This window comes from Cervus elaphus, chromosome 20 (assembly GCF_910594005.1).
Source record: "Cervus elaphus chromosome 20, mCerEla1.1, whole genome shotgun sequence".
In the NCBI taxonomy this organism is placed as follows: domain Eukaryota; kingdom Metazoa; phylum Chordata; class Mammalia; order Artiodactyla; family Cervidae; genus Cervus; species Cervus elaphus.
In genome coordinates, this window is record NC_057834.1 from 113576378 (window position 1) to 113821224 (window position 244847).

Below are 244847 nucleotides of genomic sequence, written 5' to 3' on the forward strand. Positions count from 1 at the left end.
GTTCAAATGAAGATATTACCTATACCTCACAGAATGTCTAAGTTAAATGAGAAGATGGAAGTACACGACTCTGCACAGCCTTTGGCACATGGTCAGCATTCCATAAATGGCAGCTGATATTATTACAAAAGTATCACTGAGATCTGACTAAACATCCAGGAAATATTGTTAAAGCAGGAAGGACAAGAGGCAAGAATGAAACAGAAACCTCCACATGGCCCTGGGTAAGTGTCTTCTAATTCAAAACAATACAAAACAAGAAAACTCGAAAGAAGGGAGGAGTAAGATATACATGGGGCAGAGGGAGCTGGGAATGAAGGACTAGAAGGCTCTCAAGATGGAGCTGATGAGGACAAAGAGGCAACCAGGACCAAGGTAAGGGGAGATAAAGTGGTGTTATATTACTTCATCATCAGAGAAGAAAATAACTCCTCTTACTCAAAACCTCCAGATCTTTCCTTATTAAGTAGCAAAGTAAATACTGATCTATCGCAGCAGCTTAATTTTCTGGACATTTAGAAATCAAATTGTATGGTGGTTTCTGTATATATGGATTCCATCTGAAGGATCTTGATAAAAAAAAATCAAAGGACAAGCAGGGAATGATGAAAAAAACCACAGGCCAAGTCAGGTACAGAAAAAGTCTTCTGGGCTCCTATAACATTCCATGCAAACTCTTTATTATTGGACTTTTCTTGCTGAATATTATGTTTCTCATCTCTTTCCCCCTGGATTGTAAACCCTCCAGGGCAACAACCTCATTTCATGTTCTGTCCTTTCTAGCCCTAAAATAGCATCATTGTAGTAGGCAGAGTGAACCACTAAGGATGTCCATGCGCTAATCCCTAGAGCCTGTAAATAGTTACATTATATGACAAAAAGGACTTTGCAGGTGTGTTTTAAAGTTATAGACCTTAAAATAGGGAGATTATCCTGGATTAACCAGGTGATTCTAACCTAATCACATGAGCTCTTAAAAGCAGAGAACTTTTCCTGGCTGGAGGAAGGAGGTGAGGCAGAAGGGGAGATCAAAGAGAACTGAAATGCAAGGACTTGACTAGCTTTAGAGATGAAGGGAATGTAGGCAGCCTCTAGAAGCTGAGAACAATCCAGGCTGCCGGCACAGATACGGGTACTTCAGTTCCACAGCAACATGCAGCCAAATTATGCCAACATCCTGAATGAGCATGGAAGCAGATCCTCTCCGAGAACCTCCAGATGAGAGTTCAGGGGAGCCAACACCTTGGCTTCTGCCTGATGAGACCTGGAGCAGAGAAACCAGCTGAACCCACCCAGACTTTTGAGCTACAGAATTGTGGAATAATAAATGTGTCAAGTTAAGCCACTAAGTTAGTGGTAATGTGTCACAGTAGCAATAAAAACCTAACACATGCAGAACTAAAACTGGTTCATACTACAACAGCATTCTCTCACACATCATTTCACTTAATCTTTCCAAGCATGATGGGATTATTGTCCCCTTTTATTCCTAAAATTTCCCAATTTTAGGAAATTGATGCTCAGCGGGGATAAGTAACTTGCTCAGGTGACCAGCTAATGAGTACGTACTTGAGCCAGAATTCAAACTTGGGCCTTCATGTCCCAACTCCAGTGGGAGTTGTCTCTTATACTGCAGCTACCATTTGGCTTTCAGATCTACTAACTTAAGCTAAATAAAATGCAAAAAGAAAAAGAAAAAAAAAGAACAAACAAAAAGTGAGGCTACTTTTACACTGTGGAAACTTAAAAGCTTCTGAATACTCATTTCTTTCTGATTCTTCTGAAGATATCTAATAAGTCAGGGTATACGCAAGTAAATATAAAAACATGTCAAAGTCTTCTTTCTGATACACAGAAGAAATATTTTGATAAATGGAAAGAGGAAAAATCCTCAAAACAGTGACTGTCAATAAAATATTATCTCCCGTTCAGATGCTTTTTCTGCCACTGTTAAGGTACATCTTCCATAATGAAATGCTCTGATTTGCCAGATTTGTTTAGGAACGTCTCTGTGGTTGGAGTTTTCAGTCCTTTCGTGACCAGTTTTTACTGTCAGGAAATTCAACTGATTCTGTCTGAAATTTCCCTTCTATATTTCTTTCCATTATTTCTAATAAGTAAGCAAAATAACCTCCTCCCCTTTGATCTTTCCATCTTTCAAATATTTGTGAACTGTTATCACGCCCTGCCTTTAGGTATCATTTTGCCAAGTCGAAGGCTCCTTTCAGTCTGCCTAAGTCAACCTTTCTCTTATACTGCTCTGCCTTCCTGTCTGAAATTCTTTTCCATATATTCCTGTTCTAAATGAGGTGTTTCATCTTGAACCAAGTGTTCTGTATACTACAGAAGGTGCCATATTTTTAGAAGCAAATTATACAATAACTTGCAAGGAAAAAGAAAACTTACTGTTTGGTAGTTGGTTAGGAAACTGTAGCACTTACTGCTTCTCTGCTTGCAATTTAAATAAACAGCAGACTACAATGAACCTCCCCCTATTTTACATAAAAGTTTATGGCCACACATCCAGGAACCAAAAGGTAAAGCATTTATTACATGCTGCTGAAAACAGTCCTGTGAATATTTACAAAGTATTTAAATGACTATTAATAGAATAGATAGACTAAATGGACACCACTTCTTGCAATAAGTTTTGAATGTGTTACATTTAAAAAAATATTTCTCTAAGAAGTCTGGCTAAAGTTCCATACCAGATTAAACTTCCTGCCAAATGGAATCAGACGCCACATTTCTTAAGGGCCAGAAATCTGGCCCAATATTCTCTGTTCTTACCAAGAACTAAAGAGCCATTTGTTTGCAGCAGTCTCCAGATAGATATTAATACTGGACCTTTCCAATAGATTTTGTAACTCTCTATTGAGAAAAACTCTTAAAATTTGGCCAGACATGGCTGTGGTTCCTGATAGCACATAAATCTTTGAGGACCCTTATTAGCTATGTAGTAGTATACCCTAAATTCCTAATTCATATCAGTGTGGTCTCTAAACAAACTCAATCCCACAGAGTAAGTTACACAAAGGTACAATCTGGCTGATTACCTTCTTTTCCCTAGTCAATAAAATCAAGCAACTTCTTTGTGTTCAAAAAGCAACCATGCCATGGACAGCTAGAACCATAATCTTTGGCTGAAATGAAAAGCTTCTGAAAGTCTAACTAATCCTATATTCATTCACTGAGTTATAAAGACTATTAAATTTTCATGAATTTTGAGAATGTAAAGATGAGAAATGAAAACTGTCCCCAATCTTGAAGTCAGCTGATAATTTGAACTCAAAGGATTATCGTAAAAGTTTCCAATGAATAAATTCCTTCATGTTAAAAAAATTTCTCAAAAAAAAAAAAAAAAATTCTCAAATAACATTAGGCACCATCCACTGAGTTACCTGACATTTTACAGCTACAATTGCTAATTCTCACAATCAGCAAGGCAGGCATTATTATTCCTGTTTTACGGAGTGAGACACAAGCTCAGAATCATTATCACCTCAAGGAAGATCCCAATGTTTAAATGCCAGTGCATGCATGCTCAGTCACAGACATGCCGGACTTTTTGTGATGCTATAGACTATATAGCCTGCTAGGTTCCGCTGTCCATGGGATTCTTTTGGCAAGAATACTGGAGTGGGTTGCCATGCCTTCCTCCAGGGGATCTTCCTGACCCAGGGATCAAACCCATGTCTCCTCTCTCCTGTATTGCAGGCAGATTTTTACCACTGAGTCACCATGGAAGCCCTAAATGTCAGAGTTAGGACCAAAACACTCATCTGATAGGCCTCAAGTTTTCCCACCATACCAGGCTGCTCTAAATGTATTATTTTCTGAATAATTGAAATAATTTCTGAAGTTTAATTGCTAAAGTTAATTACAGGATTTAATTTCATATTTCTTTTTTCTATGGTAACACATGAAGAAAACAGAAGGATTTTATGTTTATATGTGACTGAGCCTTTTACAAGTTATATTACAATTTTAAAAGAACTTCAGTGGATTGTTGTCTGCTCTTCATTTGTTTGAAAAACCTTTACTGATGCTTACTCTGGTAGACATAGTATTAATACTAGAGACAGAGATGAATAACAGAGTTTCTCCCTTCAAGGTATTCACAGTCTAATGAGACTATTTTAAAAAATATGAACATTGCCCACCTTGTGCAGAAGAGGAAACTTGAGTCTGGCAAGGCTTAAAGCCTTGTCCTAACTTAGCTTCCTGGAGAAGGAAATGGCAACCCACTCCAGTATTCTTGCTTGGAAAATCCCATGGACAGAGGAGCCTGGTGGGCTGCAGTCCATGGGGTCACAAGAGTCAGACATGATTCAGCAACTAAACCACTACGACCACCAACTTAGCTTCCAGGAGGCAGACAGAATCTGATCTGAGATTCTTCTGATCACACCTCTGTGACTCCTCCACCCTCACCTCCACACTCAACTTCCTAATCATGCTCTCCATTATTGTTCTTCTACATATGCAGCAAGGATTACAGAAATCTGAGATCTTGAATTCTGAACAGGTCTTGAGATCTGAACAGATACGGCAACAAGACTAAAGATTTTAATGTACACAGAACCCACTGAGCCACTTTGTTTTACAAACATGTACTAAAACTACAAATAAACTGACTTTTCTGATTACTTCAGGCTGCTTCTCTCTTAAATTGAAAGGCTATCCTGAGAAGCTACAAGTATTTCAAAGAAAGAGCTGGATAAGTCCGGCTGAAGAATTTTTAATGTTCTCTGTCATCATCGGGGCAGCAGAAGGTCATTGTCATAGAGAATGCACTTCTATGATGAGGTTCCTATCTTCAAAAATGCCCCCTGTGAATATAAAATTGTTATTCAGCTTATCTCATTCATTTGCTTTATGACAGTAAGCCAAGACTTTGTGCCGGGAGTGTCAAATGGATGTATGAAATGCAATCTCTGCCCTTAAGGAACTCTCTGTTCAGTGGGAAACAAATTACTACGAAGAAATGGTTACAGCTCTGGGGGTTTTCTATTTGCTTGCTTGTTTTGTGGGTTTGTGTGTGTGTGGCAAAGAGGGACAACTTCATGAAAGCTAAGACACGAAAAGAATGAAAAGGAATTTGCCAAGTGGATAAGGTGGGGGACAAGAGGGAGAGGATGATGAGGGTGGGCACAGAAAGCAGCATGTGCAAGATGACCTAATCTAGAATTAAGAGTATTAGCTAATGTGCTTGCTCTTTATTAATCACTTGGAAACTGAACATATCACTACCCAATGGAACTTTTTTGTTCTTATTATTCATAGCTCTTTATGAAACCAGTTCTAATCTAGCACTGAAACTGATTTTGCAGTAATCACCAGTGACTTCCATGTTGCCAAGTTTAATCCAGTAGACACTTTTTAGATAGCATCCTGATCGACCTGCATAGGACACAGCTGACAATTGCCACTTTTAGGCTCTCTTCCTGCGAAATTTTCCTCCACATCTTTAGTCCCTCGTTCTCATCCCCCTTGACAGATCCTCCTCCTCGACCTGATCTCCAAAAGCTGAAGTTCCTTGAGGCTTCATCTAACCCTAATTCTCCCCTACCCAGGTAACACCATCCATTCCTGTGGCTTTACACACCACCCAGTGTTCAAGACCTCCAAATGTGCATCTATAAGCTGACCTCGCCTCTGAGCTCCAGTCTCATAAATCCAGCTGCCTCTTTGGTGTCTCTGCCAATAAATATTTTCAGGCACCTCAAAGTTAACAACAAGTTCAAAACTGGAGCTTATTATTTCAACCACTCTCCCTAAAATCTGCTGTCCCTTTGTCATTCCAGTCATGGCCCACCATTCACCTGGCCAGTCACTGGAAATCATTCTTCCCCCTGCATCTGGTCACCAAGTTCCATCAGCTCTACCTCTGCCTACTTTTGCACATCTACCAACACCTCCACTACTGACACCACAGTCCAGGACACTATCTTCTTCCACCTTCTATTCTCCAACCCTGTAGCCCAGTACATTCTCCTCGCAGCAAGTACAGTGACAGTTTAAATCATTTCATTCCCTTGCTGAGAGTCCTTGGGTGATGGTCATCAGTTCTTTCAGAAATAGTTCAACTCCATCCCCTTCTTCTGGTACATGGTAAGATTGTGAAGTTAGGAGCATGTGACATTATTTGGGCAATGAAATGGGAGCAAAAGTGATAAACATCACTTAGAGGTAATTTTAAGAGTCAACACATACTTCAGCTGTTTTACTTCCTTGGTCCTGACAATCCCAGTGCTCCAGACAGAAGCTGCTGCTCCATTGGACTGGGTTCTAGACAGGATATGATGGCAAAACAGATATATAGCATGAGTGAGAAATAAATATATGTAACGCTACACCTTCAAAAGCTTCCAACTGCACAAAGAATGAAACACAAATGGCTTACCTTAATGAACAAATGCCAATATAGCTGGCTCCTGTGTGTCTATCTAACGTCATCTTGGGGCTGTCCTTCCAGGTCACTATATTCCACTCACATTGGCCCTCTTGCAATGTATAGAACAAGCCAAGCATCTTTCATCCTTTCCTGAATGGTTCTTTTCATGGTTCATTCCTCACCCTATAGATCTCAGCTTAAATATTACCTCTTCAGAGATGTCTCCCTCAACCACTGTCTCAAAGGGGGCCCCTCACTGTGACTCTCCATCACAGCACCCTGATCATCTCCTGCAAAATGCATCAGTCTGTAATAATGATTCTTTGACTGACATCTCTCCCACTAGGCTCTAAGCACTGTTAGGGAAGGAGCTCACTGCTGTCTCCAGTGCCTAGGATTACCATTAATGTGGTACCCTATAGACAGTAGGCACTCAAGATATATTTGTTCAGTGAATGAACAAATGAGAAAAGATTCAAAAAAACTACAGAGACGTCCCTGGTGGCTCAGTGTTAAAGAATCCGCCTACCTATGCAGGAGACATGGTTCGATCCCTGGTTCAGGAAGATCCCACATGCCTCAGAGCCACTAAGCCCATGCGCCTCAACTACTGAGTCTGCGCCCTAGAGTTTGTGAACCATGACTACTGAGCCCACACACCACAACTACTGAAGCCTGCGTGCCCTAGAGCCCATGCTCTGCAATAAGAGAAGCCACGGCAATGAGCAACCTGTGTACTGCAACTAGAAAGCAGCCCCTACTCATCACTACTAGAGAAAAGGCCCAGGCAGCAGCAAAGACCCAGCACAGCCAAAAATAAATAAATAAAATTATTTTTTTTTAAAAACTATAGACATCATATTGCACATCACAGAGGCAAAAGGTGGGGAGAAAAAGGGAACTTGAACTTACAGCAAGGGAATTAAGAATGGCTAGGATGTATATCTAACATTCATTTAGGTACTTTACATGTTATCTCTCTGCTGCTGCTGCTGCTGCTAAGTCACTTCAGTCGTGTCCAACTCTGTGCGACCCCATAGACGGCAGCCCACCAGGCTCCCCTGTCCCTAGGATTCTCCAGTCAAGAACACTGGAGTGGGTTGCCATTTCCTTCTCCAATGCATGAAAGTGAAAATTGAAAGTGAAGTCGTTCAGTTATGTCCGACTCGTAGAGACCCCATGGACTGCAGCCTACCAGGCTCCTCTGTCCATGGGACTTTCCAGGCAAGAGTACTGGAGTGGGGTGCCATTGCCTTCTCAATAATCCTAGGAGGTCAATATTAGTATCTCCACTTTCTAAGTCAGACAACTGAAGCTCAACTTGCTCAAGTAATGAAACCAATAATGGCATTAGTTTTAACTCAGGCCAGTTAGCCTCTTTCCTCCAAGCAATGATGCTTCTCTAGAAATTAAACTGTTATTACATTTTTATCAAGCACTTTTCTATTATAATATCAGTTCAGTTCAGTTCAGTTCAGTTTTTGGCTGTGCTGGGTCTTTGCTGCTGCCTGGGCTTTTTCTCTAGTGGTGGCCAGTGGGGGCTACTTTCTAGTGGCAGTACACAGGCTTCTCATTGCTGTGACTTCTCTTGTTGCAAAGCATGGGCTGTAAGGCATTCAGGCTTTCAGTCGCTCAGTCGTGTCCTACTATTTGCAATCCCATGGACTGCAGCATGCCAGGCTTCCCTGTCCATCACCAACTCCCAGAGCTTGCTCAAACTCATATCCATCAAGTTGGTGATGCCATCCAACCATCCTCTGTCGTCCCCCTCTCCTCCTGCCCTCTATCTTTCCCAGCATCAGGGTCTTTTCCAGTGAGTCAGTTCTTTGCACCAGGTGGCCAAATTATTGGAGTTTCAGCTTCAGCATCAGTCCTTCCAATGAATATTCAGGACTGATTTTCTTTTTCTTTTTTTCCTACTTATTCATTTATTTATTTTAAATTTTTTATTAGTTGGAGGCTAATTACTTTACAATATTGTAGTGGTTTTTGCCATACATTGACATGAATCAGCCATGGATTTACATGTATTCCCAATCCCGATCCCCCCTCCCACCTCCCCCTCTACCCGATCCCTCTGGGTCTTCCCAGTGCACCGGGCCTGAGCACTTGTCTCATGCATCCAACCTGGGCTGGTGATCTGTTTCACTATAGATAATATACATGTTTTGAAGCTGTTCTCTCGAAACATCCCACCCTCGCCTTCTCCCAGAGAGTCCAAAAGTCTGTTCTGTACATCTGTGTCTCTTTTTCTGTTTTGCATATAGGGTTATCATTACCATCTTTCTAAATTTCATATATATATGTTAGTATGCTGTAATGTTCTTTATCTTTCTGGCTTACTTCACTCTGTATAATGGGCTCCAGTTTCATCCATCTCATTAGAACTGATTCAAATGAATTCTTTTTAATGGCTGAGTAATATTCCATGGTGTATATGTACCACAGCTTCCTTATCCATTCATCTGCTGATGGGCATCTAGGTTGCATCCATGTCCTGGCTATTATAAACAGTGCTGCGATGAACACTGGGGTGCACGTGTCTCTTTCAAATCTGGTTTCCTCAGTGTGTATGCCCAGGAGTGGGATTGCTGGGTCATATGGCAGTTCTATTTCCAGTTTTTTAAGAAATCTCCACACTGTTCTCCATAGCGGCTGTACTAGTTTGCATTCCCACCAACACTGTAAGAGGGTTCCCTTTTCTCCACACCCTCTCCAGCATTTATTGCTTGTAGACTTTTGGATAGCAGCCATCCTGACTGGCATGTAATGGTACCTCACTGTGGTTTTGATTTGCATTTCTCTGATAATGAGTGATGTTGAGCATCTTTTCATGTGTTTGTTAGCCATCTGCATGTCTTCTTTGGAGAAATGTCCGTTTAGTTCTTTGGCCCATTTTTTGATTGGGTCATTTATTTTTCTGGAATTGAGCTGCAGCAGTTGCTTGTATATTTTTGAGATTAATCCTTTGTCTGTTGCTTCATTTGCTATTATTTTCTCCCAATCTGAGGGCTGTCTTTTCACCTTGCTTATAGTTTCCTTTGTAGTGCAAAAGCTTTTAAGTTTCATTAGGTCCCATTTGTTTAGTTTTGCTTTTATTTCCAATATTCTGGGAGGTGGGTCACAGAGGATCCTGCTGTGATTTATGTCAGAGAGTGTTTTGCCTATGTTCTCCTCTAGGAGTTTTATAGTTTCTGGTCTTACATTTAGATCTTTAATCCATTTTGAGTTTATTTTTGTGTACGGTGTTAGAAAGTGTTCTAGTGTCATTCTTTTACAAGTGGTTGACCAGTTTTCCCAGCACCACTTGTTAAAGAGGTTGTCTTTTTTCCATTGTATATCCTTACCTCCTCTGTCGAAGATAAGGAGGACTGATTTTCTTTAGGATGGACTGGTTGGATCTCCTTACAGTCCAAAGGACTCTCAAGAGTCTTCTCCAATGCCACAATTCAAAAACATCAATTCTTTGGCACTCAGCTTTCTTTATGGTCCAATTCTCACTTCCATACATGACTACTGGAAAAACCATAGCTTTGACTAGACAGACCTTTGTTGGCAAAGTAATGTCTCTGCTTTTTAATATGCTGTCTAGGTTTGTCATAGCTTTTCTTCCAAGGAGCAAGCATCTTTTAATTTCGTGGCTGCAGTCACCATCTGCAGTGATTTTTGGAGCCCAAGAAAATAAAGTCTGTTTCCATTGTTTCCCCATCTATTTGTCATGAAGTGATGGGACTGGATGCCAAGATCTTAGTTTTTTGAATAATATAAATTGCACTTATATATCGATACATCTCTACTCCAAGAACCAGTTTTTGGCTTTCTTTTCTTTTCTTTTTTTTCAGGTTCATCCTAAAGCCTATAACAAATATCTCCTGTTATCCGGAACAACAGGAGGCAGAATAATGCAGCAAATCCAAACTACAAGTAAATCAGACATTTTATTGGAACTTTTTTCTGGAAGTATTTTTTCTTCACAGAATAAAAAGCCAACACGATTAGGAAGTAAGTCTGTGTTCTGAATTCATTTTCGGAACTTGAGATCAACTTGTGCTCCTGTCCAATTGTTTGGTCATATACGAGTCTTTGAGATGCCATGGACTGTAGCTCACCAGGCTCCTCTGTCTATGGGATTCTTCAGGCAAGAATACTGGAGTGGGTTATCATTTCCTCTTCCAGTGGATCTTCCTGGCCCAGGGATCGGACCCGCATCTCCTGAAGCTCTGGCATTGGCTGATGAATTCTTTACTGCTGAGCCACCTGGGAAACCTGAAATCAATCTATACTGGCTTAACTTACCATATTGCCCCATTCCCAGACACTGTTCTGCTTGTTGCAGAACATGCAAAGTTAAATGGCCAAGGGCTATGGGATCCACGGTCCTGATTTGATTAGTAGAGATGCCAAACATCTAAACAAACAACTAAAACCACCCAGCTTTTTGCCTCTGACCCATCTTTGGGTAAAGTAATTGTGTTAACAGCAGAAAGGTGTGGCCTGAATAACTCCCAAGCAGTTCTGCTGGACTCTGAGTAGACTCACAGGATTATCAGAGCAGAAGAAGCCTTAAGGACCATCTTAAATGCCCTATTTTAACAGGTTAGAAACTGCCAGACATTACTTATTTGCCTAAGAAAAACAAGACTCCTAACTCCTAGTCAAGCGCCCTTTCCACCACAACATAGCACGTCCCTAACCAAGAACTAGTAGTGACTGATAATGGGAAAGTAGCAGTAAATAGTAGTCTAGATAATACAGACTGTAAATCTCCAATGTTTCTCTTACTGTCTGTCATTTAGAGAACTCTGAACAAAAAGAACATACACAATTTTTTTTTTTAAAAAAAGGAGATGAGGAAGAGCAATTTTCTATTAAACATTCTTCTGAAAGCATTACTTTACCCCATATCTTACTGAATTATTAGAAATAGCATTAGCATTAGAAAATCTAGGAAGATAAATGTGGCTAGTAAACTAAACATATGGAAAAGGAAAATTATAACAAAGAAAAGAGAGTTTTACAAATTTAATTAAAGTAATACAAGAGTATAATTTGAAAATTGTGCATCTCAAAGCAAACTTTATTTGTTCAATTATTTTTCACAACAGCATTTTATGATTCTAATACACTGAATTTTTTCAAGAAAGAAACTCATTTAAAAGCAGATAATTACTCCCAAACTTTGATCATATTTCTTTAATGTGGGAAGAAAATACTGCCTTAATTGCATGAAATGCAAAATTTTAAAGTTCTGTTTGGTTTTTTTTTAACTCCCAATACAGAATTTAAAAAATTGTCACAGGGAAATAGGTTGAGGTCATTAAGTGCATGACACTAAATAAGCCAGCTACTGGTGTTCTGTTTCTTCCCAAGTTCTCCCAGAGAAAACTTAAATTGAATCTTCAGCAGAATAATCCTCAAATGTACTTTATAACCAAAATGAGAGCTTTTGTTTACATAGTTTTTGGATTTTGCTATTCCTAATTTTATTCTAAAATTCAATTTTACCTCAAACCATAATTACCATATTAACTTTGCAAGGCACAGTTGTATGCAATTCAGCAAAGCAGTAGTAAACCATCAGGTTCTATTCACCCAGGGCTTAGGAAAAACAAGATTGGTCACACCCATTTAAAAACAAATTTCATGCTATTTCCCAATATGTGGTTTCAATCTAAGTTCTGACAATGAATTATACGTATATCTATATATCTCAACTTGATTTTCAAAGGTAGGCAAAGGGAGTTCTTTTCAGCTTAGCTTTGTCTGTGGCTGAAGCTGGAGATTTTGTCATTTCATAGCCAAACTCACATTGCCAGTGATTTTCAATTTGCCTTGAAATAAGGCCTGTGAGGAAGAAGAAACAAAATTTATTATTTGTTGTTTTGAGAGTGCTAACATTTCTAGACTGTCCAGCCCCAAGATGATTTATTTATCCAAGTCTCTTAAACTTTCTTCAAAATATGAAACTTGGCTTTCGGGAATAGATTTAGCACCAGATTCCTCACAAGAGTAAATTTGTAAAAGTCACGCTTTACACAGAGCAGTCAAAAGACACAGCTTTCCCAAATCTGTTCTCTTAGAAATTGAGCCTGCCATTACCTGTCTTCCTCAAATATTAGGCAGAGTGGGTTCGTACTAGACTGATTTTGTTTAAAAACATTACGCGTTCAGTGGGTCTGCCAGCAGGGAGGAAAAGCACGTGTGTAACACACTTAGAAACTGCGGATTCGATTACAGATGCATCTAGGCAATGAAGTGTCACCATTTTTCTCCCTTTTTGGGTCTACATGATAAAGATGTATTCCCTACAGGGGGAGGCCAGGCAGCCTGCTGAGCCTGAGGTGCCTGTGTGAACCTTTGGCTCAATAAGGAGACTCAAACCAGTCCCAAGTGCAGAGCCACAGTTTGTTCCACTTAACTGCCTGGGATTAGATCACATGATGTTTGCTAAATTTATCATGTAACAAAATCCCAGGAAAACTTTAAAGAAATAGAAAAATTGGGAACATAGCATGATTTCTCTGCTATGAGCTCAGTCTTCTTACTCAATTCTTAAAATAGAGGGAAAGTTGCTGGTAGTCTTCACTTCCTAACAAGTATATTAAGGAGTGAGGAGCTCTTCTGCCTCACTAGTAGGAAAGCACTGAGCTCTGCTTTCTCTACACCTTCTGGTGAGGGTGACTAATTCCTCTCCCCCCGCCCCCCGTCTGGACAAACTAAATATTTCCTTTCTATATGGCACACAGCCTTCTGTCTGATGACTTAAAGGTCAAGTGTCTCAGAACACAATATATTTAACATATGTCTTTTAAAAATATGGACCAGTAGTTCCTACCAGAGAAACTCACCATGTTTCCCTTTTCTTAATTAAAAGAAGAAATTACATTTTATTTAATAATGATTACAGAGAAAAAATGAGTCTTCACCTTTTAGAAACTCCAAACAAAAGAATCATTTAAATCTGGGCCCTAAGGTGCTTTTCATGTGTGCTTTCTCCTAGAGAGCATATTGCTTTGCTTCAACTGTAGCCAAACATATAAATTATAATTTCCACTGTGTTTAACGGTTTCCAGTCAAATCCTTCTGAGCATAGGGAAAACCATTAGCACATTAACACAAAAGTCTCCCATTTTTATCTTTAATTCCTCTGGGTGCTAACAGGTGTTCAGGAAAAGTGAGCTGACACTTTACTCTCCAAATGGGTGGTAAACAGATAAATTGAGAGAATGAGAGTAGCTGAGGGTGAAGCTTGACCACGCTGCCAAGGAAATGCATGGAGTGCACAGTGCCATGAGCAGTGGTAGGTAGGAAGGGGAACGTGCCAGCTCCGAGACTGATGGCCTCTGTTCTGTCCAGATTTTGAAGAAGGCTCAGTGGGTGCAAATGTCAGTGTCAATGGTGTGTATTCAACTGAAACATCATAGATGCAAGTCTCTTACTAGTCAATGCACCAGTTGAAATGTGCTTAGTTGCTTAGAATAAGCATTTTTAAAAGGAATACGAGGAAGAGTCAGATTTAGTCATTTATCCAACCTCAAATTATGAGAGTACCACAGGAACAAATAAGGCTGGAAGTGTTAGCTGCTTCAGTCCTGTCTGACTCTTTGCAATCTCGTGGACTGTAGCCTGCCAGGCTCCTCTGTCCATGGGATTCTCCAGGAAAGAATACTGGAGTGGATAGCTGTTCCCTTCTCCAGGGATCTTTCTGACCCAGAGATTGAATCCGGGTCTCCCAAATTATAGGCAGATTCTTTACCGTCTGAGCCACCAGGGAAGCCCAAATGAGGTGGAGGCAACAACAACAAAAAATCAGGTTACAATGGAAAGCAGCATCTTAGCTTCCTTTGTGTTACCTATGGATAACATATATCAAGTCTGCTCAACATTGTGCCCCTAAAGAATTTAAGAAGACCCTTGACAATCTGGGGGCCTGAAAAATCTATACAAGCCATGAATACATTTTAGAGAAATACAAGTGAATTCAGTGATTGTGAAAATTTAAAAATGCCAGGCATCACGCTAAGTTCTGGAGACACAAAGATGAACAAGATGTGGTTTGTTCCCTTGAGACACGCACACTCTCCTGGGAGAAGAGACAGGCACACCACTAGTGTAATGAGACAGTGCTAGGCTAGCGATCCAGCAAGTGGCCCAGAAAAGGGACTGACTATAGCTCCCCAACAGTGTGGTAGAAGGTCTTTAAACATAACAACTAAGTTCATTTTGTTTTGTTATATTAATATTCATTTATTTTATTTGGCTGTGCTGTGTCTTACCTGCAGCATAAGGGATCTTTAATTGTAGAATGCAAACTCTTAGTTGTAACATGTGAGATCTAGTTCCCTGACCAAGGATCGAACACAAGCCCCATTAATTGGAAGCACAGCCTTAGCCACTGGACCACTAGGGAAGTCCCTAAGATCATTTTAAAAGATAGGAAGTTTGTCAAGGAAATCACAGCTCAGACAAAAAAGGAGCACAGGCAAAGATACGAAAGGTAAAATGTCTTGCCTCTGTGACCACTAGTCCTTTCTTCTGTCTGGATGACTCCTACTCTCCACCTGTGCACTGACTCCCCCAGGACAAAGCCAAGCATTATTTCCTCTGTGAAGCCTTCACTGACAGCCCAGGAAGATATGGCGTCTCCTTCTTCCACCCTCTCCAACCACAAGCCGGACAGGGCACCACAGCTATTTGGTTGCACTTATTCCTCTGCAGACCTATCTCGTACCAAACTGTGGATGCCCTGAGCATGTGAACTATTTCTGATTCATCTGGACATTTTCAGCACACAGGGCAGTGACTGACACATGGCTAGCTCCACAACTATTTGTCATTCGTTAAGTGAATATTTGGGGAACACTGAATTTTGTGGGTTTGACCACTTTACACTTTATGGGATGAGGCTGAAATAAGTGATGAAGTGAAACAGGTTAAAATCCACCTAATACAAGGATATAAGTACCGTCATACTTACCATGTGAGGATTCATTTTACCAGTCATCAGAGCCAGTAAGTCCAAGTCAGTCATTGTGATTGTGCAGTCGGCCTTCTTATCTAAAGATAACCCTGGGCTTGATCCCTGGGTCAGGAAGATCCCCTGGAGAAGGAAATGGCAACCCACTCCAGTATTCTTGCCTAGAGAATTCCATGGACAAAGAAGCCTGGCAGGCTATACAGTCCATGGGGTCACAAAGAGTTGGACATGACTGACTAACACTTTTTCTTTCTTTTCTTTCACTGTGGACAAGGATCCCTTAGAAGAAATGGAGTAGCCCTCATAACCAACAAAAGAGTCTGAAATGCAACACACAAGTGCAATCTCAAAAACAGCAGAATGATCTCAGTTTATTTCCAAGGCAAACCATTCAGCATCACAGTAATCCAAACCTATGCCCTAACCAAAATCAGATTCATTGCATTCTTTGCAGCCAAAGATGGAGAAGCTCTATACAGTCAGCAAAAACAAGACCTGGAGATGACTGTGGCTCAGATCATCAGCTCCTCACAGAAAAATTCAGGTTTAAACTAAAGAAAGTGGGAAAAACCACTAAGCCATTCAGGTATGACCTAAATCAAATCCCTTATGGTTATACAGTGGAGGTGATGAAAAGATTCAAGGGATTAGATCTGGGAGACAAAGTGTCTGAAGAACTATGGAAAGAGGTTCATAACATTGTACAGGAGGTGGTGACCAAAACCATCCCCAAGAAAAAGAAATGCAAGAAAGCAAAGTGGTTGTCTGAGGAGGCTTTACAAATAGCTGGAAAAAGAAGAGAAGCAAAAGGCAAAGGAGGAAGGGGAAGATACAACCAAGTGAATGGAGAGTTCCAGAGTAAAGTAAGAAGAGATAAGAAGGCCTTCTTCAATAAACAATGCAAAGAAATAGAAGAAAACCATAGAATGGGTAAGACTAGGGCTCTCTTCAAGAAAACTGGAGATATCAAAGAAACATATCACACAAGGATGAGCATGATAAAGGATAGAAACAGTAAGGACACAACAGAGGCAGAAGAAATTAAGAAGAGGTGGCAAGAATACACAGAAGAACTGTACAAAAGAGGTCTTAATGACTCATATAACCACAATGGTGTGGTCACTCACCTAGAGCTTGACATCCTGGAGTGTGAAGTCAAGTGGGCCTTAGGAAACATCACTACCAACAAAGTTAGTGGAGGATGGAATTCCAGCTGAGCTATTTCAAATCCTAAAAAATGATGTTAAAGTGCTGTACTCAAGATGTCAGCAAATTTGGAAAAACCAGCAGTGGCCAAAGGACTGGAAAAGATCAGTTTTCATCCCAATTCCAAAGAAGGGCAGTGCTAAAGAATGTTCAAACTACTGGACAATTGCACTAACTTCCCATGCTAAAAGGTTATGCTCAAAATCCTTCAAGTTAAGCTTCAGCAGTATTTGAATCGAGAACTTCCAGATGTATAAGCTGAGTTTAGAAAAGGCAGAGGAACCAGAGACCAAATTGCCAACATTTGTTGGATCATAGAGAAAGCAAGGGAATTTCACAAAAACATCTACTTCTGTTTCATTGACTACATGAAAGCCTTTTACTGTGGATACAGCAAAGGGTGGAAATCTCTTAAAGAGGTGGGAATACCAGACCATCTTAACTTGTCTCCTGAGAAACCTGTATGTGGGCCAAAAATAACAGTTAGAACCTTATCTGTAACAATGGACTGCATCAAAATTGGGAAAGGAGTACAACAAGGCTGTATATTGTCACCCTATTTATTTAATTTATATGCAGAGTACATCATGCAAAATGCTGGACTGGATGAATCACAAACTGGAATTAAACTTGTTGGGAGAAATAGCAACAACCTCAGATATGCGGATGATACCACTCTAATGGCAGAAAGTAAAGAGGAACTAAAGAGTCACCTGATAAGGGTGAAAGAGGAAAGTGAAAAAGCTGGCTTAAAACTCAACATTCAAAAAACGAAGTTCATGGTATCCACTCTTATCACTTTATGGCAAATAGAATGGGAAAAAGTAGAAGCTATGACAAATTTTTTCTTCTTGGGCTCCAATATCACTGTGGATAGTGACTGCAGCCATGAAATTAGAAGACATTTGCTTCACAGAAGGAAAACTATGACAAACCTAGACAGCATATTAAAAAGCAAACATATCACTTTGCTGACAAAGGTCCATATAGTCAAAGCTATGATCTTTCCAGTAGTCATGTACATATGTGAGAGTTGAACCATAAGGAAGGCTGAGTGCCAAAAATAGATGCTTTCAAATTGTGATGCTGAAGACTCTTGAGAGTCCCTTGGACAGCAAGGAAATCAAACCTGTCAATCTTGAAGGAAATCAATTCTGAATATTCACAGGAAGGACCCAAGCTGAATCTGAAGCTACAATACTTTTGGCCACCTGATGCAAAGAGCCAACTTACTGGAAAAGACTCTGATGCTGGGAAAGATTGAAAGCAAAAGTAGAAGAGAGCAGCAGAAGATGAGATGGTTAGATAGCATCATGGATTCAATGGACATGAACTTGGGCAAACTCCAGGAGGTAGTCAGGGACAGGGAGGCCTAGCATGCTGCAGTCCATGGGGTAACAAAGAATCAGACACAACTTAGCGACTGAACAACAATGTGATAGTATTAGTAGGGAGGGCCTTCGGGTGTCCTAAGGGTAGAGCCTTTATGAATGGGATTTACGCCTTATAAAGAGGCTCCAGAGAGACCCTGAGCCCTTCCACGATGTTGGCCCACAGCAAAAAAGCACTGGCTATGAACCAGGCAGAGGATACTCAAAAAAGGTGACCATGCTGATGCCTTGATCTTGGACTTCCAGTCACCAGAACTGTGACAAATAAATTGCTGTTGTTTTTGATCCACCCAGGTGTGGTATGTTCAAAGAGAAGTACAAACAGACTAGGATGGGGGCAAACTATTAAAGCATAGCATGTCCTTTTATTAAGTAACTAAAACAAGATTCAAAACTAAACATTTTTCTTTTATGTCTTAGGATGCAGAAATAACCCCTAAAAAGACGGTGTCTCAATGGCCATTCCATCTCTACCTCTATCTAAATTTTCTCTTATTGCTTTAAAAACAAGGTCTGAAGTCTTAAAAATTCAAGTATTTCCAGTCTAGAAAAACCAGTTCCCTTGTAGATATATAACATCAAAGAGCAGGGAGGAAAAAAAAGCTAGCAAATTGAGATAGCTGGACTTGATTTACAGTTGGATTAGATTTTAATATTCCAAGAAAGAACTCCTAGTGACTTTAGGAAATAAAGTGCTGCTGCTGTTACTATACCAGCACTTACTGAGCTCTCACTATGCTGAGAACCTCACATACCTGGGCTCATTTGATCTTAAAAATAAACCTATAAGGGTGAGAGGGGTCAAACAACTTGCTCAAGGTCACACAGCCAGTAAGTGGCTGAGCTAGGTAGGGAAGCAGATTCCTGCTGCCAAAGCCTACACTCCCAGCTCCTAAGTTACATGGCTCTTCTCATTACAGGAAAAATACAAACATTCAACAGCTCAGTTTTCACTGGGCCTTCACCAGTTCATCAGCATCTGATGCATCCCAAATGCTTTCTCAGCTCCCTGTGTCCTTTTAAAGAATCACAGGCAATTCCAATGCATTTAAGCAAAATTAATGTTTAATTTGTAGGTTGGGAAGGAAGTAATGACTTACTGAGCACTTACTATGCTAGGGGCTTTACATACCTTGTCTCATTTAATCCCCACAACTGCTCCACGGACAGACAGTATTCTCACCATTTACTAGGTGAGACAATTGGACTCAGGAAAAGTTTATATCTAATGAATGACAAAGCCAAGGTCGGAACCCAGGTTTGGGTATCTCCGAAGACTATGCTTTTTCTCCTGTACCTTGGGGATGGGAGACTCTGGGGCTTTCTATATCATGTTCCCCACAAAGGGGCAGGGTTGAGAACTCAAGTAGGTGCTGAGGGGGCAGACTATAGGAATGAAAGAATAATATGTCACGTTAAATTAATCAACGTTGGCTTCCTGGAGACATGCTATGTGAGTCGTTTCAAAGGAGAGGAGGGAGAGGCAGAACTGATAGAGAAGCACCCAGGCAGCAAGAAAAGAGTATGAAAATGTACAAAATCTAAAAGTCCTTGACACAGCCACCTGTATCATTACCAAACTCTTAGAATATAAGCAAGTGAAATACATTTAAGCAAATCTTACTATGTTTGCAGAAAGTAAACCTCTCAACAGTATGTACATGTCAAAAGAATTAACAATTCTCTTTCAGATGTCGGTTCAAACTAGGACAGGTTATTAATGCTTTAACATAGCTGATCTCTAACAAATGGTCATTTGTTGGCTGATGTAAAAAGAGCTGGCAATTTCCCGTGGCAGCTTTTACTGGTAAGTCCATATTTCAACGCCACTCCCGGCTGCCAACAAGTATCAGTTTCAGCAGAAATTCAGAGTAAAATTCCTGCAGGTTTGGGATGGGGCACCTAATGTGGGGAGAGCTCACTGCCAGAGTCCATATACAGAGAACATGGTTTTTCTGAAATTTTTATTACGTTTCCATAAGCATATAACCTTTCAAAACAAACAAACACTGATAACAAAACAGGAAAAATTTTCTCTAAAAACCACATCTGTCTAAGTATATCAATCTATAATCCTGAAGTAACCATTAACCTTCAGTCATTTAAAAACTCGGCATTATTTCCCAAAAGACCTTTTTATTTCTTGAAGCTAGAATCTAAATGAAACATTAGTTTTTCTTCCTACATTATGTTAGATGGCAGCTCATAGAATGCAAACATAATTATGTTTCTGCCCACTCATTTTGAGAGAAAAAAAAAATACTGCCCACACCAGATGCCCTCACTGCTGCTCAGCTTTTCCTTCATTAATCTCTAGTTAATTCCTTATTCAACAGTACACATAACACTGCTCTTAATATTTTCTCCAAGCTCTGAACTCTATTCTAAGAACTCTGTCAAGCTCCTCTGTACCTCAAAATGCCCCTGAGTATTTATCTACTCTCTCAGAGAAAGAAGTATCCATCCCTCCTTGCTAAGGCTGACCCTCCTTCCACCTGTGTTCATGATGTCATCCTCTCCTCCAGGACCTTCTTCAATTATGTTGTGGTAATGAACTCTGGGCTTCCCCGGTAGCTCAGCTGGTAAAAAATCTGTCTGAAATGCAGGAGACTACCTGCAATACAGGAGACCCGGGTTTAATCCCTGGGTCAGGAAGATCCCCTGGAGAAGGAAATGGCAACCCAGTCCAGGATTCTTGCCTGGGAGATCCCATGTACAGAGGAGCCTGGTGGGATATGGTTCACGGGAACTAAACTACCACCACGAATGAACGCTACCATCTTTGACAGACCTCCTCCTACTTCACAGCTTCCAGGTACCATCAATTTCACTCCAAACACTCCTGGCAACTGCCATGTAACAACGTCCTTTTTTCTTACTGCCAACACTTGGGCTATCCTTTTTGCTTAAGTTAAATGGTGGTATCATCCTTCCTCCTAATTGCTCTCTCTGCCTCTGATTTCTTCCTTTCTAATTCATCAGGTCTAATACAGCAACTTCATCCTCTAAAGGGCAGTTCTGACTTTTTTTTTTACTACTCAAAAAGTTTTAATGGATAGATTATATATCAAATCACTTTCAAAGTTCATAGGATAGCCCTCTAAAAAGCTAGTTCTTATCCTTCACATCTCTTAACTGTACCAGGCTCTCTCCAAGGACAGAAACATAGCATACAATATAGCTACCATTTACTGAATGCTTACTAAGCATCACTCATTCATTCTGCTGTTCATTTTTATTATCTATTTTATTGAAGGCCTACCAGGTATCAGATATTATTCTAGGCACTGTGAATGCAGCAGTGAACCTAAGAAGCAAATGTTCTGCCTTCATGCAGCTTACATCCTCAAGTGGAGGATGGACAATAAGCAAATAAATAAGATACAGTATATCAGATGGAGGTAAGCACTACAAAGAAAAATATGTCAGAAAAAGACAATAGGGAATGGTAATGAGGTGTGATTTATAAGTGTGGCCGGGGAAAGTCTCACTGAGGTGACATTTGGGCAAAAATCCAAAGGAAATAAAGGGACCAGCCATGAGGATAGCTGAGAGATGATAATCCCAGGCAGTAGAAAGCTCCTGAACTGGGAACACCCCCATGTTCAAGCAATAGCAAGGAGGCCAGTGTGACTGGAGCAAAGTGAGGGATATGTAGTAAGAAAGAGAAGATTAGGGCCAATTATGCGGCGTGATAGTAACAACTCTAACTTTTACTCTGTGAGTTGAAAGTCACTGAATGATTTTGAGCTGAGAAGGGTCAGAATCTGACTTTGAGTTTTAAAATGATCACTCCAGCTGGTGTGTGTGAAGAAGAACCCATAGAGGGCAAGGTCAGAAACAGAGATCAGGCAAAAATGATGACGGACCAAGGCAGCAGTAGTAGAGGAAAGAATTTGCTGGTGGATTAGACTATGGAGTGTGAGAAAAAGAAGAGTCAACATAGATGCAAACTATTACATTTAGAATAGATAAACAAAAAGGTCCTATTGTGTAGCACAGAGAACTATATCCAATCTCAGGGATAAGCTGTAATGGAAAGGAACATTTAAAGAAGGTATATATGTATAAAATGAGTCACTTTGCTATATAGCAGAGATTGGCACAACATTGTAAATCAACTATACCTCAATTTAAAAAAACAAAAAGAAGAAGAGCCAAGCATGACCTCCAGGATTTTAGACTGAGGAACTGGTAAGACAGAAGAGCAATTTACCAAGATGGAGAAGACAGTGGAAGGAGAACACAGTTAAAGGGGAGTGAGAGGAAGATCAATATGGTTTCAGACATATTAGCTTTGAGAAACCTATTAAGTATACAGGTAAACTCGTTAGTTAAGCAGCTGAATATATACCTGGAGTTCAGTGTTTGAGTTCACAATGAAGATACCTGGGAGTCATCAGTGTAGACATGGTTTGAAAAGCATGAGATTAGATAAGAGCCCCAAGGAGTGAATGTAGATAGAACTGAGCCTTAGAGCACACTAACATTTACACACTTAGAGATGAGGAAAAAAATGGGAAGAGAGGCTAAGAAGGAACAGCCAATAGGTAGGAAGAAAACCTAGAAGAGTAACATTATAAAGGCTGGGAATTAACCACTGAAGTTAGCAGCACAGTGGTTACTCATAACCTTGACAAGAACAGTTATGGGGTAATGATGAGCTGACAAAAGCTGACTGGAGTAGGTTCAAGAAAGCCTGGGATGAGATGAAATGGAGACAGTGGGTACAGTTAGGTCTTCTGAGGACATGTAGCCATACACTGAACCATGCGCTTCACAGGTTAATTAGGGGATCATTATTTCTCTTAATCTACAGATGAATCCTATGAAATAGGAACCATTTATTATTTCCATTTACAAATGAAAGAAAACAAAGCTCAGAGAAGTGAAATAACTTTTTAAGGCCAAAATCTGTGAGTGGCAGGACCAGGACTCTAAACCCAAGCTTGTCTTAATTCCAAAGCCTAACGCTAGCAACAGTGATGGAGCCTCACAATCTTTGGGAGGAAACAGACAGGACCTATCCTATTCCCAAAGATTCCCCAGTGCTTGACAAGGTTCTGTATCTAAAGCCAGCCCTTCTGGGGCCACCAAGGCAGGCCCCCATCTTCCTCTGTGAGCTTGTCAGTGCTCCTATCAGTGAGGTCATCACCACACTGACCTGAGTTAGGCAGCACTGATCCTTTGCCGTTCTTCACGTCCACCACTCAGGTGGCTTCTTTACCCCCAGGGCCATCCTTCACCTTGAAGGCAAAAATACCACCAATTTTCTTCACAAACTGCTCTCCTTCCTGGAAAGAAAAACAACACAGAGTTATATTAAGTTCATTCCTCTGGCTTTCTCCCCAAATTAAATGTTTAAATAGATACATGACGTGAGCGGCTGGATCAGCATGCAGTCCCCAGGCTCCCTTAGGATCTTTCACCCAGAAAAATCCAAAAGGCAACTAGGCAGCAACTCCTTCATCCCAGATCGTCTGATGAAAATGACTTTCTGGATACAACTGGTGGAAGGACAAGGGGAATGGGGGAGTGGGTGGCACAGCAGCACTTTCTATTGCAATAGGCTTCATTTGTCTCAATAATGTCTGAAAAATTCACTCTGGCCTCTCAAAATGTAGGAACCCTAACTCTTCTATTTTATTTTTGTCTGTTTGCAAGTAAATTTCACATTTACTTGCAAACTTTCACATTTAATTTCGGTGTTCACAATCAGAATTTAAAGATAAGTGATTTAACTGATTTCCTGGGTTTGTATGAAGAATTATACGAGTAATATCCCATCCATCAACTACTTTTGGATCTTGGGAAATGAGGCTGGAAAAATAACCTCAGATCCATATCTCTGTAGGGTGGTTTCCTTTCTCCTTCCTTCTCCTTCCAACATCACTATCTAATTTTAGAACATACTTAACAGCTCCCCAAAAAAACCCATATCCATTAACAGTAACCCTCTACCATTGCCATTCTCTCCTCCTTCTAGCCCCTGGCAACCACTAATCTACTTTCTGTCTTCATTGACTTGCTTATTCCGGATATTTCACACAAATCCAATCAAACATATATGTTCTTTTGTGACTGGCTTCTTTCACTTAGCATAATGCTTTGAAGGTTCATCCACACTGAAGCATGGATCAATAATTAAATACTTTTCATGACCAAAGAATATTCCATTGAATGGACACAGTACATTTTGTTTAGCCTTTCATGTTTGATGGCTGTTTCCCCTTTTTAGCTATTATAAATAATACTGCTATGGACTTTTGTGTGTATGTTTTGACATGGACATAAGCTCTAATTCCTCTCAGGCATATTATTTAGAAGTGAAATTTGGATCATAAGGTGATGTTAACTTTTTGAGGAGCTATCAAACTGTTTTCTAAAGTGGTTGCACCACATTACAATCCTACCAGCAATCAATGAAGGTTCCAATTTCTCCACATCCTTACCAATATTTATGTCTGTCTCTTTTATTTTGGGATTCCCTGGTGGCTCAGACGGTAAAGAGTCTTTCTGCAATGTGGGAGACCTGGGTTTGATCCCCGGGTTGGGAAGACCCCCTGGAGAAGGAAATGGCAACCCATTCCAGTACTCTTGCCTAGAAAATCCCATGGATGGAGGAGCCTGGCGGGCTACAGTCCATGGGGGTTGCAAAGAGTTGGACACGACTGAGCAACTTCACTCACTCACCTTTATTTTAGTCATCTTAGTGGGTGTGTAAATCTTTTGCTTCTACATAGATAACACTCCTGAACCTATCTAGAATCAACCCTGAGTCTTAGGAGTTCAAAGAAGCTATTATAAAAATATTTAATGCAGACCTACTTATCTCAACTTCCCTGGTGGCTCAGACGGTAAATTGTCTGTCTACAATGCGGGATACCTGGGTTTGATCCCTGGGTCAGGAAGATTCCCTGGAGAAGGAAATGGCAACCCACTCCAGTACTCTTGCCTAGAAAATCCCATGGATGAAGGAGCCTGGTGCCCAGGGGGTCGAAAAGAGTCGGACACAACTGGGCGACTTCACATACGTACTTATCTCAGTAGCCATTGAGGCAAATCTTACAAGTGAGTGTTCTGAAATCGACTACCAACATTTTCTAGTTAAGTCAAGAAACCAAAATGACTGTCAGATTTTTTAAGTGAAGAAGAGAAATTCTCTTATTTTGGCTTCCCTTAAAAGATCTCACACAAATTATTTTAAGTTAACATTATGAAAAATTGATAACAATAATAATCTTTTGGGGGCTATAAAGTTTTCAAGAACTTTTTAATAAACATTATTTCTTTACTTTCATGAAACCCTGAAAGTAGTTGGACAGGTATTAATATTCTTCATTCCCACCCAACTTCATAAACTCAGTTCACATGCTAAGTCCTTTGGAAAGGCTTTTCTGTCTCCACTGGACACTTTAATAGCTCTTTGCACATACACCCACGTGTAAGTTTCTTGTTTGTTTGTTTTTTTTTCTGGGAAAATTTTTTTCTTGTCTGCTTTCCCATTTAACTCTACATTCCCTGAGAAACAGGGACATATGACAAGTAAGGCAATACAACCAGAACTCAATCTCAGGTTGGTTTAACTTCAAATTGAATGCTCTTTCTGTTTTCTCATACCAAAGGCAAATTAGCTTACATCAATACTTCCAAACTTTAGCCCATAAAAGTAGTTTCTGTCACCATACATAAATTAAAAGAAAGTTCAAAGTCTTTTCCACATTCATTGAAATCCTTTGTCCTTCAAGGTTCTGTGGAGGTAATCTAGAAAAGTAGATTAGTAATACTGGTGTGCTGGACCACCCAAAGAGCCAGACCTCCTCTGGAAGCCAATGACCCACGAACTTCCAGCTGCATTTGTGCCATCTGTTTGCACAAGGCCTCAGGAATAGTTATGGCAGACACCACCAAATTAGAGCAGGAAAACACAGCAAACATTTAGGGATTCTACCTGAATACTTGGAAATTCTTCCCACTTCCTTAAGATGGATGTAGATTAATTTTGCAGTTGCTGTTACTTTTGAGAACCAACAGATCCTCTTAAAAAATCATATCCTTTGGTCAATAAAACATTTTCACTTGAAGAGGAAATGAGAGAGGGTAAGGAAAAGGACAAGGAGGACAGAGTTAAAAGGGTAAAGAAACTACACATCTCTTGCGAAACTGGAGATCACAAATACTAAGAAAGTTCTAAGTGCCTCCTTGCTTGAAGAAAAGCACTTCTTTCTGGTCAAGGAGTAGGTCCTGTGGTAAACTGAATAGGAACAAAAAATTAAGACAGAATTCAAAGAAGGGCAATGGGCTACTGCTAATGAAGACAAAAGTGGAAATAAAATCTCCTGCCAGGCTTCTTTTGCTAAAGCAGAAAATGTATGAATTGACAAAAGATTCCAATACTTTCACTTTCTAGTGCTGCAAACATTTAGGAAACTGACAATCGTGGGAAGGAGAGAAAAAATAAGGGGACAAGGTCCACACAAGAGAGGTTATAGAGGGAGAAGAACTAAAATGGGAGCAAGAGGCATACATTTGCAAAGCTAAAAAAGACTGTGAAATAAAAACAACACTGTTTTGTTAATTCTAGTAATGAAGTACTCAGTCACTGACATACAGCCATACCAGATACTCTCTAAACTTTTTTTTGGACAGAATAATGTTGGAAAAATGGGACAACCTGGTAGAAGGAACTACTCTATGGGTTACTCTGCAGGCAAATATTGGTGGCATGAAAAAGACTTTTTTCAGGCCTTGGAGAATCCAACTGCATTTTAATGGAGACTTGTAATAAAATAAATTTAAAGAACAATAAGGAGATATAATTTCCTACTATTGAGAAATATTAAAAAAAACAACAACAACAGCCAACAAAGCACTGGGGATAGAAAAAAACTTATCTCATGAATTGTCATTGAGTTTGTAAATTAGTACTCCTTTTTTTGTGTGTGGATATACTGGCAATTTGTATCAAAAAGCTAGACATACATATCTGACAACCCAACAATCCCCCCTTCTAATTATTTGTGCTAAGCTGATAAGGGCATTAAATACTTAAAGATAAGTGCAAAAGGAAATTTATTATACCTTTATTTTTTGCAAGATTTAAATACAACCTGATGTTCATCAGAGGAGGCTAGTTAAACAGATTATGATATCTATATTCAAATGTGTACTATGGGGTCATTAAAACTGATGGTAAGGTTTTATATTTATGGGCAAGGAATATACTATCAAGAAATAAAAGCTGGTTGTAAAACAACAGGTAGATCAATGCAATTATATCCTTGCAAGATGGTGGCAGGATAGGTTTGCAAGCTGCTGGGCCAGTGCCTGCCTGCTAGGAACAATCAGCCCTGGCCCTCTCTACCTGAGGAAGACTGGTGATCATTATGAAAATTCTAGAAATGCAGGGGACTTTGTCAAGACACGTCAGTCACATTAGCTCTCCAGTACAATCACACCCACAGCACAATCACCTTAAGATGTTAAGAAATCCTTTGTGCTACAATAAGGGAGTTTCGAGACATGCACAATGGTTGTCTTCACACTGCTCCCCTAACATAAGTGAAATGTACACCTTAAATGTTTTGAATCATATTCTTTATTTCAGCCCACTAGTCAGCTTCATAGATGGGTAATTGGAATTACATGACTCTTGCTGTAACTGTACCTTGTTGGTCACAAAATTAAAATCAATTATGAAATTCCAAGATGCCTTTAAGTTTGAAACTATGAAGTAGTGTCTAATTTTGCCAAGAGAACAACTCTCTTTTTGGAGGAAGAGTTACTATTAGATTGCTCTAGTATGATTATTATCTACCAAGAACTGATTATTGTACATAAACACAGGTCCACATATGTAATATAAATTTAAAAACTCAACATGTATTGTATGATCGTACTTTTGTGAAATTGTATGTTCATATACACAGAGAGCTGTCTGAAAGAATATCAACCACTGTTAACACTTTAGTGAGTCATTTCAGGAGATTTAAAATTTTTCTTCTTTGTATGTTTCTGTATGATTCTTTTAATCAGTTCTTTTTTAAAACAAGAAAAACAGATTTTAAAACTTTGAGACTTGAGCACAAAAAATTTATTTTTAAAAGGACTTTCGATATTAGGTACCTTTGCGTACATGTGTGCTCAGTCCTGCCTGACTCTTTGTGACCCTGTGGACTGTAGCCCACCAGGCTCCTCCGTTCATGGGATTATCCAGCTAAGAATATTGCATTGGGTTGCCATTTCCTCCTCCAGGGGGTCTTCCCAACCCAGGGATCAAACTTGCATCTCCTGTTTGGCAGGTGGATTCTTTGCCATTGGCAGGTGGATTCTTTACCACTGAGTCACATGGGAAGACCCATTAAGCACTTTTAAGGCTCCTTTAAGTATTATTCTTTTGAATGGCTCTAGGTAAGATCTTTTTATTCAGAAAGAAATCACACCAAAATAAATTAGAATCACTTTACATAACTGAATCCTGAAGATTTATAAATTTCTGAAATACACTCTTACCAGAATTACAAGAAAGCTATAACAGACACTGAAAAATGTAAAATACACTGAATATTTGACAATATGATACAAATTTTCAACTTATACCACTTCATGGAAATACCCAAAATCTATATCTGCTTCTTCTAGCTCAGGGTCCTCCTGGTAGTATTTTACATAAATTGAACTTCCATCTTCTGATAATATGATATAAATTTTCAATTTGTATCACTTCATGGCAACACCTGAAATCTATATCTGCTTCCTCTAGCCCAGGGCTCTCCTGGTAGTATTTTACATAAATCATACTTATATCTTCAAGCTTCTTCTCAATCTCCATAAAGACAAGATCTACCTTAAATTAATCAGCTGCAGAGCTGTTTGGAGCAGCCTTAATTTGATGAGTTTTAAAAGAACTGTGGAAAATAATCGATTTCGATCCATGGAGTCACACAGGTACTAGGTTTTTTTTAACATTTATACAGTAAATGTTGTATAAATGTAGTAATTTTCAAAAACCCTAAGAGAGATGCTGTAACTCTTACCTAAAGGAAACTGGTATTGTCAAAAAAAAGCTTAAAAAAAAAAAAAAAACCCACAAGATTTTCTTCCTATTTTTTCAACAAATACTGGGTGCTCACTAGGCAGTAGGTATTGTCTTAAAAAATATGAAAAACCAACAAACTTACCCTCATGAAGCCTCTGTGCCAGTGGGGGAGACAATGAATATGCAAAAAAAATGAAGAATATAGTTACTATGAAGAAAATAAAGCAGGTTAAGGGAATATAAAGAAAGCATATTTGTGTGTGTTGGGTGGTTTATTTTAGATAGCCTAGTCAGTCAGATGGGCTTCCCTTGTTGCTCAGCTGGTAAAAAATCCACCTGCAATGCGGGAGACCTGTGCTCGATCCCTGGATTGGGAAGATGCCCTGGAGAAGGTACCTAGCAGAGACCCTCAGTTCAGTTCAGTTCAGTCGCTCAGTCGTGTCCGACTCTTTGACGACCCCATGAATTGCAGCATGCCAGGCCTCCCTGTCCATCACAAGCTCCCGGAGCCCATGGTAAAAAATGACAATCATGACTATCACAAGCTGCAGAGGATCACGTGTTAGATGACTCAAAGTTTTGTGAAAGATGAAGGCACCTTAGGATTTGTAATTCCTCTGAAATAATACAAGCATGCTGGTAGTGGTTGGCCTAGGATTGGAACAACAAACACCAGATGGATATACTTTTGATGGAGTCAAGAGCCTAGCGGCTGCTCAGTAAGCAAAACCTTTCTTTCCTTCTTTCCCTACCCCCTCTCCTTCCTTTTCTCTTTCTCTCTCCCCACACATCCTATCCATTTCTCCCTTCCTTTCCCTTCCCTTCTATCATTTCATGCATGTTTAATGACTGCTTGCCACATGCCAAGCCTTGTTTGAGGTACTGGGAGTCTAACGGTGAACAAGTGAGACCCAGTCCCAGTCCTCACTGAGTTTTTATTTTTCCAGGAGAAAAAGAAGTAAACACACAAAAATAATTGCAAGTATTAGAAAACAAACAAAAAGAGAAACCTACTCTAGGTAAAGCACTCAAGAAATGATGTCTCTGAGCAAGTGAATTTAAGCTAAGACCCAATTAATGGAAGAAAAAGAGCTAGCCATTCAAAGAGGAAACTGCAAAGATCATAAGGGAGAAAACAGTTTGTTATGTTAAAAGAAAGTAAAACAGGACCAGTTACTAGAGTACAGTTAATGGGGGGAGAATAGCATGAAATGAAATTGGAGAACTGGGCAGGGACAAGACCATGCAGGCCAAACTAGGGAATTCGGGAACCCGCTAAAATGATTAAACAGCAAAGTGAAAGTTTGATTTGTGATTATTCTTACAACAGTGTGCAGTGGCCAGGCTGGGATGCAAGAACTTAGGTGGGGAGAGAGTTATGAGGCTGTTGAAATGGTCCAGATAGGAAGTGGTGGTGGTCTGGACTACAGTGGAGGCAGTCTGCCAGTGGAGATGGAGAGAAGGAAGTGGATTCAAAATATATTTTGGACATAGGATCCATATGCCTTGCTGCTGGGAATGAGGGAGATCTAAGGGGGAGGGGAAAGATGAAGGATGATGTAGGAGTTTGGCGTGAATAACTCAGGGGATGGTAGTGCCAAAAAGAAGAATGCAGTGGGAGTGAAGTAAAATCAAAGTTCCATCTCAGGTACAGTCAGCATGTGATGCTTGTGAGACAAGAAGGCGGCACATCTGTTCTCAGCCTATGTCTTGCATAAAATGAATATGATGTTATAATACAAAGTTAATGCTCATATTCAGAAGTGGTCTAAAGGAAAGAAAAGTTTAACTGTAAATTAAATGCACAATTAATTAAAACTGTAAATTAATTTGGTCACAGTTCTTAAATATGACCTCTCCTATTCATTTTCATGGTCCCTATTAAAGACTAAACATCTCTTACCCACACTACTACAACTATTTCCTAAGGATTCCTCGCCTCTGGTCCCTCCATCACTCAACTCAAAGTAATACCAGGATGATCTACCTAAAGTGCAATATAATCACATAAGCTTTTGCTAAAACTCATATTCTGCAGGATAAATTTCAAACTCCTGAGCACAGCATTGGAAGTATTCCTAAACTTTGATCCAATCTACTGTCACCTGTGTACTGACTCTGCCCCTCCACCCAGGCACAACAAAATAATCTACCCTCTACCCACAAGGACCACCATTCACCAAATCTTGCATTTTCAAATCTCCAAACCTATGTACAGGCCTGGGATGCCCTTCCTCTACCCTTCTGCTAGACCGTCCTAGTCATCCCAGTTCAAAGTTAGGTTCTTCAAACTAATTTCTTCCTCTGGGCTTCTGTAGCATTTTGAAAAAAGTATGTCTGCCTTTCCATATATACTCAGAGGACCATACTTAGGGGCCTAGGTATGAAGCAGCTACTCCATCAAAGTTAGCCAAACAAGAAACTAAGGAAATCAGATTATGTACAATGAGTACTTAAACCTTCACTTGAAAATTTCATTTGCACCATCAGAGTTAGAATTATTTTCCCAACTTTGGCCTTTGAAGTGGGTTATGTTCTATCACTAAAACTATCAAAACTATCTTCAGTACTTCAAGCCAATTTCTTTCAGTCATTAATATATCATCTGGATTTTTTCATCCTCTGCCTTCTCAGAAGTATCAACTGGAGTTTTGTGAACAATTCTATCTCCCAATTATTTACTCTCCTGAAAGTAAAAGAACTATGAGAATTCCATGTTTATAACAGAATTTATTGCCCTAAATGCATAATTTTCTATTCTGAGCAAATTAGATGGCTATAATAATGTGCTGACTCTGGTAGCTCTTTATAGTTTGGCTTTTATTGAGGGTTTTCAACTCCAAATATGAACTAGATGGAATTCCAGAAGATGATACAGAACAAATGAATCAGATTAAAGCGGAAACAAAATTCAACATCTTTTTATTTGATTCAACTCAATAAACATTTACTCAGTATGAGGGAGATCTTCAAACACAAGGGGAGAAAAAAAACACTACAATATTGTAAAGTAATTAGCCTCCAATTAAAATAAATAAATTTATATGAAATAAAATAAAATAACAATGTTAAAAAAAAAAAAAGCACAAGGGGAGAATCAAAGTCTTAGATCTCAAAGATTTGCCAACTTAAAAATGCACAATGTGAAAGCTGTAATTAAGTTTTATTTGCAGCAAAATGAGGACTATAGCCTGAGAGACAGCATTTCAGATAGCTTTGAGAAACTGCTCCAAAGCAGGGAAGGTCAGTATATATGTGATTTTGGTGAAGGGGAAGTACATGCAATCAAACACTTACTTTTTGCAGGTTTCTGCTACTCATGAAGGAGCAGTCATCACCATTAAGAATTTTTGTGCTTTTCTAGATATGAGGTGATGCAAGAACCGGGCTCATAATGACTTCTAAAAATACCTAAATATCTGAAGATCTGTTCTGCCAATTTTTCCCAGGGCACAGAATGCTTCATCTCTGCTCTCCACCCTGAATTCCTTTCAGTGGGTGTTGAAAATCAGCTGCTGTAGCAGCACATGATTTAATCCTTGTAGAGGTAGATGGCAAGTGCCCATGACAAATGCCAATTTGTAGGTTACAGGGCTCTCATGGTTATAAATTTGACCATGTTTCGGGAGGCATTTCATGACCATTTCATCCCATGGTGCTAGAAAGGCTCATTCCTAGGTCTGGTGAAGATTTTGCTATTAGTCCACTCAATGTGCCACTATTGGACTAGATCTTATTTAACAATAGTCAAAGGTCTCCAGACCACCTGTCTTACTAGTCTACTATGATCCAGGAAAAAAAACAAAAAACCCTCTTATTGTATCTACCCACATCTAGAGTTATACCATTACAATCATTGGCCACATATAGAACTATATATTTTGTCAGAGGCTCAGTCACACATCTGGTAATGCAAAAAACAATAATCTTGTAAAACAGGCAAATCCAAATAACATAGCATAACACAGATAACAGTACTTTTGGGCTGGTGGTTCAGACAGTAAAGAATCTGCCTGCAATGCAGGAGACCCAGGTTCAACCCCTAGGTCAGGAAGATCCCCTGGAGAAGGGAATGGCAACCCACTCCAGTATTCTTGCCTAGAGAATTCCATGGACAGAGGAGCCTGGCAGGCTACAGTCCACGGGGTCACAAAGAGTAAGATAGGACTGAGTGACTCACACACAACACACATAGCAGTATTAATAAAGTCATAAGCCAAGAACTTTCATTAGGTGTAGTCCAGGGTATCTCCAGGTCATCTGACTTATTCTGCTCTGTTCCAAGCCTTATCTTTCAGGGAAATGATATATTGGCACTGTCCATAAGGCTCCCAGCCCAACTTCCTAGTGTTATTAGGCTGGTTATCCTTAGTATAATTTAACTGATCCCAAGAAAATAGGGACCTTAAAACTTAAATGACCATAGCCTGGTGTTAACCTCATAAATCCATTCCATAATTGTGGCAGGTTTTATTCCTTGGCTGAACTTTTGCTTGTTACCCTGATTAAGCTTGAGTAACTTTAGAGGGAAAAAATTTTTTCTATTTCTTTTTTGCCTGTGCTCATCTGTAGGATCTTAGTTCCCTGATCAGGGATAGAACTCATGACCCCAGCATTGGAAGTGTGGAGTCTTAACCAATGGAACATCAGAGAAGTCCAGAAAATTCATTTTTATGGCCAGAGTCAGAGCAAGTATTATCAATTGGCTAGGTGAGGGGATCCCATCTAGTAATATCAAGAGTAGCTTGAATAGGACTGAACTTTCTTTCTTCTAAAATAATTTCCTAAGGGCTATTCAATCAGAGCCTTGGAGGAGAGAAATCCACCACAGTAACACAAAAGTACTAACATAGCCAGCTAGCAGCAAACTCGACAACTAGATTGATTTTTAAAATTAGCATATGATCATGCTCATGATAGGAAAACATTTGATTCATATACAAAGTACCAAGAAGTTAAGAAAACATTATAAATGATCATATGAGTCAGGTCCAGGATCTTGGGCTAGCTGTCTACTTCTGATGTCTTCTTCTCATCCTAGTGTGAGTGTAGTTTCTCTTCATTTGATTATTGTTTTAAGGTAATATTGAGGTTGGCCATCTTCTCTATAGGCTAGTCCACTGTAAGGGTCTTTGTAAGTGGGAATTAATCCAAAAGTTAATTCCCTTCAGTCTCACTGTGCATGAGCTAGTTAAGAGGACCTGATAAGTGTCCTTCCATCTAGGTTGGAGATAGTCCTTTAAATTCTCTTTTCCAGTATGCACAACCCCCTGCTCATAGGTCGTGGGGCATCTGACCTTCATTCAAAGATAAATTACTGAGATAAGCTCAGAAAAAATTTAGAGTATCCTTTTAATAATTCAATTAATTTTTATGTTAATATAACATAATAACAAGGAACTATCCAGGAAGCAAGTCTTAGTAAATATAGACCTCCATTAATTAAACTGGGATTTAACATTCATTGAAACAATCTTTTTCTCTCTAAAATTACCTTCATTTCTACCAGATATAACCAAATCAAGACTAATTTGTTTGCAAAATAAGTCTGATCTCAATAAACTTGACCTGATTTATGATTTGTATAACTCTAATTGATCAAATGGACTATTTTTTGCTTTACTGAAGCTTTTTTTTTTTAAAAAAAACCAACTAATTATCAACTTATTAAAAAGGCTGATTTAGGCATTGGCAATGGTGACAGCTACCTGACTCCTGGCTTAATACTGATGGAAGTGATCTGCTCGACAATCTCAGAAGGACTGTGCAGGTCAGTGAGTCACTTATGTATCTTCATCTGGAATCAATTCCAAGTCTTAGAACCTTCACCACAAGGAGTTTTCCTTATAGTTATTCTCAGAGTCTTGGTAGGCATCCGAACAGGTCCTTTCACTTTGAGATTCTTTTCCTTTGCACCGCTGATCAGCAGCTAGCTTCTCCAGAGACCTCACACTGTGGCTGGTGAAGGGGATCCTAATCTGGTGAATCGCCACCTCTGGCTCCATGAGAGTCTTGCTGGTGCTTTAAAGGCCATGGCTGCAGAATGGCTTCCTGACTGACTTGGTCTTCGGGGAGAGTGAACAGCGGTGAGGCAGGAACAGGGGTGGGTGGCATGGGCTCTGCTGCAGTGGCAACCAAGTTTTCCTCAAAGAGGTGCTTTGCTGAAATTTTTATAAGGAGTCCCAGACTGAATTTTTAAAAAAGCTTCTCAGGGCTAGGAAAGTCACGACAAGGGCTTGTCACAGATTTGTCCAACAGATCTAGGTGAATTCCTTCCTTTCCATGGTTCCCAAAATACCTGGAGGTTTCCATACCTGCTAGTGAGGTAGCCTTTCTAATTTATCTGATGAGGCTGCTGGGAACCCAAGAGTTTCCAGTCTCTGGAGGGAGCAGATAGAGAGAAAAGATAATGTTTAAATTCTGCTTACAAAGATATAATTTACCAAATTGCAATAAGTCATAATTATTTTGAGGGGAAGGTTTTCCTTTTACCTGGAAAATAAATATTCAAGCCAGTAATTTTTCAGATACAAACCATAAAAATTATAACCATATTCACCAGTTCACTAAGTCCTATGTAGCTAATCCTTTTTGCTAAAAATTTTATGAAGTCATCAGGTTTTCCATTAGAATTCTTTCATTTCTTACCCAGTTCAGCATTAAGGTCTGAAAGTCAGAGCACTCTAATTACCCAGAAGTCCATTCTATACATCTTGTTATAAAGGGAGTGTTTTTGCAAAGGTATTAGAATAAAACCATAATTGTCTATAATGATAAAAGACTTAAGAAGGCATGTTTAAAATCTGATTATGATGCAGCTGACAAACTGTTATATGCTGTGACATATAACACTTTAAGATAACGACTAAATTTATGACTGACAACATTTTACTAGGTTTCAAGCTTTAGGAATTTCTTCTTTTTCTAAGCTTTAGGAATTTCATAAAATTTATAGAATATCTATATTAGTAATATCCACCATACAAAATAACCTAAGAAGATTTATTACTCATTTGATAATACTTCCCATGTAATTGAATATATCAAATGAACCTAATTAGTTGAATATCTCTCTTTAGGATATTTCAGGGAGATTCTGAAGCATCCTAAAGTTGACTAGACATCAAGAGGACTTCATTAGAATTTTATACAGGAAGTTTTGTCAATAAATATCAAGAGAGTTTAGAACACTCAGACAGACAGGATCACAGGTCACTGTGAAACAATAGCTACTCACTTAATCAAAGTAACAGTAAAATATTTCAAAGGCAAATACAGAACAGATCATTTAAAAGGTAGGGAAACTTAAAATCTGTTATCAAAGGCAGTTTGACATCTTAAGAAAACTTGTTTTCTTAGCAGAGAGAAAATGCTGGATTTAAGTTTTTCACCAATTTACTTTTAAAATTCATTTACTCAATTAAATTTATTTTAAACTTAGTCAATCCTGATCACACACAAAACTTTTCTCAGGGTCTACCTTCCACAAGTCTACCTTCCAGGGTCTACCTTTATCACTTTCTGCATCCATCAGTGTATCACTGTATCACTTTCTCCATCCATCCAGAGATAGCCAGCTCGAAGTCAGACCTACCTCCTTTTCCCTTATGCTACAGTGCGCGTGTGCTTAGATGTGCTTAGTCACTCAGTTCTGTCTGACTCTTTGTGATCCTTTTGGATTGTACCCTGCCAGGCTACTCTGTCTATGGGATTTTTCAGGCAAGAATACTGGAGTGGGTTGCCATTTCCTCCTCCAGGAGAGTCTTCCCAACCAAGGGATCAAACCCCCATCTCCTGTGTCTCCTGCAATGCAGGCAGACTCTTCACCCACTGAGCCACCAGGGTAGGTTACCTCCTTTTCCCCTAACAAAATGCAATTCCATTCCTCATACCTTCTTTACAGAAAACATTCTACTTTCCTACTGTATACTAAAATGTTCCCTTTATTATTTTTGTCAGCTTTAATTACATGTTTAAATTAGAGGTCTCAGCTCTTAAAATCTTGATTTCTTATGAAACTGAAGGTGTAAGCAACTATGAATTGTCCTTTACATTAGTATTATTTAGGTTGGTGAACATAAATAAATACCAGTAATAATTTCTAAAAACATTTGCTTTCTTATAAAGAGCATAACACCAAGAATTTTCATTAATAATAGTCCTAAATGCCTTTAGTTTCTCTGTAAAAGGAAGCCAATGTTCAGAAATTAATGTTTCAGTACCTTATTTTATGTGGGAATGACCTAGCTATTCAATAAATTTCAATCACTTAATTTAGCACCTAGAATTGCAAGTTACCAGAATCTGGAGAGACTATTTTAGATAGACATTCTGAAAGCATAATTATTTTTAATAGAGTTTATCTAAAAGCTCTTGTCTCATTTACATTTTCTTTCCTTAAAAGTTTCTTTACATCAAGTTACTTCCTTTGCTGACAAATTTGCTATGAATACAAGAAGATTCTATTTAACTTTTATCAAACCTAGGCACAATCAAAGGATTATACTTAATGTTGATGATTCTAAAGTCATGTCTATATTAATTAGATCAACAAACTTAAACATTAATACCAGATATTCATTTATTAACAATACTATTTCCCAGTTCATGTGAACCTGAAATTAATTCTGGCCAATTATCTCCTATACTTTTCAGAATTTATCTAAGGACTTAATTTCCTTGACTCCAATTAAGTAGAACTCATTGACAATGAATTTGATAATGTCATCCAAAGGTAAAAGCAAAGATAATGTACACATGAACATATAGACAGACATAACAAGAGATCTCATAGCTAGCTTCATTTTCTAAACTTAGTTATGAATCAGATATCACAATATAAATATACACAATATAAAACTCACTAGCTACAAGTAGCAGAAGGAATAAGCTAAATTTAAAAAAGAATTTTTTTTCTGTCCTTTTTTTCCCCTTCAATCAGATTCTGAGAGCTCTGGTCTAAAGACACAGGGAGAGAAAATCAAGTTTTCCTATTAGGACTTGTTCCCTCAGGGCCAGAATTCTGAAGAGATAATTTTTTTCCTTCAAACTAGCTTTCTTTAGGGGTTGGGAATTAAACGGAGATCAGTTAACCTTCAACTGGCATTGTGTATTTAATTGGCACAATTGAACACTCTTAATTTTCATAGAAGGGCTTCCATTTTCATAGATGCCCCCTTTTATTTCTTTTTTATGGTCTTGAAAATTTGGTTAGCCAGTAACAAAGGTGTGTGTTGTAACACGGACCAATCTAGATTGTGTCTTTTGACTAGACTAGCTAAATCCTTATCAAAGCCTTCTAAAAAGGTGGAGTCAAGCAGAAGATCATTTTGTTGATTAGAGAATTATTCAGGTATCAAGCCAGAATACTGCTTATATTTTTTTCAAACTTTTCATAATAGTCCAGAATTAATTCATCCGATCTTTGCTTGCACTGTTGAGTCTTTGTCTGATCAGTGGGTTTGGGGGAAAGTTCTGGAATAAGTTCGAGTAATTTCTGAGCTAATTCCTTGCATTCATTGTGAGCCTTTGATTCAAAATCCATTAAGGGGGTGTTCCCATTCTGCTTTCTTTATCCACTCCTTGCTTTGCCTTAGAAACTAAGAGCTGTATTAATTGATATAGATCTGAAAACCTTGGCTCATAGGTCTGGATATTTAACTCAAACTTCTTAGCAAATCCCAATGGATCCTGACTTGAATTGGGAAATTCCTTAGCCAAGGCTCTATATTCTACTTGGGTCCAGGGTGTGTATGTAAGTACCAAGGACAATTCACCTCTCTCTGTAATAGGTTTCTCCTTAAAGGGAATCACAAACACTTCTGATTCATTTTTTATTTTCTTTACCTGGAAGGAGAGAGCAGCAGGGAGCAGAAGAGTTGGAAGAGAAAAAGAGATAGCATCTTGGCCAGGCAATTTTGATAGAAGAGGATACTGGCAGAGCAGAGGGGGAGACAGAGTCAGAGACAGAGTGCTATCAGGTTTTGTGCTAGCTAAACTTCCCACTAACACCCCAGCCAGATTCATGTACAATATGCATGGAGCTCATGCTTGCAAGTACTTAATTAGGAAAACTATACTAAAGGAAATATCAATCTAAAATGGCCAAATTGGGGTTTTTCTGATATTTCAAAACTGCTGTTTTTGTGTACACTGTTAGAAAAACCCGATGGTAAGATCAAACAGACTGAAAGGAATGCTTATTTTGACTGGAATCTAGAAGCTTATAAATTATAAAAGGCTGCTAGCACTCTGTCTCTGGACTTGGGCAGAACTTAGAGCCTTGGCTAAGGAATTTCCCAATTAGTGTTGAAAGTTACCACAAGGTTAAAGAGAATGAAGATGGAAAATAAAAACAAGAACATATCATAATCAGACCATTGATGGCCTTGCCTGATCTCAATGGTGGGATAAGAAACTAAAGACATTTCAGAGTAGAAACAAAAGTGCCTCAATATAAAGGCTCATCATGAAAAAAAAAAAAGGTAATTAAGGTAGGGAGAAAAACAGAGCTTTAGAACACAGAAGATTTGAAGATATGAACTTGCTTGCTGACAGAGGGAAAGGAGTCAATAGAAAGGCAGCAAGGAAAAGAGTCAAAAGAAGGAGGGTATAGTTATTATTTGGAACAAAGTTACAGAAAATGATTGGAAACAAAAGGAAGCAAAGAAAAGCTGTGCCTTGGAAAGGAAAGGGGGCTTTTTCCTTCTGTAAAAGGATGAGCACTTCTCTGAGAGAAGAGTAGGGAAGTTGAGGGATCCTGAAAAGGCTTGGGAAAAAAGTGTTTGGATATTTGAGGAACACAGGCATTTGACAAGGGCAGGAAGTAAATCAGCAAGAGGTGAATAAAAAGGAGTCTAGCAGCAGTGAGGGCTTAGATGGATTCATAAACATAAATCTGCAGAGATACAATCAGCATATTTGAGGACTTTGTCCAAACAACCTCAGAAGCCTGGGACACTATGGGGAGAAAATAAGTTGTGGGAAAGGAAACCAAAAATGACTTGCCTAAATTAAAATTACTCAGGTTGGCAAGACTGAGATAAGTGTTCAGCCAGCTCTGGCTTCTGGTTCAACATTCTCTCTTGACTATGCTGCCTCCTTTTTGAATAAAATTTTCCTAAGGCTGGTTAAGTTTGTAAGTTAATTGCCATCTTTAAAGTTTTGAAGCCATGCTATTAAAGCAAGGGTAATGAGATACTTGTTCTTTGGGTACTAAGACAACAAAAGCAGGACTTTTTCTTTTTTTTTTAACATGTACAACGTCATTGCTTGTGAAAAATCAGAAGGGTTCATTGCCAGACAAAACTAGAATGCCACTTACCTGGCAGCTTCAGGAAAGCCCATCTTGTACAGCGTGACAACGGCAGCTCCTCCAATGCCTGTATTATGCTGCAGAGCACCTTTGCACCGGGAACTTGCCTTTTTCCGGCTTCCCCTCTCAGCTGCCAGCAGAGTTCAGCACACTGAGCCAGACCTAACAAATCGAACACAGAACAGTCAGATTCCCTTGGTTTAGAAACTGCCCATACCAGCTTTCTCAGGCAAGACAAGGGCTAACATTCAGTTGTGACTTTTAACTAACCCAGTTTATTCGCTCAAGACTATGATTGCCTAATAACTTCTCTTAAAACCCTGGAAGATTTGTGCAGCTAGCTAATTTTTCTCCCTGAGTAATCTCTTTATTTAGACAATAGTCAGGCTTAAGAAATTCCATGTGTTGTTGTTGTTATTCGGTTGCTCAGACATGTCCAACTCTTTGCGATCCCATGGGCTGCAGCACACCAGGCTTCCTTGTCCTTACCCATTTCCCAGAGCTTGCTCAAACTCATGTCCACTGAGCAGGTGAGGCCATCCAACCATCTCATCCTCTGTCAGCCCCTTCTCTCCTGCCTTTAATCTTTCCCAGCATCAGGTTTTTTCAAATGAGTCAGTTCTTCACATCAGGTGGCCAAAATATTGGAGCTTCAGCTTCAGCATTAGTCCTTCCAAAGAATATTCAAGATTGATTTTCTTTATGATTGACTGGTTTGATCTCCTTGCAGTCCAAGGGACTCTCAAGAGTCTTCTCCAATACCACAGTTCAAAAGCATCAATTCTTCAGTGTTCAGCCTTCTTTATGGTCCAACTCTCACATCAACACATGACTAATGGAAAAACCATCACTTTGCCCATACAGACCTTTGTCAGCAAAGTAATTTCTCTGCTTTTTGAAATGCTGTCTAGGTTGGTCATAACTTTTCTTCCAAGGAGCAAGCATCTTTTAATTTCATGGCTGCAATCACTATCTGCAGTGATTTTGGAGCCCAAAAAATGAAGTCTGTCACTGTTTCCATTGTTTCCCCATCTATTTGCCATGAAATGATGGGACCGGATGCCATGATCTTAGTTTTCTGAATGTTGAGTTTTATGCCAGCATTTGCACTCCCCTCTTTCACTCTCATCAAGAGGCTTTTTAGTTCCTCTTATCTTTCTGCCATAAGGGTGGTGCCATCTGTGTATCTGAGGTTGTTGATATTTCTCCCGGCAATCTTGATTCCAGCTTGTGCTTCATCTAGCCAGTCATTTTGCATGAGGTACTCTGCATATAAGTTAAATAAGCAGGGTGACAAGATACAGCCTTGACATACTCTTTTCCTGGTTTGGAACCAGTCTGTTGTTCCACATCTGGTTCTAACTGTTGCTTCTTGACCTGCATACACATTTCTCAGGATGCAGGTAAGGTGACCTGGTATTCCCATCTCTTTAAGAATTTTCCACAGTTTGTTGTGATCCACACAAAGGCTTTAGCATCTTCAATGAAGCAGAAGTAGATGTTTTTCTGGAATTCTCTTCTTTTTCTATGATCCAATGGATGTTTGCAATTTGATCTCTGGTTCCTTTGCCTTTTCTAAATCCAGTTTGAACATCTGGAAGTTCTTGCTTCATGTACTGTTGAAGCCTAGCTTGGAGAATTTTGAGCATTATTTTGCTATCATGTGAGATGAGTGCAATTGTGTGGTAGTTTGAACAATCTTTGGCATTGCCTTTCTTTGGGATTGAAGTGAAAACTGGCCTTTTCCAGTCCTGTGGCCACTGCTGAGTTTTCCAAATTTGCTGGCATATAGAGTGCAGCACTTTAGCAGAAGCATCTTTTAGGATTTGAAATAACTCAGCTAGAATTTCATCACCTCCACTAGCTTTGTTTATAATGATGCTTTCTAAGGCCCACTTGACTTCTCATTCCAAAATGTCTGGCTCTAGATGAGTGATCACACCATCATGGTAATCTAAGTCATTAAGATCTTTTTGTATAGTTCTTCTGTGTATTCTTGCCACCTCTTATTAATATCTTCTGCTTCTGTTAGGTCCATACTATTTCTGGGAATTCCCTGTACTCTTTAAATTTATCCAACCTGTTTTGGCAATATTGAAAGAGAAAACACTGCATATACAGTTCTCTGGCTGAGGCAAAATGGCATAAAAATAGTTTAATTTTACCATTTTTAACATATCAAAAGAATATAATCTAGGATTTGGGGTTGACTTTCCCTAAAAAATTCAGCTCCTATGGGGAATTTTCCTATTATTCTCCTCAAAAAGTTCCTATAAAGAATGAATTGTTTTCCAGACCTATTTGCAGCTATCTGCAACAATAGCACTAGATTCACAAAAATAGCATTTTGTCCTCTGGATAATAAAATCAGACATTTTTAGAGTTGGAGAGAACTTAGTAATATTGAAATCAAGACCCCCTAAAACAGCATTCCCTTACTGAGTTTATGATTAATCTCTCTATCTAATACTTTATTCCTTTACTTGTCTCCTCTGACCTCAATCCCTTTCTTGTCCCCTCAGTTCTATGCTAACTGAACACTAATTAAAGTCAGATGACTAAGATTGCTATTGTTGATAACATCTTTACTGCACTAAAATTGCTACTGTAGATACCATCATTAACATACAAACTCAGGCTGTTTTACCAGGCAAGATGAGCTCACAGACCCCCAAGCCATGGACCGCCTGCCCAGAGAATCATAAACCAGACACATTCTTACTCCCAAAACCATGATTAGAAAATGTCACAAGACAATAATCATTTCCAGTTTCTCTGTTCTTCCCCTTTAAGACATCCCTAACTCAAAGACCAAGATGGATCAGAGATTTGTCTCCCACTCCCTTTCTTGTTGTTCAGCCTCTAAGTCGTGTCCGACTCTGCGAACCCATGAGCTGCAACATGCCAGGTCTCCTTATCCTTCACTATCTCCTGGAGTTTGCTCAAACTCATGTCCATTGAGTCAGTGATGCCATCCAACCATCTCATCCTTTGTCAGCCCCTTCTCCTCCTGTCCTCAATCCTTCCCAGCATCAGGGTCTTTTCCAATGAGTCAGCTCTTTGCATCAGGTGGCCAAAATATCGGAGCTTCAGCTTCAGCATCACTCCTTCCAATGAATATTCAGGGATGATTTCCTTTAGGTTTGACTGGTTTGATCTCCTTGCTCTCCTCTCAAGAGTCTTCCCCAGCACCACAATTTGAAAGCATCAATTCTTCAATGCTCAGCCTTCTTCATGGTCCAACTCTCAGATCTGTACATGACTACTGGAAAACCCATAGTTCTGACTATATAGACCTTTTTGGCAAAGTAATGTCTCCGCTTTTTAATACACTGTCTAGGTTTGTTATAGCTTTTCTTCCAAGGAGCAAGTGACTTTTAATTTCCTGGCTGCAGTCACAGTCCAGAGGGATTTTGGAGCCCAAGAAAATAAAATCTGCCACTGTTTCCAGTTTTTTCCCATCTATTTGAAGTCCAAGAAAATAAAATCTGTCACCGTTTCCATTTTTCCCCACATCTTACCCATGAAGTGATGGGACTGGATGCCATGATCTTAGTTTTTTGAATGTTGAGTTTTAAGCCAGCTTTTTCACTCTCTTCTTTCACTTTCATCAAGAGGCTCTTTAGTTCCTCTTTGCTTTATGACATTAGAGTGGTGTCATCTGCATATCTGAGGCTGTTGATATTTCTCCCAACAATCTTGATTCCAGCTTGTGAGTCAGCCAGCCCAGCATTTTGCATGATGTTGAATAATCAGGGGGACAATATATAGTCTATAACTGCATATAAGTTAAATAATCAGGGTAACTATATACAGCCTTGATGTACTTCTTTCCCTATCTGGAACCAGTCTGTTGTTCCATGTCCAGTTCAAACTGTTGCTTCTTCGCCTGTATACAGGTTTCTTGGGAGGCAGGTGATCTGATATTCCCATCTTTATAAGAATTTTCCACAGTTTGTTGTGATACACACAGTCAAATGTTTTCATGTAGTCAATGAAGCAGTAGATTTTTTTTAAACTCCCTTGTTTTTTCTATGATCCAACAGATGTTTGCAATTTGATCTCTGTTCCTCTGCCTTTTCTAAATTCAGCTTGTACGTCTGGAATTCCTTGGTTCACAGACGGTTCTAGCTTGAAAGATTTTGGTGCTCTGCAAATAAACCTTCACTGTATTGCAAACAGGCTTCTCTGATAGCTCAGCTGGTAAAGAATCCACCTGCAATGTGAGGGGTGCAAGAGATGTAGGTTCGATCCCTGGGTGGGAAAGATCCCCTGGAGGAGGAAATGGCAACCCACTCCAGTATTCTTACCTGAAAATCCCAAGGACAGAGGAGCCTGGCAGGCTACAGTCCAAAGAGTGGCAAGGAGTCAGACATGACTGAGTAACTGAGCAAGCACATTGTTGCAAACACTCACTATCAGAGTTTGGCTTTCTGGGCCAAGTCATGGGCACAGGAGCCCTTGTTTAGTTACAAAGTTAGCAATGAGTACCTAAGATTAAGTAATTTGTGAATGGTCAAAAAGTAGCCTAATTCCAGAGTTTAGATTAGAATTCAAGACTCCTGATTTACATTTATTTTTATACCACACCAGCTATTCAAGGATAGCCGAGTTAAGAATATTCTATCAGGATAGACTGGTTTCATTGTCCTGGTGTTCTTCTACCCACACTCCAATCACAGTCTGATTCCTGAGTACCTTTGACAGTTTTCTATATAACCCTAACATTCCCAAGAAATTTAACTGCCAGTTCTCACTTCTTAGCAACTGTCTACATATTTTCACAGAATATATATTTTAAACACTATCTTAAAATATGCAATTCTACATCTTGTAATGATTTTTTAAATTGTGAACATTTTTAATATTAAAGTTAAAGTGAATAATTCAAATAATATATCCAAACTTTGGGGCAATCAGCTTTACTTGAAATCTGCCATATAAAAAGCTTAAATATTTATTAATATGTATGAACAAAACAGTATTCACACTGGTCTTATGTATACATAGGTGGGAAATAGGGCTAGTTCTCTTCCCAAAAGAATAAATATACTTAGTTTATAAATATTTGAGAAAAATACTTAGCTTCATCTTGATCAGATAGAAAGATACCATTTTTTCTTTCTTTTTTTTTTCATTTATTTTTATTAGTTGGAGGCTAATTACTTTACAATATTGTAGTGGGTTTTGTCATACATTGACATGAATCAGCCATAGATTTACATGTATTCCCCATCCTGATCCCCCCTCCCACCTCCAATCCCTCTGGGTCTTCCCAGTGCACCAGGCCTGAGCACTTGTCTCATGCATCCAACCTGGACTGGTGATCTGTTTCTCATTTTAACCAATCTCATTAGTTGGGATTTTAAAAATGGAACTAATCAATACTAGAGAAACTATGGCAAGACAGCCACATTCATATAATAAGGGTAAAAGTTTAAACTGATACAACTTTTATGAAAGCAATATACAAAATTATTAGCAGCATTTAAAATACTTTGAAAACAATTCTATAGGAATAATCAAGCACAGGGAAAGTCTTGCACACAAAGCTATCTGTTTATCACATTCTTAGAACAGTGAAAAACTAGATAATCTACAAGTGAAATAACTGGAGAATAGTTATATAAAGTGTGACCTATCCAGACAATAAAGTACTATGTTCCTATTTAAAATGTCTACAAAAGTTTCAATAATATAGGAAAATGCTTATGATATAATCAGTAAAAAAAAAAAAATGCAAGGAACCAACTAGATATTCATCTGCCCATTCATCCAGCAAACATTTACAGAATGTCCCTTACGTGCTGACACTGCTCAAGGCTCAGAAGATCTAGTAAATCAGATAGGTATATAAAGGAACACAGCCTGCTTAAGGAATAGAAAGTTAAGTGAACCAGGCTAGAGAGTGCTCTAGATAACCAATGGGAGTGAAAGAGAAGGTGGTGGAGAGGGAGAGCAGAGTGAGGGGGAGAGAGGGAGGGAGAGAGAGTGTGCACATGAATGTACTGAAAGCTCCAGATTTTGCAATAATGTCAGTCACACCATACCACCGATACTGTAGAAGATGGGGTACACTGTGTTCAATCTCTGCTTAAGATTTGTTTAACTCACAAACGTGGAAAAAAAAAAAAAAGAAGAGAGGGAGGAAATAAAGATTCATGTTAACTTATTTATTTGCTTTTGATGACTGACAGTGAGAAAACACATTGATTATATGAGCTTTCTGGTTATGTGCGTTCAGAATACACTGGCATTTCTTGTATTTCTATAATCTAAATCTGTAAAGGGTGGAAGTCAAAAGTTAGCTTTAGAAATCCACTTGCCAAGAAGGCACAGCAGACAGTTATGAAAGCATTTATATGAGCAACATTTTTTTTTAATTTTTCTTTCTTGAGGGAACCCTCTTATACTGTTGGTGGGAAAGTAAACTAGTATAGCCACTATCAAGAACAGTGTGGAGATTCCTTAAAAAACTGGAACTAGAACTGCCATATGACCTAGCAATCCCACTGCTGGGCATACACACTGAGGAAACCAGAATTGAAAGAGACATGTGTACCCCAGTGTTCATTGCAGCACTGTTTACAATAGCCAGGACATGGAAGCAACCTAGATGTCCACTGGCAGACGAATGGATAAGAAAGCTGTGGTACATATACACAATGGGATATTACTCAGCTATTAAAAAGAACACATTTGAATCAGTTCTAATGAGGTAGGTGAAACTGGAGCCTACTGTACAGAGTAAAGTAAGTCAGAAAGACAAACACCAGTACAGTATATCAATGCATATATATGGAATTTAGAAAGATGGTAACAATGACCCTATGTACAAGACAGCAAAAGAGACACAGATATAAAGAACAGACTTTTAGACTCTGTGAGAGAAGCCAAGGGTGAGATGACTTGAGAGAATAGCACTGAAACATGTATATTACCATATGTGAAATGGATGACCAGTCCAAGTTTGATGCCTGAAACAGGGCACTCAGAGCCAGTGTACTGGGACAACCCAGAGGGATGGGATGGGGAGGGAGGTGGGAGGGGGGTTTGGGTCAGGGGGACACATGTACACCCGTGGCTGATTCATGTCAATGTATGGCAAAAACCACCACAATATCATAACATAAAAAGCCTCCAACTAAAATAATAAAAATAAATAATAATAAAAAAAAATTTCATTTCTTGGATAACTTCTGGCACGAATTGAAAACCATATTTCTCCTCTCCTTAGAAAAAAATAAACTCTCAAACATGAGCATGATATATTTATAAACTGTGGATGGGCATAGGAATGGCAATCTTGTCTAGGTAGTATATTTAGACAGTAATGTCCTTCTTAAAGTCTCTTATGAAGGAAAAAATATTTTTTAACTTTTTACTTCATTTTACTACCATCTTACTGGAAAAATTTCCTAGCAAGATGTTGGTCAATCTTTTTATATAAAAATAATTAGCCCAGAACTCAGCTTCACAGGTATAGAGTCTGGTTGCTACTAAAAATAAACTATTCACACATGTATCAAACACTCCTCTAAGTATTGAAGATATAAAGAATTCACAGTAGAATATGAAGTGCTAATAAAGATAAGTACTAAGTGCTATGGAAATCCACAGAATTAAAAAGCTACAGAGGATAATATCTTGAGATATTATTGGAACTCTTTTCTTTCTCCTGCTTTCTTGAACCCATAACTCTTTCTATACCATAAGACAACAAAACACAAAAAAAGTGACAATTCAGCTTTAGTCAAATTAGACTTCTAAAGGCCTCAGCATAAACAACATAAAAGGGCATGCTTTTCTATTGTTGGAGAATAGTTTTTTGAGAAAGCAAAGATTTGTTGAGCTTCAAAGGACAAAAAGCTTTAATGAACTCAACATACACTAAAAAATGTATATTTATGTAAGAGCAGTTTTTCCTTCCAAAAGTTGTAAAATTATCAACCTAGAATTCTATCAAATGTAAAATATATTTCAAGAACAAAAGTAACATAGGATATTTTCAGACAAAATAAGATGAAAGAAGTCATTGGTATACTACAACACCCACACTATAAATGTCAAAGGAAATCCTTTAGGCAGTAAGAAAATGATAGCAGCTAGAAACATGAATGTACACAAAGGAATAAAGTGGCAACCACAGTAGCCTTAAATAGATAAGGTTTTCTTACTCTTTAATCTCTTAAAAGATAGTCAGTTATTTAAACAAAAACAATAATTTCTTGTGAGGTTTATAACATGTGTGAAAGAAAAATTCACAGCTACAATATTATAAGGCCTGGAAAGGAGAAGTAGAAGTATGCTGCTGTAATGTCCTTTTACTATCAGCAAACTGGTATAATAACACTTGAAAACAAGCTATGATAATAAAGATAAAATGGAAAAATAAAAAATAATCCAAGAGTGAGCTGAAAGAAAAGACACATGGGAATATAGTACAGCTGGGACAAAACACAAACAGCCATACTAATAACCACATCAAATGTAAATAGTCTAAACACCCCAATCAAAGGCAGAGACTGTCAGTTTGCAGGAAAAAAAACAAGACCATTGGGTCTTGCTGTCCATATACTTTAATATAAAATCACAAATAATTAAAGCTAAGAAGACAGAAAAATACATATCACGTTAGCACTATTTAAAATTTGAAAGCTGGAGTGGCCATATTAAATCAACCAAAGTAGATTTCAGAGCAAAGAAGGCCATTTTGTGAAGATGAAGGAGAAAATGTAAAATTGTCTTGATTAACAGATGATATGATTGTCAGTACGGAAAACATGATGAAGTTTTTAAACACCTACTAGAGTTAATAACTGAGTTTTAGCATGGCTATAAGATGAATATACAACAATTGATTGTGTTTCTGCGTACAAGCAATAAAAACTTGAAACTGAAAAAATACCATTCACAATAGCATCAAAAATGTGAAATACTTACGGATAAATCTGACAAAAGATGGGCAAGACCTGTACAAAGAAAACTAAGAAAGCTGAGAGCCAAAGAATTGATGCTTTTGAACTATGGTGTTGGAGAAGACTCTTGAGAGTCCCTTGGACTGCAAGGAGATCCAAACAGTCCATCCTAAAGGAGATCAGTCCTGGGTGTTCATTGGAAAGACTGATGTTGAAGCTGAAACTCCAATACTTTGGCCACCTGATGCAAAGAGTTGACTCATTTGAAAAGACCCTGATGCTGGGAAAGATTGAGGGCAGGAGGAAAGGGGGACAACAGAGGATGAGATGGTTGGAAGGCATCACTGACTCAATGGACATGGGTTTGGGTAGACTCCGGCAGTTAGTGATGGACAGGGAGGCCTGGCGTGCTGTGGTTCATGGGGTCACAAAGAGTTGGACACAACTGAGCGACTTTACTTTCACCTCATCACGTTGCAGTAGTAAACCTGAAAATTTATGGGCAATGGGAATGAGGATGGGTGACCTCCAGAATGTGATGAGAGGTGAAGTAAGTGCTTTGGTAACATGCTATTTAGGCCTTCATGGTTCACTGGCCTTTTAGAGTTTGTATTGGATTTAGGTCTTGTCAGTCATGTGTGGATCACAACAAACTGTGGAAAATTCTTAAAGAGATGAGGATACCAGACCACCTTACCTGCCTCCAGAGAAACCTGTATGCAGGTCAAGAAGCAATAGTTAGAACTGGACATGGAACAACTGACCTGGTTCAAAATTGAGAAAGCAGTACGTCAAGGCTGTATATTGTCACCCTGCTTATTTAACTTATATGCAGAGTACATCATGCAAAATGCCTGGCTGGATGAAGCACAAGCTGGAATCAAGATTGTTGGGAGAAATATCAACAGCCTCAGATATGCAGATAACCCCACCCTTGTGGCAGAAAGTGAAGATGAACTAAAGAGCCTCTTGATGAGGGTGAAAGAGGAGAGTGTAAAAGCTGGCTTAAAAATCAACTTTCAGAAAACAAAGGTCATGGCATCCCTTCATGGCAAATAGATAGGGAAAAGGTGGAAACAGTGGCAGATTTTATTTTCTTGGGCTCCAAAATCACCGTGGATGGTGACTGTAGCCATGAAGTTAAAAGAGGCTTGCTCCTTGGAAGAAAAGCTATGACAAACCTAGACAGCATATTAAAAAGCAGAGACATCACTTTGCCAACAAAGGTCCTTTTAGTCAAAGCTATGGTTTTTCCAGTTGTCATGTATTGGTGTGAGAGTTGGATAAAGAAGGATGGGAACTGAAGAATTCATGCTTTCAAACTTGGTGCTGGAGAAGACTTTTTTTTTCATGTGCAGTTTTTTATTTGTTTATTTTAATTGGAGGATAATTACTTCACAATATTATGGTGGTTTTTGCCATGCATCAGTATGAATCGGCCACAGGTATACATGTGTCCTCTTCATCCTGAACCCCCCTCTCACCTACCCTATCCCTCCAGGTTGTCAGAGCACTGGCTTTGGGTGCCCTACTTCATACATCAAACTTGCCCTGGTTATCTATTTTACATATGGTAACACACATGTTTCAGTGCTATGCTCTCAAATCATCCCACCCTTTCCTTCTGGAGAAAACTCTTGAGAGTCCCTTGGACAGCAAGAAGATCAAACCAGTCAATCCTAAAGGAAATCAACCCTGAATATTCATTGGAAGGACTTATGCTGAAGCTGAACTTCCAATACTTTGGCCACCTGATGCAAAGAGCCGACTCGTTGGAAAAGATCCTGATGGTGGGAAGGATTGACAGCTGGAAGAGAAGGGGGTGACAGAGAATGAGATGATTGGATGGCATCATCGACTCAATGGACATGAATTAGAGCAGACTCCAGTAGATAATGAAGGAAAGGGAAGCCTGGCATGCTGAGGTCCATGGGGTCAGACAGGAGTGAGCAACTGAACAACAAGAAGTCATCATGCCAGAATGTATTTCTTCTGATGAGCTCTTATAGAGTAGAAGAAGAACCAAGAACCCAAGTTTTAAGGAGTTACTAAACTTTTAGTTATCTTTAAAGTTACTAAAACATGTTAGAAAAAGTCACACAATAGAATAATACATGTACCATTAAAAAAATAAAAAATATCATCCTATGTGAATTCAGGAAGAGACATAATTACATCGCTTTGGGATATTAGAGCATCTTAGAATTAGGAAAGTTCTAAGAATTCATCAAATCTAAGGCCCTAACAGACAGGCAATTCCCCTAACAACGTGTCCATCAAGTTGTTAACTTGTGTTTTTCATACTCAACCTCTGTGACAGGCAATATGTGCTTGCAGGAGACAACCTATTCCATTTTTAAAAAGCCATGTTAAAATTTTCCTTCCTGAGCAAATACTGCATGAGTCTATTCATATGAGGTACATGTGCGTGTGTGCTCAGTTGTGTCTGACTCTTTGTGACGCCACGGCCTATAGCTAGCCAGGCTCCTCTGTCCAGAATACTGGAGTGGGTTGCCATTTCCCACTCCAGAGGATCTTCTCAACCCAAGGGTCGAACCCATGTCTCTTGCATTTCCTGCATTGGCAGGTAGATTCTTTACCACTGTGCCATCTGAGAAGCCCATGAGGTACTTAGAGTAGTCAAAATCATGTAGACCGATGGTAGGATGGTAGTTGCTAGGGGTTACGGAAGAAGAGAATGGGAATTTGTTGTTTAATGGATACAGAGCTTCAGTCTTGCAACATGAAAAGAGTTATGTGGATGGATGGTGTTTACAGTGACCCAAAAATGTATATGTACTTAATACCACTGACCTATACACTTAAAATGTTTAAGATGGTAAATTTTATGTTATGTGTTGTTGGTCAGTCACTAAGTTGTGTCCGACTGTTTGCAACCCCATGGACTGCAGCAAGCAGGCCTGTGTTATGGGTATTTTACAATAACAGAAGTTATTTCCTGTATCAGCCCCAAATCTACCTTCCCATGAATTCTTCCCAATGATCCTAATTCTTTCCATACCAAACACATTTATCCCCTCTGTCCCATACCACCCTTCAGATACTAAAGGAGAAATAACTTCTTCAACTCTCTTTACATGCGCAAAGTCTTGTATGGGGCACTGTTCAGGGTAAGAGAAAAATGAAACATGGATTCTACCCTTACAGGTTCTTAGTCAAACAGAGATTTTTTTAAGGCCATAAATAAATACAATATGCATTACACAAATATAACTCAAAAGACAAATATTGAGAAAGTACAGCAAGAGTTTAGAGATGGGAAAGGATCAAGAAATCAGGAAAAGCTTCATAAGACAGGTAACACTGGAGATGGACCGTGAAGATGGGCATTTCCACTGAGGAAAAGCGCAAGGAGGTAAGAGCTTGGACTCTAAGCTCAAGCCTGGGCTTGAATTCCAGTTTTGCTACTTTCTAGCTTGGTGACTTTGGGTAAGTTACGCTGTGCCTCTAGGTTCCTCTTTTATAAAATATAAAAATAGATGTGAGAGGGGACTTCCATGGTGGTCCAGCAATCGAGAATTCACCTGCCAATGCAGGGGACACAAGTTCCAATCCTGGTCTGGGAAGATCCCACATGCCACGGAGCAACTAAGCCCCTGCACCGCAACTACTGAAGCCCGCACACCTACAGCCAGCGCTCTGCAACAAGAGAAGCCACAGCAATGATAAGCCGGTGCTTACCACAACTAGAGAAAACCCATGTGCAGCAACAAAGACCCAGTGCAGCCAAAAGTAAATAAATAAGTTTTTATTTTTAAAAGACATGTCAGAATTAGATGCATTTGTACCTGAAGAATGCTTAGAACAGTGCCCAGTAATTAGTGCTGTATATATGTTGGCTGTTGGTATTACTGAGAAAACAGAAAAGTCAGAGTTTGTAGCGGTGAGGAGGAATTAAACATGTCTGAGAAAAGCAAATAATCCAGTTTAGTTTATTTTTTTTTCCATTTATTTTTATTAGTTGGAGGCTAATTACTTTACCGTATTGTAGTGGTTTTTGCCATACATTGACATGAATCAGCCATGGATTTACACGTATTCCCCATCCCGATCCCCCCTCCCACCTCCCTCTCTACCCGATCCCTCTGGGTCTTCCCAGTGCACCAGCCCCAAGCACTTGTCTCATGCATCCAACCTGGGCTGGTGATCTGTTTCACCCTTGATAATATACATGTTTTGATGCTGTTCTCTTGAAACATCCCACCCTCGCCTTCTCCCACAGAGTCCAAAAGTCTGTTCTGTACATCTGTGTCTCTTTTTCTGTTTTGCATATAAGGTTATCATTACCATCTTTCTAAATTCCATATGTATGCGTTAGTATACTCTATTGGTCTTTATCTTTCTGGCTTACTTCACTCTGTATAATGGGCTCCAGTTTCATCCATCTCATTTGAACTGATTCAAATGAATTCTTTTTAATGGCTGAGTATTATTCCATGGTGTATATGTACCACAGTTTAGTTTAAATATGTTTCCTCTTTCTACATCCCCTTCCCCAAACCCAGCTAGATATAAATGCTAGCACAGAATTAGACACGTTCAGTTCAGTTCAGTCGCTCAGTTGTGTCCGACTCTTTGCGACCCCATGAACCGCAGCACTCCAGGCCTCCTTGTCCATCACCAACTCCTGGAGTTCACCCAAACCCACGTCCATTGAGTCAGTGATGCCATCCAACCATTTCATCCTCTGTCATCCCTTCTCCTCCTGCCCTCAATCTTTCCCAGCATCGGGGTCTTTTCAAATGAGTCAGCTCTTCACATCAGGTGGCCAAAGTATTGGAATTTCAGCTTCAGCATTAGTCCTTCCAATGAATATTCAGGACTGATTTTCTTTAGGATGGACTGGTTGGATCTCCTTGCAGTCCAAGGGACTCTCAAGAGTCTTCTCCAACACCACAATTCAAAAGCATCAATTCTTCAGCGCTCAGGTTTCTTTATAATCCAACTCTCACATCCACAACATGACCACTAGAAAAATCATAGCCTTGACTAGACAGAACTTTGTTGGCAAAATAATGTCTCTGCTTTTCAATATGCTGTCTAGGTTGGTCATAACTTTCCTTCCAAGAAGTAAGCGTCTTTTAATGTCATGGCTGCAATCACCATCTGTAGTGAATCAGACATGTGGTGGGTATTTAATAAATTGTCACCCCTCCTGTTTTCCGTTCCCTTTTTCCCTGTCTTCATACTTTTGGTTTGTGCTTTGCCTAAGGCACTTTATTCTGTTTCATAATCATTTGTGTTACATTATCTGCCTCTTGTGTGCTTCCTAGTCCTAGTTCCCAAACCTGGCTGTGCATAAGAAACTCTCATAGGAACTTTATAAACATTAAGTTGTTAGGATCAAGCAGACCTAGGAATTAAAATAAAAATCCTGGTAAGGCAGGAATATATATATATATATATATTTTAAAAGCTACATGACATGCTCAGTCACTTCAGTCGTGTCTGACTCTTTGTGACCACATGGACTGTAGCCAGCCAGGCTTCCCTGTTCATGGACTTTTCCAAGCAAGAATACTGAAATGGGCTGCCATTCTCTTCTCCAGGGGATCTTCCCAAGCCAGGGACTGAACCTGGGTCTCTTGCATTGCAGGCAGATTCTTTACCATCTTAGCCACTAGGTAAAGTTACAGGGGATTCTAAATCAACCCATCAGTAGATGCTATATTTGAATATCAGTTACCTACATCACCTAAAGATAATGTGGGCATACAATAAGCATTTATAGAACTTTCACAGACTGAAAAATGGAAGATCAGGACAGAAAACGAGGTTGAAGCCTCACTGGAAAGGCACCAAATGTCAGGCTGAACTGGTAAAAAAGGACAAACCAAATTATCAACTTTTAGCTTCAAAGCAACCATCCCTTGTTAAGAGTTTAATCTCAAAAGCACTTTTATGCTCTTTTAGTAGATCACAGACACTTCCAGGTATACAAGTTAGGTTAAGAATAAGGCAGAGGAAACAGAGATCAAATTGCAAACACTCACTGGATCATAGAGAAAGCAAGGGAGTTCCAGAAAAGCATCTATTTCTGCTTCATAGACTACATTAAAGTCTTTGAACGTGTGGATCACAACAAACTGTGGAAAATTCTTAAAGAGATGGGAGTACCAGATCACCATACCTGTCTCCCCAAAAATGTGCATATGGGTCAAGAAACAACAATTAGAATGGGCCATGGAACAACTGACAGGTTCAAAATTGGGAAAGAGGTACAAAAAGACAGTATATTGTCACCCGGCTTATTTAACTTCTATGTAGAGTACATCATATGAAATGCCAGGCTGAATGAATCACAAGTTGGAATGAAGATTACCAGGAGAAATATGAACAACCTCAGATATGCTGATGACACCACTCTAATGACAGAAAGCAAAGAGGAACTAAATAATGCCTTGATGAAAGTGAAAGATGAGAGTAAAAACCCTGGCTTAAAACTCAACATTCAAAAAATGAAGATGATGGCAGACAGTCTCATCACTTCATTGCAAACAGAAGGGGAAAAAGTGGAAACAGTGGCAGACTTTATTTTCTTGGGCTCCAAAATCACTCTGGATGGTGACTGCAGCCAGGAAATTAAAAGACACTTGTTTCTTGGAAAAAAAGCTATGACAAACCTAGACAGTGTATTAAAAAGCAGAGACATCACTTTGCCAACAAAGGTCTGTAAAGTCAAAGCTACGGGTTTTCCAATAGTTATGTACAGATTTGAGAGCTGGACCATAAAGAAGGCTGAGTGTCAAAGAAATGATGCTTTCAAATTGTGGTGCTGGGGAAGACTCTTGAGAGTCTCTTGGACTGCAAGGAAATCAAACCAGTCAATCCTAAAGAAAATCAACCCTGAATATTCATTGAAAGGACTGACACTGAAGCTGAAGCTGTAATACTTTGGCCACGTGATGTGAAAAGCTGACATATTGGAAAAGATTCTGATTCTGGAAAAGACTGAAGGTGAATGGAGTGTAAGGCCACAGAGGATGAGATAGATAGAGAGCATTACCAACTCAATGGACATGAATTTGACCAAATTCTGGGAGATAGTGGAGGACAGAGGAACCTGGTGTACTACATACAGTCCATGGGATCACAAAGAGTTGGACACAACAAATGAATAAAAACAAAAATTTTCATAAATCACAGATAGCTAAGAATAGGCTAAAGCCAAATTTTACTTATTCACTTTAAACAAGTGTTCAATAAGTCTTGAACGGTATATGTGAAAGAACTTTAAAAATTGGAATAAAATGTGATATTAATATTATTTTTTGGACATTAATTTGCTTTTTATCATATGACCATTGCAAAGTAAACCAAAAACAAACAAAAAAAGAACAGAAAAAAATGTGATTTTTCTAATTGTAAAATCCAAAAGGAATTTATATTTTTAAACTGACGACAAAACACTATTCAATTCAAATACAGAAATCTCTTCTCTTCTACTATGAGTACCGTTATAGAAGCTAGAATCTTTTTTTAACCCAGATCTTAACAAGTTAAAATCAGGAACCAGTGTTATGGAAATTTAATTTTAAAGCTAATTCTCCAATGCTGAGTTCCCACTAAAGTAGCAATATCATGCAATTAAACACATATCACTGGTAGAAGAAAACTTTCTAACTTCCCCACCCCATCATCACATGTTTTGGAACACTTGACAGTTTTCTGATTCTCTTAGAATCCTGTTGCAGTTTGTTATCCAAGTAACTAGGTCAAAAATGTTTAAACAACTCTGAACTGTCATTCTGATATATTTTCCAGGAGTATGAATTCTTTCTTGGGCAACAGTGAATAGCCACGTCAGATTTACTTGAAATATATCCAAATCCTCAGCATGCAGCAAGTAAATATTTACTCTTCAATAATTCTTCATCTTATTCAGACTACCAATAAAGTCATTGTTACAAAGATTTATAACATTATAAAAGATTTATAATGTTTTCCCCCAAAATGCTACACCACCACTAAACACTATCCCTCAAAGACTGGTAAGAGGAAATTGTTACTGACAGTGTATACTCAAATACTGAAAAGAGTTTTCAAAGAACATTACAGAGATTACGAGTCTCTCTTTGAAGAATTGAAAACTGGATAAATTCTACCTTCTTGGGTGTTTTCAGTTAGTTTTTTAGTGCTGATGGGAAAGACTTGGATGATCTATAAAGGTTGGCAAGATTGTTTACATTTGATTTTTTAAAAACCCAACGTTGATAAGATTATAGAAAAAGAAGCACTCTTATACTGTTGTCAGGAATGTGCATTGGTACAATCTTATTTGAAAAAAACTGCTCAATATCCATCAATTTTAAAGTATCTACTATCCTATGACACAGTGAGTCCAGTGTTTGGAATTTATCCTATGGGTATTCTTGTAAAAAATATGTAAATACACAAGGATGGTTAGTGCAACAATGTTTGTAATAACAATCTTGACATAACTTATGTATGCCAATAAGTGAATAAGTAAGTTTCTTGTAAACAATATATAGGTATTAAGAAGAATAAAGACTATGTAGAAGTGATAACATAGAAAGATTTTAGAGATGTAAGTAAAAGAGGCAGTCTACAATGTGATCAATATGCACATACACAAACATACATTTCAGACAGATTTTATAAACATACATATACATATGTATTTGTATAAGCATAACAATTTTTGGAAAAATACAAATGAAATTTTAAAATGGGTTGACTCTGAGGAAGAGAACTAAGGGTAAACAAGAAGAGAAATACATGTTAAATGCTACTTTTGTCACTCAGCTATAATGGTAAAAATCACACGTCAACCCTTTGGAGCACTCTTTGGCAGTTTCTAATAGAGTTAAACATATGCTACTCTATGACCCAGCAATTTCACCCTGAGTTATTAACCCAAGAAAAATGCAAAAGGTATGTCCACAAATAGCCTTGTACAAAAATGTTTATAGCACAGTTATTCATAATACTCCCAAACAGAAAAGAACTCAAATGTCCATCTACAGAAGAATGGATAAACAAACTGATGTGTGTGTGCATGTTTAGACAATAGAATACTACTTAGGAACGAAGATAATGTAATCCTGACACAAGAAAATTTTGATAAATCTTATTCTATTGAGTTAAAGAATTTAGATACAAAAAAAAAGCACATATACACATAATATTAGGCTTCCCTTGTGGCTCAGTTGGTAAAGAATCTGCCTGCAATGCAGAGACCTGGGTTTGATCCCTGGATTAGGAAGATCCCCTGGAGAAGGGAAAGGCTCCCCACTCCAGTGTTCTAGCCTGGAGAATTCCATGGACTGTATATAGTCCATGGGGCCACAAAGAGTCAGACACTACTGAGAGACTTTCACTTTCACACATATTGTTCCATATATATGTAGTTAGAAGATCAGCAGAGCTAATCTATGATGATAGAAACCAATTCATCTTGGCCTTGTTTGGGGGTATGAAATTAAAAGACGCTTGCTCCTTGGAAGAAAAGTTATGACCAACCTAGACAGCATATTAAAAAGGAAAGACATTACTTTGCCAACAAAGGTCCGTCTAGTCAAGGCTATGGTTTTTCCAGTAGTCATGTATGGATGTGAGAGTTGGATTATAAAGAAAGATGAGTGCTGAAGAATTTATGCTTTTGAACTGTGGTGTTGGAGAAGACTCTTGAGAGTCCTTTGGACAGCAAAGAGATCCAACCAGTCCATCCTAAAGGAAACCAGTCCTGAATATTCATTGGAAGGACTGATGCTGAAGCTGAAACTCCAATACTTTGGCCACCTGATGTGAAGAACTGGCTCATTTGAAAAGACCCTGATGCTGGGAAAGATTGAAGGCAGGAGGAGAAGGGGACGACAGAGGATGAGATGGTTAGATGCCATCACTAACTTAATCAACATGAGTTTGAGTAAACTCCGGGAGTTGGTGAGGGACAGGGAGGCCTGGTGTGCTGCAGTCCATGGAGTTGCAAAGAGTCAGACACGACCGAGGAACTTAACTAAACTGAACTGGAGAGTTAGGGAGAGGTGACTGAGGGAAGTTAGAGGACTTACTGGAAATAGACACAGTGGAATTTCCTAGGGTGATGGAAATGTTCTGTCTTATTTTGGGTGGTAGTTACATGGATGTACATAATTATCTATACCAACCACCCATTTAAAGCTTATAATTCAATGGTTTTAGCATATTTACAGATAATGGTAACCATCACCACAATCAATTTCAGAACACATTCATTTCCTCAAAAAAAATCCCATACTCTTCTAGCTGTCTCTCCCAATCCTAGGCCACTACTAATCTACTACTTTCTGTTTCCATAGATTTGCCTATTCTGGACATTTCATATAAATGGAATCATGAAATATGAGATCTTTTGTGACTGCCTTATTTCATTAGCAAAATGTCTTCAGGTCTATCTATGATGTAGCATGCATCATTACTTCATTTCTGTTACAGCCAAAGAATATACCATTGTCTGAATATACTATATTTTGTTTATCCAGTTATTAGCTAATGACAGTCATCTGGATTGTTTCTACTTTTTGGTTTATGAATAATGCTGATAGAAACAACTGTTTTTCTGAGAACTGTTCATTTTATTTTATGAAAATTATACTTCAATTTTGAGAAAGAAAATGGGTTTGAAAATAACATTGTTACATATTTATTTTTTATTCTTTTAATAGATGACAGAAGAAAAATATCTCAGAATGCTCAACAAGTCAATTAAAATTAAAATGATCTTCCAGAGAAGAAAAAAAGTTTTATGTCAATAAAAATAACTGAAATGTCACATTCACCTGATGAAACAAAAGTTTCCTATATGAGAGTAAGGAAGCTGTCTGAAATGAGAATTTATTTATTTATTTTTTTCCACTGATAAGCTTCTTTATTCAGTTCAGTTCAGTTGTCACTCTGAAATGAGAATTTAAATCACTGTCTCAAATGCAAACTGTAACACTTTAAGGCTTCAATGACCATACCACAGAAATATTTATTATCACCCTGACTTCTTTATGTCCCATTAGCAACAAAATAAACAATGATGTATCACTCACGTAGAGCCAGACATCCTAGAATGTGAAGTCAAGTGGGCCTTAGGAAGCATCTCCACGAACAAAGCTAGTGGAGGTGATGGGATTCCCGTTGAGCTATTTCAAATCCTGAAAGATGATGCTGTGAAAGTGCTGCATTCAATATGTCAGCAAATTTGGAAAACTCAGCAGTGGCCACAGGACTAGAAAAGGTCAATTTTCATTCCAATCCCAAAGAAAGGCAATACCAAAGAATGCTCAAACTACCGCACAATTACACTCATCTCACACACTGGTAAGTAATGCTCAAAATTCTCCAAGCCAGGCTTCAGCAATACATGAACCATGAACTTCCAGATGTTCAAGCTGGATTTAGAAAAGGCAGAGGAACCAGAGATCAAATTGCCAACATTTGCTGGATCATCGAAAAAGCAAGAGAGTTCCAGAAAAACATCTATTTCTGCTTTATTGACTATGCCAAAGCCTTTGACTGTGTGGATCACAACAAACTGGAAAATTCTTAAAGAGGTGGGAACACCAGACCACCTGACCTGCCTCTTGAGAAACCTGTATGCAGGTCAGGAAGCAACAGTTAGAACTGGACATGGAACAACAGACTGGTTCCAAATAGGAAAAGGAGTATGTCAAGGTTGTATATTGTCACCCTGCTTATTTAACTTATATGCAGAGTACATCATGAGAAATGCTAGGCTGGATGAAGCACAAGCTGGAATCAAGATTGCTGGGAGAAATATAAATAACCTCAGATATGCAGATGACACCACCCTTCTGGCAGAAAGCAAAGAAGAACTAAAGAGCCTCTTGATGAAAGTGAAAGAGGAGAGTGAAAAAGTTGGCTTAAAGCTCAACATTCAGCAAACTAAGATCATGGCATCTGGTCCCATCACTTCATGGCAAATAGATGGGGAAACAGTGGAAACAGTGGCTGACTTTATTTTTGGGGGCTCCAAAATCACTGCAGATGGTGACTGAAGCCATGAAATTCTAAGGCGATTGCTCCTTGGAAGGAAAGTTATGACCAACCTAGACAGCATATTAAAAAGGAAAGACATTACTTTGCCAACAAAGGTCCATCTAGTAAAGGCTATGGTTTTTCCAGTAGTCATGTACAGAGGTGAGAGTTGGACTATAAAGAAAGCTGAGCGCAGAAGAATTAATGCTTTTGAACTGTGGTGTTGGAGAAGACTCTCTAGAGTCCCTTGAACAGCAAGGAGATCCAACCAGTCCATCTTAAAGGAGATCAGTCCTGGGTGGTCATTGGAAGGACTGATGCTGAATCTGAAGCTCCAGTACTTTGGCCACGTAATGTGAAGAACTGACTCATTGGAAAATACCCTGATGCTGGGAAAGATTGAAGGCAGGAGGAGAAGGGGACAACAGAGGATGAGATGGTTGGATGGCATCACCGACTCGATTAACCTGAGTTTGGGTAAACTCTGGGGGTTGATGATGGACAGGGAGGCCTGGCGTGCTGCAGTCCATGGGGTCACAGATTTCAACACAACTGAGTGACTGAACTGAGCTGATAAACTCATGCTTTAGAGAGATAAAAGAAAAGAGTCATCTATTTACCAATGCTAGAACAGAGTATAAAAATAATGTTTGTGTAGTATTTGGCACAAAATTTACACCAAAAATTGATGCCATGATGCTGTCATACTGGAAGATCGTTTTCTTTGCAAATTAAACCATGTTACTTATCTGAAATGGTTATAAATTATTTTTCATACTGCAATACGAACAAGTGTTTTATTACTGCCAACAGTGAACTCAATCCATCTGAGCTTCCTTTTGTAAGAGTGGTGGGAAGAGAATACTAGCAATTAGTTTTCCTACTCTGTTCTGGGATCTCACGCATTTATTCATTTGATCCACAGCACAGCTTTATAAGGTAGATACTATATTTTATTTCTATTTTACAGAAAAAATGACTAGTATTAACAAGTCTATGTACTGAAAAGAGTGAAGAGGCTAAGGTCAAAGCCATGACTTCATTCATACAGAACATATACCTGAAATTGAGGTACACCCTCTTAAACATCCCTTTCCAATCACAGCCACAACTCCTAAAAGCTTATCTGTGGTTGCAAACTGTTGTTGCTACTTTCTCACTTCTATTTCTTTCCAATCCCCATATGCTTTCCTGAAAAACATTTCAGTAAAATTGCTCCAAGATTTCCAATGACTTGATAATAGCCAAATCCAAAGGACACTCTTCAGTCTTTATCAATTTAACTTTTCTGGCCTAGAGTCTAACTTTTGGATTTTTTTCAGTTCAGTTCAGTTCAGTTCAGTCGCTCAGTTGTGTCTGACTGTTTGCAACCCCATGGTTATCTATTTTTAATTGGAGATGATTGCCTTACAATATTGTGTTGGTTTCTGCCATATATCAATATGAATCAGCCAGAGGTATACATATGTCCCCTCTCTCCCGAGGCTCCCTCCCACCTCCCATCCCATCCCACCCCTCTAGGTTGTCACAGAGCACTGGATTTGAGTTCTCTGCATCATACAACTAATTCCCAGTGGTTATTTGTTTTACATATGGTAATGTATATGTCTCAATGCTACTGTCTCAATTCATCCCACCCCATCCTTACTCCACTGTGTCCATGGTGAGCCCCGTGCACACTGTAAGGAGAAGCTCCTTTCTGCATTTCATTTATTTAGGGTCCTAAATGAGATTCTTAATTAGAGGAAATACTGTGTGGAATACCATGTTAACAGATCTAGTACAAAGACCAAGTATAAAATTCTAAGAAGTATAGAAATTAGAGGTATAGGTAGAGAAGAGACCTTTAACAATAACATGATGAAATGGTCTGTTATCCAAGAAAGGAGAGTGTTTCAAAAGTTAGACATCTCTATGTCTACATTTCCATTGCTGCCCTGCATATAGGGATACAGACATAGATTACAACCTGCAATCATGGTAAAAGCTAGCATTTTACTCAGTACTGGAGGAGTCAAAATGGAGTTGTAGTTCTTTCAAAGCTCCCTTCTCAGAGACTTGTCATTATTTGACCTGTCTGGAAATTCCTTGGTAAACCATTCTAAAAAGCTTGTTTTTATGCAACCTGAAAGAGAACTTGCCCAGTACAAGCAGTATCTTCCTCAGAGCCATTTGTCAAGAACAAGCAGCAAAAATCATTGAACAACATAGCTAACTCAGGTGTTAGTAACAATTGAAGCAAACAACAAATTAACCAAAAAGCTTAAAAGAAAAAGCTGAGAAAAATTGCAAGTGGCACATTATATTGCAACCCTATGTGCCTTTCTGTCTATCGCTCTCTTATGTGCTATTAATGAGTATTCATTTTCCCTACTAGATTAAAAAATTACCTAATTTGAGAGATAAACAGCAATAAGAAGCCATGTTAATTGCTACAACAAATATATTATAAATGCTAACTTCTCTATTTTGAAATTTGTGATAATCTATAAAATTTTATTTAATATGTAAGATAATATAAACATACAACACTCACCTGTCTTCATAAAATAAATCTCAGAATTTTAGTGCTAAGTTATTCCAGAACATTTTACAATTAAGGAAACTTGAGAGTCAAAGTGATTAACTGACTAAATGATCATTAACCAAAAGAGTCACATGGCCAGTCAGCAGTCAAGCCATAGTAAAGTTCTTACTTCATAACTTTCAGTCCAATTCTCCCAAGAGAAAAAAATTTCTATGCAACACCAGCCACAAATGCAATATAGTGTGTTAGTTGCTCAGTCGTGTCCAACTCTCTATGACCCAATGAACTGTAGCCCACCAGGCTCCTCTGTCCCTGGAATTCTCCAGGCAAGATTACTGAAGTGGGTTGACATTCCCTTCTCCCGGGGATCTTCCTAACCCAGGGATCGAGTCTGGGTCTCCTGCATTGCAGGCAGATCCTTTACTGTCTGAGCACCAGGAATCGCACATGCAACCGTATATAATTACAACTATGTGTGTGCCTAGCTGCCCAGTCATTTTCAACACTCTGTGACCCCACAGACTGTAGCCCTCAGGCTCCTCTGTCCATGGGATTTTCCAGGCAAGAATACTGCAGTGGGTTGCTATTCTCCAGGGGATCTTCCTGACCCAGGGATCAAACCCAAGTCTCCTGCACTGGCAGGCAGATTCTATAAAAATGCAACTATATATAATTCTTGTTTAGCAGCCATAGCAATATCCCTATTTGGACACATATTTTTAAGCCTGTACACTTATTTTAAAATAATCAAACTTGAAAATGCTTATTGTTGAATTTAGAGTTTCAACTAATTCAAATTCTCATCAATTAATCAAGATTATTGAACTATATTATACTTAACAAAAATCAAAAATACCATGGCTAAGTAAACTTAAAACATCGGCTACTAAATTCAGAGAATACAATCATACATTCAAATAAATGACCAAATCATTAACACTTATGCCAAAAATGGTATAAAAATTGTGAAATCTGTGTGTATTATTACCTGTAGCTCCACGGGGATACCCCTTTGAAATCAGTCCACCACTAGGATTTATGACCACTTTCCTCCATAAGTATTCCCTCCTCTATCAATCAGTTTTCCACCTTGACCTATGGAAGGAAAAATAATAATCATAAACTTTTAAAATAACATTGGAACATGTTATTAGATATGTTTGTTTTTCAAAAAACTTACAGGAAGCCAAGAATATCTTGGAGCAAACACTTCTCGATGGCTCAAACTAACATCAAATTGATGCAAGCACTTCTAAATGTGAGGTAATAAATATTGGGTAATAAAGGCATATATTTTCAGGACATTTCCTGCACAAAACAAAGCAAAGCTCCTATTAGTTCCTAAGAGCTCTCTGCTTCCAAAATCACTACAAATATAATAGAGATTCAGAGAACCATAAGAAAAACACTGAAATGGATATAATACTATAACTAAAATACTATTTGCTTTAAAAATTCTTAATTTTGCCAAAGTGCATTCATTTCCATTTTCAACTGTACTGTTACATGCAATATAAATATTTTTAGTAAACAATGGGGAGAGGGGAGAAGGACAGGGGGGAAAAAAGACCACTTTCATGAAATGAAGGAAAATGGCTGATATACTGCTGAGCATTAAAGCTTCCCTTTTGGCTCAGGCAGTAAGGAATCTGCCTGCAATGCAGGAGACCTGGGTTCAATCCGTGGGTCAGGAAAGATGCTCTGGAGAAGGAAATGACTACACACTCCAGTATTCTTGCCTGGAGAATCCGATGGACAGAATCTCAACAGTCCATGGGGTTGAAAAGAGTTGGACATGACTGAGCGATTAAGCATCAGAAAATAATTATATCACATGCTTGACAACTTGAACATTCTTATGAACTTCCAGGTGGTTAACAGTAAATAAAAATGTATAAAATATTCTTCCAGATGATAGTTCTGGTAATGAGATATGGAATCTCCAAATAATGATGATAATGGCGGTAGCGGTGCTATCAGAGGTAGCTAATAGCTTCTATGCACTAACTCTGTCAGGCCTTGCTCTAATTATTTTATGTAAATTTACATAACTTAATTTAATCCTCAAACACCATGAAGTAGGCACTATCATTCCCATTTTGCAGATGACGAAGAAGACACATAGATATTAATTAACCAATCTAAAGTCACAGCAGGGGATCTAGGATACTCAGGCAGCCAGGCTCCATAGCCTGTATTTTTTGCCAATATATTTTACGTTAAATCCTCTACAGACAAGCAAATTCTGCTCTGAGAGCACAATTTTTAGTCCAACTTCTTCATAAGTCCAACAAAGTAAGGCTTGGTACCCAACTTACACAGTCAGCTATACAGTATTATACTGTAATAGGTTTGTAATACTTTTCACAGAGATAATACAGGAAAAAAAGCAAAAAATAAAGAAAGCATTTTTAATCTCATAGAACAGTACCTTGAAAAGAATAATACAGTGCCAGCTACATCACTGTTGCTTTTATTCTTGCTCCTGGACATCCTGGACTTTTAATAAACACACTGTACTTCTACACTCTATACAGCCTTGTACATTAAAGTATACAAAAACACAGCCACTTGTAGAAGGTGGGTTCACATGACAATGTCCCAGACACACGAACTAACTAAGTTCACCTGTGGATGTGTTTGCATCTTTGAAAGTCAGCAACTTGAAAGATCATATGCAGGAGACTCACTTTGTTGCCTTAAAAAACCAAAAAGTTTCTGAATTGGCTAAATGAAACATACTATTCTATACCAGTTCTAACTATTGCTTCTTGACCTGCATACAGGCTTCTCAGGAGGAAGGTAAGGTGGTCTGGTATTCCCATCTCCTTAAGAATTTTCCAGTTTGTGGTGATCCACACAGTCAAAGGCTTTAGCGTAGTCAATGAAGCAGAAGTAGATGTTTTTCTGGGATGCTCTAGCTTTTTCTATGACCCAACGGATGTTGGCAATTTGATCAAAGGGACAAATAGCAGATAATAAAGTGGTCAACCTAAATCCTACTATATCAATATGTAATTACATTAAATGTTTATGACCTTTAAATTACACTGCCCAACAGAAATATAATGCATGTCACATATGTACTTTAAATTTTACTAGTAAATAGTTTATTTAATAGATATTTTATTTAACCAACATACTGAAAATATTTTCATTTAAAACTGTAAGCAATATAAAAATTATTAGTGAAATATTTTATATTTTATTTTTCATGTTAAGTCTGCAAAATTTGATATGTACTTCACACTTAGAGCACTCAGTTTGGACTAACCACATTTCAAGGATTCAATAACCACATAAGCTCCAGGAGATAGTGAAGGACAGGGAAGCCTGGCATGTTGCAGCCCATGGGGTCTCAAAGAGTCAGACACAACTGAGGCTGAACTGAACTGAACTAAACATAGTATAGCAGAGTAGGGTATATGAGAATAAACACAATAGCCAAAATAATTTGATATCTGTAAAAAAGTAGATATATAGATCAATGGAACAAAAACAGAATTCAAAAACAGACCCTCATATAAACAGAAATTTTTTATGAAGGTGCCAAAGCAATTCAATGTGGAAAGAAAAGTCTTTCCAATAAATGGTGCTGAATGTGTATGTGGAAAAAAATATCAACCTTTATTTTACACCAAACATAAAAATTGACTCAAAATAGATCATATACTTAAATGTAAAATCTAAAACTTTAGAAATCCTAGAATAAAAATAGAAGAAAACCTTTACAACCTTAAGGTAGGCAAGTTTCTTAGAATATAAAAAGCCTAAACCATTAAAAAATTGATAAGAAAGTATGTAATTGATAGTTTAACAACATCAATTCTTCCAAGCTCAGCTTTCTTTGTAGTCCAACTCTCACATCCATACATAACTACTGGAAAAACCATAGCCTTTACTAGATGGACCTTTGTTGGCAAAGTAATGTCTCTGCTTTTTAATATGCTGTCTAGGTTGGTCATAACTTTCCTTCCAAGGAACAATCCCCTTTGAATTTCATGGCTTCAGTCACCATCTGCAGTGATTTTGGAGCCCCCAAAAATAAAGTCAGCCACTGTTTCCACTGTTTCCCCATCTATTTCCCATGAGGTGATAGGACTGGATGCCATGATCTTAGTTTTCTGAATGTTGAGCTTTAAGCCAACTTTTTCACTCTCCTCTTTCACTTTCATCAAGAGGCTCTTTAGTTCTTCTTTGCTTTCTGCCAGAAGGGTGGTGTCATCTGCATATCTGAGGTTATTTATATTTCTCCCAGCAATCTTGATTCCAGCTTGTGCTTCATCCAGCCTGGCATTTCTCATGATGTACTCTGCATATAAGTTAAATAAGCAGGGTGACAATATACAACCTTGACATACTCCTTTTCCTATTTGGAACCAGTCTGTTGTTCCATGTCCAGTTCTAACTGTTGCTTCCTGACCTGCATACAGGTTTCTCAAGAGGCAGGTCAGGTGGTCTGGTGTTCCCACCTCTTTAAGAATTTTCCACAGTTTGTTGTGATCCACACAGTCAAAGGCTTTGGCATAGTCAATAAAGCAGAAATAGATGTTTTTCCGGAACTCTCTTGTTTTTTCGATGATCCAGCAAATGTTGGCAATTTGATCTCTGGTTCCTCTGCCTTTTCTAAATCCAGCTTGAACATCTGGAAGTTCATGGTTCATGTATTGCTGAAGCCTGGCTTGGAGAATTTTGAGCATTACTTTACCAGTGTGTGAGATGAGTGTAATTGTGCGGTAGTTTGAGCATTCTTTGGTATTGCCTTTCTTTGGGATTGGAATGAAAATTGACCTTTTCTAGTCCTGTGGCCACTGCTGAGTTTTCCAAATTTGCTGACATATTGAATGCAGCACTTTCACAGCATCATCTTTCAGGATTTGAAATAGCTCAACGGGAATCCCATCACCTCCACTAGCTTTGTTCATAGTGATACTTCCTAAGGCCCACTTGACTTCACATTCCAGTATGTCTGGCTCTAGGTGAGTGTGAGTGATCACACCATCATGATTATCTGGGTTGTGAAGATTACTCAGCCATAAAAAGCCATAAAAAGAACTGACATTTGAGTCAGTTCTGATGAGGTGGATGAACCTAGAACCTATTATACAGGGTGAAGTGAGTCAGAAAGAGAAAGATAAATATTGTATTCTAATGCACATATACGGAATCTAGAAAAAATGATACTGAAGAACTTATTTACAGGGCAGCAATGGAGAAACAGACATAGAGAATAGACTAATGGACATGGGGAGAGGCGAAGAGAGGGTGAGATGTATGGTAAGAGTAACATGGAAACTTACATTACCATGTGTAAAATAGATAGCCAACAGGAATTTGCTGTCTGGCTCAGGAAACTCAAACAGGGGCTCTGTATCAACCTAGAGGAGTGGGATGGGGAGGGAGATTGGAAGGCGGTTCAGAAGGGAGAGGGTATATGTATACCTATGGCTGATTCATGCTGAGGTTTGACAGAAAACAACAAAAGGATAAAGCAATTATCCTTCAATTAAAAAATAAATTAAAAAAAAAGAAAAAATCTATAAATAATAAATGCTGGAGATGGTATGAAGAAAAGGGAACCCTCTTACACTGTTAGTGAGAATGTAATACAGCCACTATGGAGAACAGTATGTAGGTTCCTTAAAAAACTGAAAATAGAACTACCATATGACCCAGCAATTCCACTACTGGGCTCATATCCTGAGAAAACCATAAGTCGAAATGACACATGTACATCAGGAATGAAACTGGGTCATTTGTTGAGGTTTGGATGGATCTAGAGTCTGTCATACAGAGTGAAGTAAGTCAGAAAAAGAAAAACAAATATCATATATTAATGCATATATGTGGAATCTAGAAAAAAAATGGTACAAATGAACCTATTTCCAAGGCAAGAATAGAGAGGATTCATGAGGACAAGAAACTTAATCACCTTGTTCATTGCTATATCATTAGCAGCTTAAGCACTGACTACAAATGGTAAGCTACCAAATACATATTAGCTGAGTGAATGAAATTCCTTTAGAAAAAATGTTATAATTAGTGGATAAATGAATGCCTGTTTAGGCAGGAAGTAAAATAAAACAAAGAAATAGAAGCTTTGCTTCTCTGGGGAAAGTCAAGAGCTGCTCTCTGTAGCCTCAGAGTCAGGAAACTGAAGTGCCCTCAATTCCTCAATATGTTGGTATATTTCCTTACTAGTTCCTCACTAGTTTCAGGGAAAAAAACAAAGATTTTTCACCTTACTTAAGGATTTTTAATAGTTCTCCAAGTTCTAAGGACAAAGAAGTCAGCTCTAGATCACATTTATGGGCTTAAGACTAAATACTATACTCATCCTAAATACTGTTCAGTAATAGCAAAGTTTTGTTGAGCATATACTATGTTCCAATACCTTAATAGGTACTGAAGATACAAGGATGGGATACAATCTCTGCTCAAGAATCATCAGAATCAGAGGAGAAAGATTTATAAATATGTGTGATACAGTGTGTTATATAATAACTGAGGCATACAGACAGTAAAATGAAGGTCATGAGAAAAAATGATTATGCCCAGGAAACTTCAATAAAAGTGTTAACAGAAGCAATGATATTTGGTCTGGAGCTTGATGAGTAAGTAAATATTCACCAAACAAAAAAAGATAGAACATTCCAGGGAGAGCTAACAGCATAATTAAAAACACAGAAACAAGCACTGTATAGTATACTTGCTGCTGCTGCTGCTGCTAAGTCGCTTCAGTCGTGTCCGACTCTGTGCGACCCCATAGACGGCAGCCCACCAGGCTCCCGTCCCTGGTATTCTCCAGCTAGAACACTGAAGTGGGTTGCCATTTCCTTCTCCATGCATGAAAGTGAAAAGTGAAAGTGAAGTCACTCAGTCATGTCCGACTCTTAGAGAACCCATGGACTGTAGCCTACCAGGTTCCTCCATACTTAGGAAATAACAAAAAACTGGTGAGGAGGTGAGATTGAGAATAACAGGGGAAATGGTAGGAATTAATACCAGTAAAGTACAATGGGGCCAAATTATAACAGGCTTGTTATCTCAAATGAAGAAATTTCTATTCTAGTTATTCTATTCTAGTTATGTGGCACTAATTCAATTCCCAGTGAACCAATTTTACTCAGCAACCTTAAGTATATGCCATGAGCCATGCACTGCACTAGGCATTAAGGGCTCGAAGATTAATTAATCAATAATACACATGATGTAATTTTACTTCCAGCTATTTTTATAGTATATTAGCTTTTCTGAAGTATAGTTGATTTACAGTAGTGTACCAATCTCTGCAGTACAGCAAAGTGACTCAGCTATACACATATAGACATTCTTTTTTCATATTCTTTTTCATTATGGCTTATCACAAAACATTGAAAATAGTTACCTGTGCTATTCGGTACGACTTTGGTTTTTTATCTATCTTATATGTAGTAGTTTACATCTGTTAGTCTCACACACTCAGTCCTTCCCTCCCCTACCCACCTCCCCTTGACAACCACAAGTTTGTTCTCTATGTACTTCAGACTATCTCTGAGGATATAAATAACCATATTAGTCTATCAGAGTAAGAGTTAATGAGACTAACATAATTAAAATGCAAATAATTTAACAAAATAATTAAAACAACTAATATGTGTTTTAATACTGAGAAAAGCTTTTTGTTTAGAAAAGTTTTAAAAATGGTTCAAAATGGGGACTGGTTAGTTCCAATTAAAATTAATATAATAAGTTTATTTACTAGGGTTGCAATCTATGACAATTTCACATTTTAATACCATTCTTTCTTCAAAGAGCCACTAAACTTAAATGGCATTCTAAATATAAACAGACCAAAACTTAAACTGCAAAAGAGTCAAAAGTTTACTTGGGCACAAGCCTTTCAAAAGAAGATAAAGACATTCTAGTTAATATCTTTGAGGTCTTACGTTTGCTTTTCAACTATAAAGTTGCATATTACATAGGAAAATTACCCAGATTTTCACTACTTCTTATTTCTGAAGTACTTACAGGTTATTAATTGAATGTTTATGTTTTCCATCCAATTTTTGCAAAGTGTTCAAGTGTTGTTCCTGTAGAGAAAGCAAACTTGTATTAGCAGGTTGATGTCTTCCTGCTGCTTATTAACAAATGTTGCAAAGGTACTCAGTATCCCGCTAAATATTTCCACATGTTCCCATGCATAGATAACAGTATTGAAAACTTCAATACTGATCCTTCAGATAATCATTTCTTTACAACTAAACTTGAATATATTTAATGAATTGAATCAACTAATAAGCATATGATATGAAAACACTTCAAGCTGGCCAATTCTACCTAATACAACTAGGGTTCAATTTCAAAAACCAGAAAATATAGCCTAGGACCTCAGTGGTTATAAGGCAGGAAAGCACTGCCAGTAATTCTTCGAAGAGTTCAATCTCAGTGCAAAAAGATCCCAATGCCCCTGGACGAAGTGAATTTTACAGTTCATACCTGATCAATGTATTAACATAGAGAAAAGTCTCTACTGCTAACCTCTAACCTCAGCAATACTCTAGGTAATATTTCTACCAAAAATTGGATTAGAAAATTAAAGGTTTTTAAACTTGAAGCTGGGAAAGACTGCTACAATATTGTATCCAAATAAACTTCAAGGAGGTTTATCAATGAAATGGATTGGAATTTAATTAATGAATGCCCAGTTCTATTGCTGAATACCCAAAACTACAAGAGAAAAGAAGGAGCAACCAGGAGAAAGGCTCTGAGGTTCTGTTCTACCATATGCTCAATATGATTCAACGGTGTAATGCAATTGCCAGACAAGCTTACATGCGATCACAGTACAGAAATTACCCTGGTGGTGTTAGGTCATGAAATAAATCTAATGAGAAACACTGAAAGGGAACAAGGTCAAGCTGGCTTCAGATATTTGAAGGACTAGAAGGTAAAAGAGTCTTGCTCAGTGAGTCTCAGAAGACAGAAACTATAAGGAGAAAGATTTGACTTCAATGTGGAAAAGATCACTGTAACAATTGGAATCACCAAAAAAAAAAAAACCATGGAATGAGTAGCCTCTATGGCAAGTTTCTTCTCACAGGAAGTACAAATCATTTGTCACAGGAAGTACCAATAGTACTGTCATCTATTAGAAGATTTACAGGCAATTCACGTATGGTTTATAGGAAGAAAGGCAGATAAACTATATAAATGCACTTGGCATGGTGTCTGAAATAGGAGATATTCAATAGGTATTATGTCTTTCCTTCTTGTTTCCTCACTATGGGATCCAGTTAATCTACAGAAGATAGCCACCCTTTGAAAAATATTCTGCCAATCACTTACCATGTATTTATGAAGCCAAGACACAGATAGAGGGTTTGCTGATTCCTGATTCTGAACTGCCAATTCAGATTTTTGCTTGTTCTAAGAATATGAATGATATAAAAAGATCTCAATCTCCTTGAATCACACTTTGAAGCCACAAAAATCTCCTGTTTTTATAACAGAATGCAAGCTACTACAAGCATTTTTACATATTCATTTCTAGGACACATTCACAAATGGCAATGTCAAGGGACAATTTAAAATTCCATGAAATTCTACAATTTACTAGAAGTCTATTGAATGAAGAATAACATTTCAACAAAAATACTGTACATTTATACTTCAAATTTTAGACCAAAAAAAAAAAAAAAACCCATCTAACTACTGTGAGTAATGTAAAACTTTAGAAAAGATTGAAAACACACCAAACACAGGATTTCCAGCTAGTCAAGGGCAATGGAGGCGGCCTAAATCTCCATATCCTCAAAAACAATATGGAATAAGAAGAAGAACAAATAAAACTGCACAAAACCGTACCCTCAGTATACATAGAAAAAGAAAAATCCCAAAAAACTTCAAGTTATCTATAAGTGAAAAAAAAAGGGGAAAGGAAAAAGTGACCAAATCCCTGTTAGTAATTATTCACGCTCCCACAGCAAGCCTCCTAGAGAAGAAGCATAGTCTGAAAATACTGCAGAGAAGTGGGGAGCTAGTAGCAGGCCTACGATTGCTCTGAAACCACCACCCAGAAGAGAAAGACTCCCCGCAAGAGTGAAATATTGAAAAAATATTCCTAGAGATTAAAACGTGACTGCGGGGAAGGGCTAGAAAAGCACGGGAGATTCATGTGGCTAACCTTTGAAAGTCATAGCTTCTAAGAGAAGAAAACAGGTGGAAAAAAAGGAAAGGTCCCTTTGGCAACTGGATGGTGAAAGAGAAAAGAAACTAACGGAGAAATTTTTAGGTTTCTGCAAGACAAAAACCAAAAAAAAAAAAAAATCCACAAAATAAAAAATCAGGGGATACTCAATCCATCTTTCAAAAACCCACTACAGAATTAGGACTTTACTACATTGACATGAGAGGGCATCACATAACTAGGAATTCCCCCAAATCTAAAACAACACTCTCAAATCACAATGTAATAAAATTATTAATGAAATGTAAAAAATTAAGTCTACCTGGAAATTTTTTAACTATTTCTATAAAACAACTCTTGGGCAAAAAGGGGAAATACAAATGACTGCAAAGCTTCTGAAAAAATGATACTGAAAAATTAAAACACTACACCTCAGAACCAATGTATATATGCTTATAGCAATAACAGGATATAGGACTAAACACTAAGGATGATTAAAATAGAACATATTCATCAATTAAAAAGAATGAAGTCCTGATCCATGCTACAAGACAAATGAACAGTGCATGTTTTCTATGCTGATTAAAAGAAGCCTGTCACAAAAGGTCATATATTTAGCTATCTTTTTTAAAAAATGTTCATAATAAGCAAATACATAATAACAGACAGTAAATTAGTGGTTGCCAGGTGCCTTAGAGGAAATGAGTATTAATGGGTATGGTTTTCCTTTGGAGATGAAAATGTCCTGAAATTAGATAGTGGTGATGATTTCACAACTCTGTGAATATATTAAAGTATACACTGAGTTGTACACGTTAAAATAATCCATTTTATGGTATGTCAATTTTATCTCAATAAAGCTGTTATTTACTACAAAGATAGAAAATGAGTTAAATTCCCAATTCAAAAAACTAGAAAAACAACCACAAAGTAAGCCAACAGAAAGTACAGGGAAGCTAAAGGCAGAAAACAAAAGGATAAAGAATTAGAAAGAGAAAACATGGACTTCCCTGATGGTCCAGTGGCTGAGAATCTGCCTTCCAATGTTGAGACAATGATTCAATCCCTAGTCTGGGAAGATCCCACGTGCTGCAGAGCAACTAAACCCATGAGCCACAACTACTGAGCCTGTGCTCTAAAGCCTGGGGACTGCAACTACTGAGCCCTCAAGCCACAACTACTGAAGCCCACGCAAGCCCTAGAGCTCATGCTCAGCAACGAGAGAAGCCACGGCAATGAGAAGCCCATGCACCACAACTAGAGAGCAGCCACCATTTGCGGCAGCTAGATGAAGTCCATGTGCAACAAAAAAGGCCCAGTGCAGCCAAAAAGAAACAAAGAATAGACATAGCTAATCAAAATTCTATTGTTTTGAAAAATTTAACAATAGAAACAAACTCTTACCCTAATTTAATGGGGAAAAAAAGGAGAAAGTATATATACCCAAATATAAGAAATAACAGGAGAGAAAAACCATTGAAACAGAAATTTGAACATTGTAAAAGACTACTTTTCAGGACGTCTATACAAATAGATTTGAAATTCTAAATGAAATAAATAATTCCCAAGAGAAATACAGACTACCATAATTGACCCCATGGGAGATGGAATGTTTAAACAAAAAGAAATAATTACCAAGCAACCACAAAAACAACAACAAAAAAAAGAAAAACCCACACATCAAAAAAACCAGGCTCAGATATCTTCACAGGGTATTACATCAAACCTGCAAAGATCAAGTAGTCCCAATGCTCCATAAATTGTCCCAAAGCATACAAAATGAGGAAAGCCTTCCTATTTCCTTTTAGGAAGTAAGTATAAAATTAACACCTAACCTTGTTAAGGACATAAGAAAAAAGAAAATTATAAACCAATATCACTTATGAATATGGATTTGAAAATACTAAAGAAAAGTGACAGAATCTAACTCCACATTTAAAAAAAAATCAAGACATCACAATCAGGTGAGAGTGGAGAGTCAGTTTAGATAGAAACTTGTAGGCCATAATAAGGCCTGTAGGTTCCAATCTGAATGTGGAAAGAATGCAGCAAAGTTTTTAGCAGAGGCGTGAAATGATTTAGTTTATATTGGAAGAGCATTGCTCTGGACTTAAAAGAATTGACTGTACAGGTGCACAAGCAGAAGCAAAAACCATGTAGGAGAATCTTATACTCCAGGTGAGAAGTTGTGATAATTTGCCCTACAGGAAAAGTGGAGGAAATGTGGAGGAACACTGCTTTTTCTCATATTTCTGGATATTTTAAGAAATGAGTAAAAAGGCTTACTGATCTACTGAATGTTAAGGACAAGAAAAATCAAGACTGGCTCTAAGGTTTTTGGCCATAGGTCCTAGAAAGATGGCGTTATCACTTACTGAACAGAAAAAACTTCAGGAGGAACAGACGGGGAAGGTAGAAGTTCAAGGAGAGAATGAGTACTTCAGTTTTAGACCTGTTCAGTTTGAAAGGCCTATTGGACATCAAAGCAAAAATACTTTTGCAAAGTGTTAGAGATATGAGATAAGATTTTTTTAAAGACCTAAAGCATGAAAAGAGTTGACCTTGAAGCAATAAAGAGCACTGTAGCCAAAGGAAATTTGAGACTGTGGTACAGGGTTTAAGTTGGGCTTACAGAACACACTGGAAGGCCAATGAGCTTACACATGGGAAGACTAGACAGCAGGAATTAAAAAATAAATGATTAAAAAAAAAAGAATCTCACTATAACAATACTAAATAATACACATTTTGGTATCTGACTGCTATGGTCTGAATCGTGTCCCCTCAAAATTAATTTGTTGATGTCCTAACCCCCAATGTGATGGTATCTGGAGATGGGCTTTGGATAATTATGGTCAATGAGGTCAAGAGGGTAAGTCCCTCTTCATAGGATTAGCGCTCTTGTTGTTCATTGTTATTCCATCACTAAGTCGTGTCCAACTCTGCGACCCCATGCACTGCAGCATGCCAGGCTCCCCTGTCCTTCACTATCTCCCGCAGTTTGTTCAAATTTCTGTCCATTGAGTCATTGATGCTATCTAACCATCGCATCCTCTGCCACCCTTTTCTCTTCTTGCCGTCAATCTTTCCCAGCATCAGGGTCTTTTCCAGTGAGTTGGCTCTTCACATCAGGTGGCCATTAGAGTTTCAGCTTCAGCATCAGCCTTTCCAATGAATATTCAGGACTGATTTCCTTTAGGATTGACAGGTTTGATCTCCTTGCAGTCCAAGAGACTCTCAAGAGTCTTCTCCAGCACCACAATTTGAAAGCATCAGTTCTTTGGCACTCAGTCTTCTTTATGTTCCAACTCTCACATCCAAACATGACTACTAGAAAAACCATAGCTTTGACTATATGGACCTTGGTCAGCAAAGTCATGTCATTGTTTTTTAATATGGTGTCTGAGTTTGCTGTAGCTTTTGAATTCTTATAAAAAGAGGAAGACAAATATGTTTCTCTCTTCCTCCCTCTCTGCACCCACAAAAAAAGAGGAGTGTATCATGTGATGATACACAGCGAGACAGAACCACAGTGACCCAAGAGAGAGGCCTCAGTATAAAACTTATCTTGCATCTGAATTTTAGATTTCCCAGCCTCTAGAACTATGAGATTTGAGGCACTGGGTCTATGGTATTGGCTATGTCAGCCCAAGCAGACTAATATAGTGGAAATGGAGTTATACTGAACAAAAATGTAAAATATATGAATGGCTTTGGAATCATTCTGTTTCCAAAGTTTGGAAAAATTGCCGGTGAAAGCCTGAATATCTTGAAGAAAACACTAGTAGTAGCCTCAAGGTCCTCTGACACTGCAAGTAAGAGTTTGCAAAAGGACAAACCCTTCCTGAAGACTGGAGAAAAGGAGATCCTTGTTACACTGGAAGCAGAAATTATAGTAATACTATTACCACAGTTTAGAAGAAACCAGACAATAAGCAAAATATTGAAACTGCTACATGGTTTCTTCTTGCTGCTTATAGTAAAACTCTACAATGCTATATTGCAGAGAGAACTATTAAACAAAAAGTATCCAGGACTTCATAGTTTTGAAAATTCGCAGCCTCTCAAAGCGGTAAAAGATGCTAAAATTAATAAATAATCTTTGAGCAAAAATGCAATCCAGGATACTGTCAGGAAAACATGGTCTAAAACTGAAGCCCAAGTTGTAACAAATCTTTTGTAAAGACTCAGAAAGATGCCTCAGAATACTGTTCAGACAGGAAAAAAAGCTGTGCCTTACAAATCCTCTCAATCAAAGGGCTGGTAGGACTTAAGAATGTTGATCCTTGGGACTTGCTTGGTAGCCCAGTGGCTAAGACTCTGCATCCCCAAGGCAGGGGGCCTGGGTTCAGTCCCTGGTCAGGGAACTAGGTCTCCCATGCTGCATCTAAAGATCCCACAACTAAGACCCAGTACAGTTAAACAAATAAAAAAATTTTTTAAACAATGTTGCTCAGAAAGGACCCAAAGAAATTTGCAGGTGTATCTTGTTGACTAATGGAGCAACAAATCAAGATTCACAGGAGATCTACAAAATTCCTAAGATAAAAATTACCCAGGGGGGATCCTTCGGTGTTAGTCAATCAGTCAGTTCAGTCGCTCAGTCATGTGCAACTCTTTGCGACACCATGAACCTCGGCACGCCAGGCCTCCCTGTCCATCACCAACTGCCGGAGTTCACCCAAACTCATGTCCATTGAGTTGGTGATGCCATCCAACCATCTCAACCTCTGTCGCCCCCTTCTCCTCCTGCCTTCAATCTTTCCCAGCATCAGGGTCTTTTCAAATGAGTCAGCTCTTCGCATCAGGTGGCCAAAGTATTGGAGTTTCAGCTTCAACATCAGTCCTTCCAATGAACACCCAGGACTGATCTCCTTTAGGATAGACTGGTTGGATCTTCTTGTAGCCGAAGGGAGTCTCAGGAGTCTTCTCCAACACCACAGTTCAAAACCATCAATTCTTCAGTGCTCAGCTTTCTTCACTGTCCAACTCTCACATCCATATATGACTACAGAAAAACCATAGCCTTGACTAGATGGACCTTTGTTGGCAAAGTAATGTCTATGCTTTTTAATATGCTATCTAGGTTGGTCATAACTTTCCTTCCAAGGAGTAAGCGTCTTTTAATTTTATCACTGCAATCACCATCTGCAGTGATTTTGAAGCCCCCCAAGATAAAGTCACCTTTAGGTGTTAGCATTCTATTTTTCACAGGTCACAGATCACAGCTTGAAAATTATGGTCTGGGATAAGAGCTATGGTAATAAAAGAAACTAGGAACAAAAAGAATAAAATACTTAGGAGTATATCTACCTAAAGAAACAAAAGACCTATACATAGAAAACTATAAAACACTGATGAAAGAAATCAAAGAGGACACAAACAGATGGAGAAATATACTGTGTTCATGGATTGGAAGAATCAATATTGTCAAAATGGCTATACTACCCAAAGAAATCTATAGATTCAATGCAATCCCTATCAAGCTACCAACAGTATTTTTCACAGAACTAGAACAAATAATTTCACAATTTGTATGGAAATACAAAAAACCTCGAATAGCCAAAGTAATCTTGAGAAAGAAGAATGGAACTGGAGAAATCAACCTGCCTGACTTCAGAGTATACTACAAAGCCACAGCCATCAAGACAGTATGGTACTGGCACAAAGACAGAAAAATAGATCAATGGAACAGAATAGAAAGCTCAGAGATAAATCCATGAACCTATGGACACCTTATCTTCGACAAAGGAGGCAAGAATATACAATGGAAAAAAGACAACCTCTTTAACAAGTGGTGCTGGGAAAACTGGTCAACCACTTGTAAAAGAATGAAACTAGAACACTTTCTAACACCATACACAAAAATAAACTCAAAATGGATTAAAGATCTAAATGTAAGACCAGAAACTATAAAACTCCTAGAGGAGAACATAGGCAAAACACTCTCCGACATAAATCACAGCAAGATCCTCTATGACCCACCTCCCAGAATATTGGAAATAAAAGCAAAAATAAACAAATGGGACCTAATGAAACTTAAAAGCTTTTGCACTACAAAGGAAACTATAAGACAGCCTTCAGATTGGGAGAAAATAATAGCAAATGAAGCAACAGACAAAGGATTAATCTCAAAAATATACAAGCAACTCCTGAAGCTCAATTCCAGAAAAATAAATGACCCAATCAAAAAATGGGCCAAAGAACTAAACAGACATTTCTCCAAAGAAGACATACAGATGGCTAACAAACACATGAAAAGATGCTCAACATCACTCATTATCAGAGAAATGCAAATCAAAACCACAATGAGGTACCATTACACGCCAGTCAGCATGGCTGCTATCCAAAAGTCTACAAGCAATAAATGCTGGAGAGGGTGTGGAGAAAAGGGAACCCTCTTACACCGTTGGTGGGAATGCAAACTAGTATAGCCGCTATGGAAAACAGTGTGGAGATTTCTTAAAAAACTGGAAATAGAACTGCCATATGACCCAGCAATCGCACTTCTGGGCATACACACCGAGGAAACCAGATCTGAAAGAGACACGTGCACCCCAATGTTCATCGCAGCACTATTTATAATAGCCAGGACATGGAAGCAACCTAGATGCCCATCAGCAGACGAATAGATAAGGAAGCTGTGGTACATATACACCATGGAATATTACTCAGCCATTAAAAAGAATTCATTTGAATCAGTTCTAATGAGATGGATGAAACTGGAGCCCATTATACAGAGTGAAGTAAGCCAGAAAGATAAAGACCAATACAGTATACTAACACATATATATGGAATTTAGAAAGATGGTAACAATAACCCTATATGCAAAACAAAAAAGAGACACTGATGTACAGAGCAGAATTTTGGACTCTGTGGGAGAAGGCGAGGGTGTGATGTTTAGAGAGAACAGCATCGAAACATATATATTATCAAGGGTGAAACAGATCACCAGCCCAGGTTGGATGCATGAGACAAGTGCTTGGGGCTGGTGCACTGGGAAGACCCAGAGGAATCGGGTGGAGAGGGAGGTGGGAGGGGGGATCGGGATGGGGAATACATGTAAATCCATGGCTGATTCATGTCAATGTATGACAAAAACCACTACAATATTGTAAAGTAATTAGCCTCCAACTAATAAAAATAAATGAAAAAAAAAACTTAAAAAAAAAAAAGAAACTAAGGAAAAAACATAATTTGGAGTTTGAAGGCAGAACTAAGGATACTGAGGGACTAGAGTGGGGGGAAATTTGGGAGAAGTGTCTGACATGATTCATGTTTTTGCTTTAAACAACTGAATGGGTGGAAATGCCACTTACTAAGATGAGAAAAAGTAGAGGAGGAGTGAGTTTAAGCTTGGGGGAACAGAATTGAGTCTGCATATGAACATGTGAAAATTGAGACATCTGTTACATATACAAGCAGAGATGTAAAGATGCTGACTGGATATCCAGGTATAGAGTTCATCGTTGACTATCCTAAGTTTGTTCCCATCTCCCCACAAGTATATAACCTTGTTTTACTTCTTCACAGGGCTAATAATTATTTGAAATTATCTTAGTTTTTTCCCCATATGCTACTGTCTCCCTCTACTAGAAACTTAAGCAAAAACTACAAAAACTACACATCTCATCTGCTTATTTGTTGCTTGTGAATGAACTGCATTGATACCCCTAATCCTTTTTCCCTTTATGGTCTGACTTTGCAGATTCCTACCTTAAAAAAAGTAACGTATATTTCCCTCTCCCTTGATTCCAAGTTTTTCATATGACCTGCTTTGGTCAGGTTTCAAAATGCCTTGCATGTTGCAGATTGTGCTCTTATGCTTGTGCTGTGAACATGAAAAGGACATGCCAGAGCTGGCCTTCTGGTCCCAAGAGGAGGGTGAGACACACAGCCAAACAGGAGTGAAATGGAGCCTCCAACCACCCTACAGTCATATCAAGCCAGACAAAAAGGGCTGATCATGACTTAGATCCACTGATTCCCAGTCAATCTACAAACCTGCAAACTATAATAATAAGAAATCATTATTTAAAATCACTGAGTTTGGGAGTAGCTTATTATACAGCAATAACTAACTGATATAATTCTATTTTCCAGTGCCTAGAATAGTGCCTACAATATAATAAGAACTCAATTTTTAAATAAATTATTTGATTCAAAAGGGAATGGATAAGGAATAGTCAAAGAGGTAAGGAAAACAAGAAGTGTGAGATATCCCAGAGGCCAAGAGAAGAGAATGTTTTAAGAAAGAAGTGATCAAAGGGGACTAATGGTGCTGACGTCGATTAAAACAGGATTGAGAAATATTGATTTGATACGGCAATGTGGTTATCAGTGGTAGCCTTGAGAAAGGAGGGGAGCCAGATTGGAATGGACTGAGTTTTAAAATGCTAAGAAATAGCTACAAGGAAGAAAATTCCCATGGCTCCAAGCTGTCAGTCTCCTCTATGCCATCCTACCATTCTTCCTTGAAGATTTCTTTGCTTTCTGATTACTTGGTCTTGGTTATATATCCTGGGATATTTTTCCTACAAAGAATAGGAATGAGCATAACTATTTTCTTTCTTTTTTATTTATTTATTTTTAAACTTTCTTTCTTATCTCACAGCATACAACAAGGCACTGGTTCAGGGTCACACAATTAAAACAAAAAATAAAAGACAAAAACTCTAGCTGCTCTACTCCGTGTTTTAAGCTGGCAACGGCAGGCCAATCACTGATCATCAGTCAGAAAACTGGGATGTTTACCTAAAAAATAAAAATCAACCATGAAATTTAAATATCATAAAGCACTATAGATTGACAGATGATGAGGAACTCCTGTTGGATTCAAGCGCTGAGAATAAAATATGACTATATAAATCTATTACCAAGAGCAAGCCTCAAGTCTCGTTACCATATTCAGAACTGATAAGCCACAATTGATAGTCCATGTTAAAGGAGAAAAGATTTAAGTTATTTTTTCTATTTCAATGTTATTTCGGAACATTCTAGGTACTTCCCATATGATGTCATTTGTTATGAATACAACTAAATTCTACCACACTATTTCTTCAACTTAATTGAAAAACATTTCACTTTTATACAAACTAGCATCCTCCACAGTTTCTTAATAAATACATATTGCTTTTCACACATGTATATAACTATCAATAAGCCTTCAACATACTGAATTTTTCGATATGCTCTTTTCCAGCACACCCAAATATCTGAGAAGCAAGTGGGTGGGTAGAAAGTCCACACTTTTTGTTCAGGATGTCAAGATGTTTATCAAGTGGACTGGTCCTATCTGAAAACTAAGAGAGTGGGGGAAACAAATTGTAATAGGTACTCGACATGATAGGTATCTTTTTTAAGCTTATTCGAAGTCAGGAGTAAGCTAAAAGTACACAATGTGAATACAATCAGTCAGAAAATGCTTTCCAGGGAAACATAAGAAGGAAAAATAATCAAGTGCCTAAAGAGGTGTTAATTCTCTCAGGAAACATGTATAAAGAATCCTGTTATGTGACAATAACTACTCAAGGCATTGGGGATAAAATGGTGAACAAAACAGATAAAGTCCCTGCTCATCTAGTATTTATATTTGAGGGAGGAAGGGATTAAAAAGTAATGAGGACAAAAATTAAAATGTAAATAGTAATGCTACAAATATAACAAATAAATTCAAATAAAGGGATAAAAGACAAGGTAGGAAGTGTTATTTTATAGAAAATAGTCTAGGGAGATCACATTAGTAAAGTGACATTTCAGCAGGGATGTGAAGGAGCAGGAGTAAGTCATTTGGATAACTTTGGGAGAGGAGCATTCTAGGCAGACAGAAAAGCAAGAGCAAAGTCCCTAAGGCAGGAGCAGTCTTGGGTATTTGAAATAAAAGAGTGAATTAGGATTAGGATAAAGTGATACTCCAAGTGCAATCACATCTGTTTCCATGGTTCTAGAATAGAGAAACACAGCTCTTACTGCAAATATTCTACAAAGGGGAGGCTGTTTCTTGCTAGTTTACCTACTAGACTGAGAACACTTTGACCACAGGAACTCTTCTTCATCTACCTCTGAATATGTATCCAAAATCTAGCATATAGCCTGCTAAACATTACAAAAGTAATTGGTGAATGGAAGAGAGATTTATTTTTCTGGCCCACAAAGGGGTTCTAAAGGGAATAGTAGGCACATGAAAAGATGTTGAACATTACTATTGACGTGAACTAGTGATGTTCAACATCACTAATCGGTAAAGAAGTGCAAATCAAAGCCACAGTGAGGTACCACCTCACACTGGTCAGAATGGCCATCATTAAAATGTCTAAAAATAACAAATGTTGGAAAGGCTATGGAGAAAAGGAAACCCTCCTACACTGTTGGTAGGAATGTAAGTTGCTACAGCCATATGGAAAACAGTATGGAGATTCCTCAGAAAACTGGAAAATAGAATTACTGTATAAGCCAGCAATCTCACTCCTCAAAATATACTCAAACCTATAATTCACAAAGATACGTGCACCCCTGTGTTCATAGAAGCACTGTTCACAATAGCCAAAACATAGAAACAATCTAAATGTTCATCAACAGATAAATGGATAAAGAAGCTGTGGAAGATGTGGTGGATATATATATATAATGGGATACTATTCAGCCATAAAAATGAATGAAATAATGCCATTTGAAGCAACATGAATTCAACTAGAGGTTATCATACAAAGTGAAATAAGTCAGAAAGACAAATACCATATGATATCACTTATACATTGAACCTAAAATATGGCACAAATAAACCTATATACAGAGTAGAAACGGACTCACAGACATAGAGAACACATATGCAGTTGCCAAGGGGAAGGTGGAGAGTGAGCGGGGTGAGCTGGGTGTTTGGGATTGGTAGATGCAAACTATTATATTTAGAATGGATAAATAACAAAGTCCTAATGTTATAGCACAGGGAACTATATTCAGTATGCTGTGATAAACCATAATGGAAAAAAATATTTTAAAAAATGTGTATATGTATACAACTGAGTCACTTTGCTGCACAACAGACAGTGGCACAACACTGTAAATGAATCATACTTAAATGTTTAAAAACCTCAAAATAATTAAGAAAAAACAGGCTCACAAGAAGAAAATTGTTTAGTTAAATACGAGAAGCAATTTGACAATCCAAACGATAAAGACAAAATGAGCTGGAAAATGAGTGCTGTGTAATCTGTGAACACAGAAATCTTTAAAATAAGTATATAGAATTAAGTATTTGGATTCCCATAGGTAGAATTTTTTTTTAAAAAAAAGAAATCCAAGCAAAAACATCTTAAAGTACAGAAAATGTTCATATCTAAGTTAAGAAGAAGGATGAATGAAAACAAAGATACACAATGCACGCTTCTAGTCAAGATGGACTACAGAAGAAAGATTTACCCTTCTAACTTTTAAAAAAAAATTTATTTATTTTTAGCTGTGCTGGATCCTCATTGCTGCACATGGGCTTTCTCTAGTTGTGAGAAGCAGGGGCTACTCTCCAGTTGTGGTGTGTAGACTTCTCACTGCAGTGGCCTCTCTTGTTGCAGAGCATGTGCTCTAGATTGTGTGGGCTTCAGTAGTTGTGGCGCATGGACTTAGTTGCCCCACCACATGTGGAATCTTCTCAGGGATTGAACCCCTGCCCCCTGCATTGGCAGGCAGATTCTTTAACCACTAGACTACCCTTCTATCTAAAATAGCCAAAAACCTGGACAAACTATACAAAGCAACTGTTTTCAGACAATGTACAACATAAAACTTAGTACAGGGATCTCTGAAAGAACTCACAGAGAAGAGTAATGGATAGAAGAGAGCTCTCTGATAATCTGAAGAGAGTTCCCCTTGAGTTTTCAATGAGTCTAATCAACACAAGAATATAAGAAAACTACTGAGACCAGGGAAAGAGTCACTGGAAAGGAGCAGGCAGAATAATTCCCAATGTTCCCACAGTGCCAGGAGTAATTTTTATTCTCAAAACCACAATGGTAAGACCTCTTAACACAAAGGGCATCAGTGAAATCCTGAGGTTACTGCTTCAGTAGCAGGGTCAGTTTAGCCTTGGAATAATAAAGTCCATTCCATTGAAGCTTAAAAGCTTCAAATGGATTAAAGATTTGGATTCAAATCTCAAATGGATTAAACCATTTCTAAAAAACAACTATCCTAAAAAAAACTCCTAAAGTCAATGGAACATAAAAATTCAACAACCAACAAAGTAAAATTTACAATGTCTAGCATTCAAGCACAAATTACATGTGCATGTGTGTGTGCTCAGTCATGTCTAGCTCTTTGCAACCCCATGGACTGTAGCCCACCAGGCTCCTCTGTCCATGGGATTTCCCAGGCAAGAATACTGGAGTGGGTTGCCATTTCCTCCTCCAGGGGCTCTTCCTGACTCAGGGATCGAATCCACATCTCTTTTGTCTCCTGCACTGGCAGGCAGGTCTTTTACCACTAGCACCACCTGGGTTACACACATGCAATGAAACGGAAAAGTACAACTTGCTAAGAGTGGATTAATCAGTCAACAGAAAAGATACATATAACAGAATTAGCAGATGAGAACTTTAAAACCATTACTATGAATATTCCATTTGTTCAAAAAGGTAGAAGAAAGCATGAACATAACAAACAAAAATATGGAATGTATTTAAAAACTGACCCACATGAAATTTTAGAGATAAAATATACATTGTCTGAAATGAAAAGTAAACTCAGTGGAATTAATATAAAATTAGACAATGCAACATAGTTTAATAAACTTGAAGAAGCAGTAAATTAAAACATAAGGAGCGGGAGAAATCTCAAAATAAAAAAATAAACAAAATTACTGAACTGAGGAGCAACAATAAAGTTTAGTGTATATGCAATGTGGATATGCAATAAAAGGAGAAGACAGAGAGAAACAAAATTAAGGAAAAAAATATTTTAAGGTTTAATGGATGAAAAATGTTTAAATCTGATGAAAACTATATAATGCATATATCCAAGAACCTCAACAAACCTGAAGCATACAAAATATGATAAAACTACACCAAGGTACATCATAATAAAATTGCCTCAAACCAGTGACAAAGGAAAACCTTAAAAGTAACCAAGGGAAAATACACATTAAATATACAGGAACAAAAAATAAGAATGACAGCATACTTTAAAACAAAAGCAATGAAAACCAAAAGTGCAGTGAACCAACATCCTCAAAGTACTTCCAAAAAAAAAAAAAAAGTGAAGCAAAAATGGAATTCTGTGCTCAGCAAATATATCTTCCAAAAAATAAGGTAAAGACCTATTAGAACATACAAAACCTGAGAGAATTTAGCAGCAGCAGACCAGCACTGTATGAAATGTTAGTGGAGGGGGTGGTCCTAAGATGGCGGAGGAATAGGACAGGGAGACCACTTTCTCCCCCACAAATTCATCGAAAGAACATTTGAACACTGGGAAAATTCCACAAAACAACTTCTGAACAGTGGCAGAGGTCACCAGGCAACCAGAAAGGCAGCCCATTGTCTTCGAAAGCAGATGTTTCATCATCAGTGCTGTATGGATGGAGAAGTTTTGAGGCTACTGTAAGAATAAGACTGAAAATCAGAGGCAGGAAGCTTAAGTCCAAAACCTGAGAACACCAGGGAACTCCTGACTCCAGGGAACATTAACTGATAAGAGCTCATCCAAAAGCCTCCTTACCTACACTGAAACCAGGCTCCACCCAAGAGCCAACAAGCTCCAGAGCAAGACACACCACGCAAATTCTCCAGCAATGCAGGAACATAGCCTTGAGCTTTAATATACAGGCTGCCCAAAGTCACACCAAACCCAAAGACATCTCAAAACTCACTACCGGACACTTCATTGCACTCCAGAGAGAAGAAATCCAGCTCCACCCACCAGAACACCAACGCAAGCTTCCCTACCCAGGAAACCTTGACAAGCTACTCATCCAATCCTACCCACAGGGAGGAACCTCCACAATAAAGACGAACCGCAAACTAACAGAAAGGCCATCCCAAACACAGCAATCTAAACAAGATGAAAAGGCAGAAAAACACTCAGCAGGTAAAGGAACATGATAAATGCCCACCAAACCAAACAAAAGAGGAGATGAGGAGTCTACCTGAAAAAGAATTCGGAATAATGATAGCAAAAATGATCCAAAATCTTGAAAACAAAATGGAGTTACAGATAAATAGACTGGAGACAAGGATTGAGAAGATGCAAGAAAAGTTTAACAAGGACCTAGAAGAAATAAAAAAGAGTCAATCAATAATGAATAATGCAATAAATGAGATCAAAAACACTCTGGAGGGAACCAACAGGAGAATAACTGAGGCAGAAGAGAGGATAATTGAGGTAAAAGATAGAATGGTGGAAATAAATGAAGCAGAGAGGAAAAAACAAAAAAGAATTAAATGAGGACAACCTCAGAGACCTCTGGGACAACATCAAACATTCAAATCATAGGAGTCCCAGAAGAAGAAGATAAAAAGAAGGGCCAGTGCAGGTTGGCTGCATGAGACAAGTGCACTGGGATGACCCAGAGGGATGGGATGGGGAGGGAGGTGGGACGGGGGTTCAGGATGGGGAACACATGTAAATCCATGGCTGATTCATGTCAATGTATGGCAAAAACCACTACAATATTGTAAAGTAATTAGCCTCCAACTAATAAAAGTAACTGAAAAAAAAAAGAAAGAAAATACTTGAGGAGATAATAGTTGAAAACTTCCCTAAAATGGGGAAGGAAATAGTCACCCAAGTCCAAGAAACCCAGAGAGTCCCAAACAGGATAAATCCAAGGTGAAACACCCCAAGCCACCTATTAATCAAATTAACAAAGATCAAACACAAAGAACAAATATTAAAAGCAGCAAGGGGAAAACAAATAAAATAACACACAAGGGGAAAACAAATAAAATAACACACAACGGGATTCCCATAAGGATAAAGGCTGATCTTTCAATAGAAACTCTTCAGGTCAGAAGGAAGTGGCAGGGCATACTTATGAAAGAGAAAAACCTACAACCCAGATTACTGTACCCAGCAAGGATCTCAGTCAAATATGAAAGAGAAATAAAAAGCTTTACAGACAAGCAAAAGCTGAGAGAATTCAGCACCACCAAACCAGCTCTCCAACAAACGCTAAAGGATCATCTCTAAACAGGAAACACAGAAAAGGTATATAAACTTGAACCCAGAACAACAAAGTAAATGGCAACGGGATCATACTTATCAATAATTACCTTAAATGTAAATGGGTTGAATGCCCCAACCAAAAGAAAAGACTGGCTGAATGGACATAAAAAGGAGACCCTTATATACGCTGTCTACAAGAGACCCACCTCAAAACGAGGGACACATACAGACTGAAAGTGAAGGGCTGGAAAAAGATATTTCATGCAAATGGAGACCAAAAGAAAGCAGGAGTAGCAATATTCATATCAGATAAAATAGATTTTGAAATAAAGGCCATGAAAAGAGACAAGGAAGGACATTACATAATGATCAAGGGATCACTCCAACAAGAAAATATAACAATTATAAATATATATGCACCCAACATAGGAGCACCACAATATGTAAGGCAAATGCTAACAAGTATGAAAGGGGAAATTAATAATAACACAATAATAGTGGGAGACTTTAAAACACCAATACAATATACTAATGCATATATATGGAATTTAGAAAGATAGTAATGAACACCCTATACACGAGACACAAAAGAGACACATAAGTAAAGAACAGACTTTTGGACTCTGTGGGAGAAGGCAAGGGTGGGATGATTTGAGAGAAGAGCATTGAAACATGTATATTACCATATGTGAAATGGATCACCAGTCCAGGTTCGATGCATGAGACAATTCGATGCACTGGGACAACCCTGAGGGAAGGATGGGGAGGGAGGTGGGAGGGGGGTTCAGGATGGGGGACACATGTACACCCGTGGCTGATTCGTGTCAATGTATAGCCAAAGCCACTACAGTATTGTAAAGTAATTAGACTTCAATTAAAATAAATAAATTACTTTTTTTTAAAAAGAGAAGATTTAAAAACCAAAAGATAAACGTTGAATGAATACTGTCCACCCAGAGAATCAACATCAGCTAATCAAATCTCACGAACCTTCCTTTTGGGGGACAAAGATGCTCTAATTCCCTGAATAGTAACATATAAACACTGAGCTGCACAATGGAGTTGAAATGAAATCTAATTTATGAACACTGAGTGCGCTAGGTATTTGTGGAGGCATGGAAGGTCTAATAAAAAGCCATAATGACCCTTTGGGGATTGCCTGATATCAAGCTGGCAGAAATAGGAGGAAGTGGAAGACTTTCCAGGAGGAGGACTATACCTAAACAATTTCATGGGACCACAGAGCTTCCAAGGTCTCCATGTGTGGGAAGTCTGTATGTCCCTTAAATAACTCATACTTAAGCTTAAACTGCTTGGCCCTGAAAATAAAACATCTCCTTTGATTAAGATGTCTGCTCCACAGTCATGACAGAACACACAATAAACTACCATATTCACGGATCTAAATGTTCTATATCACCTGCTTCCTTTGCCAAGTCAGGGGAGTCTCTTGCATTCTCAACTCCAGGCTTTGTGAATTAGAATATAGACGGAGCTAATACATAGAAACACATATAGTTAATTTTCTCACAACAGAGAGTTAGACTTCCTCACAACCATAACAATTCATTTGTCTATTCATTTAAACAAAAACATACTGAGCACTTATCAGTGTTTCTGGACTCTGATAATAAATAATAAGCAGTTCATATCCTTGGGGAGCTTATGATCTACTGGAAAACAGGCATTTACGCCACAGTGTCTTAAGTACAGAATGATTTGGGAGTGACAATTACTCAGCTCTAGGGGACTAGAAAGGCTTTCCAGAGGCACTGACATTTAAATTAAGTCTTTAAGAATGAGTAGGAGTTAGCCAAGCGAACCAAAAGGGAAAGTCTAGAACAAAGGCTGAGAAATGATAGACTATGACAATTCAATATGCAAACAATTTTATATTGCAGAGGCTGAAACACATGGTTGGAAATGGCAAGTGATAAGGACAGAAAGGTTACTTAGGACCAAATGATTATTATTTCTAACATTTATTGGGCACTTACTGTGCTACCCATCATACTAAGACCTCACATATATAAACATGTTTAATCTTCACAACAACCCTAAGAGGTAGGTACTATTCTTAGCACCATTTTAAGATGAGTAAACTAGAGATTAAGTCCTTGCCCAAGGACACACAGTGAATAATTAGCAGAGTTGAGACTTCAATCTGGTTCTAGAGCCAACTCACAAGTGACCTTAGATGCCCTTCGATGACACCTGGGCTTTAACTCGAACACAATGGATTTTTTTTTTTTTTAAAGACTGAAATAAAACAATGAGATACACTGCAACACCAAACGCTGATAGGATATGGAGCAACAGGAACTCTCACTCGTTGCTCTTGGAAAACAAAATGGTACAGCCATTGTGGAAGACAGTTTGGCATCCTCTTAACAAATGATTCAGCAGTTCTGCTCCTTGGTATTTACCAAATGAGTTAGAAACTTACATTCACACAAAAACCTCACGCGGATGTTTGTAGTAGCTTTATATATAATTGCCAAACTTGGAAGCAGCTAAAGTGTGTTTAGTAGATAAAAGGATAAAAACTGTAGTAAAACCATACAATGTAATATTATATAGCACTAAAAAGATATGAACTACCAAACTGATAGCTTACGGTGAACGATGTCAGATTCGTGATCTCTGAAGAAGATTTAGCTTTGGGACCAGGGACCAGGTTTGATCACTCAAGAGCTTTTGTGTAGCAGAGTTTTATTCAAGTGAAAAAAGGGACAGAGAAAGCTTCTGACACAGACATCAGAAGGGGGATGGAGAGTACCCTACCTTGCTGGTGTTAGCAAGGGAGTTATATACTTTTTTTAATTGGTTATTACAATGAATGAAAATAATGTCTCAAGGTTGCAAAAATTTTACCAGACCCATTCCCACAATTTACATTTTAGGGTAACAGGATTAGAACTTAACAGTAGAAAGATCCTACCAGACCCACTCCCATAATATACATTCTAAAATATCAGGATTAGTCAGAAGGTTTTCAGGAAGGAGAAACTGTCCTCAAGCAGGGTACAGTGTCATTATATAATCCCTAGTACAGAGTTTAAACTGAGTTGTTTGTTGTGTAATCATCAGTTTGAGGCTTAAAGAAAAAAAAAAAAAAAAACGTTTCATGTGACTAAGACTAAGGAATACAGAGGGGGAAAAAAAAAAAAAAGTTTGTCCTTTCCTCCTCTTTGAGAATTCCAGACTCCTATCTTCTCCTTCAGAGTCCCAGACCCCTTTCTCCTTCTCGGCGACCCCAGACTTCTTATCAACCTGCCTAGGAATTGACTCTCTCAAAACCACAGAAAAACATGGAGGAATTTTAAATGTATATTACTAAAGGAATAAGCCAATCTTTAAAAGGCTATGTACTATTTTACTCCAACTACATGACATTCTGGAAAAGGCAAAACTATGGAGACAGTTAAAAAAAATTGTTTTGTAGTTGTCAGGGGCTGAGGGAAGGAAAGGATGAAGAGGCAGAGCACAGAGGACTTTCTGGTCAGTGAAACTACTCTGTATGAAAATATAATGTATATATGTCATCATATATTTGTCCAAATCCATAGACTATACAACATCAAGAGTGAACCCTAATGTAAACTATGGATTTGGTGTGATAATGATGTTATCAGTGCAAGTTCATTGACTGTAACATATGTGCCACTCTGAGGCAGATAGTGGACAAGGTTGTGCCTGTTGGTGGAAGGGGGGAGGGAGGACAGAGCATGTGGGAACTCTGTACTTTATGCTCAGTTTTTCTATGAACATAAAACTGCTTTGAAAAATAAAGCCCTATTTTAAGAAGAGATGGACTTCCCTGCTGGCTCAGAGGTTAAAGCGTCTGCCTGCAATGCGGGAGACCCAGGTTCGATCCCTTGGAAGATCCCCTGGAGAAGGAAATGGCAACCCACTCCAGTATTCTTGCCTGGAGAAACCCATGGAGGGAGGAGCCTGATAGGCTACAATCCACCGAGTCCCAAAGAGTCAGACACGACTGAGCTAGTCCACTTTCACTTTCACTTTAAGAAGAGACAGAGACTGGGCTGAGAAGACTTGCAGGTTAGATGGTTCAGTTCAGTTCAGTTCAGTTCAGACCAGTAGCTCAGTCGTGTCTGACTCTTTGTGACCCCATGAACTGCAGCATGCCAGGCCTCCCTGTCCATCACCAACTCCCGGAGTTTATTCAAACTCGTGTCCATCAAGTCGGTGATGCCATCCAGCCATCTCATCCTCTGTTGTCCCCTTCTCCTCCTGCCCTCAATGCCTCCTAGCATCAGGGTCTTTTCCAATGAGTCAACTCTTCGCATGAGGTGGCCAAAGTATTGGAGTTCCAACTTCAGCATCAGTCCTTCCAATGAACACTCAGGACTGATCTCCTTTAGGATGGACTGGTTGGATCTCCTTGCAGTTCAAGGGACTCTCAAGAGTCTTCTCCAACACCACAGTTCAAAAGCAACAATTTTTTGCACTCAGCTTTCTTTACAGTCCAACTCTCACATCCATACATGACCACTGGAAAAACAAAGGTCCACTTGACTAGATGGACCTTTGTTGGCAGGTTAGATGGTTAGATCATTCTAAGTGCAATGTTGCAAAATGAATGAATGGAGCAAGACTAGAGGCAGTTCAGTTCAGTTCAGTCACTCAGTCGTGTGCAACACTTTGCGACTCCATGGACTGCAGCATGCCAGGCTTCCCTGTCCATCACCAACTCCCGGAGTTTACTCAAACTCATGCATCCATCAGGTCAGTGATACCATCCAACCATCTCATCCCCTGTCTTCCCCTTCTCCTCCTGCCTTCAATCTTTCCCAGCATCAGAGTCTTTTCTAATGAGTCAGTTCTTCGCATCAGGTTGCCAAAGTGTTGGAGTTTCAGCTTCAGCATCAATCCTTCCAATGAATATTCAGGACTGATTTTCTTTAGGATAGACTGGTTGGATCTCCTTGCAGTCCAAGGGACTCTCAAGAGTCTTCTCCAACAACACAGTTCAAAAGCATCAATTCTTTAGCATTCAGCTTTGTTTATAGTCCAACTTTCACATCCATACATGACTAATGGAAAAACCAAAGTTTTCACTAGATGGACCTTTGTTGACAAAGTAATATCTCTGCTTTTTAATATGCTGTCTAGGTTGGTCATAACTTTTCTTCCAAGGAGCAAGAATCTTTTAATTTCATGGCTGCAGTCTCCACCTGCAGTGATTTTGAAGCCCCCCAAAATAAAGTCTCTCACTATTTCCATTGTTTCCCCATCTATTTGCCATGAACTGATGGGACCAGATGCCACAATCTTGATTTTCTGAATGTTGAGTTTTAAGCCAACTTTTTCACTGTCCTCTTTCACTTTCATCAAGAGGCTCTTTAGTTCTTCTTCACTGTCTGCCATAAGGGTGGTGTCATCTGCATATCTGAGGTTATTGATATTTCTCCTGGAAATCTTGATTCTAGATTGTGCTTCATCCAGCCCAGCATTTCTCATGATGTACTCTGCACATGTGAAATAAGCAGGGTGACAATATACAGCCTTGACGTACTCCTTTCCCAATTTGGAATCAGTCTGTTGTTCCATGTCCAGTTCTAATTGTTGCTTCTTGACCTGCACACAGATTTCTCAGGAGGCAGGTAATATGGTCTGGTATTCCCATCTCTTGAAGAATTTTCCATAGTTTGTTGTGATCTACACAATCAAAGGCTTTGGCTTTGTCATTAAAGCAGATTTAGATGTTTTTCTGGAACTCTCTTGCTTATCTGATGATCCAACGGATGTTGGCAATTTGATCTCTGGTTCCTCTGCCTTTTCTAAATCCAGCTTGTACATCTGGAAGTTCTTAATTCATGTACTGTTGAAGCCTAGCTTGAAGGATTTTGAGCATTGCCTTGCTAGCATGTGAAATGAGCACAACTGTGTGGTAGTTTGAACATTCTTTGGCTTGCCCTTCTTTGAGATTGGAGTGAAAACTAACCTTTTCCAGTCCTGTGGCCATTGGTGAGTTTTCCAAATTTGCTGACATACTGAGTACTGCACTTTAACAGCATCACCTTTTAGGATTTGAAATAGCTCAGCTGGAATTCCATCACCTCCACTAGCATTATTGGTAGTAATGCTTCCTAAGGCCCACTTTACTTCACACTTCAGGATGTCTGGCTCTAGGTGAGTGACCACACTATCGTGGTTATCTGGATCATTAAGACCTTTTTTTTTAATATAAACAATATTTAATGAATTTCAAATACAAAAAATACAGACACGTTACAAAACTAAGTTAAAATAAAAGCCTATAAAAGTGTTAATCACACTCTACCATTTTAATATCATTAACAGATAAAAGTATTTGAATTAATAATGAAAAGTAAAGTAAAAAAGAAGTATTTTATTTTGGAAAGAAAAATTCTATCTCCTTTAAATAATCCTACCTCTTTTTATAACTTTGAGGCCTTCTTTGAGGTCAAGGACTGTAAAAAACTGAGAGTGAGTCTGGTTCAAAAGAAAGCATTTGTTTTGTTTTCATTTCTTCCTTTTAGTTTCATTCCACATAAATGAAGAACCTAATGCTGTTAATTTTAATGTTGTCATGTTTCTCTTATACTTGAGTGATCCAAGGTAGTAGCTGATTGCACTTCCACAGAGGGGCCTATCCAGCAAGACTTGTAGACTCTAGGGCTTCGCTTTTTGCATAAAATAAATACTGGGTCTTTGAATTTGATCCCAAAATGATTCAGGCTTCAGATTTTTCAATACTTGAAATAATAGTAGTTTACTAATGTAATTACTAATATTTCAGTATTTAGAAGTAGCTTTTATACCAAAACATCAGAATATCAAAAACTAGTACTAGAATCACTAATACAAATGCTGGGACATTCTGATGCACCCAGAAAAGTAAATCTTTCACTTCCATCTAAGTTATTGCGTTATTGCTATTGTTGTTCAGTCGCCAAGTCATGTCCAGTTCTTTGTGACCCCATGGACTGCAGCACACCAGGCTTCTTTGTCGCTCCATCCCCAGGAGTTTGCCCAAGTTCATGGACTTTGAACTGGTGATGCCATCCAAACTCATCCACTGTCACCCTCTTCTCTTTCTGCCTTCAACATTTCCCAGCATCAGGCTCTTTTCCAATGAGCCAGCTGTTCATATCAGGTGGTCAAAGTATTGGAGCTTCAGCTTCAGCATTAGTCCTTCCAAAGAGTATTCAGGGTTGATTTCTTTTAAGGTTGACTGGTCCGATCTCCTTGCTGTCCAAGGGACTCTCAAGAGTCTTCTCTAGCACCACAGTTCGAAAGCATCAGTTCTTTGGCGCTCTGCCTTCTTTACTGTCCTGCTCTCACATCCATACATGACTACTGAGAAGACCATAGCCTTGACTTCACGGACCTTTGTTGGCAAAGTGATGTTTTTGCTTTTTAACTCAATGTCTACGTTTGTCATAGCTTCCTTGCCAAGAAGCAAACATCTTCTAATTTCATGGCTGCTGTCACTACCAAGGTGATTTTAGAGCCCAAGAGGAAATCTGTCACTGCTTCCACCTTTTTCTCTTCTATTTGCCATGAAATGATGGAACCAGTTTTCATTCCAATCCCAAAGAAAGGCAATGCTAAAGAATGTTCAAACTACTGCAAAGTTGCACTCATCTCACACACTAGCAAAGTAATGCTCAAAATTCTCCAATCCAGGCTTCAGCAATATGTGAATAGAGAACTTCCAGATGTTCAAGCTGGATTTAGAAAAGGTAGGAACCATAGATCAAATTGCTACATCTGTTAGATCATAGAAAAAGCAAGAGAGTTCCAGAAAAACATCTACTTCTGCTTTACTGACTATACCAAAGCCTTTGACTGTGTACATCACAACAAACTGTTGAAAATTCTTCAAGAGGTCAGAGAACCAGACCACCTTACCTGCCCTCTGAGAAATCTGTATGCAGGTCAAGAAGCAACAGTTAGAACTGGACATGGAACAACAGACTGGTTCTAAATTGGGAAAGGAGTATGTCAAGGCTGTATAATGTCACTTTATTTAACTTATATGCAGAGTACACCATGTGAAATGCTGGGTTGGTTGAAACACAAGCTGGAACCAAGATCGCTGGGAGAAATATCAATAACCTCAGATACGAAGATGATACCACCCTTATGGCAGAAAGCGAAAAAGAACTAAAGAGCCTCTTGATGAAAGTGAAAGAGGAGAGTGAAAAAGTTGGCTTAAAACTCAGCATTCAAAAAACAAAGATCATGGCATCCGGTCCTATCACTTCATGGTAAATAGATGGGGAAACAATGGAAACAGTGATAGACTTTATTTTCTTGGGCTTCAAAATCATTGCAGATGGTGACCACAGCCATGAAATTAAAAGATGGTTTTCCTTGGAAGAAGAGCTATGACCAACCTACACAGCATATAGAAAAGCAGAGACATTACTTTGCTGACAAAGGCCCATCTAGTCAAAGCTATGGTTTTTCCAATAGGCATGTGTGGATGTGAAAGTTGGACCATAAAGAAAGCTGAGCACCGACGAATTGAAGCTTTTGAACTGTGGTGTTGGAGAAGACTCTTGAGAGTCCCTTGGATAGCAAGGAGATCCAACTAGTCTATCCTCAAGGAAACCAGTTCTGAGTATTCATTGGAAGGACTGATGTTGAAGCCGAAACTCCAGTACTTTGGCCATCTGATGTCAAGAACTGACTCATTGGAAAAGACCCTGATGCTGGGAAAGATTGAAGGCAGGAGGAGAAGGGGACAAGAGAGGATGAGATGGTTGGGTGGTATCACCGACTCAATGGACATGAGTTTGAGTAAACTCCGGGAGTTGGTGTGGACAGGCAGGCCTGGCGTGCTGCAGTCCATGGGGTCACAAAGAGTCGGACACGACTGAACGGCTGAACTGAACTGAACTGAACTGATCCTGCCCTACTTTGGTCTCCAGAGAATCACGGAGGAACCTGACAGAGAAGAATAGCAGCTTCTGAGATCTCTGTACCAGTGGCTACTCTAGAGGCCAGGCTGAAGTGGAATGACAAGGCCTTGATTATTGCCTATAAACTGCATATGCTCAATGGTGGCACCATAAACTGGGGCTGACCTATTTAGCTTCTTACTCCCAGGTGAGTTAAAAATATTAATCTCCTGGTTAACAAATAATGAAAATCCTCCTAAACAGGGGGTTTGGGGACTTATAGGACCTGATATGAACCAACTACACACCAGAGTTCTTACTGCAAAGCGTAGTCTTTGTTTTCTACTCAGTAGCTTCATTTCAGACTGCTGCATGAGACTGTGAGCTCTCAGAGGCATGCACGCTGTGCACAAACAGAGGCCGGCGTGAGGAGACCAAGGAGCCACCAAGGTCCATACATTCACATGGCCCAACCCCAGAGTCCAGAGGCAGTGAAAGGCTTGGATTCTAGACTCGTCATGGGATGAACAAGCTTATGTGAGACTTTACTGGCCTCTGGTCCTGCTCCTGCAAACTGATACTCTGTATGTTGTTTCAGAACATCCCAACCCAGGGATCGGCTGGAAGGCATGGCTGTCTTCAGGGAGAAGCGCCTCCCCAGATTTGTTGGCGAGTGACCTCCATTTAACCTGAAGCAAGGGAGATGCACACCTTACAGAACAGGATCCAGAAGGAAGAAGTGCAGCACCTCTGACCTCATCACTTCACCTCTCTGGGTTCCAGTCTCCTCACAAGGACATGACGGATAGGGAATGACTGGCATGGTGCCCGGTACTAGGGTGCTGACTATGCCACCTACTGCTCCCTTTATTACTCCTCAGCCAGGCGAGCTCATCACTGGAGTCGGGTTTGCTTTGAAGCATACCTGTCTGTCCCTAATAGAACGATAAACTAAGGATAAAACAGACCCCTCTGGGCCTTTATAGCACTGGCACTCAAGCCTGACTTCTGCGTCTCGGTCATTAGGTGCTCACCAGAGATGGCAAGAGGCTGTAAGAACCACCCCACAACGGCCGTTTCTTCCTCAGTACAACAGAGATAATAAGGAAACCTTGGCTGTGGTTGAATAGACTCAGCTCTCTGCCAGTTACTCACTGTTTGCCTCAGCCTCCTCAACTACAATGAACCTGTTGTGAGGATTAAAAAATAATAATAAAATACCTGATGTTCCATAAACATGAGTTATTATTAAAGTACAGTGTTAAGAACCAGATGAAATCACTGCTGTGAAAAACCTTTTGTAAACTGTAGGGTGGCAGGCAAATCATTGATGGTGCATTAAATAGCTTTCAGAAGCCCTGAGAAGGGAACAATTAACTCAGATGGATAACGTGGAGGGTTAAGAAATGGACAGGTAACACTGGCTGAAGGATCAATAGGCACTGGAAGCAAAGAAGAGGAAGCCTGAAGTGAACAGCCTGAGCAAAAGTGAGCATGATGACGACACCTAGAAATAAAGTGGGGCTGATATGCGCATCAGCAGCCCCCTTCCAGTACCAAGGCAGGACAAGACACAGTCATGCTGTCACTCTTATTTTTGGCTGCATCGGGTCTTGGTTGGGGCATGAAGGATCTTCATTGTTGTGGCACACAGGTTCTGGAGTGGGCAGGTGTAAGTAGTTTCAGCGTGAGGGCTTAGTTGCTCTGCAGCATGTGGGATCTTGGTTCCCTGACCAGAAATCGAATCCACGTCCCCTGCATTGCAAGGCAGATTCTTAACCACAGGACCATCATGGACGTCCCCATGTGGTCACTCTAACTGACTTGAGCTTCCTAAGTCTATGCCCGGCCAGGCTCAGGAGTCACCAAGCCATGGGCATGGACACAGACCAGTAACATTGTCGACCTGCCTAAATACAAATGTGCCCCCTAGTTGTGCTCATTTCCTGGGACAGTAACACAGAAGAGCCCTAATCTTAGGAATCAGCACCAACTGCATAAGCAGTTATCTACTTAGGACAGTAACCACCTTGCTGAACTTCTTTCCCTCATCTGTTAAATGAGGAGAATTAAAAAACCCAGACAAACCTTTTAGCCAACCGAAGGGAACGGCTACCCACTCCACTATTCTGGCCTGGAAAATTCCAAGGGGATTCTATACAGTCCATGGGGTTACAAAGAGTTGGACAGGATGGAATGACTCAAAGAAAAAAAATAGCATTCCAGAGTCTGGTTAGCTAACAACACAAAAATCTAGTCATCATAATGCAGAATCTGTGAGACCCCTCAACTTGTTTTCCTGCAACTAGACGATCCCATCTCGGGGTGATGGGAGACAGTAACACCCGAAATGTGTTGCTTACATCCAGTCTACTCTGTGGCTTCCCTGGTGGCTCAGACAGTAAAGAAAAAAAAAATCTACCTGCAATGTGGGAGACCTGGGTTCTATCCCTGGGTCAAGAAGATACCCTGAAGGAGGGCATGAACCCACTCCAGTATTCTTGCCTGGAGAATCCCATGGACAGAAGAGCCTGGCAGGCTACAGTCCATAGGGTTGCACAGAGTCAGACACAACTGAAGCGACTTACCACACACACAGTTAATTCCATAATCTCATTGTGACTGCTGTCACTGCAGAAAACCCTGCTTCACAAAGACAAGACACTGGAAATGCAAGCAGGCTTTTCAGTGCTTTTGTGGCTATCTCAGGATATTGTGCCTTGACTTTAACCCAGGAAGTATGGAGAGATTTGAAGTTATCTCAAATATACTTTATGGCCACCATTATTTTCGATCTCAACCAGTTGATCCTCTTTTAGCACGGACAAAGTCAATTAACCTGGCTTATTCACAAATGGGCCACAGATACATTCCTTCCCAGTTTGAGGGTGTTTTGTGGTTGTGAAGTCATGCTCAAACTCTCCTGAAAGCTGAGATCGGTGATCATGCACCAGCTGGGAGAAAGACAGCCCTAGCTCAGTCTCTTTCAAAATCTCTCCTAATGTTTTAAACATGTCAAAAACCCCAATGTTCACTCATTGCCACTATAATTTTAGTTTTGGCTTTGAATGCAGCCACTTTATTTGCTGACTTGAACACAACTGTTGTTCTCCCCTGAAGTGACAGATACAGTTTGTTAAGCAGGTTGAATATGTCACACAAGTAAGTTTTGCAACCCATTCTGGGTCACCAAAATGTGCTGCCAGTGGTGACTATTTCTCTGAGAAAGAAATCTCTGGAGTGGCTCTTGTTTGTTGTTGTTGTTTTTAATTGTAGGCTAATTACTTTACAATATCTAGCCATAGAAAAATGGTACAGATGAACCTATTTGCAGGGCAGGAATAGAGACGCAGATAAAGAGAACAGACATGTGGACAGAGGGGCAAAGGAGAGGGTGGGACTAGCATATATGCACTACCATGTGTAAAACAGATAGCTACTGGGAAGATGCTGGGTAGCACAGGGAGCTCAGCTCGATGTTCAGTGATGACCTAGAGTGGTGGGAGTGCAGTGGGAGGGAGGCTCACAAGGGAAGGGATACGTGTATACTCACAGTTGATTCATGTTGTGCTACAGCAGAAACTAACACAACATTGTAAGGTAATTATAATTCAATTTTTAAAAAAACTCTGGCCAGTGATCTACCTTTAGAAAGCCATCTCACTTTCGTGTATAAGAAAAGACATGTGTGCTCTGCGTCAATCTCCTCATAGACCTGCATGAGTAGACGTGAGTTAAAGGCACGTACTTCAATGTGGTTTATAATTTTAATCACATCCTGCAAAATGTTAAGTTCAGGTGACATTTTTCACCTAGCCAGCATTTCTCTATGGATGACCCAGTGCATAGCCTCACACTCAGAATCAACCTCTTTGACCTGAGTAGAGAAACCAGAAAGCTGTCCAGTCTCGGCAGACACTCCATCCATGCATATACTGACATAAAATGACCAACTTAGTTTTCCTTATATATAATCAAAGACTTGAATAGCTCTGCAGCTGCAGTGTTGGTTGGCAACAAGAATGCATATAACATATCCTCATGCATACCCTCCTGAAAAAATTATAGCACAAAAACAAGAATCATTGCCTTGTTGTCCCCATCGGTGGACTCATCAACCTGGACTGCATACCATGGTGACTCATTAATCCTAACAATTGTGCCTCAATATCTTCTGTTATTTCATCAAGTCGTCTGGTTACAGTGCTAGCCCAAAGAGGAATACATGCCACCTTTTGAACTGCAGTCTCTCGTAAAAGTTCACGACAAATGTCCATAGCAGCAGGCAGGATCAACTCTTCACCAACAGTAAAGAGCGTCTTACTTTTAGCAATGCAGTTAGCCACTAAAAATGATGCTCTCAGGGCAGACACATTTGATGAAGTGGTGGCCTTCAATAATTACTTCAGTTCTTCATGTTCACATTTTTTTCTTTTGAAAAACTCCAAAGGCTTGTGTTTTAATGCAGGGTGGTTGGTCTTTATGTGGTGAAGCAGTTTTAAAGTTTCATGGCTTCATTGGACAGCCGGTCACCACATATTAAACAGAGTGGGTTTGGAGAATGTGAATCACCTCTGCAATGAACCCATCATTTAAGTAGGACTCTTGGTATCTTCTTTTTCTTGGCAATCTTAAGAGTCTTCTGCTGTCTCATCATTGGGTTTTTCCCTGTTTTCAAAGAAGCTCTCCAGCAAGGTTTGTTGTTCATTTTGACTAGGGTTAAGCATGTGGACTTACCAAAACTGTGACTGAGACAAGTGAGCAGTGCAGGAAAAGACGCATGGATGGAAGCGGTAAATAAAATAATGGGCAGGGCCACATATGGACTAAAATAAGCGTTAGATTCTGACTGAAAGCCTGCCACTAGATGCAGCTTGTCACTTGTCACTCACTGATAGGATTTTGATGAGTCTGCAAGCAATTGATTTTGGTCTCTGTGCAGTCAAACTAACAATAATCTGTATTTGCAGCCACTTACCAGGGCTAGCCTCATCACCACAACACCACCTCAGATCATTAGATTCTCCTAAAGATTAGATTCTCCTAAAGAGCACGCAACCAAGGTCCCTCACATGCGCAGTTCACGATAGGGTTTGCGTTCCTATGACAATCTAATGCTGCTGCTGATTTGACAGGAGTAGCAGCTCAGGCAGTAATGTGAGCAATGGGGAGCAGCTGTAAATAAAGATGATGCTTTGTTCACCGGCTGCTCACCTCCTGTTGTGCGGCTCAGTTCCTAACAGGCCACAGATAGAAACCAGTCCATGGCCCGGGGGTTGGTGAACCCAACCTTACCATAATAAACAAATGCCTGAAGTAAGCCAGAAAGATAAAGAACATTACAGCATACTAACACATATATATGGAATTTAGAAAGATGGTAACGATAACCCTATATGCAAAACAGAAAAAGAGACACAGAAATACAGAACAGACTTTTGAACTCTGTGGGAGAAGGTGAGGGTGGGATGTTTCAAAAGAACAGCATGTATACTATCTATGGTGAAACAGATCACCAGCCCAGGTGGGATGCATGAGACAAGTGCTTGGGCCTGGTGCACTGGGAAGACCCAGAGGAATCGGGTGGAGAGGGAGATGGGAGGGGGGATCGGGATGGGGAATAAGTGTAAATCTATGGCTGATTCATATCAATGTATGACAAAACCCACTGAAATGTTGTGAAGTAATTAGCCTCCAACTAATAAAAAAATTAAAAAAAAAAAAACAAAAAAAACAAATGCCAATATAACTGGCTCCTGTTTATCTATTCAACTTCATCCTGGGCCTTTAGTTCCAGGTCATTATATTCCATTCACACTGGCCCTCTTGCAATTTGTAGAACAAGCCAGGCATCTTTCCTTTCCTGAATGATTCTTTGCATGGTTCATTTCTCAAACTGTAGATCTCAGCTTAAATATTACCTCCTCAGAGATGTCTCCCTCAACCACTGTATCAAAAGAGGCCCCTCACTATGACTCTCCATCACAGCACCCTGACCATCCCCCATATGGCATATCAGTCTGTAATAATGATTCTTTGACTGATGTCTCTCCCACTAGGCTGTAAGCACTATTAGGTGAGGAGCTCACTGCTATCTCCAGTGCCTAGCATTACCCTCAGTATGGTACCCTATAGACAGTAGGCACACAAGATATATTTGTTCAGTGAATCAACAAATGAGAAAAGACTCAAAAAATAGAACACTAAAAAAAAACAAAACCCTACAAACATCGTATCACACATCACAGAGACAAAAGGCGGGGAGAATAAGGGAACTCACACTTCAGTATGGGGAACTAAGAATGACTAGGATGTACACCTAACACTAACTTAGGTATTTTACATATGTTCTCTTTCTAGAGTCTCAATAATCGTAGGAGGTCAATATTAATATCTCCACTTTATAAATCAGGTAACTGAAGCTCAATCCGCTCAAGTAGCGAAACACGTAACAGCATCAGTTTTACCCCAGATTTGTTAACCTCTTTCCTCCAAACCATGATGCTTCCCTAGAAATTAAACTGCTGCTATATTTTTATCATAAAGTACTTCTCTATTATACATATAAATTGTATTTACACATGAATCTATCTATCTCTACCCCAAGAACCTGTTGTTGTTTTGTTTTTTTTTCAGGTTCATCCTAAAGGCTATAACAAATATCTCCTGCTACCTGGAATAAGGGAAGACAGAACACAGCAGCAAATCCAAACTACAAAGAAGTCACACATTTCGTTGGAACAATTTTCTTGAAGCCTTTATTTCTTCAGAGAGTAAAAAGCAACCATGATTAGGAAGTAAGTCTGTGTTCTGAATTCATTTTGGGGACCTGAGGTCAACTTATACTGGCTTATTTACCACCTTTCCCTAGCCCCAAACACTGTTCTGCTGGTTGCAGAACATGCAAAGTTAAATGGTCTAGGGGGATCGGATCCACAGTCCTGATTTCATTATTAGAGACTCCAAGTATTTAAACAAACAAATGAAACCACCTGGCTTTTTACCTCCAACCACCTTTGGGTGAAGTAACCATCTTAACAGAAGAAAGGTGGGGTCTGGATGTCTCCCAAAGGTTCTACTAAGAGACTCACAAGATTATCAGAGCAGAAGGAGCCGTAGAGACCATCTTAAATTCTCTCTTTTAACAGTTTAGGAAAAAGGTTCAGACAGACAGTTACTTATTTGCCTAAGAGAAACAAGACTCCTAACTTCTAGTCAAGTGCTCTTTCCACCACAACACAGCACCTCCCTAATCAAGAACTAGTGGCTGATTATGCCAAAGTACCAGTAGACAGTAGTCTAGGTAACACAGATGGTAAATCTCAAGTTTTTCTCTTACTCTCCATCATTTGGAAAACTTTGAACAAAAATAATATACACAGTAAAAACAAAGGCAATGAGGAAGAGCTATTTTAATTTTGATATTAAATATTCTTCCAAAAACATTATTTTACCCCACATTTTACTGAGTTATTAGAAATGACATTAGCATTAGAAAAACTAGGAAGATAAATGTGGTTAAACTAACATACGAAAAAGGAAAATTATAATTAAGAATGTTACAAATTTAAATTAATACAAGATTATAATTTGAAAACTGTGCATCTCAAAGCAAACTCCATTCACTGAATTACTTTCAAAACAGCATTTTGTGACTCTTACACACTGATTTTTTCAAGAACAAATCTCATTTAAAAATATTTTTATTTTAAAAAATAGGCCTGGGTTCAGTGGTAGATTTTTACTCCCAAGCTTTGATCACATTTCTTTGATTTGGGAAGAAAATGCCACTTTGATGGCATGAAATTCAAATTTTTAAAGTTTATTTTTTTTAAAACAAAAATCCCAGTACAGAATTTTAAAAATTATCACTGGGAAATATATTAATGTCATTAAATGCACAACATTAATTACTGGTCAGCTAATAATGGTATTCTGTTTCTTCCCTCATTTTCCCAAGGAAAACTGGAAATTTCAGCAGAATAATCTTCAAGTATACATTATTAGCAAAATGAGAGCTTCTGTTTACATATGTTTTGTATTTTGCTATTTCTAACTTTATTCTAAAACTCAATTTTACCCCCAAACCATAATTACCACATTAACTCTGTAATGCACAGTTGTTTGCAACTCAGCAAAGCAGTAGTAAACCATCAGGTTCTATTCACCCAGTGCTTAGAAAAAACAGAATTGATCACACCCATTTAAAAACAAATCTCATGCTATTTCCCAATGTATAGTTTCAATCTAAGTTCTGACAATGAAATATATGGATATATATCTATATATCTCATCTTGATCTTCAAAGGAGGCAAAGGGAGTTCACAGCTTAGCTTTGCCAGGCTGAAGCTGGAGATTTTGTAATTTCATAGCCAGACCCATGTTGCCATTGATTTTCAACTTGCCTTGAAAGAAGGCCTGTGAGGAAGAAAAAATAACATTTAGTATTTGCTTTTTTTGTTTTGAGATCACTGATATTTCTAGATTATCCATAGGGTCAGAAAGAATTGGACATGACTGAAATGCCTTAGCACACATGCACTAAACTATCCAGCCCCAAGATGATTTATTTATCCAGGTCTCAAACTTTCTTCAAAATATGAAACTTGGCTTTCCATAATAGATTTAGCACCTGATTCATCACAAGGATGAATTTGTAAAAGTCATGCTTTACACAGAGCAGTCAAAAGGAACACTTTTCCAAAATCTGTTCTCTTAGAAATTGAGTCTGCCATTACCTGTCTTCCTCAAAGGAGGTACATCTTCCACATATTAGGCAGAGTGGGCTCATGCTAGACTGATTTTATTTAAAAACATTACACGTTCAGTGGGTCTGCCAGCAGGGAGGAAAAGCAAATGTGTAACATACTTAGAAACTTGGGATTTGATTACAGATGCATCTATGCAATGAAACGTCACCATTTTTCTCCCTTTTTTGTATTCCCTACAGAGGGAGGCAGAGCAGCCTGCTGAGACTGAGGCACCTGTGTGTATCTTTGGCTCAATAAGGAGACTCAAACCAGTCCCAAGTGCAGAGATACAACTTCTTCCATTTAACAACTGCCTGGGAGGATTTTCCTGCTGGTCCAGTGGTTAAAAATCTGCCTTCCAATGCAGGGAACATGAGTTTGAACCCTGGTCCAGGTAGATTCCACATATGCTGCAGGGCAAATTTAAGTCTGTGCACCACAACTACTAAAGCCTGTGCACTCTAGAGAAGATATGAACATTAGCACATTAACGCAAAGGTCTCCCACATTTATCTTTAATTCCTCTGGGTGCTAACAGGTGTTCAGGAAAAGTAAGCTGACACTTCACTCTCCAAATGGGTGGTAAACAGATAAAATGAGAGAACAAAGGCAGTGGAGTGTGAAGCCTGACCACGCTACCAAGTGAGTGTATGGAGTGCACAGTGGCTGGGCTGCAGTGGGTGGGAAGGGGGACGTGCCAGCTCTGACACTGGTGGCCTCTGTTCTCTCCAGATTTTGAAGAGGGTGCAGTGGGTGGAAATGTCAGTGTCAATGTGTGTATTCAGTTGAAACGTCATAGATGTAAGTCTCTCACTTGTCAATCCATCAGCTGAAATGTGCTTAGTTGCTTAGAATAACCATTTTTAAAAGGAATACAAGTAGGAGTCAGATTTAGTTGTTTTATCTAATCTTTCAAATTACGAGGGTACCACAGGAACAAGACCTGAAACAAATCAGGCTGAGTCAACAACAACAAAAATAAAGTTATAATGGAAGCAGCATCCTAGTTTCCTTTGTACTATCTACGGATAACATATATCAAGTTTACTCAACATTGTGCAACTAAAGGGTATAAGAAGACCCCAGACAACTGGAGGCCTGAAAAATCTATACAAGGCATAAATACATTTTAGAGAAATACAAATGGTGGTGCTAGTGATGAAGAACCTGCCTGCCAAAGCCAAAGACATAGACGCAGGTTCGATCCCTGGATCCGGAAGACCCTGGAGGAGGGCATGGCAACCCACTCCAGTATTCTTGCCTGGAGAATCCCATGGACAGAGGAGCCCAGCGGGCTACAGTTCACAGGGTCACAAAGGCTTGGACACGACTGACACAACTTAGCATGCATGCACACCAGGCACCATGTTAAGTTCTAAAGACACAAGGGTGAACAAGATGTGGTTTGTTTCCTTGAGACAAACACAATCTAAATCTAATGGGGAAGAGACAGGCACATTATGACTAGCATAATGAAACAAGTACTAGGCTAGCAGTCCAGCAAGTGGCCCAGAAGAGGGACTGACTATAGCTCCCCAACAATGTGGTAGGAGGTCTTTAAACATAACATCTAAATTCATGTTGTTTTGTTATATTAATATTTATTTATTTGGCTATGTCGGTTCTCACTTGTAGCATAACGGACCTTTAGTTGCAGAATGTGAACTCTTGGTTGTAGCATGTGGCATCTAGTTCCCCGACCAGGGATCGAACACAAGCCCGTGAATTAGGAGTGCAGAGTCTTAACCACTGGACCACCAGGGAAGTCCCTAAGTTCATTTTGAAAGACAAGGAGTTTGTCAAGGAAGTCACAGCTCAGACAAGAAAAAAAAAAGAGCACAGGCAAAGATACGAAAATAGAAGGTCTTGCCTTTGTGACCACCGGCCCCTCCTTCTATCTGAATGACTCCTATTCTCCACCTGTACACTGATGATTCCTGATCACTCCCAGGACAAAGCCAAGTGTTGTTTCCTCTGTGAAGCCTTCTCTGACAGCCCAGGAAGATATGGCTTCTCTTCTTCCACCCTCCCCAACCACAAGCCAGACAGGGCACCATGGCTATTTGGCTCACTTATTCTTCTGCAAACCTGTCTTGTACCAAATTGTGGATGCCCAGAACAAGTGAACTGTTTCTTATTCATCTGGACATTTCTAGCACACAAGGCAGTGGCTGGCACGTGGTTAGATCCACAACTGTTTGTCATTCACTAAGTGGACATTTGGGGAACACTGAGTTTTGTGGGTTTGACCTCTTTAGATTTTATGGGATGAGGCTGAGACAGATGATGAAGTCAAATGGGCTGAAACCCACCTGTGTGTGTATTTGTGCTTAGTCGTTCAGTCATGTCCAACTTTTTGCAACCTCATGAACTGTAGCTAGCCAGGCTCCTCTGTCCATGGGGGTTCTCCAAGCAAGAATATTAGAGTGCCCTCCTCCAGGGGATCTTCCCAGCCCAGGCATCAAACCCAGGTCTCCTGTACTGCAGGTGGATTCTTACCAACTGAGCTATCAGGGAAAAACCAAAACACACCTAATATAAGGATATAAGCACCATCATACGTACCGTCTGAGGATTCATTTTACCAGTCATCAAAGCCAGTAAGTCCGAGTCAGCCATTGTGATTGTGCAGTCAGCCTTCTTATCTAAAACAGACATTCAGAAAGAAAAAGTGTTCAGTTTCATGTGTACATTTTAGTCAAAAGTCACTGACTGCAACAGAATCACACCCAGTGTTAGTGTGGGCACATGGGCATTCACATACACTCTACAGCAGCCTGGTAAAATGTGGCATAAATCACAAGCAATCTTGATATTTAGCAAGAGGGAATACATTAAATAATGATGGTATATTCATATAGTGGGTACAATGCAGCCATTAGATGATGAGGATCTACATTTCACTGACCTGAAAAGATACTCATATTATACTGTTCATGATACTGTTACGCAAGCCAGTTACAAAACGAACTATAAGCATGAACCCACGTTTTGCTTAAAAACAGATATTCAATTATATATGTACAGGAAAAACATCTGTAAACTTGGAGACCAATATAATAATAGTAGCTACTGTGGCACACAGACTCTAAGGTGACCCCTGTGATCGTTGCCTTCCAGTTTTCATTCATGCCTTCGTATAATCCCCTACCCTTGAGTATGGTCAGGACCTGTGACTTGCTTCTAGCCTGCAGAATGTGAGAAAGGTGATGGTCTGTCATTCTTGTGTTGTATTACATTATATAAGACTCTCTCTTGCTGGCCAACTTTGTCTCACTCTCCTGCTGGCCTTGAATAAGCTAGCTGCTATCCTGTGAACTACATACTGCACAGGGAGAGAGTCACATGGCAGGGTACTGGCCTTCAGGAGCTGAGGGTAGACTCTGGTCTATAACCAGTAAAAAAAAAAAAAAAAAAAAAAACCTGATGCTATCATTCTTACAGTTGCAAGGAAGTTACTTCTGCAGCAGCATGATTGAGCTTGTATTTAAACCCCTTCTCCAGCCAAGTCTCCAGATGACAACCCAGCCCTGGACAACACGCTGACTGCAGCCTGCAAGACCTTATGCAGAGGACCCAGCTAAGCTGTCCTCAGCCAACTTACCCATGGAAGCTATGAAGTAATAAATGTGTGTGTTGTTTTAAACCACTAAGTTTGTGGTCATTTGTCACACAGTAATAGCAGATGCATGCCTAGCGATATCTGGGCTTAACAAAATTTTTCTGCAAAGGATCAGACATTACATATTTTAGGCTTTGTGAGCCATTAGGTCTCTACTGCAACGCACCTACAGCACAACCCTGCCCCTACTGCACCAGAGCAGCCACAGATGATACATAAACAAGTGCATGCAGCTGGATTCCAGCAAAACTAGTTTCAAAACAGTAGCAGACCAAGAGGGAGAAGATATTTGTAACTCATATATTTAACAAAGAACTTTTAGCCAGAAAATATTAAAAAAAACTCCTATCACCCAATTAGAAAAGGGTGGATAGACCAACACAAAAATGGGTAAATAAACAGGCACATACAAAAGATCTCCAAACGGCCAAAGATAGCACATGAAACAGTGCTCAATTCCACTAGTCATCAGGAAAATGCAAATCAAAAGTATAGATCAGATACTACAACATACCTACTACAATGAATAGCTTCAAAAATACCCAGTGCTGGTGAGGATGAACAGCTAAAAGGTCAATATAACGCTAGAGGGACTGTAAAATGTTACAGTCACTTTAGAAAACAGCCTGGAAGTTTCTTAGAAAGCTAAAAACACATATGCCATATAACCTGGTAATCCCAGTCTTAAGTGTTTACTCAAGAGAAATGAAAACATAAATCCACATGAAAACCTGTATATGAATGTTCATAATGGCTTTATTCAAACTGCCAAAACCTGGAAAAAAGACAAATATACATCAGCCAGTGACTGGATAAACTATTCAGCAACAAAAAAGGAACAAACTACTACATGAAAGAAGTGGGCTCAAAAAGCTGCAGGCTATCATGATTCCATTTGCAGTTTGTGACGTTCTGAAAAAAGTGAAACCACAGGGACATAAATCAGATCAGGGGTTGCCAGGGCCTGAGCATGAGAGAAGGGGATTGACTACAAAAGGAGACGAGGACATTTTTTTGAAATATTCTGTATGTTGATTTTTGGTAGTGGGATACAACTGTAGGCATTTATCTAAATTCATAGAATTGTAATCTAAAAAAGGTAGATTTTATTGTACATAAATTATACCTTAAAGAACTTGACTTTAAAAAAAAAAACTAAATTACCAAAGTACTGTCAAAAATGTGGAGCAAATAAAACTCTCATATAACACTGAAGAGTAATACAGAAGAGAATTAAAATAGTATGTCCACAAGAAAACTTGGCTATATGGTAGCTCATGAGTTAATATTTCTATTCCTGGTTATATGCCAAATGGAGATAAATACGTATGTCCACTAAAAGACACACATGAGAATGTCTGTAATGGCTTTATTCACTAACACCCCAAAATGGAAACATGTAAAGATATATCAACCATGAACTGAATAAATAAATTCTGATGCATTCACATAGTAAAAATGAACTAACACTACATGCAATAATATAATGAAGCTTACAATAATGAAAGAAGCCACACGTCAAATAGTAAATATTGTATGGCTCCATCTATATGAATTTCCAAAATAAATAAAATTCAACTTATGGTGATAGAACTTGGAATAGTGGTTCCTTTGGGGAAGGATCAGAGATGGGAGGTGATATGCGGGAGGTTTCTAGAGTGCTGGCAACATTCTACATCTTGAGCTGGGAGATGTATTCATTTGTTAACATTTATTTGCCTGTACACTCAGATTTATGCCCTTCTTTATGGACTAGACATCAAAAAAATTTTACACAACACAAAAAATCAGGTGGCGGGATGAATTTGGCCCACAGGCCATCATTTGTCAACTCTTGATATATATAGATGGTAAGATTATAGGAGAGTAATTTTTTCATTTTATTTCTCTATTTTTCATACTTGATTATGTATTACTTATATAAAAACAAAGTTTTTAAAATAATAATTTTAATACTATAATCAAAGTATAATGGCAAAAAGGCCATATCACAAAGACTCTAAATTCTTCTTGCAAAATCAGCCATGTCTACTTTGGACAAATGAGAGGTTTCAAGTGCCAAAGGAAAAATCCACCAAGAAATTAAAATTTTCAGCAGTCAGTGTTTTAGGTAATCAGTATAACAACAGTACTCTAATAGCACTACAACTGATAACAGTAATAATATCAAATTATGGCCCACCAGTTAGCTAATCTTTGCCTTAATCAAAAAAAAAAAAAAAAAGCAGTTGCTATCGTCTGAATGTCTGTATCCCCCCAAAACTCATATGCTGAAATCCTAATGCTTGATGCTATAGTATTAGTATGGAGGGCCTTCCGGGGTCATGACAGTAGAGCCCTTATGCATAGGATTTATGCCTTATTAAGAGGCTTCAGAGAGACCCTGAGCCCTTCGACAATGTGAGCCCACAGTAAGAAAGCACTGGCTATGAACCAGGAAGAGGGGCCTCACTAAATGTGATCATAGCAATGTCCTGATCTTGGACTTCCAGTCACCAGAACTATGACAGATAAATTCCTGTTGTTTATCCGCCACCCAAGCTGTGGTATGCTCGATAAAGCAGCTCAAACGGACTAGGATGGGGATAAACTATTAAAGCATATGATGCCCATATTATTAACTAAAACAATATTGGAAATTAAAAATTTTTCTATGTCTTAGAATGCAGGGGTAACCCTTAAAAGGACTGTGATTTAACAGCCATTCCATCTTTGCCTGTAACAAAATTTTCTCATTACATGAAAAAAGGTCTAAAGTCTTAAAAATTATGGTATTTTTGGGGGGAGGGGTGGGATGGGTTGAGAGATTGGGATTAACATATACACATTACTATGTATAAAACAGATAACCAATGAGAATCTACTGCAGCACAGAGACCTCTACTCTGTGCCCTGTGGCGACCTAAATGGATGGAAATCCAAAAAAGAAGGGATGTATGTATACGTATAGGGTTTCCCTGGTGGCTCAGATGGTAAAGAATCTGCCTACAATGTGGGACGCCCGAGTTCAACTCCTGGGTTGGGAAGATCCCCTGGAGAAGGGAATGGCAACCCACTCTAGTATTCTTGCCTGGAGAACTCCATGGACAGAGGAGTCTGGTAGGCTATATGGTCCATGGGGTCACAGAGTTGGATACAACTGAGCAACTAACACTGACATGTTTACATAAGGCTGATTCACTTTGCTACACAGCAGAAACTGACGGTAGTGTAAAATAAGTACACTCCAATAATAAAAAATAATAACAATAAGCCTTAATACCAGGTAGAGTAATTCTTCCCACTTTATTGTTTTTTTGTAATGATTTTTAAGCTATCCTAGGGCCTATGATTTTCCATATAAATTTTTAAATAAGCTTGTCTATGACTAAGAAAAGTCTTGCTGGAATTTTGGTAGAAATTGTATTTAGTCCATAGATGAATTTGAGAAGTGACACCTTTATTCAACTGAGTCTTCCAATCTAAGAATATGTTATTTCCCTCCATTCAGTTAGGTTTTCTTTGATTTCCTTTGTTAATGTTTTATAATTTTCAGCATATAGATTCTGTACATGTTTTTTAAGTGTAAATCTAAGTATTTAACTTAGTAGAAAAGTATTTAACTTTGTAGAAAGCTAATAATATTAATACTATTGTGTTTTAAAAAGCATTAAGGTATTTACAATTTAGAAAATCCAATTCTCTTGTAGATAGATAACATCAAAGAGCAGGGAGAAAAAAGTTAGCAAATTGAGAGAGCTGGACTTGATTTATAGCTGGATTAGATCCTAATATTCCAAGAAAGGACTCCTAGTGACTTTAGGAAATTAAGTGCTGCTGCTGCTGTTACTATGCCAGCACTCACTGAGCTCTCTCTATGCTGAGAGCTTCACATACCTGGGCTTTATTTGATCTCAATAACCCTACGAGTATTGATAGAACTCCTCTTCCTTCACAGTTCAGGTACCATCAATTTCACCCCAAACACTCCTGGTGACTACCACCTAACAAACACTTTTAACACTGCCAACACTCAAGCTATCCTTTTTGCTTACTTGGATGGTGGTATCATCCATTCTCTTAATTGCGCTCTCTGCCTCTGATTTCTTCCTTGCTAATTCATCATGTCTACTGCAGCAGCTTCATCCTCTAAAACACAGCTCTTGACTTTCATTTTTTTCAAAAAAGCTAGTGTCCCTAGACCACCTCTCTCAATTGCATCAGGTTCTCTTCAAAGAGAGAAACATAACATACAATATAGCTACCATTTACTGAATGCTTACTAAGCATCACTCATTCATTCTGCTGTTCATTTTTATTATCTATTTTATTGAAGGCCTACCAGGTATCAGATATTATTCTAGGCACTGTGAATGCAGCAGTGAACCTAAGAAGCAAAAGCTCTGCCTCCATGCAGCTTACAACTCAAGTGGGGGATGGATAATAAGCAAATAAATAAGATACAGTATATCAGATGGAGGTAAGTGCTATAAAGAAAAGTAAGGCAGAAAAGGACAATAGGGAATGGTAATGAGGTGTGATTTAGAAGTGTGGCTGGGGAAACACTCACTGAGAAGGTGACATTTAGGCAAAAATCCAAAGCAAATGCAAGGACCAGCCATGAGGATATCTGAGGGATGATGATCCCAGGCAGTAGAAAGTTCCGGAACTGGGAATACCTTACATTCAAGCCACAGCAAGGAAGCCACTATGACTGCAGCAAAGTGAGGAAGATGTAGTAAGAAAGAGAAGACTAGGGCCAATCACATGGCATGTACAGCGGAGACTGGAACAGCACTGTAAGTCAATGATACTTCAGTTAAAAGAAAAAGAGCCAAGCATGACTTCAAGGATTTTAGACGGAGAAATTGGTTAAACAAAGGGGCAATTTATCAAAATGGAATATCAGCAGATACTTAGTAAGTATCCAAGTAAATCTGTTAGTTAAGCAGCTGGATATACACCTTGGAGTTCAATGTCTGAGTTCACACTAAGATATCTGGGAGTCATCAGTGTGGAGATGGTTTGAAAAGCATGAGATTAGATGAGAGCCCCAGGGAGTGAATGTAGATAGAACTGAGCCTTAGAGCACCAACATTTACACACTTAGAGATGAGGAAAAAACAGGGAGAGGCCAAGAAGGAACACCCAATAGGTAGGAAGAAAGCCTGGAAAAGTAATATTATCAGAACTGGGAATTAACCACTGAAGTTAACAATATGGTGGTTACTTATGACCTTGACAAGAACAGTTCTGGAATAATGATGAGCTGACAAAGGCTGACTGGAGTAGGTTCAAGAAACACTGAGATGAGAGGAAGTGGAGATAGTGAGTATAGACAGGTCTTTTGAGGACATGTAGCCATACACTGACCCATGTGCTTCACAGGTTAATTAGCAGACAATTCTCTTAATCCCCTCACGAATCCTATGAAATAGGAACCATTTATTATTCCCATTTACAAATGAAAAAAAAACAAAGCTCAGAGAAGTGAAATAATTTAAGGCCAGAATCTGTGAGTGGCAGGACCAGGACTCTAAACCCAAGGTTGCCTAGTTCCAAAGCCTAACGCTAGCCACAGTGATGGAGCCTCACAATCTTTGGGAGGAAAACAGACAGGACCTATCCTATTCCCAAAGATTCCCCAGTGCTTGACAATATCTAAAGCCAGCACTTCTGGGGCCACCAAGGCAGGCCCCCATCTTCCTCTGTGAGCTTGTCAGTGCTCCTATCAGTGAGGTCATCACCGCACTGACCTGAGTTAGGCAGCACTGATCCTTTGCCGTTCTTCACGTCCACCACCCAGGTGGCTTCTTTACCCCCAGGGCCATCCTTCACCTTGAAGGCAAAAATACCACCAATTTTCTTCACAAACTGCTCACCTTCCTGGAAAGAAAAACAACACAGAGTTATATTAAGTTCACTCCTCTGGCTTTGCCCCCAAATTAAATGTTTAAGCAGATATATGACATGAGCTGCTGGGCAGCAGGCAAGTCCCCAGGCTCCCTTAGGATCTTTCACCCAGAAAATCCGAAAGGTAACCAGGCAGCAACTCCCTCATCTGCCAAATCTTCTGATTAAAATGGCTTTCTGGATACAACCAGTGGAAGGAAAAGGGGAATTGGGGAGTGGGTGGCACAGCAGCACTTTCTATTGCAATAGGCTTCATTTGTCTCAATAATTTCTAGAAGATCCACTCTGGCCTCTCAAAACATAGGAACTCTACCCCTTCTTTTTTTCTAGCAGGTAAATTCCTTCACATGTATGTTTGGTGTTCCACAATCAGAATTTAAATATAAGTGGTTCAACTCATTTTCTGGATTAGTATAAAGAATTATACGAGTAATATCCCATCCACCACCTACTTTTGGATCTTGGGGAATGAGGCTGAAAAAATAACCTCAGATACATATCTCTGTAGGGTGGTTTCCTTTCTCCTTCCCTCTTCCCTTCATTCCCACTCTGTTTCCTCTTTTCTTACTGAAATACTGATTGACTGAAACCATGACTGTCACCAAACTTTGTTTCAGGCTCTATAGAGTCAGAAGGGTAAATGATAACACACTATGATCTCTATGATGGATGGGAGCACAGAGGACACCCTAAGCCGGGTGGCAGGGTAAATAACTCACACACTCCCCCTGAAAAAGCACACAGACACAATAACTTCATTGCAAGTAAATATATCATACTGCAGAAAAATAGAAAATATTGATGAAGAAAAAGAAAATAGAAATCATTCACAATTTCATCACCACTTAAGAAAATAACATTTTGATATAAATCCCCTCTATCTTTTTTTCTCTGCATATACACTTTTTAAATGGGATCACAGTATATACTATACTAATTTGTAATCCACCTTTCAGTTTAATATATCTATCCTTACTACTGTGTCATTAAGAATTCTTCTACATAATTTTAAATGACTATACACAGTCTTTAATTGTAGAAGTTCACTACACTTTATTCTCTGTTGCTTGATGGGCTTCCCTGGTGGCTAGCTGGTTAAGAATCCGCCTGCAATGCAGAAGATTCTGGTTCGATTCCCGGGTTGGGAAGATCCCTTAGAGAAGGGATGGGCTACCCACTCCAGTACTCATGGGCTTCCCTGGTGGCCCAGCTGGTAAAGAAGCCACCTGCAGTGCGGGAGACCTGGGTTCGATCCCTGGGTTAGAAAGGTCCCTGGAGGAGGACATGGCAATCCACTCTAGTATTCTTGCCTGGAGAATACCCATGGACGGAGGAGCCTGGTGGGCTACAGTCCACGGGGTCGCAAAGAATCGGACACAACTGAGTGACTCAGCACAGCACAGCTGTTGCTTGATATTTAGGTTAGTCCTAATTTCTGGCTCTTAAAACAATGCTGTAAATAACATTCTTGTATCTAAGTATTTTTATATAAACTCATTTATATAAAGTTAAACTCCAAGAATTCAACTTTGCTAATTAATAACAATGAATTTGAAACAGCATAAGTTTGAATTCTTGCTCTGCCATGTACTTATATAACCCTGAGCAAGTTAATAAACCTCTCTCAATCTGTTTTCTTTTCTGTGAAATGGAGTTAATAATAGTAGCTATCCTCATAAAGTTGTACAGTACTTAAATACCCACAAAACACAGAGTAACTGCTCAATAAATGTTAGTATTTTTTCCCATTATTTCACTCTATGATCTGTCTGCTATTCCTGTGCCAGTATTATAGCTTTATAAATCTACTTTACTCTTTATATAGTAAACTTCCATGTGCGTGTGAGTTATTCACTCAGTTGTGTCCAATTCTTTGCAACCCAATGGACTGCAGCCCACCAGGCTCCTCTGTCCCTAGGATTCTCCAGGCAAGAATACTAGAGTGGGTTGCCATTTCCTTTTTCAGGGGATCTTCCTGACCCAAGGATCGAACCTGGGTCTCCTGCATTGCAGGAGGATTCTTTATCATCTGAGCTACAGGGAATCCCAAAATTTCCATAATCTTCCAAATATTCTTCACTATGCTTGGATTTGTTACAACATTTTTTTTCTTCTAGATGTACATTATAATCATTTAGTTAGTTTTTCACCCCAAAATGCTATTGGGTTTAAACAGGGTTACATAAAATACATGGATCTGTTTGATGGAGAATAATTACCTTATAATATTAAGAACTCCCATTCATGAATATGTTATATCTTCAAGTTTTCCTTGAGGTCCCTTGGGAATATTCTGTCATTTCCCCCCACATAAGCTTTTGTACATTTCTTGCTAAGTGTATTCTTAGTTATTTTATATTGCTCTTGTTAGTAATATATTTTTCATTATATTTTTACTGAGTTATTGCAAATATATGGAAAATACATTGATCTTTTTATATTTATTTTAGAACTTACTACCTTTTGAGTCTTACAATTTCTAATAGCTTTTACTTCCACTTTTTTTTTTTTTTTAGCCTTACATCCCTGCAATAATTTATATCCAAGATTTTTCTTTTGGTTAGAAGAACATAATATTTGTTCTTCTAACAAAGATTTCAGTGTTTACTATGCTCAGGCACTGTGCTAACTACCTGAAATACTCAAATAATTACTACTAGATACTCACCTCTGTTTCTATGTAGGCAGAGATACCGACCTAAGTTCTTTCTTTTTGTTGGGCCTTGTTTTTTATAACAAATTCACTGAGATATAATTTATATACCATATAATTTATCCTGTTAAAGTAGATAGTTTAGTGGTATTTTAGTATATTCGAAGTTGTGCAACCAACACCACTATCTAACTTTAAAACATTTTCATCACCCCCAAAAGAAGCCAACACCCATTAGCAGTCACCCTCTACCTCACCATTCTCTCCTTCCACCAACCCCTGCCAAATACGTATCTACTTTCTGTCTTGGTGAATTTGCTTATTCTGGATGTTTCATACAAACAGAATTATACAATATATGATCTTTTATGACTGGCTTCTTTCACTTATCATAATGCTTTTAAGGTTCATCCATTCTGAAGCATGTATCAGAAATTAATTCTTTTTCATGACCAAGTAATATTCCACTGTATGCAGGCAGCACATTTTGTTTAGCCATTCATCAACTGACAGCTGTTTCCCCGTTTTATGAGTAATACTGCTATGCACATTTGTGTCCAAGTTTTTACATGGACATAGATAGGCTCTAATTCCTCTTAGGTTTACATTTAGAAGTTAAAATTTATGTTATAAGGTGATGTGTAACTTTTTGAGGAATTATCAAACTGTTTTCTAAAGTAGCTGTGTCATGTTACATCCTACTAGCAACAAATGAAGGTTCCAATTTCTCCATATCCTTATCAGCACTTTTGTCTGTCTTTTTCATTTTAGTCATCCTAGTGGGTGTGTCAATCTTTTTCCTGTACACAGATAATAAACCTGAACCTATCTGGAATCAACCATGGATCTTAGGATTCCAAAGAAGCTATTCTAAAATTATTGAGTCTAGGCCTACTTATTTCAACCTCCATGGAGGCAAATCGCACATGTGTCCTGAGACCAACTACCAACATTTTCTAGTTAAATCAAGAAACCAAAATGACTGTCAGATTTTTTTTTAAGTGAAGGAGATAAATTCTATTATTTTGGTTCCCTTAAAAGATCTCAAATTATTTTAAGCTAACTCTAGGAAAAATTATTAATAGCAATAACAATCTTTGGGCAGCTATAAAGTTTTCAAGTGCTTTTTTTTAAAGTGCTTTTTATATACATTATTTCTTTAATTTTCATAAAACCCTGTAAGTAGCTGGACAGGTATTAATATTAGCTCATTAGGCAGAAACAACAACTAGGGATCTAAAAGGTTAAGAACCCTTTAGACTATTCTCTATCCTATTGCCAACTAACCCACCTAATACAAACCCACCTAACACTAACATAAATATCACTTTCAGATTTGAATTTGGATGGCTCCCTACAGCCTACAGGATAAAATCTGTCTTTATATATCATTCTAGAGTCTTCGTAACCTGAAGGATATTTATATGTTCTTACCTTCAGCCTTTTTTTCATCCTCCTCAGGGCTTTTTTGTTCTGACCATTTTGAATGCCATGAACGTATGCGCTTCTGTGCCCTTACTTATGCCCTGTCTGAGTTCACTCACCTCTTCCTATTCTCCATTCCTACCCAACTTCACCAATTCAAGTCTCAGTTCACATGCTAACTCCTCTGGAAAGGCTTTTCTTTCTCTACTGGACACTTTGATAGCCCTTTGCACATAACCCACATGCAGGTTTCTTGTCAAAGCCATTTTTTTTTCCTAGGAAATTTTTGCCATGTCTGTCTTACCACTAAACTTTAATGTTCCCTGAGGGGAAGTGACATATGACAAGTAAGTAATACAACCAGAACTCAAATTCAGGTCGGTTTAACTTCAAATTCAGTGCTCTTTCCATTTACTCATACCATATGGCAAAGTTGGTTACATCAATACTTCCAAACTTTAGCCTATAAAAGTAGTTTCTGTCACCATGCATAAATTAAAAGAAAGTTCAAAGTTTTTTCCACATTCCTTAAAATCCTTTATCCTTCAGGGTTCTGCGGAGGTAACCTAGAAAAGTAGATTAGTAATGCTCGTGTCTGGGCCACCCAAAGAGCCAGACCTCCTCTGGAGCCGACAGCACATGAACAAACACTTCCTGCTGCATCTATGACATCTGCTTGCACAAGGCCTCAGGAATAGTTATGGCAGACACCAAGTTAGAGCAGGAAAGCACAGCAAATGTTTAGAAACTCTACCTGAATACTTGGAAATTTCTCCCACTTCCTTAAGACAGATGTAGACTAACTTTGTATCTGCTGTTACTTTTGAGAACCAACTGATCCTCTTCGAATCCTTTAGCCAATAAGACATTTTCAATTGAAGAGGGAGTGAGAGAGGGTAAGGAAATGAACAAGGAGAGAGTTAAAAGTGTAAAGAAACTACACATCTTTTGCGAAACTGGAGATCACAAATAGTTCTAAGTGCCTCCTTACTTGAAGAAAAGTACTTCTTTTTGAGTAGCAAAAGGTCAAGGAGTAGGTCCTGTGGTAAACTGAATAGGAACAAAAAATTAAGACAGAATTCAAAGAAGGGTAATGGGGTACTGCTAACAAAGACAAAAGTGGAAATAAAATCTCTTGCCAGATTTCTTTTTTCCTAATGCAGAAAATGTATGAATTGACAAAAGATTCCAATACTTTCACTTTCTGGCACAGCAAACATTTAGAAAACTGACAATCGTGAGAAGGAGAGAAAAAATAAGGGGACAAGGTCCACACAAGAGAGGTTACAGAGGGAGAAGAATTAAAATGGGAGAAAGAGGCAAACGTTCGCAAAGTTAAAAGAATATTGCGAAATAAAAACACCACTGTTTTGTTAATCCCAATAATGAAGTATTTAATGGTTGACATACAGACATACCAGATACTCTCTAAACTTTTTTTTTGACAGAATAATGCTAAAAAATGGTAAAACCTGGCAGAAGTAACTATCTTATGGGATACCCTGCAGGCAAATACTGATGTCATTAAAAAAATTTTTTTCAGGCATTAGCAAGTCCAACTTCATCTTAGTGGACACTTGTAATGAAAGAAATTTCAAAAACAATAAGCATATATACTTTTCTACTCTTGGGAAAGGTTTTTTTAAAAACCAGTCAACAAAGCACTGGAGATAGGGTGAAGAAAAAACAGTCAATCTCATGAACTATCATTGAGTCTGTAAATTAGTAAGTACCCTCTTTTTGGTGGATATGTATCATGGCATTAAGTACCTAAAGATGAGTGCAAAAGGAAATTTATTACACCTTTATTTTTTGCAAGATTTAAATACAACCCAATGTTCATCACAAGAGACTAGTTAAATAGATGGTGATATTTATAATCAAACGTGTACTTTGGGGCATTAAAACTGATGGTAAGGGTTTATATCTATGAGTAAGGAACATACTATCAAGAAATAAGCTGGTTATAAAACAACAAGTAGACCAATGCAGGTGTATCCTTGCAAGATGGTGGCAGAATAGGTCTGCAAGCTGCTGGGACAGTGCCTGCCTGCTGGAAACAGTCAACCCTGGCCCTCTCTACCTCAGGAAGACTGGTGATCATTATGAAAATTCTTGAAATGCAGGGTACTTTGTCAAGACATGTCAGTCACATTAGCTATTCAGTGCAATCACACCCACAGCACAACCATCTTAAGATGTTAAGAAAGCCTTTGTGTTACAATAAGGGAGCGTCAAGATATGCACAATGTTTGTCTTCACACTGTGCCTCTAACATGAGTGAACTTCACACTTTAAGTGTTTTGAATCTTTTTATTTCAGCCCACTGGTCAGTTTCATAGATGTGTAAAATTAAAATCAATTATGAAATTCCAATGTCTTTAAATGAAACAATGATGTAAACGTCTAATTTTACCCAAGGGAACAACTCTCTTTTTGGAGAAAGAGTTACTATTAGGTTGCTTTAGTATGATTATTATCTATCAAGAACTAATTACTGAACATAAACATAGGTCCGCATATATAAACTTAAAAATTCAACATGTATTGTATGATCCTGGTTATGTAAAACTGTATATTCATATACACAGAGAGAATATCATCTACTGTTAACACTTTAGAAGGCTCTCAGTAATGGCATTTCAGGAGATTTTAAATTTTTCTTATTTGTATGTTTCTGTATAATTCTCTTGATGAGCTCATTTTTACAACAAGAAAAACAGATTTGAAAACTCTGAAAAACTCAAACGCAAAAAATTTCTTTTTAAAAGGACTTTTAATATTAGATGCTCTTGCTGCTGCTGCTGCTGCTAAGTTGCTTCAGTAGTGTCCGACTCTGTGCGACCCCATACGGCAGCCTACCAGGTTAAGGCTCCTTAAATATTATTCTCTTGAATGATTCTAAGTAAGATCTTTTTAATCCAGAAGGAAATTACACCAAAACAGATTTTAATCCCTTTATATAACTCAAATCTGGAGATTTACATATCTCTGAATGCACTTTTACCAGAATTACAAGGAAGCCATAACAGACACTGAGAAATCTAAAATACACTCGATACTTGACAATATGATATAAATTTTCAACTTATACCACTTCATGGCAACACTCGAAATCTGTATCTGCTTCCACTAGCCCAGGATCCTCCTGGTAGTATTTTACATAAATTGTACTTACATCTTCAAGCTTCTTCTCAATCTCCTTAAAGACAAGATTTGCCTTAAATCCATCAACAGCAGAGCTGGTTGGAGCAGCCTCAATTTGATGAGTTCTAAAAGAACTGAGGAAAATAATCGATTTCAATCCATGGAGCCACATAGGTACTAGGTACTAGGTTTTTCAACATTTATATAGTAAATGCTGTATGTTAGTCGCTCAGTCGCGTCTGACTCTTCATGACGCCATGGACTCTAACCCACCAGGCTCCTCTGTCCATGGAATTCTCCAGGCAAGAATACTGGAGTGGGTTGCCATTTCCTTCTCCAGGGGACCTTAACTACCAGGGACCTTCCCGATCAGGGACTGAACCCAGGTCTTCTGCATTGCAGGCAGATGCTTTACCATCTGAGCTCCTAGGGAAGCCCCCAAATGCTGTATAAATGTAGTACTTTTCAAAAACTCTAACAGAGATGTTGGGGCTTCCACCCAAAGGAAATTGTTTTTAGGCCAATAAAACAATTAACCTTTTCTTCTCATTATTCAACAAATACTGATTGCTCACCAGGTGGTAAGCACTGTCCTGAAAAAAAGGGTAAACCAATGAACCTACCCTCATGAAGCTTTTATGCCAGTGGGGGAGACAATGAACATGCAAAAAAATAAAGAATACAGTTACTATGAAGAAAATAAGGCAAGTTAAGAAGATATAATGAAAGTATATTTATGTGTGTCGGGTGGCTTCTTTTAGAAAGCCTAATCAGATAGGCCTCTCTGGGGAGGTGATATTTAAATTAGATTTTAAATTTTGTAAATGAGTCTGCCATGTAAAGATTAGGCAGGAAAGTCAGTTCTACATTTGCAGTGTAAAGAATGGGATATAGAAACTAGCTTGGCAGTTAAAGAAACTATAAGAAGGCCAGCATGGCTGAAGCAGGGCAGAGAAGGATCTAAGGTCACAGGAATGCACAGGGCAAGATAACAAGGGGCTTTATATGTCATAGTTCAGAGTGTGGGTTTTAAGTACCATGAGAAGAACTGTAGGGTATAACCTGGAGAGTAGCACAATCCAATTTACATGTCTAAAAAAATAAATCTGACTGCCACCTGGAAAATGGACTATAAGAGGGCAAGTGGGGAGGCAGGGAGACCAATTTAGAGGCTACAGTCCCCCAGGCAAGAGACAATGGTGATTAAACAGGGTATAAGAGGAGTAAGCAGATGCCGGACTCAAAATTTATTTTTTAGCTGTAAGACATGAATTTAACAACATCTGCCTATTGGTTGTTTGTTACTTAGGGAACAACTACAGACAAATGACCTGATGTGGCAGAAGGAACACAGTCCCTCCAGGTACAGAGGCCTGGGTTAGAATCCCAAGGCTCCTCCACTCGGCAGCCATATGATGCTGAGCAAGCTGCTTCATCTCTGTGCAACCTCTTGTGGGGAGGCAGGCAAGAAGGTGGTCAGTGCCAATGACTACAGAATTAAGTGAAATCCTGTGCAGAAGGTACCTAGCAGAGATCCTGGCCCATGGTAAAAAATGACAGCCACAACTATCACAGGCTACAGAGGCTCGAATGTTAGACACCGAAGTAAACTCAAAGACCTGTGGCAGATGAGGGTGCTTTAGGATTTTAAGTAACTCCTGTGAAATAACACAAGCATGCTGGTTGTGGCTGGGCTGGGACAATAAACACAAGAAATATATACTTAAAGGAGTCAAGAGCGTAGCAGCTTCTCAGTAAGCAAAGCCTTTCTCTCTTTTCTCTATCCTCTCTCCTTCCTTCTCTCTTTCTCTCTCCCCATTCATCCCATCCACTTCTCCCTTCTCTTCCCTTCTTTCTATCATTTCATACATGTTTAATGACTACTTGCCACATGCCAAACCTTGTTCAAGGCACCAGGAACATAGAGGCAAACAAGTCAGACTCAGTCCCAGTCCTCACTGAGTTTATATTTTTCCAGGATAAAAAGAAATAAACACACAAAAATAATTGAAACTATTAGAAAGCAAACAAAAAGAGAAACCTACTTTAGGTAAAGCAGTCAAGGAATGATGTCTCTGACCAACTGAATTTAAGCTAAGACCGAATAAAATAAAGAAAAAGAGCTAGCCATTCAACGAGGAAACTGCAAATATACTAAAAGAGAAAGAGAGTTTGTTATGTTAAAAGAAAGTAAAACAGGACCAGTCACTTGAGTAGAGTAAGTGGGGGGAGAATTGGGCAGGGACCAGACCATGCAGGCCAAAGCAGGGAATTCGGGAACTCACTGAAATGATTCAACAGGAAAGTGAAATAGTTTGATCTGTGATTATTCTTACAACAGTATGCAGTGGCCAGGCTGGGATGCAAGAACTTAGGTGGGGAGAGAGTTATGAGGCTGCTGAAGTGGTCCAGATAGGAAGTGGTGGTGGTCTGGACTACAGTGGAAGCAGTCTGCCAGAGGAGATGAAGGGAAGGAAATGGATCCAAAATAGATTTTCACAGGACTTGCTGCTGGTAATAAGGGAGATCTAAGTGGGAGGGGAAAGACCAAGGATGACTTAAGTGTTTGGCCCGAATACCTGAGGGGATGGTAGTGCCATTTATTGACAAAAGGAAGAATGTAGTGGGAATAAAGGGGATCAAAGTTCCATCTCAAGCACAGTCGGTATGTGAGACAAGAAGGCAGCTTGGGTATGAGAGTCTGGAGCCAGAAGAGGAGATAAAGTGGGTAATTATTAACATAATGAAGGTATTTAAATCCATGTGAACAAACAAGCTCATCTTAAGGGCATTATAGAGAAAGAAGAAAGACTAGGACTTGATTATTTACACGACTGGGAGAGAAGAGGAAGCAGCAGCCAGTGAAGCAAGAGGAAAACCAGAAAAGCAAGGTGTAACAGAGGTGAGAAAGAATTCTGGAGGGAGGGAGGCGGGAAGCAGGTGGAAACTATGTCAAAGGGCAAACTCCCACTGGATTGGCAACATGACTTTTCAGGTGACTTTGACAAAATCAATTTTAGTGAGTGCTGGAAGGCAGAAGTCAGAAGATAGTAAATTAAAGAGTGAATAGGAGAGGGAAATACAGACAGTGTGGCTCTTTTGATACGTTACTTTTAGGGGGACAGTGAAATGGAGTGGTCTCTGGAAGGGGAGGGTGGCATTAAGGAAGATTTGCTTTTGTTTTTAGATGAACACATCACAGCATGTTTGCCTGATGATGGTGATGAACCAAGGGAAAAGAGGAGAGAAGTCTTGAGAAGGTGAAGGGGGATGAGATCTAGTGGCCTGTGAAAGAGGAGACTCACAGAAGAAGAGATTAGATGTGAGTAATTCTAGATATGCAGGTCAAGAAGCAACAGTTAGAACCAGACATGGAACACTAGACTGGTTGCAAATTGGGAAAGGAGTACATCAAGGCTGTATATTGTCACCCTGCTTATTTAACTTATACGCAGAGTACATCATGTGAAATGCCGGGTTGAATGAAGCACAAGCTGGAATTAAGATGTCAGAAAGCGGAGAAGAACTAAAGAGCCTCTTGATGAAAGTGAAAGAGGAGAGTGAAAATCAAGCTTATCAAGCTAATGATTAACCAGCTTTTCATCCAGATTAGGAAAAAAATTAATATATAAAGTTATAACAATGTTTTCTGAAAATTCTTCATATCTTACAATTTATATGATATGTGCCCTGCTTTAGGGAAACTGAACTTACACAAAATCAGAAAAGAGATTACTCATCTTACAAAAGGATGCTCCTCATGATGTCTTAATAATCAAAGTTTTTTTTAGTAGAAACTGAAGTCTGACTATATTTTTTTATTTGGTTTATACATAAGTTTTCTGGAATAAATCTAGTATATAAAATGTTAGAAGGGACTCTGAAGACTGTTTAGTATACGAATTCCTTCTATGTTTCCTGAAATTTTCATTCTAAGGTCTGGAACACAGGCACTGTTTAAACAACATCAAAGATCAGAAGCACAGAATAGCCAAAAACCAGGAACTTTGTACTCAGATAGATGAAGGTTAGAGTCTTGACTGATAGCAGTTAAGACTCTTTAGATAAATTATTTTAACTTTGACCATCAATTTTTTCGCTTATAAACAAGGTACAAAATTTACCATGTGCGCCTTTTATGAGGATTAAACAAAGACATGCAGACAAAACACCTATTTTAGTCTCAGTGCTCATATCAGGCCCTCAAAAAGTGGTTGTTAAAGAACTATCACAACTCAATAACAAAAAGACAACCCAATTTTAAGACAGCCAAAATATCTGAATAGGTATTTCTCCTAAGATATACAAATGGCCAATGAGCACATGACAAGATGATCAACACCAGTATCCATTAAGGGAATGCAAATCAAAACAATGAGATATGACTTCATACCCACTAGGATAGCTAAAATAAAAAAATAGACAATAACAAGTGTCAGTGAGAATGTGAAGAAATCAGAACCCTTATAATGGAATATTATTCAGCCATTAAAAGGAATGAAGTACTACATTCCTTTTTATAACATGGATGAACCCTGAAACATTATGCTAAATGAAAGCGGCAATCACAAAAGGCCACATATTTTATGATTTCATTTATATAAAATGTCCAGAACAGGCAAAACCTTAGAGACAAAAAATAGATTAGTGGTTGCCAGAGCCTGCAAAAAGTGAGGATGGGGAATGACTACTAATGGGTATGTGGTTCCTCTTCTTTGGGGATATTAAAAATGTTCTAAAGCTAATTGTGGTGAAGAAGGCACAATTGTATGATATACTAAAAACCACTGAATGTACACTTCAAATGGTGAATTTGTGCCATGTGAATTATGTCCCAATAAAGCTGTTAAAAATATTCCCAGCTGGCTCTGGCTTCTGGTTTAGCATTCTCTCTCTTTTCACTATGCTGCCTCCTTTTTGAACAAAATTTTCCTAAGGCTGGTTAAGGTTGAAAGTTAATTACCAGCTTTAGCATTTTAAAGCCAAGTTATTAAACCAAGGTAATGAGATACTTGGTGTCTTTAAGTACTAACACAATAAAATTGGGACTTTTTTTTACATGTACAATGTAACAGTTGCGAAAAGTCAGAAGGGTTCATCGCCAAACTAAATCCAGAATGCCACTTACCTGGCAGCTTCAGGAAAGCCCATCTTGTACAGCGTAACAACGGCAGCTCCTCCGAGGCCTAAATTATGCTGCAGAGCAACCTTTGCACCAGGAACTTGCCTTTTTCCGGCTTCCCCTCTCAGCTGCCAGCAGAGTTCAGCACACTGAGCCAGACCTAACAAATCGAACACAGAACAGTCAGATTCTCTTGGCTTAGAAAAGTGAAAGAAAGTGAAAGGCCATTAGTCACCTCGGACTCTGCGATCCCCTGGACTGTAGCCTGCCAAGCTCCTCTGTCCATGGAATTCTCTAGGCCAGAACACTGGAGTGGGTAGCTGTTCCCTTCTCCAGGGGATCTTCCCAACCCAGAGATCAAACCCAGGCCTCCTGCATTGCAGGTGGATTTTTTACCGTTTAAGCCACCAGGGAAGCCCCAAGCCCCAGTCAGCTTTCTCAAGCAAAGGAAAGGCTAACATTTTAACTAACCCAATTTATTCAGCCAAGACCATGATTACCTAAGTAATAACTTCTCTTAAAAGCCTGGAGGGTTTCTGCAGCTAGTCATTTTTTCTCCCTGAATAATCTCTGTATTTAGAAGGCAAGCAAGCTTAAGACATTTGGAAAAAGCAGTGGCCACAGGACTGGAAAAGGTCAGTTTTCATTCCAATCCCAATGCCATGCAATGCCAAAGAATGTTCAAACTACTGCACTATTGCACTCATTTCACACGCTAGCAAAGTAATGCTCAAAGTTCTCCAAGCTAGGCTTCAACAGTACGTGAACTGAGAACTTCCAGATGTTCAAGTTGGATTTAGAAAAAGCAGAGGAACCAGAGATCAAATTGCCAACATCCACTGGATCATAGCAAGAGACTATGCTAAAGCCTTTGACTGTGTGCATCACAACAAACTGGAACATTCTTTAAAAAGAGATGGGAATATCAGACTACCTTACCTGCCTCCTGAGAAACCTGTATGCAGGTCAGGAAGCAACAGTTAGAACCCGACATGGAACAACAGACTGGTTCCAAATTCGGAAAGGAGCATGTCAAGGTTGTAGACTGTCACCCTGCTTACTTAACTTATATGCAGAGTACATAATGAGAAATGCTGGGCTGGAGGAAGCACAAGCTGAACCAAGATTGCTGGGAGAAATATCAATAACCTCAGATATGCAGATAATACCACCCTTATGGCAGAAAGCAAAGAGGAACTAAAGAGCCTCTTGATGAAGGTGAAAGAGGATAGTGAAAAAGCTGGCTTAAAACTCAACATTCAAAAAAAAAGATCATGGCATCCAGTCCCATCATTTCATGGCAAATAGACTGGGAAACAATAGAAACAGTGAGAGACTATTGGGCTCCAAAATCACTGCAGATGGTGACTGTAGCCATGAAATTAAAAGATGCTTGCTCCTTGGAAGAAAAGCTATGACCAACTTAGACAGCATATTAAAAATCAGAGCTGTCCCTTTGCCAACAAAGGTCCTATAGACATGAGTTGGAGCAAGGTCCAGGAGATGGTGAAAGACAGGGAAGCCTGGCGCGCTACAGTCCATGGGCTCGCAAAGACTTGGATATGACTGAGTGACTAAACAACAGCAACAAAGAAATTCCCTGTGCTCTTTAAATTTACCCAACCTGTCATTTTTTGGCAGTGTTGAAAGAGAAAACACTGAATATACAGTTCTCTGGCTGAGGCAAAAGAGCATAAAAATAATTTAATTTTACCATTCTTAATGTATCAAAAGAATATAATCTAGGATTGGGAATTGGCTAGTATAGGAAATTTTAGCTAGTATAGGAAATTTTCCTATTATTCTTCTCAAAAAGTTCCTAAAAAGAATGAGTTGTTTTACAGACCTATTCACAAGAATAGCACCGGATTCATAAAAACTGCATTTTGTCCTCTGGATAATAAAATCAGATTTTTAGAATTAGGAAGAACTTACAAGCCGCCCCCCCCACCCCGCCAAAACTAAGTTCCCTTTCTGAATTTATGATTAATCTCTTTATCCAAAACTTGTCTCCTTTGCCCTCAATCCCTTTCTTGTCTCCTCAATTCTCTGCTAACTGAACACTAGAGTCAGATGACTAAGATTACTGTGTTGATATTGTTGTTTACTGTACTAAAATTGCTGTTGTATATACCATTATTAACATACAAACTCAGGTTATTTTTCCTGGCCAGATGAACTCACAGACCCCCAAGCCATGGACCACCTGCCCTGAGAATCATAAACCAAACACATTCTGACTCCCAAAACCATGATTGAAAAAATGTCACAAGATGATAATTAATTCCAGTCTTTGTCCTTCTGCTTTAAAACATCCCTAATTCAAAGACTAAGATGGAGTGGATCTGAAACTTGTTTCTCACTCTCTTTCATGTCTCCCTGTAAATAAACCCTTACTTTGCTGCAAACACACACTGTTAGAGTTTGGCTTTATACACCAAACCATGGGCATGTGGCCCTTGTTTAGTTAAAACATTAGCAATGAGAAACTGTAAGAAAACTGTAAGATTAAGTAATTTGTGAATGGAGACAAAGCAGGCTAATTCCAGAGCTGACATAAGAATCCAGGTCTCCTGATTTACATTTGTTTTTCTCCCATACCAGCTTAAGAATGTTCTATCAGGAAAGACTGGTTTCATTGTCCTAAAGGCACAGCAAACAGGTCTACCTGTAATATCTGTTCTTACACCCACCCCCAGTCACAGCGTCTGATTCCCAAGTACCTATAACAGTTTTCTTTCTTAAAAATTAAATTTACTTATTTTTAAGTGAAAACAAAGACGAGCATTTTTAATGATAAAAGGTACAATTCACAAAGAAGATAGACATCATAAACCATTAGACACCTAACAACAAAGAAATAAAGATACATAAAGCAAAAGTCAGAAGAAATAGAAGGGAAAAGAAAAATATATACAATCATAGTGACACATATCAACATTTCTCTGAGAATATTTTATCAAGTGCAGAAAAAGTAATAAGAGCATCTTGAATGATGTCATTAGTAGTTTAAACATAATAGATTTCTATTTATATCAATCTTATATCCTACACAAATATATTTAAAATTTTGTATCTAATATATTGTTAATAGATGTCCATAGGACATTTAGAAAAACTGGCAAAAAGATAAACATTACTAAATTTTAAAAAGTAGAATTATTTTTTTGTGTGATTCAGTTATACACATACACATTAATTTTATTTTCCATTATAGAAGATATTTTCCATTATTTCCATTATTTTTCATTATTACAAGATATTGACTATAGTTCCCTGTGCTATACAGTAAATCTTTGTTGCTTGTTGCATATCTATTTTTTTTAATTAGAAATCTAGCATTCTATTCATACTAAGTCAAACAAGTGGAATCAAAATTTAGGCAAAAATTCATAAGTTTTCTAAAATATATGTATTATACATATTATTTATATATATGTATACAAGAGTTTTTCTACTATGCTTGATAAAGTCTTGAGAAAGAACATCAAAAAAAAAAAAGAAGAGATGGGGAAACTGGAAAACATAAGACAGTTTTCTATATAACTTCAACCTCCTCAGGAAATTTAACTGCCATTTCTCCTTTGTAGGCAATGTCTACATATTTTTACAGAATATATATTTTAAACATTGTTTTAAAATAGGTAATTCTATATCTTGGAATGATTTTTTTGAATTGTGAACGAAATATTAAGGTCAAGTGAATAATTCTAATATATCCAAACTTTGGAGCCATCAGTTTTACTTGAAATCTGCCAAATGAAAAGCTTAAACATTCATGAATACGTAAGATAAAAAAATGAATACACGGGTGGGGAAATAGGGCTAGTTCTTGTCCCAAAAGAATAAATATACATAGTTTACAAATATTTGAGAAAAATACTCAACTTCACCTTGATCAAATAGAAAGATACCACTTTAACCAATCTCATTAGTCAGGATGTTTAAAAAATGGAGCTTATCAATGCTGTGGAGACTATGGCAACACAGTCACCTTCATACACTATGGATAATAGTTCAAACTGCCACAATCTTTTTACAAAGCAAAGTGCAAAATTATTAAGAGCATTTAAAATGCTTTGAAAACCATTCTATGAAAATAATCAAGCATAGGAAAAGTCTTACACACAAAGCTATCTGTTCATCACATTCTTAGAACAGTGAAAAACTAGATATATACAAGTGAAATAACTGTGGCATAGTTTAATATAAAGTATGATCTATTCATATGACAAAGTATTATATTCCTATTTGAAATAAGTTTACAAAAATTTTAAAAATTTAGGAAAATGCTTATGATATAATCTTAGTAAAAAATGCAAGGAACCAATTAGATATTCATCCACCCATTCATCCAGCAAATATTTACAGAATGCCTATTATGTGCTGATACTGCTCAAGGCTCAGAAGATCTAATAAATAAGATAGCCATATAAAGAAACACAGCCTACTTAGGAAATAGAAAGTTAAGTAATGAAGCTAGAGGGTATTCAAGACAGCCATGAGAATGACAGAGAAGAGGGTGGAGGGGCTGGGGAGGGACAGAGAGAGAGAGAATATGAACGCACTGGAAGCACCAGATATTGCAGTCATCTCAGTCACACCTACCACTGACATTTTAGAAGATGTGGTACACTGCATTAAATCTTCACTCATGATTTGCTTAACTCACATGTGGCAAGAAAAGAAGGAAGGAAGGGAATAAAGATTGATGTTGACTTATTTATTTGCTTTTAACAAAAGATGACTGACACTGAGAAAACATACTAATTATATGAGCTTTCTGGTTATCTGCTTCAGAATAAGCTGGCACTTTTTATACTTCTCGAATCTATAATAGATCTGTAAAGGGTGGAAGTCAAAAGCTGGCCTCAGAAATCCATTTGCCAAGAAGGCACAGCAGACAGTTACAAAAGCATTTACATGAGTAATATTTTTTTTTAATTTTCCTTCCTTGGATAATTTCTGGCACTGAATTGAAAACCATACCTTTCTTCTCCTTGGAAAACAACAGACTATCAAACATGAACATGATACATTTATAAACTATGAATGGGCACAGGAATAGGCAACCTGTCAAAGAAGTATATGCAAATAGTAACATACTTCTTAAAATCTCTTGTGAAGGATAAAAAAATTTTTTAACCTTATTACCTCATTTTACTACCATCTTGCTTCAAAAATTTCCTCAGAAGATGTTGGACAATCTTTTTATATAAAAATAAATAGCTTAGGACTCAGCTACATAGGCATAGAGTCTGGTTGCTACTGAAAATAAACTATTCAAAGATGTATCAACCACTCCACTAAGTACTGAAGATACAGAGGACTCACAGTGTAATATGATGTGCTATTAAGATGAGTACTAAATGCTATGGAAATCTACAGAATGAAAAAAATTACAGGAAATAATATCTTGAGATATTATCTGAACTCTTTTGTTCCTCCTGCCTCCTTGAACCCATAACTCTTCATATGCCATTAAGACAGCCAAGTACAAAAAAGTAATAATTTAGCTTTAGTTTCAAATTAGACATCTAAAAGTCTTGACATAAAAAAAGCATGTTTTTCTATTGTTGGAGCCTGGCTTTTTGAGAAAGCAAAGATTTGTTGAGCTTCAAAGGGCAAAAAGCTTTAATGGATTCAGTATAAACTGAAAAAGCACATTCTATGTGATGACAGCAGGTGGAAGTATGAATTTACTCAAAGGAATAAAGTGGCAACTACATTAACCTTAAATAGATAAAGTTTTCTTTTTAAACAAACATAATAATTTTTTGTGGGCTTTATAACATATGTAAAAGAAAAATTCACAACTACAGTATTGTAAAGCCTGGACAGGAGAAATGGAAATACACCGTTGCAACGTTCTTTTACTATTAGTGAAGTAGCATAATAACATTTGAAGATAGGCTATAATAATAAAGATAAAATGGAGAAGCAAAAAGCAATCCAAAACTAGGCTGAAAAACGAGAGAAACAGGAATAAAGAACAGCTAGGACAAAGAGAACATAAACAGCCATACTAATAAGCACATCAAATGCAAACAGTCTAAATACCCCAATCAAAACCAGACATTGCCAGTGCAGAGCAGAAAAACAAGAACCAATTAAATGCTGCCAATGCACTTTAAACATAAAATCACAAATAGGTTAAAGCTTAAAAGATAAAAAAAGGTATACCATGTTAGCACTGGTTAAAAATTAAAAGCTAGAGTGGCCATATTAAATCAGCCAAAGTAGATCTCAGTGCAAAGACGTGCCAGAACAAAGAAGGCCATTTCATGAAGATACAGGGGAAAATGTAAAACTGTCTTTATCCACAGATGATATGATTATCTATGCAGAAAACCTGATGGCGTTTTTAAACAACTACTAAATTAATAAGTGAGTTTTAGCAAGGTTACAAGATGAATATACAAAAAATTGATTATATTTTTACATACTACTAATAAAAATTTGAAACTGAAAAAATACCATTCACAACAGCACCAAAAATATGAAATACTTAGGGATAAATCTGACAAAGATGTGCAAGACCTATATGGTGAAAACTATATTTCTGAAAAAAGTTAAAGGCCTAAATAAATGGGGATATATATTTTGTTTATGGGTCAGAAAATTCACTATTGTTTGAGTCTCAATTCACTCCCAAATAAATCTATACATTCAACTTAACCCTAATAAAAATTACAAGGTTTTCTGTAGAAATCAACAAGCTGATTCTAAATTTCTATAGAAATGCAAAGAAGCTAGAACAGCCAAACAACTCTGAAAAAGAATAAAGTTGAGGGCTAAAGCTACCTAATTTCAAGAACTGTTATAAAGGTACAATAATCAAAACAGTACGGTACTCATGGAAAGCCAGTAGAGACAGACAAATTGGTTTACTGGACAGAAAAGAGAAACCAGAAATAATGCCCACATATTTAGGAACTAAATCAGTAGATCTTTGACAAAGGCAATACAATGGATAGAGTTTCCAATAAATGGCACTCCAACAACTGGAAATCACTATGTAGAAAATGGACTCGAATTAATACTTTGTATCTTCTTCTTCTGGGACTCCTATGATTCGAATGTTGGGGCGTTTCACATTGTCCCAGAGGTCCCTGAGGTTGTCCTCATTTCTTTTGATTCTTTTTTCTTTTTTCCTCTCTGCTTCATTTATTTCCACCATTTTATCTTCTACCTCACTTATCCTATCTTCTGTCTCTGTTATTCTACTCTTGTTTGCCTCCAGGGTGTTTTTGATCTCATTTATTGCATTATTCATTTTAATTGACTCTTTTTTATTTCTTCTAGGTCTTTATTAAACATTTCTTGCATCTTCTCAATCTTTGTCTCCAGGCTATTTATCTGTAACTCCATTTTGTTTTCAAGATTTTGGATCATTTTTATTATCATTATTCTAAATTCTTTATCAGGTAGATTCCCTATCTTTTGTTTGGAGGGCATTTTTCATGTTCCTTTACCTGTTGGGTATTTCTCTACCTTTTCATCTCATTTAGTTTGCTGTGTCTGGAGTGGGCTTTCTGTATTCTGGAGGTCTGTGGTTCCTTTTTATTGTGGAGGTTTCACCCAGTGGGTGGGGTTGGACGATTGGCTTGTCAAGGTTTCCTGGTTAGGGAAGCTTGTGTCGGTGTTCTGGTGCGTGGAACTGGATTTCTTCTCTCTGGAGTGCAATGGAGTGCCCAGTAATGAATTTTGAGATGGGTCTATGTGTTAGGTGTGACCTTGGGCAGCCTGTATGTTGACGTTCAGGGCTATGTTCCTGCGTTGCTGGAGAATTTGTGTGGTATGTCTTGCTCTAAAACTTATTGGCTCTTGGGTGGTGGTTGGTTTCAGTGTAGGTATGGAGGCTTTTGGATGGTCTCTTATTACTTAATGTTCCATGTAGTCAGGAGTTTTCCAGTGTTCTCAGGTTTTGGGCTTGAGTCTCCTGCCTCTGGATTTCAGTTTTATTCTTCCAGTAGTCTCAAGACTTCTCCAACTATACAGCACTGATAATAAAACTTCTAGGTTAATGGTGAGAAGATTCTCCACAGTGAGGGACACCCAGAGAGGTTCACAGAGTTACATGAAAAAGAGGAGAGGGAGGAGGGAGATAGAGATGAGCAGGAGGAGAAAAGGGGGGACTCAAGAGGAGAGAGAGAGATCTACGCAGTTGTCTGTTCCCAAAGTGTTCTCCGTAGCCCAGACACCCACAAAGATTCACAGAATTGGATTGGGACGAGAAAGGGAAAGGAGGAAATAGAGGTGTTCTGAGGTAGAAAAAGGAGAGTCAAAAGTGGGAGAGAGTAATCAACACACTCCTGAATAAAAATGGGAATTGAATATTGGATTCCTAAATGTCCAAAATTTATATCACATACTGAAAAACAAAGATTAAAAATCTAGAGTAGAGGTTAGACTCTTAAAAATACAATATTAAAAACAAAAACACAAAAAATTTTAGAAATATATATGAAGTTCAGTTTAAAAATAGGGCTTCTCTCTTTTTTTTTTGCAAGGTTATAGTGAAATGAAAATGAAAATTAAGGAGTAGTAGAGGAGTAATAGAGGACTCCTTTCGAAGACACTGGGCTGCTTTTCTGGGCGCCTAATGTCCTCGGCTAGCAATCAGAAGTTGTTTTGTGAAGTTTGCTCTGTGTTTAATTGTTCTTTCGATGAATTTGTAGGGGAGAAAGTGGTCTCCCCGTCCTATTCCTCCGCCATCTTGGCTCCTCCCCCAATACTTTGTATCATACATAAAAATTAACTCAAAATGGGTTACAAATCTAAATGTAAGGCTGAAAGCATAAACATTTAGGAAAAAAATATAGGAAAAGATCCTTGTGATCCAGAGTTAGAAAGAGATTTCTTAGGACTTAGCCAAAAGTAAAAACTTTTGCTCTTTAAAGACACTAGTAAGAGAATGAAAAGGAAAGTCACAGACTGGGAGAAAAATCTTTGCAAAGCATATATTTTGTAAAGAACTTTTACACAGGAATACAAAGAACTCTTAAAACTCAACAAAAAGAAAAATAAATTTTGTAGCCAAAATGGGCAAAAAGTTTGAATAGATACTCCATAGAAGATAATACAGATGGCAAATAAGCACATAAGAAGTTGTTTAACATCATTAGCCAGTAGGAAAATGCAAATTAAAGTCACAAAAAGAGGCCACTACATACTGATTGTTGTTGTTCAGTCTCTCAGTTGTGTCTGACTCTTTGCAACGCCACGGACTGCAGCATGCCAGGATTCCCTGTCTTTCACTATTTCCCAGAGTTTGCTCAAACTCATGTCCATTGAGTCGGTGATGCCATCCAACCAATTCCTCTGCTGTCCCCTTCTCTCCTGCCTTCAATCTTACCCAGCATCAGGGTCTTGTCCAATAATCATACTGATTAGAATGGCTAAAATTTTTAAAGCTGACCATTCCAAGTGTTGACAAGGCTATAGTGGAACTAGAACTCTCATACATTTCTGGTGGGAAGGTAAAATGGCATGACCACTTTGGAAATCAGTTTGACAGTTTCTTAAATGTTAAACCCACAACAGGCATATGATCTGACTTTGGCTCAGATCATGAGCTCCTTATTGCAAAATTCAGACTGAAATTGAAGAAAGTAGGGAAAACCACTAGGTCATTAAGGTATGACCTAAATCAAATACTTTATGACTATACAGTAGAAGTGACAAATAGATTCAAGGGATTAGATCTCATAGACAGAGTGCCTGAAGACTTTGGATAGAAGTTTGCAACACTGTACAGGAGACAGTGACCAAAACCATCCCCAAGAAAAAGAAATGCAGCAAGCAAAATAGTTGTCTGAGAAGGCCTTACAAATAGCTGAGAAAGGAAGAGAAGTGAAAGGCAAAGGGGAAAAGGAAAGATATACCCATATGAATGCAGTGTTCCAAGGAATAGCAAAGAGATAAAAACCTTCTTAAGTGAACAAGGCAAAGAAATAAAGGAAAACAATAGAATGGGAAAGACTAGAGATCTCTTCAAGAAAATCAGAGATACCAAGGGAACATTTCATGCAAAGATGGGCACAATAAAGGACAGAAGTGGTATGGACTTAACAGAAACAGAAGATATTAAAAAGAAGTGAAAAGAATACACAGAAGAATTGTGTCTTAATGACCCAGGTAACCCCAATGGGGTGATCACTCACCTATACCAGACATCCTGGACCATGAAGTCAAGTGGGCCTTAGGAAGCATTACTATGAACAAAGCTAGTGGAAGTGACAAAATTACAGGTGAGCTATTTCAAATAATAAAAGATGATGCTGTTAAAATGCTGCACTCAAGATGCCAGCAAATTTGGAAAACTCAGCAGTGGTCATAGGACTGGAAAAGGCCAGTTTTCATTTCAATCCCAAACAGGGGCAATGCTATAGAATGTTCAAACTACTGCATGATTGCACTCATTTCCCATGTTGCTGTTATTCTGTTGCTGTTGTGTTCACCTCTTTGAAACCCCATGGACTGCAGCATGCCAGGCTACCCTGTCCTTCACTATCTCCCAGAGTTTGCTCAAACTTATGTCCATTGAATCAGTGATGCCATCCAACCAACTCATCCAATCATTTCATCTTCTGTCATTCCCTTCTCTTGCCTTCAAGCTTTCCCATGCTAGCAAGGTAATGCTCAAAATCCTTCAAGCTAGGCTTCAACAGTAAGTGAACTGAGAAATTCCAGATGTACAAGCTGGATTTAGAAAAGGCAGAGGAACCAGAGATCAAATTGTTGATATCTATTAATTACAGGAAAAGCAAAGGAATTCCAGAAAAATATCTACTTCTGCCTCATTAACTATGCTAAAGCCTTTGACTGTGTGGATCACAACAAACTGTGGAAAATTCTGAAAGAGATGGGAATACCAGATCACTTTACCTACCTCCTGAGAAACCTGTATGCAGGTCAAGAAGCAACAGTGAGAACTAGGCATGGAGCAATGGACTGGTTCAAAATTGAGAAAGGAGGATATCAAGACTGTATATTGTCACTCTGCTTATTTAATTTATATGCAGAGTACATCATGCAAAATGCCAGACTGGATGAATCATAAGCTGGAATCAAGATTGCTTGGTGAAATATCAATAATCTCAGATACGTAGATCACACCACCTTAATGGCAGAAAGCAAAGAAGAACTAAGGAGTCTCTCGATGAAGATGAAAGAGGAGAGTGAAAAAACTGGTCTAAAATGCAACATTCAAAAAACTAAGATACATCCGGTTCCATCACTTCATGGCAAATAGATGGGGCAACACTGAAAACAGTAACAGACTTTATTTTTCTGGGCTCCAAAATCACTGCAGTCAGTGACAGCAGCCATGAAATCAAAAGACACTTGTTCCTTGGAAGAAAAGCTATGACGAATCTAGGCAGTGTATTAAAAAGAAGAGGCTGGTTGTGTGGATGCAGAGGGGGCTGGTGGAGAGACTGAGAAAAGAGATCAAGCCCTGAGACTTTGGAGTGGGAGCACTGACTCCAAGACCCTAGACTACCAGAGAACTAACCCTAGAAGGTATTAAATAGTGAGAACTCACACAAAGGAAACCACTGTAATACAAGATCTGGCATCACCCAACCGCCAATAGCACCCTGCGCCAGACACCTCACCTAAACAACAAACAAAACAAAAATACGAACCCAATCATCAGCAGACAGGGTTACTACCTCACTCAGTCTTGCCCATAAGAGGAGAAACAAACAAACAAAAATTCAGCACAAATCTCACCTTATAAGAAGCTTATACAAACCACTAGACCAAACTTAGACAGCAGAAACCAAAAGGAAGAAAGAATTCAACCTTGAAGCCTGGGAAAAGGAGACCTCAAACACAATAAGTTAAAAAATAATAATAATGAAAAGGCAGAGAAACACTACACAAATGAAGAAACAAACTAGAAACATATAAGTCCAAATGAATAAAGAGGAGATAGGCAAACCACCCGAAAAAGAATTCAGAATGATAGCAAAGATGATTAAAAACCTTGAAAGCAAAATGGAGAAAATTCAAGAATCAATTAACAAAGACCTAGAACAATTGAAGAATACACATGCAGAGACAAACAACACAATTACTGAAATTAAAAATACTCTAGAAGGAATCAATAGCAGAATATCTGAAGCAGAAGAACGAATCAGTGAACAGGAAGATAAAATGCTGGAAATAACTTCTGAAGAGCAGAAAAAAGTAAAAAGAATGAAAAGAACTGACGATAGTCTCAGAGACCTCTGGGACAATATCAACCACACCAACATTCAAATAATAGGGGTCCCAGAAGAAGAAGAGAAAAAGAAAGGGTATGAGAAAAATTTTGAAGAGATTATAGTTGAAAATTTCCCCAGCATGGAAAAGGAAATAGTCAATCAAGCCCAAGAGGCACAAAGAGTTCCATACAGGATAAACCCAAGGAGAAACACGCCAACACACATACTAATCAAACTAATAAAGACTAAACAAAAGGAAAGAATATTAAAAGCAGCAAGGGAGAAGCAACAGGTAACATACAAAGGAAACCCCATACGCCTAACAGCTGATCTTTCAGCAGAAACTCTGCAGGATCTGGCAGGAATGGCAGGATATATTTAAAGTACTGAAAGGGAAAAATCTACAACCAAGATTCCTGTACCCAGCAAGGATCTCATTTAAAATTGATGGAGAAATCAAAAGCTTTTCAGACAAGCAAAGGTTAAGAGAATGCAGTACCACCAAACCAGCTTTACACCAAATGTTAAATGGACTTATATAGTCAAGAAATACAAGAGAAGAAAAACGATCTATAAAATAAACCCCAAACAATTAAGAAAATGGCAATAGGAACATATATATCAATAATTTAAATTCTTAAATGTAAATAGATTAAATACTCCAACCAAAAGACACAGACTGGCTGAATGGATACAAAAACAAGACCTATATACATGCTGTCTATAAGAAACCCACTTTAGACCTCAAGACACGTACAGACTGAAAGTGAGAGGATGGAAAAATATATTCCATGCAAATGGGAAGCAAAAGAAAGCTGAAGTAGCAATCCTCATATCAGACAAAATAGACCTTAAATAAAGACGATCACAAGAGATAAGGAAGGATACTACATAATGATCAAGGGATCAATCCAAGAGGAAGACATAACAATTGTAAATATCTATGCACCCAACATAGGAGCACCTCAATACATAAGACAAACACTAACAGACAGAAAAGGAGAAATTGACAGTAACACAATAATAGTAGGAGACTTTAACACTCCACTCATACCAATGGACAGATCACCAAAACAGAAAATTAATAAGGAAACACAAGTCTTAAATGATACATTAGATGAGATGGATCTCATTGATATCTTCAGGGCATTACGTCCAAATGCAGAATACTTCTTCTTATCAACTGAACATGGAACATTCTCCAGGATAGGCCACATCTTGGGTCACAAATCAAACCTCAGTAAAGTTAACAAAATTAAAATTGTATCAAGCATCTTCTCCCACCACAATGCTATAAGACTAGATATCAATTTCAAGAAAAAAACTAAGAAACACAAACACATGGAGATTAAACAGGTTTCTAAATAATCAACAAGTTACTGAAGAAATTAAAAGGGAAATCAAAAAATTTCTAGAAACAAATGACAATGAAAACACAACTACTCAAACCTATGGGATGTAGCAAAAGCAGTTCTAGGAGGGAAGTTTATAGCAATACAATCCTACCTCAAGAAACAAGAAAAGCATCAAATAGATAGCATAACTTGACAACTAAAACAACTGGAAAAAGAACAACAACAACAACAAATAAGTAGAAGGAAAGAAATCATAAAGATTCGAGCAGAAATAAATGAAAAAGAAATGAAAGAAACAATAGCAAAGATAAATAATATTAAAAGCTGGTTCTTTGATAAGATAAACAAAATTGACAAACCTTTAGCCAGACTCATCAAGAAAAAAAGAGAAGAATCAAATCAACAAAATTACACATGAAAAAGGAGAGGTTACAACAGACAATGCAGAAATACAAAGGATTATAAGAGAGTATTATGAACAACTATATGGCAATAAAATGGATAACCTGGAAGAAATAGACAGATTCTTAGAAAACTTCAGTCTTCCAAGACTGAACCAGGAAAAAACAGAAATTATGAACAACCCAAGTACAAGGCCAGAAATTGAAGCTGTGTTCAAAAATCTCCCCAAAAACAAAAGCCCAGGACCAGATGGCTTCACAGGAGAATTCTATTAAACATTTAGAGAAGAGCTAATGCCTGTCCTTCTAAAACTCTTTCAAAAAATTGCAGAGGAAGGAACACTTCCAAACTCATTCTATGAGGCCACCATCACCCTGATACCAAAACCAAAGACAACAGAAGAAAAGAAAACTACAGGCCAATATCACTGATGAAAACAGATGCAAAGATCCTCAACAAAATTTTAGCAAACAGAATTCAGCAACAAATCAAAAAGTTCATATACCATGATCAAGTTGAGTTTATTCCAGGAATGCAAGGATTCTTCAATATATGCAAATCAATCAGTGTGATACACCATATTAACAAATTGAAAGATAAAAACCATATGATCATCTCAATAGATGCAGAAAAAGCCTTTGACAAAATTCAGCACCCATTTATGATTAAAACTCTTCAAAAAATGGGCATAGAAGGAATCTACCTCAACATATTAAAGGCTATATATAATAAGCCTATGGCAAACATTATTCTCAATGGTGAGACTTAAAGCTTTCCCCCTAAGATCAGGAACAAGACAAGGGTGTTCACTTTCACCACTATCATTCAACATAGTTCTGGAAGTCCTAGCTATAGCAATCAGAGAATAAAAACAAACAAAAGGTATCCAGATCAGAAAAGAAGAAGTAAAGCTCTCAGTTTGCAGATGACATGACACTGTACATAGAAAACCCTAAAGATAGTACCAGAAAATTACTAGAGCTAATCAGTGAATTTAGCAAAGTTGCAGGATACACAATCAATACAAGAAATCACTGGCATTTCTATATACTAACAATGAAAAATCAGAGAGAAATGAATGTATCAATCCCACTCACCACTGAAACAAAAAGAATTACATATCTAGGAATAAAATTATCTAAGGAGACAAAAGAACTGTACACAGAAATTTATAAGACACTGATGAAAGAAATCAAAGGCAACATAAACAGATGGAGAGAAATTCCATATTCCTGGGTAGGAAGAACCAATATTGTGAAAATGACTATACTACCAAACACAATCTACAGATTCAATGTGATCCTTATCAAACTACCAATGCATTTTTCACAGAACTAGAACTAAAAATTTCACAATTCATATGGGAACAAAAAAGATCCCAAATAGCCAAAGCAATCTTAAGAAAGAAGAATGGAGCTGGAGGAATCAACCTTCCTGACTTCAGATTATACTACAAAGCTACAGTCATCAAGACAGTATGGTATTGGCATAAGAACAGAAATATATACCAATAGAACAAAATAGAAAGCCCAGAAGTAAACCCATGCACCTATGGGTACCTTATTTTTTACAAAGGAGGCAAGAATATACAATGGGGCAAAGACAGCCTCTTCAATAAATGGTGCTGGGAGAACTGGACAGCTAAATGTAAAAGAATGAAATTAGAACACTTCCTAACACCATACACAAAGATAAACTCAAAATGGATTAAAGACCTAAATGTAAGAACAGAAACTATAATACTCTTAGAGGAAAACATAGGCAGAAAACCCAATGACATAAATCAAAGCAAGATCCTCTATGACCCACCTCCTACAGTAATGGAAATAAAAATAAAAGTAAACAAGTGGGACATGCTTAAACTCAAAAGCTTTTGCACAGCAAAGGAAACTATAAGCAAGGTGAAAAGACAACCTTCGGAACGGGAGAAAATAATAGCAAATGAAACAACTGACAAAGGATTAATTTTCAAAATATACAAGCAGCTCATACAACTCAGTATCAGGAAAAGAAACAACCTAATGAAAAAGTGGGGAAAAGACCTAAATAGACATTTCTCCAAAGAAGACATACAGATGGCTAACAAACACATGAAATGATGCTCAACACCACTCATTATTCAAGACGTGCAAATCAAAACCACAATGAGATGTCACCTCACACCAGTCAGAATGGTCATCATCAAAAAGTCTACAAACAATAAATGCTGGAGAGGGTGTGTAGAAAAGGAAACTCTCTTGCACTGTTGGTGGGAATGTAAATTGATATAGTCATTATGGAAGACAGTTTGAAGATTCCTTAAAAAACTAGGAATAAAACCACCATATGACCCAGCAATCCCACTCCTGGGCATATACCCTGAGGAAACCAGGGTTGAAAAGGACACATGTCAGTTCAGTCGCTCAGTCGTGTATAACTCTTTGTGACCCCATGAACTGCAGCACACCAGGCCTCCCTGTTCATTACCAACTCCCGGACTCCACCCAAACCCAAGTCCATTGAGTTGGTGATGCCTTCCAACCATCTAATCTTCTGTCGTCCCCTTCTCCTCCTGCCCTCAATCTTTCCCAGCATCAGGGTCTTTTCAAATGAGTCAGCTCTTCACATCAGGTGGCCAAAGTATTAGAGTTTCAGCTTCAACATCAGTCCTTCCAATGAACACTCAGGACTTATCTCCTTTAGGATGGACTGGTTGGATCTCCTTGCAGTCCAAGGGACTCTCAAGAGTCTTCTCCAACACCATAGTTCAAAACCATCAATTCTTCGGCGCTCAGCTTTCTTTATAGTCCAACTCTTACATCCATACATGACACTGGAAAAACCATAGCCTTGACTAGACGGAACTCTGTTGACAAAGTAATGTCTCCGCTTTTAATATGCTATGTAGGTTGGTCATAACTTTCCTTCCAAGGAGTAAGCGTCTTTTAATTTCATGGCTGCAGTCAGCATTTGCAGTAATTTTGGAGCCCGGAAAAATAAAGTCAGCCACTGTTTCCACTGTTTCCCCATCTATTTGCCACAAAGTGATGGGACCGGATGCCATGATCTTAGTTTCTCAATGTTGCGTTTTAAGCCAGCTTTTTTACTCCCCTCTTTCACTTTCATCAAGAGGCTCTTTAGTTCTTCTTTGCTTTCTGCCATAAGGGTGGTGTCATCTGCATATCTGAGGTTATGGATATTTCTCCTGGCAATTTTAATTTCAGCTTGTGCTTCATCCAGCCCAGCATTTCTCATGATGTACTCTGCATGTAAGTCAAATAAGCAGGGGGACAATATACAGCCTTGACATATTCCTTTTCCTATTTGGAACCAGTCTGTTGTTCCATGTCCAGCTCTAACTGTTGCTTCCTGACCTGCATACAGGTTTCTCAAGAGGCACGTCAGGTGGTCTGGTATTCCCATCTCTTTCAGAATTTTCCACAGTTTATTGTGATCCACACAGTCAAAGGCTTTGGCATAGTCAATAAAGCAGAAATAGATGTTTTTCTGGAACTCTCTTGCTTTTTCGATGATCCAGAGAATGTTGGCAATTTGATCTCTGGTTCCTCTGCCTTGTCTAAATCCAGCTTGAACATCTGGAAGTTCACAGTTCACATATTGCTGAAGCCTGGCTTGGAGAATTTTAAGCATTATTTTACTAGCATGTGAGATGAGTGCAATTGTGTGGTAGTTTGAGTATTCTTCGGCATTGCCTTTCTTTGGGATTGGAATGAAAACTGACCTTTTCCAGTCCTGTGGCTACTGCTGAGTTTTCCAAATTTGCTGGCATAGTGAGTGCAGCACTTTCACAGCATCATCTTTCAGGATTGAAATAGATCAACTGGAATTCCATCACCTCCGCTAGCTTTGTTCATAGTGATGCTTCCTAAGGCCCACTTGACTTCACATTCCAGGATGTCTGGTGTCCCACTGTTTATTTCAGCACTATTCACAATAGCTAGAACATGGAAGCAAACTAGATGTCCATCAACAGATGAATGGATAAAGAAGTTGTGGTACACATACACAATGCAAATTTAACTCCGCCATAAAAAGGAACACATTTGAGTCAGTTCTGATGAGGTGGATGAACCCAGAACCTATTATACAGAGTGAAGCAAGTCAGAAAGAGAAAGATAAATATTGTATTCTAATGCACATATACAGAATCTAGAAAAATGGTACTGAAAAATTTATTTACAGGGCAGCAATGGAGAAACAGACATAGAGAATAGATTTATGGACATGGGAAGAGGGGAGAAGAGGGTGAGATGTATGGAAAGAGTAACATGGAAAACTTACATTACCATGTGTAAAATAGACAGCCAACGGGAATTTGCTGTATGGCTCAAGAAACTCAAACATGGGCTCTGTATCAACCTAGAGGGGTGGGATGGGAGGGAGATGGGAGGGAGGTTCAATAGGGAGGGGATATATGTATACCAATGGCTGATTCACCTTGAGGTTTGACAGAAAACAACAAAATTCTGTAAAGCAATTATCCTTCAATAAAAAAATTAATTTAAAAAAAATGTAGAGACATCAGTTTGCCAACAAAGGTCCATATAGTCAAAGCTATGGTTTTTCCAGTAATCATGTATGGATGTGAGAATGTGATGATAAAGAAGGCTGAATACCAAAGACTTTATGGTTTCAAACTATGGTACTGGAGAAGAGTCTTGAGAGTCACTTGGACTGCAAGGAGATCAAACCAATCAATCATAAAGGAAATCAATCATGAATATTCGTTGGAAGGACTGATGCTGAAGCTGAGGCTCCAATACTTTGGCAACTTGATGCCAAGTGCTGACTCACTGGAAAAGACCCTGATGCTGGGAAAGATTGAGGGCATGAAGAGAAGGGGGCAACAGAAGATGAGATGGTTGGATGGCATCATTGAGTCAATGGAAATAAGTCAGAGCAAACTCCAAGAGATAGTGAAGTACAGGGAAGCCTGGCATGCTGCAGTCCATGGGGTCACAAAGAGTTGGACACAATAGAACAACAACAAAATGGACAACTCATTCACCAGCTTTTCCTTTTAGGCTTTTCTTTTGTGGGGCGGGGGGCGGGGGCGGGGGCGGCTGGTGTTTAATTTGTTGGTTGCTCCATCTGTTTTTGACACCTTAAGCAACTACATTGTTAAACAGTTGTTGCTGATTGTTTTTGACAAATCACTCTGAGGAAAATACTGTTTGCATTGGGCAGGTTCTCTTTGGGTCACACAAAGACAAGCTTTTTGAGGATGGTTTACCAGAGAACTTCCAGACAGGTCAAATAATGACAAGCCTCTAAGTATGGGGCTTTGAAAGAACTTCAACTCAATTTTGACTTCTCCAGTGCTGGGTAATCTGCTAGTTTTCACCATGACTGCAGGCTCTTGTTTGCAAGGCTACCATGAAGCTAGAGAAAAGGACTAATATCAGAGCAAGTAAAAAGTGCCACAAAGCTTGCTGTTCTTACAGAGAAAGAGCTGTTGACTTTTTAATAAATGTTGCTCCAGATTGTTGTAAGCCTTTGGTTAATTACCAAAGATCTGAAAAAGTTGATCTAGACAATTTTTGCAAGTGTTCTTGGTAATTTTGTAACAGAGAGTATTTTCAGATATTGTTATTCTGCCACTCTTAGTAACATCACTCTGACTCGCATGGTTTTTAGATTACTTTTTAAAGATATTTAAAACATATTAAACTATTTAAGGCAATAATAATAGTAATAGTATAGTGTGGGGTTTATAATACATTCAGAAGTAAATGTATGACAATAATAGCACAGAGTATCAGGCTATATGGAAACATGCTGTTAGAAAAATTCCTATAAGTGAAATTGTATGACATTATTTGAAGGTAGATCATGGCAAATTAAAAATACATGTTATAAATCCTGGAGCAAACACCAAAAAAATGAGAAAAGGAAATAATTCAATAGAAGAGAAAAATAAAATACTAAAAAATATTCAATTGATAACAAGAGAGTATGAAAGAGAGAAAAGAAGCAAAGAACAGACAGAACAGAAAACAAATAGTAAGTGGAACATTATACTGCAATTGTATGTGCCTGTCTACCTATTTCTCTCTTACACTCTATCTATGTATACTCATTTTTGTTACTAGTTTATAAGATTACCTAATTTAAGTGATAAATAGAAATAAACCAAAATTAATTGCTGAGATAAATACACTATAAATTCTAATTCTTCTCTATTTTGGAATTTCTGATAATTTATAAAATTTTACTTAATACATAAGACAACATAAAAAAAATACAAAACTTACCTGTCTTCATAAAATAAATCTCAGAATTTTAGTGCTAAGCTATTTCAGAAACCACTTTGTACAATTTCTTCATTTCACAATTAAGGAAACTAAGAGTCAGAGTGACTGACTAATCATTAACAATTGAAAATTAATCAAAAGAGTCACATGGCCAGTTAGCAGTAGAGCCACAGTAAAATTCTTATAACTTTTAGACCAGTTCTCTCAAGAGAAAAAAATTTCTATACAACATCAACCACATATGCAACTATACATAAATAATGTGCTTATTTCAGATGATCCTATCTAGCAGATCTAGCAGTATCTCTATTTGGAAACATCTTGTTAATTAAGTTATACACCTATATTAAAATAATAAGACTTTTAAAAATGCCTTTTGTTGAACTTAGAGTTTTAACTAATTCAAATTCTCAACAATTAATCAAGATTTTTGAACTACACTAAACAAAAATTGAAAATATCATAAATAATCATTTAAAACACTGCATACCAAACTCAGAGAATAAAATCATTCACTTAAATCAATGACCAAATCATTCACACTTATGCCAAAAAAGATTTAAAAATTATGAAATCTATGTGTATCATTACCTGTAGCTCCAAGTGGGTGCCCCTTTGAAATTAATCCACCACTAGGATTTATGACCCACTTTCCTCCATAAGTATTATCTCCTCTTTCAACCAGTTTTCCACCTTGGCCTACAAAAGGAAAAATAATATTCATAAATGTAAAAAGTAACATTGGGATAAATGATACGTTAGGTTTTTTTTTAACTTATGGATAGCCAAGAATTTCTTGGACCAAACATTTCTTGATGGCTCAAACTAACATCAAATTGACATAAGTACTTCTAAAAGTGAGGTAACAAATATTGGGTAATAAAGGCTTATATTTTCAGAACATTTCCTGCATGAAACAAAGCTCCTATTAGTTCCTAAGAGCTCTCTGCTTCCAAAATTGCTCTTAATATAACAGAGATTCAGAGAACCATAAGAAAAATACTGAAATAGATACAATAACTAAAATAATACTAGGTTTAAAAATTCACAATTTTGCCAAATGTATTCATTTCCAACTGTACATTACATGCTATATAAATATTCTTAGTAAACAGCTGTGAGGAGAGGGGAGAGAGAGAGAGAGAGAAAAAAAGAGCACTTTCATGAAATAAAATGGCTGAAAACACTGTTAAGCATAATGTAACCCTAAAAGAAAAAAATTACATCACATGCTTGGCATGCTCAACATTCTTATCAATTCTGTAGGCATTCATCCAGGTAGTTAAGGAGTAAACAAAAATGCATGCATAGTATAAAATATTCTTCCAGATGATATTTCTGGTAATGAGAGGTGAAATGTGTCCAAATAATGATGATAATGGTCGTGGTGATGCTACCAGAGGCATCTAATAGCCTCTGATGGTAATTCAGACTGTAAAGAATCTGCCTGCAGTGCAGGAGACCCGGGTTTGATCCCTGGGTTGAGAAGATTCCCTGGAGAAGGAAACAGCAACCCACTCCAGTATTCTTGCCTGGAGAATTCCACGGAGAGAGGAGCCTAGTAGGACAGAGTCCATGGGGTCACAGAGAGTCAGACATGACAAAGCGACTAACATACACACAATCATTTATTCATATATTTATTTTTGGTTGTGCTGGGTCTTTGCTACTGCACAGCTTTTTCTCTGGTTGCTGCATAAGAAGGCTGGCATGGCTAAGTTAGTCAGATAAAAGAGACTTCTAGACAAAGAATATAACCAGAGATAAAGTAGAATACTTGATAATGAAAAAAAAAAAATCACCAGGAAGACGTAAAAACCATAAATAACAGAGCCTCAAAATAAAAAAAGCAAAAATTGATAAAATTTAAAAAAGAGATAGCTCCACAATTGTAGTACAACTATAGTATGAGATTCTAACACCCCTCTCTCAGCAAGTGATAGAACACGTCTAATAAATTAGTGGAGACATAGAAGATCTGAAAAGGTCTATCAATCATCTTGATTTAACTGACATATACAGAACATGACATCTAACAATCTCGAAATCACCATTATTTTTCAAGTGTGTATAAGTTCACCAATATACACCATGTGCTGAGCCATAAAATAAATTTCAATTAGTTTGAAAGGATCAAAACCAAATAAAGCATAATCTCTGACTACAACAAAATTACAATAGAAAGCAAGAAGATACCTATGAAAATTTGAAATCCTTAGATAGTAAATAACTAACCTCTAAATAGTTTACAGGTCAAGGACAAAATTAGACATTAAAGAGACATTTTCAATATTTTGAACTAAATGGCAATGGATATTAAAAACCTGTGGACTTTTTGTAGAAACAATAAATGCTGGAGAGGGTGCAGAGAAAAGGGAACCCTCTTACACTGTTGGTGGGAATGCAAACTAGTATAGCCACTATAGAGAACAGTGTGGCGATTCCCTAAAAAACTGGAAAAAGAACTGCCATACAACCCAGCAATCCCACTGCTGGGCATATACACCAAGGAAACCAGAATTGAAAGAGACACATGTACCCCAATGTTCCTTGCAGCACTGATTACAATTGCTAGGACATAGAAGCAACCTAGATGTCCATCTGCAGATGAATGGATAAGAAAGCTGTGGTACATATACATGATGGAATATTACTCAGCTATTAAAAAGAAAGCATTTGAATCAGTTCTAATGAAGTGGATGAAACTGAAGCCTATTATACAAAGTGAAGTAAGTCAGAAAGAAAAATACCAATACAGTATATTAACGCATATATGTGGAATTTAGAAAGATGGTAACGATGACCCTACATGTGAGACAGCAAAAGAGACACAGATGTAAAGAAGAGACTTCTGGACTCTGTGGGAGAAGGCAAGGGTGAGATGATTTGAGAGAAAAGCATTGAAACATGTATATTACCATATGTGAAATGGATCGCCAGTCCAGGTTCAATGCATGAGACAGGGAGCTCAGGGCTGGGGCATTGGGACGACCCTGAGGGATGGGATGCGGACGGAGGTGGGAGGGGTTCAGGATGGGGGACACATGTAATTAGCTACAATATTGTAATTAGCCTCCAATTAAAATAAATAAATACATTTTTTAAAATATCAGTGGAATGCAGCTAACATACTGCTCAGAGAAAAACACATAGCTTTACATACTACATTAGAAATGGAGAAAGATCTAACATAAATCTTCTGTCATAAGAAACTTAAAAAAAAAAAAAAGTCAAAGCAAACCCAAAGTAAATTAAAGGAGGGAAATAATGAAAAGCAGAGATCAGTGAAATAGAGGGGAAAAAAGACAACAACAAAGTCAAAAGCCAAATCTTTCTAAAGCTCAACAAAAGTGGCAAACCTCTAGGTAGGCAGATGAAGGAAAAAAAGGAGAAAGAACAAAATATATCAATATCAGGAATTTAAAAAAGTAACCATGGATTCTGTAGAAATTGAAAGGATAAAAACAGTTCTATTTCCAGTTTTTTAGGAAATCTCCACACTGTTCTCCATAGTGGCTGTACTAGTTTGCATTCCCACCAACAGTGTAATAGGGTTCCCTTTTCTCCACACCCTCTCCAGCATTTATTGCTTGTAGACTTATGGATAGCAGCCATCCTGACTGGCGTGTAATGGTACCTCATTGTGGTTTTGATTTGCATTTCTCTGATAATGAGTGATGTTGAGCATCTTTTCATGTGTTTGTTAGCCATCTGTATGTCTTCTTTGGAGAAATGTCTGTTTAGTTCTTTGGCCCATTTTTTGATTGGGTCATTTATTTTTCTGGAGTTGAGCTGCAGGAGTTGCTTGTATATATTTGAGATTAATCCTTTGTCTGTTGCTTCGTTTGCTATTCTTTTCTCCCATTCTGAGGTCTGTCTTTTCACTTTGCTTATAGTTTCCTTTGTTGTGCAAAAGCTTTTAAGTTTCATTAGGTCCCATTTGTTTATTTTTGCTTTTATTTCCAATATTCTGGGAGGTGGGTCATAGAGGATCTTGCTGTGATTTATGTCGGAGAGTGTTTTGCCTATGTTCTCCTCTAGGAGTTTTATAGTTTCTGGTCTTCATTTAGATCTTTAATCCATTTTGAGTTTATTTTTGTGTATGGTATCAGAAAGTGTTCTAGTTTCATTCTTTTACAAGTGGTTGACCAGTTTTCCAAGCACCATTTGTTAAAGAGGTTGTCTTTTTTCCATTGTATATCCGTGCCTCCTTTGCCAAAGATAACATAAATCAAAGCAAGATCCTCTATGACCCACCTCCTAGAGTAACAGAAATAAAAACAAAAGTAAACAAGTGGGACATGCTTAAACTCAAAAGCTTTTGCACAGCAAAGGAAACTGTAAGCAAGGTAAAAAGACAACCTTTGGAATGGGAGAAAATAATAGCAAATGAAACAACTGACAAAGGATTAATTTTCAAAATATACAAGCAGCTCATATAACTCAATATCAGGAAAAGAAACAACCTAATGAAAAAGTGGGGAAAAGACCTAAATAGACATTTCTCCAAAGAAGACATACAGATGGCTAACAAACACATGAAAAGATGCTCAACATCACTCATTATTTGAGAAATGCAAATCAAAACCACAGTGGGATATCACCTCACACCAGATAGAATGGCCAACATCAAAAAGTCTACAAACAATGAATGCTAAAGAGAGTGTGGAGAAAAGGGAACCCTCTTGCACTGTTGGTGGCAATATAAACTGATAGTCACTTTGGAAGATGATATGGAGATTCCTTTAAAAACTAGGAATAAAACCACCATATGACCCAGCAATCCCACTCCTAGGCATATACCCTGAGGAAATCAAAATTGAAAAGGACACAGGTACCCAATGTTCACTGCAGCACTATTTACAATAACTAGAACATGGAAGCAACCTAGATGTCCATCAACAGATGAATGGATAAAGAAGTTGTGGTACATATACACAATGGAATATTACTCAGCCATAAAAAGGAATGCATTTGAGTCAGTTCTAATTGGTGGATGAACCTAGAGCCTATTACACAGAATGAAGTAATTCAGAAAGGGAAAGATAAATATTGTATACTAACGCATATATGTGGAATCTAGAAAGATGGTACCAATGAATTTATCTGCAAGGCAGCAATGGAGAAACAGACATAGAGAACAGATTTTTGACCACGGGGAGGGGGAGGAGAGGGTGAGATGCATGGAGAGAGTAACATGGAAACTTACCTTACCATGTAAAATAGACAACCCATGAGAATTTGCTGTATGTCTCAGGGAACTCAAATAGGGGCTCTGTGTCAAACTAGAGGGGTGGGATGAGGAGGGAGATGGGAGGGAGGTTCAGAGGGAGGGGATATATGTACACCTATGGCTGATTCATGTTGATGTTTGACAGAAAACAATAAAATTCTATAAAGCAATTATCCTTCAATAAAAAATAAATAAATCTTTAAAAATTGATTAAAATACATGTAACTGATAATCAAAACTTATAAAATTTGTCCTGCAAGAAACATCATTAATAAAACAAAAAGGTAGCCAGTGTAGTAACAAAGACCTAGAACAGTCAAAAATAAAAAATAAAACAATAGACAAGCCACAGACTGGGAGAAAAAGTTCACAGTCCACATATATCAGACACATTACTTGTATCCAGAAAATACATTTATATAAATTTTACAACACAAAAAAGAAGAAAACTAACCCAATAATCAAAGGGCAAAAGACCTGAACAAACACTTCACAAAGATACATGTATATCAACAAACACAAGAAAAGATGCTCAACATCATTAGTAATCAGGGATAAGCAAATTAAAATGAAAATAAAAACATCACTATATAGTCTCTTGAATGGTTCAAATTTTAAAAACTGACCACATCAAGTGTTGTTAAGAACATAAAGCAAGTTAAATCTCACACATTGCTTGCTAGTAGTAGTGGAAAATGGTACAACCACTTTAGAAACAAAAAGAAAAAAAATCTCCAGGTCCCACCAACTAGTCTTCTCATTTTCCCTTCTGCGGGTCTTTGTTCAAACACATCTGAAATACCTATAATTACATGTGATTTTTCTTTTTTTTTTTTTACTTAACAGTGTATTACAAGTACCCTTGATTTACATAAATCAAATCATTTATATATTCTGTCATCTCATTTGGTACTGTCCAAGACTACAATTCTAAAGTCCAGCATTAAGAGAGTGTACATTCACTTAGCACAGTGTGGCAGAGACAACATAGAAGGGAAAGCAATTAGTGAATTATTTTGTTTCAATAATGAGAGTGAAATTTTTTCAATGAAACATACTAAGTTAATCTGCATCTCATCAAAGATATTACCTTCTGGACACAGTCCCAGTGCTTCATAAGTAATAAGTTCATTGCTAGAAAAGCAATCGTGAAGTTCTATTACGTCAATATCACTTGGTCTCAGGCCAGATTTCTCATAGCACTTTCTGGCAGCTTCTTTACTCATGTCAAAACCAACCTAAAACCAAAATCATACACAAATAAATTAAAGGTATCAAAACTGGGACTTTCATGTAAGGATTATAAAAGATGAACATATGTATAACCTTTACAGTTGAGGATTGTCCATAAATGTTGAAATCTCAGTCAATTCTATATTACAGAGAAAGCTCAAATAAAATATCCAGGAGAGACAATGGACATACACATTAAATTCTGTACTATAAAGAATAGAATTTTAAATCAGGTATATAAAAAGGATTTATAATTCCTCATGCCATATACAATGCTGTTACAAAACTCTGTCAAACCACAATATAGAGTTGTGGTAGATTGAAGAGATTTATCAAGAGACTATTTTGATTCAATGAAAAATATGAGTGAATTTCTACATGAAAATAAACAATCTTTTATCAACAGAAAATCACGTGGGATTCACATCATTTTTCCAATATTCATGCTCTTAACACCCCTTAACATGCAAACTCAACTCTTTTCCAAGCAAATTGTGATACAATGGAAAATGTACTGCAATTGGAAAACCTAAGTTGTACCTCTACCACACCATATCTTGGGCAACTTATAGAAACATTTTAAAATCCAAAGCATTATTATAAAGTCATTTTATAAGCTCTAATGTAAACCAAATGCTTATTTACATACACATGTGTACCTAATGCATATTTTTATATGTATATATGTATGTATCTTCAAATATTCAACCTAGAGTTCTAGGTCAGAATTCTCGTTTTTTTTTACTTCCTCCATTTTGTACTCAGTCTGCAGTCAGAATTTTTAAAGTGCGAAGGGTCAAAAAGTTCCTCAAAACATCCTTGTTTTTTTATTTTAATTCTATAAGACTGGAGTTCTGGTCATATTTAATCATTCCAAAATTTTTAAAAATATAACACTAGTTAGTTAGAAGTGTGTATGTTCTCATAAGTGATTTTCCCTTAGATTCTTAAATGATGGGTTACAATACTAAATTTTCTAGACCAATTTTTTTCAAGTAAATAAACTTTAAGAGCTGATGACATGATGTCACTTTGAAATTTTTAAAAAGAAATCCCTCAACTGATTAATAAAACAGAATCTCAGACACACCATTTTAATAACGCTTTTTTCTTCAAATGAGCTTGGCATATCAGTCACCATCTCTTGAGCCAAAATTTCCACAGCTTTGGGTTTCAGGTCATGCTTCTGTACAAATGCTTCACTAGCCAAAATTGCTGCGGCAGCACCATCTGAAGTGGGACTAAGAGGAGGTAAAAATAGTTATTGATATCCCGTTCACTTCAATCCTAGGATTTCAGACTAGGAGTTCTTACAATGTGGAAAGACAGGCAGGGAGGGTATGCCTGCTGGTCACTGGACTGTCCTAGTAATATCTGCAGTTAAAAATTACACATGCTTCCCACGTGAAGACTGAACCTCTAGCAAGAATTTAAAGGCTGCCGATCACTGCTTAGATTCTATGGGTCTCTCCCCAAAAGTTCTTATTGCAAAGAATTCCAGATTTGCCTTTGCAAACACATAAGGTATTTTTTGGTGATTTCTGAGGAGTCCACAAGGTTATTTCTAAGCTAACACAATAAAGATTTTACTCTAGGCCTAACTAGCTTCAACTTTGTTCTCTCTCAAATAATCGGTCCTGAAATCCTTCTGAAAAATGGGAAACGATGGAATAGGAGATACGGGAAAATCTATGGTTTGGTTAAGACTTTTGTGATCTCCTTAAGGAGAGATAAGAAAGCCTTCCTCAGTGATCGGTGCAAAGAAATAGAGGAAAACAATAGAATGGGAAAGACTAGAGATCTCTTCGAGAAAATTAGAGATACCAAGGGCACATTTCATGCAAAGATAGGCACAATAAAGGACAGAAATGGTATGGACCTAACAGAAGCAGATGATATTAAGAAGAGGTGGCAAGAATACACAGAAGAACTATACAAAAAAGATTTTCATGACCCAGATAATCATGATGGTATGATCACTCACCTAGAGCCAGACATCCTGGAATGTGAAGTCTAGTGGGCCTTAGGAAGCATCACTATGAACAAAGCTAGTGGAGGTGATGGAATTCCAGTTGAGCTATTTCAATCCTAAAAGATGATGCTGTGAAAGTGCTGCACTCAATACGCCAGCAAATTTGGAAAACTCAGCAGTGGCCACAGGACTGAAAAAGGACAGTTTTCATTCCAATCCCAAAGAAAGGCAATACCAAAGAATGCCCAAACTACCACACAATTGCATACATCTCACACACTAGCAAAGCAATGCTCAAGATTCTCCAAGCCAGGCTTCAGCAATACATGAACTGTGAACTTCCAGATGTTCAAGCTGGATTTAGAAAAGGCAGAGGAACCAGAGATCAAATTGCCAACCTCCACTGGATCATCGAAAAAGCAAGAGTTTCAGAAAAATATCTACTTCTGCTTTATTGACTACGCCAAGCCATTTACTGTGTGGATCACAACAGACTGTGGAAAATTCTGAAAGAGATGGGAATACCAGACCACCTGACCTGCCTCGTGAGAAATCTGTATGCAAGTCAAGAAGCAACAGTTAGAACTGGACATGGAACAACAGACTGGTTCCAAATAGGGAAAGGAGTACGTCAAGGCTGTATACTGTCATCCTGCTTATTTAATTTATATGCATAGTACATCATGAGAAATGCTGGGCTGGAAGAAGCACAAGCTGGAATCAAGATTGCCAGGAGAAATATCAATAACCTCAGATATGTAGATAACACCACCCTCATGGCAGAAAGCAAAGAGGAACTAAAGAGCTTCTTGATGAAAGTGAAAGAGGAGAGTGAAAAAGCTGGCTTGAAACTCAACATTCAAAAAACGAGGGTCATAGCATCCAGTCCCATCACTTCATGGCAAATAGACAGGGGGACAATGGAAACAGTGACAGACTTTATTTTCTTAGGCTCCAAAATCACTGCAGATGGTGACTGCAGCCATGAAATTAAAAGGCACTTGCTCCTTGGAAGAAAAGCTATGACCAACCTAGACAGCATATTAAAAAAAAAGCATACTGCCAACAAAGATCCATGTAGTCAAAGCTATGGCTTTTCCATAGTCATGTACAGATGTGAGAATTGGACTATAAAGGAAGCTGAATGCTGTGGTGTTGGAGAAGACTCTTGAGAGTCCCTTGGACTCAAAGGAGATAAAACCAGTCAATCGTAAAGGAAATCAGTCCTGAATATTCATTGGAGGAATGATGCTGAAGCTGAAACTCCAATACTTTGGCCATCTGATGTGAAGAACTGACTCACTGGAAAAGACCCTGATGCTGGGAAAGATTGAAGGTGGGAGGAGAAGGGGACGACAGAGGATGAGATAGTTAGATGGCATCACCAACACTATGGACATGAGTTTTAGTAAGCTCTGGAAGTTGGTGATGGACAGGGAAGCCTGGCGTGCTGCAGTCCACGGGATTGCAAAGAGTCAGACATGACTGAGCAACTGAACTGAACTGATCTCAAAATAGGCCTTCACCTTACAGCAGGCTGTGAAGGAAGGTAGCAAAAACAAGAAGGCTTCTCTGAGTTGAAAGTGAAAGTGAAAGGCATTCAGTCGTGTCCAGCTCTTTGCTACCCCATGGACTGTAGTCCATGGAATTCTTCAGGCCAGAATATTGGAGTGGGTAGCCTTTCCCTTCTGCAGGGGATCTTCCCAACCCAGGGATCGAACCCAGCTCTCCCACGTTGCAGGCCGATTCTTTACCAGCTGAGCCACAAGGGAAGCCCAAGAATACCTGAGTGGATAGCCTATCCCTTCTCCAGCGGAACTTCCCGACCCATGAATTGAACTGGGGTCTCCTGCATTGCACGTGAATTCTTTACCAACTGAGCTACCAGGGAAGCCCTCTCTGAGTTGAGCTGTACTTTAAAAATGGGCAGATCCTTATACTGCAACAGATCAAAATGAACACCACTTGTTCACTTCCATCCCAGCCAGGATCTCCAGGACACATCCAGGTGATTATTAAACACAGGCAGGAGCTATACAATACTAACTCAGTTTTCTAGGAGACAGATAATGTCAAGCAATTTTCAAGATGGGGCTGCTATCATTATTAGAGCTATGATTTTTTTCTTGTTTTACCTTTATTCTTAGTTACTATAATTGAGTAAAATTCCCTACTGTAGAAATATACAACAGAGGAAATGAAATGATCAAGGGAAAAATCTTTAGATTCCACAGTCATCCCAAGTCACATTTAAATGAATAAACACTATTAGAACAGAGTAGGTGGAAGGCATGAGATAAGGAAGTAAAATATACAACTTTCAAAGAGAAAAGACAGCCTGTCTCTAGACAAGAACAGAAAGTAAGGGTGCTCACTCGGGTGTAAGGACTATACTTAGGAGTTCTATACATAGGAGTTCTATAAAAGCACATACAGACACAGATATACCCAGATACAGAGCCTAAGGTTTACCCAAGAGGTGGGATTGGGGGAGAAGGGATAGTACTTCTATTAAATATTAAAATGTGTTTTTCTTACCAACATTGTAGGACTGTCAAAAAGTCAAAAACTTTTCGAGACATCATCACTTCATCTAAGCTGTACTCCTTTTGGAACTGGGAATACCTAAATATATAAAATAAATAGTTATAGAATGCAGGGTAGCAATTTCAATTTTTGTTGAAGATGTTCTGGTTTAGAAGTTAGAGAGAGAATATGGAAGTATTCTTTTCAAAAACGAAAGACAGGCTTTCATCAACCATTTCTAAATAAGTAATTTGAATTGATTTTTAAAATTCCTAACTCCAAAAACCACATTATATAATAAAACGTCCTGGATTTCTGGCATGGAAATTCTGAAACCCTTGGAATTTCCTAAGTAACAGGAGTGTGTCTTTTATACTAATTAGGTGACTTCCATGGGTCCCCTTGTTAGCTGGTGGATAAGGAAGGGATGAGGCAGGGGCCTGATCACTGGAAAGACCACCCATGCCAACACAGGATTTGGACTTTTGAGCCAGTGTGACCCCTAGGCAAAAAAGGGACAGTTAGAGATCAAGTTCAATCAAGTGGCCAATGATTTAATGGAGTATGCCTACATAATGAAACCCCAATGAAAACTCAATGGACACGAATTTGAGCAAACTCCAAGAGTTAGGGAAGGACAGAGAAGCCTGGATTGCTGAAGTCCATGGGGTCACAAAGAGTAAGACATGACTGCGACTGAACAGGAAATGAAAACTCTGGACTCTGAAGCTTGGTGAAGGCCCTCTGGTTGGTGAGTACCTTTACATACCAGGACAGTGATGTGCTCCAACACCGGGAAGAGGGCATGGAAGCTCTGCACTAGGAACCTTCCCAGACCTCACCATGTGTGACTCTTCTTTTGGCTGTTCCTCAGTTGTGAAGTGAAGTGAAGTGAAAGTCGTTCAGTCATGTCCAACTCTTTGCAATAGTCCATGGACTTCTCCAGGCCAGAGCATTGGCCTTTCCCTCCTCCAACCCAGGGATCGAACCCAAGTCTTCCTCATTGCAGGTGGATTCTTTATCAGCTGAGCCACCAGGGAAGCCCAAAAATACTGGAGTGGATAGCTTATCCCTTCTCCAGGGGATCTTCCCGACCCAGGAATCAAATTGGTGTCTCCTGCATGGAAGGCAGATTCTTTACCAGCTGAGCTAGCAGGGAAACAAATCCCTTTATGATAATACTCTAATTGTAAGTACATATGGTACTTTTCTGCCCTTGTGGCTTCCCTTGTGGCTCAGCTGGTAAAGAATCCGCCTACAATGTGAGAGCCCTGGTTCGATCCCTGGGTTCCCTTGGGCTTCCCTTGTGGCACAGTGGGTAAAGAACCCGCCCGCAATGCGGGAAACATGGGTTTGATCCCTGGTCTGGGAAGAACCCCTGGAGAAGGGAAAGGATACCCACTATACAGTCCATGGAGTCACAAAGAGTCAAACATGACTGAGTGACTTTCATTTCACAGTACTTTTCTGGGTTCTGTCAGTCATCCTACTGAATTATCAAACATGAGAGGATGATGGTGATCCCTGAATTAATAGTCACTTGGTCAAAAGGGCAGGTGGACTGAGGGCCCTACTCAGACTGCCATCTAACATGAAGGCAGACTTGTGAAGTCTTAATTCATAATGTATGTGTATTAACTCCAGGTGGTTAGTACCAGAATTAAATTGCAATACATCCAGCTGGTGTCAAAACAGTTGGAGAATTATAAAAATACTAGTTCCTTAAAAGTAAAATTAAATTACTTGCAATTCAGCCAACTTTTGTGGTAATGACATTATACAACTACATTTAATAAAGGCTAAATGAATTTAACTCAGATGACCATTATATCTACTACTGTGGGCAGGAATCCCCTAGAAGAAATGGAGTAGCCATCATAGTCAACAAAACAGTCCGAAATGCAGTACTTGGATGCAATCTCAAAAACTACAGAATGATCTCTGTTCGTTTCCAAGGCAAACCATTCAACATCACGGTAATCCAAGCCTATGCCCCAACTAGTAACACTGAAGAAGCTGAAGTTGAATGGTTCTATGAAGACCTATAAGACCTTTTAGAACTAACACCCAAAAAAGATGTCCTTTTCATTATAGGGGACTGGAATGCAAAAGCAGGAAGTCAAGAAACACCTGGAGTAACAGGCAAATTTGGCCTTGGAGTACAGAATGAAGCAGGGCAAAGGCTAATAGAGTTTTGCCAAGAGAACACACTGGTCATAGCAAACACCCTCTTCCAACAACACAAGAGAAGACTCTACACATGGACATCACCAGATGGTCGACACCGAAATCAGATTGATTATATTCTTTGCAGCCAAAGATGGAGAAGCTCTATACAGTCAGCAAAAACAAGACCAGGAGCTGACTGTGGCTCAGATCATGAACTCCTTATTGCCAAATTCAGACTTAAACTGAAGAAAGTAGGGAAAACCACTAGACCATTCAGGTATGACCTAAATCAAATCCCTTATGAATATACAGTGGAAGTGAGAAATAGATTTAAGGGACTAGATCTGATAGACAGAGAGCCTGATGAACTATGGACGGAGGTTCGTGACATTGTACAGGAGACAGGGATCAAGACCATCCCTAAGGAAAAGAAATGCAAAAAGGCAAAATGGTTGTCTGAGGTGGCCTTACAAATATCTGTGAAAAGAAGAGAAGCGAAAAGCAAAGGAGAAAAGGAAAGATTAGACCCATTTGAATGCAGAGTTCCAAAGAATAGCCAGGAGAGATACGGAAGCCTTCCTCAGCGATCGATGCAAAGAAATCGAGGAAAACAACAGAATGGGAAAGACTAGAGATCTCTTCAAGAAAATTAGAGATATCAAGGGAACATTTCAGGCAAAGATGGGTTCGATAGAGGATAGAAATGGTATGGACCTAACAGAAGCAGATGATATTAAGAAGAGGTGGCAAGAATACACAGAAGAACTATACAAAAAAGATCTTCATGAGCCAGATAATCACAATGGTGTGATCACTCACCTAGAGCCAGACATCCTGGAATGTGAACTCAAGTGGGCCTCAGGAAGCATCACTATGAACAAAGCTAGTGGATGTGATGGAATTCCAGTTGAGCTATTTCAAATCCTGAAAGATGATGCTGTGAAAGTGCTGCACTCAATATGTCAGCAAACTTGGAAAACTCAGCAGTGGCCACAGGACTAGAAAAGGTCAGTTTTCATTCCAATCCCAAAGAAAGGCAATGCCAAAGAATGCTCACACTACCACACAATTGCACTCATCTCACACGCTAGTAAAGTAATGCCTAAAATTCTTCAAGTCAGGCTTCAGCAATACATGAACTGTGAACTTCCAGATGTTCAAGCTGATTCTAGAAAAGGCAGAGGAACCAGAGATCAAGTTGCCAATATCCGCTGGATCATCGAAAAAGCAAGAGAGTTCCAGAAAAACATCTATTTCTGCTTTATTGACTATGCCAAAGCCTTCGACTATGTGGATCACAATAAACTATGGAAAATTCTGAAAGAGATGGGAATACCAGACCACCTGACCTGCCTCTTGAGAAACCTGTATGCAGGTCAGGAAGCAACAGTTAGAACTGGACATGGAACAACAGACTGGTTCCAAATAGGAAAAGGAGTACGTCAAGGCTGTATATTGTCCCCTTGCTTATTTAACTTATATGCATAGTACATCATGAGAAATGCTGGGCTGGATGAAGCACAAGCTGGAATCAAGATTGCTGGGAGAAATATCAATAACCTCAGATATGCAGATGACACCACCCTTATGGCAGAAAGTGAAGAAGAACTAAAGAGCCTCTTGATGAAAGTGAAAGAGGAGAGTGAAAAAGTTGGCTTAAAGCTCAACATTCAGAAAACTAAGATCATGGCATCTGGTCCCATCACCTCATGGGAAATAGATGGGGAAACAGTGGAAGCAGTGTCAGACTTTATTTTTTTGGGCTCCAAAATCACTGCGGATGGTGACCACAGCCATGAAATTAAAAGATGCTTACTCCTTGGAAGGAAAGTTATGACCAACCTAGATAGCATATTAAAAAGCAGAGACATTACTTTGCCAACAAAGGTCCGACTAGTCAAGGCTATGGTTTTTCCAGTGGTCATGTATGGATGTGAGAGTTGGACTGTGAAAACAGCTGAGCACCGGAAAATTGATGCTTTTGAACTATGGTGTTGGAGAAGACTCTTGAGAGTCCCTTGGACTGCAAGGAGATCCAACCAGTCCATCCTGAAGGAGATAAGTCCTGGGTGTTCATGGAAGGACCTAATCTGAAGCTGAAACTCCAATACTTTGGCCACCTCATGCAAAGGGTTGACTCGTTGGCAAAGACCCTGATGCTAGGAGGGACTGGGGGCAGGAGGAGAAGGGGATGACAGAGGATGAGATGGCTGGATGGCATCACCGACTCGATGGGCATGAGTTTGAGTAAACTCCTGGAGTTGGTGATGGACAGGGAGGCCTGGCGTGCTGTAATTCATGGGGTCGCAAAGAGTCGGACATGACTGAGCGACTGGACTGAACTGAACTGAATTGAACGGAGTTCCTAAATAAATGTACAGAGTCTTTAATAAAATGTCTACATTTTTCAAAATACATTTCCTTTCTGATCACTGCAAAGAAGAAACTTATTTTTACCCTGTTTGGTGCATCTAACAATATAACAAAATGTTTCAGAAATTGCTCTGGCAAAAACAAATAGACACAGTAGGGGAGTTTCCAAAAGCAAAATCCAACTGTTGTGAAAGTTAACAAGCAATTCCAGTGTTTAGAAACAAAGCCCATGTAACTCAGATCTGCACACTACTGTCTATACCTTTGCTTCTAAAGTTAACTTTGTCCATCACCAACTTTCAAAAAACGACTTTATTTAAGCCAGATCCTGTACTAGACGATGGGGATATAGACACAGTCCCTACTCTCAAGGAGCTTAGTCTGAACCCACAGCAATAAAAACACCATTCTAGTATGATAAATGCCATGATAGAAATGTTATACAAAGTGCCATGGGAGCAACAGGATATGCATCAAACCCAGATACCAAAAGGGCTTCCTTTCCAAGGTTGCAAATAAGAGGAAGTGGGAGACAGAGAATTCCTGGCAGAAAGGTCAGCACATGGGGCAGGAGACATGAACAGGATCAGATCATGAAAGTCTGGTATATAGCGTTTACATTTGATACTGAAAACAGTGAAGAACTTATAAAGGGTATTAAGCTGGGGAGTGACATGACCAGATTTGTATTTCAGTAAGAAGGCTGTGGAATAGAAAAGAGACAGTTAAAAGACATTACCAAAAGTAGGTAAATCAACTAAGAGATTAGGACAATAACTAAGGCAAGAAATGACAAGGGTTTGAAATAGGAAATTAGAAGTGAAAGATGAGGTGAACCAATGAATTCAAGAGATAGTAAAGACATAGAATCACTAGGATTTCATTCAACCCTGCTCATCTGCATCTCATATGGGACAGTGAGGAAGAAGGGAAAGCCAAGGATGACTTCTAGTTTTCTACCTTAAATCACTGGATATATGTTGACGTGATTCACCAAGAGGAAGAATGCTGACGGAAAAACACTATGGAGGGGAAATGGGAAATTCTGTATGGATATGTTGACTCTGAGGCACCCATGGGACATTTAAGTGAAGACAACTAGGAGAGAATTATAGACACAAGTCTGAAGGCTCAAGCGGCAGAAGCTACCCCTAATCCTATTATTTACTGATCACAGATTCTCACTGCCCTTAGGTGTTCTTATAATTTGTGAGGAAGCACTCGAGAATAGTTCTTAACTCAACCTTCTTAGAAATACAAGGTATTTCTAATGACTGATTAGCAAACACAGCTTTCTCTTTCTTCACTAGCCAAGCAAAATCTAGTGTAAGAAGTTAGCAACTGAAATAGAAGGCTATTCTTGGGCTGTTTCAATGAGTTCTAAATGATGAAGCTGAAATTCAGAGATAATATTTGCCTATTCAACAGAATTGAGGACTTAATAATATATAGCAGAGGATCCATGAGGACATGGAACTTATCCTTCTTGCTCACTGCTGTATCACTAGCAGCTTAAGGAGTGTCTTACATACAGCAAGCTACTGAATACATATTAGCTGAGTGAATGAAATTCCTTTAGAAGAATGCTGTAATGAGTGGATAAATGAGTGCCTGGTTAGGCAGGGAATTAAGTAAAAGAAAGACTTAGAAGCTTTGCTTCTCTGGGGAAAGTCAAGAGCTGAGCTTTGGAGCCTCAAAGCCAGGAACTACAGTACCGTCAATTTCTCAGTATGTTAGTACAGTTCCTTAACTGTTTGGGGAAGTGACAAGGACTTTTAATGGTTCTCCAAATTCTGAGGACAAAGAAGTCCGTTCTAGATATATATATATTTATCTATATTTATGAGCTTAAGACAGCTCATCCTAAGTGATATTCAGTAACAGCAAAGTTTGTTGAGCATATACTATGTTCCAATACCCTAAAGGGTACTTAAGATACAAAAAAGATACAGAGATATAATCTCTGCTCAAGAACTATCATCATCAGAGAAGAAAGATTTATAAATAAGATACAGTGTGATATGTTATAATAGAGGTATACAGATGGTACAATGAAGCTCATGAGAAAAAATAATTATGACCAGGAAGTTCTAAGAAAGTATTAGGAGAAGCAATGATACTTGGAATGGGACTTAATGAGTAAGTAGATAGTCATCAAACAAAAGAAAGACAAGGACACTTCAGGGAGAGCTAACACATAACTAAAAACACAGAAGCAAGCACTACAGAGGACACTTAGGAAATATCGAGCAATCTGGTGAAGAGTGAGATTGAGAGTAATCAGGGAAGAAGGAAATAAGACCAGTAAAGTAGAATGGGGCCAAATTATAACAGGTTATCTTAAATGAAGGAATTTCCATTTTATTAGATAAGCAAGGGAATTAACCAAAGCTTCCACAATACCCTTTGTTTCACAAAATACCCTCAGATTTAGGACATAGGATGAGGTATTACTTGTTAGTTAGGTATGCCTTGAATTCAAACACCAATTTAAAATCAGAAGAATGAGAAGAACATGAATGAGAAGTAGCATGAACTATTAGACATATGTGGTAATGATCCACTTGTGGTATAAAATGTTCCTTATCATAGTTTTACATTTATTAAACATGGTAAAATTTAATAGTTCAGAAACAATTTACTGAGCACCTATTATGTTCCAGACTCTGCACTAAACATTAAGAACATAAAGATAAGAGATGGCTCTTGTTCTCAAGAAGTTTATAGTCTAGAAGGAAAAATATAAACATTGTTTTGCCTCTATTTAGGATGATACTGAACAAGGTGCCCAATTTCAGTAAGCCTCATTTTCATCACCTATAAAATAAAAATAACTACCTTATAGGGTCCTTGAGAGGATTAAATGAAAATATACATAAGAGTACACAGCACAGTGACAGACAGTTGGCATTTAATAAAATTAGCCACTATTCTTTTATTGCCTAGTGGCATTGCTTTTGTAGAGATTCCAGTGGTAGGGCACAAATTCAATTCCCAGTGAACCCATTTTATTCAGCAACTCTTAAGTACATTGCCATGAGCCACACATTGCACTAGGCATTAGGGATTCAAAGATTAATTATCAGTAATACATATAATGTAATTTTATTTCAGACTATTTTTTACTATTCAAATCACCATATTATTCTATCAGAGTAAGAGTTAATGACATTAACATGATTAAAACACAAATAATGTAATATAAAGTCATTTAAACAACTACCAACACATGTTTTACAAACATTCTAATTGATGAAAACAAACTAGGAAACGTTTTAAAGAATGTTCTAAAATGGGGCCTGATTTTTTCCAATTAAAATTATTATAATAAATATCATTTAGTAGGGTTGGAACCAATGACAAATTACATCTTTTAACACAAGTCATTCACATTCTTTCTTAAAAGAGCCACTAAACTCAAATGGCATCCCAAATACTAAACAACAACAACAAAAATATGAACAGACCAAAATCTAAATTGAAAAGTAATCAAGAGTTTACTTGGGCACAAGCTTTTCCTAAGGAAAAAAAATTCGAGTTATTAATAACATCTTTGAGTTCTTGCATTTGCTTTTCAACTATAAAGTTGCATATTACATAAGCAAATAACCCAGATTTTCACTTCTTGTCTCTGAAATACTTACGGGTTATTAACTGAATGTTTATGATTTTTCCATCCAATTTTTGCAAAGTGTTCAAGTGTTGTTCCTATAAAGAAAGCAAACTTCTATTAGCAAGTTAATGACTTCCTGTTGTTTATTAACAATGTTGCAATGGAACTCAGTATCCTGCTAAATATTTCCACATGTTCCCCTGCACAGATATTAGTATTGAAAACTTCAACACTGACCCTTCAGATAAACATTTCTTTATAATTAAATGGGTATATTTAATGAATTGAATCAACTAATAAGCATATGATATGAAAATAGTTCAAACTGGCCTATTCTACCTAATACAACTAGGGTCTAGTTTCAAAAACCAGAAAATACAGCTTAGGACCGCAGTGGTTATAAGGCAGGAAAGCACTGCCAGCAATTCTTCAAGAAGTTCAATCCCAGTGCCAAAAGATCCCAATCCTCTGGACGAAGTGAATTTTACAATTCATAACTTCCAGGGCCTGATCTTCTTTTTCCTTATAATAAAGCAGGAGGGTCTGTTTCACCCTTGATAGTATACTTGTTTCAATGCTATTCTCTCAGAACATCACCAGCCCAGGTTGGATGCATGAGACAAGTGCTCAGGCCTGGTGCACTGAGAAGACCCAGAGAGATGGGATGGGGAGGGAGGCAGGAGGGGGGATCGGGATGGGGAACACATGTAAATCCACGGCTGATTCATGTCAATGTATGGCAAAAACCACTACAATACTGTAAAGTAATTAGCCTCCAACTAATAAAAATAAATGAAAAAAAAAAAAGCAGGAGGGTCTATAGAAGAGTTACAGTCTAATGAAAAAGTGTGTGCTTTTTAAATTAACAGAAAGTTTAGAGATTACTATCAGAAAACAAAAGCAAACATGCTAATGAAGCATGATCTACAAAAATTTTTCTTACTATTTTTAAGGAGACAAAACAGAATAAAATAGATTTTGAATCCTCCATTGGAGCAGAAAGACCAAGGAAGGAAAAAGTCCACTGATTGGAGCTGATAATATTATGTTCATAGACAGCATGATAACGTGGAGAGTTCCCATTTCTGTTTTCTCTCTATCAAAGAGGGTAATCTTCAGAGCAGAAATGACACATATAATTAAGCAAATATTCTCTCAATTCTAATAAAAATGAAAGAAGGTAGAGACCACACTGGTTATTTCATACCAGTAACAGTAGTGAGTGCTCCAGAAGCAGATGGTATGAGTTCAGTAAGAACAAGCCATATCAAATTATTAATAATATCTTTTTCATATTGGCTAGTAGATCAAATGAAACATACCATCTAGATAAAAAAGACAAAATCTTTTTTTTTAATGCCTGAATTTTCTTTCTTAGTATTTATTTCATTTTTTGCTTATTTGGCTGTGCCAGGTCTTAGTTGCAGCATGCAGGATCTTCTAGTTACAGCATGCAGGATCTAGTTCCCTGAACAAGGATTGAACCCAGGCCCCCCAGCATTGGGAACATGAAGTCTTAGCCAGGTGGACCACCAGGGAAGTTCCAACAATGGAAAAAATCTTTAAGATCATCTTTTGTGACATGATAAGGAAATACTGTAATGCGAGGTTTATTTCCTTTTGGTTTTCAGGGGCTTGGGGGTGTTATTATAAATATGCAGGTTCTTCTGTCAAGTTTACATAACACTTGCTTAAACAAAGTTAAACAAATTTCTTTATGGCAAAACATTCAGAACCCTTACCATTGCATGTATATTATGACTGTCCAAAAGGGAGTTAAAGTATGAAGCATTTTCCAACTTAACTGACCATGTCATAAGAGCATTTTAAGAGCCAGCAGAACACAGAATCACTGATCAACAAAAGGCACTGATCAATGTAGTAACTTAGAGAAAAGTTTCTACTACTAACCTCTAACTTCAGCCATGCTCTGGGTAATATTTCTAAAAATTGGATTAGAAAATTAAAGTTATGATCATCAAATCTGAAACTGGGAGAGACTGCTACAACGTTGGATCCAAATAGACTTCGAAGAGATTTATCAATGAGATGGCTCAGAATATAATTAATTAAATGCCCAGTTCTATTCTTGAATACCCAAAACTGCCTAAGAAAAGGAGCAGCAACCATGAGAAAAGCTCTGAGGTTCTGTTCCACTATAAACTTAATGTGAACCACCAGTGTGATGCGATTACCAGAAAAGCTTACATGTGATCACAGTATAGGAATTAGTCTGGCGATGATGGGTAATGAAACAATTGTAACAGAGCCCAGACAAGTACAGACATTAGCATGCAGTCATTAGGAGGCAAAGGTTACTGCAATATCATTGGCCTCTCTGTTCATCAGGCACATGGACGTGCACTTCAGTAACATAATGCTGCTGCTGCTGCTAAGTCACTTTAGTCATGTCCGACTCTGTGTGACCCCATAAACGGCAGCCCACCAGGCTCTTCTGTCCCTGGGATTATCCGGCAAGAATACTGGAGTGAGTTGCCATTTCCTTCTCCAATGCATGCATGCATGCTAAGTCGCTTCAGTCATGTCTGACTCTGTGCAACCCTGTGGACAGCAGCCCACCAGGCTCTTCTGTCCACGGGATGCTCTAGGCAAGAATACTGGAGTGGGTTGCCATTTCCTTCTCCAGTAACATAATGAGAAACAGTTAAAGGAACAAGGTCCGGCTGGCTTCAGATATTTGATGGGCTATAAGGTGAAAGAGGCTTGTTCTATTAATATGAGTCTCAGAAGACAGAAACTATAGGGAGAGAGATTTGAGTTCAACATGAAAAAGGACACTGTAACAACTGGAATCACCCAGAAAAATGGAATGAGTAGTGTCTGTGGCAAGTTTCTTGTCACAGGAAGTACAAATGCTTTACAATCATCCATTAGAAGATTTATAAGCAATTCATACATGGATTTATAGGAAGAAGAGCAGCTAAACTATATAAAAGCACCTGGCATAGTGTCTGAAATAGGAGATATTCAATAGGTATTATGTCTTTCCTTCTTGTTTCCTTACTATGAGATAGAATTAATCTATACAAGGTAGCAACCCTTTGAAAAATATTCTGCCAGTCACTTACCATGTATTTATGAAGACAGGACACAGATAGAGGGCTTGCTGACTCCTGATTCTGAACTGCCAATTCACATTTTTGGTTGTTTTAAGAATATGCATGGTATAAGAAGATTTCAATCTCCTGGAATCAAACTTTGAAGCCACAAAAGTCTCCTGATTCTATGGCAGAATGTAAGCTACTACAAACATTCTTACATATTCATTTCTAGGACACATTCAAAAATAGCGATTTCAAGTGACAACTTAAAACTCTATGAAATTCTACAATTCACTAGAAATCTACTGGATGAAGAATAACATTTCGACTAAAATGCTATACATTAAACTTCAAATTTTAGACCAGAAAAAACTGTCCAACTACTCTGAGTAATGTAAAACTTTAGGAAAGATTGAAAGCACACCAAACACAGGATTTCCAGCTAGTCGAGGGCAATGGAAGCGGCCTAAATCTCCATATTCTCAAAAACAATACCAATAAACAAGAAGAACAAATAAAACTGCATAAAATCATACCCTCAGCATAACTAGACAAAAGAAACCACAAAACTTCAAATTACCTATAAGTGGAAAAAAAAGATAAAGGGGAAAAGTAACCAAATATCTGCCAGTAACTTTCATAGCAACAGCTCACACTTCCACAGGAAGCCTCCCAGGGAAGAAGGGCAGTCTGAAAACACTGCAGAGGGAAGGAGTGGGGAGTTAGTGGCAGGCTTACAATTGCTCTGAAACTATCACCCAGAAGAGAAAGACTCCCCCCAAGAGTGAAACACTTGTAGAAAAATGTTGAAATGCTGCTGCAAAAAGTGAAAAAAATGTTGCAATAGATCAAATCATGACTATAGGGAAGGGTGAAAAAAGTACAGGAGATCCATGGTGGTAATCTTCTGAAAGAATTAAAGGACACTTTCTCAACACCATTTAAAGAAAAAAAGGAAGGAAGGAACAAAGACAAACAAAGGAAAAAACAAAGTGGGGAGAGAGAGAGAAAGAAAGGAAGAAAAGAATGAAAGAGAAAATATATATATATATATAATATACACATATATGAGAGAGAAATATTAAATATATATATGAGATCCTGAAGCCAGAATTGTACTTAACAGTATAATTACATCTCCTACAGTGGATTGTAGTGAGAATTAAATAAGATAATATGGGTATGGAAATTTACTCATTCATTCATTAAAAAAAAAACAGGTATTGAACATTTAAATATCCTAGAGACTGTAGGAAAAAAGAGGGGAAAAACCCTTTCTTCTGGCCAGATTACATGCCAACCACTGTTGCTAGGCTGGATGGCTTGAAGGTAGACAAAACAAACATAATTTCTACTTTCAAACAAGTTTATAAGAGAAATAAGGATAAGGAAGACAAAAATTAAACAAGTAAAACCACACACAATAATTATATGAATATAAATAGTGCTAAGTGCTATGAAGGAAAGCAATAGGAAGCTATATATGAAAAAGAATAACAGGAGGAGAAAAAAAAAGAATAACAGGAGGGATCCACTTTAATTAGAATGATGAAGAAAAGGGCCTCTAAGATTAATTAATTACAGAATACCTGTTCTATGCCAGGCACTCTTCTAAGTAACAGTCAAAGAACAGGGAATAAAACAAACAAAAATCAGTGGAGCCCTTACAAAGAGTTGACAAATGAAGAGAAGCTAAAGGCAAAGGAGAAGAGGAAATATATACCCAACTGAATGCAGAGTCCAAAGATCAGCAAGGAGAGATAAGAATGCATTTCTCAGCAATCAATAAAAAGAAATAGAGGAAAACAATAGAATGGGAAAGACTAGAGATCTCTTCAAGAAAATTAGAGATACCAAGGGAACATTTCATGCAAAGATGGGCACACTAAAGGACAGAAACGGTAAGCACCTAACAGAAGCAGAAGGTATTAAGAAGAGGTGGCAAGAATACACAGAAGAACTATACAAAAAAGATCTTTATGACCCAGATAACCACGATAGTGTGATCACTCACCTAGAGCCAGACATCCTGGAATGTGAAGTCTAGTGGGCCTTAGGAAGCATCACTATGAACAAAGCTAGTGGAGGTGATGGAATTCCAGTTGAGCCATTTCAAATCCTAAAAGATGATGCTGTGAAAGTGCTGCACTCAATAGCCAGCAAATCTGGAAAACCCAGCAGTGGCCACAGGACTGAAAAAGGTCAATTTTCATTACAATCCCAATAAGGCAATGCCAAAGAATGTTCAGACTACTGCACAATTGCACTCATCTCACATGCTAGCAAAGTAATGCACAAAATTCTCCAAGAGAGGCTTCAATAGTATGTGAACTGAGATATTCACATACTGGATTTAGAAAAGGCAGAGGAACCAGAGAGCAAACTGCCAACATCCATTGCATCGTAGAAAAAGCAACAGAGTTCCAGAAAAACATCTACTTCTGCTTTATTGACTACACAAAAGCCTTTGACTGTGTGGATCACAACAGACTGTGGAAAATTCTGAAAGAGATGGGAATACCAGACCACCTGACCTGCCTCCTGAGAAATCTGTAAGCAGGTCAAGAAGCAACAGTTAGAACTGGACATGGAACAACACACTGGTTCTAAATTGGGCAAGGAGTACGTGAAGGTTGTATACTGTCACCTTGCTTATTTAACTTATATGCAGAGTACATCATGCGAAATGCTGGGCTGGATGAAGCACAAGCTGGAATCAAGATTGCCAGGAGAAATATCAATAACCTCAGATATGTAGATGACACTACCCTTATGGCAGAAAGCAAAGAGGAACTAAAGAAAGTGAAAGAGGAGAGTGAAAAAGCTGGTTTAAAACCCAACTTTCAAAAAATGAAGACCATGACATCTGGTCCCATCACTTCATGGCAAATAAATGGGAAAACAATGGAAATAGTGAGAGACTATTTTCTTAGGCTCCAAAATCACTGCAGATGGTGACTGCAGCCATGGAATTAAAAGACGCTTGCACCTTGGAAGAAAAGCTATGACAAATCTAAACAGCATATTAAAAAGCAGACATTACTTTGCCAACAAAGGTCTGTCTAGTCAAATCTACAGTTTTTCCAATAGTCATGTATGGATGTGAGAGTTGGACCCTAAAGAAATAATTGATGCTTTTGAACTATGTTGTTGGAGAAGAGTCCCTTGGACTCCAAGGAGATCAAACCAGTCACTCATAAAGTAAAACAGTCCTGAATGTTCATTGGATGGACTGATGCTGAAGCTGAAGCTCCAATACTTTGGCCAGCTGATGCGAAGAGCTGACTCACTGGAAAAGACCCTGATGCTGGGGAAGATTGAAGGCAGGAGAAGGGGACGACAGAGGATGAGATGGTTGGGTGGCATCACTGACTCGATGGACATGAGTTTGAGCAAGCTCCGGGTGTTGGTGATAGACCCGGAAGCCTGGTGTGCTGCAGTCCATGGGGCGGCAAACAGTCAAACAAGACTGAGTGACTGAACTGACTGAACTGTGGATTTCAATCAGTTGGAAGAGACATTCAAGAAATAAGAAAATATATATAGCCAGATTTTTATAAGTGCTATATAAAATGATAAAGCAGAAGATAGAGGATAGGCAATTCTGGGAATGAGGACGATGAAAGAAAGCAGAAGATGACATTTGAGCAAAGACCTGACGGAAGTAAGAAAGTTAGCACTGATATCTTAGGGTAGAGTGTTTCAGAAGTTGAAACAGCAAGGCTAAGGCCCTGCTTGAAGCAGCAATGTGCTTACTGTGTTTGAAGTTGGGGCAGAGAGGTGAAAGAAAAAAAATGTAGGAGATGAAGTCAGAGAGATAATGAGGGTGGAAGGTCAGATCATATAGAAGTTTGTAGGCCATAATAAGACCTGAAGGTTTCGATTTGAGTGTGGTAAGAACACAATAGAGTTTTGAGCAGAGGAATGAAATGATCTAGTTTATATTTGAAAAGCACTGATCTGGACAAAAGAAAAAGTTGACTGTACAGGTGCATGTGCAGAAGCAGAAAAACTATTTAGGAGACTCCTACATTCCAGGTGAGAAATTATGATAGTCTGTACTACAGAAGAAGTGGGGGAAATATAGAGAAACATTTCTATTTCTCATATTTATAGATATTCTGAGAAATGAGTAAAAAGGTTTGCTGATATATTGAATATTGAGTACAAGAAAAATGAAAAATGGCTCTTAAGATTTTTTGTCATAGGCCCTAGAAAAGCGGAGTTACCATTTTCTCGATAGGAAAAACTTAAGGAGGAAACGATGGGGAAGGTGGAAGTTCAAGGAGACAATTAGTATTTCAGTTTCAGACCTATTAAATTTGAAAGATCTATTAGACATCCAAGCAGAAATACTTCTGTAAAGTGTTGTAGATATAAGATTTTTTTTAAGACCTAAACCATGAAAAGAGTTGACCTTGAAAGAATAAAGAGCACTGTAGCCAAAGAAAATATAAGACTGTGGTACAAGGAATAAGTTTGGCTTATTGAACACACTGAAAGGCCAGTGAGTTTACATATGGGAAGACTAGACAGCAGGAATTAAAACAAGAAATGGTTTTTAAACAGTCTCACTGTAATACAGTAATTTATAATATCAATACATACTTTGGTACCTGAATGCTATAGACTTAATTGTGTCTCAACTCACTTGTTGATGTCCTAACACCCAATGTGATGGTATTTGGAGATGGGTATTTGCAGAGGTATAGTAATTACGGTATACGAGGTCATGAGGGTGAGACTTTCCAGGAGAGTGAGAATCCTTAAAAAAAAGAACACAAAGAATTTTCTCTCTCCCTCTGTCTCTGCACCCACACAAAAGAACAGGTCATGTGAATACACAGTGAGATGGAGGTCACCTATGACCCAAGAAAAGAGGCTTCAGTATAATATAAACCCTATCATACATCTTGATTTTATACTTCCCAGCCTCTAGAGCTATGAGAAATAAATTTCCTTGTTTGAGCTACCCGGTCTATGGTATTTTCTATATCAGCGCAAGCAGACTAATACAGTGGAAATGGAGTTCTACTGAACAAAAATGTAAAATATGTGAATGGCTTTGGAACCATTCTAATTTCAAAGTTTGGAATATTGCTAGTGAAAAAGACTGAAGTGCCTTGAAGAAACCAAAGAAACTTTGAGGATGCTGCAGATGAGAGTTTACAAAAGGACAAAATCTTCCTGAAAACTGGAGAAAAGGAGACCCCTGTTACCATAGAAGCAGAAATAATACTATTATCAAAAGTTGTGTAGAAACTAAATAATAAACAAAATATTCAAATGCCACATGATTGATTTTTGCTGCTTATAGTAAAGTTTTATAATGCTATATTGCAGAAAGGACTATTAAATAAAAACAATCCAGGACTTCATAGTTTTGAAAATTCTCAGCCTCTCAAAGTGGTAAAAGATGCTAAAATTAACAAATAGTCTTTGAGCAAAGATCAAAGTCAGTTCACTGCCAGAAAAACACGATCCAAAAATGAAGCCCAGGTTGTGACAAATCTTTTAAGACTCAGAAAAATCAAAGATGATGCCTCAGAATACTTTTCATACAGAAAAAAAGCTCTCTAAAGAGAAAAGAGCTGTGCCTCACAATTCCTCTCAAAGGACTGCTAAGAAATTTAAGAAGGTTGCCCCTCAGCCATCTCAGAAAGGACCCAAAGAAATTTGCAGGTGTAATTTGTAGACGGGAGGACCCAACAAGTTTTTATGATAAAAAGGAAAGCCACAAAGTTTTTAAGGTAAAAATTATCTACAGAGAGGATTCCTAGGTGTTAGCATTCTATTTTTGACCTGGGAGGTAAATTAGGTTACAGATATGGGTTTTGGGAGAATTCACTAAGCTGTATATTTATGTTGTGTGCATTTCTCTGACTTGAGTTATAATACACAACAACAAATTTCATATTTTTAAGAAATGCTGGGCTCAGTCACCACCATGATTCCTTGATTCTTTGAGTCTGCACGTGAACATGTGAAATTTGAGACATCTGTTACATACACAAGCAGAGATGTGAAGATGAAAACTGGATATACAGGTATAGACTCCATCACTGACTATCCTAAGTTTGCCCCCCCCAACAAATGCATTACCTTGTTTTATTTTCTTCACAGCTACTAATCATTATTTGAAATTATCTTTACTTTGTTCATATGCTACTGTCTCCCCCTACTAGAAATTTAAGCAAATACCACACATCTCACCTGCTTATTTGTTGCTCGTGAATGACTTCATTGATATCCCTAATTCTTTTTCCCTTTATGATCTGACTTTGCAGTTTCCTACCTTCAAAAAAGTAGAGTATATTTCCCTCTCTCTTGATTCCAAGTTTTTCATATGACTTGCTTTGGTCAAGTCTCAAAATGCCTTGCATGTTGCAGGTTACTCTTCTGCTTCTGCTGTGACTATGAAAAGGACATGCCCGAGGTGGCCCTCTGGTCCCAAGAAGAGGATGAGACACCCAGCCAAACAGGAGTAAAACGGAGCCTCCAACCAACCTACACTCATATGATCATCCCAGACAAAAAGAGCTGAGCATGATCTAGAGCCACTGCTGCTGCTGCTGCTAAGTCACTTCAGTCATGTTCGACTATGTGCGACCCCATAGACGGCAGCCCACCAGGCTCCCCCGTCCCTGGGATACTCCAGGCAAGAACACTGGAGTGGGTTGCCATTTCCTTCTCCAATGCATGAAAGTGAAAAGTGAAAGTGAAGTTGCTCAGCCACGTCCAACTCTTAGCGACCCCATGGACTGTAGCCCACCAGGCACCTCCGTCCATGGGATTCTCCAGGCAAGAATACTGGAATGGGTTGCCATTTCCTTCTCCACAGATCCACTGATTCCCAGTCAATCTACAAACCTGTAAACTCTGATAATAACCATTATTTAATAAAAACTGAATTTGGGAATAGTTTGTTACACAGCAATAGTTAACTGATATGCAGAGTTCCAAAGAATAGCAAGGAGAGATAGAAAGCCTTCTTAAGTGAACAATGCCAAGAAATAGAGGAAAACAATAAAACGGGAAAGACTAGAGATCCCTTCAAGAAGATTATAGATACCAAGGGACTATTTCATGCAAAGATGGACACAATAAAGGACAGAAATGATAAGGACCTAATGGAAGCAGAAGAGACTAAGAAGAGGTGACAAGATTATATATAGGAACTGCATTAAAAAAAGGTGTTAATGACCTGGATAACCACAGTGGTGTGGTCACCTAGAGCCAGATATCCTAGAGTGTGAAACCAAGAAGGCCTTAGGAAGCAAAACTATGAACAAAGCTAGTGGAAGGGATGGAATTCCAGCTGAGTTATTTCAAATCCTAAAGATGATGTTGTGAAAAGTGCTGCACTCATTGCCAGCAAATTTGGAAAACTCAGCAATGGCCACAGAACTGGATAAGATCAGTTTCATTCCAGTCCTAAAAAAGGGCAATGCCAAAGAGCATTCAAACTAAACCAAAATTACACTCATTCCACACACTAGCAAGGTAATGCTCAAAATCCCTCAAGCTAAGATTCACCTGTATGTGAGCTGAAAACTTCCAGACGTAGAAGTTAGATTTAGAAAAGGCAGAGGAACCAGAGATCAAATTGCCAACATCCACTGGATCATGAGAAAAGCAAGAGAATTCCAGAAAAACATCTACTTATGCTTCACTGACTACGCTAAAGCCTTTGACTGTATGGATCACAAAAAAACTGTGGAAAATTTTTAAAGATATGGGAATACCAGAACACCTTACCTGTCTTCTCAAAAATCTGTAGGCAGGTAAAGAAGCAACAGTTAGAACTGAATGTGGAACAACAGATTGGTTCAAAACTGGGAAAGGAGTATACCAAGGCTCCATACCGTCGCCCTGCCTATTTAACTTATTTGCAGAGTACGTCACGCAAAATGAGGGGCTGGATGAAGCACAAGCTGGAATCAAGATTGCCAGGAGGAATATCAAAAACCTCAGAAGCAGAAGACACCACCTTAATGACAGAAAGTGAAGAGGAATTCAAGAGCCTTTGATGAAGGTGAAAGAGAGTGAAGAATTTGGCTTAAAATTCAACGGTCAAAAAACAAAAATCATGGCATCCAGTCCCATCACTTCACGGCAACTAGATGGGGAAAAAGTAGAAGCAGTGACAGGTTTTATTTTCTTGGACTCCAAAATCACTGTGGATGGTGACTGCAGCCATGAAATTAAAAGACAACTGCTCCTTGGAAGAAAAGCTATGAAGAACCTAGATAGTGTATTAAAAAGCAGAGGCACTGCTTTGCCAAAAAGGTCCACATATTCAAAGCTATGGTTTTTCTAGTAGTCAGGTACAGATGTGAGAGTGGCACCATAAAGAAGGCAGAGGGCTGAAGAACTGATGCTTTCGAACTGTGATGCTGGAGAAGACTCTTGAGAATCCTTTAGACAGCAAGATCAAACCAGTCAATCCTAAAGGCAATCAAGCCTGAATATTCATTGAAAGGACTGATGCTGAAGCTGAAGCTCCAATACTTTGGCCACCTGATGCAAAGTGCCAATTCATGAGAAAAGACCCTAATGCCAGGAAAAAATGAGGGCAAAAGGAGAAGGAGGGAACAGAGGACAAGATGGTGGGATGGCATCGTCGACTCAATGGACATGAGTTTGAGCAAACTCCAAGAGATAGTGAAGGACAGGCAAGCCTGGCGTGCTGCAGTCCACGGAGTTGCAAAGCATCAGACACAACTGAGCGATTGAACAACAGTACTTCTATATTTCAGTGCCTAGAACAATGCCTGCAATACAGTAAGAGGTAAATATTTTAAATAAATTATTTAATTCAAAAGGAAATGGACAAGAAATAGCCAAAGAGGTAAGGAAAATCAGAAGAATGATGTGTCACAAATGCCCAGAGAAGAATATGTTTTAAGAAAGAAGTGATCAAAAGGGACTAATGGTGTTGAGGTCTATTAAAACAGTACTGAGAAGTATTTACTTCCTATGGCAATGTGGTGATCAGTGGTAGCATTGAGAAAGAGAGGAAGCCAGACTGGAATGGACGGAGTTTAAAATGGTAACAAATAGCTACAAGGAAGAAAATTCCATGGCCCCCAACTATCAGTCTCCTCTATGCCATCCTACCATTTTTCCTTGAAGATTTCTTTCCTTGCTGATTACTTGATCTTGGTTATCAAACCTACAGTATTTTTCCTGCAAAGAACAGGAATGTTGTACTTTCAAACACAACTATTTTCTTTCTCATCTCACAGAACACAGGGTCATATAATAAAATTTAAAAAAAAAAAAAAACTCTTTCTGCACTATCCCATGCTTTAACTAACTGGCTAATGCAGATCAATCACTGTTCATCAGTCAAAAAGCTAGGATACTCACCTACAAAATAAAAATCAACTATGCAATTTAATTCTCCCAAAACATTATGTGACTTCCCTGGTAGTTCAGCGGTTAAAAATTCGCCTACCAATGCAGAGGACATGGGCTCAGTCCCTGGTCTGGGAAGAGTCCACATGGCAAGGGGCAGCTAAACCCATGTGCCACAACTACTGAAGATTCACATGCCCCAGAACCTATGCTTCACAAAAGAGAGGCCATCTCAGTAAGAACCCTGTGCACTGAACTAGAGAGTAGCTCCTACTTGCCAAAATAAGAAAAAGCCCATGCAGCAAAGAAGACACAGTAAGACACAGTAGCCAAAAATAAATTAATTAATTTAACTAAATTTAAAATAAAACACTATGGATTGACAAATGATGATGGACTCTTGATGGATTCAAGTACTGAGAATACTGTACTCAGAACTGATAAGCCTCAATTTATAGTCCATGGTTGATTTATGTTATTTTTCCTATTTCAGTGTCTTGTTTTGGAACATCCAAGGTATTTCCAATATGATCTCATTTGTATAAATACTTTACAACTAAATTCAACAAATACTATTTCAACTTAATTGAAAAACCATTTCATATTTTATACAAACTGGCATCCTCCACAGTTCCTTAATAAATACATGTGTGTTAGTCTCTCAGTCGTGCCCGACTCTTTGCAATGCCATTGACTGCGGCCCACCAGGCTCCTCTGTCCATGAGATTTTCTAGGCAAGGATACTGGAGTGGGTTGCCATTTTCTTCTCCGGGGGATCTTCCCAACTCAGGGATCAAACCTTGGTCTCCTGCACTGCAGGCAGATTCTTTACTGACTGAGCTACAAGGGAAGCCCTAATAAATACATATATATAACTAAAAATAAGCCTTAAAGTTTTTTAACATACCATATTTTTCCATGTGCTCTTTTCCAGCACTCCCAAACATCTGAGGAGCAACTGGGTGGGCAGATAATCCATACTTATTGATCAGGACTTCAAGATGTTTATCAACTGGATTAGTCCTATTTGGAGCCTAAGAGAGGAGAAAAAAAATTTTAATAAGTACTCAACATGATACATATCTCTTTTCAACTATTAATTAGAAGTGCGGAGTAAGCCAAAAATTTTCAGTATGATTAAAATCAGTCATTCAATTAAAAAGAAATAATTTTTAAGTAAAAAAAAAAGAAACATGTATTAAGAATCCCATTATGTGCAAATAACTGATCAATGTTCTGGGGATAAAACAATAAACAAAACAGATAAATTCCCTGCTCATCTAGCATTCATAGTTGAAGGAAGAGGGAACAGAAAGTAATGAGGATGAAAATGATTAAAATGTAAATAATAATGCTATAACAAACTCAAATAAAGGGATAAAGATTGAAGGTGGGAAGTGGTATGTTATAGAAAATAGTCTAAGGAGATAACATTGATAAAGTGACATTTCAGCAGGGATGTGAAGGAGTACGAGTAAGTCATTTGGTGAAGTTGGGGAGAGGAGCATCCTAGGCAGACAGAACAGCAAGAACAAAGTCCCTAAGGCAGGAGCAGGTTTGGGTATTTGAGAAGTGAATTACGATTAGGATAAAGTGATACTCAGAGTGCAATCACATCTGTTTCCATGGCTCTAGAATAGAGAAACACAGCTCCCACTGCAAATATTTTACAAAGGGGAGGCTGTTTCTTCCAGTTTACCTACTAGACTATGAACACCCAGAACATATGAATTCTTCATAAATGTCTGTATATGTATCCAGTGCCTAGCACATGCCCTGCTATATAGTTAACATTCCATAAATAACTGTTGAATGAAATTAATTAATTAGGTCCACAAAGAGGTTCTAAAGCAAATGCTATGAAAAGATTAAGTAGACATATGAAAAGACATCTTTTCATATGTCTACTTACTAAGTAATTATTAATAATTACTAATTATTACTAATAATTAGTAATAACACCATTAATTATTAGAGAAATGCAAATCAAAACTACAATGAGGTACCACCTCACACTGGTCAGAATGGCCATTATTAAAAAGTCTACAAATAACAAATTCTGAAGAGGCTGTGAAGAAAAGGGTACCCTCATACCTATCCCCTGTTGGTGAAGATGTAAGTTGGTATAGCCACTGTGAAAAACACTATGGAGGAGTCCTAGAAAACTAAGAACAGAACTACCATATAATCCAGCAATTCACTACTGGGAATATACCCAGACAAAACTATAATTCAAACAGATACATGCACTACTATGTTCATAGCAGCATTGTTCAAAACAACCTTATGTCCATCAAAAGATGAATGAATAAAGAAGATGTGGTACATATGTACAATGGAATACTACTCAGCCACAAAAATGTGTGAAATAATGCTATTTGCAGCAGCAACATGGATGTAACTACAGATTATCATACCAACTGAGATAAATCAGAAAGAAAAGACAAATACTATGATTCCACTTATATGTGGAAACAAAAATAGGGTGCAATGAACCTATCTACAAAACAGAAACAGATTCAAAGAACTAGAGAACAGACTTGTGGTTGCCAAAGGGGAGGGGGGAGGGAGAGGGATGGACTGGGAGTTTGGGGTTGGTAGAGGTTACGTTTATAACAAGATCCTAATGTATGGCACAGAGAACCATATCCAGTATCCTGTGATCAGTCATAATGGAAGATAACGTAAAACAGAGTGTCTATATGTGCATAACTGAGTCACTTTGCTGTACAGCAGTGATTGGCGAAACATTATAATCAACTAATTGTGTGTGTTAGTTGCTCAGTCGTGTCCAACTCTTTGTGATCCCATGGACTATAGCCTGCCAGGCTCCTCTGTCCATGGAATTCTTTAGCCAAGAATACTGGACTGGGTCGCCATGCCCGTCTCCAGGGGATCGTCCCAATTCTCCAATTTAAAAAAACTCAAAAAAAAAAAGATTAAGAGGGACTTCTCTGGTGGTCTAGTGGCCAAGACTCCACACTCCCAATGCAGGGGGGCCAACTTTCATCCTGTCAACTACAAACTGGCACTTGCCAAAAGCATTTGCCAGCAACTGAACGACAATAACAAAGGCATTTGCCATCTGTCTCTGTGGAGACTGAACCTGTGCTGCTGCATCTGTCAACCTTTAACACCTCCCCTAGAGGGAGTGTAGGGTGGAGTGAGGCACTCTGTGCTCCAGAGAACTTGTTAAAACAGATGTTTAGATAGTTACATCTTTTCAGATGATCCCAATCTGTGCATCTCTTCATATCTAGAAAAGCACTAAATCCCTTCAGGGTGACATCAGCTCCTCCTGACCAGCAGAAAGCCTTTTGTAAAGTAAGCGCTTGCCTGCATTGAACTCCCACTTCACCGAAATCATATATTGACCTTGTCCGACTGCCCCTTTGGAGCAGTCTCTCAGAGCTATCTGAGGTACCCCCTCTCCTGGGCTGCAGTCCTGATTTTGCCCCAAATAAAACTTAACTCAAAACTCTCATATCATGCATCTTTTTAGTCAACAACCCCTAGTCAGGGAACTAAGCCCCGCATGCGTTAACGAAAAGAGCCCACACACTATAATGAAGATCAAAGATCCTGTGTCCAGGGTCTAAGACCCGGTGCAGTGAAACAAATGAATAAATATAAAAAATAAGATTAAGAAAGAATAGGCTTACACAAGGAAAATTAGTTAGTTAGATATGATAAGCAACTTGCCAATCCAAAGGATAAAGATAAAATGAGTTGATAAATGGGTCCCGTGGAATCTGTGAACACAGAAATCTTTAAAATAAGTATATAAAATTATGTTTGGATTTCCATCAGTGGAAAGTTTTTCTGTCAAAAGAAATCTAAAAAAAAAATTTTTAATACGGAAAATGTTCATATCTATGTTGAAAGGAATGTTAATGAAAACAATCATATACACTTCTGCTTCTAGCCATGATGGACTATAGAAACCAAATTTATCCTTCTATCAAACATTTAAAAACCTGACCAAAAAAATAAAAACCTGAGCAAAATATACAAAGTGACTGTTTTCAAACAATGGACAACATAAAGCCTAGTACAGGGATCTCTGAAAGAACTCACAGAGAACAGTAATGGAGAGAACAGAGGGAGAGCTCTCTGAAAATCTGAAGAGAGCTCCCCTTGAGTCTTTAGTGAATCTAATCAACACATGAATATGAGGAAACTATTAAGACCAGGGAAAGAGTCACTGAAAAGGAGAAGGCACAATAATTCCCAATGTTCCCATAGGGCCAGGAATAGTTTTATTCTCAAAACCACAATGGAAAGATCTCCTAACACAAAGAGCATCAATGGAATCCTGAGGTTATTGCTTGAATAGCAGCATCAGTTCAGCCTTGGAATGATAATGACTGTTCTGAATTCTGCCTAACAAAACATAAAAGCAAATCTCAAATGGATCAAACCACTTCTAAAAAACAACTATCCCAGAACAAACTCCTAAATAGTTAATGGAATATAAAAATTCCATTAACACCCAACAGAGTAAAATTCATAATGTCTAACATTCAATCACAAGTTATGAGGCATGCAATGAAATGAAGAGTACAACTTGTAAAGAGTGGATTAATCAATCAATAGAAATGATACAGATGACAAAATTGTTTTAATGTTAAAGAATTACTATAAATAAACTCCACTAAAACAATTACTGTTAGGGGAAGCACACTGACTGAAACCTCCCACTCTGGCCAGGCACCATAGTAATCATTTGTGTGAGTTATTTTATGACAGGAGGTCCTGGTAAGGAACACAGAACTAATAAGCCACCACTAGCCGGAAGAGTTTAGGAAAAGTCAAAAGGAGATACCATGTGTCTGACCACCTCCCAGAATCCTTTTCACTGGCATCCATCTTGACTGACCAATGCGAGCACCACCAAGAAAGACTCTGAGTCAGAAGGATCGACCAAAGACAACCCGGAAACGAATCCCATCACCATAAAACTTGAGACTGCGAGCCACATGGCAGAGCAGTTCTCCTGGGTTCCTTTACCCTACTGCTCTATACCTGTGCGCCCTTTCCCAATAAAGTCTTATTGCTTTGTCAACAGGTATGTCTCCTCAGATAATTCATTTCCAAGTGTTAGACAAGAGCCCACTCTTGGGCCCTGGAAGGGGTCCCTTTCCTGCAATATTACTATAAACATACTCCATTTGTTCAAGAAGGTAGAAGAAAGCATGAACATGACAAAGAAAAATATGGAAGATACAAAAAAGAGTCAAAAATTTTTTAGAGATAAAATATACATTGTCTGAAAAGTAAACTCAGTGAAATTAACAGATTAAACAATGCGGCACAGATTAGCAAACCCGAGCAAGTAACAAATTAAAACATAAGGAGGAAAAAAAACTCGAAAAAAATGAACAAGATCAGTGAATTGTGGAACAACAATCAAGAAGTTTAGAGATATTATAATTGGGGTCAGGAAAAGAGAAGATGGAGAGACACAAAAGTAAGAAAAAAATATTTTAAGCCATAATGGATGAAAAATTCTCAAATCTGATGAAAACTATAACTCACATAGCCAAGAGCCTCAACAAACCCCAACAACACAAAACACAATAAAACTACACCAAGGTACATCATAATAAAACTGTTCTAAACCAGTGAGAAAGAAAAATACTAAAAGTAACCAAAGTAAAATATACATTAAGTATAGGCGAACAAAAACTAAGAATGAAAACAGACTTTAAAATGAAAGCCAAAATGACAGTGAACCAAGAAAAAGTAAAGCTGACAGAGAATTCTGTACTCAGCAAATATATCTTTCAAAAAAAAAAAAAAAAGGTAAATAAAGACCTAGTAGAACACACAGACATTGAGAGAATATATCACCAGCAAATCAATACTATATGAAATGGTAAAGCAGATTCTTCAGGCAGAGGAAAATAACCCTAAAGGAAATTCTGGATCAATAATAAAGGAATAAGGAGCACTGAAAATGATAAACATGTGGAAAAAATATAAGAATTCTTTCAAAGAATTCTTTCAAAAAACAATTGATGAGGGACTTTCCTGATGGTCCAGTGGCTGAGAATTTGCCTGCCAATGCAGGGAGCCGGGGTTCGATTCCTGGTCTGGGAGGATTCCACATGCCTTGGGGTAACTGGGCCCATGTACCGCAACCACTGAACCTGGGCTCTAGAGTCCATGCTCTGCAACAAGAGAAGTCTCTGCAATGAGAAGCCCACATACTAGACAGTAGCCCGCGCTCTCTGCAACTACAGAAAGTCCACGTGCAGCAACGAAGACCCAGTGCAGCTATAAACAAAATTTTTTTTAATTAAAATTAAAAACAATTGACTATTTAAAACAAAATCAGTAACTGATGTGGGGTTTATAACATGTATAGTAAAATGTGCTTCTAGGAAGAGGCAACCAAAAAAATACTTCGTAAGATTCATGTAACATACTATAGTGACAGTCATAACATTACTTAAAGGGGGTTTCTGAATAAGTTAAAGATGAATGTAAACCCTAAAGAAACCACTAAAAGCAAAGCTCCAGAGGTATAGTTAATATGAACATAAAACTGACAAAATAAAATTATAAAGAATTCTCAATGAACAGAAAAGAAGACAAAGAGGAAAAAAAGAATAAAGAAGATATTGAACAAAAGAAAACAAGTAGAAAGATGGTAGATTTAAATCAGTGGTTTCCTAGTAAATATTTAAAAGGCTCATGTTGGGTGAAGGAGGTCTTACTGATAGCATTTGTCGATTTTGGGGGTGTAAATAATCCCGCAGTGACCAATTTGAATATGCTAGCATGATGTCACTGAAAGCAAAGATAGAAAAAAAAAAGGCATGTATAATCAGATCTTGCAAGCTGGTACAAGCCAGTAGGCATCAGTTTCAGCTACGCACATCTGGATCAAAAGACCTGGTCTCAGTTGTATCACTAACTGCTAACTTGATCCTACGGCACTGTGTAATTACTTCACTCTGGGCTTCACGGTTTCACTTCACAGGTACGACATCTTCAGGGCCACCTCTAACTAAAACATTGCCTAAATTATTTCTGTCCTACAGAAATACTAGCTTGAGGATAGTGGGAGGGACAAAAAGGATTAAAAAAAAGACAGAACTGCTTGAGAAAGTTAAGATATTATGTACAAAAATGCTGACTGGAGCACTATAACAGCAAAACAAAAAACAAAACACATATAAAATTAAAAGTAAACCATCTAACCAGAAAAGCAGAAGAGATCAATTGAAAACTTTACACCCATGAAAAGGGACACTAGGCAGCTGTTAAAAAATAAGGAAGTTTGTCATTCATTTGATGTCTGACAGAAAACAACAAAATTCTGTGAAGCAATTATCCTTCAATTAAAAAATATAATAATTTCTTAAAAAAATAAGGAAGTTGATCAATATGTTCGAACCAGGAAAGCTGTCCATTTGTAATGTGAAAAAGCAATATGTATAAAATTTTTTATCTTCTTCACATACATGTCAAATTTTTTTAACATTGTTAATATGTATGTGTGTGTAGTATAGTATATGAATATATTTAGATATCTGTATAAATATGGAAAAAAGAAAGGACATATAAATACACTGGTTACCTCGGAAGAACAGGATTAAACAAGCAGAAAATTACTTTTAACATATATACTTTTGAACAATGTTAAACAAGCAGAAAATGACTTTTTTTAAAAATATTTATTCATTTATTTGGCTGCACCAGGTCTTAGTTGCAGCATGTGGGATCTAGTTCCCTGACCAGGGATCAAACTTGGGCCCCCTGCATGGGGAGCTCAGAGTCTTAACCACTGGGCCAGCAGGGAAGTCCCAGAAAATGACTTTTAACACATATACTTTTTAAAAATTACTGGACTGTGGATGAGTTTTACTATTTTCTAGTTTTAATAAAAGTTATCAAGGTACCTACCATTAACTATGAAAGAAAAACATCTATTTATCATGTGACATAAAGATTAAGTACCTCTGTTAGCCAATCACCTAACCATCTTATTTTGCATCTTTTCTTGTTGTCACCCTGCAATCCAGTTTTTCAAACTGTCCCCTGAACATACTATATTCATTCCAACATTCATGACTTGGCTTATGATGTTTTATCCCATAACCAGAAACAACTTGTCTTCCTTGATCTTTAATTGTGTGTGTATGTGCTTGGTTGTGTCTGATTTTTTGTGACCCCATGGACTGCAGCCTGCAGGCTCCTGTGTCCATGGAATTCTCCAGGTAAGAATACTTGAGTTGGTTGCCATTTCCTCCTCCAGGGGTATCATTAATTACCTTCATTTTATTATTATTCTTATTTATTATATGGCAATTTTAGGGAATTCCCTCTCGGTCCAGTGGTTAGGACTCCACGTTTTCACTGCCAAGGGCCTGGGTTCAATCCCTGGTTGGGGAACTAACATCCCAAAACCTACACCACACCACCAAAAACAAAAAAAAAAATTGTTACTATACCTTAATTATATTTAAGACCCAACTTAGCTTAAACCATTTTCTTAAAATGCTCTCTAAGGGAAAATGGGAAATAGACTCTGTCGATTGGAGAGCCTGTGATGTTCCAGCCACTCCTTTGATTCTAAGAGATAATATTACATGGATTTAAATTAATATGGGGTAGAGGTCCTTTAATGTTCGAACACAGAAAATTGAATGAGATTGATCTCATGCATTAGGTTAACAATATAATCCCAAGTGAAAGGCTAAGTCTTTAACTTATTTTCTAACAAAGATTCTATCTTTATATTGTAGCACCTTCTATAGGGAAATCTGAATTTACCAGAGAGATCAATTACTAGATATTCATATTTTAAAGAATCATCAAGTATATAATTAAAGAAACAACTCCCCTCTTGCGAGTTCTTATATATATATATATAAGAAATTATATATTTAACACTGGAGAAACAAAACTAAAAAGTAGAAACCATTACCAAATGATTATTACTAAAATTAAGACTACTTTTAAGATCAAGAGACTATGGCTTAACTAAAATGGTGGTGGGTGGGTGTCTCGAAGTCATATCCGACCCTTTGTGACCTCAAGGACTGTAGCCCACCAGGCTCTGTCTGTGGGATACCCAGGGAAGAATACCAAAGCGGATTTCCATTTCCTTCTCCAGGGGATCTTCCTGTACCAGGGATTGAACTAGCATCTCCTACATTAGCAGGCAGATTCTTTACCACTGAGCCACCAAGGAAACTCTTAACTAAAATATAACTCTTTAAAATGATGTCAATAACCAAACTTATAGACCCTTAGTCTTTAAATTGTCAAAAAATTCGTTTACAAGTTGCTTCAAATTGCTTAAAACACTCATTTAATAATTTTCTAATTACTTTTTCACAAATAGAAGGTAAAAATATTCTACAGCTAATGAGTCCAAACGCAATATCCATAGATACACAAAACAAACGTCTATAACCTGTGTTGTACTAATAGTCTCCATACAAAGAAGATACTAAAAGAGAATTCCCTGGCAGTCCAGTGGTTAGGAATCTGTGTTTTACTGCTGATGACCAAAGTTCAATCTTTGGTTGGAGAACTAAGATACCACAAGCCATGCAGTGTGGCCCAAAAACAAAGATATTAAACCCCACTATTCTCTTTGCTTTTGTATTGCTTTTTTTTTCTTTTGTTCTGCAGTTCACTGTGACATGTCTGTATGAGTTTCTATTTATTCTACTTTGGAGTCACTGGACTTTCAGTCTATAGATTAGTGTCCTTTGCCAGTCCAAGGTATATGCTAACCATTATCTCTTCAAATAATACCTATACCCTACAAAATAACCAGAAAATTATTAACAAAATGGCAGTAAGTCTATACTTAACAATAATACCTTAAATGTAAATGGACTAAATTCTCCAATCAAAAGACACACAGTTAATAACAGAGTTTTAAAAAACACCTAACTACATGCAGCCTGTAAGAGACTCACTTGAGATGTAAGGATACACACTGACTAAAGGTGAAGGGATGGAAAATGATATTCCATGCACCTGTAAACCAAAACCAAGCTACGGTAGATATATAGTGATGAACTTTGAACAACGTGAGTGTCGGGGCACTGACCCTCCATGCAGTTGAAAAGCTGCATATAATTTACAGTCTGCATATAATATATAATTTATATGTACAATTCCTCCATATCCATGGCTCTTCCATATCTTCGGTTCCATATCAGTAAATTCAACCAACTGTAGTACTTGTAGTATTTGCTACTGGAAAATAATCCATGTAAAAGTGGAACCATGCAATTTAAACTTGTATTGTTCAAGGGTTGACTGTACTTACATCAGACAAAATAGACTTTAGGACAAAGACTGTACTAAGAGACAAAGAAGGTCATTCAGTTCAGTTCAGTCCAGTTCAGTTCAGTCGCTCAGTCACGTCCAACTCTTTGTGACCCCATGAATCGCAGCACACCAGGCCTCCCTGTCTATCACAAACTCCCGGAGTTTACTCAAACTCATGCCCATCGAGTCGGAAGAAGGTCATTATACAATGATAAATGAGTCAGCACAAAAAGAGGGTATAACATTTGTAAATATTTGTGCACCCAACATAGCAGCACCTAAATACATAAAGCAAATATTAACAGATCTAAAGAGGGAAATAGATAGCAATACAATAATAGTAGGAGATTTTAATACTCAACTTTCATCAATAAACAGATCATTTAGACAGAAAATCAATAAGGAAACACCAGCCTTAAACAAGATACTATATTACATAGACTTGGCAAAGACTTGCAGAACATTCTGTTCAAAATCAACAGAATACACATTCTTCTCAAGCACACACAAAATGTTCTCCAGGATAGACCATATGTTAGGCCACAAACAAATCTTAATAAATTTAAGACTGAAATCATAGAAAGCATCTTTTCCAACCACTGTGGTTTAAAAGCAGAAAACAATTACAAGAAGAAAACTATAAAATTCAAATATGTGGATATCAAACAACATGCTACTGTACAACCAATAAGTCAAAGAAGAAATCATAAAGTACCCTGAGACAAACAAAAATGGAAATACAATACACCAAAATTTGTGGGATGCCGTAAAAGCAGTCCTAAGAGGGATATTCATAACAATGCTTACATTAAGAACAAGAAAGATCTCAAATAAACGACTTAACTTTTCACTCAAGAAACTAGAAAAAAAGAATAACCAAAGCCTAAAATCATTAGAAGGAAGAAAATAACAAAGATTAGAGAGGAAATAAATGAAAGAGAGGCTGAAAAGAAAATTAAAAAGATAAATGAAACTAACAACTAATTTTCAGAAAAGATAGACAAAATGCCTGTGCCCTATTTTCTCTCTCACCACTTCTCCCGATTAATTCCAATTACCCATTTATTAAAACTTATCACACTGTTCTCCATATATCATAACTTTCTGCCTATTTTCAATCTTTTTTCTTTCTATAGTGTACTCTAAATAATTACTTCTAGTCCTGTTTCACTAGAAATTCTCTTTTGATCATGTATAATTGGCTATCAAACCCATCTTTTGAATTTTCAATTTTAAATATTTCATTTTTATTCTATAAATCCTATTTGGTACTTTTCCAAAGCCTACAATATCCCTTTTTGTAGTTTCTTATACCCCTGAGGTATTTTCAAGCTTGTCTTTTTTTTAAACATAGTAAGTATGCCTAAATCTGTAGCCAATGTATCCAGCTTTAGAGGTCTGCAGAGATCACTTTTTACTCTTCCTTCTTTCTCCTGGTCCTCAAATATGGTGCCTCGTTTCTTTAACGAGGTTATCTTTAATTGTAGGTCCTTGAAAACTTACTTGAAGAGTTCTCAAAGCCTAGAAGATGCTTTCCTCCACAAGAAAATTTGCAGTTGCTTCTGTTAAGTGCAACTTAATGGTAGAACATAATTGGTACCAATCTGGAACCAATTTAGACTCAATTCATGTGCCGTGCTGTACTTCGTTGCTCAGTTGTGTCCAACTCCGCGCAACCACATGGACTGTAACCCACCAAACTCCTCAGTCCATGGGGATTCTCCAGACAAGAATACTGGAGTGGGTTGTCATGCCCTCCTCCAGGAGATCTTCCCAACACAGGGATTGAAGCCAGGTCTCGCACATTGCAGGCGGATTCTTTACCGACTGAGCCTAAGTCCAGACTCAATTCATAGCCTGATGTTTCTTTCACCACCCAGGTAAACGAGCATTTTGGCAGCAGTCCCACATGAAAATGGCCTTTGGTTTCTTAATTCTCAGTGAAAGGTTTTCTGGTTATTTTGTCCTCTTTTCTTCTCCCTTGCTCTGCTCACTGCCAAGGCAATTCTCCCTATAATCTCCTGAAGGTGGGGAAAAGAGGATATAGGGGAGGGGGGAAGTTTTACTTTGTGTTCACCCTTACCTAAAAGGTTTATCCCTACAGAGTCCACCCAGTTAAACGTGGAGAGTGGGTATTAAACTTCTGATCTTCGGAGCACCTGAGCTTCGACTACTTTCCCCTTCATCCTAGGGGGCCATCAAAATGGAAGCTCAAGGTTTCCTGATCAAAGGCCTCTGAGGCAAAAATAACTTCTAATGCTGATCTTAATTTTCTAGCATTCACCATTAGTTCCTCTCCTGTTAGTTCTTCAGTGTCTTCAGGGTATCTTATTTCTATTCCATTCAAATATTTTAGTTGTGATCATTAGGAGAAATGATTTAAAAACCTGACTTGCCATTATGGAAAACAGAAGTCCCAAACTTTATTGACACTCTTCAGTCTGTTGAATGGAATTAATTTTTCAATGAATGAATAAAATTTGAATGTTTCAAATTAAATACATAGGTCCATCTCAGATTCAATCATCTAACCTGTCTGAACATAAGTTTCACAAAATAAAGGTGTTGAGCAAAATTAACTCTTAAGATTCTTTACTGTCTAAATTACCACGATCTTTGCATACATATGGTCTTCTCAGGTGGCACAGTAAGAATCCACCTGCCAATGCAGAAAACCCAGGAGATGAGGGTTTGATCTCTGGGTCAGGAAGATTCCCTGGAGGAGAAAGTGGCAAGCCACTCCAGTATTCCTGCCTGGAAAATTCCACGGACAGAGGAGCCTGACAGGCAGGCTACAATTCATGGGGTCGCAAAAAGTTGGACATAACTGAGTGACACAGCACGTGTGCATGCATGCATATACAATCTCATTTTTCAGCTTTTGCAAGCTCTATTTATGGCAGTCAGAAGGGCAAAGTTTTCTCATAGTGTTATAACAATTCCAAAACAAAAATGAGACTCACGCTTACTGCAAGGGGTCCCTTTTCCATCTTCTCAAACCCAAGAGCCAAGACACAATCTGCCAGACCTTGAAAGAAAATGTAATTATCTTGAAAAATTAAATTTCTTGACTCGAACAAAATACCCTTAAACACTTCTATTTAAACAATTATGTTGATGTACACAAAATGTAAAAACATAGTGTAGTCCTATAAAATTTGTAATAAGTGAAAAATTACAGAGAAAATTCTTATACACCTCTAGATACGAGGAAAAATCAATAAAGTATATACTTCTTCCTTTGATTTTGAGTGTTAATAAAACTTTTTATTAATGTGGAAATATGTTCCAGTGAAGAACAGATACAAATAGCGAATTGTGAATTTTTAAACATTAAATAAAATTTAAAAAAATTTTAAAGAATCTTGATCAAAATCTCAACAGAACTATTTTTGGAAAGAGGGGGCATCTAAAAATGATGTTAAAGTTCAAATGAACAGCAAAACAAGCAGGACTGCCAAAATTTTTCTTTAAAAAAAGAAAAAAACCAAGGTAGGGGGCACAAGGGCTACTAGTATCCAACAGTGAAACATTATAAAGCTCCAAAAATTAAAACACCAAGTAGCAGAGTAATAATCAACAATCAGAAGAAAGAATAAAAGGCCTAATGAAGGAGCCTAGAACATTTGGAAATACAGACTATGATATATACCCAAGAGAACTGAAAACATATGGCCACAAAAAAGTTGTACACAAATGCTTATAGCAGGGTTATTCATAATAGCCAAAAAGTAGAAATAGCACAGTGTACATCAACTGATAATGGGTAAACAAAATGTGGTATATTCATACAATGGATTACTATTTGGCCACAAAAAAGAATGCAGTACTGATACATGCTAAAACATGAACAAACTGTGAAAATATTCTGGTAAGTGAAAAAAGCCATAAAAGGTCATATAATATAGGATTCCATTTATATAATGTTCAGAATATGTAAATCCATAGAGACAGAAAGTAAATTAGTGGTTGCCAAGGGTTGTGGGGAGGGAGAAATGGGAAGTGACCGCTAACAGGTACAGCTCTCTTCTGCGGGTGATACAAATGTTCTAAGATCAAACAGTGCTGATAGTTGCATAAACCTGGGAACATACTAAAGACACTGAATTCTACACTTTTGTGCTATATAAAGTATATATCAATACAATTTTTATTTAAAAAAAAATACATTAAAAAGCAATCCCTCTAAAAAAAAAAAAAAAGCAATCCCTCTGATGGTCGTATGGAGACATCATAAAAGAAAGGCAATAACCCCACATCTATTTAAGTACACTAGACAAATAGGCACTTCTCACCACCCTGAACCAGTTGCCGGGCCACAAACAAAGCAGTTGAGCCAGTAGAACAGTTATTGTTGACGTTGATTATAGGAATTCCAGTCAGTCCCAAACCATGATAGATAGCCCTCTGCCCACTGGCAGAGTCACCTACATAGAAAACAGAAAATTATCTATGCAACATGAGAATTATGGAGCTGTAAAGCAATATAATACATTATATTTTTCTAGTATTATGCCTTTGTCTAACATAAAACATGGACATCTTACTCAGAAACAGTTTCAGCATGAAGCACCACTTATTCTGCAAATACAAAAATTCTCAAAACACAGTATATATATGCACGTTATTTACATAACACAGAGGTAGGAAAGTAGAGAAATGACCAAGTAACAGCAAACAACTCAATCTGGGTAGGGTTACATGATAAAGGAAGCAATATTTCATGTAAATTTATCAGACATAAATCTCTGGAGTATCAGGCAAATTTGGCCTTGGAGTACAGAATGAAGCAGGGCAAAGGCTAATAGAGTTTTGCCAAGAGAATGCACTGGTCATAACACTGTCATCCAAAAACACAAAAGAAGACTCTGCACATGGACTTCACCAGATGGTCATTACCGAAATCATACTGATTATATTCTTTGCCACCAAAGATGGAGAAGCTGTATACAGTAAGCAAAAACAAGACCAGGAGCTGACTACAGCTCAGATCATGAACTCCTTATTGCCAAATTCAGACTTAAATTGAAGAAAGTAGGAAAAACCACTAGACCATACAGGTATGACCTAAATCAAATCCTTATGATTATACAGTGGAAGTGACAAATAGATTCAAGGGATTAGATCTGATAGACAGAGTACATGAAGAACTATGGACAGAGGTTCATTACATTGTACAGGAGGCAGTGATCAAGACCATCCCCAAGAAAAAGAAATGCAAAAAGGCAAAATGGTTGTCTGAGGTGGCCTTACAAATAGCTGTGAAAAGAAGAGAAGCAAAAGGCAAAGGAGAAAAGGAAAGATTAGGCCCATTTGAATGCAGAGTTCCAAAGAATAGCAAGGAGAGATAAGAAAGCCTTCCTCAGTGATCAATGCAAAAAAATAGAGGAAAACAACAGAATGAGAAAGACAAGAGATCTCTTCAAGAAAATTAGAGATACCAAGGGAACATTTCATGCAAAGATGGGCTCAATAAAGGACAGAAATGGTAAGGACCTAACAGAGGCATATGATATTAAGAAGAGGTGGCAAGAATACACAGAAGAACTATACAAAAAAGATCTTCATGACCCAGATAATCATGATGGTATGATCACTCACCTAGAGCCAGACATCCTGGAATGTGAAGTCAAGTGGGCCTTAGAAAGCATCACTACAAACAAAGCTAGTGGAGGTGATGGAATTCCAGTTGAGCTATTTCAAATCCTAAAAGATGATGCTGTGAAAGTGCTGCACTCAATATGCCAGCAAACTTGGAAAACTCACAGTGGCCACAGGACTGGAAAAGGTCAGTTTTCATTCCAATCCCAAAGAAAGGCAATGCCAAAGAATCTCACACTACCGCACATTGCACTCATCTCACACGCTAGCAAAGTAATGCACAAAATTCTCCAAGTCAGGCTTCAGCAATACATGAACTGTGAACTTCCAGATGCTTCAATCTGGATTTAGAAAAGGCAGAGGAACCAGAGATCAAATTGCCAACATCCACTGGATCATCAAAAAAGCAAGAGAGTTCCAGAAAAACATCTACTTCTGATTTACTGATTATGCCAAAGTCTTTGACTGTGTGGATCACAACAAACTGTGGAAAATTCTGAAAGAGATGGGAATACCAGACCACCTGACCTGCCTCCTGAGAAATCTGTATGCAGGTCAAGAAGCAACAGTTAGAACTGGACATGGAACAACACACTGGTTCCAAATCGGGAAAGGAGTACATCAAGGGTGTATACTGTCATCCTGCTTATTTAATTTATATGCATAGTACATCATGAGAAATCCTGGGCTGGATGAAGCACAAGCTGGAATCAAGATTGCCAGGAGAAATACCTCAGATATGCAGATGACACCCTTATGGCAGAAAGCAAAGAGGAACTAAAGAGCTTCTTGATGAAAGAAAAAGAGGAGAGTGAAAAAGCTGGCTTAAAATGCAACATTCAGAAAACTAAGATCATGGTATCTGGTCCCATCACTTCATGGCAAATAGATGGGGAAGCAATGGAAACAGTGACAGTCTTTATTTTCTTGGGCTCCTAAATCACTGCAGATGGTGACTGCAGCCATGAAATTAAAAGACGCTTGCTCCTTGGAAGAAATGTTATGACCAACCTAGACAGCATATTAAAAAGCACAGACATTACCTTGCCAGCAAAGGTCTATCTAGTCAAAGCTATGGCTTTTCCAGTAGTCATGCATGGATGTCAGAGTTGGACCATAAAGAAAGTTGAGCACTGAAGAATTTGAAGAATTGATGCTTTTGAACTGTGTTGTTGGAGAAGACTCTTGAGAATCCCTTGGACTGCAAGGAGATTCAACCAGTCCATCCTAAAGGAGATCAGTCCTGAATGTTCATTGGAAGGACTGATGCTGAAGCTGAAACTCTAATACTCTGGCCACCTGATGCAAAGAACTGACTCACTGGAAAAGACCCTGATGCTGGCAAAGATTGAAGGCGGGAGGAGGGGACAACAGAGGATGAGATGGTTGGATGGCATCACCGACTCAATGGTCATGAGTTTGAGTAAACTCCGAGAGTTGGTGATGTACGGGGAGGCCTGGCATGCTGCAGCCCATGGTATCACAAAGAGTCGGACACAACTGAGCGACTAAATGGAACTGAACTGAATAAATCTGTTAAAACTAACTGATCAAAAGGCCTTGATTTTTCTCTTCATATCAAAATTTCAAAAAGTTAAAAGATTCTGCATGCCAGGGTATTCCAGAAAAATAATAATCCAAGTGGAATACACATTTGATTCTCTTTCCCAAGTAACATGGCCGCCAAGGCAGACAAGCTGGAGCAGCATGATGGAAACACCTGAAGATACAGATGCTCTAGAAGTCTTCAAGGAAAACAGCAAGATTCAGGACCTCCTATTCATAAATACACTGTGCATCTCTTTGAACTAGTAAATTTCCCTTTAAGAATTCTCTTGATACCTTGAAATCTCAAAAACATAATCACAGATACACATAAAGATCATCTACAGGAATGCTTACTATATTCTTTTATAACTAAATAATTTAAAATGTCAACAAATACGATATCATTTCTACTGCTAAATAAACTGTAGTAAATCCTCAAGACTAACATATCATGAAATAATTTAAAATGTGTAAAAAGCCTAAGAATATTCTAAATGGCTATTAAAAGAGGGTCAATTAAACAAATCATGATATATCTATTCAATGGAACACTATGCTATCATTAAAAGAGACCAAGGAAACTCTTTATGAAATAACTGGAATAGTCACGAAGAACTACTAAGTTTAAAAAAAAAGTAAAATACAAAATAGTATGTATTTATGCTACCATGTGTCCAACAAAAGAAAGGGAGGGGTATTTATACACTCTCATACATTTACTTTTATATGCATAAATTACCTATGAAAAGGTAGATTAAAAATTAATGTACATGGCACTACTATACACAAAATAGGTAACAAGTATTTACTGTGTAACATAGGGAACAATATTCAACATCTATAATAACCTATAAAGTAAAATAATCTGAAAATATATATATGTAACTGAATCACTTTCCTGTACATGTCAAACTAACACAATATTTTAAATCAAATACACTTCAATTAAAAAAAAAAAGAAATGAGTGAAATCATCAGCAAAGGGAACCACAGACAAGGAGACAGGATTCAGAGTGAAACTTTCCACTATATAACCATCCACCTTTTTCTTGTATTTTTATACCATGTGAATATTTAATCTATTCCAGAAAAAAAAACTGAAAAATGTTAATGATAATGTGAAAGAAAACTGAACCACATGGGAAAAACTGGATACACAAAAATGAGAAAAACAGGTCACCAAAATGTATGTAACTAGGACCTAAATTTATAAGGCAATTATGTGTGTATAAATAATTCATTCATAATGCATTCACATGCATTCATACTCACTGAAGGATTTACACCAAAAAATTAATGGTAATAACATACGGATAATGAGATTACAGGTAACATTTTTTTCTTGTGCTTTTACATGCAACATTTTTCTAATCAGAAAAAAAAGTTTTCTAATCAGAAAAAAAAATATGGAAAACATTTTATTAGACACAAAAATCAATAAAAACAAATTTCAAGACAACAAAAAACAAAAATTTCTCATCTGAAAAATAATTACTTTTTCATGGTAGTAATTTTTACATGAGTAATTTTTTCTCTTTTAAAGGTAAGTGTTTTAAATTTGTCCCCTTTATTGGCAACACAATAATGGCAAAATATATGTGTGTACTAAACTAGGCTGACACATAAGGAAATTCTAAAAATAATGAAAATAAGACCCTGAATTCTGAGTTTTGAGGGTTAAAATTCACAAATTCCTCTGTATTGTTTATGTAGTTGATGACAGACTTAGGTGAACAACTTTTAGAATATATAGTCTCCACGTACCATAAACATAGCCAATACATGCCTGCTCCACTGCAGAATAAGGGATCTGTGCATCCGCCAAAGCCTTCTGGCCTATAAAAACAAAAAAGTTTTATCACATAGCGCTTTAAGTGAGTAAAAATAAGTTTAGAGTTTTCCCAGAGTAAATCTAACTCTAGAGTGTTGTTGCTGTTTAGTCGCTCTCTAACTCTAGTTTGTTCAGTTGCGGTTTGTGTCTGACTCTCTGTGACCCCATGTACTGTAGCCCGCCAGGATCCTCCCAACACTTGTCTATGGGATTTTTCCAGGAGATAATCTGGAGTGGGTTGCCATTTCCTCCTCCAGGGGATCTTCTCAACCCAGGGATCAATTCAAATGAAAATCTTTCATCAAATCATCTCAGCCTTTCAGAAGTTATCTTACCTTTCAAAAGTTATCATTTGGAGGGAGCTTCAAGAGGGAGGGGATATATGTATACCTATGGCTGATTCATGTTGAGATTTGACAGAAAACAGCAAAATTCTGTAAAGCAATTATCCTTCAATAAAAAATAAATTAATTTTTTTTAAAGTTATCATTTCTTCCTCTAAGCTATTGTAATACTTTTTCACACCACCTTCTTGATATTTAACATTTCCTATTCTAACTGTACACCTAACTATAAATATATTAAACCCCAAGAGTCTTAAAGCTCCTTAATGGCAAGGTATCTTATTCATTTCTGTCGCTCTATCACTCATCTAGAGGGCAAAATAGGATAGAATGTCAGTGCTGAGGAGGGGAACTGTGGGAGCACTCACATGGTCATCTTACAAAACCAGCATCAAGAGATGACTCTATGGAACAAGAAAAGAAGCTTCAAGGAAGCTACACAAAGGTGTAGAAATGACCACTGGAGGAATTGAGAAAAATTATGAAAATAAACTAAGAAGAGGAGAGTGGAAGCTACAGAAAATGTTGACCTAAATCCTCATCTACCATAGTGAAAAGCAAACAGGTATCTAAGACTGATAAATCAAAAATGAGAACAATTGTGGTGGAAAGAGAATTTAGAGATAGGGAGATAACCACCAGAAGAACTAAAGCCAGGACAGTTAAAAGAAGTTGCCCCAGAAGAGGTCTGGGAAGTATAAACCATCTGTGTGTATGTGTGTTTGTGTGTGTGTGTGTGTGTGCGTGTGTTCGTTCTAACCAAATGAATGTATCACTTTAAAGATTTTTTAACTTAAGAGGATATATGTATGATTGACCATGGGATTGGTTTAGTCAGACCAGTTTTCTTTTCCTGTTTAATGTATGAGCAAAAAAAAAAGAGCATTTTCATATGCTCCCAGTAAAACTAATAATGGTCAGAAAAATAATCTGACAAGACTGATAAAACTGTTTATATTCATTGCTCCAATGAGTCTACCTCTAGGCTTTGTCCTCAAAAATAACCAGTGATGAGAACAAATATGTGTGTTCAGCAAGATGTTCACTATAATTCTTCTAAAATATCAAAAAGCTGTAAAGCAAATATACAACAAAAATGATAGCATACTGTTATACAGAGTGAAGTAAGTCAGAAAAACAAATATAGTGTATAAATGTGTATATATATGGAATTTAGAAAAATGATACTGACGAACCTATTTGCAGGACAGGAATAGAGACCCAAACACAGAGAGTAGACTTCTGGGCACAGTGAGGAAAGGAGAGGGTCAGACGAATGGACAGTAGTATTGAAACATGTACGTAACTGTGTGTAACACAGATAGCTAACAGGAAGCTGCTATATAGCACAGGGATTTCAGCCTGGTATTCTGTGACAACCTAGCCAGGTGGGATAGAATGGAGGGGGAAGGGAAGTTCAAGAGGGAGCGGACATGTGTATACCTATGGCTGATTCATGCTGATGTGTGACAGAAACCAACAACACTGTAAAGCAATTATCCTTCAATTAAAAATAAACAACTTTAAAAAAATTTTAATTATGGCATAAATATACAAAGAAACATGTAAATTTAATTTTTTTCAGTTTTAAGTGACAGGAGAAAAGCTTATAATAATAAGTTTTAGAAATCATGATACAAAACTGCATTTAGAATAAGATCCCAGGGAGCCATAGAAAAAAAAATATTAAAAGAGAACACACCAAGGTGTTAACAGTAGCAAGGCCTGGGTTACAAATTTTGTTTGCATTATTATATATTTCTATGTTCCAATAAATAACATGCATTGCTCTTATAATTAGTAGGAGAGAATGAGTTATGGTGAAAAGGTATAAGTTTGAGCCTGTGCTCTGACCCTCCTCTAAGTGGCCAAAGCATCTTGCACCTCCCATGGTCTATTCACCATGTATGGGAACTTGCCTTATTTTCCATACTAGAGGGCAAAGGCTCTGATATCTGTACACCAGACTTTGACTGAATCTTTCCAAGTGCCCGGGATGCACTCCTTAATATTTGTTGAACATTTTCTCCTAACACCAGGTTGTCTTCATATATTTTCAGATTTAAATCATCATTCAGTAAAAATGTTCAAGGGATTAGAAAACAAAGGAAGCACAGAAGTAACTATTAATATTTGAAACAGTTTCAGAGAGTTACATGGTGTTGTTTTACCACTTTGCATTTAGCTGCAGAGGGATTCCTAACCTTTCTCTGAGGGAAAGAGGAAGGGCAGGACTGTGTAAAGAGTAAGAAGTCTGTAAACAATGTGACAGGACACAATACTGCTGGTCGTGCTTCCCTCCACACTATGCATTTAGGAAACAATGAGGGCGGGGAAGGTAGCAGAACCCCCTCCTAAAACCAGTTTGGAGAATTAGAGGGTAAGACTTTGGTTAAACCAATTCTCTTGCCTCAGCACCACAGCTGACAAGTTAAGTCCAGAGGGCTGAGTACAAAATCATTTATAGTATCTCAGGGGCTTCCCCGCCAAGTCATGCTTAGATACATGTTCAGCTAAACACGACTGATGTAGGCTGAAGGTGAACATACTCACCTAGAACTACATGAGATATGTGAACAGAGTCACCCTTTTGCACTTCTCACCTCCCTCTCACTTCTCACAGTTGGAACCAAGGGGTTTTATAAAAACAAAGCTAAGTTTTAAAAGTATATTCTACATAAAATTCCTTTTTTTAAATTGAGTTCATTTTCCTAATAAAGTCTGTAAAAGAAGAAAATTGTAATCAGCAAACAGAGGCAATCAAGCTGAATTTCTTGTTATTAGACAATTCCAGAGGTAAATTCAAACTTAATAACTTCATCTCAACATTACCATCTTATAATCAAAATATTCTACCCATATATTATTATAGTAACCACTTTTAACTAACAAAGAAATAGAACAAAAAATACACAGAAAAATTGATTAAAGCATTTCCTATTTCAAAGAAAAGTAGAAGCTGTTTGGAGACAACAGTCAAGAGGAGAAGATTTAACAACCAAACGATAAACACTGAATGAATATTGTATACCTAGAGAATCAACATCAGCTAATCAAATCTCACAAACTTCCTTCTGGGGGACAGAGATGCTCTGATTCCCTGTATAATAAACACAGAGCTGTATAATGGAGTTGAAATGAAATCTAATTTATGAACACTGAGTGCACAAGGTACTTACTTGGATAGACAGGGAGTGTTTAATGAAAAATGACAATAATCTTGTCTGGGTTGCCTGGCAACAATCTGACAGGGAAAGGAGGAAGGGGAAGGCTTCACAGGAGACGACTGTTCCTAAACAACTTCATGGGACCACGAAGTTTCCAAGTTCTCCATGTGCAGGAAGCCTTTGTTGTTCAGTTGCTAAATCACGTCCAACTCTGTGACCCCATGGGCTGCACTATGCCAGGATTCCCTGTCCCTCACTATCTCCCAGAGTTTGCTCAAATTCATGTCCCTTGAGTCAGTGATGTTATCTAACCATCTCATCCTCTGCCGCCCTCTTCTCCGTTTGCCTTCCATCTTTCCCAGCACCAGGGTCTTTTCCAGTGAGTCAGCCCTTCATATCAGGTGGCCAAAGTTTTGGAGCTTCGGCATCAGTCCTTCCAATGAACATTCAGGGTTGATTTATTTTAGGATTGACTGGTTTCAGCTCCTTGCTGTCCCAAGGGACTCTCAAGAGTCTTCTCCAGCACCACAGTTTGAAAGCACCAATTCTTCAGCGCTGAGCCTTCTTTATGGTCTCACACTCACATCCATATATGACTATTGGAAAAAACCATAGCTTCATCTATACAGACCTTTGCCAGCAAAGCAATGTCTCTGCTTTTTAATATGCTGCCTACAATTGTCATAGCTTTCCTTCCAAGGAGCAAGCGTCTTTTGATTCCATGGCTGCAGTGACCATCCGCAGTGATTTTTGGAGCCCAAGAAAATAAAATCTGTCACTGCTTGTACTTTTTCCCCTTCTATTTGCCATGAAGTGATGGGATCGGATTCCTTGATCTTAGTTTTTGAATGCTGAGTTTTAAGCCAGCTTTTTCACTCGCCTCTTTCACCCTCATCAAGAGGCTCTTTAGTTCCTCTTTTTTTTTTTCATTCATTTTTATTAGTTGGAGGCTAATTACTTTATAAGATTGTAGTGGTTTTTGTCATACATTGACATGAATCAGCCATAGATTTACATGTATTAGTTCCTCTTCATTTTCTGCCATTAGAGTGGTATCATCTGCATATATGAGGTTGTTGATATTCCTCCTGGCACTGTTCACTTCAGCTTATGATTCATTCAGCCTGGCATTTCCCATGATATATCCTGCATATAAGTTAAATAAACAGGGTGACAATAAATAGCCTTGTCAAGCTCCTTTCCCAATTTGAACCAGTCCGTTGTTCCATGTAAGGTGCTAACTGTTGCTTCTTGACCTGCATACAGGTTTCTCAGGAGATAGATAAGGTGGTCTGGTATTCCCATCTCTTGAAGAATTTTCCAGTTTGTTGTGATTCACACAGTCAAAGGCTTTCACGTAGTCAATGATGCAGAAGTGGATGTTCTCCTGGAATTCCTTTGCTTTGGAATGGATCTCTATGATCCATTGAATGTTGGCAATTTGATCTCTGGAAGCCAGAATTTCCCTTAAACAACTGATACCTAAGTTTAGACTGCTTAGCCCTGAAAAAGCTTCCTGTGAAGGTTGCAAGGCTGCTCCACAATCAAGACAGACCACATAATAAACTACAGTGTTCAAAGATCTAAATGTTCTATTTTACCTGCTTCCTTTGCCAAGTCAGGGTAGTCTCTTGCATTCTCCACTCCAGGCTTTGTGAACTAGAAATATAGAAGATAATAAAAGGAAACAGTATGGTTATAGTCTCTCACAAGAGAGAACCACAGAAATACATTCATCTAGTCATTTAAACAAAAACAAACTGAGTACCTATCAGTGTTGCTGTACTCTGATAATAAATAATATACAGTTTGTACCTGCAGGGAACTTACATAACAGAAGACAGGCAATTACGCAACAAGGTCCTAAGTACAGAATGATTTGGGACAGACAACCACCCAGGCTCAGCAGACTAGAATGGCTTCCCAGAGGAACTGATATTTATTTAAATAAGGTATTTAAGGATGAGTAGGAGCTAGGTAAATGAAAGAAAAGGAAAGTCCACAGCTAAGAAATGCAAAAAATAAATAAAAAACCTACCCTAAAGCCTATAATAAAAACAGCAATCTGTTACCCTCCACTCACTAGTCTTACTTGCTCCCAAAACATCCATTTTCAATCCTTTTAGTTATTTCTTTTATAAAATGTCACATTTCTAAATATTCTGATACTATTATTTCTTGACTTAACAATTTAAGAAATTATATCATAGTCTCCAATAAGTGACAATGAGAATTAGGTCTCTTAGACCACCTCACATATACTTACAGTTCTCCATCCTCCTTATACAGTGGAAACACAAATTTTAAATTAAACCAGTATATAGTGCTTACCTTATTAGGACAATGTTGCTTATTATTGGACCAGGTTGTATATTATGATTATATGTGCTACACTGAGCAATTTGTTTTGCTTTGTTTTTCCTGGAGTTAACTGCCTCATTTTTTAAAGTTTAAGCAAACACTCTTGTAATCATTGACAAAGATTCTCTCCTTCACCAAATTCTATTCAAGCTTCTCTGATTCCTCTTCTCTACTCACATGTGTATATAGTTACTTTTGCAATAGCATACTATTGATTAAAATCTGCCCTAACACTTTACCTAGTGTCTACCTTTATCTTTGACAACAACCACACAAACTAAAAAACATAACTTTCCTTGCCATTCCACACACTCTTCTAAACACGCTGTCCCTTACCTCAACCCTGCCTCACCCCCAAAGTAATCATTATCCTGATCCTTATAATAACTGCCTTCCTTGTAGTATTTCGTAGTTCTATCACCCAAGTGTCTTGGACACTCTATTTCAGCCTTGCCTTTAAAAAAAATTATGGGTCTTTTAAATTCTCTTTTAATTTACAGGTTCCCCTCCACTACATTTTTTTCCTCTCAACACACCTGTTAAAGAACCCAGACTGCTGGGACTGTAGTATCCCACACTCTGGACTTTGTAGATCGCATAATCATGCAGTTCAACCTGTTCCTCTATTCCCTGTCCCACAAATTGGCAGCCGGATCCAGAATCTTGCAGGCTCACTCTATCTCTTTGGCAAAACTATCAGTAGTGGTCTACTCTTTCATCCGGGAACATATGATTTTCTCTCTTTGTGTTGTTAGCAGCTCTTAGTACTCAATGATTAGAACCAGTAATTCTCAAAACTTTTCAGTCTCAAGATGGCTTTACATTCCTAAAAACCACTGAAGATGCCAGAACTTTGATCATGAGGGTTATAGTTACCAATATTTGCCCTATTAGCAGATATAACAGGACATTTAAAATAACAATTCACTCAAAAAAAAAAAAAACCCATTACATGTTAACATAAATAATTTTATTAAAAATTATTATATTCCCCCCAAGAAAAATTATGAGGGGTATTGTTTTGCACTTCAGCAATTCTCTTTAATATCTGCTTTCATCAGAGGCAGGTGAATTCTTACATCTGACACAGCTGATTCATCATTCAACCTTTGGCATTATTTTTTAGGTTGAAGTCTATGAAGCAAATCTGACCTCACACAGATATGTGGTTAGAAAAGGGAGGAGGACTTTAATAGCCTTTTAAGATAATTGTGGATATTCTTTTTTAATACTAGACTAAAACGTAATAAGTGGGAGTTGCTGACAGGCTAAAAGCAATGTTGAACTTAAAAGAATATCAATGAACTTTTCATACTCTTGCTATACTCAAGTCCATTAAAATCTTGCCCTTTGAGTACAGTGATAATCTGACTTTTCTCTGGAGTCTTTTAAAAATTTTTTAAGGTATTCCCTGGTGGTCTAGTGGCTTAGAATCTGAGCTTCCAAGGCAGGAGGCCCTGGGTTGATCCCTGGTTGGGGAGCTAGATACAACATGCCACAACTAAAGATCCTGTGTGCTGCAACTAAGACCTGACACAGCCAAATAAATAAATATTTTTAAAAGGAATGGGATTACTACCCTTATAAAAAGATCCCCTAGATTTTCCTTGCCCCTTCTGCCACACATAGCTGTCTATGAAACACAGAGCAGGACCTTAAAAGTTTAAGGCTGTTTTCATAGAAAGAGAACTTCCCATAGGAACCCTCTGTCACAAAGCATATCCATTTAATAGTGTTCAACTAACACTTACTGAGCTCTTCAGGCACAAGGCATTTTGGAAGTGCTAGAGGTATAGCAATTAATTAACCTGGGAGATGGCTATATGCAAAAGAAGAATATAGACATATAAACAGAATTTCAGGATAAAATATAAAGTACTAAGACAGAGGTTAAGTACAGGGCTCTATGGGACAGTCAGGAGAATCAGAACTTCTCCTAGAAGATCTGAATTGATCTCTTAAAAATACAAGCAAGTTAACCAAGTGAAGACAAATGGTCTTAAGGAGAGAAAACAACAGAAAGCAAGGCAACAGAGGCATAAAAAGGTTTGGGACGAAACTATCAGTACTTTGGCATCACTGGAGCACAGACGTAGTGAGCATGTCAAGAAATGAGATTGTAGCTGCCTCTGGCCTCCCGAGTACCAAGCAGAGTACCATGTGAGAAACGCAAAGCTCGGAGGATGCAAAAAAGCTGCCACCTGTGCCAAGACGCTGAGCATCACTAAGATTTCTACTCTGCGCTTGGAACTGAGAAGGGATCCAACACGGAGTATTCCTGAAAGTGCAGGGTTGGCGACAGTCACGACCTGCTTTCCTTTTGGGTATGGGGCAAACCTTGCCTCAGTTACAAGTCCACACAACTTAGGATTCCACCCATATTCTAAGGAGGTGCGGAGTTTGGGTCATCTTGAGGTCTTCTTCACAAACTGCGCCCCAGGAAGAAAAGGGAAGAGGGAGGGAAAAAATAGCCTCAGAACAACGCTGCGCCATTATGATTCCGCAGAGACATCAACATCATAACCCATCAACTCTGATGCCTCACAGACAAGGAGCCGAGCTGGGCGGTAGGAAGCCAGTGGCGCCCTCCGGTAGGAAGGGCAGACAGACGGACGGCGTCAAGTCCTGACACCCCACCCCCACCCGCCGTTTCCCGGTCACTCAGGGCTCCCGCGGCCTCACCCAGGCTGAGCGGAGCAGGGAGCCCACCTACGGGGACCCACGGCTCTGTTTACCTTGGTCATCCCAACCCCCACCACAAACACCCGGTTCCGGAGCAGACACTGTGAAGCGGACAAAGGCATTGTTCGAACCACTGTGAGCACAGGCGGGCGCAGCGGACGTAGAGCTTGCAGGTCTGAGGTTGGCGCAGACTAAAGCTGCAGCTCCGCCTGAGCTCTGGGGTCAGGGACGCGACAGGAGGCGGGCTAGGGGCGGGGCTGGCAGGCCGGGCGAAGGAGGGGGCCAGGGGGCGGGGTGGGCAGAACTGGCAACGTGCGCGTGCGCGGAGACACCGGCGACGCGCTCTCGGTGTAGGGAGGAAAGTGCTAGGGTACTTAAGTGGACAACGTTCAAGGCGAGAATTAACTGGTTGGTTGGAAACTCCGTCCCTTTCAGCCCTCGAAAAAGGCTCTATAGCCTAGTACCAGTCCTTCAGGTTTAGGTTCTCTATGCTGAGGGCGACTGTGGCCTGCAGCAAGGCCTGAGATTGAGGGAGAAGACCAGATTCACGAAAGGGTAGCCTGAGGAAAAATTTAGAAATGTTGGGAGTTGATCTGTATCCTATCGGTCGTAGTAGTTAGAAGAGATACACTACGGGGGAGGGGGGACGGATTTTATTATATGAATGTCTAAAATAAAACCAAAGTCCTGTCACTAGCTGTGTGACTTTTTTTTTTTTTTTAGTGTTTATAATATGGTTTGTTTGTTCACTATTTATGTATCTTTGGCTTTGCCGGATGTCCCTTGCTTTGCGCACTTTCTCTGGTTGTAAGGAGCAGCGGCTAGTCTTCCTTGCGGTACACAGGCTTCTCACTGTGGTGGCTTCTCTTGTTGGGGAGCACAGGCTCTAGATGCCCCGGCTTCAGTAGTTGCAGCACCTGCGCTCAGTAGTCGTGGCGAACTGAGGCATAGTTGCTCAGGGGCTTGTGGGATCTTCCCAGACAGGGGATTTGAGCGAACCCGTGTCCCCTGCATTGGCAGACAGATTCTTATCCTCTGTGCCACCAGGAAGGTCCGCTGTGTGACCTTTTGTCTTGTGAGGATTAAGCGAAGTGATAGAAGCAAAGTCTTTAGCACTTGATACAAGGAATATATATGTAGGTATGTTGTGGATATATTATATATTTAGGGGATGATTTTTATTGGCTGATTCTGAATTTGCAGATTTTCCTACTGATAAGAATGTATCTGTAACCCCAAAATCAATACTCCAAGAGATCTGGAGGTGGGGGGAATAAATGTGAGTTGCCCCATGTGTCTGTTCTCAGTTGAGGTTACACAAGACCCTGTCCAGTTCATGCTGTAAACAAATGTGTTTCTCATGATTTAGTGCCATGTTTTTCACATTTTTGTGCTTTTTTGTTGTTGATTTCACCATTTAAAAATCTCCCGCAAAAAAAAAAAAAAAAAATCTCCCGAAACCATGGTGCCTGAAGTACTACCTGGTATACCTAAATACAAGATGGGTGTGAGGTGCACTGTGAAGAAAATACTGAGCTTGGCTCATACATGAGTTACAGTGTTCTTGGCCCTGAGTTCAAATACAAATAACAAGATGTCTTTAAACAGAAACACATAAAACCAGCTTATTTATTGATCAATTGACAAAATATGTTGTGGGCAGAGACTTGCTGGTGCCTAACTCTGTATTTTCCTTAGGAGCAATTGTTCAGTATTCACTAATTTATGTTCACAGCAACTTTTAGAACATAACTAACACCAAAATCTGAGAACTGACTCTGTGTGTGTGTGTGTGTGTGTGTGTGTGTGTGTGTTTGTAAAATTTCTGAGGCCCCTTCCAGTCTTAAGGGTGTATGATAAGAGCCCCTCATAGATCTTCATGGCATAAAGCATTAAATGTTGAAAGGTTACCTCCTCCAGTTGTTCTTAGGACTTGTAGAATTTAAGACCAGGTGTTCATTTAGCAGAAACTCCCCTTGGCTGCTGAGGAGTTACTGAGCAGGAGGTGAAAAGACAGAGGACTTGGGGCAAGCTGAGGTGTTTCTGAGACTGACCAAGCTATCTCTGTGGGGACTGAGTATCCTGTCTGGGGGTAGGGGTGGGTGGGTAGGGACATGTTCAAATTAAGGCTGACTGGCCTCAAGGGGGTTGGAAAAGACAGACACACTTAGCCCTGAAGGGAAACTGAACCAAGTGGACTCTCAGTTCAAAGGCCATTTTTATGATTTCAAAACACCTTATAGAAGTTGCACATTTATATATACTGTGCCACCCCCCAATAAAAATCACCAAAGGTTCAGAACATCCATATTCAGAGCCCACTTTCTACCTAATCAGAGCATCTGGGAGTAAAGCCTAGGCATGAATGTTTAGAGTTTCTCCAGGTGATTCTAAGGAGCCTCCACTAGTCTAGGTAAAGAATTCCTGGGTTAAGAATGGGTCAGCTTAGTAAAATCTTCACCTGATCAGACAAGGGGCAAAGAATCTCCCCTCTTCCTCCCTATCCCTAGAGCCTAGCATAAGACAGGCACTGAAGAGGTCATTAAGTGGAGAGTTGTTTCTTGAAACTCTGATTGACTGATAAAGACAGCATTATGATTTGTGGATAAACAACCCAATAGAGCAAGAAGTCACAGGGTCCAGGTTAATTATCATGCAACAAATGCTCCCTGTCCATTGGATATTGGTTTCAAAATAGGAGCCCATAGAGGTGGAGACGGAATAATGAACATTGCAGTTAATGCTGAAAAGGTTAGAAAGGGACACTTTCCTTTCCAACGTGGAAGACTAGATAATCCAAAAATTCTACCACAGAATACCTAGAAATGCTGCATAAAATACAACAAATGTTCTTTTAAAAGAATACAATATAGGAGAGAGATGTTTTTTGTTTTAATTTTATAGCCCTCTGTACCCTTTGAATGTTTTGATCTTACATGTGTATTACTTTTTTTGTCATTACTATAGTATGTCTTATTTTAATTTTTGTCATCGTGTTCATTTTCATTTTAACTAATTATGTTTGAGTAGAGAAGACTTAAAACATGAATCAAGATTCAAAAATTTTTAAAAGTCAAACTGTAAAATTTCTCTCTCCTACCCCTATTGCCAGTTCCCCAGTTCCTCTTCCCTATCCTAGAAATATTTTATGTAGCTACCTTATGAAAGGAGTGAAAATACCTGTGTGCTCAGTCGCTCAGTTGTGTCCAACTCTGCGACCCCATGGACTATAGCCCACCAGACTCCTCTATCCAGGAAATTTTTCAGGCAAGAATACTGGAGCATGTCATCATTTCCTGCTCCAGGGGATCATCCCAATACAGAGATCAAACCCACTTCTATTGTGTCTCCTGCATTGGCAGGTGGATTCTTTACCACTGCACCACTTGGGAAGCCACACAAGTGTATATATGCATACCTAAATAATGCTGTCCTTCTCTATAACACAAATTTTCGTTTTCTTCACACACTCTGAGAGCTCAGTTGGTAAAGAATCTGCCTGCAATGCAGGAGATCCCAGTTCAATTCCTGGCTTGGGCAGATCCGCTGGAGAAGGGATAGGCTACCCACTCCAGTAGTCTTGGGCTTCCCTTGTGGCTCAGCTAGTAAAGAATCTGCCTGCAATTCAGGAGACCTGGCTTTGATCCCTGGGTTGGGAAGATCCCCTGGAGAAGGAAATGCTATCCACTCCAGTATTCTGTCCTGGAGAATTCCATGGACTGTACAGTCCATGGGGCCACAGAGTCGGACAGGACTGAGCGACTTTCAATTAATTAAATTAAAAATCACACACTATTCCAATGCTGATTTTTTTCATACAATAGATTTTGAAGCTCACATTAGAGCTTCCTGTGTTTTTTTTTCATAACTGCATAGTATTCAATGTATCAGTTCAGTTCAGTCGCTCAGTTGTGTCCGACTCTTTGCGACCCCATGAAGCACAGCATACCAGGCCTCCCTGTCCATCACCAACTCCCAAAGTCCACCCAAACTCATGTCCATTGAGTCGGTGATGCCATCCAACCATCTCATCCTCTGTTTTCCCCTTCTCCTCCTGCCCTCAATCCCTCCCAGCATCAGGGTCTTTTCCAATGAGTCAGCTCTTCGCATCAGGTGGCCAAACGATTGGAATTTCAGCTTCAACATCAGTCCTTCCAATGAACACCCAGGATTGATCTCCCTTAGGACGGACTGGTTGGATCTCCTTGCAGTCCAAGGGACTCGCAAGAGTCTTCTCCAACCCCACAGCTCAACAGCATCAGTTCTTCGATGCTCAGCTTTCTTTATAGTCCAACTCTCACATCCATACATGACTACTGGAAAAACCACAGCCTTGACTAGACGGACCTTTGTTGACAAAGTAAACCGTAGTTTATTTAAGCAATCCCTGTTGGATATTAACATGGTTTCTAGTCTTTTGCTATTATAAGCAATTCTGCAGTAAATAACTTTGTATATATTATATTTCACACCTGTGTGGGTATATTTGTAGGTTAAATTCTTAAAATTGGAATTTCATAGTAAAAAAATAGAGGTAATATATACCTCTAAACATAAACAGTCAATTGGTCTCCATTAAAGATATTCCTATCATCATTTTCAGAGTGCTCTACATATATCTCTTAATAACTAAAACAGGATTTCCCTGGTGGTCCAGTGGTTAAGAATCCATCTGCCAATGTAGGGGACACAGTTTCAATCCCTGGTCCAGGAAGATTCCACATAGCTTGGGGCAACTAAGCACATGCGCCACAACGACTAAACCACACACCCTAGGGCCCATGCTCTGAAAAAGAGAAGCCATTACAATGAGAAACCCTTGCACCACAACTAGAGAATGCCCATGCACAGCAACAAAGAGTCAAGAAACTAAAATGAATAAATAAAATTAAAATAATAATTTTTATTTCATATTGTAAATTCAGAAGAGATTGAGGGAGTTTGGCTTAAAACTGGCAGGATTTAAAAGGAGGAAAAAAATGTTATTACCTATGGCCATATTATTACCACCACTCTAATCCTACCTCCATAGCTCCTTTGCTAAGCTTCCTTGGAATCCCAGAAATAATCATAATGTAGAGAGGAGGCAGAGCACCTTTTTGTTTTAAAAACCAGGCACCAGATTTCCTCTTAGGAGAAGTTTCTTTACTTAGTGTATTAATTTGCTAGGGTTGCCATAACAAAGTCACAATCTGGATAATTTAAACAGCAGCAATGTATTTCTGCATAATTATGGGGGCTAGAAGTCTAGAATCAAGGTAATGGCAGGGTTCATTCTGTCTGAGGCCTTGGCTTCTCCTTGGCTTCTAAATGGCCATCTTCCCCTTTGTCTTCCCTTATACTCATCTGTGTTTAGAATTTTTTCTTCTTTTAGGGATATCAGTCATTTTTATTTACGGCCAACTCTAATGACCTCATTTTAACTTAATTACCTCTTTAAAGACTCTGTTTACAAATACATTGTGAGGTACTGAGGGATAGGACTTCAACACATACATTTGGAGGAACACAATTCAATCCATAACAGTTAGTCTTAACCTCCTTAAGTATGAGAAGTGAAGTCCCACAATTGTTTCCCAACCTCCTGTAAAAATCTTTCTATGCAGCCTCATGTCTGTGATTCTTTAAGGAGTGGGATAATTGGAGTTGTGTCCAATAATGTGGAGAAAAGGGAGAGGGAGAGATGGCCTGGTGATCCATAACCTGAATTAATTCATTGGAAACAAGGGCAGCTTACAAATAGCCAGAAATGAGATAAACCTCAATTAACCTTGAGGGTCACAGAGCGGAAATTTCATGAGGTAGTGACAAAGATTCTATCACCAGACTCTAGCCAGGGTCCTCTGAGCCCTTTTTTCTACTAGGCTTCAGCCTCCCCGAAAGTAGTGAGAACAGATTTTACAAGGAGAATGAAGGAATAGGGAGGTGGGTGAGCCAGGACGGCGTACAGTCAGGGAAGTGAAAACTTTCAAAATACACAGAGCGGGGTTAGTTCACATGAAACTATTGTAGGTTTGCTGTCCCTTATGCAAGCTTTGGCTCCCTCAGAGACTGGGAGATAGGAGCCCTACCTTCAGGTGTTGGCTGGAACAAACAGTAATTTCTTTTGGCAGTCTTGAGTTTTCTCAGGCAGGCACTTTAAAAGGGGCTAGAGTCATCCTAGGGATGTGTCCTTGAGCTGTTAGAAACTATGTTAAGAGTTCAGTTCATGCTGGACATTTCTCTTTTGCAACAGTATATTACTGATTAAAATCTGTTTTTACTACTTTAGCTTTCAGTTTTCTTTATATTTAGCACCTATCACTTTCATTACCTATGCTTTACAGATTAAAATTTTGGCACTTAGAGAGATTGGCAGTCTTGTCCAAAATCACACAGCAGAGCTGGACTTTCTCCTACCCATGTCTTCTGGTCTCCAACAGGCTGAGTGTGTTCCCAAAGGAGGAACAGGTTTTGAAGGCCTGGGGCAGAGTAGCAAGCTTTCAGCGGGAGGCAGTGGTGGAAGGCCAAGTGGCATGTTCCCAGAGTGGGCCCCAATGCTGCACGCCCTGACCAGCACCCTGCGCTTTCCGCGCCCCTAGAGGCCACTTGAGACCCGAAGCTGCTCCTACAACCCAGGGGCTGCAGGCCGGGTGATCCAGGTGTGTGCTCTGGTGGGTCCAGACCAGGGTAAGAGCACTTGCTGTTCTGGTGAGCCTGGGAGGCGGCTGGGGTGAGCTCCACTGGGCTGAAGGAGACAGGTCCAGCAGGCCTGGTGCTGTTGCCAGGCAGGGACCCATGGCCAGTGCTCCCACTACATGCAGGCAGATTGAAGCTGATCTCAGAGAGAGAAAGTGAGGACTGGTCCTGAGAGAAATCTTAGTTACCCACTCAGAAATTGAACCTGGGTGGGTAGCCTGGATGAAAACCAGGAATCCTAGCTGCTAGACCACCAGAGAGGAGAGGCCAGAAGGAAAGTGGCCTTGGCCCCATTTGAAAACAAGAATGTTTCAAGGAGGCAAAGACTGTAAAAACAAGTACAAAGCTTATTATTACAGACACAGCACAACATATGGGAAAGTACACAGAGAAGCAGTTAGATTTAGGTCAGAAAAGCCAGGCAAAAATAACACACCCAGAGAGAAAGGGTATCTGGGCCTCTCTAACGAGGAGGAGGCCAGTAAAGAGGTGAGTTAAATCACTCATAAAGGACAGCCTTTGGGTGTTTATATATGGCAAATTATCTTGTTTCTTCACAACTGACTGGTCCTAAACCTCCCCAACGTGTCTGTGCAACACTTTGCTAAGATGGATCCCACTGCAGAGACCTATGGGGGTGTGTCCATGCTTACTATGGGGTGGCACCCCCTCCCTTTTTGACCCCCAATAAGCCTTTCTGCACATGTGTAGACAGGGACATTTTTCTTGACCTCAGGAGTGGTCACCTAACCTCTCTATTCCAGCAGAGCTCAGGGACTGACACTAGTTTTGTCCTTGGAGTGTCTGGGTGAGAACAAAACTTCAGTTTTACTCCACTTGACAAACACCAGCTGTCCGGCCCAGGGGCCTGTCTATCTCCTACCCCAAAACCAGTAAGGGGGAGGCGGGTTGCTCAGTGCGTTTGAGGGTTGGACCCCAAACTTCCTACATCCCAGTAGAGGCTCCCCAGGCCTAAATCCTTTGGTAAGTAACCACCTCACCCACCGCTCCCACCGTAATTGCAATGGGATTTTACGTCAATATCGGTCCCTTCGGCCCCATATTTGGTTCCCCAGGGCTGTGAGGAAAGAGAGGGGGCTTGTTCAAGGGTAGAACTAGGTGCCAGCAAGCCCACCCCCTACTAGAGCTTTAAGTTGCCTGATTTCCTTCCAGGCCAAACTTCCTAGCAAGGTTCCAGTGGACTGGGCAGTCAAACCAATTCCAATTTGGCTTAGGGTGCCCAGCCTCCTGGAAAGGAGGAGCAGAAGAGAGGACGTGGTTGGGGGTCGGGGCTGGGGGAGGGGAGAGAAGAGAGGCCAAGAGTAGGGCTTGACACCCCCCTGCACAATTGCCCTGCAGCTGCTGGTGGAGTTTGGAGTCCTGCTGACTCAAGAAAAGTTCACAGCAGTTGCTGGCAAGAACACCTTGATTGAGCCTTGTCAGGTTTTGTTTGGTTGTGTTTTATTTTGTTTTGTCTGTGTGGGGGTGGTGTTATTTGCAAAGGCGGGTGAAGGGCAGTGGTTGGACTTTGCAATCAGCGAGTGGCATTCCCCTGTCCGTTGTGTGTCACCAGCTGGACAACGTCCTCTTGTCTACTTTCTCCCCAGTTCCAACCCCTCTAACCTTCCCCGCATTTAAAGTAGCACTGTTTGTGTCCAAGTTTTAGCTTACACAGATTCAGTTGTTCTAGGCATTTTGTATATCTCCTTTTTTCTTGCTTGATACGAAGTTGAAGAGCTGTTCCTAGCGCCCTGCTGTTGCATACACTTCCGTATGTGCATCCCCCACTTTTGATGGACATGAAGGGGCTTCTGGCATCCCACTACATCACTTGGTGAGAATTCTCTGGCCATGTGGGATGGCTAGCATTAGAGAATACCTCCCCTTGCTCTCATGTTCAGTTCACTGCCAAACTGGAAACAGCGTTTGCTTGAAATAGCTGTAACTATTCTCCCAGCTTTATGGTCAATAAAACAAGGAGCAGAGAGTTTAAGCAAATTGAACCAGGTCTGATTTTAAAACTTGTGTTCTCGACTATTAATGGTCATCACGATCTTCTAGTAATTCAGTGATTACTAGTAATTCTAGTAAACCACTAGAATTCTAGTAATTCTGTAGCCCACCAGGTTCCTCTGTCCATGAGTTCTCCAGGCAAGAATACTGGAGTGGGTTGCCATGCCCTCCTCCAGGGGATCTTCCTAACCCATGGATCGAATCCAGGTCTCCAGCATTGCAGGCGGATTCTTTACTGTCTGAGCCACAAGGGGAGCCCCTGAACCACAAGGGAAGCTCTTTAAGAAGACTGAGCACCAAAGAATTGTTTCTTTCTAACTGTGGTGCTGGAGAAGGCTCTTGAGAATCCCTTGGACAGCAAAGAGCTCAAAACACTCAATCTTAAAGGAAATCAACCCTGAATTCAATTGGGAGTTGAAACCAAGAGAATTCTATACAAACAGACAAGTGGGTTGAAATAGACACGTGTGAACAGACAACTGTGTAGAAACAGGCCTTATCTTCCTGTAGACCCACACACAGTTAACTTTGCCACAATTGCTGCTCTTCATTCAACCTACTGTAAAAGCGTGTTGTTTGTTGTTTGTCTGCCCAGTTGTGTCTGACTCTTTGTGACCCCATGGACTGCAACACACGAGGCCTCCCTGTCCCTCACCATCTCCCAGAATTCATGGGCATTGCATGGGTGATGTGTCCAGCCACCTCATCCTCTGACACGCTCTTCTCCTTCTGCCCTCAATTTTTCTCAGCATCAGGGACTTTTCCAATGAGTCAGTTGTTCACATCAGGTGACCAAAATTCTAGAACTTCAGCTTCAGCATCAGTCCTTCCAATGAGTATTCAGGGTTGATTTCCCTTAAGATTGACTGGTTTGATCTCCTTGCTGTCCAAGGGACTCTCAGGAGTCTTCTCCAACCCCACAGTTCAAAGATGTTTGGCACAGTCTTTGGCATTCTACCTTCTTTACGATCCATTGTAAAGACACTAAAAGGTCTGTCTTTTACACTCTTACAACCATCCATGACCACTGGGGAGACCATAGCCTTGACTATACAGACCTTCGTCAGCAGAGTAATGTCTCTTCTTTTCAACACACCGTCTAGGTTTGTCATAGCATGTAGACCTACCATTCCTGGGGGGTCTTCATTTCCTTTTGAGGGGTCCTGTGTTACATAAAACTTGAACAAATTCATATGCTTTTCTCCTGTTAATCTGTTTTATGTTGGTTTAATTCTCAGGTGCAGCCAAAAAACACTAAAGACCCAGCTCTACACACCCTATAGCACCCACTCTGCTACACTCAGGGCCCTCTGTCTGAAATAGGCTTTTCCCCACCAACACACATGCACACTTTGCTCTGGCAACTCCTATTCATTCCTCAGCTCTCAGCTGAAAGGTCACTTCTTCCCCCAGGAAGTCACTGCTGATCTTCTACACTAGGGCTCCCCTCTGCCCACTCTAAACCCCTAACCTCCTGTCTTTTTTCCCCCATGTCCTTGTCGCAAATAGTAATTACTTGTTGAATGTCGATCTCCTCTGTTAGACGGTAGGATCTAAGAGGACAGGGACTGAGTCTGCTCTAGTCTCTGACATCAGTGTTTAGTACAGAGGCCAGTGTGTGTTAAATACATAACTGTACAAATGACTGAATAAAGAGATCTTGGACTGACCTTTCAGGAACTTCAGCTACTTGAGTAGTCTCATAGAGAACAGACTTGTGGTAGCCAAGGGGAAGGAAAGGTTGGGGAAGAAGGCATTAGGAGTTTGGGGTTAGCAGATGCAAACTATTATATATAGAATCGATAAACAAGGTCCTACTGTATAACACAGGGAACTATATTCAACATCTTGTGATAAATCATAATGGAAAAGAATAGGAAAAGGAATATATATGTATATAACTGAATCACTTTGCTGTACAATAGAAATTAACACATTCAATAAAATATAATTTTTCAAATGGAGTAGTCTCTTACATGTAGTATTTTTCCCACTATACCTCACTCTGAAAATGAAAATTTTTACCTATTTCCACCTTGCTCAAACGCTTCCATCTATGAGCTGCCAGTTATAATCCTATAGTACTTTATGTATTTATTTTACTTATGACCTCATATTATCATTTACTTATATTAGGCTACAAGCACTAATGCAACAATCCCTTGAAGAGAAGGATTGGTACATATCCTTTTAACTCACACAATTTATTATATATAGAAGTTGTTCATTAGATATGTAGGGTTTTTTTTTAATAACCAACACTTGGTTTTTATTTTTCGTCTGCTTAGTCATTGTACTTAGTCATGGTGTACAGTCATATCTAGGCTTTTTTAAACTCTCATTTATTGGATACCAATAAAATTAAACATCTTTTCATATGCTTAGTGGTCATTTGTATATCTTCTTTTGTGCAGTTATCTTTTGTTTAAAAAGTGGGTTTTTAATCAAAATATAATTGACATATTAGTTTCAGATGTACAACATAACAATTCAATATTTGTTACATTATGAAATAATTGCCACAGTAAGTGTAGTTAAGATCCACCACCACAAGTTACACAGTTTTGTGTGTGTGATGTGAACTTACAAAATGTACTCTCTTGTTGGTCATTTATTGGACCGGAACCTGGTGGTCCGGAGTCGACGATGAGAGAGTGAAAGAAGTAAAGAGGTTAATATTCCCTGGGTTACACAGCCGGCTTCCATGCTCCAGGAAATCAGCCAGAAATAGACAGAGAGAGAGAGAGAGAAAAAGAAAGAAAGACATGGGGACCAAAGCTCTGATGGAGCAAAGGTGTTTTAATCAACATGGCGTGGGCATATATACTGTAGTTATTCTCAGCAAAGATAAAGATTAAAATTGGTTTACAAAAAATAAGGCTATCTCTATTAAAGAGAGAAGAGGGTACTTATCACCATAATGAGAAACTAACAAAGGAAATGCCTGGATTCCTCAGCCCCGGGAAAGGTGTGCCTCTCCTCTTAATTCCTGAATATTCAAGAATTAATATTAATAAGGGCCAAAGATTTCCTGACAGATCCATAACAGCACACGGGAAGCCTCCTGTTAAGTGCTTCCTGACAATTCCCCCTATTTTATTATATTTGTAAAAAAGGTCCTGACCAAATGAGTTTGGTTAGTATTAACCAACCTTATAGAAAGGCAATGATAAACAACAAATACAATTATCAAGACAATCACCAAAGTTACAGTTCTAGACCCGATGCTGTGGGTAATACTTTGAAACCATCCTTGTGGGTCTAGCCTGGATAATTTGTTCAGCTAAAGTTTCCAAATTAGTGGGGGAGGGCAGACATTTAGAAAAAGTTTCAAAGATTTTCTTTTGCAGTAATTGTACATTCAGAGAGTCATTATCATGTAAATGAAATTTGATTTGTTCCCAGTTGTAGGTACTATGATTGAAATGAACAAGAGTAACACAAAATTGGCAGTTAATACAAGTTACAGATTAAATTGTAAGTGGGACACAGGCCTGTATAAAATATGACTGATTATAGAGAAAGAAATAGTTACTATGACCATGACTGGTCCCTGTGAAATGTCCATTCTGAGTCCCAAGTTCTTTGGTGCTGGCAGCAAGTTTCCATATGCTTTATATGTCTGTAGTTCAGGCCCAATTTGTTTATAGAGGATGATTCAAGGAGGAGGAGGAGGAGGATGTCACTCCATTCTCAAGCCAGCCAAGAAGTCCTTTGTCATGGTTTCAACATAGTGTTAGTAACCTTTTAAGCCACTTAAGCAGCATAATATATAATGGTTTTTGTTCTTTCCCTAACTCTTTCCCTAAAGTTTCAGTAGTAAACATGGTCCACAGACAGAAAAAGGGCAGCAATGTCAGAAAGTCTTTTGGAGGCAGGAGGAAAGCCCAAGTTTGTTGGCCGAGGTTTATGCATAATTTTCCTGGGCCCAGGCTATGGAAGGACTTCATAGCCTAAAGAAATGTTAATTAGTTTTCCCTCCTCCCCAGGGTGTGAGGGTTCCAGGGAGGGGGCATATGGGCAGAGTCATTGGTTGATATGATCGGTCTTTTCTCTATTTTATGACCTGTAATAAAGGAGGGTTGGGTAAGTAAGCCCACTGAAGTTTGGGAGACACAGGTTAGCAGGAAAACGTATTCAGGCATTCCCTGTTGAGAGACCAAATTTTTGGCTTCATTAGTAAGGGTTTGTTATGCCCGATGTCCGAATCCCCGAGCGGGAAGAGAGAAGGCTTCCAAGACAATGCAACTCGCAAAAAAGGGAAGTTTATTACTGTCTCGAGCCAGGGCTTTCTGCCACAAACATCACAGTGGTGCAGGGTCAGAAAAGCCCTGGCTCAAGCTTGGTATACAAATTTATAAGATATGCAAAAGCGGTTAGTAGCTGGCTTAAGCGGATTGGTTACATGTTTGCAAAGTAATTCTATCGGTACAGACTTTCGCGGGCTTTTCAGCTCTCCCTTTGTTCTTACTGGGCGCATATTGATTGGCTGGCTCCAGGTTACCTGATGGGGGTAGGGAATCTTACCATTTCGGGGGAAGCTAAAACTTAGGTCCAGGCCGCTCGTCACGGTATTAACTCTGGCAGCCTCACAGGTTTTTATCTGTCCCCAAGAGGGGAGGTCATAGGGTTGATGCCGCCAAGGGCGGTGCTTTCTGGAGATCTTTAGAGCTGCCATGGCTTGTATTGGAATTTTCTTCCTCCCGGGGTTCTTGTTTAGTCTCCATTTTGAATGTGGGGGGGGGGGGTGCCTTGGGTCGAATTCTCCGAGGAAAAAGTTTGTTGGATCCATCTGGGGAAATACAAGCATATCCCTTTCCCTGTAAGATTAATTTCCCAGATTTCTATTGATTATTGAACCTGTCTTGGTACCAAATGGGCAGAGGAAGAGAAGTGTCCTTCAATTCCTCAAAATGTCTTTCTGCTCTTGTTAAAATATTGAAAGGTCGGGCATGTTGAGGCATGCCCCGGAAGAGTGCCACAGACAAGTTCCGGAGGCTGGCTAAACTTCCAGGGGCCGACCCCCTGCAGCCCGGTCCAATCAGGTGCTGACACGGAGCCCTTGGACACCAACCGCCGCTGTAGCCCACGCTTTCTTCCTTATATGGAAAGACCTGGCTTGGACGCCGGCCCTGGCTATAAAACCTCTCCCCACCCCTCATACCTCGCAGACTCCCTTTGTCTCCTCGCTCACCCGCCCCCGGGAGTTCTGCCCAAGAGCAACCGCCCAATAAAGGCCTTCATCAACGGTCCTTAGAGGTGGCCCTTTCTTCCCACGGCGTTTTCTAACAAATATTTCCCTGTGGTAGGTTTAAAAAATTTAAAGCAAATAAAGCTGTATTAACAATAGTTTAGGTTTAGAAAATATCTTATCTTGGACTCTAGTGAAGTCTGCTTTAGATAAGGAAGACAGTAGTGTACCTGTGTATTCCCCCTTCTTTAATTTTTTCTATTTGTAACTTTAGTGTGTGATGTGTTTGTTCAACTGTGTCTTGTGCCTGTGGATTATAAGGAATATCTGTAATATGTTTAAAAGAAAAAGATAGTTAAAATTGTTTAAAGTGTTAGGTAGTTAGAATAGGGAAAAGGAGTCCAGAATGGCAGTGGCTAAAAGACCTGGAAGGGAAAAGCCCCTGAAAATAGAACAAAGGAAAGTCCGAGGACTGGAGTGAGAACCTCAGGTAAAACAAACAGCACTCCTGGCTGGCCCAATTTACATAAGACAGGCCCAGGGACAGAGAAACGTATAAAAAGAGGAACCAAAGCCCTCTTCTCTCTCTCTCTCTCTCTCTCTCCCTCCCTCTCCCTCGATGGGGTGCTCTTCTCTTCGCGTCTTTGGATCGACGTGCCGCCGTGCCTCAAAGATGGATTTTCCTGCTATTATCTAAATAAAACAGAGCTGTAACACTGAGCTGTAACACTGATTTATCTAAGCGCTATAACACAGTCTGTTCGAGACCTGAGAGCTATAACACGGTCTGTCCAAGACCCGAGAGCTGTGACCCGCCGAGGGGGCTTTAAGGTCCGTCACTCCAAATTTTTGTTGTGACAAGACAAAGAACCAAGGAGCATACACTTGCCTGACATCTATGGTGCCTGGCTGAAAACAACCTCCGCGCAGAAGAGGCCAAGTGCAGCAGGAGCCCAACTCAGCGAAGCTCCTGCAGTAGAAGCGGAACGCGAAGAAAGCCCAGTGCAGGAGAAGGCCCATCATGCTGAAAACCGAAAGCCCATGTGGCTCAGCCTCCGATTCCAGAAGACCTCCGGTTAAGGTAGGAGGTCCTCGCTCTATGGCTGGAGGAACATGCCTAACAAAATCTTAATTCCTTTACAATCTCTCATTTCTCGTTTCCTTGAACTCCCCACAAACTGGCAGGCAGCAGTGGGCGCAATTGAGGGACTCTGGAGAGGCTACTCTTCGGTATGTCCCAAAGGCACTATCTGCTGGGCCCCAGTAGCGGTTACCCAAGCCGGTGGGGGTTCTTCTGTCCCTACTCTTCTCTGTGCCAAGAATCAGACCAGTGAAAACTGTGAGCACCGGTCAGATATCTAGCAAATTTTCCAGTAGGCTATGAAGGGGATTCCTTGGCACGTTTTTCCCACCGCTTTTTACTCTTTTCCTTCAGTTCTTTCTCCCGGGACTCAAGCCTGACCAAAACCCAGGATGTCAGGCTCAGGCTTTGAGGTCTTATTGCAAAAATTCAGTGAGAGACAAAGCGATAAGTGGGAGGTGGATTTGCTAAGATTCAGAGAGAAGCGCCCATTCTACAGGGTACAGGCCATGGAATGCGGCCTGACTAAGTTTTGCGAATGGGGTGAATTCATATGCTAATGAGCGGGAGGATCATCCCAGCCATTGGGAAACCACCCACTCCTCTGTCTTTTGACAGTGCCTTGGAGCTGTTCTGCCACCTCTGGGTTCGTCTTTTGGCTTATAGATTGGGGATTAATGTTTACTTGAACTTGACTTGTCATGTTGGACCCAGTTGATTTTAATCATTATGCGTTATGCCCTTGTGCTATGTCATTCTTTCAAAGGTTGTGCTCTGACCCCCCTTTCCCTCCTGTTTCATGCTCCTTTCCTCAGCCCCATCTGGGCCCACAATGTTGCCTCTACAATCTACTAGAGGGATGACCAAAAAATAGCTGGCCTTGGGAGGGAAGTACTGTATAATATCCAACCCCTTACTTCTACCTAGTACTGATCACACTGGAGACCTTGAGGATGCCCAAACTCCAGCCCAGGGGTCCCAGGAGGTCATCACGCCTTGACCTGCCTAGGGATCTGGTCCTCGAAAGGTTGTCACGCCTCAACCTGCTCGGGGATCCGTTAGTCTCATGGGTCCCAGGAGGTCGTCACTCCTCGACCTGCCCAGGGGCCCAATTCTCGGGAGGCCGTCATGCCTCTACCTGCCCAGGGATTCAATCTCTAGGAGGCTGTCATGCCTCAGCCTCCCTGGGGATCTGCACCCTGACCCGGGGACGCCTGGCTCTCAGGTTGCTACAGTTCTGGGTAGGATAAGCTTCAGAAAGACTCAACCCTAAGGAAGGCCACCCATGGAAACAGAAGGAAGCCTATTAATTGTGGGACTGTGACAGGTCTCAGCAATAACTCAGGAGCCCAATGAGAACCCCATTGCCTTTCTAGAAAGGCTAAAAGAGGCCCTCCAAAAGTTTACCAATTTGAGCTTAGACTCTTACGAGGGACAGGTGATTTTAAAGGACAAATTCCTGTCCCAATGTGCATCAGATATCAAAATTAAGTTACAACAGCTACAGCAGCAGGACTCTGCTGCCTCTTTAGATGAGATGATCCAGACAGCCACCAATACCTTTTATAACAGAGAACAGGAGAAGGAGGCCAAGGCCCAGGAGAGGGAGAGAAGGAAAGAGACAAGGCATGCCCAGATGCTGGCTGCCCTCCAGGGCAGCCGTATGGCACACCCCGAGCCCTTGAATGACAAGGCACGAGGTAAATGCCTAATCTGTAGACAGGCAGGGCATTGGGCCAAAGAGTGTCCTAACTGTGACAACTCTCCTAAAACGGCTTGCCACAAATGCCATCAACTGGGACACTGGGCGGCACTCTGCCCTCAGGACCCAAGAGACTCAAGGTCAAGCGCCAAGCCTTCCCTCACGATGGTTTGAGAGGACTGAAGCGGCCCGCTCCAGCCAGCCCGCCTGTCACAGATAACCATCACAGGGCTGGAGCCAAGGGTGCAACTGGATGTGGCAGGTAGGTCCGAGAATTTCTTGGTTGACACAGGGGCTACCTACTCTGTCTTGATATCCTACTCCGGAGCCTTCTCCTCCCAAACCTGTACCATTTTGGGTGCTACAGGAAAAGCAACTACTAGAAGATTCAGCCAAGCACTTCTTTGTTGCTGGGACGGACAGATATTTTCCCACCAGTTTCTGGTGGTCCCTGAGTGTCCTACTCCCTTAATGGGAAGAGACATACTCACTAAACTGGGGACCACCCTTGTGATGGGAAGCTTTCCAGCCCCTAGGGCCCTACAGCTTCTGGTTACTACTGAAGAATCCATTACACCTTCTCCAATAGAGAGAGAACAAAGACTATGGGAGGACAAAATTAACCCCCAGTGTGGGACCAGGGGATTCATGGACTAGCCTACCAAGCTGAACCAGTCATCATTGTCTTCCGAGATCCCACTCGATTTCCTAACCGGAAATAATATCCTCTCAAAAGAGAGACTCGGGAGAGACTACAGCCTTTAATAAATAAATTCCTTGCTTGTGGGCTATTGGTCCCCACCAGTTAGCCATGTAACACCCCAATCCTCTCAGTAAAGAAAAAGGACGGAACCTGGCGAATGGTTCAAGATCTCCGGATCATAAATGAAGCTGTAGTCCCCCTCCATCCCACAGTACCAAATCCCTATGTGATCTTGGGAGAAATCCCACCCAGTGCCAAGTGGTTTACAGTCTTGGATCTCAAAGATGCATTTTTTTGCATACCACTGGCTAAAGAATCCCAATGTCTTTTTGCGTTTGAGTGGGAGGCCCCAGGAGAAAAACACCAACAGATGACTTGGACAGTATTACCTCAGGGGTTCAGAGACAGCCCCCACTTGTTTGGCCCTTAGCTGGGATCTCCTAGATTTGGACCTGGGACCTAATGGGAAAATATTACAATATGTAGATGACCTACTAATCTGCTCTCCAGATGAGGAGAATGCCCAACAACATGAAATTCAGGTTCTAAACTTCTTGGCAGAAAGAGGATATAAAGTCTCCCACGCTAAGGCACAGATGGTCGAGACAACGGTCACTTACCTGGGAGTTCAGATTACACATGGGTCCAGGAGGCTGTCCTCTGATCGGGTACAAGGAATCCTCCAGTTGCCCTCCCCCACGACTCAAAAACAATTGCAAGCTTTCCTGGGGCTAACTGGGTATTGTAGAATCTGGATACCCAACTATGGTCTAATTGCCCAGCCCTTATATAAAAGCTTAAAGGGATGAGATGAATCAATCCCACTGATGTGGGGAACTCTTCAAAAGGAGGCAGAGGCTACGCTAAAACAGGCCTTAACTCAGGCACCTGCCTTGAGGTTGCCAGATCCAAAAAAAGCATTCCAACTTTATGTCCATGAAAGAGAGGGAATAGCCTTGGGAGTGTTAACTCAAAGGTTGGGATCTGAGCCCCAGCCTGTAGCTTACTTATCCAAGAGACTTGATCCCACCGCCCAAGGCTGGCCCCCCTGCCTTCAAAATCTTGCAGCTATTGCAATCATGATAGAAGATGCTTTAAAACTCTCCTTTGGGGGCAAATTAACTATTTATACCAGCCACCAAGTAAAACAACTCCTAAATGGGAGAGGCCATTTATGGATGTCTGGTCAAAGAATCCTCAGATATCAAGTAATACTGATGGAAAATCCAGGCCTCACTATATCCCCTTGTGACGTTCTTAACCCAGCCACCCTCCTACCTACCCCCAAGGGCTCTCTCCCCTTTCACTCCTGTCTAAAACCTTGGACCACTGGACAAAACCCTGAGAGGGATTGTCAGGAGATCCTCTGACCAATCCTGAGGAAATGTGATACACTGACAGAAGCAATTTTGTCTTGGATGGAAAAAGAAGAGCCAGATATGCAGTAGTCTCCAATTTTGAGACCATAGAGGCTAAGCCTCTGCCACCAGGTCCTTCATCCCAATTAGCTGAGCTCATAGCCCTGACTCGAGGTTTAGAGCTGGGAAAAGGAAAAAGAATAGCCATTTACACTGACTCCAAGTATGCCTTTCTGATGCTACATGCACATGCAGCTATCTGGAAAGAAAGGGGCCATTTGACCACCCGAGGGTCCCCAATCAAATATGGTGATCAAATCCTTAGACTCTTAGAGGCAGTCCATCTGCCCACTGAGGTTTCAGTCTCCCACTGTAAAGGACACCAAAAAGGGAGCACTGAAGCGGCACGAGGGCACCAAGCAGCTGATAAGGCAGCTAAGAGAGCAGCATTACAGAACCATGACCTAATAGGGATTGCCACCTTAGTTCCACAGACTAACTTGCCAGAAACTCCTTCATATACTGAAGGTGAAACTCTTAAAGCTAAGAGTGAGGGCTTTCAAGAAGATCGTATGGGGTGGTTCCAAAAGGAGGGCCTCCTTTTTCTGCCTGGGAACCTCCAATGGAAGTTGGTTAACTCCTTACACGCCACCACTCATTTAGGAGAAAAGGCCCTCCAAAGATTACTAGAAAGGTCTTTCAGAGGAACAGGCTTCCAAACAACTATAAGACAAGTGATCTCCTCTTGTCCCACTTGCCAATTAAACAACCCCCAAGGAGCTCGAAGACCCCAGCTGGCCCAGCCTGTCCAAAGATGTAGGGCCTATCCAGGAGAGGACTGGCAGATGGACTTCACCCAGATGCCAGTTTCTCAAGGGTATAAATACCTATTAGTCATGATAGATACATTCACAAGATGGATTGAAGGCTTTCCCACCCAGACTGAGAAGGCTGAGGAGGTGGTAAAAAAAAAAAAAAAAAACTGCTCCATGAAATCATTCCAAGGTTTGGTCTACCCAGGTCATTACAAAGTGACAATGGGACATCATTTACTTCTAAGATCACCCAAGGAGTCTCTAAAGCATTGGGCATTACTTATTATCTCCATTGGGCCTGGAGGCCTCAGTCTTCAGGAAAAGCAGAAAGAGCCAACCAATTCTTAAAATCAGCAATAAAAAAGATAACCCAAGAGACCTTCCTGGGATGGAAGGAGGCTTTACCAATAGCTCTCCTCCGTACCCGTATTGCTCCTAAGGAACAGGTTGGTTTTAGTCCTTATGAGATGCTATACAGGAGACCTTTTGTTTATGTCAATGACCTCTTCCTAGATCCAGAAGTTCAGACCCTCCAGTCTTATACCATGGCCATTAGGCAATTCCAACAGGATATACGCTTGTGGGGTATGAACCAGGACCCAAAAGACTCTAAGGAGTCACCACTATATGCTCCAGGGACTCAAGTCTTAATTAAAGTCTGGAAAGATGGGTCCCCAAAGGCTCAACTCCAGCCCACATGGAAGGGCCCCTACCCTGTAACACTTTCTACTCCCATAGCAGTCAAGGTGCCAGGACACGACTCGTGGATTCACTACTCACGAGTCAAGCCATGGAAGAAAACAGAAGAAGACACTCAATACACCTGTGAGCCCCTGGGAGATCTCAGCTACCTATTCAGGACTACAAATGAGTGCCATTCTAATAAACAACCCCAAAATCTGGTCTCTGGGGATAAGATTTCTCAAGACAGTTCTAAAGAGCCAACACAGCTTGGCAGAAATAATACTCCAAAACAGACAGGAGATAGATCTTCTGATCTCAGAACAAGGAGAGACCTGAGCCATCCTGGCGATGTAAATTTAAAATTGGCTAATGCCCCTACTAGTCCTTGTTATGCCATACTGATGATGCTAATGATTGTTCCATGTACTGTCAATTGTCTAACCTGTCTTGTCTCTGCCCAGGTCAAGCTGCAACATGCAGTGCCAGTTCAACAAAGATGTAAAACTACAGCTGACCACAGAAAATATCACTCACCCTTAGGTGGACACCACTACGAGGACTCTGAGGCTTGAGACTAGCAAGAGGGAGAGGCCCAATGCCCCTCGCCATCCCAGTTCAGCAGGAAGTAGCCAGAGAGACCTCGACGTCCCTATTCCCAAAGAATTGGGCCTCCCATCTCTTGAGGGGGGAATGTTAGGTAGTTAGAATAGGGAAAAGGAGTCCAGAATGGCAGTCGCTAAAAGACCTGGAAGGGAAAAGCCCTCGAATATAGAACAAAGGAAGGTCCGAGGACCGGGGTGAGAACCTCAGGTAAAACAAACAACACTCCTGGCTGGCCCAATTTACATAAGACAGGTCCAGGGACAGAGAAACATATAAAAAGAGGAACCAAAGTCCTCTTCTCTCTCTCTCTCTCTCCCACGCTATGGGGCACTCTTCTCTTCGCGTCTTTGGATCGACGTGCCCTCATGCCTTGAAGATGGATTTTCCTGCCATTATCTAAATAAAATAGAGCTGTAACACTGAGCGGTAACACTGATTTATCTAAGAGCTATAACACGGTCCGGTCGAGACCTGAGAGCAATTCCCTGGGGAACATATTCGTCAGTCAGGTGAGTAAGGGCAGGCACCAGGGTGGGCTGGGGCTGAGCTGGGAGGTATCTGATTAGGTGTTTTCTGTAGCTGCTGGAAGCTCTGGCCCAGCTTTGGGAGGACCGGCAAGTGCGTGTCCTGATCTTCAGGAGTGGAGTGAAGGGTGTGTTCTGAGCAGGTGGGTTTTCTTCCTTGCCCCCAACCCGGGGCTCAGCAGGGCTCCCACTGGCCTGCATTTAGGGGATACTTCAGTCATTTCTAGCACAAGAGTCAGGGCTTCCCAGGTGGCGCTATTGCTAATGAACCCGCCTGGTGACACAGGAGACACGGGTTCCATCCTGAGTTGGGTACATCCCCTGGAGGAGGAAATTGCAACCCACTCCAGTATTCTTGCCTGCAGAATCCCCATGGGCAGAGGAGCCTGGCGGGCTACAGTCCACAGGGTCACAGAGTCGGACATGACTGAAGCGACCACAGCACAGGACTCACTCCCACTGAAAGATGGGAACGCGGAGGGGCAATTCCTTGCTTAGAGCAACACAGCTAGTGAGAATTCAGTTAGAACTTGACCTCTCTGACCCCCAAATCCTTGTTCTTTCTGTTCTGACCCTTCATTGAGGAAATGAGAAAGTGGATTCCAAAGACACTCACCAGGTCTGTGGCCAAGACAGGACTGACTTACTGCCCCTTCGCCCACCTACAAGATCTCAGTCCCTTGTCAAAAAACTCTTCCACGTCTCTGCACCATTTGGTCCTCACAACAGGGCAAGCCCCACGCACTTCCTTTCAAAGATGAGAAATGCGGCATCCCTGGCCCACAACAAGAAGCAAGTGAAGGAGAGTTGAGCGAAGAACTGACTCTGGGGTGGCTGTGGAGGGGCACTGGGGAGACGGAAAGAGGCTGCAGAGGGCGAGGGTGGGAAGCGAGTGATTCTTAGGCGGTTTCAAGGGCATGTGGCTCAGTCCCCAGACCTCAACTGCCAGGATCACGGTGAGCAGCTTGGGGAGGGAGGTGGCAAGGGAAGTATGAGACCAGTCTGCCTGACCCCGCGACCCTGATCGAGGCCCTCCTCCTACTGCGGCCCCTTCCTTTGGCTCCCCCATGGTCTGACGTCTTCCATCACAGTCACTTCATGACTGTTAACCCCGCTCCTCATCCCCCCAGCGAAGGACAGGAAAGTAGGGGGCATGCAGGAGGTCTGAATCTGCCCCCGATTTGCCCTGGAATCTTGGGCTAGTCCCTGTCCCTCTCTGGGCCTCAGTTTCCCCATTTGTCATTGAGGGGCTAGGACTAATCAGACTCCCAAGGGCTCTCCCAACTGACTCACATAATCGAGGACTTGCAGAGACTGTGTTCACCCCTTATTCGTGACTCAGGCTCCTGCCATCTGATCTCCGATGACCCTCCACCGTCTTCTCTCACCCAGGACCCTGTGCACCCCCACGCCACTGTCCCTGCACTCACTCCTCATCTACTTGACCTTTCAGCCTCCCCCACCAAGCCCTTCTTTTAAAAAATAATTATACCTGATGTATGCCAATTATTTCTCAATAAAACAGGAAAAAATAGTTAATAAAATTTTATTACTATTTAATGTATTTTTTGAGTTGTCACAAATATATACATTACACAAAATTTATATTTGAATCACTCTGAAGTGTAAAATTCACTGGCATTAAGTACATTCACAAGGTTATTCAACAATCACCACTACCCATTTCAAAAACTATTCCCTCATCTCAGTAAACTATGTACTCATTAAGCAATTCCTCCCCATTTTCCTAACACCCAGTAACCTCCATTCTACTGTCTATCTTTACAAATTTGCCTACTCTGTGTCATACAAGTAGAATCATACATTTGTCCTTTCATGGCTTGCTTATTTCACTTAGCATCATGTACTTCATGTTCATCCATGTTGTAGCATACTGCAGAATTTCTATCCTTTTTACAAATGAATAATATTCCCTTTCACACATATATTCCACATTTTGTTTAGCCATCTGTTGATGGACTTGGGTGGTTCCCACATTTTGGCTATTGTGATTAATACTGCTATGAACATTGGTGTGCTCGTATCTGCTTGAGTCCTTGCTTTCAATTCTTTGGGACATATACTTAGGAGTAAAGTGGCTGGACCATATCGTAATCCTATGTTGAACTTTGGGAGGAAGGAAGCACCAAAATATTTTTCACAGCAGCTGTATCATTTTACATTCATCAGAGTTCTCCACACCAATGTCAACACTTTTTTGTTTGTTGTTTATAATAACCGTCTGAATGGGTACATAGCAATATCCTTTTGTGGTTTTTATTTGCATTTCCCCAATGATGTTGAACACACTTTCCAGTGCTTACTGGCTTATCTTCTTTTTTAAATATTTATTTGGCTGCACTAGGTCTGATTTGAGGGATGCAGGATCTTCAGTCTTCATTGTGACAAGCCACCTCTTAGTTCTGGCACGAGCGCTCTAGTTCCCCAACTAGGGATCGAACTCGGGCCACCTGCAATAGAAAGCCAGAATCTTAGCAACTGGACTAGCAGGGAAATCCCACTGGCTTATTTTCCTTGGCGAAATGTATATTCAAGTCCTTTGTGAGGTTTTTTGTGTTTTGTTTTGTTTCGTTTTGCCACTCTGCACAGCTTGCATTATCTTAGTGCCCCACCCAGGGATCAAACCATGTCCCTTGCAGTGGAATCATGTAGTCTTAACCACTGGACCACCAGGGAAGTCCTTTGTATTTGTTTTCAGTTGTAGGAAGTCTTTATATATCCTAGATATCAGTTCCTTACCAGATGTATGATTTGCCAGTATTTCCTTCCATTCGTGGGTTGTCTTTGCTCTCTTGATAGTGTCTTTTGATGCACTAGTTTTTAATTTTGATGAAATCTAATTTATCTTTTTGTTGTTGTTGTGTCTCTCTTTTTTTGACCACCCTCCTCCCTCCTGGACTTCCCTGGCTGAGTTTTCTTGGTGTTTTTCTTTCCTCTCTGGCTGCTTCTCTTCAGGTTTCCATTGCTGGATCCTTTGACAGCCTGGGATTCAGTGCCAGGTCATTTCCCAAGGACTGTCACCCTTGCATCTGCAGGTGCAGACCTGAAGGAGCGGGAGCAGATGAGTGCAGCAGAAGAGGGGGTCTTTGTCCAGTGGCTCCGAGGCCTGATGACTGAGATTGGTGAGGGTTCTGGAGTGGGGGGGAGGAGGACATTCAGTGGTTCTGCTGATCCCAGTCTCACCAATCCACCATATTCTAAAGAGAGAATGGTTTCTGTTGTGAGCTCTATGGAGAGATGATTCTCCCAGGGAGAGGGGGCAGGGACAAGGAATTCTACAAGGAGGAGGGTGTCACAAGGGTCCACAGGGCACTGGCTCCCCAGCATTAGTGCCCTGCTAGATCTGACCCCCAGCCCCTGTGCTCAGGGTACAAGCCTGGCCATGCCAGGGTCAACTTTAAGCAAGCATGCTTGCAGGCTTTGACAAATGCTTGTTCCTTTTTCTGGAATATCCCTCCTAGGCCATCTGAACTGTTTATGCATTCTTTAAGACCACCAGTGCCTCCTCCTCCAGGAAGCCACCCCTGGCCCATCATCCAAGCTTCCTTTCTCAGATCACTGATCACCCTGAGTCGTCATCACCTGTTTGCCTGTCTGCGTTCCCCGTGTCGGATTCAGTTCTGCTCCCAGCACACAGAATGAGAAGGGAGAGCAAAAAGGTTGGTCCCGGGGAGGCCCACAGGAGGGTGGGCCTGACCAGGCATCACCCTGCCCATCCACCTCCCCACTCCTGATCCCCAGCTGATCCCACAACTTTCCCCAGTGGGAAAACTGACTGCTAAGATAACCCGGCTGAGGTACCAGGAGAGGTCCCCAAGCTTGGGGCCAATGAAGCCTTCTGTCACAACCAGCTAGACCGTCTCCTACCCTGAGACACTGTCCTGGTCCTACCAGGGCCTCGCAGGCTGAGCCGTCGTCCTTTGTCTCCACAGCAGCCTTCCCTGCACCCACCATTGCCGCTGTGGACGGGTTTGCCTTGGGTGGAGGCCTGGAACTTGCCCTGGCCTGTGACCTCCGAGTGGCAGGTACCGGGTACAGCGAGAGGTGTGGGAGGGTGGGAGGGAAGAGTGAGCGACACAAGCTGATTCTGGGGACTCTGCAGTCAGCCACTGCTCTCAGCTTGCCAACAAACCCCAGAACTAAAGGCAAAGTGGGGGCCAAGGAATTCAGGCGGTAGTGGCTCCCCCCTCACCGCCCAGCCCCTGACTACTACAGGGCTCGTCCCTTCTCAGAGTCAGCTGCCCTCAGCTCAGGACTGCTCATGCCAACCCCAGGGCAACTGCTGACACAACTAGAAAGAACATAGAGAGCGAAGGTTGGGGACAAACGTATCTCTTCAGTCTTCCAGTTCTGTCCAAGCCAGCTTTATCGATCATGTTGTGAACAAAGGTGAGCCAGGAGGGCAGTCTGCTACATGCCCAGTTAATCATAAGCATGACTGGGCAGGAACAGTGCCCTACAGTAGTTCTATCAGAATCCACAAAGGCTTGCAGTAGTAGATCAAAGAAACTGAACTTCGAAACGTGGAGGGCAGGGAGGATGAAGATAACTGATTGCTTTAACCTTGCTGACTTGGTGGTTAGGTGTGCCCTTTTTAGAGCAGATCAGAGAAGATTTGAGTGCCATAATGGTGCCACACTTTCTCGTGCCACCAAGCAAGAACTTTTCATCTTTTTTTTAACATGTAGCCCCAGGCATAGAGGGACTTTATATCCACATGATGCATAACAAAGAGAAGCCATCAAATACCAGGGCAGGTCATAGCACCAACTCTGGTTCTCACCTGCCTGTGTTTAGGGGAGCTAACTTGAAGGGATTGGTGGGTAGGAGGTGAATGTAAACCCCTCCCTCCCATACTGCATGGTTCACAGGGACCATGTTGAGGGAATTCAGGAGAAGCCTATGGGGTGGGACACTCAAGGAGGGCTTCTCACAGGAAGTGCAACTCAGAAAAAAGGATGTGTATCAGAATACAGGAAAATTTCCGGCTGACCAAAAGCCTGGGGGGAAACTGGTGGAAGCAGGAGTCACTGACACTCTAGGCCAGACCTGAGCTAAGGAAGCATGAGACAGAGAATCCCTTAATTTACAAATAGGTACAGGGCACCATCCAGGAACCCGTCCTTGTTCCAAGCACCATGACCTCACTTAATCCTAAACAGTTCTATAAAGCAGGTAAAAGAGAGGTTATCAATTTTTTCCCCGTCCATGAGGCTCAGAAAGGCTAAGAGAGTTGCTCAGTGAGTTGTGGAAGTAGGGTGAGTGTTGGGCCTCCTGACTTCCAGACTAGGGCTCTTCCAAAGGCAGCTACTGGAGAGGTCTGGCTATGGCCGCTCCGTGAGGGAAGTGTTGGCTGGAGGGGTGAGCAGAGCCCAGAGTGTCTCTTATCCTCAGGGACTGGTGCTAGAAGACAGGGTGGGGGCTTCACTCTGTTTTGTCTAAGCAGCTTCCTCGGCTGTCATGGGGCTGATCGAGACCACCCGAGGGCTCCTCCCAGGAGCAGGTAATAACACACACCATCCATCCTCTACCTGTTCAACACCACTCTATCCAGCATAATTCCCTACTTTCCTCTCTTGCCCTATGTTCTGGGTTCTTCCCAACAGCCTAACCCCTAACAGTTCTTCCCAATCTCGTCCTCTGAGAGGTCTTGGCTGACTCCCAGCCAGGGCCTCCTCTGGGCCCCCATGTCCCATGAGGATTCACCACCCCTACTCCATCCTGGCAGGAGGGACTCAGAGGCTGCCTCGATGCCTGGGGGTGGCCCTGGCGAAGGAGCTCATCTTCACAGCCAACGACTGAGTGGGGCGCAGGCCCAGGCTCTGGGGCTGGTGAACCACGCTGTGGCCCAGAATGAGGAGGACAATACCGCCTACTGCCGGGCCCGAGCCCTGGCCCAGGAGATCCTGCCCGAGCGGGCCTGAGCCACTGGGGTCATGGACGGGGATGCCGGGGGCAAGGACGTCTCATGCAACCACACAAAGTCCATTTCCCCAGATTTATAAAATTAACCATCTTTTGTAGTTTTGCTTCCATTCAGCCATCTAGTAAATAATACTAAATCAGATTTTAAGTTAAAGTGAAAATTGAGTTCTGAGGGGCTGGGATCAATTAAGCTTGAAAATCCTCAGAACAGCCTGTAAAACAGAACTTCCTGAGATGATGCAAATGATCTCTATCTGTGCCATCCACTAAGGCAGTCACTAGCCACATGTTTGGTTGCTATGTCCAACTCTGTGTGACCCCACAGACTGTAGCCCACCAGACTCCTCTTGTCCATGGTATTTTACCAGCAAGAATACTGGAGTGGGCTACCATTTCCTTCTTCAGGGGATCTTCCCAACCCAGGGACTGAACCCGAGGCTCCTGCTTGCCAAGCAGTTTTTTACCCTTGAGCTACCTGGGAAGCCCCACTAGCCACATTACTTAAATTAAAATTTTAATTTCTCAATTACAGTTCCCATATTTTAATGCTAATAGACACATTTGGCTGCTGGCTATTGTACTGGACAGTAAAGCATGAATGTGTCCCAAAATTGAAAATGCAAGATTCTTAAGCAGATAAAGAACTACCAGCCCATCTTTCAACCACACTACGTGGTGGAAAAGCACTTGAAATACATGATATAGGACATATGTTAAGACCCATACATTTTTGTTAATTCAAATAGCCTATTAGCATAGTCTCCCCAAAAGTTTAGGTACCCAGGGAGTAGGTTAGGCCCTGCCTACAGGTAATCTCCAAGTATCTGCCTACATGTAGTCTCCAAGTATCTGAGAGGCTCCACTGGCTTCTCACTTCTCTGAGAGCCAGAGGGAGGTCCCAAGTTTCCACAAAGATAGGCAAGCAGCTGAAATGGAGCCAGGTTTTGTTAAGTTGTAATACTGACTGAGCCCATATGGCGCACCCTCATCCTTCAGACACAATCAGACGCAAACAATCCTGGGTACTAACAATCCAGTGTCCCAATGTTAGAACAATCAAGTTGAGGTGATTATCCCTGTCGTGTCTGTGCTATAACAGATCCAACAAAGTTAAGTGACTGCTCATCAAAGTAAAAGAAAGTGAATGCACCACCACAAAGACAGACACTATTTTGGCATTCATTCTGCATAATACAGAAATACATATAATAACTAGTATTTTAAAGAATGCAGAACATGAGAAAATTTTTAAAGAACAAACTAAATCTTTAATGGATTTCAAATACAAAAAATTAAAGACATATGACAAAGGTCAAATATAAAAATGTTAACTATATTCTATCATTTTAATATTATTAACAGAAAAGTATTTGAATTAATCACAAAAAGTAAAAAAGAGTTATTTTAGGAGAAAAAAAGTCTCCCTTTAAATAATCCTGCCTCTTTTTATAATTTTGATATCTTTACTTACTTACTTGCTTAGTTACTTGAGGGCAAGGACTATAAAAACTGATGGTAAGTTTGGTTTAAAAGCATTTGTTTTGTCTTCATTTCTTGTTTATAGTTTCATCACATATAAATGGAGAGTCAGATGCTGTTTATTTTACTGATGTCGTGTTTCTCTTATACTTGGTCAGAAAGTCTCTCAACTGATACAAAACTCTGAGTAACTCAGGGTAGTAGCTGATTACACTTCCATGGAGTGAGGGGCGCCTATTTGTATAGGGCTTGTCTTTTTGCATAAAATAAATAACTGGGACTTTGAACTTGATCTCAAGATGATTCAGGCTTCAGATTTTTCCATATGAAATAATGGTATTTTTTTAATTACTAGTATTTCATTATTTAAAAGTAGCTTTCTACACCAAGGGACTTCCCTAATAGCTCAGTTGGTAAAGAATCGCCTGCAATGCAGGAGACCACTATTCGATTCCTCAGTTGGTAAGATCCGCTACAGGAGGGATAGGCTACCCCCTCCAGTAGTCTTGGGCTTCCCTTGTGGCTCAGCTGGTAAAGAATCTGCCTGCGATGCAGGAGAGCTGGATGTGATCCCTGGGTTGGGAAGATCCCCTGGAGAAGGGAAAGGCTACCCACTCCTGTATTCTGGCCTGGAGAATTTGCAGAGTTGGACACAACTGATGGACTTTCACTTTCTACACCAAATCAACATCATACCGAAAACTAGTACTAGAATATCACTAATGCAAATGCTGGGACATTCTGATGCAACCTGTTTAACTTCCAGGGGAGTTACTGAGTGCCACTGAGTGCCAAGTATTAAGATTCCCTATGCTGTTGCTAAGTCACTTCAGTCGTGTCCGACTCTGTGCTACCCCATAGACCGCAGCCCACCAGGCTCCCCCGTCCCTGGGATTCTCCAGGCAAGAATACTGGAGTGGGTTGCCATTTCCTTCTCGAATGCGTGAAAGTGAAAATGAAAGTGAAGTCGCTTAGTCGTGTCCGGATCTTAGCGACCCCGTTGACTGCAGCCTACCAGGCTCCTCCCTGAGGTGAGTGCAAGAGATACTGTGGTAGATGCCTGCCCTCTAGTGGGGAAACTACCAAGATCAGGGAGTCAAAATGCTCAAGAAATTACATACACCCCAAAAAGAAAGTGAAGTCTCTCAGTCGTGTCTGACTCTTTGCGACCCCGTGGACTGTAGCCTACCAGGCTCCTCCATCTATGGAATTTTCCAGGCAAGAGCACTGGAGTGGGTTGCCATTTCTTCTCCAGGGGATCTTCCCAACTCAGGGATCAAACCCAAGTCTCCCACATTGCAGACAGACTCTTTACTGTCTGAGCCACCAGGGAAGCCCTACAGCCCAAAGTTCAGTTCAGTTGCTCAGTCGTATCTGACTCTTTGCAACCCCGTGAATCGCAGCACGCCAGGCCTCCCTGTCCATCACAAACTCCCGGAGTTTACTCAAACTCATGCCCATCGAGTCAGTGATGCCATCCAGCCATCTCATCCTCTGTCTCCCCCTTCTCCTCCTGCCCCCAATCCCTCCCAGCATCAGGGTCTTTTCCAATGAGTCAGCTCTTTGCATGAGGTGGCCAAAGTATTGGAGTTTCAGCTTCAGCATCAGTCCTTCCAATGAACACCCAGGACTTATCTCTTTTAGGATGGACTGGTTGGATCTCCTTGCAGTCCAAGGGACTCTCAAGAGTCTTCTCCAACACCATAGTTCAAAAGCAACAATTTTTCGGCGCTCAGCTTTCTTCACAGTCCAACACTCACATCCATACATGACCACTGGAAAAACCATAGCCTTGACCAGACGGACCTTTGTTGGCAAAGTAATGTCTCTGCTTTTTAATATGCTGTCTAAATTGGTCATTACTTTCCTTCCAAGGAGTAAGCGTCTTTTAATTTCATGGCTGCAGTCACCATCTGCAATGACTTTGGAGCCCAAAAAAATAAAGTCTGACACTGTTTCCACTGTCTCCCCATCTATTTCCCATGAGGTGATGGGACCAGATGCCATGATCTGGTCATTTTCTAAATGCCATGCCATTTTCTAAATGTTAAGCTTTAAGCCAACTTTTTCACTCTCCTCTTTCACTTTCATCAAGAGGCTTTTTAGTTCCTCTTCACTCTCTGCCATAAGGGTGGTGTCATCTGCATATCTGAGGTTATTGATATTTCTCCCAGCAATCTTGATTCCAGCTTGTGCTTCTTCCAGCCCAGCGTTTCTCATGATGTACTCTGCATATAAGTTAAATAAGCAGGGTGACAATATACAGCCTTGACATACTCCTTTTCCTATTTGGAACCAGTCTGTTGTTCCATGTCCAGTTCTAACTGTTGCTTCCCGACCTGCATACAGGTTTCTCAAGAGACAGGTCAGATGGTCTGGTATTCCCATCTCCTTCAGACCAAAAGAGTCTGTCAATAAACACAAGCTCCACAAATTAACACTCAGATTTTCCCTTTAAGGGGTAAATATACTTTACACTAGGAATATGGATTTGGCTACATTTTCCATGGAACACCAAAGGAATGGAACATCCTATAGCAACTGTGCCTCACTGTTCTCATTTCCAAATAACATAAAATGATCCATCATATTTCTAATTGATCTACTTCACACAGTGTTACCTTGAACACCACAGGTTGGAACTGTGCAGGTTCACTTATACATGGATTTTTTTTTCCCACTAAATACATACTACAGTACTACATGATCCAAGGTTGGTTGAATTTGTGGATGCAGAACTCTTTACAGGGAGGGTTGGCTATAAAGTTATGTACAGATTTTCTATGGCATGAATGATCAGTTCCCCTAAGCTCCAGGCTGTTCAAGGCTCAACTACAATTATGCATACATGCACAGACACACTCAGAAACATAAATATGTGTGTTTTCAACACAGAGACAACATGGCTATATAGTTTTTAATTTTCTCTGATGAGAAATCAGTAGTTAAATAATACACATTCATAACAAGCAAATCAAAGGATATAGAGTAAAAATCAAAAGTAGGGTGATCCTGTTATCCTGGGGCTGTCCAGGTTCAAAGTGAAAAGTCTCACATCCTAAAACAACACTTCAGTCACTGGCAAACCAGGACAGTTGGTCACCAAAACATTCCTCAATTCCCCAGTCACACTCCCCAGAGATGACCAGTGTTAACAGTTTTCATACTCTTCCAGAAATTTTCATTGTACATGTAAAATGTGCACATATACTCACATATTTAATAATTCTAAATTCCTTTACGACAATTTAGGGGACAAGGAACACATCTTTAAAGGCTAGTCTAGTTCTAACTGACGTTTAAAAACATAAACTATGCACAGAAAAGAATTCAATAAGTATGGAAAAGTATAAAACAAAAAGTGAAGTTCTCCATTCTCTTGACCCTTCTCCCCAAAGACACATCATACCAACACCTTCTACACAAATGGAATAATATACACAGCACTATGCAGCTTCCTTTTTTCACCTAATATCTGGAGAGTTACCCATTTCAGCACATACTTACTAACCTCTTCATTTAAACTGCACACTTTTTCATTAATGGTATGGGTGTGCCATCATTTAACCAGTACTCCAATGAGGACATCACATTATTGACATCTTTAAGCTCCTGAAAAATAGCTGGAATGCATAACTTTGGACATCTTAGTGTATACTCCTGAAAGTGCATCTGTAGGGCAGATGCCTATGTGGAGTTACATGAAAGAGCATGGGCATCTATCTAATTTGCCTGTTCTTGTCAAATTGTCCTCCTGAAGCATTGTACCAGTTCACTCACCATTCAGTTATGTATGCAAATACTTGTTTCCTAAATCTCAATAATAATGGGCATTACCAACCTTTTACAGTTTCCAAGCGTGAGGTGAAAAGGAGCACCTAACTGTTTTATTTATGTTTCTTTAAATGTAAAGCTGAGCATACCTCATGTCTGTTTTTTCAACTACCTTTCCATACTGTGTGAATGCTTAAAAAAAAATTATACCACTTTTTGTAAAGGAAAAGCTCTGTCACAATATCACAAATCTATTTTCCCGGTTCTTGATTTTTGCTTGAATCTGTGGTATTTTTCCCAGTCTGAAGTTCTTTTATCTTTATGTAGCTAGTTTTTAATTTACGCCTTCCATGCTAACGGGCTTTTTAAACTGTTCTTTTCCTGATAAAGTCTTACAAAACCTTCAAATAATACAATGTGAACAAAATAGGAGGCAAACGCACTCCTTGCCTGGAAGTGCGGTGGGGGATGGAGAGCCAGAACTGCAGTGGCACAAAATAACTAGAAGCAAGACCAAAGAGGCAAAGATGGTCACTTTGGTGCTCTTGCTTCCAACTGGCCCTACAAAATACCCCTCAGGATTTCAGCCCAGGTCTGCCAGATTCCAAAGTCCAAGTTCCTAATACTGACCTTTTTTCACCCTACTGGGGTAAAACATGCTTTCAGTGGAGGCTTGCATTTGTTGAGATGAGAGGGGTAGAGAAGGGAGCAGCAATGGGAAGGTGACTGGGAATCAGATCTAAGCTTCACCACTGACTCACTGGACAAACATGGCCAGGTGTTTCACCACCCTGAGCCTCACTTAAACCCATCCTGAAGGGATGGGGAGCAGCCTGTGACGATTAGATAAGTCTGTGGGTGGGAAAGCATGTGTACAGTGGAGTATGTTGTACATGCTGGCGGGATGTATTAAATGACAAGAATTCCAGATGGTCAGCACTAGGAGGATTAGGCATCAGTTAGGCTTCCTTCATTATTGAAAAGGAACATCAGCTAATTAGTAGGTATAACACTAACAAAAGTAAACACTGTCACTAGAATAGCTGGATTTCTACCCAGACCTCTTCCGCCATCATGGAGCGTGTGTGCCTAACTGTGAGCACCAACTGATCCCCTCCTCAACCAAGCGCTTGCTTTTCCCTAGGCCCCCATCGCTGTGCGGCTGAGCAAAGTTGCCATTGACCGAGGAATAGAGGTGAGAGGGTTCTGGGTCGGAACTTAGCGTCTGCTAAGGTCAGTGGGGTGGCTGGGAGGCAGTGCTTTCAGGGCACACAGATGGACAGCACAGCTGGAAAGAACTCAGGCACTGGACTCTTCCTACAGACTTTGAGGCTGACCTCTCTCTTTGTGCCTTAGTTTTACCCATCTAACAAAGCATTTGCCATCTGTCTCTGTGGAGATTGAACCCTGTGCTGCTGCAGCTGTCCACCTTTAACACCTCCCCTAGAGGGAGGTCAGGGTGGAGTGAGGCACTCTGTGCTCCAGGGAATCTGGTGGAACAGGTGTTTAGACAGTTAGATTTTCAGGAACTGATTCATGATAACAATCTTTATATCTCTTCATATCTAGAAAAGCACTAAATCCCTTCCTGGTGATATCAGCTCCTCCTGACTAGCAGAAAACCTTTTACAAAGTAAGCTTGACTGTACCGAACTCCCACTTCACTGAAATCTCATATATTGACCTTCCCTGACTGCATCTTTGGAGCAGTCTCTCAGAGCTATCTGAGGTGCTCCCTCCTGGGCTGCAGTCCTGATTTTGCCCCAAATAAAACTTAACTCACAACTCTCAAATTATGCATCTTTTTAATCAATGTAGTCAGGGAACTAGAATGCACACGCTGTAACTAAAAGAGCCTACACACCATAATGAAGATCAAAGATCCTGTGTGCAGGATCTAAGACCCGGTGCAGCCAAACAAATGAATAAATATAAAAAATAAGATTAAGAAAGTATAGGCTTACACAAGGAAAATTAGTTAGTTAGATATGATATCAACTTACCAATCCAAAGGATAAAGATAAAATGAGTTGACAGATGTTTTCTGGGAATCTGTGAACACAGAAATCTTTAAAATAAGTATATAAAATTATGTTTGGATTTTCATCAGTGGATTTTTTTCTGTTAAAATAAATTTTAAAAAATGTTTAATACAGAAAATTTTCTTATCTAAGTTGAAAAGGAATGTTAATGAAAACAATTATATATACTTCTGCTTGTAGTCATGATGGACTACAGATTTACCCTTCTGTCTTAAACACTTTTTTTTTTTTTGTCTTAAACATTTTAAAACCTGAACAAAATATAAAAAGCAACTGTTTTCAGACAATGGCAACATAAAGCTTAGTACAGGGATCTCTGAAAGAACTCATAGAGTAATGGAGAGAACAGAGGGAGAGCTCTCTGAAAAAAGTTCCTATAGTGCCAGGAATAGTTTTACTCTCAAAACCACAATGGGAAGATCTCCTAACACAAAGAGCAACAGTGGAGTCCTGAGGTTACTGCTTGAATAGCAGCATCAGTTCAGCCTTGGAAAAATAAGGACTGTTCTGGACTCTGCCTAACAAAACATAAGAGCAAATCTCAAAAGGATCAAACCACTTCTAAAAAACAACTATCCCAGAACAAACTCCTAAATAGTTAATGGAATATAAAAATTCCATTTACACCCAACAAATTAAAATTCATAATGTTTAACATTCAATCACAAGTTATGACGCATGCAATGAAACAGAAGAGTACAGTTCGTAAAGAGTGTATTAATCAATCAATAGAAATGATACAAATGATAGAACAGTTTTAATGTTAAAACAATTACCATAAATATGCTCCTTTGAAACAATTACTGTTAGGGGAAGCACACTGACTGAAACCACCCACTCTGGCCAGGCACCACAGTAACCATTTGTGTGAGTTATTTTACAACAGGAGGTTCTGGTAAGTAGCACAGAACTAATAAGCCACCACTAACCAGAAGAGTTTGGGGAAAGTCAAAAGGAGATGCCACGTGTCTGACCACCTCCCAGAATCCTTTTCACTGCCATCCATCTTGGCTGACCAATGCGTGCACCACCAGGAAAGACTCTGAGTCCGAAGGATCGACCAAAGACAACCCGGAAACGAATCCCATCACCATAAAACTCAAGACTGCGAGCCACATGGCAGAGCAGTTCTCCTGGGTTCCTTTACCCTACTGCTCTATACCTGGGCGCCCCTTCCCAATAACGTCTTGGACTGCAAGGAGATCCAACCAGTCCATCCTAAAGGAGATCAGTCCTGGGCGTTTATTGGAAGGACTGATGTTGAAGCTGAAACTCCAATACTTTTGTCATCTGATGCGAGAGCTGACTCATTTGAAAAGGCCCTGATGCTAGGAAAGATTGAGGGCAGGAGGAGAAGGGAACGACAGAGGATGAGATGGTTGGATGGCATCACTGACTCGATGAACATGGGTTTGGGTGGACTCTGGGAGTTGGTGATGGACAGGGAGGCCTGGCGTACTGCGGTTCATGGGGTCACAAAGAGTCAGACACAACTGAGCGACTAAAATGAACTGAACTGAACTGAACTATTGATTAATAGCAAGGACCAGGAGAAATATCAATAACCTCAGATAAGCAGATGACACCACACTTATGGCAGAAAGTGAAGAAGAACTAAAGAGCCCTCTTGATGAAAGTGAAAGAGGAGAGTGAAAAAGTTGGATTAAAACTCGACATTCAGAAAACTAAGATCATGGCATCCAGCCCCAACACTTCATGGCAAATAGATGGAGAAACAATGGAAACAGTGAGAGACTTTATTTTAGGGGGCTCCAAAATCACTGCAGATGATGACTTCAGCCATAAAATTAAAAGACGCTTGCTCCTTGGAAGAAAAGATCTGATCAACATATACAGCATATTAAAAAGCAGGATATTACTTTGCTGACAAAGATCCGTCTAGTCAAAACTATAGTTTTTTCAGTAGTCATGCATGGATGTGAGAGTTGGACTATAAAGAAAGCTGAGTGCTTTGAACTCTGGTGTTGGAGAAGACCCTTGAGAGTCCCTTGGACTGCAAGGAGATCCAACCAGTCCATCCTAA

At 39.2% G+C, this 244847-nt stretch overlaps 1 protein-coding gene, 1 long non-coding RNA gene and 2 pseudogenes across 5 annotated transcripts; 2 read left to right on the forward strand and 2 right to left on the reverse strand.

The window, feature by feature from the left end:
- Window positions 1-11456: 11456 nt before the first annotated feature.
- LOC122676802 lies at window positions 11457-98919 on the reverse strand (annotated as a pseudogene). The gene is made up of 8 exons (XR_006335643.1): window positions 98789-98919; window positions 98546-98685; window positions 64766-64872; window positions 40333-40485; window positions 28761-28878; window positions 23136-23265; window positions 15375-15454; window positions 11457-12241 (listed from the first exon to the last, which is right to left on the reverse strand). The product of XR_006335643.1 is annotated as a sterol carrier protein 2-like (transcript).
- A 6474-nt stretch (window positions 98920-105393) lies between these two features.
- Window positions 105394-208423, reverse strand: LOC122677962 (sterol carrier protein 2). 3 transcript variants are annotated; one of them, XM_043878303.1, is made up of 16 exons: window positions 208264-208423; window positions 204769-204826; window positions 199590-199661; window positions 194972-195103; window positions 193640-193704; window positions 181282-181408; window positions 167984-168047; window positions 159810-159896; window positions 156390-156540; window positions 155157-155304; window positions 149425-149532; window positions 128614-128767; window positions 123517-123619; window positions 116104-116233; window positions 109312-109391; window positions 105394-106414 (listed from the first exon to the last, which is right to left on the reverse strand). In XM_043878303.1, exons 1-16 carry the CDS (start codon window positions 208330-208332, stop codon window positions 106319-106321), a joined length of 1644 nt encoding a protein of 547 aa, XP_043734238.1. In that variant the 5' UTR covers window positions 208333-208423; the 3' UTR covers window positions 105394-106318. The 3 variants fall into 3 exon arrangements, with proteins under 3 accessions (XP_043734238.1, XP_043734239.1, XP_043734240.1); XM_043878304.1 differs by lacking the exon at window positions 159810-159896; XM_043878305.1 differs by lacking the exons at window positions 105394-106414; window positions 109312-109391; window positions 123517-123619.
- Window positions 173310-178704, forward strand: LOC122677965. Its single transcript, XR_006335967.1, has 3 exons — window positions 173310-173340; window positions 174818-174822; window positions 178562-178704. It is a non-coding gene; the product is annotated as an uncharacterized LOC122677965 (long non-coding RNA).
- Window positions 208424-228909: 20486 nt separating the features above from the next.
- Window positions 228910-242079, forward strand: LOC122676803 (annotated as a pseudogene).
- The last annotated feature ends 2768 nt before the right edge of the window (window positions 242080-244847 follow it).

What these genes read in the sequence shown, in the direction of transcription:
- LOC122677962 (XM_043878303.1), bottom strand. Translation starts at nt 208,332, where the DNA reads ATGCCTTTGTCCGCTTCACAGTGTCTGCTCCGGAACCGGGTGTTTGTG. An exon ending in TGGGGGTTGGGATGACCAAG is followed by an intron (nt 204,827 to 208,263) that starts GTAAACAGAGCC and finishes CTATATTTCTAG; the next exon opens with TTCACAAAGCCTGGAGTGGA. An exon ending in AAACATTCAGTTAATAACCC is followed by an intron (nt 159,897 to 167,983) that starts GTAAGTATTTCA and finishes TTATATATTTAG; the next exon opens with GTATTCCCAGTTCCAAAAGG.